The 218,277-nt window shown below is 51.7% G+C and overlaps 4 protein-coding genes and 1 long non-coding RNA gene across 7 annotated transcripts; 4 read left to right on the forward strand and 1 right to left on the reverse strand.

The window, feature by feature from the left end:
- The first annotated feature begins 60,979 nt into the window (after positions 1-60,979).
- Positions 60,980-119,229, forward strand: LOC311511823 (scavenger receptor cysteine-rich domain-containing protein DMBT1-like). The gene is made up of 16 exons (XM_084612703.1): positions 60,980-61,153; positions 75,594-75,620; positions 77,037-77,366; positions 78,158-78,487; positions 79,765-80,094; positions 80,886-81,215; positions 81,967-82,296; positions 85,189-85,518; positions 91,311-91,640; positions 92,457-92,786; positions 93,744-94,073; positions 94,697-95,026; positions 111,920-112,249; positions 113,263-113,592; positions 114,720-114,833; positions 115,813-119,229. The coding sequence occupies exons 1-16, from the start codon at positions 61,033-61,035 to the stop codon at positions 115,941-115,943; spliced, it is 4,353 nt and encodes a 1,450-aa protein (XP_084468829.1). The 5' UTR covers positions 60,980-61,032; the 3' UTR covers positions 115,944-119,229.
- Positions 119,230-128,162: 8,933 nt separating this feature from the next.
- LOC311511964 (uncharacterized protein) lies at positions 128,163-145,146 on the forward strand (the record flags this gene model as incomplete). The annotated part of the gene is made up of 2 exons (XM_084612938.1): positions 128,163-128,612; positions 139,055-145,146. The coding sequence occupies 2 exons, from the start codon at positions 128,163-128,165 to the stop codon at positions 140,921-140,923; spliced, it is 2,319 nt and encodes a 772-aa protein (XP_084469064.1). The 3' UTR covers positions 140,924-145,146.
- Positions 145,147-160,060: 14,914 nt separating this feature from the next.
- On the reverse strand, positions 160,061-181,912 carry LOC311511837. Its single transcript, XR_014709350.1, has 3 exons — positions 181,778-181,912; positions 166,697-166,823; positions 160,061-160,621 (listed from the first exon to the last, which is right to left on the reverse strand). It is a non-coding gene; the product is annotated as an uncharacterized lncRNA (long non-coding RNA).
- Positions 181,913-200,366: 18,454 nt separating this feature from the next.
- On the forward strand, positions 200,367-204,374 carry LOC311511836 (uncharacterized protein). Its single transcript, XM_084612728.1, has 2 exons — positions 200,367-200,586; positions 201,485-204,374. Exons 1-2 carry the CDS (start codon positions 200,486-200,488, stop codon positions 201,960-201,962), a joined length of 579 nt encoding a protein of 192 aa, XP_084468854.1. The 5' UTR covers positions 200,367-200,485; the 3' UTR covers positions 201,963-204,374.
- Positions 204,375-209,136: 4,762 nt separating this feature from the next.
- On the forward strand, positions 209,137-217,415 carry LOC311511831 (sulfotransferase 2B1-like). Of its 3 annotated transcripts, none has more exons than XM_084612717.1 (7): positions 209,137-209,225; positions 210,369-210,557; positions 210,978-211,246; positions 213,220-213,346; positions 214,460-214,554; positions 216,447-216,627; positions 216,965-217,415. In XM_084612717.1, exons 2-7 carry the CDS (start codon positions 210,422-210,424, stop codon positions 217,078-217,080), a joined length of 924 nt encoding a protein of 307 aa, XP_084468843.1. In that variant the 5' UTR covers positions 209,137-209,225; positions 210,369-210,421; the 3' UTR covers positions 217,081-217,415. The 3 variants fall into 3 exon arrangements, with proteins under 3 accessions (XP_084468843.1, XP_084468845.1, XP_084468844.1); XM_084612719.1 differs by having other exon boundaries at positions 210,978-211,186; XM_084612718.1 differs by having other exon boundaries at positions 209,140-209,225; positions 210,404-210,557.
- Positions 217,416-218,277: the final 862 nt, after the last annotated feature.

The raw sequence follows: 218,277 nt of genomic DNA on the forward strand, positions 1-218,277 counted from the left end.
CATCCTAGCCCTCATCCCCCTGGCATCCGAGCACTGCCCAACCTCGATTGCATTTATTCTATCTGCCCCCTTCAGGGCAGGGCCTGGCTGCTACCCCCACTGTACAGACAGGGAACCGCTGCAGAGAGAGAAAAAGGGACTTGCTCGAAGACAAACAGAGCATCTGTGGCAGAGCTGGGAAATGAACATGGGTCTCCTGGGTTCCAGGATGGCACCTTCTCTTTCAACCTCCTGCCCTCTTCGTCCCTGGTTCAGTGGGAGCCCTCTGGGGCACAGGAACTGGCTGGTGCCCAGGTGGAGCTGCGTTGCCTATTGCACAGATCTCGCTTTTCCCCAACATTGAAAATGCTGCTCCAACCATACCAGGGCCCGCCAGGATCCTTGCAGCTGGTCAGTGCTAAATTGTGAACTGTGCTCTGGCCTCCCAGAGCAGGGCAATGGGAGAGGGTGGGGCTGGCCCAAGGCCCTGCTGGATTGCGGCTCACACGTACAGGGTCCCAGTGCTACAGAGCTCTGTGCCGGGGCAGCGCTTTGTGGGGGTTTCACAGCTCCTCTCTCCAAGGCTGTGTGGGAGCAGCCGCTGCAGAGAATCCCAGGCCTGATTCCCCCCACGCTGGGTCTCCTGAATGGCCCCTGCCCTGGGGGGCTCCAGTCCTCACCCAATGTCTCCTGCTGACTCTCCAGCAGCTGCACGGCAGGTGTCCTAAGGCACCTCTAGTCCTCTCCAGAGCTCAGGGGGACTGTCCTGGCATCAGACTGTTGCCGGCACCCAGTGCCGAGAGGCTGAACAACAGCTTGAGTGGTTCGTTTCCCGGTGTGCTACACCCAGTAATCACAACGGGGTGGAGAAGCAGAAAAGTTTATTTGAAGCTTCAAAAAGGTACAGGGAGATTTGAATCTCAAATCCTGTACCCAGAGCAGGAAGTTACACAGGCTTTTATACATTCTTTTTCCCAGCATACTTATCCAATAGCAAGCTGCCCCAAGTATCCATATAGCCAGCCAATTCAGTTCCCAGCTAGTTCCCTGATTCTCTGTATCATTTGTTAAACTCTACATAAAGCTGCTTTATTCAGCATTGTTCTTCCATATCTGCCCTGTGTGGCCTTGCTTAGTTTCAGGCATCTGACTCTGCAGCATATTGTTGCAGATCCTCAGCATAACTGCTGTGTGTGCCTCCAGGCGGGGGGGCCAAGGACACTTGGGCCTAGTACGCAGAGCTGCTGCGAGTGCCTCCAGGTGGGAGGGGGGGCCAAGGACACCTGGGCCTAGTGCGAGGGGGCTTCATCGCCACTCGTGGTCTTCCATCCCCTCGAGTTACCTAGCGGCCATGCCCCAGTGTCCCCAACACAAGGACACCTGGGCCCAGTGCGAGGGGGCTTCATCGACACTCGTGGTCTTCCATCCCCTCGAGTTACCTAGTGGCCATGCCCCAGTGTCCCCAACGGGACTGTCCTGGGGAATGGAACAATGGCTCCGGGCAGCTGGAGAATGCCTGTTCCCCTGGCAACCTCAGTGCCATTCCCTCTGGAAGTGATGGTGTCAGCAAAGGTGCTGGAGGTGGTCAGGCCTCGTGGTTGGAGCTGGACTCAGGAGGCCGGGGCGTGGGTGGAGCGAGGCTGCTGCTGTGAGACTGAAATACTTGCTCTGGGAGTCACGGGCCTGTTCCTGGCTTGTGGATTGGCGGGAGCCCGGCACAGGAGGGACTTAGGGCCTGACACATGGCTCCAGGGGGCGCTTGGCTCCCGGCCCCGCTGGGCACTGACAGGCCAGGTGCAGGGGGCCAGGCGCAGCGCCAGGGAGGACATTGGGGAGGCAGGAGCGCTGAGGTGGGGCTGAGCGGGCAGGTGCTGAGGAGCTGCGGCCGGCTGGCCAGCAGGGAGGAGGAGCAGCACCCAGCTGTGGAGGGCCCAGCTGCAGCTCCACACGGGGCGCGGCCAGAGCCTGGCAGGCGGCTGGCTGAAGTGGCACTTTGTGATCTGGCGCAGGCGGGAGCTGGCTCCCCACATCCGAACGCTCTGCAGCGCCGGCGGATTCACATCTAAACCCAGATCTGGCTCCCAATTCACAGCTGGTCCCTCCCCCCGATCTGGAGTGGCTGAGACTCCAGCGCTCTGGGGAAGAGGCCAACAAATGCCAGCTCCTGGGGTGGGCTTCCCCCAGAGACAACCCCGTGCTGGGAAGGGAGGTTCCAAGAGCCGGCAGCTCCACCACTCACACTCCCAGCTTCCTGGGAATGAGCCAGGAGCAGAGTCCCAGTCCCCGTTCCTCTGGCATTAATCCAGGGACTCCGCACTGGGGATGTGCACCTGGCAGCATGCAGCCTCCTGAGAACACACAGGCCAGGGTGCAGGGCGAGGGCTCCCAGAGAGAAACGGCAGGAGGGCAATGCTGGGAACCCCCAGGCTGTCTTCAGCTCAAGCATGAGGGCACCCCAGCATCCTGGAGAGCATGAATCTAGCTTCAGCTCAGCCTTTATGTCCCCCTGTTCTCTGTGCTAGATGGGTTGGTCTCCCGGAGGGACGAAAGTGCCCATCAGTGCACTTAGGACGGAAGAACCCAATGCACAGCTACAGACTACGGACCGAATGGCTCGGCAGCAGTTCTGCGGAAAAGGACCTAGGGGTGACAGTGGACGAGAAGCTGGATATGAGTCAGCAGTGTGCCCTTGTTGCCAAGAAGGCCAATGGCATTTTGGAATGTATAAGTAGGGCATAGCAAGCAGATCGAGGGATGTGATCGTTCCCCTCTATTCGACATTGGTGAGGCCTCATCTGGAGTACTGTGTCCAGTTTTGGGCCCCACACTTCAAGAAGGATGTGGATAAATTGGAGAGAGTCCAGCGAAGGGCAACAAAAATGATTAGGGGACTGGAACACATGAGTTATGAGGAGAGGCTGAGGGAGCTGGGATTGTTTAGCCTGCAGAAGAGAAGAATGAGGGGGGATTTGATAGCTGCTTTCAACTACCTGAAAGGGGGTTCCAAAGAGGATGGCTCTAGACTGTTCTCAATGGTAGCAGATGACAGAACGAGGAGTAATGGTCTCAAGTTGCAGTGGGGGAGGTTTAGATTGGATATTAGGAAAAACTTTTTCACTAAGAGGGTGGTGAAACACTGGAATGCGTTACCTAGGGAGGTGGTAGAATCTCCTTCCTTAGAGGTTTTTAAGGTCAGGCTTGACAAAGCCCTGGCTGGGATGATTTAACTGGGAATTGGTCCTGCTTTGAGCAGGGGCTTGGACGAGATGACCTTCTGGGGTCCCTTCCAACCCTGATATTCTATGATTCTATGATTCTATGATCAGGATTTCCTGTCTTATGCAACGTCAGTTTCCCGCTCTTCCCTTACAGTGACTTCCCTTACACAGGAGCTGGTGTTCTTCAGGCTGGGCTGGGCCTGTACACGTTCCCCTGTAGGGGTGTGTGCACCCAGGGCCTGTGAGTCGCAGACGTTTGCCAACGAACATTTGCCAGCAGACGTTTGCCCCCTGCTCTCCCAGTGTGTTCAGGGACCGCCATCAAAAGGGCACGTCTGCCACCTCCCTCTCAAGTCCTTCGCACCTGCATACTGCCAGGGGAACATCCCCATTTCTACTGAGGCCTCAGGGACAGGGTTTATGATGAACGGGCTGGAGTTGATCTCCCCCCCCCCCCCGGCTCCCTCCGGCGTGTTGCACCCCAATGGCTAGCTGGGGATCCAAACTGACACTCCCCGGTTTGAGCCCCTGCCTAGCCAGGCCCTGTTCCCTCCCCCCAGGCAGTTGTTGGCCCTGAACTCCTGCAGGCAGCCATGACACACAGGTGCTTGGGGGCTTGAGAGAAGGGCTATCACCAGCTGAATGACCCCTGCCTGTACGGTGGGGACTGAGGCCACTTTGCCAGCAGGTGCCCCCCAAGTCCTGTGCTATGCTGAGTCTGGGGAGATGGGCAGGTTCAGCCTCATTAGAAGGGATCGGCCAGACAGAAAGGCAGAATCGGGTCCCCGCACAGAGCCCCTCTACTACCTGCCTGTGTCCGAACCACCAGGACAGTGGCCAATCCCACCTTCAGGTCAGGTTCCAGCATCGGGCCCTGTCCATACCCACAGCGTGTGGCACCCAGCGTGCGCCGATAGACTCCGGTACATGCAGTAAGTTCACAGACACTAGAAACTGCCTAACGCCAGGCTGGGGATGTGTAGGGTACAGAGCACAGCACCCCCTAAGGCCGGGCAGGAGCGCTGGGAAATGCATATGATACAGAGCACAGCGCCCTCTAACACCTGGCAGGGGGGCTGAGAGATGGGGGGTGTAGGGTACAGAGCACAGCGCCCCCTAACGCCGGCCAGGGGGCCTGGAAGCTGGGGGAATATGTAGGATCCGGAGCACAGCATCCCCTAACACCAGGCTGGGGGGCAGGGAGAGGCGGGATATGTGGGGTACAGAGCACAGCGCCCCCTAACACCAGGACACGAGGTCTCGTCCGTCTCAGGGCGGAAATGATCACACCCTTCGAATGGGGTATCTGCCACGGGCACTGGCAGGCGCGCCCTGCTTTACATTAAGGTTCTTTGGCTGATGGGCAAACCTCACCCCGCCCTGCGTTTCCAGTGTGAACAGCTGTCGATGGAAACCCAGACAGCAGAGATGGAGCAGGACTAACCGGGGTCACTGAGTCTCGCCCTCACCCCGTGTCTACACTGTACAAGAGTGGGAAATAGCAGGTGCCTTTTCTTGCCCTGATACGATTTTGGAGATGGCGACGCTTGCGACAGCTTTCTCCCTGTGTGGGTTGTGGGATCCAGGGGAGCCATCTGTGTGCTCTGTACAGGACAAGGCGTGTAGATCATTTATACCTCAATGGATCACAGTAAATACAGTTATTTAATATAACAAATAAAAGCAGAACAATACATCAAAAAGCATCAAAATGAAAGAGAGGATTGCTATGTACGGGGGGATTGCTATGTACAGGGGGGATTGCACGTGACTAGTTAACTGCTCGAGAGCTTTCATCACCGGGTACTTTCTGACAGGTTTCCACGCCCTGTGTAGGGTTTACGTCCCACCCTCCGTCCCCGTTTCCGGTCATGTACGTTTTTGGCGCCGTCGGCCCTTTTGAACATTTCTTTTGTATTGTTTTCTGTGTTTGGCCTGGGGAAGGTTGCGTTCTTGTGTTTTGACATATTTAGAGAAACAGTTGAACAAGTAGAAAGAAAGGCTGTAAGGGGTTCGCGGCTCCCTCCCCGTCCATCAGGGTGGGAGACCACGCCCCTCGCTACGATACTTCTGGGGTACCTTGGTTCAGGGGAAAATTAGCCCAGTGTTAATGGTTCAGGCCTGCAGTCAGGCCGAGCAATGGTAGAGAGTCTGTTTGCCTAGGGCCCTCATTCAGGGCAGGGCTGCAGTCTAGTAGGGGCTCTGGCCTACAATCAGGCAGGCAGAGCAGCAGAAGGTCCATTTGCCTGGCCCTTGATCAGGGCGGGGCAGCAATCAAGTAGGGGGGCTCTGGCCTACAGTCTGGCAGAGCCGTCGCCGTCTAGGGGAGGTTAGCTCTCTGGTGGGAGAGTCAGCACAACCGTCTGGCGTCCTGATTCAGGCGGGTGCCAGACCAATGAGGCCTCCTGACAACCAGGTGGGGAACCTGCCACTCCTGACGGTGGCGTGGCGGTGGTAGGGGAACCCAGGCCTTCCCGCTCCACTGAGGGCCCTAAACAGCAGCGGAGTGGTCCGCCACTGGGTCAGAGGGGAAAATCCGATCACAACACGCTGGCCGGCTTGTAGTCAATAACACAGCTGAACCCGATTCGGCTGCCCTGGGCTCCTTCCTACACACCCATTCCGTGTGTACATGGGTCCCAGGGTTGTTGTTCGCTTCGCTGGGGTAGACGGCTAGTGGCAGCCCCACCAGCTCCTTGGAGTCCCCGGCGTCTGGCAGCGCCGGCAGCCCCTCTGGCTCTCTGTCAGGATAGCGCTCTCCATTAGGGGAGCAGGGAAGAGACGTCCTGCTCCTCCAGCAGCTCTCTCCCAACTCAGCTGGAGGGGCGGCCTTTTATAGTTCCGCTTCCTGTCCCACCCCTCTGCTTCTGGCAGGGTGTCATGCGGTGGGAGACAAGCCTGCTTTCTGCAACCCTCCTGCCCCCAAAAACCCACTTCAGCGAGTCCCAAAATCAAATCCACTTACCAGGGGCCTCCTCTCCTCTTTGCGCTTCGCCAACATCCGGGGTAGAAAAGAGCTCCTGGCTGCATGCCTCTCTGACCTCCGAGTCATCTTCTGCCTCTGGGTCCCCCTCCACATCCTCGTCCAAGATTTCCTCCTCCTGGCTCGGTCCACTCTCAACTGACATGCGAGCCACCGAAGTATCCACAGTGGTGTTAGCAACGGAGGTGGGGTCGCCGCGGAGTATCATGTCCAGCTCTTTGGAGAACTGGCAGCTCATAGGCGCAGCACCGGAGTGGCGGTTTGCCTCCCGCGCCCTGTGCCCGGCGTTCTGCAGCTCCTTCACTTTCATCCTAAACTGCCGTGTGTCCCGGTCATCGCCCCTTTCTGTCATGCATCGTGAAATCTGTCCATAGGTGTAATGATGCTGGTTCTGGCGGGACCCAACTGAGAGTGCCAGTTCAGGACAAACTGCTTCAAGCAGGGCAGTTACAGCCGAAGGCTGGGGGTTTTCCACCTCTAAGGCAAACCAAACCAGCCAAACAGAGCAGACTTTGTAACAGTACCACTTGTTATGGGGACAAATGGTTATGAAAACCAATACCCCAGGAAAAGAAAAAAGGTTCTCTTGATCCCAAAGGACAAAGCCACAGACCCAGGTCAATATGCAAAGCAGACCTTGTCCCAAATCACGCTGTAGCCAGCCCTTTAGACTCTATAATCTAAAGGTTTGTTCATAAAAGGAAAAAGCTATAGATGAGAGCTAGAATTGGTGAAATGGAATCAATGACATACGGTCATGGCCAAGTTTTTGGTTCAGGCTTGTGGCAGCGACAGAATACACTGCAGGTTCACATCAAGTCTCTGGAGAACATCCACAGCTGGGATGCGTCTTTCAGTTCTTGGTTCAAAGCTTCAGTGTAGCGAAGTCCCTCCAGAGGGATGAAGCGGGACTGAAGAGAAGATGGAGGAGCTGCAGCAGCTTTTTATATTCTCTTGCTATGTGGTCTTTCTTTCTTTGTCCCAAAGACAAGCTGTCCATCACGTGGCCTGGTAAAACCTCCAAGTTCTTTCCATAGGCAGGTCCCTGCACACCTTGCTGAGTCCCAAGGCTTGTCTGCCTTCTCTCAATGGGTCAATTGTGTAGCTGATGGTCCTTAATCGGCCATCAAGCAGGCTAGGCATTGCATCCGATGAAGTGAGCTGTAGCTCGCGAAAGCTTATGCTCAAATAAATTTGTTAGTCTCTAAGGGCCACAAGTCCTCCTTTTGAACTTGTCTGGGGTGTCACCCAGAAGCATAGTACAAGTTTGAACCACAGACACTATAGATCCAATACTTATAACTTAAAATACAAAAATGACACAAGCATATAGAGAGCACAGTCATAACCAGCAAACCGTAACCTTGCCTTAGACACCTTATTGGACCCCCCTTTAAACAAGATTTGGTGCCACTACAGGACCTTGGTTGCAACAATGATCTATATGGTCCCAGTTCAAGTCAATAACGTCACAGTAGGTATCATAATTGCTACGTCCGGAGTGCAGCTGGGACTGTACAGCCTCCTCTCCCCAAATGCTGATGAGGTCCAGCAGCTCGGCATAGCTCCAAGCAGGTGGATCGCCTGGTGCGTGGAGCAGGTCTGGCCACCTGGAAAGATGCGCTGCACTCATCACTGAGCAAACAGGAAGGGGACTGTCAAAATGGCAAAGGAGTTTATGGAGTGGGGATGATGGATGGTCACCTGAGGGCCGGGCAGTAGAGTTCAAACCGATGACCAGAGAGGCGAGAGCAGGCATTGTGGGACACCTCCCGGAGGCCAATCGCAGCGCCGTAATCGACCTCGGTGTCTACACTGCCACCGCAGCCTGTAGCCCCGGTGCAGAAAGATTTTTAAACTGGGCAGTGCTTTTTTTAAAGCAACTTGCCAGCGTAGACAGGACCTAAGGAAACAGTGCCATGACTTTAAACCTCCTGTTCACCGGAAAAAAACAAGGATGTGTTTTGGAGTGGAATAAAAATGTACCTTTTAAAAATGAAAAGGAGGACTTGTGGCACCTTAGAGACTAACCAATTTATTAGAGCATAAGCTTTCGTGAGCTACAGCTCACTTCCTCAGATGCATATCGTGGAAACTGCAGCAGGCTTTATATATACACAGAGAATATGAAACAATACCTATTCCCACCCCACTGTCCTGCTGGTAATAGCTTATCTAAAGTGATTTCCAGCACAAATCCAGGTTTTCTCACCCTCCACCCCCCCCCCACAAATTCACTCTCCTGCTGGTGATAGCCCATCCAAAGTGACAACTCTTTACACAATGTGCATGACAATCAAGCTGGGCTATTTCCTGCATAAATCCAGGTTCTCACAGTTTTAACACACGATGAAAGTTATATTAAGCTTATTAAACATTTTAGATTTTTGTTGCATTATCAGACTGCTTTTGTTCTTAAATGTTTGCAGCCCACGGGCTGAGACATAAATACATGCTTCTGTGTTTGTTTTGGGTCTAGAAGCTGTATTAAAAGTAACGCTTTATAAAAACAAAAAGGTTTTTTCATTTGTACTTTGTGTTTCTAAGAAGACAAAAAGCATTTGAGTAATAAGTTTAACAGGGGCATTTTTGAATTAGCCAGTTTGTTTTCAAAAGATGTCTAGCTACTGTAACCCTTCTGCCCGTCAGAGTTGGCAGCAACAAGGGCCGGGTTCAATATCTAGGGGTTCCATTCCAATAACACAATGCAAACCGGCTCGAGCCCCCACCCAGTGACCTGGGACAAATATATACCACCCCCGCTGGGCGCCTCCAAGAGGCAATACTTCCCCTCTCGCAAGCACATAGTCTGAGTGTAGCAAAAGTCTTTTAATAACAGAGAGAAACAATGTGGCATTATGTTGGGGAAACACCACCAACAGGATTCATAACACAACCCATGAGCAAAAACAACCCCACCCCAGGCAAATTGGGGCATGCCCTTTTCCCTTTGGTTCTTGAGTCCAGCAACCCCAAATCACCCAAAGTCCCAAAAGTCCAATGCCCCAAAAGTCTCTGTCCCTGGTCAGGGCAGCCCCAGAGTTTGAAAGTTTATCGGCGGAGCTTTACCTCCCAACCTGGGTGGAAATGGGACGGGGGTAAGAGGCACCTTACGTGATCTGAAGCTGACCGCCCCATAGCGGCGCTCCGCTCCGCCAGCCGCCCCATAAAACTCCTTCGCGCAGCTGCACTCCACTCCACCAGCCGCCCCACGAACTCCTTCACTCAGCTCCGCGGCCCACAAGCAGCTCCTGCCATCCACACACTGCTCCGCGTCAAACTGCTTCACCAGCCGTCCCGCAAACTGCTCCACAATATATCTTCAGGCTCCCCCACTACTTAACACAACACTCAGTGATTTCAGCTCTTAGGTGAATTCAGCTTATAGTAGGGGAGCCCCAGTGCTGGTGCACTGTCAGCCCAAAGTGAGCTCAGCAGCCTATAACTAGACTTCTAATGAAATCAAAATTAGCTCTGATATTCCACAGTGGAGAGAGGAGGAAGTGCAATCAGCATGTAAGGCCCTCACCAAGGGGCCCATGCCACCAAGTATTAATACTTGTCCCCAGCCTCTCTCCATTCACACAGTTTTGGAACCCATGACCCTTGCCTAGCGAGTGCTACTTAGATGATGGTGAATCCCTCCATCATAACAAAAGGCCACATACAGTTCCAAGCACAGTTCCCATAATCAGGGTAATAACAATTTATTCTTCCTGCCCCAATAACAGAGACACTGGGGATCCCACAGCAGCCAAAGTGACCATTTGGGCAGCTATGGTCTCATTCTAGGCATGGTGGGTGTGCCTATGCAAATGAGATCGGCCCCTGAAGTTCTTTTCCACAACTTGCCACACCTCACCACCAGATGTCAGGGTGGAGCTCATCCTGACACTGCTTACACTACCATTAAGCAAAAGCCAGGGCCGTAAAGTTAATTAAAGGAAACAGGCATGTAGATTTCAAAGCCTCCTGGTTACAGAAATGTGAATGGCCACATCACCATTTACAAAATCTTTTTATTAACTGTTTAAATAAACTTACTATATAAAAGAATACAAAAAGAGACCCAAACCAAAACAGATTTACCTTTAAATTGTCAAGAAAGCTTTAAAAATCAGGGTACAGTTAAAACCCGCATGTTTTTAAGGTTTGGATTTAGACAAAAAAAGAAGAAAAAGCAGCTGATGTGAAAAAGTTCTGACAGAGATAAGGGGCTTGTTCTGTTCCCAACATACACACCACACATACGTTCTTCTTCTTTTCTCATGTTTTTTTGAAATGTAAACCAGGACACACAAGTTTGCTTTAGGCCTGTTATATAAAATCTGCATGGAGCAGGATTTAAAAATAGCTCCCTTCCCCTGTTTAGCTCGCCTGTCCTGTGACAAAAGTTGTTTCACTGTAAAGATGGCCAGAACATGTATGAATTTAAAACAAACAAGAACCCACAGCAGATTGCTTTTCAAAAGACACCCTTTGAACTTATTAAGAGTGTGAAATAAAGAAGCACCTCGGGGTTAAAACCACAGGCAGTTTACAAAAGTAATTGGTTAAAGTTAAATTAAGTTTTTATTGACTTCGGGATTTTTGTCTGAATTTTTTGCTGCATTTGTTTCTAAATGTTTGCAGTCCGTGTGCTGAGATCCAGGTACAAGCTCTTTTTTAACTGTTTAAATGGACTTAATATATCAAAGAATGCAAAAAGAGAAAGCTGTTTTTGTTTGGTTACCTTGAAATTGTAAAGAAAGCTTTAAAAATCAGGGTACAGTTAAAAACCTCATGTTTTGGAAGTATGGATTTCTACAAAACACAAGAAAAAGCAGCTTATGTGAACCAGTTAGCTTTTTTTTTTAAACCAGAGATAAGGTATTTGTCGCCCCCCTTCGCCGCCCCCGCACACACATTTTTCTTTTCTAATGATTTTTTAAATGGAAACCAAAGGCAAACAAACTTGGAAGGGTTTTAAAATGCTAAAAGGAAACATAAAAAGACATGATGAAAGGTTTTTTTTTTTTAAAGTGTTCATTTGCTTTTCAGAGTTTTGCCCAAGTCAATTGACCAGAGTACAAAAATATAGCATTAGTTTCTTTTTAAAGCATTTGCCTACGAGTACTTTTGTATGATTTCTTGAATATGTGACCAAGCAATGCAGTGGCTCCTGCCCCTTATGAAAATTCCTAATGAATTTAAGAAACCTTTCCAGAGGTTTTTTAAACTCCTGATAGAATTGAATGCTAATTTTTATCCTGGCTACCAAATTTTGTAGGCTGTATTTTTTAAAAACCTACAAAAAGGCTCACACTCTTTATTAAACCCCTTAAATCTTTAGCATGATGTCTATAGAACCCCAATGTCTTTAATCCCTTTTAAATTTGATGGGACTTTTCCCACTGGGGCTGACAGACGAACAACAAAAATGATTTTGGGGGTTTTTAGAGAGAGTTCTCTGTTTTAAAATTTCACAGTTTAATTAAAAGAAAAGGAGTACTTGTGGCACCTTCGAGACTAACCAATTTATCTGAGCATAAGCTTTCGTGAGCTACAGCTCACTTCATCGGATGTTGTAGCTCACGAAAGCTTATGCTCAAATAAATTGGTTAGTCTTGAAGGTGCCACAAGTACTCCTTTTCTTTTTGCGAATACAGACTAACACGGCTGTTACTCTGAAACAGTTTAATTAGATTCTGTAAACTCAGCTCCTTGAACTTTTTCATGGTCCAAGCCCACGAATTTCACAACTGTTAGGACAGAAGCATCCAGCATTCTGTGTGTACTTCTCCTCTGAATGCTGGTTTCTACTGGGAGAGGGCCCTACTACAGCACATTTTATAGCCTGTGGTCATAAGTTGTTATATCTACTGGTAGCAGATAGGCACAGGAAACAGCCCTCTGACTAGGTACACTTGTTTTCTAGCACACAGCGATGAGGCCGCTGGCCTGCCTGCCGGCGATTTTGGAAAACCCCCACCCTACCTCTTTCCTGACTTTTCCCCTGCCACTTAACACTTGCTAAACATACAGTGTTTAATCATATCAAATAAAGTTTTTAAGAGATTTGACCTATTTGAAGCAGGCCCTTCTGCTTTTAAAAATTTTTTGCAGCAAAGGCAGAGGACTAAAACTAAATGTAAACCTAAAGGGCTGCCAAGTTTTACTGAAAACTAATAAGATCAACACCTGTTTACAGGAACCTTAATGGTAAGGACATAGCAATATTACCATTCACGGTCTATTTAACACCTTTTTAACCGTTGAAATGAACTCCCTTGTTCTGCAGTGAAATAAAGAGGCCCCTTTGTAACACGAACTGGTTTAAACTCTTAAGAAGGTGTCTACACTGCCCACGTGAAATCGCTGCCGCGACAACGCTTTAAGGTGGCAGTGTCCTCGCGGCTCCAGCTGAGGAGGGTGTTTTTTCACACCCCTGAGCGGTGCACGTTTCAGCGCTGTAAGTGGCAGTGTAGACAAGCCCTAATTGAACTGTGACATTTTAAAACAGGGAACACTCTCTAAAAACCCCGAAAATTATTTTTGTTGTTTGTCAGCCCCAGTGGGAAAAGTCCCATAAAATTTAAAAGGCCTTAAAGCCAATGGGGTTATCTATCTATCTATCTAGTGGGAAAGGTGCTTGGGGCCTGTTTTTTTAGATAAGAATAAGGCAGTTAAAGGGGGTGGGTAGTGAGGGGAGCAGCGGGGAGGGGAGATAGGGGGCTCTTGTTTAAAAATCTTGGGTTGATAGGATTGGTTCAGGAAAATGCATTCTATGATGCAGCTGTAGAACAGTTTCTGATTGGCCCGCCCGAGAGGCAGAGATAACCATGCTGGGGGCTGTGAGCCTTGGGAGCTCCCTCTTTACCCGGGGGCAGCCTCAAGGGTAAGTTCTCTTCCCCCTCCCCGTCCGCCCCCCTGCAGCTTGCTCTACTTTCCTTGCATAATGACAGGTTTCAGAGGAGCAGCCCTGTTAGTCTGTATTGGCAAAAAGAATAGGAGGACTTGTGGCACCTTAGAGATTAACACATTTATTTGAGCATAAGCTTTCGTGAGCTACAGCTCACTTCATCGGATGCTCACGAAAGCTAATGCTCAGATAAATGTGTTAGTCTCTAAGGTGCCACAAGGACTCCTCTTCTTTATACTTTCCTTGTCTCACCAACCAAAAAGGATCTCTTCCTGTTTTCTATGCTCTCCTTCTCTAACTAACCAAAAAAAGGATCTTTCTCTCTTTTGCACAGCTCTGTGTTCTGCTTACTAAGAAAAAAGGATCTTTCTCTCTCTTTCTGTTTTCTGTACTTTACACAGCCCTGTGTCACTGACACAGGATCTCTAGCTCATTTTTCGGCCGTGTGATTTCTTTCACCCGACCTTCTCAACCTTCCTTTGGAGTTTCCTCTTTTCTTTAATGAGCCTTTGCTTTTTAAAATTTATTTCAATTTTTTGACTCTTATTATTTTTTAGACCCAACAAAAATAACCTTTTACCATGTTCTTACTAATCTATAAAAACACTCCTCTCTCGTGTTGCTTTCTATAGTTTCCCCTCTTCCTTCTATTTAAAATAACCTTTCTTTCCTTTTTTCTTCTAAGGCTAAGCAATTTTTCTTTTGTTAAAACTCCTTTCCTTTAAGGCCTCTGTCGCGAGGGGGCATGGTCTCCTGCCCTGACAGCCTGGGAGGGAGCCGCGAACGCCCCCTGGTGGGCAGAACTGGGACACCCATGGCAGCAGAGGGGCGGGGCAGGAAGCGGCACTATAAAAGGCTGGCCCTCCAGCCAGCTGAGCAGCATGTCTCTTCCCTGCTGCGGAAGGATAGAGCTAATGGAGAGCGCTATCCTGACAGAGACCCAGAGGGGCTGCCAGACGCCGGGGACGCCGAGGAGCTGGTGGGGCTGCCACTCACCGTCCTCCCCCAGAGCTCGCTGTTGCCAGCAGGGAAAGGGCTGGGGGGGAGTCCTCCTCTCTGAACCCTGTCCCGGAGCAGCCTGCCTGCACCCCAAACTCATCCCCAGCCCTGCCCCACCCCAGAGCCCACATCCCCAGCCAGAGCTTTCAGCTCCCCACCGCACCCTCGCCCTGAGCCCCTCCAACACCCCAAACACCTTATCCCCAGTCCTAGTCAGAGCCCTCATCCCCCCACACCCCAACCCTCTTCCCCAGCCCTGAGCCCCCCTCCAACACCACAAACCCCTCATCTCCAGCCCTAGACAGAGCCCTAATCCCCCTGAACTCCAACCGTCTGCCCCAGCCCTGAGCCCCCTCCAACACCACAAACCCCTCATCTCCAGCCCTAGACAGAGCCCTCATCCCCCTGAACTCCAACCCTCTGCCTCAGCCCTGAGCCTCTCTCACCCCCCAGCCCCAGACAGAGCCCTGACCCCTACACCCCTACTCTTGTCCTGAGCCCCTCCCAAACCCCTCAGCCCTGCACCCCCTCCCTCTGCACCCCCTCCCATCTCCAAACTCCCTCCCAGAGCCTGCACCCCAATACTCTGCCTAAGCCTAAGGCCTGCACCCCAGACGTCCTTCCCCACCCAAACTCCCTCCCGGAGCCTTGGGCAGGTGGGGGGCAAAGTTGGGGTGGGTTCTAGGCACCACCAAAATTTCTACAAACCTGCCACCCCTGAACCCATGTACACACGGAATGGGCTTGTAGCAAGCAGCCCAGGGCAGCAGAATTGGGTTCAGCTGTGTTATTGACTACAAGCCGTCCAGCGAGTTGCGGTCGGATTTTTCCCACTGACGCAGTGGCGGACCGCTCCACAGCTGTTAGGGCCCTGGGTGGGGACGCAGTGGAACGGGAGGGCCTGGGTTCCCTGACCACCAGCACCCCACCGTCAGGAGAAGCAGCCTCCCCACTTGGTTGTCAGGAGGCCTGATTGGTCTGGCACCCGCCTGAATCAGGACGCCAGACGGTTGTGCTGACTCTTCCACCAGAGAGCTAACCTCCCCTAGACGGCGACGGCTCTGCCGGACTGTAGGCCAGAGCCCCCCTACTTGATTGCTGCCCCGCCCTGATCAAGGGCCAGGCAAATGGACCTTCTGCTGCTCTGCCTGCCTGACTGTAGGCCAGAGCCCCTACTCGACAGCAGCCCTGTCCTGAATGAAGTCCCCGGGCAAACAGACTCTTGACCGTTGGTCGGCCTGACTGCAGGCCAGAACCATGAACACTGAGCTATTTCCCCTGAACCAAGGTACCCCGGAAGTATCATAGCGAGGGGCATGGTCTCCCGCCCAGACAGACGGGGAGGGAGCCGCGAACCCCCTACAGCCTCTCTTTCTACTCGTTCATACTTTTTCTCGAAATATGTCAAAACACAGCAGGCTGTTAGGGCCCTGGGCGGGGACACAGTGGAGCGGGAGGACCTGGGTTCCCCAATGCCCACCACCCTCCCTTCAGGAGTGGCAGCCTCCCGATGTGGTCGTCAGAAGGGCTTCTGCTGCTCTGCCTGCCTGACTGTAGCACAAGCACCCAACCTTCCCCCCGCCAGAGACAGAAAAATAATACAAAAGAAATGTTCAAAAGGGCCGATGGTGCCAAAAATGTACACGACCGGAAATGGGGATGGAGGGCGGGACGTAAACTCTACATGGGGCATGGAAACCTGTCAAAAAGTACATGGTGATAAAAGCTATTGAGCGGTTAACTACTCACGTGGCTGGGCAGGGCAGGCGGCCAATGGGGAGGAAGCCATGGTGCGGCATGATGTGTTCCACCCTGCTCCAGGCGGGCTGTGGTGCACCAAACCCCCAGAGTAGGGAGGCTGGCTTTTACTCGGGCAGCTGGGCAGCTTCAATGACTGGGCTCTCCCTTGTACACATCAGTCTCATCCTGTACAAGAGTGTTCGTAGGCTGGCGCGGACTGGACGGTGTTTCTTGAAGGCATTTAGGATGAGCATGGTCTGCAGAGCCAGGCATCTGACGGAGGACTTGCTGTCCTGCTGCAAGCCTTTCAGGACTAAGATTGAAAGGAAGGAAATGGAGGTCAGAGCCATGGCGCTCTGGAAAGCCCTGGCAGACCAAGCCAGCGCTGTACCTCTTGGCCTGCGACAAGGAGGCAGCAGGCTGGGAGGCGGGAGGCAGCGGACTAACAGGAACAACCACCAACCCCCACTAAACATCCCCGCTGCCCTCCACAGCTGGGGGAGCCTCCAGACACAGGCAAGAAGTCATTATGAACCCCATTAACTCACTATTTCTAGGACTGCCCCACCCCTGCAGTATCTGATGGCCTCATCCCTGCCTGTATTTAAGCTCCCCCTTCCCCCCGGTGCACAGATGGGCACTTAAGCCCAGAGAGGGAGAGATTCACAAAGGGGGCCTGGGCATTGTTAGGCTACACCTAGCTTCCGGTGCCCTGCTGCCCTCCAGGAAATAAAGAGGAGGGAGCTCAGCCATTCTCTAGCTCTGGTTGGGGCCCAGCTGTGAACCTGCTCTGGGAGTGAGGAGCCTGAGCTATGTCACCCCCCCTCCACCCTGGGCTAGTGAGTGCAAGGGGCGAAGGCAGGACCCCATCTTTGCTGTGTTGGGGTGGGGGGGGCAATCGTCTGCGAAGGCCAGCCAGCTCAGGCCCAGTTTGGGGATTTGCCAGGCCACAGCTCTGAGGTCAGGGTAAGTGCCTGGGCACATGCCAACCAGCAGACACCACAGGGTGAGGGGGAAGCTGATCAGGGGTTTGGGGACCTACAGTTTGCAACCCTTTGTGGCTCTTGCCCAAGATCACATTGCTGGCGTCGGAGATTGAACCCAGCCTGCGGCCCTGGGCCATTCGTCCCTCTAGCGCTCAGTGCTCAAAGCAGACACCACTCACCGTTGCAGATGGCCTCCAACTTCTCCTGGCTCTGCTGGTCCAGCTGCCGGGCAGTGAGCCCTGCACACACAAACAGCTCGTCACATCCCTGCGTCCCCAGCGAGGGTGTCAAAGTGTCTGTCACCCTCCAAGCAGTGGGGCTTTCCCCTGCCCCTCGCTGTCCAGGACACACTCCTGAGTCCCCAGGGGAAAGGGCGAGGCCCCAGGGATGGCTGTGGGGCTGGCTGCCAAAGGAGAGCACAGCGCCTTGAGGTTCCACTACCAAGAGCCCATGGCGGGGTGGGGGAGGGGGGAGGGGGACTGCATGGGGAGCAGTGGGGTTCGAGGGGCCCATCAGCCGATCAGGGCAGTTTGGGGTGAGCTTGCTCCTGCGGGTTTCTGACACCCCTGAGCCTTCATTCGGCAATCAGGAGCCCAGGGGTTACTTCTCGCTGCCGGCAGGGACTGAGGAGAGCCTGGGACTGGATCCAGCCCCTCTGCTTAAGGGACCCCTCTGCTCTGTGGTTACCTAGAAACCTGATGGCCGCTTCTCTAATGGGAGCCTGCGGGTTTTCCACAAAGGCCATGGCCTGGCAGAGGAAGGTTTCTGCCCTCCCCTTGTAGCACGCCACCTAGGAGCCAGAACAAGAGAGCACAAGGTTATTAAAGGCCTTTCCATCCTGCAGGCCAGGTTCCACATCTGTGGAGTGTCCTGCTTTCGGCCCTCCTTCCTGTGCCGGGGGGATCGCACAGAGGGACTACAGCCAGGGCCAGGTGTGGTCCCGGGGCTGGGGCTCGGTGTGGGCACGGAGCCGGGCAATGGAGGGCTCCCTCACCAGGCAGTCACAGCCTCGCCAAAGCTCCTTTTTCTGGAGGAGGGCACCGAGCTGGCTCCACCTTAGGAATTCCAGAGCACTCCTGAGGGTGTCCCAACACACCTGCAAAACAAGAGGGGCCGCGGCGAGCCGACAACGGTTATGGGAGCTGGAAGCCAGGGCCATCCCTCGGCATACGCGCCTGCGTAGGACACCATGAAATTTGGGGCACCAAATTGCCCCAAATTTCACGGTGTCACTAGGCGGCTGCATGCTGCACATGCAGCAGCCCCAGCCCCAGTGACCCGCCCTATACCTCAGTCAGCCCCGCCGCGGGCTGTGCCCACTGCAAAGGGCAGGGCCAACCCTGGAGGGGGCCCAGACAATTCCCTCCGCCCGGCCTCTTCCCCTTCCCCCCTGCTCCGTCCCCGGCCTGCCCCCATTCCACCTCTTCTCTGGAAGCCTCTTCCCCCAGCGACCCACACTCACCGGCACTGGCAGGAAGCGGAGCAACCGTTCCCAGCCCGCTCTACTCCAAAAGGATTGCCCCCCGCACTCACCGGCGGTGGGAAGCGGAGTGCCACGGCTGGGAGCTGGCAGAGTAGAGCGGGCTGGGGCCAGGCTGCTCCGCTTCCCGCTGCTGTCAGTGAGTGTGTATGTGGGAGGGATCCCTTTCCCCAAACCCCCTCCCTCGAGCCACACGGCTGGATGCGGGGCGAGGGAAGCAGAGCGGGCTACTCCCAGCTCTCCGCTAATCCCCCAGGCCACTCTGGGCCTGTGGGCCCCCCAAAAGTGGCCCCACACAGCTCCTGCCTCCCAGACCCTGGTGGAGGGGAGGAGGAGGCTTGGGACCCCACACAGCCCCACTGCGGGGGGGCTGGATAGGGCACCCGAATGGCTAGGGATGGCCTGGCTGAAAGCCACTAGCCTAGTTACCGGAGGCTGTGTGTGCGGAACGGTTCCCGGCCCGCGGCTGCTCGCGGAAGGGCGGTGGTATGGCTAAGGCAATGGCTGGAGACCTGACTCAATTCCCAGCTCTTTCTGCAGGAACTCAGGCAAGTTGCTTCGACCCAGGGCTACAAAGGGATTTAGGTGCCTAATGCCCATGGGCATTCAATACTTCTGAGGCGCTAGGCCTCACGCTGTGCCTTAGTTCCCCACCTCATGGGGGGTAGGAGGGTGAATTCATTACTGCTGGGGGCATTTGGCTCCCAAGTGATGGGGGCCATGAGAGCGAGCGTGTGCATAGGCACCTGGGGTGGGGCGGAGGGGGGGCTTGGGCATGTCATGGCTAGTAAGAGCTGTCCGGGCTGCTTGGCCAAGGGCACATTGGGTCTTGGGCACCATCCGGAGGCTGGGTAGCTCTGCTCCGGGTAGGGGCCATGGCCAGGGTTGTGCTCTTCCCACCAGCACAGCCAGGGGAATGTGCGGAGGCCAGTGGCTGTAGGAGTGGTGAGCTGACCCCTCCGCCCACCCATTCTCTCAGCCTGGCTGCAGGGGGGAGTGTTGGCCTCAGAGGAGGCAGGGAAGACTCAGCAGTTGGGTGGGTTGCCATGGTCATGGCGCTACTGGACTCAACGTTCAAGTGATTTTGAGCATCTGATTGTCACAGCACTGAGCACCTGCCCTCTGCCGGCCAGACCTTTTAAAGGGGGGTGTCTCATGTTGGCCCCCCCAACAAATTCCTGGTCACTCTGTAACGATCTCAGCTGCAGGCTCCAGCTCGTGGCCTCACCTGGGACACATTGGGACGCTCATCGTGCAGGAGGAGGAGCAGCGGGACCAGGCTGCGGAGGACGTGCTCCTTCATCTTCCTCCTGCTGGGCCCCCTTACAAGCTCCAGCAGGTGTTTAAAGAGGGTGATGGAGAGCACCCGGAGTTTGCTGGACTCCTGCAAGAGAGGATGTGGGGAGGAGACGCTGTGACGGTCGTGCCCACCCAGCTGGGTGAGTGCTCACTGTGACAGAGATGTCTGCCCTGCAGGGGGTATTGCTAACTCACCCCCAGTCATACAGGCACAGCTGGGGCCAGAGTCTCTTGGGCATAGCGCCACAGAAGGCAATAGAGATGCAGGTTTCCACCAGCTGAGGGGCTGGCCTGGTATCTTCTTGGCCAGAGAACCTGTTCTGTTCCCCCCGGGCCCCACAGGGTTTTGGTTTAAAGGCTCACGCCAGGGCGAGATCCTGCATCTTCGGTCTGGGCTGCCCTGTCCCTTCGGTCAGCTGGGGATCCAGGAGACCCTGGGAAGAGCTTTAGCTGGGCCTGTGCCACTACTAAATAAAGAGCGGCCGGGTCCCAGCAGAGTTCGGGAGGGCTGAGGGTAGGATTTAGCGTTGTGAGAGCTGGGGAGGTGGGTGGTCCCTCCAGGAGCTCCCACTGGGGCGTTACCCCTGGAAGGCAGTAATGGATGGGTCCCTTTCTCCCGCCCACTTTGCTGGATCTTGCCGTGCAGTGGGGGACTGAACATCAGTCTGGTGAACACGCTGGCGGGGGCTACTTTTTTTGTGGTTACAGAAGGCCTGGGGAGAACTAGCCCCTCCTTTGATGCTGCCCTGCCATGAGAACGAAGGGGAGAGGAAAGGGCGGTAGCTGCAGAACCTACAGATGGAGCCGTTTCCTTATGGAGCTGACAGGCCAGCTGTGGGATTCCTGGCCAGGGAGGGGAGGGGCAGGATTTTCACCAGGGTACCATCACTTGTTACCCTGGAAGCCAGCAGGAGCATTGCGGCACCCTGTGCTGCAGACGCCCCCTCGCTGCATGCAGGCTCAGGAATGCATGTCCTTCTTCAAGGGGAGCCTTGTCCCTGGCCTGCCCTGATCCTTGTCAGCAGGCCTGCAGGACACCAGGGTTCCCACCCTTAATGCCATATGCTCTGATGGAGAATGGGGTAGCAGAGGAAGGCGGGAATGGGGTCACATCATTTACGACAATCCTTTTTCTGGCTAGGGCCATAGCATAGGTCCCACTAGCCCACCCGCTAGCCCCCATTCACACGTCTGTGGGTTGAAGGGTCTCCCGCGAGCCCCCAGGCCTTACATCATGAAAGAACGGCAGGAGTTTCTCAGCCACTCGCACAGCCACGGGGCTGGCGCTCTGCCTGTCCATGCCGGCGAGGATGTTTTTCAGCACGGTGATGGTATTGGAGATGACGTCCCTGTCTGCCTCGTGTAGCTGCTCCACGAAGTCTGGCAGCAGATGCTGGAGTTTCCCCACCTGTGTGAAACGAGGAGCTGCTTTATGAAACACCCTCCGGTGACCCAACAAGCCATTTCCAAAACAACGTCTGCCTCCCCTGGAGACAGAGGCACGGGAAGTAGGAGTGCAGGGGGTGCCTGGCCTTTGTCTCTTGTTCTGCAGGGCAGGGCCTGGCTCCTGCGGGGTGCATCTCTGGGTGTGTGCAGCACCTGGCACACCTGGGCCTGATTGTGTCTGGGGTCTCTGGGATCCAAAGAACCCTAGCACTAGAGTAGCAGCAGAGCTGCGGACTCTAGACCCCCAGGGAATGCTGGCGACACCAGTGATCAGGGACGCCCGGACAGAGCCATTTTGCTTCAATTAGGAACCATTTTTTCCTACGAATCTCCTTTTTAAGCCTCGTATATTTTAACTGTTGATAATGGAGCGGCTGGTGTAAGATTCAATTCATAAAGAATTAAAGAGGATAATTTCATTAATGCAAATCAACATGGGTGTATGGAAAATATTTCCCGCCAAGATCATTGCTATCTGTTTTTCGATGAGATTACAAGTTTGGTAGTTAAAGGAAAGAGCATTGGCATTGTGTATACAGACTTCTGTAAGGCGCTTGAGTTGGCCCCGCACGGCAGTTTGATCGGAAACCTAGAACGATACAAAAGTAACGTGGCCCACAACAGTTGGATTATCAACTGGCTGATAGGTCTCAAAATGTAATTGTAAACTGGGAATCAGCATTACACTGGTGTGTTTCCAGTGTGGTCTCCGCAGGGATTGGGTCTTGGCCCTATGCCATTTAACATTTTGATCAATGACCTGGAAGAAAACATAAAATCATCACTGATAAAGTTTGCAGATGACACAAGAATTGGGTGAGTGGTAAATAATGAAGAGGACAAGTCACTGACACAGAGCGATCTGAATCGCTTGGTAAACTGGGGGGGCAAGCAAACAGTATGTGTTTTCATATGGCTCATTGTAAATGAATACATCTAGGAACAGGATGGGGGACTCTGTCCTGGGAAGCAGAGACTCTGAAAAGGACTTGGGAGTGCTGGTGGAGAATCAGCTGAACAGGAGCTCCCAGTGTGGCGCTGTGGCCAAAAGAGCTCATGTGATCCTGGGATAAATAACAGAAGAATCTGGAGTGGGAGTATTTGGCACTGGTGTGACCCACTGCTGGGATCCACGGTCCAGTTCCGGTGCCCACAATGCAAGACCAATGTTGATAAATTGCAGAGGGTTCAGAGAAGAGTCCTGAGAATGATTAAAGGATTAAAAACCATGTCTTATAGTGAGAGACTCAAGAAGCTCGATCTATTCAGCTTAACAAAGAGAAGATTGAGGAGTGCCTTGATTACTGCCTATAGGTATCTCCCTGAGGAACAAATATTTAGTATAGTCAAGAAAGTCACACTAGGCATTGATCATTCCTGTCACTGGTAGACCACATCGGTTGCACAGCTGCCCTACCTCCTTTTCACTTTATCCAAGAATAATGGGTCACTACAAAAAGTAATTTGCCCTCTGCTGATACTCACACCTTCTTGTCAACTGTTGGAAATAGGCCACCTTGATTGCATTGGCTTCATTAGCACGACAAAAGTAATTTTTTACTCCCTCGGTATTCACCCCTTCTTGTCAACTGTTGAGAATAGGCCACTTCCACCTTAATTGAATTGGCTTGTTACTACTGATCCCCCACTTGATAAGGCAACTCCCATCCTTTCATGTGCTATATATATATATATATATATATATATATATTCTGCTTACTGTATTTTTCACTCCATGCATCTGATGAAGTGGGTTTTAGCCCACAAAAGCTTATGCCCAAATAAATTTGTTAGTCTCTAAGGTGCAACAAGGACCCCTCATTGTTTTTGCTAATAAGGACTAACACAGCTACAACTCTGAAACCTATCTAGTATCCAGTTCTCTTTGTCAGCAATGGAGAACTGCTTCAGCCCAATTGGCATATTGCCTTGTCACGGAGTTCCCGGGCGATACTCTGGAACTGCTCCCTACGAACCCAGGCAGGACTCCAGGGAAGTCTCCTTTCTGCGAGCAGACTGTCTTCAGGACATACAGCTCACACAACTTCCACCTTCCTGGGTCTGACCTTGGAGCATTCAACATCCTCTGCCCCTCCGTGCGCTTCCCACAGCGAGTCCGCTCAGGCGGGCTCCTGGGGAAGCCAGAGGGTCCTGCCCCCCAATTCCACAGTCAGACTTGACTCTCAGCCAGCCAGTAAAACAGAGGTTTATTAGACGACAGGAACATGGTCTAACACAGAGCTTGTAGGTACAGAGAACAGGACCCCTCAGCCGGGTCCATTTTGGGGGGCAGTGAGCCAGACAGCCACGTCTGCACTTCACTCCATGTCCCCAGCCAGCCCCAAACTCTCTCCAGCCCCTCCCCCTCTGGGCTTTGTCCCTTTCCCGGGCCAGGAGGTCACCTGATTCCTTTGTTCTCCAACCCTTTAGCTCTCACTTTGCAGGGGGGAAGGGCCTAGGCCATCAGTTGCCAGGAAACAGGGTGTTGGCCATTCTCTGTGTCCAGACCCCTGCACACACCTGCCCTCTAGGGCTCTGCAACGATCATACACCCTTATCCCACCCCCTAGATACTTAAGAACTGCCAAGGGGAAACTGAGGCACCCCCACACTATTCAGAGGAAACATTAAGAACAGTCCCGCTTTATCACACGCCTCTCTCCCTTAGTAGCAACACCATCACCAGGGTTTCTATACTTTGACGAGGTGCTGCAGAATAATGGGGCATTCATATTATTGATCCAACTTGTCAGAAATTAGTTGTCATTCCTTTTCACAAGCTTCATGTTTTCAGCCAGTGTGCTGGTCCTGAGCTTCAGGTTTTTAGCTGCACAGTTGGCTTGGAATGACTTTGTGCCAGGTTTTTCTCTCATGGTTTCCAGCATGTGGATGGTACGGTGTGTCAGTTTATCTGCAGATGCCAACAAAGTATCTCAATGCTGAAGCAATTCAGAGAGATGACAGCTCAAACAACGTGTCATACGTTATGTCAAGATCCATCAAGAATTCAGGGGACTGACTTCTTTTCAGCAGCCCAACAAACATAGACCTCTCTTTGTTGTCTCTTTGTGTGTCATGAGATTCAGCCTGAAGGGGAAGGCCCAATGACTGCGGTTATGCCAGACAGCAAATACAGTGCAATATGAACTTGACATCCCCAATCTTTCTCAGCTGCTCAGCCACTTAGTTCTGTCTTGGTTTTAGGTGAGCGGCTGTAAAGCGTATACAGTTTGTCAAAGATGTCCAAGTGATTTACAGCTCTTACTTCACTTAACTTTTCAGCAGCTGCCAAATCCAACCTGTGGTTCAAACACGAGCTCGCTAGACCATTTGGGTACTTCTTCACAATACAGCTCGCTACACCAGAGTTCTTGCCAAGCATAACACCAGCACCATCACTCGCAAATGCTACAAGAGTCATTGTGATCGGAATTCTATTTCTTGAGGCATTTCAGCCCACAATCTACAGTGCCTGAAGCCGCCGAATGTGGAAGTGCAATCAGATCAAGAAACATGAAGTGAGGATCATCATCTTCAAAGTGTCACATTTTAAATAGATTCTAATTGTCGATTCATTGCTCAGAGTAGTTGATTCATCAATAGACATGGCAATCTTTCCGTCTCTCTCCGGCATCTGAGCACTCATTCGTCGTTTGCAATGCTTTCGGTGCATTGCAGACGAGAGAGGGTCTAGCATGTCTGTAGCACTGAATTATGAGCCCTTTTGGGGGAGGGATAGCTCAGTGGTTTGAGCATTGGCCTGCTAAACCCAGGGTTGTGAGTTCAATCCTTGAGGGGGGCATTTAGGGATCTGGGGCAAAAATTGGGGATTGGTCCTGCTTTGAGCAGGGGGTTGGACTAGATACCTCCTGAGGTCCCTTCCAACCCTGATATTCTATGATTCTATGACTGATACCAATATCTACACCATGTAGTATCTGGAATTCAGTTCAATCGGGGTGATCAGCGTAGGGTTTGCTACGTTTAGCAATGTAATATGCCATTTGCTTTACCTGCACCGTTGTGTCAGGTTCTGGTTTTGTCATGTTAACCACCACTTCAACTTCAAAAGTTGTGGTTTCTGCTTCTTTTGAAAGCTGTAAAGCTAATGCAGAGGCAGTTGAATCTTTCTCTTCCTTTATCTTCATGGGCAGAGATGTTAATTTGGACTTTCAGCTAGGTCCATAAGGAGAAACAGAAAACTACCACCACCCGACTGCTATGGAGAGACCTTGGTGAAACTTTGCTACAGATAAGGCATCCAAGCTTACCATCATGGCAGGACAGCCAAGGATAATCCCTCTTCTTCGGCATCCACTAACCAGACTTCATGCCAGCTGATCTTTGGCTGTTGAAGGGTAATCTTCACGGTTCGCTTTCACTGCAATAGCCACCTCAGTGAACTCCATTCCAGGAAGAGCTCTGTTTTTGTGTTTGTGTCTGCAGTCGATGCACGGCTGCTGCTGTCTTGGTCAGCGTCTTTAGCCTTCCCAAAGAAGTAGTTAGGAATAGAAGAATTCCTAATTCTCTTTTCACTGCATCAGAGGGCTGCTGGCTGTAACAGTCAGTTGTGCCGGAGATGTGAATCCTGTGATTTAGCTTAGCTACTGTGTACGTTCTGGATCGACTACAACATTTTGTCTGGTGTTGTTTAACATCTTTATTAATGACCTGGATGTAGATAGAGAGAGCAGAGTGGTCAAGTTTGCAGATGACACAAAGCGAGGAGGAGTTGCCAATACTTTGAAGGAAAGATCTCAAATTCAGAGGGATCATGGTAAATTGGAAGACTGGGCTACAGACAACAAAATGAAAATCACCAAAGACAAATGTAAGCTGCTACATTTAGAGAAGAAAAAATAAATGCACAGATACAGAATGGGGGATAACCGGCTTGGCAGCAGCACTGCTGAGAAGGATCTGGGAGCTGCGGTGGATCACAGCCTCCGCATGAGTCAGCAAAGCAATGCTGTTGCAAAAAAGCAAATGCAATTTTAGGTTGCATTAACAGAGGTATAGCTTGCAAGTCATGGGAGGTGATAGTACCACTCTACTCAGTGCTGGTTAGGCCTCAGCTGGAGTACGGTGTCCAGTTTTGGTCACCAATGTCTAGAAAGGATGTGGAGAAACTGTAATGGATCCAGAGGCAAGTGACAAAGATGATCAGAGGGATGGAACGCAAGCCATATGAGCAAAGGTTGAAGGAACTGGCTATGTTTAGTTTGGAAAAGAGGAGATTAAGGGGGGACGTGCTAATGGTCTTCAGATACTTGGAAGGCTGCCCAAAAAAAGATGGTGAAAAGTTGTTCTCTCTTGCCACAGAGGGCAGGACAAGAGGGGATGGGTTCAAACGACAGCACTGCAGATTTAGATTAAATCTCAGGAAAACCTTCCTAACTGTAAGAAGAGTAGGACAATGGGACAGACGACTAGGGAGCTTGTGGAAGCCCCTTTGCTGGAGGTTTATAGAAGGAGGCTGGAGCCATCTGTCTGGGCTGGGATAGACACAACAAATCCTGCATCTTGGCAGGGGGCTGGACAAGCTGACCTTGCGATCCCTTCTCACCCTGCGGTTCTATGAGAGGTGTTCCAGAGCACCAGGAGAGGGTTTCGGCGTGTTCCGCCTCGACTATAGCGCTGGCTAGAGTCACGCTCTCTCTCTTCGGCCCAATGGCGATACCCAGTGGGAGACAGAAAGACACCCTCAGGCCGTGGACGGGAAACACAGCGCTCCTTCCCTTGCTGCAGGGGCTGGAACTTACGGCCAAGGGGGCGACACCAGCCTCTTGCTGAGAGATGTCGTGATCCTGGCGCAGCGGCCGCTGCTGCAGCCTGTCGAGCAGCTCCCGTAGGACCTTTCCTGCGGTCTTGGGGTGGGATGTCAGCACCCTCCACATCTCCACAGCAACGCTGCAAAGGGAGAGAGCCGATTTCACCTGGCCAGAGCCCTGCCAGCCTCCAGCACCCACCGCCACCCGCACCCGGCTGAGTCTCCCGCCCATGGCCGGCCCTTTGTTGCCCTCCTGCTGCAGCAAGGGCCCCCACTGCCTGGCACAGGCTGCATGGGGGCCGGGTCTGAGTGTCAGCCCTGGGGGAGGCCGAGGGCTGCCATATGGGGTTTTGCAGGCTGGCCTGTCTCCACGGCATGTCAGCCTGCAAAACCCTCCAGAACAAGCAGAAGCTCTGCAGGGAGCAGGAGGTCTCTGGAAGGTTCTGCACGCCCCTGTCCCTGGCAGCGGGACCAGTCCGGGGGACCCGGAGCTCAAGCGGCAGCAGCCCCAGCCCCGTACCTGTCACATGACAACGAGCAGCCCAGCAGGGTTGTGACCACCTCCTCGCTGTACTGGTCGCCCAGCACGACAAGGGCCTTGAGCAGCTGCTGCTGGGCCAGCGGCTCGCTGATGGAGTCCAGGTTGTGGTAGATGCTCGTCACAGCCTCCGACACCTGGAAGGGAAGTGGGGAGATGGGAGCCTTGGCTTCCTCGCGCTGCTATTGATCTGGGGTGCCAGGGAGCTGCCGTACCTGAGAGCCATCTGCCCTCCCACATCCTCTTCTCCAGCTCCAGGCCTAGAACACAGGGCCAATTCCCGGCCTATCGATTCACAGACTGCAAAGCCACAAGCGGCCATGGAGATCACCTAGACTGACCCCCCGCATTGCACAGGACCTGCCCCCCAGTAATGCCGAGCGCCCAGAGACAGAGTCTCCCACGGATGGGCTCCCCCAGCAGGCTGTTCTCACTGTAGCTCTTACCCTCTCCAAGCTTGGGCTGGGGACCCACAGGATCACATGCAGCACGTGCCTGGCTGCCACCGAGTCATGGATGCTGGTGTCTCTCATGCCCTCGATAGCAGTGAGGAGGAAGTCCATGTGCTCGGATGGGTTGAAGTACTTCCCAAACATCTGAAACAAACCTGCCAGTGAAACCCCTTTTGCTGCCCAGTACGGTTCCAGTCGGACCGAGCAGCCAGGACTGGCCCAGCCAGGAGTGCAGGCAAAGCCCGCTCTGCCGGGACAGGGCTGGGTTACTGCACCTGGGACGCACAGTACCCAGCCAGCAATCAGGAGCTGTCGTGCATGGCACAGGCCAGCGTGGCAGTGCACGGGGGCACAATACTGCACAGCACGGATACACTCTCTAGTGCTCAGCAGGGCCTAGCACTGGTGCGTGGACGCAATGATGCCTTGGAGAGCATTAATCTCTGGGGAAGCTCCCACCACACCTGACAAGGAGCTGGGATCAGGTTTGGATGAGACCCAGTGCATCTTGGGATGTGGCATGGAGGGAGGCATATTGGCCCGCAATAGTAGAAGCCTTGCCAGCAGATGGAGGGAAGTGATTATTCCCCTCTATTCGGCACTGGTGAGGTCACATCTGGCCCCCCACAAAAGAAAGGATGTGGACAAATCGGAGAGAGTCCAACAGAGGGTAACGAAAATGATTAGCGGGCTGAAGCACATGAATTATGAGGAGAGACTGAGGGAAGTGGGCTTATTTAGTCTGCAGAAGAGAAGAGTGAGGGGGGATTTGATAGCAGCCTTCAACTACCTGCGGGGGGGTGCGTTCCAAAGAGGCTGGAGTTCGGCTGTTCTCAGTGGTGGCAGATGACAGAACAAGGAGCAATGGTCTCAAGTTGCAGTGGGGGAGGTCCAGGTTGGATATGAGGAAACACTATTTCACTAGGAGGGTGGTGAAGCACTGGAAAGGGTTACCTAGGGAGGTGGGGAATCTCCATCCTTCGAGAGTTTTAAGGTCAGGCTTGACAAAGCCCTGGCTAGGATGATTTAGTTGGGGTTGGTCCTGCTTTGAGAAGGGGGTTGGACTAGATACCTCCTGAGGTCTATGATTCTATGAGATGGAGTGGGCCACAGGCAGGCTCCGGCCCAGCTGGATGGGGTCAGTCACATGCCTGGGTCTGTCCTTTCTCCCTGACTCCTAGGGTCTTAATTTCTCTCTCCTGATAACTCTGGGCACAACAATCACAGGAAGCATTGACGGTAGTTACCATGGCAATATTGCTGGTGTTGGTGAACCAGGTGACCCAGAAGGTGTTCTCCGCTCGCCACTCCCTGAGGACCTGCAGATACTCTGCACTCTGGTTTGCCAGCATCGTGCCTGAACCAGGGAGGGGAAACAGACAGCAGGCAATATAAATCAGAGGTTAGCTTTGGACACGGGAGTTTTGCAAGGAAGTTTAGAGACAAGTACATCTAAGAAACATACCGTAAATTCAGGCCAATAACCTTACCCCCCCCCCCGAAGAAAACTAAACAAACTAACCCCCCTGGAAGAGTAAAAATAAACCAGGCGGAAGTGCAGCAGCAGTGTGAGGTTCTCCAGTTGATTGCACTGAACGCAGCATGTAGGATTCCCAGCCCTGTGGGCAGGTAGCACATCTGGGCATTTGGCCCAAGGAGCTACTGCCCTCGGAGACCAGGAGGCCAGAGGATCTGAACTGGTGGAGCCAAGGAAGACAGCGAGGTACAGAGAGGAGACTTTTAGGGATGCAGTAGAGTGGTCGCACCCCCAGTCTGACAGCCTCTGTGCTGCTGAGGAGGGTGAAAGTTTCTGGGAAGGAGAACATCGAGCTGGAGCAGAGGGAGACGATCCCATAGTTGGGACCCCCCTGCCAGATGAAGTCAGGATATCCTCTCACACTGAGGCTGCCCCTCCTGAGGCGGGAAGCCCAGTTACAAAGAAAAGCCAGGTAATAGTAATGGGGGATTCAATCAATAGACATGTAAGCAGTTGGGTTTGTGATGAGTGGGAGAACGGCATGGTAAATTGCCTGCCTGGTGCAAAGGTTGCAGCTCTCAGGAGACATACAAACAAACTTATGTGCAGTGCTGTGGTATGTAAACTAATGTTTAAATCGGCCTCTGTACGAGATAGCGAATGTGAGAGTGAATTTTATAAAAGTCTCCAGATGTGATCCCTGGTAAGCCTGACTTCAGTACCAGGCAAATTGTTGAAACGATAGGAAAGAACAGAATTATCAGACACATAGGTGAACACAGTTTGTTGGGGCAGAGTCAACATGGCTTTTGGAAAGGGAAATCATGCCTCACCAATCTACTAGAATTCTTTGAAGGGGGTTAACAAGAATGTGGAGAAGAGTGATGCAGTGGAAATAGTGTACTTGGACTTTCAGAAAGCCTTTGACAGGGTCCCTCACCAAAGGCTCTTAACCAAAGTAAGCTGTCATGGGATAAGAGGGAAGGTTCTCTCATGGGTCAGTGGTTAAAAGATCGGAAGCAAACAACAGGAATAAATGGTCAGTTTACACAGTGGAGAGAGGTAAAGAGCGGGGCACCCCAAGGATCTGTGTTGACACCAGTCTAGTTCAACATAGTCATCAATGATCCAGAAAAAGGGATAACCAGTGAGGTCGCAAAATTTGCAGATGATACAAAATGACTCAAGATAGTTACATCCAAAGCAGAGTGTGAAGAGCTACAAAGGGACCTCACAAAACTGGGGGGGGACTGGGCAACAAAATGGCAGATGACATTCAATTTTGATAAATGCAAACTGGACACCAAAATCCCAACAATACATACACAATTATGGTGTTTAAATTACCACTCAAGAAAGAGATTTTGGAGTCATCGTAAAGAGTTCTCTGAAAACATCCAATCACCGTGCAGTGGCAGTTAAAAAAGCCAGACAGAATGTTGGGAACCATGAGGAAAGGGATAGATAATAAACCAGAAAAATGTCAGAATGCCTCAATACAAATCCAATGTGCGCGCCCACACCTTGAATACCGCGTGTAGTTCTGGTCGCCCCATCTCAAAACAGATATACCAGAATTGTAAAAGGTGCAGAGAAGGGCGACAAAAATGATTAGGGGTATGGAAGAGCTTCCATATGAGGAAAGATTAAAAAGACTGGGGGCAAGTCTACACTTCAACCACTCTATCGCCATAGCTGCACCGGCGCTGTAGCGTTGAAGAGAAGATGGTCCTCTGCCAACAAGCTCTTAATCCACCTCCCGGAGAGGCGCTAGCTATGTCAGTGGGAGGGGTGCTTCTGCCAACAGGGGTGTGGATTTTTCACAGCAGTGAGCAATGGAGTGATAACAATATAGGTCTACAGGTCTTCTGATAACAATATAGGTTATCAGAAGACACAATACTGGGCTAGATGAACTGATCTGAGTCAGTATGTCCATTCTTATGTGAGTTATGAAGAGTAGAATATGGACAGGGGAAGCTAAAGACATCAGGGGAAAGTCCATGGCTTGAAGGACTATGGATACTAAGGAGGTTTTTTTTAAAAAGTGTATTAGGAACAAAAGAAATCCGAGCAATGGTGTAGGCTCATTACTAAATGGAGACTGTTTAAAAGGATGCAGAAAAGGCAGAAGTGTTCAATAAATATGTTTCCCATGTTTGGAAACCCCATGTCAATGTGTTTAGGAAGGACAAGGGTCTCCAGTGCTCTTACATTTTTGCCGCAGCATGAAGGCGTAGAGGTGGTGAAGTCCCTCCATAGCCGATCGGCAGATCTCCTGCTCCTGCTCAGCACAGTGCAGAGTGGGACAGCCCACCAGCTGGCCCAGGACTCTGAACTCCTCCACTCCCTGACGGAGAGAGGGAGCAAGGGGAGTCACTCGCCCCTGCAGGCCCAGCGCAGCATGTCCCCCTGGCATTGCACTAGCAACGGGCTAGAACCGGGGGAGGCAGAGCCCAGCGCAGAGAGACTGGGGACAATGAGAGCAGGAGGAGCCATGGGACCCATCACCAGGGACTGAGGGAAGCTCAGCAGGGACGGGAAGTCTGGGTAGCAAAGTCAGCAAACGTTGCCCTCGAGTGAGGACCTGGGTAAGGAATGAACTAACGTCCAGTCTCCATCTCAAGGGCAAGCTCCTAATCCCAGCCCCTTCTCCCATCCCCCTCCCTCCACTGACCTCAGGTCCAGGAGCGTGAGGTCACCTTGGACTCCTCTTCTCTGCATTCCGCCTCTCTCACTCCATCCTGGAGCTCCCCACAACCCCCACTTTCTGCGCCGCACCCAGCCTGCCGGCTCTCTCCTGCCGGCTCTCTCCTGCAGCCTGTCCTCTAGCCTCCCGCTCCTGCCAGACCTTCCCTTGCCCCTCCTGCAGCCCCTGCGCTCGCTCCCTGCTCTTCCCCACGTTGCACCAAGCCCCTGGCCCTCCTCTCCTGGGGTCTGCACGGCCTCCCCGACCCACTCCCCATTGCTCTGGCTCCTTTGGCCCCTCCCATCCCTTTCACTGTGTCCCCTCCCACCTCCCTCCTTCTCTTCTGCTGCCCCAGCCTCTGGGGGCATAACATCCAAGCGCCCCCCTCCAGCTGCCGGAGGGGAGGCCCTGCCACAGGGGGGATGGACCAGCTGCAGCAGCTCAATGGCCCTGAGCACCCAGAGCAGGGGGTCTTCATCTGGCAGCCTGGCAGGAGCTGATGCCAAAGCGTCCCGGGGGCAACTGACAAAGGGGGTGAAGAGACACCTGGGTTCAGAGGGTGCTCTCAGGGCGATCCTGTGTAAATCCGCTGACCCTGCGGAGCAGACTTTGGTCCTAGGGGAACAGCGGGGAGAGTCCTTGGAGATAGAATGATGGGGCTCCACCCAAGGCCCACTGGAGTCAGAGGAGAGACCCGCCACATCAGGCCTCATTAGATTGGACCCTACCGTGGATCTTGCTGAGTCACTATTCCAGGCCCGGGTTTTCCCTGCCAGGGAGCGCTGCACCGCGAGCCTGCTCAGTGCAGTTAGGAGACGGCCAGAGTCACAGGCTGCTCACCTTGAATTTGTGTTGACTGGAGATGAATTTGGTCAGCCAGGTGATTCTTCCCATTGCCCTCAGCCGCACATGCACCTCCTTGGATGCTGTCCAGGGGAGCAGGACCTGAGAGAAACAGATTGGGACAAATTGTGAAGGAGAAGGACCAAAAAATAGCACAAGCACATAGAGTGAAAATCAGAAAGGCTAAGGCAAAAATGAGTTCGAACTGGCAAGGGACATAAAAGGCAATCAGAAGCAGCTCTGTAAATGCATTAGGAGCAAGAGAAAGACACAAGAAAGTGTGGGGCCACTACTCAGCAGGGAAGCAGAGCAAATAATGGATGATACAGACAAAGCCAAGGTGTTTAATGCCTTTTTTGCTTCAGTTTTCACTAAAAAGGTTAATGGCGACTAGATGATGACCACAATATTAACAACAAGGGAGAAGGAATACAGGCCAGAGTAGGGAGAGAACAGATAAAAGACAATTTAGGTCAGTTAGATGTATTCAGGTTGGCAGAGCCTCATGATATTCACAGGAGATGGAGCTAGACAAAGCAATCTCTGAACCTTTAGGGGGGCTGAAGGTCCCAGAGGACTGGAGAAGAGCAGCCACAGAGCCTATCTTCAGAAAGGGGAACAAGGAGGCCCCAAGGAATTATCCACCTGTCAGCCTATCTTTGGTACCCAGAAAGATTATTGAACAAATTATTAAAGAGTTTGTAAGAACCTAGAGGAGATAATAGGGTGATAAGGAATAGCACCATGGATTTGTCCAGAACAAACCATGCCAAACAAATCTAACTTCCTTCTTTGACCGGGTTACTTGCTTAGTGGATGGAGGGAGGCAGTATATGTTGATGTATATGAAGTTTCGTAAGGCTTTTGACACAGTTCCACAAGACATTCTCATAAGCAAACTAAGCCAAATATGCTCCAGATGAGACTACTCTAAAGTGGGCGCACAACTGATGGCAAGGCAATCCTCAAAGAGGAGTTATCACTGACTCGCTGGCAAACTGGGAGTGTGTCTGAAGTGGGGTCCCCCAGGGGTGTGCCTGGGTCCAGTACTGCTCAATATTTTCATGAAGAACTTGGTTAACAGAGAGGAGAGTATGCTTGTCAAGTTGGCAGATGACACCAAGCTGGGGAGAGTTACAAGCACTTTGGAGGACAGATTAGAATTCAGAATGAGCTTGCCAAATTGGAGAGTTGGTCTGAAGTCAACAAGATGAAATTCAGTCAAAACAAATGTGACGTAACGCACTTAGGAAGGAAAAACCCAATTGCATAAAAAGAAAGTGGGGGATAACCAGCTAGGTGGCAGGACTGCAGAAAAGGATCTGGGGGTTATCCTGAATCTCACACTGAACAGGAATCAAGAGTGTGATGCTGTTGTGGAAGAGGGAAATGTCATTCTGAGGTGTATTGGCTTGGAGCACTGTGTCCAGTTCTTGGCACCCCGCTTGAAGAAAGATGTGAACAAACTGGGGCCCGTCCAGAGGACAGCGACAAAAATGATCAGCGGTTTAGAAAACCTGCCCTATGAAGAAAGGGTGAACGACTTGGGCATGTTTCGTCTTGAGAAGATGGAGGGGGCACCTCCTAACACTCTTCGAATACGTTAAGGGCTGTTTTACAGAGGATGGTGACTAATTGTTCTCCACGTACCCTGAAGGTAGGACAAGAAGTAGTGGGCTTAATCTGCAGCAAGGGAGATTGAGGTTAAATATTCGGAAAAAGTCTAAGGGTGGCTAAGCACTGGAACAGGTGACCTAGGGAAGTGGTGGACTCCCCATCATGGATGTTTTAAAAAAACAGGCTGAACAAACACTCCTCAGGGACGGTCGAGGAATGCTTGGCCCTGCTTCAGTGCAGGGGGTGGAGTAGATGACCTCTACCAGGTGGGTAGAAAGCTGGCTAGATTGTCGGGCTCAACGGGTAGTGATCAATGGCTCCATGTCTAGTTGGCAGCCGGTATCAAGTGGAGTGCCGCAAGGGTCGGTCCTGGGGCCGGTTTTATTCAATATCTTCATAAATGATCTGGAGGATGGTGTGGATTGCACTCTCAGCAAATTTGCGGATGATACTAAACTGGGAGGAGTGGTAGATACGCTGGAGGGGAGGGATAGGATACAGAAGGACGTAGACAAATTGGAAGATTGGGCCAAAAGGAATCTGATGAGGTTCAATAAGGATAAGTGCAGGGTCCTGCACTTAGGACGGAAGAACCCAATGCACAGCTACAGACTAGGGACCGAATGGCTAGGCAGCAGTTCTGCAGAAAAGGACCTAGGGGTGACAGTGGACGAGAAGCTGGATATGAGTCAGCAGTGTGCCCTTGTTGCCAAGAAGGCCAATGGCATTTTGGGATGTATAAGTAGGGGCATAGCGAGCAGATTGAGGGACGTGATCGTTCCCCTCTATTCGACATTGGTGAGGCCTCATTTGGAGTACTGTGTCCAGTTTTGGGCCCCACACTTCAAGAAGGATGTGGATAAATTGGAGAGAGTCCAGCGAAGGGCAACAAAAATGATTAGGGGACTGGAACACATGAGTTATGAGGAGAGGCTGAGGGAGCTGGGATTGTTTAGCCTGCAGAAGAGAAGAATGAGGGGGGATTTGATAGCTGCTTTCAACTACCTGAAAGGGGGTTCCAAAGAGGATGGCTCTAGACTGTTCTCAATGGTAGCAGATGACAGAACGAGGAGTAATGGTCTCAAGTTGCAGTGGGGGAGGTTTAGATTGGATATTAGGAAAACCTTTTTCACTAAGAGGGTGGTGAAACACTGGAATGAGTTACCTAGGGAGGTGGTAGAATCTCCTTCCTTAGAGGTTTTTAAGGTCAGGCTTGACAAAGCCCTGGCTGGGATGATTTAACTGGGAATTGGTCCTGCTTTGAGCAGGGGGTTGGACTAGATGACCTTCTGGGGTCCCTTCCAACCCTGATATTCTATGATTCTATGATTCTCTTGAGATCCCTTCCAGCCCTGCACTTCTGTGATTCCCTCTTCCCAAGCTCTGGGAACGACAAGACCAAATATCTGCTGAGGACATTTCCCTCTTTTTGGAGCACAAACCACCCACAGAATCGACTTCCTGTGGCCCCAGAACTAGAACGTTGGGGGAATCTAGCTCTGGGCTCTGGCCAGTATTGGTGGGGCCCATGGTGAACACAAATGAATCCCGGGCTCAGATGAGGCTCAGTGGAGAAGATGGCAGATCCCGCCCTCCTCCACCCCCACCCCATGCAGACGTTTTTCAGATATAGCGGGGGCACTTGGTCCTCCAGCCCAAGAACCTTTGTATAGAGCGTACTCTGAGGAGCAGAAGGCATGGGGGTGTCCCATGCTTGGGATTAAATGGAGCTTTGGTCCCAGAGCCCCACCCCAGTTACAGGCCTCGTCCCCTTCCTGCCCCATGCCTCCACACCTCCACGATGTTTTGCAGCACCACAAGGTTGGGCTTCTCATCCTCGCACACCAAGGGCTTCAGCAGCTCATCCATGGTGTTCAGAGTCTGCGTGCAGAGCAGAGGAGAAACCACAGCAAGTGGCGTTACCCAGCCAGGCGACAAACCAATGCCCTGGCGTGTGACACGCCCCAGGCCATGGCAGGCTCTGCTATTCCAGTTCACCCACTCACTTGTACCCGCAGGGGACCTACTGCAAACTCCTCCTGGCAACAGGACCCCACCCGCTTTTGCTGTCCCCAGGGAGGCCACAGCACACAGTCTCACGCATTAGAAGAGTCTGGAAGGTCTCCGCATTTGAGTGGGAGGGGAGATTTCCAGCCAAGCTTCACTTTCCCTGGCCTGTGTGCATCTCAAGCAGCCGACCGATCTCAGGCCTGTGCCCCCAGCCATGCACTGGGGATGAATGTGCTTGTGAAGGGAGTGTCTGTTCCCCACTAATTGCCAGTGCCTGTGAAGGATAAATGCCTACTACTGCTACCCTATGAGGGAGTTACTCCTTTTTCTGCGGCAGTGGGGCTTGTGCTTTGGTACTGCAGGTCCTGAGCTGAAGCGCTGCCAAGGAGCTGTGATCATTACACTCTTATGCCAGCGCCAGGTAACCCAGGGGGCAGGGACACGAGCGACTTGCAGGATTCCCCCTCGGTTTGGGGTGGCTCCTCATGGCTAGTTTGGGGCTTACGTTGTTGTATAGAGCAGCCTCCACGCCTTGGTTGGTCTCTGCTGGAGGCAGGGAGAAGACGCTGGAGAAGCAGACGGTGAGCAGGCTGGATAGCTCCATTCCCCACAGCAGTGGCTTCACTTTGCTAAGAGAAGAGACACGCGCGGATTGGAGGGCTGAGGCGAGACTGATGCACTGATGTTGGCCTCAGGCTCCCAGGACATGATGGGCAGGCTTCTGGGAAGCTGAGAGCAGGGCGCCAGCGGCACTGAGAGAGAGCCCCCCATGGCGTAGGCTGTGCCACGTGTCAGGGCTCAGCCTGCCCAGCCTCTGAGCCACAGGGAGTCGCTGAGCTGCCGGTGGGATGCAGCTGGCACAGCTGGCGGCGACTCCGGTGGCTCTGCTCCGGCAGTGCCCAACTGCCCCTCTCCCCCCGAAGCCATCACCTGCGGGTCCCAGAGGGGACCGGTCCAACCCCCTCGCTCCCTCCCCCACATCTTCACACGGCCACTTGGAGAGGTCGCCAGGCACCGAAGGATCCTCCACCACCAACCCACGGGTGCCACGTGCCCGGGGGAATCGGAAGACGGGGGAGGAGCAGAGGGGGCAATGCCCTGGAGAACTGGCCACGCCAAGAGGCTGGCGTGTCTGGCTGCACACAGCACTAGCTGGGGCTGGGCGGGCAGGCCGGGTACCTCAGCTCCATGATGGCGAGCATCACTTGCTGACGCACCCCGCTGGTCAGGGAGTCGACGGACTCAAGATCAATCAGCTCCTGGGGAGACAATGTGGGGAAGTGCCAGCCGGGCTCCAAGCTCCCGTAAGGCTCCTACTGGGGAGCAAAGCGCAGGGCCTGCAACACGTGGCCTCGGCAGACAGGTCGTCCTACTGTGGGCTTGACGGTGTGCAGGGCTCAGGCTGGGGAGCGCAGTGCAGGGCCTGTGGTCAGTGCCCCAGCGTCACGCACCAGTGCACTGCAAAGGCTCCATCAGCATTAGCACCCAGGGACTCCACCTGAGATCAAGCTCCTTGTGCCAGGTGCTGCACACACACAGTGAGAGCCAGTCCCTGCCCCAGAGAACTCACAAGCTAACTGGATGAGACAAGGCATGGGAGGGAAACTGAGGCACAGAGGGGGAAGTGATTTGCCCAAAGGTCTCACTGAGGAACTGAGCCCCAGCCCACTGGACCACCCACCAGCACATGCTGTCCCACGTTCAGGGAAGGGAGGTAAGCTCCGGAAAGCTCCGGAAAGCTTTCTGCAGAGCCGCAGAGCAAAGACTTTCCAAATCTACGGAGCAGATTTGTTGCTAGTTCCCTAGTGGGCACTGACTGCGGAGTGTTGGGGCTCTGTGCAGGGAGACTGGTGTATACAGAGTGACCTGGTGACTTGGGAAGCTGGGTGCAAGGGAACAACCTACGTTTCAATACAAAAAGAAAAGGAGTACTTGTGGCACCTTAGAGACTAACCAATTTATTTGAGCATGAGCTTTCGTGAGTTGTAGCTCACGAAAGCACATGCTCAAATAAATTGGTTAGTCTCTAAGGTGCCACAAGTACTCCTTTTCTTTTTGCGAATACAGACTAACACGGCTGTTACTCTGAAACCGTTTCAATACAGTGACATGTTCAGGAACAAAGAATGCAGGCCACACTCACAGCATGGGGGGCTCTAACCTGGGAAGCGGTGACTCTGGAAAAGACTTGGCAGTCATGGTAATCAGCTGCACAGGAGCGCCCAGTGCGAGGCTGGGGCCAAAAGGGCTTATGCCATCCTGGGCTGTGCAAACAGGGCAATCTCCAGTTGTTAGAGAGGTTATTTTCCCTCGGTATTTGGCAGTGGTGCAACTTCTGCTGGGATCCTCTGTCCAGGTCTGGTGCCCACAATTCAAGGAGAATGTTGATAAATTGGAGAGGGGTCAGAGAAGAGCCACAAGAGTGACTGAAGGACTGGGAAACATGCCTTATAGTGAGAGACTCCAGAAATCAATCAGTTCAGCTTCACAAAGAGAAGGTTACAGGGTGCCTTGATGACAGTCTGTAAGTATCTACACAGGGAGCAAATGCTTGATAATGGGCTCTTCAGTCTAACAGACAAACGTCCAACACGATCCAGCGATTGGCAGTTGAAGGTAGACAAATCTGCAGAGCTCTCCAGGCCAATCACTAAACCCGCCAAGTAGCATAGCCCAAGTGTGTGTTTTACTCACCTTTATCTTCTCCACAAGGAGGGCTTTGCAGAGAAAAGCTGCCAGGTTTTGTTCTGGGTGCCTCATGAGGGCGGCCCTGCTGATGGTGATGACATGATCCAAGAATTCAAGTTTCTTGGCCTCCTCCTATGCCCCGCAGAGATTAGACAAAAACAGGAAGGTTAGCGTGGAAAGGAGCTGCCAGTGGGAGAGATGTCAGAAAGCTTCCCCCCAGCGCTGCTCAGGCTTTGATATGCCGAAGGCCAGAAGGCCATTCATCTCCCAACAGGAGTGACTATGTGGGGAGGGCAGGGCAGCTCTGTGTGAAACCAGACCAGAGAGGGAGCAGATCTCATGGGGTAGGTGTCCAAAGAGGAACTGCAACATGGGGGCTAAGCATCCAGACAGTCTTACTGGGGGGCTTGATAGAGTGGGAGGAACATCTGGGTGTGACACCCTGACACCCCAATATTCGCCACTGTCATATAATTAGGATATGTTTGGTACCAAGTATGTTTTGTAAGGTATCAGTCTAAAAGTCTTTATCTGCTAGACATTAATGTCTCATTGGATTGCATGTGCTATCGTTGTATGTGATGTTCTGAATTTCAGCTGTGTATGTGTTCCTGAAAAACACTGTGAGGTTCAAAACAGCCTTTCAGGTAAGAGCAAAAAAGCCAAACACTGGCTCCTGGAGGAAATGCACAAGCATTAGGGCTACCCCAGGAACTGTGTGCAATAGAAACCTCCCCGAGATAACGCAACACAACAGGACCTGTTGGACCCAGGTCACAGCAAAAGAGTTTTCCAGCAGGTGGGAAGAGAAGATAAAAGGGGAACAAGGACATCGCGGTGGGGACGGGACGGGACCTCAGACTCCCTGCAATAAGATACCTGGAAACACCTGAGAGACAAAGATTGAACCATGAGAAGTGATGGTCCTAGGCTAGAGAGAGATTCCTAGCCTGTGCAAGAAAACCTGGGAAATCCAAGCTGCAAAACCAAGGCAGCTTCTGCCTTAAGAATCTGCCAACCTGTTTATCACTCGGGGAGAATTTGCTAATGGATATCCTATCTATCTGGTGTGTAAAGCTTCGTTTGTGTGTTTTCTTTATTTACTAGGGTAATCTGCTTTGTTCTGTTTGCTATCTCTTCTAACCCCTTAAAATCTACCTCTTGTAGTTAATCATCTTCTTTCTTGTTTATACCACAACCCAGTTTGTAGTATAAATTAGTAACTGGGAGGAGGGGCAAAGAGTTGTTCATACCTCTCTCGACATCGAGGGAGGGGGCGAATGTCATAAAACCTTTGGGTCCGTACTCCAAAGGAGGTGGGCACCAGAGAACTGGGACAAGGCCCTTCAGCTGAGTCTTCCCAGAGCTGATCTCAGTGTCTGTGTCTTTCTGCAGCTGGGTGTGGCCCTGCCTGTGTGTATGGCTGGAAGAGGCTTGTGAGCCGAGCCCAACAAGACAAGGTAACAGGGCCCAGGCTGGCAGAACAGGCGGGCTCAGTGATAAGGCAGGACATCAGGTGGCACCTCAAAGGGGGGCAACCCATCACGCTGGGGACTGGCCAAATCCAGTGGGCAAGGGGCATGGCGGGTGCCTTTTGTAACTCAAGAGAGGATGTTTTTAAGATGCTCTAGTTTAAACAGGAATTATTTGGGGGCAGGTCTCTGGCCTGTGTTATACAGGAGGTCACAGTGGTCCCGTCTGGCCTTAGAATCCATGCCTCATCCGGAGAAGGACGGATGGTGCATGTGGACAGGGCAGTAGCTGAGAGATCAGAGGAGGGCTCTTGCTACCTGTTCATTGCCCTTGAGAAAGGTGTTGATGGAGTCTAGGGTGTCTTTCTCCTGCGAGTCTGGCCCCATAAAGCAGGAGGCATTCCCAGGTGATGGTGAATCTGATCAAAGACAGAGCAGTGGTAATACCTGGGGCTGCCAAGCTGCAGGCTGGGTGACAGAGATCTTAGCAGAAACCCTTGACCCCGGCTCCCACCCCAGCAGGGTAGCAGCCCCGATGCACAACAGGGTCTGGCACAGCCATCCCTGGTTTCCCCAACTCTTTGCTGCTCAGCCCAGCAAAGATCCAGTCAGAGCCCTGGTTCCCAGAGGCCACCCCACTTCCCCGTGCACACCCAGCATGCAGGCTGAGCCTGGCGATTTGGGGAGCGCCACACCTGGAAGGAGACATGATGTCAGGCTCCGAGTGGTGTCCCCGCTCTGCGGGCCATTGCTGGAGGGGGCAGAGGGACTGGCAGTGAATTGCTCTGCTCCCCGCTGCGGGAGAGGGAGGAGCTACCCAGTCTGCGTGGGATACGTGGACCCAGGGCCTGCCCGTACTGCTTCCTCTGACTGCCTCTCCTGCCATCGACAGCCACCGGGTGTAACCTGGGCAGGCCCTGGGCTCCCATCATCAACCCCCCCACCCAAATGCCCTGTGCTGTGCCATGGGTCACCCCCCTGCAAAGGAGCCAGCAGATGGGGCTGCAACATCAGGGGGCATCTCATGCTTTGGCCGGCGCCCTGCAATCCTAGGCTTAACAACCCACCGTGCACAGAGCATCCCCTTCGACTGGTGGAAAACATCTTCCGACCCTGTGTGTGACGGATCGGGGTGGGCAATTCAATCAGTCTCCACCTGATGCTTCTGCTGCCGCCCCTAATGCCCCGATCAGATGTCGGGGCTGCAGCTGCTGCCAGCAGGAGGGGCCATTCCCCCCTGCCTGGGTTTTCTTGTCTCTCCATCTCATGGCAGCCCAGAGTTGTACAAAGGTGATGGAGTCTTCTCCCGCCACTGACACCCTGGTCTTGCAACCCCAATCCCCAGGGGCCAAGCCCCACCGCAATGCAGGGCCATGGCCCCGGCCATTTTTGCAGCCCCTCCGCCCACCCAGGAGGCACCCACTCACCAGCATGGAAGGGCTGAGGCACACGCAGCTCCTGCTGCTGCTGTGGGCTCTTCCGCGGACTCTTCCTTCGAGGAGGTCTCGTCTCCTCCCAGGCACGGATGGGCTTCAAGGGGACCTTGCGGACTTCCTCAGCCATCCTGCAAGAAGCCAGGACAAGGCATTGCTTGTGAGAGGTGAGAGGCAACTGCCCCGTTCAGCATCAGGGCCAGTCCACGTATGGCCGTTCCACCAGTGCCTACAGCTGCCAGCAGGGAAACAAGCCAATGGATGTGCTCAAAGTCACCCAGGCAGTCAGCAGTACAGGCAGGATTAGAACCCAGGTCTCCGGACTCCCAGGCCCATCCCGCAGGCCAAACGGCCTCCCCCGGGTCACTCCCGCCTCTCCTTCTGCTGGTTCACAAACTGCCCAGCAGACAGGCTGCATCCAACCACTCAGGATTCTTCCTGCCCAGGGAAATTACCCTGATCCCTTCCCCCAGGAACATTGGGGCCATGGCAGGTCCCAGGTGAGGGAGGCAAGCGGGGTGGGGGAGTGGGGGGCGGTCTGGTGAGCAACAGGAGTTCCTCTGACACCACCATGAAGGGGAAGGAGCAGAAGGCGGGAGAGCAGCAGGCAGGCAGGCTGTGCCGGGACAGAGCTTTGTGGCGATTTCGCAGCTCGTCTCTCCAAGGCCTGTGTGGCAGCAGCCGCTGCAGAGAATCCCAGGCCTGATTCCCCCCACGCTGGGTCTCCTGAATGGCCCCTGCCCTGGGGGGCTCCATTCCTCACCCAGTGTCTCCTGCTGACTCTCCAGCAGCTGCACGGCAGGCATCTTAAGGCACCTCTAGTCCTCTCCAGAGCTCAGGGGGACTGTCCTGGCATCGGACTGTCCTGGTGAATGGAACAATGGCTCCGGGCAGCCGGAGAATGCCTGTTCCCCCGGCAACCTCAGTGCCATTCCCTCTGGAAGTGATGGTGTCCGCAAAGGTGCTGGAGGTGGTCAGGTCTTGTGGTTGGAGCTGGACTCAGGAGGCCGGGGCGTGGGTGGAGCGAGGCTAGAGCGAGAGCAGGGCTGGAGTAGGACGAGGGGCAGGGCCACCAGCTACCTCCCGGTCTGGGCACTTACCTGGCCCCATCATGCCAGTGGCTGAGCACACGGGTGTTGTGGTATTTAGGCTCTCAACCCCCCCGCAGAGCAAGGACCTGCTCTCCCTCGTTAGCTGAGGCCGGGGGCGGCGGGGACTCACCAGATCTCATGCAGAAAACTTACAGAGGAGCGGGGAACTGAACACAGCTCTCCTGGGTCCCAGCCCAATGCCTCATCTAATAACCTGTGCCGCCTTCCCGTGCCGTGCCACCAGCCCTGCCAAACCCTCCTCCTTGTCTCCGTCCCCTCCGGGCTTGACTGGTGCGACCCCTTCTGTTGAGCCACCCCGGGCTCCCTCCTGTGCGCATGCCGGTGCCCACTTTCTCACTGGCACTCGGCTAGACCGCCGGCACCGGGGCGCTTGGCAGACATGCGCCACCCAGCCAGGAGCTCGGGGAAGGCTCGGTGTGGTTGGCGATGCAGTGGAAAAGCAGAGGTGGGCAATAGAAGATTCTCCTACCTGGAGTCAGGAGTGGGCAGAAACCTGCGCGTAAATGGGCCACCCACTTTCTGCTGCCGGTGGCGGAGCTGGATCTGCTGGCTCAGTGTTCCCCAGGGGCACCTGCCAGCTCTCGCTCTGCCAGAGCCAAGCCTGGCAGTGAGGGGATGAGGCTGTGCCAGCCAGCAGGGGCGTGTCACAATGGGCAGGCGAGTCACAGGCCAGCCAATGTGTGACTCCCCAGCCATGGGATGCCCCAGCCCAGACTTGCTCTGGCCTTGCCAAGGCTTTAGAGCTTGTCCTTCCCCACCGGGGCCATGGCAGGGACCTTCCGCTCCCCACAGTCACAGAACTTATGCCGGAAGGGACCGCTGGGCTCTTCTGGTCCCAGCTCCTGCAGACCCCAGGCCAGAGCCCCTCCCTGCGTCCATGCTATTGGAGCCAGGGGGTCTCTGGATCCCCGAGTGGGAGCATCAGTTCCATCCTGTTTCCTCCTTCTCGTAACAGTGCAGAACGGGGATCCATGAACTCTCCCCACCCCCAGCTCCCAGCCCACATGGGAGGCTCTTTCCACTTTCCCAAGCTGCTGGGTGCTTTGGCCATGGGGTGTAAAATGGTCCCATCTCTGCTTCCTCTCCCACCGCTGCAACGACACAGAAGCTGCTTTAATAGCAGCCCCTCCACCCCGCCCAACTGAGTCTCAGACCTTGCTAATGCTCAGTGCCATGACAGCCCCAGGAGATGATTGCTGTGGCATGTGACGAAGTGGGACTGTTCTTAATGTTTCCTCAAATAGTGTGGGGTGCCTCAGTTTCCCCTATGCAGGTCTTAAGTATCTAGGTGGTGGGGTAAGGGTGTATGATCATTGCAGAGCCCTAGAGGGCAGGTATGTGCAGGGGTCTGGACACAGAGAATGGCCGACACCCTGTTTCCTGGCAACTGATGGCCTGGCCCTTCCCCCCTGCAAGGTGAGAGCTGAAAGGGTTGGAGAACAAAGGAATCAGGTGACCTCCTGGCCCGGGAAAGGGACAAAGCCCAGAGGAGGAGGGGCTGGAGAGAGTTTCAGTTGAGGCTGGCTGGGGACATGGAGTGAAGTACAGACGTGGTTGTCTGGCTCACTACCTCCCAAAATGGACTCAGCTGAGGGGTCCTGTTCTCTGCACCTACATGCTCTGTGTTAGACCATGTTCCTGTCATCTAATAAACCTTCTGTTTTACTGGCTGGCTGAGAGTCACGTCTGACTGCGGAGCTGGGGGGCCGGACCCTCCGGCTTCCCCAGGAGCCTGACTGGGTGGACTCGCTGTGGGAAGCGCACGGAGGAGCAGAGGATGCTGAACGCTCAGAGGTCAGACCCAGGAAGGTGGAAGCTGTGTGAGCTGTTTGCCCTGCAGACAGGCTGTTCACAGAACAGAGACTTCCCCAGAGTCCTGACTGACTTCATAGAGAGCAGTTCCAGAGCATCGCCCGGGGACTCCGTGACACGGGGGTCTCGGCCCGGGGAGAGGCAGTGACTCCTAGAAGCAGGGAGAGCAGCAGCACCGTAGATCAGGGAGGTCTGGCAATGCCATTGGCTGGCTGGGGTCTGGCAGCCCTGGCACTCAGAGCAGATTGTCAAAGGCCAAACCCCTCTCACCACCGGCTCTGTAGCTCCTCTTTGCTTTCGGTCTGTCTTAGACACCATCCTGGCCCTCATCCCCCTGGCATCCGAGCACTGCCCAACCTCGATTGCATTTATTCTAACTGCCCCCTTCAGGGCAGGGTCTGGCAGCTACTCCCACTGTACAGACAGGAAACTACAGCACAGAGGGAAGAAGGGACTTGCTCGAAGCCAAACAGAGCATCTGTGGCAGAGCTGGGAAATGAACATGGGTCTCCTAGGTCCCAGGATGGCACCTTCTCTTTCAACCCCCTGCCCTCTTCGTCCCTGGTTCAGTGGGAGCTGTGGGAGCTCTTTGGGGCACAGGAGCTGGCTGGTGCCCAGATGGAGCTACGTTGCCTATTGCACAGATCTCGCTTTTCCCGAACATTGAAAATGCTGCTCCAACCATACCAGGGCCCGCCAGGATCCTTGCAGCTGGTCAGTGCTAAACTGTGAACTGTGCCCTGGCCTCCCAGAGCGGGGCAATGGGAGAGGGTGGGGCTGGCCCAAGGGCCTACTGGATTGTGGCTCACGTGAACAGGGTACCAGTGCTACAGAGCTCTGTGCCGGGACGGCGCTTTGTGGGGGTTTCGCAGCTACTCTCTCCAAGGCCTGTGTGGCAGCAGCCGCTGCAGAGAATCCCAGGCCTGATTCCCCCCAGGCTGGGTCTCCTGAATGGCCCCTGCCCTGGGGGGCTCCATTCCTCACCCAGTGTCTCCTGCTGACTCTCCAGCAGCTGCACATCAGGCGTCCTAAGGCACCTCTAGTCCTCTCCAGAGCTCAGGGGACTGTCCTGGCATCGGACTGTCCTGGTGAATGGAACAATGGCTCTGGGCAGTCGGAGAATGCCTGTTCTCCTGGCAACCTCAGTTTCATTCCCTCTGGAAGTGATGGTGTCCGCAAAGGTGCTGGAGGTGGTCAGGTCTCGTGGTTGGAGCTGGACTCAGGAGGCCGGGGCGTGGGTGGAGTGAGGCTGGAGCGAGAGCAGGGCTGGAGTAGGACGAGGAGCAGGGCCACCAGCTACCTCCTGGTCTGGGCACTTACCTGGCCCCATCATGCCAGTGGCTGAGCACACAAGTGTTGTGGTATTTAGGCTCTCAACCCCTGCTCCCCACCCGGCAGAGCAGGGATCTGCTCTCCCTCGTTAGCTGAGGCCCGGAGCGGCAGGGACTCACCTGATCTCATGCAGAAGACTTACAGAGGAGCGGGGAACTGAACACAGCTCTCCTGGGTCCCAGCCCAATGCCTCATCTAACAACCTGTGCCGCCTTCCCGTGCCTTACCACCAGCCCTGCCAAACCCTCCTCCTTGTCTCCGTCCCCTCCGAGCTCGACTGGTGCGACCCCTTCTGTCGAACCGCCCCAGACTCCCTCCTGTGCGCATGCCGCTGCCCACTTCCTCACTGGCACTCGGCTAGACCGGCGGCACCGGGGCACTTGGCAGACGTGCGCCACCCAGCCAGGAGCTCGGGGAAGGCTCGGTGTGGTTGGCGATGCAATGGAAAAGCAGAGGTGGGCAATAGAAGATTCTCCTACCTGGAGTCAGGAGTGGGCAGAAGCCTGCGCGTAAATGGGCCACCCACTTTCTGCTGCCGGTGGCGGAGCTGGATCTGCTGGCTCAGCGTTCCCCAGCGGCACCTGCCAGCTCTCGCTCTGCCAGAGCCAAGCCTGGCAGTGAGGGGATGAGGCTGTGCCAGCCAGCAGGGGCGTGTCACAATGGGCAGGCGAGTCACAGGCCAGCCAATGTGTGACTCCCCAGCCATGGGATGCCCCAGCCCAGACTTGCTCTGGCCTCGCCAAGGCTTTAGAGCCTGTCCTTCCCCACCGGGGCCATGGCAGGGACCTTCCGCTCCCCACAGTCACAGACGTTAGGCCGGAAGGGACCGCTGGGCTCCTCTAGTCCCAGCTCCTGCAGACCCCAGGCCAGAGCCCCTCCCTTTTACCTTTATTCTTAAGGTAAAAGCACAGTGGAGAAACCGTAAATAAAAACAATAAACAGATGTAAACAGATGCTAAGCATACCACTGGTCACCCATTGGTAGAGTCGTTCCTTGGGTACGGCGAATTGGGGCAACTGCCCTGGGCCCTGCACTTTGGGGGACCCTGCGGGCGGGGAGGTGAGGCAGAAGGCAGGTGGGCAAGCAGGGTGAGGAGGCAAAGAGGGAGGCGAGTGGCAGGTGGGTTGGGGGGTGAGGATGAGCCCCCTACCAGATCCTCCCACTCCCCCCAGTGTGTCCTGCCTGCAGGCAGGCCCCACCAATCACCACTTCCCCCTCCCAGCACCTACCACAGATCAGATGTGTCACAGGATCAGGAGGTACTGGGGGGGAGGGGGAAGGAGTGAGGGTGCAGCGTTTGTGGGCTGAACTGGGTGGGGAAGAGGCAGGGCAGGAAGAGGCAGGAAGGTATGGGGCTTTGGGGAAAGGGTTGGAATGGGGGCAGGGCCTGGGCAGAGCCTGGGGGAGCACCCCCCAGCAGATAGGCACTGTGTTTCTTATGTCCTGGGCCCTGCACACCCCTAGGGACAGCCCTGCCCATTAGCCTGATGGGGCCCTAGTTGGTCAAAGTCTTGCTAGCCCTTCCAAAAGGGTCTCCCCTGCACTCTTGGACAGAAGATCCGGTTTGTTTCCTGTGTCAGAAAGAAGGCCCCTTGTCAGTTCAAGCTAATCCTTTTTTACCCAAAGCCCTTTCTTTCATAGAATCATAGAATCTCAGGGTTGGAAGGGACCCCTGAAGGTCATCTAGTCCAACCCCCTGCTCGAAGCAGGACCAATTCCCAGTTAAATCATCCCAGCCAGGGCTTTGTCAAGCCTGACCTTAAAAACCTCTAAGGAAGGAGATTCTACCACCTCCCTAGGTAACGCATTCCAGTGTTTCACCACCCTCTTAGTGAAAAAGTTTTTCCTAATATCCAATCTAAACCTCCCCCACTGCAACTTGAGACCATTACTCCTCGTTCTGTCATCTGCTACCATTGAGAACAGTCTAGAGCCATCCTCTTTGGAACCCCCTTTCAGGTAGTTGAAAGCAGCTATCAAATCCCCCCTCATTCTTCTCTTCTGCAGGCTAAACAATCCCAGCTCCCTCAGCCTCTCCTCATAAGTCATGTGTTCTAGACCCCTAATCATTTTTGTTGCCCTTCGCTGGACTCTCTCCAATTTATCCACATCCTTCTTGTAGTGTGGGGCCCAAAACTGGTCACAGTACTCCAGACGAGGCCTCACCAATGTCGAATAGAGGGGAACGATCACGTCCCTCGATCTGCTCGCTATGCCCCTACTTATACATCCCAAAATGCCATTGGCCTTCTTGGCAACAAGGGCACACTGCTGACTCACATCCAGCTTCTCGTCCACTGTCACCCCTAGGTCCTTTTCCGCAGAACTGCTGCCTAGCCATTCGGTCCCTAGTCTGTAGCGGTGCATTGGATTCTTCCATCCTAAGTGCAGGACCCTGCACTTATCCTTATTGAACCTCATCAGATTTCTCTTGGCCCAATCCTCCAATTTTCCCTCCTAGTCTCCCTCAAACACAGTTTCAACCATCTTATGCAACCTACTCCAGGGGGTGGAATATCTGTTTCCAGTCTCAGGGGTGATCACTCCTATTCCTTTAGTTCCTGCAGGAATTGCCGTACCCCTCCCCCATAGAGTAGAACACAATCACATGTAAACTATTTCCCCCTTTCATTTTTCCTGATTTCTCCCCCCGCCCAAAACTGAGAGGGTTCTGCCCCGTGACATCTGGAGCATTCCCTGAAATGTTGGAATTGATTGGTGCAATACAATGTGCCCCTGTGTCCACACCCTAAATGCTCCAGCCAGTGGGGTGGCATAACTGACCATGCCTGGCACAGACCAAGAGGAAAGATGCTTACTGAGTGGCTGAGCCAGCCAGACCAACCTGGCTGATGTCACAGGGAGGGAAGAGAGAGTGGAGCAGCTGGGGGCTGTGTGCACAGCTGTCCTGGACTGTGATGTCCCATTATTACAACAGGTCTGGGGTTAGTAACTGCTGCAGAGAAGGGACAGAGATTGGCAAAATTTAAAAGTAACAAACTCAGAGGATCCTGACATTCTCCAGTCTCTGAAGATGTGATTCTTCCTCCTGCCCTGGCCCTCCCTGCTGCTAGAACAGGTTTATCAGCAGCCAGCTAAGGTTCTCTCTTGTCTTTTCCCCACTCCTCTCTTTTTTTGTCTCTTTTGACATTTTCTGTATTTTCACAGGGTTTGCTTTCTATTTTCTATTCACAAGCCTGTTTACTCTCCCCCACGTGGTTCCCCCACCCTACAGCCCTTCCCACACGCACCCCATCCAGTCTCACCTCTAAAATGTGTTCTTTCTATTTGCTCCCCATTAAGTCTGCTGCAGATGGTCTAATAGCACAACAATTTCACAGTTAATGATAGGAAGGATTGTACCTGCCTAGGGTGGGAGATTCAAAAGTGCCTCCGTGACTGTGAAGTTCATGACCCATGGAAAGTCACCTACCCCTGGTTATTACAGACTCTGAAACTTTCCTAAATTACCTCCTACCCACTGTGCAGCATGTACATGACACACAATACTAGGAGTTGAAGCTTTTGTCAGCATAAATTTACAAAGGAAAACATTAACTCCTCCTTTTTCTTTTTGGAATAATGTGGCCAAATCAAACTCAGGTGCATAAAAAAAAAAATCTTTGTAGGTTCATAAATTTTAAGGTGCCTAAAGACCAGCCTGATTAGCTAGTCTGACCTCCTGCTTAACAGATTTACGCTCAGGAATTCCTGCATCCAGCCAATAAGTTGTAACAGAGCTAGAACAGATCTTTTAGAGAGCCATCCAGTCGCCATATAGAGACACTTAGATATGTGCTGGATTCTCCATCATGTGAAAAGTTGTTCCAGGAATTAATTATCTCCACTGTTACAAGTCTACATTTAAGTTCCAGTCTACATTTGTCTAGCTTCAGCTTCCAGCCATTGCAGCTGGTTCTGCCTTAGTCTGCTAGTATTAATCCACGACACCATCATGGGTTCTTTCTCATTCCGCTCATGTCTGTGCATACATGCACATGTACAGTTAAGGGCATTAGTGTATAACACTGTGGGAACATCACTGTTTACTTGTGCTGAGTGGGGGTGTATTTTTGCACATGAAGAAGTAAAAATTATTCTTGCAAGTGGAAAGAGAGCAGGAGTGAGAAAGAGAAACAATTAACTCGAGTCCCAGAAAAGTTTGGCCAAAGGATTTGGCCCTGGGACTGTTTCCTTGAACCAAGTGGGGCTGCTTTCTAGGCATTACTGCCCATCAGAATGACTGCTGTGTGATCCAGGTGAATGGAGTGGGAGGTGGACTCTGCAATCACTCACCCTTGGGTGAGCAGATGTTCCACTGGCCGTCATTGTCATAGTTGGTGGTGGTCATGCACCAGAGCCACTTGTCTTGGCTTCCCTCTCTAGTGCATGAAGAGTATGATTTCCCCTTGTAAATAAAGGAGAAGGAGCAGGTCGGAGAGCCTGAGTCTGAAAGTGAAACACAGAGAAATCAAAGACAGACAAATTACAACCACAAGTGGCATAAAGCAGTGTTGCCTTATTGGAATCAATAGGCCAGATCCTCAGATAGTGTAAAACAGCCACAGATAAAGTGAAACCCATGGAGTTATGCCAATTTACACCAGCTCAGGAGGGGAAGAGTAGGTAAATCTACAGTCAGCAACACAGGCACTTACAGGAAGTTCTTCATTCTGATTTCAGAATTGGTCTAATCCCCAAATTCATCCTAGTCCTTTTTAGAAACTGGCTCTGATAGGGTGTTTTTTTGTTTGTTTGTTTTTTATATTGCAAATGATTTACACCAGAAATGCTGTGGGATTTAGCTGCATCTTGGAACAAGGAATCAGATCTCAACCTCAGTTACTCCAGAGTCCATTTGGAGTGACCACAACAATTGTGATAGGAGTCCACCCAAATTCTGATCCCAACTAAGATCCGGATCCTATTGTTTCAGGTATTGCACAGACCCCGAATGAGATCAAGGATATGTGCAAAATGCTGCACAAACACATTGCAAAAGACAGTTGATGCTTCAGAGAGCTCAAAAATCGATGAAGCAAAGGGTGGGAAGGGAAACTGAGGCACAGAGAGAGGCTGTGACTTACCTAGCATTACAAAGGAAGTCACTCACTGAGTCAGAAATAAACCCCAGGTGTCCTAACTTCAAGACCAGAGCCCTGGTCACTGAAGAGCAAAGAGACAAATACTTTCAGTCTCTTTATAGCTTTAAAGGGTTTAATTTTCATTTTTCCTTCTTGATTCTGTTTTCTCTCTCCTTTATGTTTCTCGCTAAACCTCTACCCCAGTGGTCACCAGCCCCGCTGTGCCGCAGGAGATCGCAATCAACTGGGAGATCCTCTAGGATCAACCAGTTGATCATGATCGATCGGTTGGTGACCACTAGTCTAGATAATATTTAGTCCTTCCTCGGTGCAGAGGACTGGATTAGTTGACCTATTAAGGTCCCTTCCAGTTCCACATTTCCATGATTTCTATGAATGGTGGTGTTAGGATCCAACAGGCTGTGGAATCCAGTAGAGCTAGGCCTTTGGGGGATTCTGTTCTGACTTTAACATGACAGTTAAAAGCATGAATTTGGTGCTATTCCAATGAATGTGTGTTTTAGGGTCCAAACTGTCTGTAAAATCTACTAGAACTTGGTCCTTTTGTGGTGAAATCTTTGTGTTTAACCTGCTCTATAGCACTTGCCAGGTAACAGCCATGAAAACAACACTGTTTGACCAAGTGGATGTCTCAGGGTCCAACAGATCTGGGCTTTTTTTGTTCCAATTTCTGTTCTCAATGTGCTCTGCAGTGATCTACTGGTGGGTGTGTCATATGAATATCTAGAATACTTCATTATGAAATACATAACACTGGCCCTAGCTCACTGCATGCTTAAGTTGGTGTCTGTAAGAGGGTCAGCACCCACCTCTCACAAGTGCCCCCTTCCCTGGCTGATAGTGCCTGCAATCACAGGTCTTCAGCAAATCACTCCAAGCCACATTCACTGACCCCTGCTTCTGGGGTCTACAGGCTCAGATTCATTTCCCAACCCTGGTAGGGGCTGTAGCACTAGGGCTTCTTCTCAGAGGCCCTGCCTTCTTAAACAACCCATCTCAGTACCCACAGCTGGTGTCCTTTCAGCAGTCCTCCCTGAGCTCAGTCTGCAACCAAATCAGCAGGGCCAGGTTCTGGGCTCAGAACCCCAGGCTCAGCCTGCCCCCACTGACCTGTCCACAGTCCTGCCCCACTTGGTCCTCCCTCTTCAAGCTTCACAGAATATCAGGGTTGGAAGGGACCTCAGGAGGTCATCTAGTCCAACTCCCTGCTTGGAGCAGGACCAATCCCCAATTTTTGCCCCAATCCCTAAATGGCTCCCTCAAGGATTGAACTCACAACCCTGGGTTTAGCAGGCCAAAGCTCAAACCACTGAGCTATCCCTCCCCCAGGCAGGAACCAGACTCTCTGCCCTGCTGCTTGCCTTTTATATGGCTTTTCTGGCACCTGATTGGTCACTCCAGCAGCCCCTCAGCTTGTTGCTCCTCTGCAGCCACTGTAGTTCTCTGCAACTCTATTCTGGAGTGCAGAGCTGCAAAGCCGTGAGGCCTCCAGCAGTGGGGCCCTGGACCTAGTCCACCCCATCACAGAGTCCAACATGCCATTAAGTACAATGGAAGCAGTCATAAGCCAAGTGCTGCCTTGAACCTGAGACATAACCCTTCATCTAACCCCAGACCTGTTGTAATAATGGAACACCGCAGTCCAGGACAACTGCACCTGTATTCCCCTCTATGGTGTCATGAAGGATCCTGGCTCCTCAGCCATCACCATAATTAGACTGAGACTCTTGTCTCTCTATGTTGATCCAGGGTGTTATCCAGACCAGTGAGAGGCTCTGTCATCACCTGACCTGTAACCTGGGGTTCCTGTAATGCTTTGCTGCTGTAGCTCGCAACCTGGATCACTCACAAACAGCCACCAACATGCAGGTGCCCCTGAGTATCTGTATGTAACTGCCGGATGCTAGCCACACACTGCTTACAATCTGGCTCTCACCAGCCTCAGTGACTACTGCAGGGTGAACCCAACGCACGCCCAGTCATGTATTTACCCCCACAACGTGGGTTTGCATTGTCCAGCCCTCTCCTAGACAGTCCAGATGTACCAAGTCCATAAGAACATAAGAACAGACATACTGGGTCAGACCAAAGGTCCATCTAGTCCAGTATCCTGTCTTCCAACAGTGACCAGTGCCCGGTATCCCAGAGGGAATGAACCCAGAGACTACGTGATGCTTGGGATGAGTTGTTGTCTGGTAGTTTGCTTGTTGTGTGCTTCCTGGATTGAAGTTCTAGTGTGGACTCTTTTGGGGGCAGCAAATGGCAGTTTTGCAAGGGCATGTGACAGTCAGACACATCTAACAAAGTTACTGTAAACACAGACCAATAGCCCCCCCAAAGCCCCCCTCCCCCCCAAAGAACTAACAAACAAAATATCCTGCAGGAATCAAAATAATGCAGGCAGAAATCCAGCAGTAGAGAGGGGACTATGCAGTTTTTTGCACTGAATGCAGCATGTACAATGACCTGCCTAGTGGGCAGATGGCATACGCGTGCACTCAGTGCAAGCAACTCATGGCCCTCAAAAAACCAAGTGTCAGCTCTTGAGGCAAGAGTGGCTGAACTGGGGGAGCTAAGGGAAAGAGAGAAAGAGGTACATGGAGGAGACTTTCTGGCACACAATAATGTGGTCCTCTCTCAGTCTGAAACCCTATTTGCTGTTGAGGAGGATGAAAGTCTCAGGGAAGGAGAATATCAAGCTGGAGCTGAGGGAAAGAATCCCTTAGTTGAGACCCTCCTTCCAGATCTCAGGATGTCCTCCCACAATAAAGATACCCCTCCGAGGAAAGGGACCCTAGTTATTAGGAAGAGACAGGCAAAAGTAATGGGGGATTTGATTATTAGAAATACAGATAGCTGGGTTTGTGACAACCTAGAGAATCGCATGGTGAATTATGGGCCAAATGTGAAGGTTTTGGATGTACAAGACATCCAGGTAGAATTATCTGCAGTGCTGAGGAGGAGCTGGTGATGGTACAGGTAACAACAATGACAAAATTAAATACATCATAAGCAGAAGTCTGCCAAATAAGCAGTGGGAACACTGAATGATTGAGGTGCTAAAGGAGCACTCAAGGAACACAAGGCCATTGTGGAGAAGCTAAATGAATTCTTTGCATCAGTCTTCACTGATAACTAATAACAATGAAAGTTGGTAGAAGGGATAGGAAAAGGAGACAAAGACTGGATTAGTCCAAACAGAAATAGCTATTGATGCCACCAAACGTCTGTGTTAGCGTTGTGACTGATAAATAAGGGAAGGGTAGGGACTGGAAATCAATGGACCAAAGTTCGTGTGTCAGAAATTAGGCCTAATTGGTGAATGAAACAATGACTGAATGGGCTTGTAACAAAGGACAATATCCTGGATAAACCTTACTGAAGTAAGTTAAAAGAAAAGGAGTACTTGTGGCACCTTAGAGACTAACCAATTTATTTGAGCATGAGCTTTCGTGAGCTACAGCTCACTTCATCGGATGCATACCGTGGAAACTACAGCAGACTTTATATACACACAGAGATCATGGATGAGCTATTACCAGCAGGAGAGCATCGGATGCATACCATGGAAACTGCAGCAGACTTTATATACACACAGAGATCATGGATGAGCTATTACCAGCAGGAGAGCATCGGATGCATACCATGGAAACTGCAGCAGACTTTATATACACACAGAGATCATGGATGAGCTATTACCAGCAGGAGAGCACTTACTCTCCTGCTGGTAATAGCTCATCCATGATCTCTGTGTGTATATAAAGTCTGCTGCAGTTTCCACGGTATGCATCCGATGAAGTGAGCTGTAGCTCACGAAAGCTCATGATCAGATAAATTGGTTAGTCTCTAAGGTGCCACAAGTACTCCTTTTCTTTTTGCAAATACAGACTAACACGGCTGTTACTCTGAAACCTGAAGTAAGTTAAACCTTATTGAATTAATTTTAATACCTTTGTGGTCCATTGTATTCCAAATGCAATTGTTTCATGTGTTGTAGAATTACATGTAACTTTTCTAGGAGATGTGACTAATGTAAACCTTGGGAAATGTTAAGCACTTCAAAGAACTGGCTGGGATAATACGTGTGAAGTGTGTTTCCTAGCAGGCACACGGGAGGCCTTTTGAAGCTATGCCCTGAGGAGAAAAGCCCACTATCTGCTGATTAGCTGCACCTGGAAACCCCATATCCAACTATCCAACTGAACTGTAGAAAGGGTGGTCTAAACTTTTCATGAGTGTGCTAGTTCTGAGCTGAGGCTGTTAGGAACTTGTGACCACAGAAGCAATTCCTTGGTGGTGTTTGAAGGACTAATCACCTGCCAGAGCCCACGCTGCAGTTGGGGCGATCTCAGGTAAGATTACTAGCATGCATGTAGGTTCTGTTACTGTTTTAACATGCTTTCTCTGTAATGCTTTTACCCTGTGAGTTAATGTGCTTGCTTAGAAAGAGCTGGGTGCTAACTTATCAGTGTGCAATGACACTGCTGTTAGTCACTGAAGAGAAGGCAAAAAGCAGCAAAGGCAGCCTGGAAACACCCCAGTCAGGAGGGAGGGAGACAAAGGTCTCTACCCAAGAGAGATGACAGCTGGGGAGCTGGGAACCTAGACTGGGTGCCCTTGCTGGACAACAGAGAGGGGAATACAGGTGCAGTTGCCCTGAATTTTGACAGGGCTATTTTGCCCGCTACCTCTGCCTGTTTGGAGCTTTAAAAAGGGAGATTTGGGGGACCAAATTGGCCGAGCAGACCCCTGGGATTCCCTGGGGAGAGGTTGACAGCTATTGCTTCACTCCAGAGACTCTGACTTCAGAGGTGGGACTCATTCACTGGGATGTCCAGGCCAGCACACCAGTGAGGAAAACCGTCCTCAAAGCTGGATCATAAAGACCCCAGCTGCATGCACATGAGATCCTCCCCGGTCTTCCCTTCCCTCCTGTGCTCCTTTGCAGCCCTCGCTATCTTCGTCCCATCCTACCCCCCTCTCTCTGTTCTTTTCCTGAGCCATTTTGCAAGAGTCACATTTCTAGATTTCAAGGCCAGCAGGGACTCTTGTGACCATCCAGTCTGACCTTCTACATAGCACAGGCCGGAGACCCTCCCCCGGCAAGCCCTGCATCTAACCCCTAGCTTGTGGCTGGACTGGAGCATGTCATAGAAAGACATCCAAAATTATCCAGTCCCCTGAAGGAAGCCCCCCTTCTTGTGTCTCTGCACGGCCCTTCCTCAGCCTCCTCCCGCCTGGGATCCTCCGTCACCTGTGTGACCCCAAACTGATACTGGCCATTCCAGGCCTGACAGACCCCAAACAGCCAATCCCATCCCCCCAGCTCCCAAACAGCCAATCACATTCTGGCCATCCCCACAGCTCGGAGAATGGAGGGATGCACGCCCCCAGTGGGGGGCAGTAAGCAGAGCTAGGCAATGTGGGGCCGAGCCCCTCCCCTGCATGCAGCACAGGAGCAGCTCGGCCAGTGGGTGGCACTGCAAAACCACGCAAGGGCTCCTGCTCCCCATGCTGGCTCCTCTCCATTCCCCGTCTCCACAGGCTCCAGCTCTGTCCTAGGCCACCCCACTCCAGTTACCATCTCCCTTGGTGGAGGGAGCCCACCCACCATCACTGCCAGGAGTGGGGGCTGCCCAGAATGGGGCTGGCTCCCAGGTCCCAACACTCAGCCAGTGGGGTGGCGTAACTGGAGCGGAGGGGCGGGGGGAAGCCGGAGCCTGTGTTGATGGGGTAGCGGAGCCTGGGGAGCCCTACGAGGCAGCAGCTTTGCAAGCAGCCTGCAGCCCTTGGTGGCCTGGCTCACACACACACTGTGAGCTCTAAGCAGTGTGGCACTGGCCAGGGTCACCAAGCCTGGCACAGACCAGGAGGAAAGTTGCTCACTGAGGGGCTGAGCCAGCCAGACCAGCCTGGCTGATGTCACAAGGAGGGAAGAGAGAGAGTGGAGCAGCTCCCCCAGGGTGGGGCTTGGGATAGCCAGATTCAGGTCTCGGTTGGGCTCCCTCTCCCACCCCAACTCCTGGGTTATATGAAGGAGCCAGCTGGTTTGCAGGGACCAAAGGTCAGTGGAAGCACCCCATCTCCCATCTCTGTCCCAGCCAACGCTGTGGGTCCCTCTGTCCCATCCCCCAGACTTTCCCCCTCCGTATAGTAACCAGCCCCAGATGTTCAGTCCCCCCACAGAGGAGCCCCCTCCCCCAGATGTAACCATCCTCACCCTCGGGCCCTGACCCTTCAGCTCTGCTGGAGACTTTTGCAGATGGATCTCGGCACTGGAGGGGAGAGGGGGTGCACTGTTCACTGTCTCCAGGGGGCACCCACGGCTCTATCCAAAGGCAGGGCACATTCTCGTGGGGCCCCAGTCCAGCCCTCATGCACCCAGCACTGTGCCAGTGACCCTGCTACGCACTGAGCCCTGACTTCCATGCAGCCGCCCATGGCCTGTCCCTGTGCTGTGACAGTTTGTGCAGACTCAGGGGATGAGGGTGAGGGGTTCACATGGCTCCCCCCAGCCCCAGGCACCTGACCATTTACCAGCCTCCTGACTCCCTGCCATTGTGCTGCCCATCCCCCAGCCTGCTCCCGTCCCTGGACTCCCTGCGTAGCTCTGTGTCCTCTGCACCAGTCTCCCCTTCCCCCACTCACCCTGCTCCCAGAGGGGGCATAAATGTGTGAAACACCCACCTCAGGACGAGCCCAAGCCATATCTCCCTGCTGCCAGGGGGAGAGTCACCGCTGGGGGCTCCTCTTTGGCCCTGTCCACACCAGGCCAGTAGCTGCAGTTGGAGGCTCGCAGGCTAAGACGTTAACTAGCCCGGCTGTAAACCCTCGTGCAGGCTGAGCAGAGCCCTTTAAATGCGTGTGAGCTGGGTGTGGCCAGGCCCAGGGGAAGCACACACGGTGCAGGCTGAGTTGTCAGGGCGCTGTCTGCACCAGGCTTTGGAACAGGCTTGGTGGGGGTCAGAGCGAACACCTCTGAACAGCCGCATGTCCTGGCAGCCGCACGCCTCGGCTACACATTCAGACACCGTCTCCATTCAGATTGGGGGTAAAGCTCATATTAGGCCTTGTCCCCATGGGAACCTTCTCAGTTCTTGTCAGCTGCTTCCTGTGCAGGGGCTAGACCATATCAGCAGTGAGGACCTTGGTAGCCAAACCCAGCACCCGCCTCCATCAGCTCTCGGTTCAGTTTCGGCTGCTCTCTTGGGACAGGAGACCAATGAATTACTAAACATGTTTACCAATGAAATATGCTAGGCAGACAGTGATCACGTAGGCATCAAATGCTTCCCTGTTCCGCTGAGATCACCAAGGAGGGGCATAGACCAAACATCCACCCTGAGCACCTTCAGGAGCTAGCCAGAGACTGAGCCACGTGACGCTCGATTTGCAAGGAGGCCGCGTCCTTTCGGGACTTGCCGAGATGACAACATGGGAACGTGGCTTGGGCATAAGCTCAGGTGTGAATGGACCCGCTCTATGGGTGAGGCCAGTGCAGTGATGCCCCTTCCCTGGGCAGACAAGGGCTGTGTCTACACCACAACCGCAGCAGGGCCACAGCCCAGCGCTGCGGCTTCGCCGCTGTGGTGTCGTGATGCAGACGCTGCAGCACTGGAAGGGGCTTTGCCATCACCGTAGTTAATCCACCCTCCAAGCTAGGTCGACCTAAGCTATAAGTGTCAACCAGACCAAGCCTGAGCCTCCTTCAACTGGAATAAGGGCACCCACACAGCCCTCAGCATCGCTTTAACTGCATGGAATGATCCTCGCACACTCAGTCCAACCCGTGCGCCCGTCCCGTGTCCACCAGGCCTCCATGGATCAGTTCTGCTGACTCCCGGTGAACCAGCTCCGGGGACAGTCCCTGCACCCCATGTGTCCCAGAACCAGCTGTTCCAAGAGGGGTTTGTTTGCTCAGCATGTTCCAGGAACACGTATTTCACAATCCAATGATATAAATAAAGCCACAGCGCAGGGCACAAGGGTCACTTCTCTGTGGGCTCAGTTGCACACACCCACTGGGTCACTGCAGGGGGGCGTGGAGGGAGGGGTCTCTGCAGTGACAGGCCTGTCACATCCCCTGTCCCCTTGGATCCCTGCCTCCTTGGGTGCCTGCCCCATCTCCCCAGCCTCCCAGCCTGTGACCGTCACAAGCAGGGGCGGTGAGTTATATCTCCACGTGGTGCCTTAGCACCAGCAATATTCAGAGCCCAGGGGCCCAGCTCCACCAATATTTGGGGCCGAGTGTCCCCCCCAAGTGTCCCCCAGCCCTCTCTTGCTGCCCCCGGCCCCCCGCGCACCCTGCCTGGGGCCCTGGAGCAGAGCATCCCTGCCCCTGCCTCTGCCTCTTCCAAGCAGCTCCATGGTCCTCGTGCCCCCCAACTCCACTGCCAGGGCAGACTGACTGAGCCTGCCCTTCCACCTCAGACCTTTCCGGCGGGACCCTCCACCAGCACAGCCCCCCCGCCCCCCGCAGTCACTGCTTCTTTCCCATGCTGGGCAAGGAGGCAGCCCCATCCCTCACCCCCAGTGAGGCTACAGTCAGGGGCAACAGCAGGGGAGGAGGCGCACGCAGCACCCACCGGCACCCACCGCGTTGGAGGCGAGGGAGATTCCTGGACCTGAGAGGAGCCCTAGAACACATGCAGTGACAGTGGTGGGGGTGAGTGTGCTGATGGGGGGGTGGGAAAGGGGGACTCCTCCCCCAGAGCTCGCTGTTGCTAGCAGGGAAAAGGCTGGGAGGAGTCCTCCTCTCTGGCCCCTGTCCCAGAGCAGCCTGCCTGCACCCCAAACTCATCCCCAGCCCTGCCCCACCCCAGACCCCACACCCCCAGCCAGAGCTTTCACCTCCCCACCGCACCCTCAACTCTCTACTGTAGCCCTGAGCCCCTCCAACACCCCAAACACCTTATTCCCAGTCCCAGCCAGAGCCCTCATCCCCCCAACCCTCTGCCCCAGTCCTGAGCCCCTCCAACACCACAAACCCCTCATCTCCAGCCCTAGACAGAGCCCTCATTCCCCTGCACTCCAACCCTCTGCCCCAGCCCTGAGCCTCTCTAACCCCCCAAACCCACCAGCCCCAGACAGAGCCCTCACCCCCCTCACTCCTACTCTCACCCTGAGCCCCTCCCACACCCCAAACCCCTCATTCCCAGCCCCAGCAGAGCCCTCACCCCCTATACCCCTACTCTTGCCCTGAGCCTCTCCCATACCCCAAACCCCTCATCTGCAGCCACACCCCACAGCCCTCACCCTGTACCCCCTCCCTCTGCACCCCCTCCCATCCCCAAACTCCCTCCCAGAACCTGCACCCCCTCCCTCCGCACCCCCACCCATCCCCAAAGTCCCTCCCAGAGCCTGCACCCCCTCCCTCCGCACCCCCACCCATCCCCAAACTCCCTCCCAGAGCCTGCACCCCAATCCCCTTCCCCAGCCTAGGGCCTGCACCCCAGACCTCCTCCCCCACCCAAACTCCCTCCCAGAGCCTTGGGCAGGTGGGGGGCGGAGTTTGGGCGGGGGCGGGTTCTGGGCACCACCAAAATTTCTACAAACCTGCCACCCCTGGCACACTGAGCTCAGCCTGCCGCTCTCACAAGGACAATTGCCTGTCCTAACGCCTGGCCACGCTGCCCCACAAGGACTGTGCTATGAACATGGGGTTTCGCGGGTGCCTCCTGCTCCCAGATGGGCACCCCTTTGGCAGGAGCTCAGCTGCCTGTGCTGGAGCTGGGAACATAAGGATCCCCATCCTTCTGGCCTGGTTTTGGGGTGAGTGACCTTTTCCCTTTGCTCTGGCTTTGAATAGCCCTGGGGGCAACCTGTGATTCTCCAGCCCCACCCATCAGACGTGGCTTAACTGTGTCCTGGGAGCCAGAACTCTTGGGGTCTATTCTGCCTTGGGAAGTGGAATGGGGTCTAGTGGATAGAGCAGAGGGGCTGGAAGCCAGGACTTCTGGGGTTTATTACTGCCTTGGGAAGGAGAGTGGGGTCTAGTGGATAGAGCAGAGGGGCTGGAAGCCAGGACTTCTGGGGTTTATTACTGCCTTGGGAAGGAGAGTGGGGTCTAGTGGATAGAGCAGAGGGGCTGGAAGCCAGGACTTCTGGGGTTTATTACTGCCTTGGGAAGTGGAATGGGGTCTAGTGGATAGAGCAGAGGGGCTGGAAGCCAGGACTTCTGGGGTTTATTACTGCCTTGGGAAGGAGAGTGGGGTCTAGTGGATAGAGCAGAGGGGCTGGAAGCCAGGACTTCTGGGGTTTATTACTGCCTTGGGAAGGAGAGTGGGGTCTAGTGGATAGAGCAGAGGGGCTGGAAGCCAGGACTTCTGGGGTTTATTACTGCCTTGGGAAGGAGAGTGGGGTCTAGTGGATAGAGCAGAGGGGCTGGAAGCCAGGACTTCTGGGGTTTATTACTGCCTTGGGAAGGAGAGTGGGGTCTAGTGGATAGAGCAGAGGGGCTGGAAGCCAGGACTTCTGGGGTTTATTCTGCCTTGGGAAGGAGAGTGGGGTCTAGTGGATAGAGCAGGAGGTGATACCAGGATCTATCTAGCTGCGTGTCCGATTTTACAATACAATTAGTTTAACTTTTGTTAAGTGTTAAAAGAGTAAAAAGAAATTGCCATGTCTCTGAGTCCTGGAGGTGTTTCCCAGATGCCCTGGGCTGGTCTCTTTAGGAACACGGGACACAGGATGCGTCATATAATCGTAGTCACATACTTATCAAGCGCTATCTTCACGTGAGTTAGCACATTGTCCCCTTACCCATTAGGAGGTTGTTTCTGAACCTTCTTCTCATTTCCAGCCTAACATGACTCCTGGCCCGTTTATCCCCACTTGTTCTTGTGCCACCAATTTCCTTTGGCTTTATTTAGAGTTAATCCTGCTTTGAGCAGGGGGTTGGACTAGATGACCTTCTGAGGTCTCTTCCAACCCTGATATTCTATGATTCTGTGAGTGTTTGATACTTCATTTCTTAATTATTATTTATTATGCAAACACAAGAATTCATGTTACAGCAGCACTGTATGCCAAACTCAAGGCCCTGTGGTGCTGGGCTCTGCACTGGCAGGACAACAGGCAGTCTGTGTGCTCGAGAGCTCAGTTTAAATGAGAGGGGGATAGGGACACAGAGAGGGAATGTGATAGCAGGGGTTGGGAATGGACCCTGGTCTCATCACTCCCAGCCCAGTGCCCCTCCCTGGTTGTGTCGCAACACACAACCAGAGACAGCCATTATCCTGCTGGCCTCACAGTCAGTCATGAAATGTGCTGTTCCTAGATACAGCCCTTCTCAGACTCAGGTAGGCACTTTCAGAGCCTGTGAGACAAGGACAAGTTAATATTACAAATCTCAGCTCCCTCTCAGCATCCACCAGCATTTCCAGAGGGCCAGCAACCAACTTTGTAAGCCCAAATAAAGAGACAATGGCTCTGTTGCTGGACACTGAAAGAAGAGCTCATCACTGAGAAAGGTTGCAGATGACACAATTGTGGGAGTGTAAATAATGAAGAGGACAGGTCATTGATTGAGTGATCTGAGCACTTTGTAAACTGGGTGCAAGCGAACAATATGCATTTTAACAGAGCTACATGCAAATGTATATATCTTGGGACCAACAACATTGGCCATACTTACATGTTGAACTCTCTCCTGGGAAGCAATGACTCTGAAAAGGTTTGGGGTCACGGTGGATGAACGTGAGCTCCCAGTGTGACACTATGGCCAAAAGATCTGCTGTGATCATAGGATGCATGACCAAGAGAATTTCTAGTACGAGTAGATAGTTTATTTTACCTCCGCATTGGGCACTGGTGTGACCGATGCTGGAATCCAGTGTCCAGTTCTGGTGTCCCTAATTCAAGAAAGAGGCTGAAGAATTGGAGAGGGCTGAGAGAAGAGCCATGGGAATGAGGAAAGGATTAGAAAACCTGCTTTATAATGATGGACTCAAAGAGCTAGATCTTAACAAAGAGAAGGTTAAGGAGTGACTTGATCACAGTCTGTAAGTATCTACTCATGGAACAAGTATTTCATAATGGGTTCTTCAATCTAGCAGAGAAAGGGAGAACAGGATCCAACACCTGGAAGTTGAAGCTAGACAAATTCACGCTGGAAATGACTCATTTATCAAGGGTCGTGGTGGATTCTCCATCACTGTCAGCTTTTAACTCAAGATTGGATGTTTTTCTAAACAGTCTGCTCTAGGAGTTATTTCAGGGCAGGTCTCTGGCCTGTGCTATACAGGACTCAGACTAGATGATCACAGTGGTCCCTTTTGACCTAGGAATCTATGAATCTGTAAAAATTACTGAGTCAGACTAAAACTTTCTACCATCCTATCAAACTGTGCTGGGTGTGCAGGACTGGAGGTTTTGTGAAGCCCCTGGAATCTCACAAAGCTGCTGAAACACTTTGCATTCAAAGTTTCTCCCTTGATTTGAGACGAGTGCCGTTGCGACCGCACTAGGATTCCAAGTCTGGTAAAGAATTCATTCACTAGACTGAACGTAGTACATTGGTTCATTACATACTTATTAGCCATGATGGATCATAGAATCATAGAAGATTAGGGTTGTAAGAGACTTTAGGCGGCCATCTAGTCCAATCCTCTGCTCAAAGCAGGACTAACACCAACCAAATCATCCCAGCCAGGGCTTTGTCAAGCCGGGCCTTAAAACCCTCTAAGGAAGGAGATTCCACCACCTCCCTAGGTAACCCATTCCGGTGCTTCACCACCCTCCTAGTGAAATATTTTTTCCTAATATCCAACCTAGACCTCCCCCACTGCAACTTGAGACCATTGCTCCTTGTTCTGTCATCTGCTACCTCTGAGAACAGCCACGCTCCATCCTCTTTGGAACCCTGCTTCAGGTACTTGAAGGCTGCTATCAAATCCCCCCTCACTCTTCTCTTCTGCAGACTAAATAAGCCCAGTTCCCTCAGCCTCGCCTCATAAGTCATGTGCCCCAGCCCCCTAATCATTTCCGTTGCCCTCAACTGGACTCTCTCCAATTTGTACACATCCTTTCTGTAGTAGGGGCCCCAAAAGTGGACGCAATACTCCAGATGTGACCTCACCAGTGACAGAGGGGAATAATCACTTCCCTCGATCTGCTGGCAATGCTTCTACTAATGCAGCCCAATATGCCATTGGCATTCTTGGCAACAAGGGCACACTGTTGACTCATATCCCAATTCTTGTCCACGGTAATCCCCAGGTCCTTTTTTTCAGAACTGCCACTTAGCCAGTCGGTCCCCAGCCTGTAGCAATGCATGGGATTCTTCCATCCTAAGTGCAGGACTCTGCACTTGTCCTTGTTGAACCTCATCAGATTTCTTTTGGCCCAATCCTCCAATTTGTCTAGGTCACTCTGGACCTTATGCCTACCCTCCAGCTTATCTACCTCTCCCAATGAAATCCAAACCAATTATTAACTCACCCACGATCTTGGCTTCTTGCTCGAACTCCAGTGCTCCAATTTTCAAACCCAATTTCCCCCATTTTTGGAAGGACGCACACTCCCCAGTCATGCGGCATATCTACATTGCACACAGAGCATACTGCGGGGGTGTGAATTGCAGAGCACACCAAAGAGCTGCGCTTGGACTGCCCTGTGTGGACGTTGCTGGCGTGAACTGAAGTTTCCTAATTCGAGTTAACATGCTGTTTGAAAGAAGACTATGGTAACTACATTAACAACGCCCACCTACACTAGGCGGGAAGGGGGGGCTCAAACACTGTAACTGCCCCCCACACACACACTAGGGAGAGTGCAAGGCCTGGCCAGACGTGGGGGGAACAGGGTGTGTCATGCTCCTCTTCCAGATGTGGTCTGACTACAGAACTTGTTCGCCCACCCCAGCTGAATTCATCGTTAGATCCTTTAATGACCTGCCAAGTATGGCTGAGGTTCGGCTCCATAAGGGATGTTACACACAGCGCCACCCAGTGGCTGAGCGAGCACTACAGGTTAACATCCCAGTCCATCTCCCCCATTAAGTTCCATGCTCCTGCCATTTATTCACACTGTCACACTGGCTGTGAAGTTCAGGACAGATCAGTCTGCCCAGTGTCTCTAAACCGTCCTGGGTTCCTAACTGTAAAATGCCAATGTGTAGCAGCTTGGCCATCTGGCTGGCCATTAGTTGCAATGACTGCTTGGAGTAGTTTTGGAATCCTTGAGTTGTTGGCTATTTGTTCTGCATCTGCCGTTTGTCAGGTTTGCTCTGTGGATTGTTCCTTCTGAGGAACTAACTGTAGCTGCAGATGGTTTCTGTTGGATTCTCCCCTGTCAGTCTCAGTCACACGTAATCTGAGCGCTGCATTCTTTCCCTTGACGACCGCTGGAGTCATCCATCCTTTTTCTTCTTCCAATTCGATGTGAACATGGTCACCGGGTCCCAGACCCGGCAGATCTCAAACAGAGTGATGGCTCTTGTAAACGTGTCTTATCATGTAGGGACCAGCTGCCCTCATTGGCACTGGGTGGGTTGTTTGGCTGCCCTCTCCCCATGCCAGGAGAGAGGGGAGGGGACAAGGTGGATTTGGGACCCTGGGATTGAGAGGACCTCTGGCCAATCAGAGAACTGTGGAGTAGGGCCAATGGGCAGTAGCCATCACCCCAAGTCAGTCTGATTGACCAGGCAACCAGGCCAATCAGGGAGCCCAGCTCAGATCTAGCCTTCATGCATGTTGGGGAAGGAGACAGCGAGAGCAGCCACTGGGGAGGAGCTGGGGTGGGGCCAGGGAGAGGCCGGGGACTGGGTGGGGCTGAGTAAAGACCTAGTAACACATGTGGGAGCTGGCAAGTGGGGCGGGGCTGGGCTGGGGTCAGTGCGTCCGGTGAGGGTCAGTGATGGGGACAGCATCAAGGTTGGTGAGGGGGTGGGGCCAGGGTTGGTCAGAGGGCAGGGTGAAGGTCAGTGAGGCAGGCAGGATGTGGGAGGGGACGGGGTCATGGTCACTGAGGGGAGTGGAGCCAGAGTCAGCTAGGGAGGTGGGGCCAGTGAATGGGGTCATGAACAGTGAGGGGACAGGACCAGGATTGCTGAGGGGCGGTGTCACAGGTCAGTGAGGGGCGGGGTCAGGGACATTCAGAGGGTGGGGCAGCAAGGGGGCAGGGTGAGGGTTGATCAGGGTCTGGAGGTGGGGCAGGGAGTGGGGCCAGTGAGCAGGGTGAGAGTTGGTTTGGGGGGCAGGGCGAGAGTTCACAGGGGAGCCGGGCCAGGGTCAGTGAGAAGGGTAGGGTGAGGGTTGGTGAGGGGGGTTGGAGCCAGGGTTGGTGAGTGGGGCATGTCCTGTGAGTGGGGCAAGAGTTGCCAAGTGGGGTGAGAGGCGGTGGGGTGGCAGGGCCAGGATCAGTCAGGTGGCAGGGTGAGGAGTGGGGTGAGGTTCAGCGAGGAGTGGGGTGAGGGTTTGTGAGGGGGGTGGGATGACAGTTTGTGAGGGGACGGGGCCCCACTGTGACATGGTGACAGGCCCAGCCTGGCAGGACCCTATGGAGGGGAGCGAACCAAGCAGCAGAGACGGGGCTGCAGGGGAGCCTGGGGCATCATGACCTTGCTGTGAAGGAGCAGGAGACAGGCAGAGACCTAGCGAGGGGGAGTGAGTGGGCAGCAGAGGGCTGAGCTGTGGTATCCTAGAAACTGCCAGTCCCCCTTACTGCCCTGAGACTTGCCATGCAGGGAGCCATGACTACCCTGGCCTGAGGGGTTTCTGGCAGCCCTTGAGCCAGGCTGATGACTGCAGTCAGCTCTGCAGAGACTTCTCTGATCTGGTCCTGAGGCAAGGCCCCTGCGTTAGCCATGCACGGCCTGGACTAAGGCAGCCCTACCTCACAGCAGGTCAGGGAGTCCATGGCTCAGAGGAGGACGGGTTTTTCTTTTCTTGATTTCTCTCCTTTTCAGTTGATCCTTGGCCTCAGGGGCTGAGTGGTCTGATCCCGCAGTGCGTACTTGGCTGGGGCATTCACCAGTGTGGGAGATGGGCCTTTGTCACTCACAAAAGCTACTGGGGAACAATATCTAGTGACCATCCGAACTAGGCTCTCTGTTGGGGGGAAGATGTGGGGCTAGCACAAAAAGAGAAAAAAAGGGGGAAAGTCTGGACACTGCTGTGATCATTTCTGTGGAACGTCGAAGGAAGCCCTAACCCAGGGAATGGGACTTCACCCTCATCACACCCCTTTCTGGCACTAGCAAACTGAACAGAGAAATTTCAGCACCCCAGAGAAGAGTGATTTAATTGTTACTGTTAAAAGTATGGTTTGTATGTGTACATACAGAGTAAATAGTTCGGTATGCTTCCCATCCAGGTGTAGGTCGTAGTGTGATGATGGTTTTAGTATATTTTAAGCCTTTCAGCTGCTTAGTATATTCTGAAACCTGCTAATAAGTTTTTTCCCAGTTTCAGGCTGTTCCTGAGAGAGATTAATCTATTGTATTTGAGTTGGCGTTTTGTGTGTGTTCCCCTTTTAACAGCTTAGGTGTGGATAAACCTACTACCCCAGTTAGGGGAATGTTATTTATTGGGAATCTATCTAGTAGCCAGGCAGGAGCACTCCAGCTCGCAGATAGACCCAACATGGATAAAAGGAGAAGCTGGGGAGGAGGTATTGTGGAATTTGGAACCCCCTGTGCAATAGTTTCCGTTGTTCAGATTCAGTCCTGAGGTCTCACAAGTAGCTGTGAGGTCCCACAAGAGGGAGAATGACTGGTAATTGGGTTGCAGCCTTAAACCCAATCCCAGGGTGTTCTGGGGTCCCAGTAGGCAAGGCCCTGCTGGTGTAGCCTTGCTAGGTAAATTGGGGGAAGGAAGTCCCCTGAAGTTACTAGTGTCCCTCCCCTTCCCAAGGACTGTGCATCATGCCCAGCCTGTTCCTCTGGGTAACACTAGGGTTGGTAAGAGATGGGTTGCTTCTCACCGAGATAACTTAGGGTGGAGTAGGGTCCTGTCATAAATATAAAGGGAAGGGTAACAACCTTTATGTATGCAGTAATATAAAATCCCTCTTGGCCAGAGGTACGGAATCACTTACCTGTAAGGGGTTAATCAGTTCAATTAACCTAGTTGGCACCTGACCAGAAGGACCAGTGGGGAAAGAAGATACTTTCAAATCTGGGGGGAGGGGGAAGGTTCTGTTTGTGCTCTCTTTGTGTTCCCTCTTGAGACAAAGAGAGAGACCAAGCAGGTAATCCAGCTCCTACTGAAATGATATATCTAACATTACAGAAATTGTAAGTAATAGCAAGGAAATGTTTTAGATTATCTTTTGTTTTAGCTTGTGAATTTTCCCTGTGCTAAGAGGGAGGTTTATTCCTGTTTTGTAACTTTGAAGTTGAGCCTAGAGGGGAATCCTCTGTGTTTTAAATCTGTTTATTACCCTGTAAAATTACCTTTCATCCTGATTTTAGAGAGGTGCTTCTTTTACTTTTTTTCTTTATAATAAAGTTCTGCTTTTAAGAACCTGATTAGTTTTTAGTATCCTAAAAACCCAAGGGTCTGGTCTGTGCTCACCTTGTTTACCTATTTGGTTGGTATGTTATTCTTAAGCCTCCCCAGGAAAGGGGGTGAAGGGTTTGGGGGGATATTTTGGGGGGGGGATAGGGCTCCAAGTGGCCCCTCCCTGAATGTTTGTTTAAATCACTTGGTGGTGGCAGCAATACCATCCAAGGACAAGGAATTTGTGCCTTGAGGAAGTTTTTAACCTAAACTGGTGGAGTATAAGCTTAGGGGGTCTTTCATGCGGGTCCCCACATCTGTACCCCAGAGTTCAGAGTGGGGAGGAAACCCTGACAGGTCCCATTTTACAATACCCCACCCCTAATGACATTACAATAATCTCAGTTTTGCCTTTTTATCCGATTTGGCAAATCTCTTCATGTCTGGCCCCTTTGGAGATTGGTCCAACTTTGGAAAAGAGCCTGTTCTGAGTTGTTTTCCCATCAGGAGTTGTGCAGGACTATATCCAGCAGCTGCTATCAGCGTTGATCTGTAACTCGGAAGAACAAAGAATGGGACTTCCTGCTGTAGGATTTTCTTGGCTGTCTGTACAGCTCTTTCAGCTTCTCTGTTCACTTGGGGTAATGTGGGAGGCTCACAATAAGATCAAAATCATATTTAGTTTGGAATGACAAATTCTGCTGCTCTGAATTGTGGTCTGTTGTCTCTCACTAGTTGCTCTGGATTACCAAAGTGAGCAAAAGTGCACTTCGGTTTCTCCATAACACTATGATATGTCTTTCAAGTACATTATCTCTATATACCTGGGGAAATAGTACATGATGACTGGGTAATGACAGCCTCCGAATTTCCATAAATCTGCAGCTAGTCTCTTCAAGAGTAGAAATGTTTGTACACTGTACAGTTCAGCACTGTCTCTTAAATTGATCTGTACTGGATCTCCTTTCAAAACCTCAGTATCATAAGAATATAAGAATGGCCATACTAGATCACAGCAGTGGTCCATCTAGCCCAGTATCTTGTCTTCCAACAGTGGCCAATGCCAGGTGCCCCAGAGGGAATGAACAGAACAGGTAATCATCAAGTGATCCATCCCCTGTCACCCATTCCCAGCTTCTGACAAAAAGAGGCTATGGATACCATGCCTGCCCCTCCTGGCTAATAGTCTTTGGTGGACCTATCCTCCATGAGCTTCACTAACTTTTGAACCATGTTATAGTTTGGGCCTTCACAACATCTGCCCACAAAGCGTTCCACAGGTTGATTTTGTGTTATATCATCAAATCCTCCAGTGAGTTCTTCCACCTTTCTCACTAGGCCCATGGTGGTTGATAGGCTGCTGCTGAGAAGGTTGATGTTCTGTGGTTCTTTGATCACATGCACTCTGAATGCAAAGCTTTTGTCTTAGTAAGCCATTTCTGTGGTGAACTGGCCCATGCATTTAAGAGTACCTCCAGGGCTAGTCACAGCCCTCAGGTGACTTCAGCTATGGGAGGATGTGACAGGGTGCACTTACCCCAAACTGGATGGGGAAGGGTTAATTCCTCACTGTGGGTAGAAGAGGCCACACCTCCATGTCCCTACCAGGCATGCACCAAGGGTAGTGCTTCTATAAAAGGGAGCAGCACAGCTCAGTGAGTGCAGACTGCTGGAGACGAAGGACTCACGCCCCAGGCTCCAGCCCGGGAGCTGTCGAAGCCCCAGACTGTGCAAGCCAGAGGTGCCAAGACTCAGGCACATGCCCAGGTACCTGAGGACACCACTCAGAGGTTGGAGCCACCGGGAGCAGCACAGCCTAGGGAGACTGGAGACCCAGAAGATGTCTAGACCAAGACTACAGGAGTCACAGTAGGAAGTAGCCCAGGGAAGGACTAGCCATTGTCCCTACAGCAGTCAGCATGTATCAAGCAGATCCCCACTGATGAACATCATCCGTGTTTGTGGGGAGGAAGCTGTCCAGTCCCAGCTTCACTCCAGCTGTAGGAATTATGATACCTTTGGGCAGATATCAAGGGACATGATGGAAAGGGGCCATGACCAGGACGCTCTGCAGTGTAGGGTTAAAGTGAAGGAGCTGCGGAATGCCTACCACAAAGCCCGCAAGGCAAACAGCCGCTCCGGTGCTGGTCCTGCAACCTGCCATGTCTACAAAGAGCTGCACATGATACTTGGGGGCGACCCCACCTCCACTCCGAGTACCACCATGGACACCTCAGAGCACAGTCCAACAAGGCAGGAGGAGGAGGAGCAAAGCAGGAGCGAGGGTGCACAGGAGGAGGAAGACACCCCGGCATCCCTAGATGCTTGCAGCCAGGAGCTGTTCTGAAGCCAGGAGGAAGGTAGCCAGGAGCGGCAGACGGTGCTTGGGGAAGGACAAACACCAGAGGAGGTTCCCGGTAAGCGGCTTTTATTTTGGGAAGGAAGTTATTCAGTGCGGGCTCTTGGGGCAAGGAGGGTTAGGACTGCATGCATGCCTAGATACGGAATACGGCATTGATGTGCTCTCTCACATCATGGTAATCGGCTTCAGTGATCTCTTCAAAGGTCTCATCCAGAACTTGGGCAATGCACTTAAGCAGGTTTCATGGGAGAGTCACTGTGGTCCTTGTCCCAGTCAGGCTAACATGTCTGCGTCACTGTGCCATGAGGGGCGGGAGGGCCATTGCTGCACACAGGCAAGCTGCTTATGGGCCAGGGCAGAAGCTGGATTGCAGTAGAAGACCCTCCCTTGCTTCCCAAGTCACCCTCAGCAACGAGATATCTTTTAGGACGAACTCCTGTGGAAAATGTGAGGACAGTGTTCAGCATAGGTGCCCCCTGCAGCTGTTGGCTCTCCCCAAGACACAGAAACCCAGAGGACAGAACAGCCATGAAAGAATCAGTCTCCCTTGAGTAGAAGCGAAGAGGACATGCTGCATGAAGTCATGCAGCACTCCCTTAATGAAAATCAAAAAGTGCAGGAGCAGCGGGAGAGTGAAAGGAGGGTTCTCCAGCAGAATGCGGCTCACCGGCACCAAAGCGCAGAGCAGCTGAGAAGCATCATGGAGCACCAAGAAGACTCAATCCAGGTGCTTGTAGCCATGCAGGTGGAGCACTTCTGCGCCCCCCCCACGGCAGCCCTTGTCCCAAAACTCTTTCCCCTGTGCCCCCATGTCACCTCCAACCCACTTTCCCCAACATCCGAGTTCATATTTGCAATCAGCTGCCTCCAACACCTGTAGCTTCACCACCCAGCCCTGAAAACTAGGACCCTGACCCACTGCACTCAACCCCCAGCACCATGCAGTCGAGCCATCCTGAAGTGCAGCACTCATTGCACAGCACTCCAGACAGGAAGGCTGAGTATGAGAACAGGACATACGCAAACCTGTGACTGAACCATTCACCACCCCACCCCTTTGCCCTTTGTGTTTCCCAAGCAGTTGTGTTTCTTTTCAATAAATACATTTTCTTTTCATTAAATGGATTTTTTTGCTTTGAAAACATTCTTTATTATTGCATAACATAAAAGATACCTTAGCCCAGGAAAGCAACAGGCACTGCAAGTCAGTGTATCATACGTAGCAAACACAGATTCCTACTAACACTGGAACCACTGCACTTCACTCCCGTGCAGGGCACCAGACATTACTGGTGGCATTCAGCCTCAAATTGCTTCCTCGAGGCATCCCTAATCCTTCCAGCCCCACGCTGGGCCCCTTTAATAGCCCTGCTCTCTGGCTGTTCAAATTCAGCCTCCAGGTGTTGAACCTCCGAGTTCCATGCCTGAGTGAATCTTTCACCCTTCCCTTCACAAATGTTATGGAGGGTACAGCACTGTTCCGTGGTGGTGAGCATGTCCATGAATACCACAAGCAATCTCGTGTTGTATGCATTACTCACATCAATATCATTGTCGGAGTCCTCACTGTCACTTGGATCTTAAGGAGTAACTTGACTGCCAAACGTGATGTGCTGGCGAGACTCGTCAGCATATTCCTCAGCAGTTCGGGCTCCATTCCCACAGACCAAAAGGGAAGGCAGAGCGTGCAGTACAAAAACCATTGAAAGATGGCGTCAATTGTGGATGGAAGCAGAGGGATTGCTGGGATGTGAACCAATGCATCACGGGGCATTGGGACAGGACACAGAATGCCCTGCACCCCCCGCCTCCTTCCCACAAGCCACAGCACCAGAATGGGAAGAGGTGCTCTGTGGGATAGCTGCCCACAATGCACTGCTCCCAATGCCACTGCAAGTGCCACAAAAGTGGACACGCCAGTGCGCTTGCAGCTGTCAGTGTGGACAGACTGCAGCACTTTCCCTACTGCACTCTACGAAGGCTGGTTTAACTCAAAGTGCTCTACATTTGCAAGTGTAGCCATGGCCTAAGGGCTTGGCTACACTTGCAAGTTGGAGTGCATTAAAGCAGCCCCAGGCGCCCTAACTCCCGACCCGTCCACACTGGCAAGGCACTTAGAGCGCCTGGACTCTGCAGCTGGAGCGCTCCTGGTAATCCACCTCCACGAGAAGTATAACGCTGGTTGTGCCTCCGCTGAAACACCCCAGCATCATTGTGAACGAGGTGTTGCTTTACTGCGCTGCGATCGGCCTCCCGAAACATCCCATAATCCCCTTAAGTCAAGTGGCCACTCTTGCCATTGTTTTGGAATTGGCTGTAGGAATGCGGATATGCCCTTTCAAAGCTCCGTTTCTGACAGCCGGCTGCTTATCTGTTCCGGGACAAAGCAACAGTTAGTGTGGAATGTTGCTTGCTGTGAATGTGTGAGAGAGAGGTGGTGGGGAGGGGCGTCTGAACTAACAAGACAGCACGCTGACACACTCTCAGCACCCCAAAAACCCACTCTCTCTCCCCCCACATACACACAGCACACTCTCTGTCACACTCCACTCCACCCCCCCGCATTTGAAAAGCATGTTGCAGCCACTTGAACGCTGGGATATCTACCGCAATGCACTGCTCTTTGTGGCGTTGCAAGAGATGTTAATGTGGCCACGCCAGTGCGCTTCCAGCTGAGAGTGTAAACACTCGGCAGCGTTTTCCCTGCTGCGGTTCCCGACGGCTGGTTTGACTCTCAGCCCTCTACATCTGCAAGTGTAGCCATGCCCTAAGCTGACAGAAGAGCTCTCCAGTTGGCTTCACTACTCCAGCTCCATGAGTGGCAGTAGCTATGTTGGTAGGACAGCTTCTTCTGCCCACATAGCGCTGTCCATATTGGTGCTTAGGTCGGTGTAACTTACATTGCTCAGGGGGTGGCTTTTTCACATTTCTGAGTGACATAAGTTATACCACAGCAAGTGCTAGTGTAGACATAGCCTAAGCTAAACCATAGCTAGTTTCAGGTTTCTCAATTTGCTCCTGCCTTTTGTTCTGTTGTTTGACTAATTCAGACTGGTTTGCTATTTGAATAGCTGTGGCTAGAGTTAAATCTCTCCTCAGTTGTAGCTGCTGTGAATTTTTTTTATCTGTTAGCACACAGAGGCTGATTATTGGGTTATTTTCAACCTTTGCATTCCCAAAATCACAGTTTTCTCCCAATATATGTGGAGCTCTTATAAAACATTCCAAACTTTCCCCTGGTTCTTGAGTTCTCTGGTGGAAAGAAGCTTTTTCATAAGCTACATTTCTCTGAGATATAATGTATGCATCAAACAGAGCCAGGTCCCTTTCATTGTCACCTTTGTGACTGTCTTCAGTAAAGTCAAAGGATTTAAAGATATGCTCTGCCTCCTTCCCATAGCCTACATTAAAGACGATACCTGCATATCTCCAGTTTCCTTGCAACTTGGCAGCAATGTGAAATCTTGTTTCCAGTCTATCCATGGTGAAGTTTGTGAAAGCTAAAGTTCTCTAGGGCACTAAAGAGTGGCATGGTGTTGAGATCCTGCAACCTGTGTAGCTTTGTTCCTTCTGTTTATGTTCTTATGTTACTCCACACACTATGTCATGTTCTTCTGTACCAGACATGGACTGATCACAGAGCTTGCTTTTACATACCATGATCCTTTAATGCTCTGCCAGGAATGGCTGAGATCAGCTTAAAATAAGGTATTTTACACACATCACCATCTAGTGGCTGAACAGTATAATACACTTTTGCATTCCATTACAAGGTGTGTGGAGTTTCACTCCAGGGTCAGGGGATACTAGCCCCAGTAAGGCCTAGGGGGAGCAGGGTGTGTGGGACCTTCAGTGATGCAGGCAGTTTGAAAGCAGGTGGCTCGGTTTGGAAGGGCGGGTGCAGTGTCATTGGTTCTGATTTCAGAGTAACAGCCTTGTTAGTCTGTATTCGCAAAAAGAAAAGGAGTACTTGTGGCACCTTAGAGACTAACCAATTTATTTGAGCATGAGCTTTCGCTGTAGCTCACGAAAGCTCATGCTCAAATAAATTGGTTAGTCTCTAAGGTGCCACAAGTACTCCTTTTCTTTTTGGTTCTGATGTCGCTCACCACATCTTGTATTTTGTCTGCTACTTAGGGCTCCTCTGCACTGGAAACATTACAGCGTAGATGCTACCAACGCTGACAGAAGAGGTTCTCCCATCAGTGTAGGCAATCCACCTCCCTGAGAGTCAGTAGCTAGGGTCACTGAAATATAACATGCAGCTGAGACCTTTTCTCTCAGTGCATCAACAGATGGCAGGGAAGAGCTTACTCGGGCCACTACTTATATCAGCCAGTGTTTGGAGATCCCTGAAATGTCCAATCATGGAGACAGAGACTTACCTCATCCCTTTGCTTTCTTTCAGCTTCCATGACAGGATTCCCCTTGGCAGGTAAATACGAACATAGGCAGAGGGTGCGGGGTGTATGTGGGGTGCATGCTGCAAGGTGCAGCTCTTTGTGCAGCTGGCTTATAAATCGGGGTGGGGAAGGGCAGAGTTAAGATGATTTAATCTAGTGGTTCAAATGTAGAACTGGAGACCTGGGTTCAAATCCTGCCTCTGCCAGACTCACCCTGTGGACTCAGCCTATCACTGCCTCGCTACGTGCCTCAGTTTCCCCACCAGTGAATTGTTAACAAGGTGGACTGTGTGGCAGAGTGAAGGGCATCCTGGCTATTGGGTCCCTGTGGAAATACTCAGGCCACCCAGCATCTCGAGAACTCAGCCTTGCCTAGCAAGTCCGAGTTACATTTGGGCTGTGGCAGCGCCTGGCTGAGCCGCTTAAGTCTGGGGTGGCCCAGATTTCCCCTGGAATAGGATCTGCCCCAAGAGATATTTTTGCCTTTAGTTATTGTTAGAGCCATTTTAGCTCAGCTCTGGCTGTAGCTGGTGCATGGCCCCAATCCCTGCACTGGGGGAGTGGAGGTGCCGTGAGTGACACCAGCTGGGGCCTGCAGGAGGCGGCGGTGGTGTGCCAGGAGCTGGGCTGCTGTGACACCCTCAGCACCAGGACAGTGCTCAGTTCAGCACGGGGCTGGCCCTGTCTATGTGGATACCGTGGAATATAGAGGAGCTGAGTCAACCCCAGTGGAGGCTTTCGGGGAGCAGAACTACAGCCCCGTGAGGCTGCTGCTGTTGGCTCTGGTAGACGGGGGCGTCGGGGCGCAGACGGGGAGGGGGCTCGGGCAGGTGCAAAGGGCAGTTCAGTCTCCTGACCAGTTACGCCCTTTGCCCCTCGGCTGGGAGTCGCTCGGACTGAGGGCTGGGCTGGGCTGCACACACCTGTCCTGTCATGGAGGGGAATTAACCCCAGCAGCTCATTTCACATTTTGGGCATCAGAGAGCTGCAATGGCTGCAACTTCCACTCACTACCAGCTTGGACCCAGGGCCCCAAGACGTGAAAGTGCAGTGCCTGTTCCCCCCAAGCCAGCCACAGCCCCTGCCTGAGCTGGGGCCAAACGGGAACCAGTGCCCTCCAGGGGAAAAGCTTCAGGTCTCCTTCCCCCAATGTACTGTGTCACCTCATCCTCCTCGCACAGACTGTACTGGAGCCAGAGTCCCCTGGGGGAAAGACCCTGTGTCCCATCCCCCATCCCACGAGTCAGCCATTCCACCGTGCCTGGGGCTGGATCAGAGCTGGTGACCTCCAGAGAGGAACCCCCCAGTGTCCCATTCTCAGCCCTCCGGAGCAAGCCAGTCTGCCACACTGAGACTGAATGGGAGCCAGAGCAAATGATAGGGAACAAGCCCCATATTCCTTTCCTTTAGCCCATCCCTGAGTGTTTATCCCCTTGGGGTGTTTGCAGACTCTGGCATTTCAGAAGTGGCTCAGCTCCGACTGGTGAATGGCCCGAGTCGCTGTGCTGGGAGAGTCGAGGTGCTTCACGACGAGCAGTGGGGAACCGTGTGTGATGACGGCTGGGATTTAACTGAGGCCAGAGTCGTGTGCAGGCAGCTGGGCTGTGGGATAGCATTATCAGCCCCATGCATGTCTCGGTTTGGACAGGGACCTGACCGTATCTGGCTGGATGAGGTTAACTGCACAGGGACAGAAGCTGCCCTCTCCGAATGCAAGGCTAGGCCTTGGGGAGAGCATAACTGTAACCACGTGGAAGATGCCAGTGTTGTGTGCTCAGGTAAGCCTCATCTCTTCTGTCACGGTGGGTGCTGCAGGGAGTGGATTAGGAAGCTTTCAGCCCAGCCCCTGGTTCCCCATCTGAGTTCCCGTGCCCCAGCGCAGCGCGATGGGCCTGTACTGAAGGGAGCAGACTGGGAACACAGGAGGGGGTGCTCTCCCCTAGCAGTCTGGGATGACCCCAGTCCTCCCGCTGGCTAACAAAAGGTCTGTGCTGCAGGGTATGGGGCTCTCGCCTCACAGTCAGCGACGCTCACGGTTCCCCAGAGCGGCGCTAGGTGCGTGAGCTGCAGAGGGTGGAGTGTGGGGCACAGTGAGAGGCCCTCTCCCTGCTCTGATTGCTCTGATCCCCCGCCCTCCCTGGCACAATGGGGCGCTGGGTAAGCATGGATCCCAGCTGTGGGACTTGGTGTCAAACAGAGCTTGCAGTCGCTCCTGGGGACTAGAAACCCAGGGTCACTTTGACAAGAGTTGGGCTCCTAACTCAGCCATGCTGGACAATTTGCACCACAAACAATTAGCCCTGAACCTGTAACGTCCCCCGCAGCTCTGATTGGACAAACATTTCCCCCAACTTCCTGTCTGCACAGTCACCATATTTCTGTGCCCTGACTCTCAGCTGCCCTGTCCCACCCCGAAGTGGCAGCATGTCAGCAGTGGGGACTGAGCCCCTGGCATGGAGTGGCTGTGTGAGGAGGCCAGTCACACCCATCCGTGGTAGGCGATACAGTCATCAGCATCACTTGTGATCAGATGCACAGGAATCTCCTTGAGTATTTATTGCATTTGCAGACTCGGTCATTCCAGACCCAGGTCCTCTCCAACTGGTGAATGGCCCCAATCGCTGCGCTGGGAGAGTCGAGGTGCTTCACAACCATCAGTGGGGAACCGTGTGTGATGACGGCTGGGACTTAACTGATGCTGGAGTCGTGTGCAGGCAGCTGGGCTGTGGGAAAGCGTTATCAGCCCCAGGGCGGGCTCACTTTGAGAGAGGATATGACCGTATCTGGCTGGGTGAGGTTAACTGCACAGGGACAGAAGCTGCCCTCACCGAATGCAGGGCTAGTTCTTGGGGAAAGAGTAACTGTCACCACGGAGAAGATGCCAGTGTTGTGTGCTCAGGTAACCCTCCTCTGTCACGTCACTGGGGGTGCTGCCTGGAACAGGCTGGGAAGCTTTCAGCACAGTCCCTGCTTTCCTGTCTGAGCCAGTGCTGACCCCAGTGTCTCAGAGAGGTGCTGGGGGGCTGTGCTGCAGGGAGGTGTGTATGTGTCCCTCTGAGAAACCTTCCCCCGTCTCTGCTTGCTCCAGTTCCATTCCAAGCTATGGCACAATCTGGCACTCCGTCGCCATTGTTCCTTCCAGTCAGATTCAGTGTCAGCTGGAGCCTATAGCTGTTCACTGGGACTGGGAACCCTACATCACTTTGCTGAGCATCATGCTCCTGACTCCATTGTCCCGGGAAATTGGCAACTTAACTAATGTTATCCTTGGGCAGACGGGATTGGACACTGTCAGGTCCAGTAACAAGGTGGTGTTGCCTAGTGGCCAGAGCCAGGATGGCATCAGGATCACGGCTGGATGTCACACAAAAGGTAAAAGCCAGAAACAGAGTCCGAAGCCTTGCCCAAGGTCAAGCTGCAGTCAGAATTGGTCCCTGGAGTTAGGGTGAGGAAGCAGGAAAAAGGGGCAGTAATGGGAGCAAGGAGCAGGCACAGGGCCAGGCAGCAGGAGCCAGGAACAAGGGGTGGTAACAGGAACAAGGAGGAGGAACTGGCCCGGGCCAGGCAGCAGGAGCCAGGAACTAGGAGTGGTAACGGGAACAAGGAGGAGGAACTGGCCTGGGCCAGGCAGCAGGAGCCAGGAACTAGGGGTGGTAACGGAAGCAAGGAGCAGAAATCGTGTGAGGTGGCAGGAATCTGGTCCCTGGGGTCTGGCCAGCAGCAGCCTTAGCAAGGAGTTGCTCAGACAAAGGGTAGGATGGGAACAGGGAGCTTTACAGCTGGAGGTGTCCAATCAGCAGTCTGCTTCTCTTCACCTGCTCGTGGTGGGTGGGCCTCTGCTGGTGACCCATTAGCTACAATTCCCTCATCTCCCGGTGATGTGACAGGTAAGGCTGTAGTTCAGCAAGCTCGTGGATCTGGGCTTGAGCCCTGTCGTGCATGGGAGGTGCCTAATTCTTTCCCATTTCCTGCATAAACAGCTCAGCCAACTTTGCCGAGCTTGTCTCTCAGCTGCCCTGATTCACCCCAGAAGTGGGAGCATGTCAGTGGTGGGGAGTGAGCCTGTGATGGGTATTCGCTGTGTGGACCCGTACGTGGGAAGCACTACATTCTCCAGTGTCACTAGTGATCCGATGCACAGGAAACTCCCTGTTTATCCTCTTGGGGTGTTTGCAGACTCTGGCATTCCAGAAGTGGCTCAGCTCCGACTGGTGAATGGCCCGAGTCGCTGTGCTGGGAGAGTCGAGGTGCTTCATGACGAGCAGTGGGGAACCGTGTGTGATGACGGCTGGGATTTAACTGAGGCCAGAGTCGTGTGCAGGCAGCTGGGCTGTGGGATAGCGTTATCAGCCCCACGCGGGTCTCGGTTTGGACAGGGAACTGACCGTATCTGGCTGGATGAGGTTAACTGCACAGGGACAGAAGCTGCCCTCTCCGAATGCAAGGCTAGGCCTTGGGGAGAGCATAACTGTAACCACGTGGAAGATGCCAGTGTTGTATGCTCAGGTAAGCCTCATCTCTTCTGTCACGGTGGGTGCTGCAGGGAGTGGATTAGGAAGCTTTCAGCCCAGCCCCTGGTTCCCCATCTGAGTTCCCGTGCCCCAGCGCAGCGCTATGGGCCTGTACTGAAGGGAGCAGACTGGGAACACAGGAGGGGGTGCTCTCCCCTAGCAGTCTGGGATGACCCCAGTCCTCCCGCTGGCTAACAAAAGGTCTGTGCTGCAGGGTATGGGGCTCTCACCTCACAGTCAGCGACGCTCACAGTTCCCCAGAGCGGCGCTAGGTGCGTGAGCTGCAGAGGGTGGAGTGTGGGGCACAGTGAGAGGCCCTCTCCCTGCTCTGATTGCTCTGATCCCCCGCCCTCCCTGGCACAATGGGGCACTGGGTAAGCATGGATCCCAGCTGTGGGACTTGGTGTCAAACAGAGCTTGCAGTCGCTCCTGGGGACTAGAAACCCAGGGTCACTTTGACAAGAGTTGGGCTCCTAACTCAGCCATGCTGGACAATTTGCACCACAAACAATTAGCCCTGAACCTGTAATGTCCCCCGCAGCTCTGACTGGACAAACATTTCCCCCAACTTCCTGTCTGCACAGTCACCATATTTCTGTGCCCTGACTCTCAGCTGCCCTGTCCCACCCCGAAGTGGCAGCATGTCAGCAGTGGGGACTGAGCCCCTGGCATGGAGTGGCTGTGTGAGGAGGCCAGTCACACCCATCCGTGGTAGGCGATACAGTCATCAGCATCACTTGTGATCAGATGCACAGGAATCTCCTTGAGTATTTATTGCATTTGCAGACTCGGTCATTCCAGACCTAGGTCCTCTCCAACTGGTGAATGGCCCCAATCGCTGTGCTGGGAGAGTCGAGGTGCTTCACAACCATCAGTGGGGAACCGTGTGTGATGACGGCTGGGACTTAACTGATGCTGGAGTCGTGTGCAGGCAGCTGGGCTGTGGGACGGCGTTATCAGCCCCAGGGCGGGCTCACTTTGAGAGAGGATATGACCGTATCTGGCTGGATGAGGTTAACTGCACAGGGACAGAAGCTGCCCTCACCGAATGCAGGGCTAGTTCTTGGGGAAAGAGTAACTGTCACCACGGAGAAGATGCCAGTGTTGTGTGCTCAGGTAACCCTCCTCTGTCACGTCACTGGGGGTGCTGCCTGGAACAGGCTGGGAAGCTTTCAGCACAGTCCCTGCTTTCCTGTCTGAGCCAGTGCTGACCCCAGTGTCTCAGAGAGGTGCTGGGGGGCTGTGCTGCAGGGTGTGCTGTTTCCCTGTGAGACATACACCGCTCCCTGGGCCAGGAAACAGGCGCCAGAAGCAAGGGACGGTAACAGGAGCAAGGAACAGGAACGGGGTGAGGAAGCATGAGTCAGGAACAAGGATAAGGAACTGGGGCAGGTCCCAGGGATCTGGTCAGCAGCCGCCTAGCAATGGGTTGTTCAGATAAGGGGAAAGATGGGAACAGGAATCTTTATACCTGGAGATGTCTAATCAACAGTCTGCAGCTAGTTACCTGACCATGGTAAGTCAGCAGTTGTGGCCTCTGCTGGAGGGCCATTGGCTGCAGTGATGCATTATGCTCTAGTTGGGCAATCTCATAGGCCTAATTTTCAAACCTGCAGTAACTAAGAAAGACATAATTCTTCCCCACTTCCTGCCTAAACTACTGGGCCAGCTTTCCGTAAACTCTCTCATCTGCCCTGTTCCACCCCAGAGGTGGTAGCATGTCTGTGGTGGGGAGTGAGCCCTTGATGGTCAGTCGCTGTGTGCTTATGCTGTTTAGACCCATCAGTGGGAGGCGCTGCGTTCCCTGGCATTGCTAATGTTAAGATGCACAGGAATCTTTCTGACTACACCCTTGGGATGTTTGCAGACTCAGCCCTTCCACACCTGGCTGACGTGCGACTGCTGGACAGCCCAAGTCGCTGTGCTGGGAGAGTCGAGGTGTTTCACAACCAGCAGTGGGGAACCGTGTGTGATGACAGCTGGAACATAACTGATGCCGGCGTCGTGTGCAGGCAGCTGGGCTGTGGGACGGCGTTATCAGCCCCAGGGAGGGCTCAATTTGGACAAGGATCTGGGCCAATTTGGCTGGCTGAGGTTAACTGCGCAGGATCAGAAGCTGCCCTCTCCGAATGCAGGACTAAGTCTTGGGGAGACCATAACTGTCACCACAGAGAAGATGCCAGTGTTGTGTGCTCAGGTAACCCTCCTTTGTCATGCCCCTGTAAGTGCTGCGAGAAGCAGTTCGGGGACTCACTGGGGCGCTCTCCCCTCACAGTGAGTTCTGACCCTGATGCAAAATGCTGGGCTGGGGCTCAGCGGAGGCTGCTCTCCCTGCAGGCTCCTGCGTTACCACAAAGCCCAGGTCGTGTCTAAGGGCCTTGCTGCAGGGGGCAGTTTGGGGATGACAGGAGGGGGCTGCTCTCTCTCTGAGTCAGTGCTGACCCCAATGCCCCAGCATGGTGCTAGGGCACCGTGCTGCAGGCTGAGGTGTATACATCGCTGTGAGTGTCCCTCTGCCATGTCTGCTCACTCTGATCCCCCCACCCAACTCCAGCCCTATGGGCGCCCTGTGACCAGTGAGTTCTCGTCAGACTCACTTGCTGTCTTATTCTGATGAGACGAGAGATTTGGTTGCCTAAAGGAAGAGCCCTGATGTGCTCTGCTTAGACATCTGCCATTTTTGTATGCAGTGTAGTTGCAGCCATGTTGGTCCCAGGATACAAGAGAGACAAGGTGGGTGAGGAAATGTCTTTTGCTGGCTCAACTTCTCTTGGTGAGAGAGACGAGCTTTCGAGCCACACAGAGCCCAGACCTGAAGAGTAAGCTCCAAAGCTTGTCTCTCTCACCAACAGAAGCTGGTCCAATAAAAGACATTACCTCACTCACCTCATCTCTCTAGATCGGGGTGGGCAAACTTTTTGGCCCAAGGGCCACAGCTGGGTGGGGAAATTGCATGCATGGCCATGAATGTAGGGCTGGGGTGCGGGAGGGAGTGCAGGGTGTGGGAGGGGTGCGGTGTGCAGGAAGGGGCTCAGGGCAAGGGGTTGGGGTGGATGAGGGGTGTAAGAGGGGGCTCAGGGCAGGGGGTTGGGGTGAGGGGAGCGGTGCAGAGTATGGGAGGGGGCTCAGGGCAGGGGGTGGGGGGTTGGGGTGCAGGAGCGGTGTGGGGTGCGGCAGCAGGCTCAGGGTAGGGGGTTGGGGTGTGGGATGCAGGAGGGTTTGGGGTGTGGGCTCTGGCCCAGTGCCGCTTACCTGGAGCAGCTCCAGGGTGGCAGTGGTGCGGCACCACTAAGGCAGGCTCCCTGCCTGCCCTAGCCCTGCACCACTCTCGGGAATGGGGAACTGCAGCCAATGGGAGCTTGGGGTTTGGAACCCACAGGTGAGGGCTGTGCACGGAGTCCTCTGCCACCTTTCCCCCGACCCAGGGGCTGCAGGGACGTGGTGCTGGCTGCTTCCGGGAGCAGCGCGGCGCCCACAGCGCCACAGGGGTGGCAATCCCGCAGGCTGGATCCAAAGCCCTGAGGGGCCAGATCCGGCCCACGGGCCGTAGTTTGCCCACCCCTGCTCTAGATTCCTGTAAGGCTTTTGTCTTGGCACTGCACGAGAACGATGCAAAATCGACATTGTACATGTTAAATCAATTAAAAACTGGCCAACTTCCTGGTCTCAAAATGTAATTGTGAATGGGGAATCATCATCGAGCAAATGTGTTTGACTGGGGTCCTGAGGGATCACTTCTTGGCTCTACACTATTTAACAATTTTATCAAGGGACTAGAGAAAAACATAAAAACATCACTAAGAAAGTTTGCAGATGACACAAAATTTGGGAGACTGGTAAATAGTGAAGAGGACAGGTCCCTGACACAGAGTGATCTAAATCACTAGGTAAGCTGGGTGCAAGCAAACAAGATGCCTTTTAGCATGACCGAATGTAAAATTATACATCTAGAAACACAGAATGCAGGCTGTACTTACAGGAGGGGGGACTCTCCCCTGGGAAGCCCTAACTCTGAGAAAGACTTGGGAGTGGGTGGTGGATAATCAGCTGAACAGGAGCTCCCAGTATGACTCTGTGACCAAAATGGCTAGTGCAATCCTGGGATGCACTTACAGGGGAATCTCGAGTAGCTGTATAGAGGTTATTTTACCTCTGTAGTTGGTGCTGGTGCAACCAATGCGGGAATCTTGTGTCCAGTTCTCTTGCCCACAATTCAAGAAGGATGCTGATAAATTTAAGAAGGTTCAGAGAAGAACCATGAGAATGATCAAAGGATTAGAAAACCTGTTTTGTGGTGACAGACGCAAGGAGCTCAATCTGTTTAGTTTAACAAAGAGAAGGTGAAGGGACCACTTGATCACAGTCTATAATTACCATCATGGGGAACAGAAATGTGATAATAAAGGACTCTTCAATCTTACAGGCAAGTGATTAATAAGATCCGATGGCTGGAAGTTGAAGAGAGAAATTTAGATTACAAATAAAGTATAAATTTGTAACGATGAGGATTATTAATTGTTGGAACATCTTACCAAGGGCTGTGGGGGATCCTCCCTCCCTGGTAATTTTTAAATCAAGATTGGCTGTTTCTCAAAGATCTGCCTGAGGAATTACTCCAGGGCAGGTCTCTGGCCTGTGCTACACAGGAGGTCAGACTAAGTGGTCACAGTGGGCACTTTGGGTCTTGGGATGTATGAATCCCGCTGATCAGATGGAGCCTGCAGCCATTCACAAGGAGTAGGGACCCTGGGATACTTTGTCAAGCATCAGGCTCTTAATCCCATTGCCCTGGCCAATTAGCATCTTAGCTGATGAGCCATGAACTTTTAACTTTTGGCACTATGGTGACTGGATGCAGAATTCTTCCCCATGTCCTCTCTAAATGACGGCCAGATTTCTCTCGCCTGTTTCTCAGCTGCACCCTGGTGGTGGCTGCATATCTGTGGTGAGGAGTGAGACCCTGATAGGTGGTAGCTGTGTGTGGAGGCTGTTCAGAACTGTCAGTGGGAGGCTCTACGTTCCCCAGCATCACTACTGATCAGATGCACAGGAACCTCCCTGAGTGTTTATTCCATTGGGGTGTCTGCAGACTCCGATATCTCAGAAGTGGCTCAGCTCCGACTGGTGAACGGCCCGAGTCGCTGCGCTGGGAGAGTCGAGGTGCTTCACAACCAGCAGTGGGGAACCGTGTGTGATGACAGCTGGGATTTAACTGAGGCCAGAGTCGTGTGCAGGCAGCTGGGCTGTGGGACGGCGTTATCAGCCCCAGGAAGGGCTCAATTTGGGCGAGGATCTGACCGTATATGGCTGGACGATGTTCAGTGCAAAGGGACAGAAATTGGCCTTTCCGAATGCAGAGCTCGGCCTTGGGGAGACAATAACTGTCACCACGGAGAAGATGCTGGTGTTGTTTGCACAGGTAATCCTCATTTCACAGTGCGTGTTGCAGGGAGCAGGGTGGGAAGCTCATTACAGGGCATTGTCCCCTCACAGCCATTACTAACCCCAGCATGGTGCTTGAGGCCTGTGCTTCAGGGAGTTGTATGGTGGTTCCAGTAGGGGACACTCTCCTCTCACATGCTGTGGTGACCCTAATTCCCCTCTACGGATCTATAGGCCTGTGCTGCAGGGAGCGACATGGGGCTCAGTAGGGGGTGCTCTCCCCGTGAAGTCAGTGCTGGCCCCTGTGCCCCAGTGCAGTGACAAGGGGCCTGTGCTGCAGGGAGGAGGCCTGGGTGTCAGTAGGGAGCGCTCTCCCCTTGCAGTTGTGCTTGCCCTAATGCCCCAGTGCAGTGCCATGGGCCCCTAGCATGAGGAAGCCTTGTCTGTGCCCGCTGGGGGGCAGCTCTCCAACTCACTCAGCCATAGGCCACACAAGCTGTGCCCTCTAGGCGTTGAGGCATGGCCTCTCTCCAGGTTGGCAATAGGCACACTCCAGCCCCCAGCCCTCCGAGTGTCCCCCTAAAGCTCCCAGCTCCTGTCCCACTGGGCATTCACAGCAGTCACAGATCCGCTGCTCCCAAAGGAACAGGGCCCCCAGCTGACCAGCTCCACCTCCACCTCCCATCTCTTCCCCAATCAATGCACAGCCCTAGTTCACTTCATAGTGACAAGGCCAAGTGATTTCACAGAGTGTAGAGATTCGAGGAGTAGCAAGGAGAAGGGTTGGAAAGAAATGGTTCCATGGCCAATAAAATCAAACCACCTTGACTAGTGCCTAGACTCACTGAACGAGATACTTTTCTGTCTGGTAGAGCAACGCTCACCCCACAGTCCTTCCGGGGTTTTACTCCAGGCTTGGCTGTGATCTCCTGTTCCTGAGACAAACACTGTCAGCTGCCCCCTGAGTGAAAGGGAGCTCTTGTCCCCTCTCCTCTTTCTTTGTAGGTACAGACCATTGTCTCTTCCCAGAGGAGGTCTCTCTTCGGAGACATATCCTGGGGCTCTTTGTCTTTGTAAATTCTCAGGCCCCCACTGGGTCCAGACAGTGAATATAGCCTGTCTCCATGGCTGTGCTTTGTTCTGTGTGCTGATTGGCTCAGCCGAAGGGATTGCCATGGTGCAGGTGACAAGCTTCACTTCAGCACTTCTGCAGCCTCATATTCCACATTTTACATCTCTCTTCAGCTATGTCCCATACAAACATCTTGCCCCCATTAGGGTGACGAGTGGGCTGCTGGCTCTTGGTAGAGACCTCACATGCCACCTTTGATGATCTATTGTACATATATCTCACCCAGGGGATCCCCGTATAACTCTAGGCATCCCTATGCCCTCTGCCAGTTGGCATCTAGTTATCCCTGGGCCAGACCCCCTTGCAGCACAATGGGGGGCTGGGTAACTATAGCTTCCACTGGTTGGATTTGGTGTCAATGGAGCCTGCAGCCGCTCACTCAAACTAAAAATCCAGGGCCAATTTCTCAAGAACCAATATCTATAATCACTGTGTTCCGAAGGATTTGCATCTCAGGAAATTAGCCCAGAACCTGTAACTTCCCCAACAGCTGGATATAGGACACTTCCTGTCCTACACAGCCTAAATATTTCCCTGTCCTGTTTCTCAGCTGCCTTGTCCTACCCCAGAACTGGCTGCATGTCAGTGGGGGGAGTCTTCTTCTATTGCATATTTCACAAGTCAATATCTATGTAACCCTTCTGCGAGGTGGAGTCAGCAGCGATCAGGGCTGAATTCAATATCTAGGGGTTCCTTTTCAGCAATACCACAGAACTGGCTTGAGTTCCCATCCAGTAACCTGGGACAATTACACACCACCCCCTGGGTGCTTCTATGAGGCAAAGCTTCCCCGCTCACAAGCACAGAGTCTCAGTGCAGAAAAGAAACTTTTTAATAAAAGGAGGGAAGTAACCCAGCGTTAACTTGACAAAACGCCGGAAATAGGTTTAATCATGACCAAACCACCTATCCCAGAGTACATTGGACAGTGTCTTGCCTCAGGTTCTTTAGTCCAGCAACCAAAAGTTCCTTTAACATGCCCTTCCCTTCTCTCTCCACCACACCCCACTCACAGTGGTTGTCCTTAGTTAGTGAAGATGCAGAGGTGCACCTGTGTGAGTTCAGCTCCCACCATGGGGGTGGGGAGGAGAGCGCCTGGCTCGCTCTGCTGTCTGGGTGCTTGTTCTGGTGACAGCTGCCCTGCCAGCCACTCACTACTGTGCTCGCCCTCACCTCCTGCTGCCCCCGGCCTCTCTACTGTGACCTCTGCAGGTCTAGCTCTTGAGTCTCTACCCAGCTCTCAGTGACTGTCAGCTCTTAGTGGAGAGACCTTGGTGCTGAAGCAGGCTGAGCAGAAACACTGTCTCGCAGCAGGTGATTTCAGCTCTAGTGATCATTTAAACCAAAAAGACTCCTAATAGAGCCTTAATTAGCTCTACCTTTGAAGGGGGTGGGGTAGCAGATTGAACCATGCCTAGACCTTTTAGACAGAGCCCTCAGAAGAAAAACCCATCTTCACTCCCTCTCACTCTTGATAGGGGTCTGGTGTCTGAGCCCCCTAGTTAGTGAGTTCAGTTCAGTTGTGGGTGACCCCCAGTCAGGGCAAGCCTCAGTCAGGGCAAGCTAAGCACAGTTGTGCTGCCCTTTACTCACACAATCAGGGTAACATTTCATTGCGCCTGTATTCAGTACTACAGTGATTTGTAACCCAACACCAGGCAACACAGCTCTTTCTGCTGGATACCTAGGCAGAGTGGGTGTGTCCATGTAAATACAGTCTGGTCCTGAAGCCTTTTCCTCTCCCCAGCTCATCACTAGCTGTCAGGGGATAGCTCATTCCAACCTTGCTTACCTCTAGCTAAGGGATCGGCAACCTTTGCTACGCGGCCCACCAGGGAAAGCCGCTGGCGGGCCGGGCTGGTTTGTTTACCTGCAGCGTCTGCAGGTTTGGCAGATCGCAGCTCCCACTGGCCGCGGTTTGCCGTTCCAGGCCAATGGGGGCTGCGGGAAGAGGCTGTCAGCACATCCCTCGGCCCGTGCCACTTCCTGCAGCCCCCATTGGCCTGGAACGGCGAACCGCGGCCAGTGGGAGCTGCGATCGGCCGAATCTGCAGATGCTGCAGGTAAACACACCATCCTGGCCCGCCAGCAGATTTCTCTGACGGGCCGCATGCCAAAGGTTGCCGATCCCTGCTCTAGCTTGTTCAGCCATCTGACTGTGCATCCTCAAGGTCCAGTCTTCTAACGGGGCTCTCCTCCATCACGTGTGACCATCTGTATTGCTGCCCCACCTCTTAGAATCATAGAATCATAGAATATCAGGGTTGGAAGGGACCCCAGAAGGTCATCTAGTCCAACCCCCTGCTCAAAGCAGGACCAATTCCCAGTTAAATCATCCCAGCCAGGGCTTTGTCAAGCCTGACCTTAAAAACCTCTAAGGAAGGAGATTCTACCACCTCCCTAGGTAACGCATTCCAGTGTTTCACCACCCTCTTAGTGAAAAAGTTTTTCCTAATATCCAATCTAAACCTCCCCCACTGCAACTTGAGTTTCTTTGTTTCTTTGTTCTTGTTTCATTAACCTTTGCTCTCTCTCGTCCTCCCACTCTGTTCCCTGGTCACTCCTTACCGTTCTTTTTACAGCTTCTGCCACTATTAAAAAAAGCTGCCTATCACTTACCAGAACAATTTACCTTTCCCCTGCTCTATGCAAACCTTAATTTTAAAACAACACCTTTATGAAATGGTGGGTAGCTATTATCCATGCTTAACAGAAGAAGGAACCCAAACACAGAGGATTGCCCCAGATCACTTTGTGAGCCCATGGAACAGCCTGGGCTAGAACCCAGGCACTTCTACTTGTTGTATTATTATTTCTAATTTGAATTCCAGTCGCTCTTTGAAGATGTAACGGCTGCTTGAGAAGATCAGGCTAAGCCAAAACTCTGCATTGCAGCAGTCCCTCTGGCCAGTCCTGTCAGGGGCCCGTGAAGCCTAGTCCAGGATATGTGTCCCAGGTTGCAAATAGGAAGATAGAAGTTAGGGCTTCTGAAATTCATCAGCAAGCCAGTCTCTGTATCCCAGAGTTGCCGCCCCTCTGTGAGGACACAGCTTCTCAGCCCAGCTCTGCCGTCATTCATCTGAGACTGGTCCTGGGCTGGCAGCACTAGACATGAGTGCAGCAATAGCTGCCACAAAACGATGTTGCCAAGTCAGTCGTGGCAAGTCAGGAGGAATCACGGGGCAGGTGTTTCCTTCAGGAGGGGGCCGATCTGCTTGGAGGAAGTGTGCATTGCCTCTGCACTGGGCGCAACCCTTGTCAGCCTGGAGCGCAGCAGGTTGCTGCCAGCCGTCACTGCGCTCCAGTCAGTTCTCACGGGGGATCATAGAATCATAGAATATCAGGGTTGGAAGGGACCTCAGGAGGTATCTAGTCCAACCCCCTGCTCAAAGCAGGACCAATCCTCAACCAAATCATCCCAGCCAGGGCTTTGTCAAGCCTGACCTTAAAAACTTCTAAGGAAGGAGATTCCACCACCTCCCTAGGTAACGCATTCCAGTGTTTCACCACCCTCCTAGTGAAAAAGTTTTTCCTAATATCTAACCTAGACCTCCCCCACTGCAACTTGAGACCATTCTTTCTCATTCTGTCATCTGCTACCACTGAGAACAGTCTAGATCCATCCTCTTTGGAACCCCAAATGGCTCTGCAATCACATCCGCAAACTCCTTTAGCATTCTTGGATGCAGCACATCTGGCCCCATGGACTTGTGCTTGTCCAGCTTTTCTAAATAGTCCTGAACCACTTCTTTCTCCACAGAGGGCTGGTCACCTCCTCCCCATGCTGTGCTGCCCAGTGCAGTAATCTGGGAGCTGACCTTGTTCGTGAAGACAGAGGGAAAAAAAGCATTGAGTACATTAGCTTTTTCCACATTCTCTGCCTCCCCCGTTCAGTAAGGGACCCACACTTTCCCAGATCTTCTTGTTGCTAACATACCTATGGAAACCCTTCTTGTTACTCTTAACATCTCTTACTAGCTGCAACTCCAATTGTGATTTGGCCTTCCTGATTTCACTCCTGCATGCCTGAGCAATATTTTTGTACTCCTCCCTGGTCATTTGTCCAATCTTCCCCTTCTTGTAAGCTTCTTTTTTGTGTTTAAGATCAGCAAGGATTTCACTGTTAAGCCAAGCAGGTCGCCTGCCATATTTAATGTTCTTTCTACACATTGGGATGGTTTGTTCCTGGACTCTGGGTGACGTTTTCAGGGAGCTATGGAGCCAACACATGTAAATTCGATGCTGATGTCAGGCTAAGGCAGCCACTAATGACACGGGTGACTGTGTTCATCTCCCAATCACCAAGGTGCTTATGACAGCATCTGCCCTGCAGCACTGCACAGTATCCCACTGGAGGGAATATCAGCACCAGGAGTGAGGGTGTAAATCTGCTCCCCAGGAGGTTCCTGCCAGTAGTGTGGGAGGTGATCTTTTTCATTAAGTGCTCTAGTGGGAGCAGTAGGTCAGACTGCAGTCCAGTCTGCCTAACTAGGTGACAGCTGGCTGGGAGGGGAGTGGACAAACTTCAACATTGCCCAAGTGATTAGCCTGGTCAGTGGTGGGGAGCCCTTGACAGGCAGTGGTTGTGTGCAGAGACCGGTCAGATCCATTGGCAGGAGGCACTACGTTCCCCAGCGACACGAGAGATCAGATGCCCAGGAACCTCCCTGAGTGTTTATTCCCTTGGGTGTTTGCAGACTCTGGCATCTCAGAAGTGGCTCAGCTGCGATTGGTGAATGGTTCGAGTCGCTGCGCTGGGAGAGTCGAGGTGTTTCATAACAAGAAGTGGGGAACCGTGTGTAATGACAGCTGGGACCTACAGGATGCTGGAGTTGTGTGCAGGCAGCTGGGCTGTGGGACGGCGTTATCAGCCCCCACCGGGGCTCACTTTGGGCAAGGATCTAATCATATCTGGCTGGGTAATGTCAGCTGCACAGGGACAGAAGCTGCCCTCTCCCAATGCAGGACTACGCCTTGGGGAGACAGTAACTGTACCCACGAAGAAGATGCCAGTGTTGTGTGCTCAGGTAACCCTCCTCCATCACTTCACTGTGGGTGGTGCAGGGATTGGGTTGGGAAGCTTTCAGCACAGACCCAGCTCTCCTGTCTGAGTCAGCGCTGACCCCAGTGCCCCAGCATGGTGCTAAGGGCCTGTATTGCAGGGAGCCTGTTGAGGGTCACAGTAAATGTCGTTCTTCCAATGTTGTCAGCACTGACCCCATTTTCCCCACACAGTTCTACATGCCTGCGCTCCAGGGAGCGGGATGGCGGCTCAGTAGGGGGCGCTCTGCCCTCGCAGTCAGTGCTGAGCCCAGTGTCCCAGCACAGCACTTAGGGCCTTCACTGCAGGGAGCAGTACGTGCGCCTCAGAGAGAGACCCTCCCCGTCGCTGATCGCTCTGATCCACCTGCCCCATTACAGCACAATGGGGCGCTCGGTAACTGTGGATCCCATTTGCAGGATTTGGTGTCCAATGGCGCCTGCAGCCACGCAGGGTCCCCTTTTTAAAGTGTAGGGTTCCTACCACCATCACTCCGGGTGATTTCCGTCTCAACTAATTTGCCTGAACCTGCAACGCCCCACACAGCTGTGACTGGAGACTGGGTTCTTCCTCACTTCCTCTCCTACACAGCCCAGGAGTTTCTGTGCTCTGTCTCTCAGCAGCCTTGTTGCACCCCAGCGGTGGCTGCATATCAGAGGTGGGGAGTGAGTCCTTGAAAGGCAGGTGCTCTGTTTAGAGGCTGTTCAGACCTGTCAGTGGGAGGCCCTAAGTTCCACAGCATTACTAGCAATAAGATGCACAGGAACCTACCTGAGTGTTTATTCCTTTGGGGCATTTGCAGACTCAGACATTTCAGAGCAGACTTCGCTCCGACTGGTGAACGGCCCAAATCGCTGCACTGGGAGAGTCGAGGTGCTTCACAACCAGCAGTGGGGAACTGTGTGTGATGATGACTGGAACCTACAGAATGCCAGAGTCGTGTGCAGGCAGCTGGGCTGTGGGACGGCGTTATCAGCCCCAGGCAGTGCTCACTATGGGCGAGGCTCTGACCCCATCTGGCTGGATGACGTTCACTGCACAGGGACAGAAGCTGCCCTCACCGAATGCAGGGCTCGGCCTTGGGGAGACAATAACTGTCACCACAGAGAAGATGCCGGTGTTGTGTGCTCAGGTAACGCTGCAGGGAGTGGGGTAGGAGCTCAATACGGGGCAGTCAGTTCAGATCCCAATGTAACAGCACTGTGCCAGGGGCCCGTGCTGTAGGGAAAGCGTGCGGGTTCCTGAGAGACTGCTTTGCCCTCGCAGTCAGTGTTGGCCCCCATGTGGGTGAAGGTACTGTGCTGTAGGGAGCTGTTTGGGGACCACACAAGGGGGCCTTTCCCTCTGGAGTTCGTGCTGACCCCAGTGTCCCAGGGTGCTGACGGCTGTTGTGCTGTAGGAGGCAGGGTGGCGGTTTCAAGAATAACGTCCTCCCATTGCAGGCAGTGCTGGCCCCAGTGCCCCAGCACAGCTCTTAGGGCCTGTACTGCAGGGAGCGGGGTGGGGGCTCAGTAGGGGGCGCTCTCCCCTCGCAGTCAGTGCTGAGCCCAGTGCCGCAGCACAGCACTTAGGGCTTGCGCTGCAGGGAGCAGTACGTGTGCCTCAGTGAGAGACCCTCCCCGTCACTGATCGCTCTGATCCCCCTGGCCCATGACAGCACAATGGGGCGCTGGGTAACCATAGATCCCATTTGTGGGATTTGGGGGTGAATGGAGCCTGCAGCTGCTCAGAGGCAGTAGAAACCTGGGATCCCTTTATGAAGAGTGGGGCTCCTTCCCCTGTCACTCCGGGTGGTTTCCATCTCAGCTAATTACCCTTGAACCTGTTATATCCCCCACTGCTGTGACTGGAGACAGGGTTCTTCCTCACTCCCTCTCCTACATAGCCCATGAGTTTCTGTGCCTGGTCTCTCAGCAGTCCTGTCCCACTCCAGAGGTGGCTGAATGTCAGTGGTGGGGAATGAAGCCCTGACAGGCAGTTGCAGAGGTGGTTCACAGCTGTCAGTGGGAGGTGCTACTTTCCCCAGGGTCACTAGTGATCAGATGCACAGCAACTTACTTGAGTGTTTATTCCCTTGGGGTGTTTGCAGACTCAGACATTTCAGAGCAGACTCAGCTCCGACTCGTGAATGGCCCGAGTCGCTGCGCTGGGAGAGTCGAGGTGTTTCACAACCAACAGTGGGGAACCGTGTGTGATGACAGCTGGGATTTAACTGAGGCCAGAGTCGTGTGCTGGCAGCTGGGCTGTGGAACGGCGTTATCAGCCCCAGGCAGGTCTCAATTTGGGCGAGGCTCTGATCCCATCTGGCTGGATAACGTTCACTGCACAGGGACAGAAGCTGCCCTCTCCGAATGCAGGGCTCGGCCTTGGGGAATCCATAACTGTCACCACGGAGAAGATGCCAGTGTTGTGTGCTCAGGTAACTCTCATCCATCACGGTGGGTGTTGTGGGGAGCGGGATGGGGGCTCAGTAGGGGGCGCTCTTCCCTCACAGTCAGTGCTGAGCCCCGTGTCCCAGCACAGCACTTAGGGCCTGCACTGCAGGGAGCAGTACGTGCGCCTCAGTGAGAGACCCTCCCCGTCGCTGATCACTCTGATCCCCTGCCCCATGACAGCACAATGGGGCGCTGGGTAACCATAGATCCCATTTGTGGGATTTGGGGTCGAATGGAGCCTCCAGGCACTCAGGGGCAGTAGAAACCCTGGGTCCCTTTATAAAGTGTGGGGCTCCTACCCCCATCATAGTGATTTCAATCTCAGCTAATTACCCCTCAATCTGTAACATCTCCCACTGGTGTGACTGGAGACAGGGTTCTTCCTCACTCCCTCTCCTATATAGCCCATGAGTTTTCATGGCCTGTCTCTCAGCTGCCTGTTCCTACCCCAGAGGTGGCTGTGTATTAGTAGGGCAGAATGAGCCCCTGCCAGGTAATTGGTATGTGTAGAGACTGATCAGATCCGAGGCGCTACGTTCCCCAATGTCACTAGTGATCAGAGGCAAAGGAATCTCCCTGAGTGTTTATTCCCTTGGCGCATTTGCAGATTCAGCCATTCCAGAGCAGGCTCCAATCCGACTGGTTGATGGTTCTAGTCGCTGTGCTGGGAGAGTCGAGGTGTTTCACAACCAGCAGTGGGGAACCGTGTGTGATGACAACTGGGACATAACAGATGCCGGAGTCGTGTGCAGGCAGCTGGGCTGTGGGACGGCGTTATCAGCCCCTGGAAGAGCTCAGTTTGGACGAGGATCTGACCGTATCTGGCTGGATGACGTTCACTGCACAGGAACAGAAGCTGCCCTCTCCGAATGCAGGGCTCGGCCTTGGGGAGACAATAACTGTCACCATGGAGAAGATGCTGGTGTCAAGTGCTCAGGTAACCCTCATCCATCACGTCACTGTCTGTGCTGCAGGGATCAGGCTGGGAAGCTTTCAGCACAGACCCAGCTCTCCTGTCTGAGTCAGCACTGACCCCAGTGCCCCAGCATGGTGCTAAGGGCCTGTACTGCAGGGACCCGGTTCGGGGTCACAGTAAGTGTCGCTTTTCCCATGGTGTCAGTGCTGACCCCATTTCCCCCGCACAAGTCTATGTGCCTGCACTGCAGGGAGCGGGGTGGGGGCTCAGTAGGGGGCGCTCTCCCCTCACAGTCAGTGCTGAGCCAGTGCCCCAGCACAGCATTTAGGGCCTGCGCTGCAGGGAGCGGTACGTATGCTTCAGTGAGAGACCCTGTCCCGGCACTGATCACTCTGATCCCCCTGCCCCATGACAGTACAATGGGGCGCTGGGTAACCGTAGATCCCATTTGTGTGATGTGGGGTTGAATGGAGCCTGCAGCCGCTCAGGGGCAGTAGAAACCTGGGATCCCTTTATGAAGTGTGGGGTTCCTCCCCTCATCACTCGGGGTGATTTCCATCTCAGCTAATTACTCCTGGACCTGTAACATCCCCTAAAGCTGTGACTGGAGACACGGTTCTTCCTCACTTCCTCTCCTACACAGCCCATGAGTTTCTGTGCCTGGTCTCTCAGCTGCCCTGTTTCATCCTAGCGGTGGCTGCATGTCAGATTTGGGGAGTGAGTCCTTGATAGGCAGGCGCTGTGTATAGAGGCTGTTCAGACCGGTCAGCGGAAGGCGCTAAGTTCCCGAGCATCACTAGAGATCAGATGCACAGGAATCTCTCTGAGTCATTATACCCTTGGGGTTTTTACAGGTTCAGTCAGTCTAGGCTTTGCTCCATTCCAACTGGTGAATGGCCCAAATCCCTGTGCTGGGAGAGTTGAGGTGCCTCACAATCAGCAGTGGGGACCGTGTGTGACGACAACTCGCAGTTATGTGAAGCTGCCATCATGTGGAGGCAGCTGGGCTGTGGGACGGCGCTATCAGCCCCAGGCAGGGCTTGATTTGGGCTAGGGTCTGATCCCATCTGGCTGGATGATTTTCACTGCACAGGATCAGAAGCTTCCCTCAGTGAATGCATGGCTAAGCCTTGGGGAAATCATAACTTTCACCACAGAAAAGATGCCAGTGTTATGTGCTCAGGTAACCCACGTCAATCACCATGATGCAGGGAGGGGGATGGGAACTCAGTAGGGGCACTCTGCCCTCACAGTCAGTGCTGACCCCAATACTCCAGTGTGGTGCTGAGCTCCTGTGCTGCAGAGAGCAGCTCAGGGACCACCATGCGAGCTGGATGTCAGTGGTGGTGATTCAGCCCGGGACAGGCAGTCACTGTGTGCGGAGGCCATTCAGACCCCTCAGCGCTACGTTCCCCAGCATCTCTAGCAATCAGAGGGACAGGAATCTCTCAGTGTTTATTCCCTTGGGTGTTTGAAGGCTCAGGCATCTCAGAAATGTCTGCTCCAGCTAGCGAATGGCCACAGTCGCTGGGCTGGGAGAGTCAAGATGTTTCATAACCAGCAGTGGGAAACTGGGTGTGATGGCAACTGGGACTTACATGATGCTTGAGTTGTGTGCTGGGCTGTGGGACAGCGTTATCAGTGCCACATGGGGCTCGGTTTGGACATGGATCTGACTGTCCCTGGCTGAATGATGTTAACTGCACGGGGTCAGAAGCTGCCATCTCCGAATGCAGGGCTAGGCCTTGGGGAGATCATAACTTCAATTATGCAGAAGATGCCAGTGTTGTGTGCTCAGGTAACTCTCACCTTCCTTTGCCCTGTTGATGCTGCAGAGAGCCTGTTGGGAAGCTCAATAGAGCATGCTTTCCTGTCTGAGTTAGTGCTGACCCCAGCACCCCACCACTGTGCGGTGAGCCTCTACCGCAGAGAGGGGTGTGTGTGCTGTGTGGAGAGGCCTTCATCCCCATTTGATTGTTCTAGTTAGTAGAAAATTGATAAGGGAAGCAAAGGGGCAGAATAAGACATCTGTGGCCAGCAGAGTTAATGGCAATAAGAAAATATATTAAGAACCAAAAGAATAAATATATTTTTAAATATATTTTTAAAATAAATATATATTTAAATATATTTTTAAAATATATTAAGAACCAAAAGAATCCTGACAATGATATCGGTCCATGCTTAGATGGAAATGGGAGAAATATCAATAACAATGCAGAAAGAGCAGAAGTGTTCAATAAATATTTTCATTCTGTATTTGGGAAAAAGAGATCGTATAGTCTCACCATATGGTGATGATAATACTCTGTCCATTCCACTGATCTGTCAGGAGGATGTTAAACAGAAGCCACAAAAGGTAGATAGTTTAAAATCAGCAGGTCCAGATCATTTGCATCCAAGGGTTTTAAAACAGCCAAGTAAGGAGCTGGACTGTTGTTATTGATTTTCAATAAGTCTTGGAGCACTAGGAAAGCTCCAGCAGCCAGGAAGAAAGCTAATGTTGTGCCAATTTTTAAAAAGAGTAAAAGGGATAACTCGGCTAATTAAAGGCCTGTCAGCCTAACGTCAATCCCAGGGAAGATAATGAAGTGGCTGATATGGGAGTCAAACAATAAAGAATTAAAGGAGGGTAATGTAATTGATGGAAATGAACATGGGTTTATGGAAAATAGATCTTGTCAGACTAACTTGATTTTTTTTTTTTTTTGGATGAGATTACCAGTTTGGTTGACAAAGGTAATAGTGTGGATGAAATAGACTTAGACTTCTGTAAGGTACCGCAAAATATTTTGATTAAAAAACTTAGAACAGTATAAAATTAACATGGCAGGGAGTGGTTCTTGGACCTATGATATTTAACATTTTTATCAATGACTGAGAAGAAAATATAAAATCATAGGCATTAAAATTTGCAGACGATACAAATTGGGGGAGTGGTAAATAATGAAGTGCATAGGTTACTGATTCAGCCTGATCTGGATTGCTTGGTAAACTAGGTGCAAGCAAACAATATACATTTAAATGTAAATTTCTATATCTACGAACAAAGAATGCAGATCATGTTTACACGATGGGGGATTATATCCTGGGAAACAGTGACTCAGAAAAAGATTTCCAGGTCGAGGTGGACAATCAGCTGGGCATGAGCTCCCACTGAGACTCTGTGGTCAAAAGGGCTAATGCAATCCTGGGATGTATTAAGAGAGGAATCATGAGCAGGAGTAGAGAGGATATTTTACCTGTATATTTGGCACTGCTGTGGCCATTGCAGGAATACTGTATTCAGTTCTGGTGCCCACAATCCAGGAAGGATGTTGATAATTGGAGAGAGTCATAGAAGAGCCACAAGAATGATTAAAGGATAAGAGCCTTACAGTGATAGGCACAAGGAGCTCAATCTATTAACAAAGAGAAGGGTAAGAGGTGACTTGATCACAGTCTACAAGAATCTACCTGGGGAATAAATATTTAATAAAGAAAAGGAGTACTTGTGGCACCTTAGAGACTAACCAATTTATTTGAGCATGAGCTTTCATGAGCTACAGCTCACTTCATCAGATGCATTCGATGAAGTGAGCTGTAGCTCATGAAAGCTTATGCTCAAATAAATTGGTTAGTCTCTAAGGTGCCACAAGTACTCCTTTTCTTTTTGCGAATACAGACTAACACGGCTGCTACTCTGAAACCTATTTAATAAAGGGCTCTTCCATCTAGCAGAGAAAGGTAGAACAGGATCCAATGGCTGGAAGTTGAAGCTAGACAAATTCAGAGTGGAAATGAGGTATACATTTAGAATGGTGAGGGTAATTAACCACTGGCACAAATTACCACAGGTTGTGGTGGATTCTTCATTGCTGACAATTGTTAAGGCAAGAATGGATGTTTCTGTAAAAGCTCTGCTCTAGGATCAGACTAGATGCTCAAAAAGGTACATTTGTAGCCTTGGAGTCGATGAATCTATGACCCCCTGCCCTGCTATGGCACAATGGGGCACTGTGTAATCACAGACCCCACTGGTTGGGTATGGTGTCAAATTGAGCCCGTAGCCAATTACATGGACTAGAAATGAGAGTCACTTTGTCAAGAGTAGGTCTTGGATCCCCATTCTTGTGGCCAATTTGCATCTTAGTTAATTAATCCTGAACCTGTAATGTTCTTCGGGAGCTATGATTGGACTCAGGCTGCTTCCCCACTTCCTGTTCTAAACAGCTGGGCCATATTTCCCTGTCCTGTTTCTCAGCTGCCTGGCCCTACCCAAGAGGTGGCTTCATTTCAGTGGCGAGGAGAGATCCTGTTCTCCCATTCTCATGCAGTCTCGGTGGGTGGAGCCTGTTCAGACTAACAGAGTTTAAGGCTGGAGGGGAGCGTTTTGAGCATTGAGTCAGGCCATCAGCAAAACAAGGCTAGAGAGAATCTCTCTTGAGCCAAGGCCACAACTTCTGTTTGAGTTGTAACAGATTTTTAAGAAAGACGCCCAGTCTTCTTCTTCCTGTATAGACTTAAAGTGCCAGAGGATCTCACATGTCCCTAGATACATGGTGTCAGGAATTAATTAACCTCACTGGTATCAATGCCCTGATATTTCTGAATATATCTAGCTTCAGTCACTGGATCTCATTCTGTTTTTGCCTGCTGGATTCAAGAGCCCTCTGTGTCCTTCAATAGGTACTGATAGAGTGTAATCAAGTCATCTGTTAACTTTCTCTTAATTAAACTAAATAGGATGAATGAACTGTAAGGTGGATAGAAAGATCGTCGGGCTCAACGAGTAGCGATCAACAGCTCAACGTCTAGTTGGCCGCTGGTATGAAGAGGACAACAAGGCGTCCAGTGGCAACTTAAAGACTAACAGATTTATTTAGGCATAAACTTTTGTGGGTAAAAAAACCCACTTCTTCAGATCCATGGAGTGAAAATTAGAGATGCAGGGATTATATACTGACACATGAAGAGAAGGGAGTTACCTCACAAGTGGAGAACCAGTGTTGACAGGGCCAATTCGATCAGGGTGGATGTAGTCCACTCCCAATAATTGATAAGGAGGTGTCAATTCCAGGAGAGGGAAAGCTGCTTTTGTAGTGAGCCAGCCACTCCCAGTTCCTATTCAAGCCCTAATTAATGGTGTTAAATTTGCAAATGAAGAAGAAGACATCAGGACATCAGGAATGGTAACATACAAAAGCCAGTAGGAGAACACTTCAGTCTTCCTGGACATTCTATAACAGATTTAAAAGTAGCCATACTTGAACAAAAAAACTTCAGAAACAGACTTCAAAAAGAAACTGCAGAACTAAAATTCATTTGCAAATTTAACACTATTTCACTAGAAGGGTGGTGAAACACTGGAATGCGTTACCTAGGCAGGTGGTGGAATCTCCATCCTTAGAGGTTTTTAAGGCCTGGCTTGACAAAGCCATGGCTGGGATTATTTAGTTGGGGTTGGTCCTTCTTTGAGCAGGGGATTGGACTAGATGACCTCCTGAGGTCTCTTCCAACCCTGATATTCTGTGATTCTATGACAGAGCTTCCTACGTTTTTTTCATTGTGATGCAGGTTTTCTAGAACTCAGACCCTACTTGGCGCTCTTTTCTAAACCCTTTCCAATTGGTCATCATCCCGTTTGAAGAGTGGACACCAGAGCTGGATACAATATCTAGTAATGGTCTCGCTAATGCCGTTTATGGAGGTGATACCACTTCCCTGATCCCACTCAACATCATTCTCCAATTTATACATCCTGGGATTGCAGTGGCCCTCCTAGCTACAGCACCGAGCAGAGAGCTCATGTTCAGTTGGTTTCTACTACAACCACTACATTCTTTGTGGAGTCATTCCTTTCCACATTACAGTCCCCTGTACTGTACACGTGACCTATGTTATTTGGCCTATATCCCAAAAGGGACTCAGGCAGCCACATCCCAGTGCAGTCAATGGGACTTAGGCACCTAAATACCCTTGAAGACGTGGGCCTTTGTTCCTAGGTGTGTGACCTCACACTTGTCTGTGTTTAAATACATGTTGTCCAAATGAGTCCATCTTACAAAGTGACCCAGTTCGCTGTGTAGAAAGGACCTGGCCTCATCATTATTTACTGCTCCACTAGTCTTTGTGTCTCCTGCAGACTTTACCAACAAGGAATTGATATACTCTTCTAGAGTAGATAAAGATATTGAATAGCACTGGATCAAGACCAGATCCCTGTGAGACCCCACCAGAAACAATCCCACCCACCCCCCACGCCCCACGTATTATGTTGGTTCTGTATAGTGTTAATGTTTCTTATCAGAATATCTAACTCCTTACAGAGTCTAAGTATGGGCAACCTTCTGGCAGGTGGAGCTGGCAGCAAGGGTCAGGGTCCATACAAAACAGAAGAAACACAATACAAAACAAAGCAAAACAGAACCGACTCAAGCCCCCACCCACTGATCTGGGAAAATTAAACACCACCTCGGGCGCCTTGCAAAGGCAATACTTGCCAACTTGCAAGCACTGACTCTGCGTATAGCAAAGATAATATCTAATGAAAAGGCAAAAGGAACCCGCATTAGTTTGGGAAAACACCACAACCACCATTCAAAAGCATATGACCATGAGCAAATACCCACCCCAGAGTATGTTGGGCAAGTGTCCTTTCCCTCATTCAGATCGTGCTTACATATAGTACATAAATACTGTTATATTTATCAACCGAACCTGTAATCCTGCTTCTTCCCAAAGGCAAAACAGAAATACTGATCTCCCATGTCTGCCTTTTCTGCATCCTTATTGACAGTTTTACCATCCCTGCCATGCATCGGATCTAGGCCATTCCTAGGATTTCTGTTTGTTCCTGATACATTGCAAACACTACTTTTTACTGTAGTTACTCCTTTTTGATCGGAGCAGTTAGCTAATTTTCAGGATCAAGTGGGTTGTTTCTGATAGAAGGGGAGATTGAAGATGCTGTAGCTAAGCGGGCAAACATGATCCTGCGATGTGTAAGTGGAGGAATATCAAGTAAGAGGAGGGAGACAGTTATTAACATTGCTGGATTTCTGCAACGCAGTCCTGGTTATGTACAAAGCATGTACAAAGTCCCGTCTCGCTGAACACAGCAGAAATCAAACTAAGGGGGAGAATTTCGTTGCTCACAGTTCAAAGTCTCTCTCAGCTCACCCTGACCCCAAGGCTCTTAGCAGGTTTCAGAAGGTCACATGATCAGCGATTCTCTGGCTGTGTCTGGGCTTCTTTGCTCCTTCTCTGCGTCATTCTCTGTAACTTAAGACTCAGATAAAGATCCAGCATCAGCCCCATCTGTTGGTATTGGTGCTGTCTGCACTGATCACTAGAGCTTTCCCCTCCCCACTGCCAGTTAAATGAGAATTTAAAACAATAACTCCTAGGAACCCAGGTACTCTGCCATCCACACAGGTTTCCTTGTCACCCTGCCTGCTCGAGTCCTGTATTCGCTCATGGAGATATCAGTCATAGCTGGACGTAGATTATCAGTGAGTTCAGGGCTCATGCCCTCTCGGTGAGTGAGGCCTATCTGTGGTGGACAGGCTGTCTGTAGAAGATGGCAGTGTGCTGAGGTAAGTTGCATCATTTCGGTATCAGCAAGGATAAATTGTTCAGCTTTTAATGACCATGTAAAATCCCCTCCAAAAAGGAGTACGTTTGGGATTGTTTTCCAGGAGGCTTTTTCCAGGCGTGTAGCCGCTGCTGCACCTTCTGTCCTTCCTGCACAGGCATTCCATTCTCCTCTCTCCTGGCATCTCGTGTCTGCCACGCTCCCTTCCGGCTCCTCTTTTCCTCCACCTACTGGAATGCTGTCCACAGGCCACTGAGACAAGGCCAGGGTTACACTACACAATTACTTCGGTATAACTACGTTGCTCAGGGCTGTGAAAAATCCGCACCCCTGAGTGACGTAGGTACACAGACCTCAGCTCCCCATGTTGAAAGTGCTATGTTGGCAGGAGAGCATCTCCCGTGGACATACCTACTGCCTCTCACGGAGATGGAGTTAGTAAGCCAACTGGAGAGCTCTCCCCTCGACTGAGAGCAGTGGCTTTCAATCTGTGGTGACAAAAGGTTGTCGTTACCATAGAACCGTGGTTTTCAGCCTGTGGTCCATGAACCCTTGGGGGACCACAGACTATTTCTGAGATTTCCAAAGGGGTCCCCTCCTCCATTCGAAATATTTCAAGGTTCGCAAATGAAAAAAGGTTGAAACCCCCTGGCTTAGAGCACCTTCATCAGAAGCGCTACAGCTGTGCAGCTACAATGAGTTGGTAGTGTCGACCTGCCCTAAGACTCCACCGTATCTCTGACCTGTGTAGGTGCAGGGGGCCTAGCCAGTTCTTGCTGCTGAACATCAAGTCCCTGAGAAGCCCGGGTTTTCAGGGTCCACAAATTATCTCAGAAGCAGAGTAAGGCATAGTTGATTGATGGCTGTGCTAAGATAACAAATGATATCTTCATTTCCCAATCTTGTTGGTCTTCATCAACTCAGGCTGTAAGAATGGAACCAGTGGTGTGGTTTACTCTCTCCACTGCCCCTTTACTCACAGGATAGGCAACACGGGTACTCACCTTGGTTATCTGGAGTTCTCAGCAAACCTCGTGCAGTAACCGTGATACAAATTCCTTCTCCTCATAACTGCAGACGCAGCCTGGTGGGATGAACTGCAACCCTATCTGTTTCATCAGTGCAGTCATAGCTGTTTCAGTCCTTTCACCCTTCAGTCACTGCAGCACCACATGCTTTGGGAAAGTGTCGTACATGGTCAGTGACTATTTCCAATTTCCAAGCAGTGTTTCTGGCAGTGGGCTTTTCAAGTCCATCTGTGTGACCATTAGTAGGTTGGGGCAGGGCATGACTCCCAAAGGACTTTTGCCTCTCCCTGCTGACAGATAAGACAGGAAAGTATCAGATCCTTAATATCTGCAGAGAGGAGCAGCAAGAACATGTGTTGGATACATAACTCAGGTTATTGGGTCTGACGAAAAAGGGAGACAAGCTTCTTGCAGCATACATGGGAACTGGGGAATACTGCAGTGTGTCAATTTGCCAAGGATGTTGAGCTCTGTGATAGGGTGAACCCAGGGGGATGGAAGGATGACTTAGCCAATTGGAGGGGAGATGAGAGGAGGACACCTTTGCCAAAGGGAGGGTGAGCGATCTCCTGCCTCGCCTTGCTTAGGGAGTGTGAGTAATCTCCTGCCTCACTGTGTCCGAGGCAGTGTGAGAGATCTCCTGCCTCACCCTGCCCGAGGGAGTTTGAGCGATCTATTGCCTTGCTGTGCCTGAGGTAGTGTGAATGATCTCCTGCCTTACTGTGCCAGAGGAGGAATCTCCTGCCTGGCCTGCTGAGGGAGCATGAGCGATTTCCCTCCTCTCCCTGCCTAGCAAGTGTGAGTGATCTCCTGCCTCACCCTGCTCCGGGTGTGTGACACTATGGGCAATAGATCTATTGTGATCCTGGGATGCATAAATAGGGGAATCTCAAATGGGAGCAGAGAGGTAATTTTATCTCTGTACTTGGCACTGGTGTGACTGCTTCTGGAATCCTGTGTCCAGTTCTGGTGTCCAGAATTAAAGAAGGATGTTGATCAATTGGAGAGGGTCCAGCGAAGAGCCACGAGAATGATTAAAGCATTAAAAAACATGCTTTGTAATGGTAGGCTCAAGGAGCTCAATCTGTTTAACAAAGAGAAGGTTAAAGGGTGATGTGGGGAGGTGCACTCACCCCATACTGGAAGGGGAAGTGTTAACTCCCTGCTGTGAGCTGAGGAAGTCATATCCCCACGTCCCTACTGGGCATGCTCCAGGTGCAGCCCTAGTATAAAAGGGAGCAGCTAGGCTCAGTTTGGGCTGACTACTGAGCAGGAAAGATGTTCCTTGCTGGCTCCTGCCCAGGAACAGCTGGAACCCCTGACTGTGGATGCCGGAGGCACCGAGACCAGAGATATGCCCAAGTGCATGCTGACACCCGAGAGGGATCAGAGTCACTGGGAACCGCATGCACGAGAAGCCTGGTGATCTCGACGGCAGCTCCAAGAGACATGGTAGGAAGTGGCCCGGGGGGGACTAGCTATAGTCCTGTGGGAAGTTGGTGTATTTTGGTTGGAGCTCCGCTGACTCAGTGGCGGAGCGCTTCGACACTGGTAGGGCCCTGGGCTGGGACCCAGTGGAGCAGGGTGGGCCTGGGTCCTCTTACCCTGGCTGCCACACACACCCCCCAGCTGGTGGCCCATTGGCACTGACTGCAAGACCTTATCGCCCTGCAGATTAGGGCGACTCTACTGATTCTGGCCACAAGGCCTTACTGCCCTGCGAGTGAGGGCAACTCTGCTGACTCTGGCCATTGGGCCACACAGCCCTGAGACACGGGCAGTCCTATTGGCTCTGGCCTTTGGGCCATCCAGCCCTGAGGGAGAGGGCATCTGTATCAACCTTTACCATTAGGTTTTCTACCCCTGAGGACAAGGGGAGAAGAATTGACTCTGACCACTCAGCCATACCATCCCAGAGGCAATTATATCGACCGTAGCCATTGGACTCATGGCGCTGAGGCAGAGGGCAGCTCAGAGTAGGGGGTGCACTCGCCCGCATTCATTGTGGTTCTCTCACCCCGTCACACATGGTGCAGAACGTGGGCACCGATCGAAGCCTCCTGATAGGCTTATGCTAGGAAACCTGACAGAGGGACGGGTTTTCCATGTGTGTGTTGTAGTGCATTAGCACTGGCAGAATATTAGGGTTAGAAGTGGAGTCTGATAAAGTCTTGCAGTGGTTACCTGAGAGCCAGCGACCACAAGCAACAGCAGCACCAGGCGCAGCTGTTGCAACCGATTGCTAACTAGCAACAGCTACTGATGGGTGAACAGCCTGTGCAGCCACAGGGCCAGCAGCAAAGGCTAGTTCAGCAGATGGCAATGTTACTCTGGCCTAGGGGGACTTTGACTGTCACCCCGACAGAGTCCAATCCAGGGTCCATGCTGCCTGGCCTCCCACTGCAACTTGCCAAGATGGGGCCTGGGGATGACCCCAAGGCTTTCCCAGTGACTTTTAAAGGGTGACCATGGCCGCTCAGTGACCTCCAGAACACTGGGCTACCCTTCTAGCCCCATACCTGGGGCCAGCCCAGCTGTCTTTCCAAAACTTGGATCACCAGGATGCCTTGGATTATGTCAGGGTGAAGGTGGCCATCCTTGACCAGACTGGTACCAGCAGTGATCCCATCGTGAGCGGTTCCCCACCGGGGCTAGACCGAGGTGCAGGAGCCCAATGCCTCAGAGATTATGCCTGGAGGTGGCTGGAGTCCAACAAGAGGACTGGAGCCCAGGAGGCAGAGGCTGTAAACCTTGAGCAGTTCACCCAAATGCTCCTGGCAGGAGGGAAGAAAAGGGTATAGTGACACCAGCCTGTGACACTTGTGGATGCCATTGTACTGCTGGAAGCTTACTTAGCAGCCGAAAGTGTAGAGCAATCTCACACGACTGGTGAGTCGGGGGGAAGAGGTAAGCCATTGGGGAAAGTACACACCAGACTAAACCTGGAGGGCCATGACATTCATCTGGGTGCCTGGGCATTACCTCAGACCTGATCCGGAGATTGATGGCCACCCGAGTCTCAACTCGGCAAGAAGAAGACCCCTGAGCAGAGACTGGCTTGGTAAAAGCATACCCATCAGCTGAGGAAGCCCGGGACTGTTCTTGTGTGTGTGGCCAACAGGGATATTTCCTCTGGGATTGTCACTATATGGATAGTAACTGTTTGGGTATCCCCAGCCCACGCACTTGAAAGAGGACCCCGAGGATGCTCGGAGTCCCTGTGCTTGTAAATGGGACACCCGTGGTGGCGCTGATTGTCTCTGGATGTAGCCAGACCCTTTTCCAGGGTGAACTGATCCCAGATCCTGAGCCGAACAAGACCCAAATACCATTACAATGCATCCACAGAGATGTGCGCTCTTATCCAACTACCTGGGCAACGCTAGACATCTCCCACCGTAGTGCAGCCCTTCAAGTTGGTGTGGCCCCTAAACTGCACTATCCAGTGATCTTGGGGTGGGACTAGCTGTGGTTTTGGAAACTCTTGCAAGGATGCACCCATTACTCGCTAATAGCGGATAATGATGGGACAACACTGAGGGAGCTCCTCAGTCACAGCCTAGAAGACCCTCTCAGCTTGTGAGGATCCCTGATCTTGTCTCTCACTCAGGCAGACACACCCATAGAAGATTCACATGCAGAACTTGAAAGTGATGGTGATTTCGTCCGCAAACAACAAGAGGACCTGACTCTTAGTCGAGCCTGGGAACAGGACACACTTAGGGACCAGGAGGAAGACGGTATGCCCCAGACCTCTTGGGGGCCCTACTTCAAGATGGGACTGCCTCTATAGGGTAGTGGAGGAACCCCAGACGTAAGAAATGCTCTGACAGCTGTTGGTTATTTGAAAATTGTACCGGGGCCTCTTACATGTGGCCCACTCAGAGAAAAAACCCTCCAGAGGGTATCACGGAGGTTCTTCTGGCCTGGCATCCATCGAGAGGGTGAAGGGAGTGGCTCATCATGTGTTGCAGTTGCAGGAACGATTCCTGATGCTGGGGACCTTTGCAAGAGAAAATTTAACACAGGCCCAGAGGACCCAGGCTCAGCAATATAACAGAGGGGCCCACTTACCGAGTTTCAAACCGGGTTCTACTCCTGTTACCTTCGATGGAATCCAAACTCCTGGCTAAGTGGCAAGGTCCCTTCAAGGTCACTCGGCGGGTCAGACCAGTAGATTATGAGATCTAGCTACCAGTGTGATGTCATGCAATGCGCATGTATCATGTTAATCTGCTGAAGGCATGGAAAGCTAGGGAGGCCCTCCTTATCAACCCCTATTCCTCCAAACCAGAGCTTGGTCCGCTAGTTGACGGCCCTCTTGAGGATGGACCGCACAGCTCTGAGGTGCAGGGGAAGTCCTATTGACTCTGGCCATTGGGCCACACAGCCCTGAGGGATAAAGGATATCAACCCTTACCATCAGGTTTTCTAACCCCTGAGGACAAGGGCAGCCGAATTGACTCTGATCACTAGGCTATACAGTACTGGAGGCAGAGGCAATTGTATTGACTCTAGCCATTTGGCCTCACCGACCTGAGGCAGCTCAGAGGATGGGGTGCACTCACCCCACACTGGACAGGGTTCCCCCACCCCGTCACAGGTGATTTGATCACAGTCTATAAGTCCCTACATAGGGAACAAACAGTCTAGCCGAGAAGGGTATAGTACAATCCAGTGGCTGGAAGATGAAGCTGGACAAATTCTGGAAATAAAGCATACATTTGTACCAGTGACAGTAATTAAGCATTGGAACAATTTTCCAAGGGTTGTGGTGGATTCTCCATTGCTGGTAATTTTTTAATCAAGATTGGACGTTTTTCTAAACCATCTGCTCTAGGAATTGTTTCTGGACAGTTCTCTGGCCTGTGTTATACCGGAGGTGAGAATAGATGATCACGGTGGTCCCTTCTGGCTTTAGAACCTACAAAACTGTGACACCAGTTCCAACAGATGATTCCCTAATGAAGTAGGATCAAGGGGTCCCAGCACATCCCAGTGCTGCTCCCTTTTCTCGAGAATCTTCCACCCCAATGTGATCACTGGGATTTGGTGTTCCCAAGGATTTGACTCTGTGGCCCCTGTCAAAGTCCCTCTTCTGCTAAGTTTTCTATTCATCTTCCTTCTCCTGAACTCTCTGGAACTCAGACCAGCAACGGTCTAGTTGGGTACATTTTGGGGTCATTCTGATAGTTGGCTGACCCTCAGCCCTACCATGAGCCTGTCTCTGATACATTCTTCACTCACCTCCCAATAGCCACAGTGTTCGACTAGGTGCTCCTGGGCTCTTATAACTCATTCACTGGCTCCCCCTTCTCTGGCTTACATAAGTGAAATTGTTCCTGCTCAGACACCACCGTGCAGCGTGGCATGAAATGCTCATCCAGTTCTTCTTTCACTGTCTTGAACGGTTTCATCTGAGCAGCTGTGAGGCTTCTGGGAGGGACAACGACTCTGCTGTAGGCCCATTGTACAGTGCACGGCACTCCCTTGTTTCTCCTCTGATTGCTGAGCTCAGAAAGACTTACACCTGAGGCAACTTCTGCAATCTGCCTACCCAGAGTGGCCAACCCGCAGGGTGCTGTCAATCACATTCTGCAGGGGTGGAGTTTGGAAACAGCTGGGTCAGATGGAGCTGTTTCTGCTGTTTTTACCAGACTGTAGACCCTTCCCCTTTTTCTGTGCTGCCTTTGTGTAGCCTAGGGTGATGTGGTCCAGTAAGGAAGCATTTGTTGACAGATGTTGCTCTGGGTCTCATCTAGGGTTGCCAACAGTCCCATATTACAAGGGATGTCGCTTATTTAAACAGAAAATTGCCTGTCCCGTACTGAGTCAGCATGGGACACCTTTTATCCTGTATTCCAACAGCAGGGGCCAGTACTCACAGGTGCATCTTTCTACTCCCCTCCCGACCCTGAGCGCAGCCATATCTGCTTTCTCTGGCTGCGCTCAGGGTCGGGAGGGGAGTAGAAAGATGCGCCTGTGAATACTGGACCCCTGCTGGACAGGGCCCCTGCTGACTCCAGCCCTTGAGCACGGCCCCGGTGCAGGCTCCGTCTAAGAGGGCGAGTGAACGGGGCTGGGTCCCTGGAGCTGTGCTGAAGGGCCATGGTCAGGAAGGGGCTCTGTCTGGCAGGGGGGGTCAGTACTCCAGGGTGTAGCCCCCTGCTCGCAGAGTCTTGCCAACGTCCCCCGTAGGGTTCACAGCCCTGCAGCAGGCAAAGACCAGCAACTGCAGCCTCCAACTCGGCACCTGGCGCCCACGCAGAACCTGAAGAGGAGTTGCAGCAGCTGCTGACCCAGCACCTGAGGCCCTGGGATCTCTCCAGCTCCAGATGCTGCAGAGAGACAAACCCTAGGAAGTCGGGGGTGGGGGGAAGGGACTTGCCACTAGGGGTTCAAGTCAAGACTGGGGACATCTGAGGTCTGGCCTGTATTTTTAAATACAATGTTGGCAACCCTCATCTTAGCTTCTGCATCCCTTACTCACCCACCCTCATTCCCTGCTGCAGCCTGGACTCACCACAGCCCGTCTCTTTGGGCCCTCTGTGCATTTAGGCCTCTTCTCCATCTGCTCGGTTGTTAGCTCTGCAACTTTTGGCTGTTCTGGCCTTGCTGGAGAGCCAACTGGTGTGTTTTCCTTTCCCCCTTTCCCCTTTCTGAGGGGGTGCACTGTGATCTCTTGGGCTTTTCTTCGATCCCACCCCTCATACCCTGTAGAGATGACAGATACCAGGGCTGCCTTCAGTTCCTGTTTACACACAGAGACTCTTACCTATTTGCTCTGTGCCCCTAGTGATCGCTCTGAATGATCCCAACTAACCCTGCAATCCCCACCAGCCCCAGTATAACTGTACTGAAGTGTACTGGCCATAGATTATATACACTGATACTTTAGGTTCCCTTATCAACTGTCTGCATCTCCTTACTGCTAATTTATAGCCTTTGCTTTCAGCTTCCCTCATTTTCTGTTTGTTAGATATTGTTTTTAATTACTAATCATCATTATTATTTGTTGCTGCATTACTTCCCTTCTTAACCAGGATATTTTTTTAACCAACTAATCCATCTTCTGTGATTGTGGAGTTGACAGCTGGGGGGGGGGGGGGGTTGCAGTGTTAGTTGGGATCATTCAGAGCAATCACTAGGGCATCCTAAACATTTTCCAATTATCATTCACAGTTTGGATTTAAACCTTTCTTTTCAATCAGTTTTGCTCATAATTGTTTTCAGCTTTGGGAAACTGGCCCACCAGCCCTCCCTGTCCCAGCTTCACCAGAACGGGCCTCTAGAAGGAGCCAGCCCTTTTCATCTGCCCTGCTGGGCCCTGATCTCTCTCTGCTCCCCATGCTTCCAGGTGCTGAGGGACCAACTCTCGCTGATTCTGCCTGCAGCTGATCGTGGGAGACCTCTCAAGGCTTCCCCTGGCGATCTGAACTCGCTGCTCTTCCCTTCCAGCAGGGCAGGGTGTGCCAAAGTGGTGGGGTGTCCAGCAGAGGGCAGCAAACATCTAGTACACCCCATCACCACTGTCAGGGCAGTTTTGTGTTTGCACATAGCCAGTGTAATCAGGTCTGGATCACTTGCACCTCTGCACCTTCCCATTTGTAATTCTGTGATAAATTCTCCTTTATCCATCAGTCTCCTGTAGGGCCAGCCCGAGTCAGGGGCCATACTTGTTGTGTTAGAAAATTATCACTGATCATTCTTAGAAACTCCAGGGATGTTTTTCTCGTGGCAGCACAAGATCCCTGCAGGCTCCCATACACTGATTCCCCAGAGCAACACAGAGTGTCTTTCAACACATTGCAGCAGGCGTTCAAAGTGCTGTTCACCCTAGTCTTTGATTTGTGGGGCGTTGCAGATCCCAGTGGTACCCCCTCTTGCCATGTCTCAATGGGAACAGTGTTCCCTATGCTTTCCATGTCCAGCACTGTTGAGTGCTCACTAACTGTAAAGCAAGTCAGGATGCCACCCCTCACTGCCATGTGCCCCCTCTGCTCTTCCTAAATGAGGAGTGTTGCCCATTTGTTGCATTATCCATAGTGGGGCCTTGACAGGTGTTTCTGGGCAGAGGAGAAATTGATTACACAAGTCAAGTGTTTCTTTTGTGCAGTCTGGTTTATTTACAAAGTCCTGTTTCCCTGAACACAGTAAAAACCAAAAAGCAGATGGCATTTTCCTTGCTCTCAATTTCCAGAGTCTGCCTCTCCAGCCAGTCCTGTGTCTCAAGACACTACGTTCCCTGTGTCACTACAGATCAGATACACAGGAACCTCCCTAAGTCTTTATTCCCTTGGGTGTTTGCAGGCTCAGGCATTTCAGAAGTGGCTTCGCTCAGACTGGTGAACGGCCCAAGTCGCTGCGCTGGGAGAGTGGAGGTGCTTCATAACCAGCAGTGGGGAACAGTGTGTGATGACACCTGGGGCTTGTCTGAGGCTGAAGTCGTGTGCAGGCAACTGGGCTGTGGGACAGCATTATCAGCACCACATGGGGCTCACTTTGGACAAGGATCTGACCATGTGTGGCTGGATGAGGTTCAGTGCACAGGGACAGAAGCTGCCCTCACCGAATGCAAGGCTAGGCCTTGGGGAGAGCATGGCTGTAACCCCGGAGAAGATGCCAGTGTTGTGTGCTCAGGTAACAAACAGGGTGGTAGGAGCCTGTGCTGCTGATAGTGGGGTGGGGGCTCTGAAGAGGGTGCTAACCCCTGAGAGTCAGCCTAGGTGTGGTGGTGTGTGTGTGTTTTGGGGTTTGTGTGTGATTGTCTCTGTACCTGTTTGTGGCAGCATGTGTGTGTGTGTGTGTGTATGAAAGGGTGTGCACAGGACAGTCTATGAATACTTGCATACATGTGTGGCAGTTAGGGTTGCCAACCCTCCCAGACTGCCCTGGAGTCTCCCGGAATTGGCCTTGATCTCTCAGAGGCTACTGAAACCAATCCAGGAGATTTTAGGAGCTAAAGTCCAGCAGCGCAACAGGGCTAAGGCAGGCTCCCTACCTGCCCTGGCTCCGCATGGCTCCCAGAAGCAAGCACCACGTCCCTCTGACTCCTAGGCACAGGGGTGGCCAGGCAGTCTCTAGGCGCTGCCTGATCCTGAGTGCTGACTCCGCAGCTCCCATTGGCTGCAGCCCCCATCCCCCTTCTGCACCCCAACTGCCTGCCCCAGCCCTAAGCCCCCTCCCGCACCCAAACTCCCTCCCAAAGCCTGCACCCCACACCACCTCCTGCACCCTAACTGCCTGCCCCAACCAGATGAAAGTGGGTGGGGGATAGCGAGCGACCGAGGAAGGGAGGATGGAGTGAGTGGGGGCAGAACCTCGGAGAAGGGGGCAGGGCAAGAGTGTTTGGGTTTGTGCGATTAGACAGTTGGCAACCCTAATGGCAGTCTGTGTGTGTTTGAGGCAATGTGTGGGGGTGCATAGGGACGTATGGGGGTTGTGCATGGGATTCTGTGTGTGTCTGCTTGTGTGGCATTGCATGTGGGGGTGTGCGTGTGTGTCTGTGAGTGCGTGTGCGCACACACAGGTGGGGTGATATAGAAATGCTCCTCTCTGCTCTGTGCAGACCCCCCCCCCCCACGTGTGGTGCCGGGTATTCGGGCGTCTGGCAGCAGGGAACAGCCTCTTGTGCCCTGTGCTTTGTGTTTCAGATCAGGGCCAGCTGAGGCTGCGGCTGACAAGTGGCCCAAGCTCCTGCTCCGGGCGAGTGGAGGTGCTGATTAACGACACCTGGGGTGCCGTGTGTGATGCCGGCTGGGGCCTGCCGGAGGCGGGGGTGGTGTGCAAGCAGCTGGGCTGCGGCACGGCGCTGTCAGCCCCAGGCGTTGCTCAGTTCGGTCACGGGGCCGGCGACGTCTGGCTGGAGGGCGTGAGCTGCTTGGGCCAGGAGTCTCTCATCACTGAGTGCCAGCTGAGCCGGCTGGGTCCCGGGCTGTGTGGCCGTGGCTCCGAGGCCAGCGTGGTGTGTGCTGGGCAGGCCGGTGAGTGACCAGCGCTGTGCGCCGTAGCCATGCCCATGTTCCTGCAGACATGGGGTGGGCGGGAGTGACACCCTGGCCATGCCAGGGGGTGGCCGGGCTCCAGGGGGGCAGCGCCAGGGCTCCTGCTCACCACACCGAGGATACTGGCTGTCCCAGCGGTTCTGACAGCCCTGCTCAGCCTGGGGCACCACTCCTGGGTCTCTGAGCAGCCTCCTCTGCCACGGGGCTCCCTCTCCTGCCAGCCCTGGCTCCGGTGCTGGAGGCTGCAACCCCTGCAGGCAAACCCAGAGCACAGATCTGCGGGGCAGAGAGCCTGTGGGGCCTGGGGAGGAGTCTGGGGGGCAGGGCCTGGGGAGGAGTCTGAGGGACAGGGCCTGTGAGAGCAGCTGGGAAGAGGCCTCTGGGAGCTAGTGCCCCCAACCCTCTCTCTAACGCATCCCCCTCCCCCAGACTCCTTGGGCTGGGAGTGTTCCCTGGGGGCAGCCCAACCCTGAGCTCCTTCCCGCACCCAAACTCCCTCCCAGAGCCCATACCCCCTCCCGCACCCAACCCCCTGCCTCAGCCTGGTGAAAGTGAGAGAGGGTGGGGGAGAGCGAGCAACGGAGGGAGGGGGGAACGGAGTGAGAAGGGGTGAGGCCTTGGGGAAGGGGCAGGGGCGGGGCAAGGGTGTTTAGGTTTGTGTGATTGACAGTTGACAACCCCTTAGCCATCCCCCGCGCAGGGCCCTGCACTGCCCCACACTTCGCCCTCCTCCTCAGGGCCTGTGGCAGAGGGCAGGGGCTTGGCAGCCAAGGTTCTGAGGGCAAGAAACTCAATCCCAGGTCGGGCTGCGGGGTGGGGCAGGGAGGTGGCCTCAGGATGGGGGCTGTGGAGGGCAGAACAGAATCAGCTCCATAGGGACTGTGGGGCAGGGGAGGGAGTCAGCCGTGGGGGGGGGGGTGGCTGTGGGGTAGGGACAGTCGGGCCATAGGGGGTTATAGGTGAGGGGATGGAGTCAGCCTTGGCAGGGGGCTGTGGGAGGGGAGAGAGTCAGTCTCAGGGGCTGTGGGGCAGAGGCAGGGATCAGCCCCATGGTTGTGGCAGGTCCGTGGAGGGGGGCACAGCTCACTGCCTGGCTCTCTCCCCAGGCTCTGGGCTGCTCTGGTCCGTGCTCCTCAGCCTGGGTGCTGTCGTGGTGCTGATCTGCGGGGCCCTGCTCTGCTGGAGGAGGCGTCGGGGCAGAGCTGCTAGGAACCCCCTGGGTAAGAGGCCTGGACCCCGAGCACAGCGCTGCAAGGAAGTGGGGCTAGGATGAGGGTTGCCATCCTAACCCAGGAGTACAGCACCAGCTGGAACCCAGTGCCCTGTCCATGCCTTGTGCTGCCTCCCTGCATGGGGACCTGCTGCTCTCACAGCTACTGGGGACCCTGCTCTGACTGCCACACACAGGCCCACGGTCCCGGCCTGCGGGTGCCCCATCCCTACAGCCCTGCCCTGGCAGTGGGGTTGGGTTGCCAGGCATCCAGTTTTCAACCAGAACGCCTGGTCAAAAAATGACCATGGCAGCTCCGGTCAGTGCCACAGCCCCAGGCCCCCGCTAAGCCAGTCTCCGCACGCTGCCCCTCCCCAAGTGCTTGCTCCACAGCGCCCATTGGACGGGAACTGCAACCATGGGAGCTGTGGGGGCAGTGCATGAAGACAGTGCATAGACCCTCCCTGGTCGCTCAAGCACCTAGGGGCCACAAGGACCTGGTGGCTGCTTCCTGGGAGCCGCGGTAAGCGGTGTCAGGACCTCGCACCTCTAACCCCCTCCTGGACCCCCACCCCCTGCTCCAGCCTGGAGTCCCCTCACTCAAACTCCCTCCTGGAGCGCGTACCACCCGCACCCCCCGCCCCATACATCCCAACCTCCTGCCCCAGCCCCCTCCTGCTCTCCAAACCCCTCATCCCCATCCCTGCCCCAGAGCCCACAGTCCCAGCTGGAGCCCACACCCCCTTCTGCACCCCAACCCCCTGCTCCAGCCAAGTGAAAGTGTGTGAGGGTGGGGGAGAGTGAGCAATGGAGGGAGGGGGCATAGCCTTGGAGAAGGGGAGGGGCAGGGGTGTTCAGCTTTGTGCGATTCAAAAGTTGGCAACCCTACGGTGAGGTTCTATTTAAAAGGCGCCCTGGCACCTGGGTGAGGTGGTGCCAGGGGCAAAGGTCATTGGCCCGGGTGCTTCATCCTGTCCTCTTGCTTGCAGGTCATGTGCATTTGGAGGAGCTGGGGGCTCCGGATACCCCACCCCAGACCCAGGAAGTGGCAAATCCAGAAACCCCCGAAGAGCCCGACAACGAGATGACCTGGCTGGTGAGGGAAGACATCGTGCTGTGAGAGCCGCATGCAAGCCAGGCTGAGCTGGGCTCCGCCTGCAGTGAGAGACGAGCCAGTGGGATCCTGCACAGAGCAGTCCCAGGGCTGCCAGCTGCCTGGGTTGTGGGGACGCTGATGGGGCTCCTCTGGGGGCTGGGGCTGGGAGTCTCCGCTCCCCCTGTGGAGCCCCTGGCTCCATTGTCCCCTGCAGCTCACCTGGAAGATCCCCTGCTCCACCCCACCCCCAGCTTTCCCTGGTGTAGCTCCCAGCAGCTCCCATGCCCATCCCTGAGTAGCCTGTGCCCAGTCATGCAGACAGCATGTGGTGCGCCATGCAGAACCATTGTCAGGTGCACAGGACAGCCGGTTCCGTCCCCACACAATGACCATCCCAACATTTAAATGAGCTATGGGGAGAGACTGACTATGGGTGTCTGCCTGTGCCCAATGCGCCAGACCCTGGTAAAGCCTAGTGTTCTTGTCTGTCTGTACCCAATGCCCCCTGAACTCGGGGCACCAGGCTTCATCTGTCTGTCTGTGCCAAATACACCCTGAGCTCAGGGCACCAGGCCATGTCTGTCTGTGCAGCAGCCAGCCTGGGCCCCCAGTAAATGATGATTACAGTTTCTAGTGTGTAGATAAGGTGCAGAACTGAGTGCAGCTGCAGGATGGTGCCTTGCTTAATGGAAAGGAATGGGTTAGGTTACAGATACAGAGAGCTTCCCTCTAACCTTCCCAAATTCACTCCCCGCTCTGTCCTGGCCCCTCAGTCCTTCCCCGTCCCCTCCTTGTGCTGTATAAACACCCTGCAGTAATACTACACAGTTGCATTCAGACACGAGCCCCATTGCACATTTCACAGGGGATGATGTTCGGGAACAACCACATTATTCCCCCTTCTCTTTGTGTGAGTAGCATGTTGACAGCTGAAACATTTCTGATTTCTTGTAATTCCCAAAAGCTTCCACAAGGTGTCAATGGCTCCCCACTCCTCAAAATGCCCCACTCTCACCCCTTCTGTAGTAGGATGACCATATGCCCTGTTTTGGCAGGGACAGTCCCCTTTTTCAGCTCTGTTCTGGCCATCCCTACTTTTTCACTAAAACTGGACATTTGCCCTGATTTGTGAAGGCAGCGCTGCCTTCACAAAGAGCTGCCCCCCTGGGCAGCAGTCCCTGCTCTCCTCTGGACACTACAGGCAGTTGTTATGGCTAGGTCAACCTAGGACAGCTCTTCACTGCTTGCATTACAGGATAGTGAGGAGTTTACTTAAAAGGATTGAACCTCAGCGATGTATAATCCCTTCCCAAGGAGCCTGGTGTTCTGGTAAAATGAGTGTGCTGCACACATTAAAATGGTGCACTCCTCCCTGAGCTCAGTGACTGCAGTCGTGACTGGTCTTTGGGTAGGACGCACGAAGAGTAGGGTGACAGAGTGGAGAGCAGAGAGCTGTGGCTGCTGCCAGGGGGATCAACTCTGAAGGCAGCGATGCCCACCAGCAGCAGCAGAGAAATTTGCTGCTGTCAGGCGGTGCTAATTTCAGACCAGGCCCCCAGGGAAGCATCCCCACTTGCTGGCTGCAGGGCAGAGCAGAGAAGTAAGGGTGACATGGTATTGCCACCCTTACTTCTGCGCTGCCTCAGAGTCTGAGCCTTCCTTACTGTGAGGCTCACTCCAGAATGTTTTGAGCAACTTAACCGGAGGCTGTATAGAAGCACTAAATTAATTTTCTTATCAGCTCAGTGCAAGGTCAGCCCCAAGAAAGTAGGAACTGATGGGCACGGATCATGGCTACATGGATTGTCAGCATCCGCAGGGTTGAAGGGTGCCGCATGCGGGTCATCCGATGGGGGTTAGTGGCAGTGCTCCAATTCGTAAACGCTGATTTTTACTGGTTGGCTGAGTTGCAGCCGCAGGCTGAAAGCAGCGAGATGGTCTCTTCCCAGCTCCAGTGTTTGCCTCGCTTGGGAGCCGGAGTGTTGAGACAGTGTGAAATAGGAAGGGCTTTTAATTGCACATTTCGTGGTAGCTAAGAGTCCCCCTGAGCCAAACAGGCTGCCTGCCATATAGGCAGAGTGCTGTGTTCAGCTGTTGGGCTGGGCCAGTGTTCTGAGAAAGCCCTGTGAAGGAACACTTGCAAATCAATTCTACCCTGGTGTTTCAGTAGCAGATTTACCAGGCCATGGAGATCTCTGGTGTAAACCCTTTGACTTGGAGATTAACTTGGCCCATAGCAAGAAATTGGTTCAGCAAAACAGGGGCTAGCAGGAGCTGGGTCCCAGCCAGAGGCAGACTGACATTAGGGGCAGCGAGTTATATACACTCGTGGTGCCTGAGCTCCAGAAATATATAGGGCCTGGCTCCACCAACGTTTGGGGCCAGGTCTCTCCCCAGCCCTGCCAACCGCCCTTCTGCACCTCCCCCAAATGTCCCCCAGCCCCCACTTGCTGCCCCCGCGCACCTGCCCCGGCCTCTGAGCCTGCAGCTCACATGGACTCTGCTCTGCGGGCTCCCCGCATCAACTGCTGCTGCCACCTTTCATTAATGGCAGGGCAGGCTGCCCTTACCCTGCCCTTCCGCCCTAGCCTTGAGCCTCTCCAATGTCCCAAACCCCTCAACGCCAGCCCCAGACAGAGCCCTCATCCCCCCCCACACCCTAATCCTCTGTCCCAGCCCTGAGCCCCTCCCACACCCCAAACCCCTCATCCCTCCGCACCCTAATCCTCTGCCCCAGCCCTGAGCCTCTCCCATTCCCCAAACCTCTCATCCTCGGCCCCACAGCCCTCACCCCTGAACCTGCTCCTATCCCCAAACTCCCTCCCAGAGCCTGCACCCCTCCCCCTTCCCACACACCTCCTCTGTCCCCCAAATGCCATCCCAGGGCCTGCAGCCCTCCTGCATGCTAATCCCCAGCCCAGGGCCTGCACCCCAGACCTCCTCCCCCCACCCAAACTCCCTCCCAGAGCCTTAGGCGGGAGGGGGGAATGCAGGTTCTGGGCACCAGCAAAATTTCTACAAACCTGCCACCCGTCTGACATCATGTATCCAAAACATCCCTACAAGGAGCACACACAGTTCATTCACACATATGATCTCCTTTGTCAAGGGCTGGTTGTGTTACAAGTAAGGGTGGCAATACCACCATGCTACTCTTATTTCTGTGCTGCTGCTGGGGGGGCACTGTCTTCGGAGCCAGGCATGCCAGCAAGCAGCCGATGCTCTCCATTGCCCAGCTGTGAAGGCAGTGCTGCCACCAGTCACATGATGTTGCAGTCACATGATGTTGCTAGGTGATGCTTTTATTCTTTTTGCGGGTGGGGTGGGGTGGGGGGGGAAGGACTTGTGCATACCTGTGTCCTTAGAAGAATCAATAGTTTGTGTGTGGTCATTTTTTGCTATAAAAATGTCTAGGAAACATCTGTGCAATTGTAATGAAGACCTCCAAAAACAGTTCAGGTTTTTAAAAAAAGACAGGTTTCAGAGACACTTCAACATTAGACAACAGCAAAGTTGTATGTGAAACATGAAGAGCACATCTCCATTGCTAACGGTGGTCAAAATGACATTACCCAGCACTTTCAAAGCAAGAAACACACTTATGCTGGTAAAAGTAAGTGTTTAACACAAAGTGTTTCAGAATTTTTTCTGAGGCAAGACACAGAAACTAAAAGTTTTGGCCAGTGAGGGAGTGTTTGCTTACCACTCTGCAGCACGGACACAGTTTCCTTTCTAGTGGCTGGTTTCAGAGTAGCAGCCGTGTCAGTCGGTATCCGCAAAAAGAAAAGGAGGACTTGTGGCACCTTAGAGACTAACCAATTTATTTGAGCATAAGCTTTCGTGAGCTACAGCTCACTTCATCGGATGCTTCATCATTCAAGCTTATGCTCAAATAAATTTGTCAGTCTCTCAGGTGCCACAAGTACTCCTTTTCTTTTTTCTAGTGACTGTACATCACAGTTAATTAGGAAACTATGCTAATCTAAGGGCATGATGACACTTGCAGATGTAGAGGGCTGGGAGTTAAACCAGCCTTCGGAGACCACAGCAGGGAAAACGCTGCCGAGTGTTTACACTCTCAGCTGGAAGCGCACTGGCATGGCCACATTAGCAGCTCTTGCAACGCCACAAAGAGCAGTGCATTGCGGTAGCTATCCCAGCGTTCAAGGGGTTGCAACATGCTTTTCAAAATGTGGAGGGTGGGGTGGAGTGTGTATGTGGGGGGAGAGAGTGGGTTTTTGGGGTGCTGAGAGTGTGTCAGCGTGCTGTCTTCTAAGTTCAGACCCCCCTCCCCCCGCCTCTCTCACACCCTCACAGCAAACAACATTCCACACTAACGGTTGCTTTGTCCCGGGGCAGATAAGCAGCCGGCTGTCAGAAACGGAGCTTTGAAAGGGGATAGCCGCATTCCTCCAGCCGACTCCAAAACACTGACTAAAGTAGTCACTTGACTTAAGGGGATTATGGGGTGTTTCCGGAGGCCGATCGCAGCGCAGTAATGCAACACCTCGTCCATGCGGACGCCGGGGCATTTCAGCCGAGGCACAACCAGCGTTCTGCTCCTTGGGGAGGTGGATTACCAGGAGCGCTCCAGCTGCAGAGTCCAGGCGCTCTAAGTGCCTTGCCAGTGTGGACGGGTCGGGAGTTAGGGCGCCTGGGGCTGCTTTAATGCACTCTAACTTGCAAGTGTAGCCAAGCCCTAAGTTTTCATCTGCTTGTACAAAATCTGAGGCAATCGTTTGCAACGTCTTAGCCCCTTTATCCATTGAAAACGCGCAGCTTGAGTTGGACAAGCGTTCCTTTGTTACTCTTGCCCACTCCTGTCCTACATGCTTCCCAAGATACACAAACAGGGGAACCCAGGCAGACCCACCGTAGCTGGCTATGGCGGACCCATCATAGCTGGCTATGGCACTCTTACTGAAGGAACATCGGGATTCATAGAAACCATCCTTAAAGTGCTCACCACACAAAATAAATGTAAGAGCAGTAGGACAATGGAACAGACGCCTAGGAAGGTTGTGGAAACTCCTTCACTGGAGGTTTTCAGAAGGACGCTGGAGCCATCTGGCTGCATGGGCGATGGGTAGAGCCCCCCCTTTGGGGAGGCTAGCCCCGGCTCTGCCACTTCCACCCCCCTCCCATGGCTGGAGCCCCGAGACCTCCTCCCCACCCCGCAGCAAGCATAGTGCGAGAAACTGCTACCTGTAGGAATTTGCTACATCTGATAGCATTTTTTTTACAATCCCTTACATATGAGTAACTGCTACAGGTAGCAAATTCCTAGAGCTAGTTTCTCGCACTACACCGGGACCCCCAGACCGCTCCCCCGGAGGAGCCCTGAGACACCCCTCTCGGCCGGAGGAGTCCCCCCAGCTCTGGAGGAGCCTGGGGCCAGCCAAAGCCCCGATCCCCTCTGTAACATTCTATACCTTGGGGGACCATCCTAGAACCCCCATATTCATATAATCGTAATCTTACATATAAAGCATGTCTTGTAAGGTATCAGGGGAAAGGTTATGACCTGCTGAGAGCCATTTCTTTATCCATATATGTATATCATTAATACATATGAAGTTAAGAGAATTGTGTTGTATGATTGTCACTAAAACATGCTGTAAGTTCAGGAATCCGCCAGATATTAGCTCCCCGGAGGCAACAAGGAAAGTAACCAACGCCTGGGCAGGTGTCAAACAACCATCAACAGCCACTGTCCAGCAAGGGAGCTGCAATTCAATGACTCACCAGCATAAGGCCACACCAGGGGAATTGCTCAACTTTACCTGGGGACTCAGCAATGCCCCAGACATTCCTGGACTTGTGTTTTCCAAGCACATGGACTGAGGGCATAAAACAGACACAGAAGCCATGTTCTGGGCCCTTCTCCTGCCCCCACCTATGCTGCAAGCACCTAAGACATTGAGAAGAAAACAAGACTCCAACAGAGGAGACTGGCCCAGATTTAAGGAACAAACCTGTATATTAAGGACTGCAGTATCCAGTGGGGTGAGAAAAACTGCTTAATCTAGATGTTGTCCAGTCTAATAGAGTTGAGAGTTTAGACTGTGTACTTATATTTTATTTCCTTTGGTAACTAACTCTGACTTTTTGCCTACCACTTAATATCACTTAAAATCCATCGTTTATAGTCAATAAATTCGTTTAATTGTTTATCTTTACCAGTGAGTTTGTATGAAGCGTGGGGTAAATCTGCTCAGGTTTAACAAAGGCTGGTGTATGTCCACTTTCCATTATTGAAGTGGTGAACCAATTAATAAATTTGCACTGCCCATCTTGAGCAGTGCAAAATGGTATATTCTTGAAGTACAGTGCCAGGAGCTGGGGGGATTTGACTGGTGCCTTTCTCTGTGTGATTCATGAGTGGCTCTGGGAGCATTCATGCAATCTAGCTGGGTGTGGGGTTCCACATGCGGTTGTGCTGAGTGATCACAGTGCCTGGAGGGGTTTGCTACTGGTCACTAGCAAGACACTGTGAGAGACAGCCCAGGCTGGAGAGAGTTAAGGGGGCACAGCAGTCCCACAGGCCCAGGCTGCACCCCAGGAGGGGATCCCATCACCTCCCAACCTGCTCAGAGGAGTCCAGGGTCAGCTGCAGCCACATCGTGCTGTGCCTTCCCTCCCCAGACCCCGAAGAAAAGCACCTCCCAGACTTTCCTCCAGAAGAAGCTTTTGATGAGCCTCATGCAGGTTCTGGGGTGGCTAAGGAGGTGGTATGTGCTGAAGCTGAATAGCACATACCGCCTCCTCAGCCACCCTGGAACCTGCATGGGGCATAATAAATCAAAAACTTCCCCCCCCAAAACCCAGCAACTGGGGGTTTGGCGGCTGCAGCAGCACCAGGGAATGTTATTATTATATTATACCCACCACCCATGGCTGGCCGTCTTTCTGATTCCCTTAGTAACATTACTACAGAATTCCTCAATATCTTCACTGATGCATTGCTCATTCACATATTCCTCACTTTTGCTTCTAAAGAATTTCCAAATTGCCTATTTAGTGGGGATATTATCCTTGCCTTCAGTATTTCCTTGATCTATAGTTAATGTCAGGAAGTGGTCGCTACCCAGTCCTTCCTCTCTGTACATTTCCCTGCTGCATTCACTTGCTATGGTGCTAGAAGTTCTTCCCAGTTCCAGACATGAGAAATTTCTGTCTGCCGTATTGAACCTGGTAGGTACTCCATCTTTTAATGTCACAAAGTTATTCTCTTCAAGGAATTTCTGTAAATATTTTCCACTGTTATCCTTTTCCTTACTTCCCCACAATCTGCTGTGACTACTCAGATCAGCACACACAGTGAAAGGGCATGTGATATCTGCAATCAATTCTTTCAGGTCCATAGCCTAGTTTCCTGCATAGGCTATTGTGTCACCCACAGGGTACAACCTGGACTGTGGGACCACGATGTCCCCTTTTACTTTCTGGATCAGGGTTCCTCTCATACTGCTCTGCTAGTGACAAGCAACCCCTTCAGGCTTCATTCTCACACAACCATTAGCCTGCGAAGGCATACCCACAGTTACATGCAGGCTCTCACAGCCCCTCATGAACTATACACAGGAAGACACCAACAAATCCCCCCAGCCACAGCCTTGCACCCTAGAAATGTACTCTCTTACATTGCTCAAGACCTTTCCATAAACAATGCACAGTAATTAGTTTGCCACTTCATCAAAGGCTAGTGGACATGCACCAGCCTTTGCAATATGAGCAGATTCCCCAAGCACTTTAGACAAACTCGCTGGTAAGGATAAAACATAAAAATAAGTTTATTAACTGCAGAAAGATAGATTTTAAGTGATTATAAGGGTTAGGCATAAAGGTCAGAGATAGTTACCTTAAGAACATAAAAAGTAAGCATGGTTTCTAAATCCTAAACTTTTAGCCTAAGCAAGAGTTGAATTGAACAGCTTTTCTCACCCTGACAGATGGTACAAGCAGTTCCTCAATACACAGACCGGATTCCCTTTCCAACCTAGGACCACTCTTCCCCAGTTCAAAGGCTTTATTTGACAGACATTCTTCCAGGTGTTGATTTGGGAGGGAGAAAAGCCAAGTGATGATGTCACTTCCACTTTGTGACACAGGACCAGAAAGGGTGACACAACTAGCAAACTAATTGACCCAAACTCAGCCTTTAGAGACATGTTAGAGAAGTATATAAATGGTAATTAGGGCTATTCCTTATAAATAGTTAACATAGCCATGTTAAATGAACTAAGGCTTTGAAGTGCAAATCTGTATTGTTAGAGAATTAGAGGTAATACTAATTGTATGTATTTACTTATGGCTTGTTAATGTTAACCATGTAAACAGTCAACTGACAACCAACTGTAACAGTGCCACCGGCCAGTCCCCAGCAATCACTAACCAACAACCAACCACTAACCGCCCCAGTGGCCAGTCCCCAACAATCAGCAACAGACAACTAACCGACAACAGTCCCCAGCAATCAGTAACCGACAACCAACCGTAACAGCCCCAACAGCCAGTACCCAACAATCAGGAACCCATCACCAACCACTAACAACCCCAACGGCCAATCCCCGGCAATCAGTAACCAATCACCAACCACTAACAACCCCTGTCAGTAACCAATCCTTTATAGGTTTCACAGTAGCAGCTGTGTTAGTCTGTATTCGCAAAAAGAAAAGGAGTACTTGAGGAACCTTAGAGACTAACCAATTTATTTGAGCATAAGCTTTCGTGAGCTACAGCTCACTTTATGCATCCGATGAAGTGAGCTGTAGCTCACAAAAGCTTATGCTCAAATAAATTGGTTAGTCTCTAAGGTTCTACAAGTACTCCTTTTCTTTTTGCAATCCTTTATAGGTCACCAATAATCTGCTCTACTTTACTGCAATCAGCCATCCGTAGTAATCAGTAATCAATTCGAGCCATCAGTAATCAACCCCCCTCGCAGCTATTGATAATAGCCATCAATAACCAATCAGTCATCAAGAATCAGCCACCATCAAAGCAACCAGCAATCGACAGCAATCAATAATTAACTAGAGTAATCAGTGATGTGCCCCATTACACCACTTAGCGACTGATAATAGTAACTATTATTAATTAGAGTCAGGAGTAATCAATCATCCATCAATAATCAGCAATAGTAATAATCAATTACAATAATCAGTATTACATCACAGCAATCAGCAAGCAATCATCTTAATAATCCATTATAATAATCACTAATCAGTGTCCAGCTTATTAGTGAATAAGCAATAATTGATCATTACTAGGTTATAATAGCAGTGATCAATATAAATAATCAGCAATCAGTAACAAAAAATCAGTAATCGTTTAATTACTTATCAAAATAATTGTTAGTAAACAATCAAAAAGCAATTAGCATAGGAATCTATAACTGAATAGCAATAATAGTTAGCTGTAAGATATCAGTATTAATAATAACTGATCAGAATTGGTAGTAAGTAAACAGTAATTCATAGTAACCAATAACTAGGAATGAAGAATATTCTTCAGTATTTGGCAGCAATAGCCAATCTTAGTAAAGGAGACTGATAATCAATGTGCGCTGGATTCACAAAGGGACGTAGGCACCTAATTGCCACTTCAGGCAGCTAAATCCCAGAATCAGATCACACTGAGAGTCACCAAACCTCTGCTCAGCTGCTCGTGAACCCTGAAGTTGCCTTAACTCACCTGGCGCCTGAATTTTTGCAGTAAAAATTCCTTAGGTACCTATGTTCCTGCTTCTGAGCCCGCGCACTGCAGCTCCACGCCAGGCATCTGGATGCCTAAGTCCCAGAGCCATGCATAAACTGGGAAAATAGGAGTTCTTCCACTTAACTAGCCTGGGGCTTGATCTGGTCAGCATACTCAGAGCTTGCCTACTGGATCAGGCCCCTATAGCCAAGCTAACACAAAACAACTACAGGGAGGGGGGCAGAGGCCCTTGCTCGTGACTTTTAGCCCAGTGGTTAGGGTACTCACCTAAGGCATGGGAGATCCCCAGTTCAACTCCCCTTTCCATCTGAGAGAGGGGAGGAGAATTAGGATCTGCCACCCTCCACATGGGTGTTGTAACCACTGGGCTTGAGGATACCCTTATCTGGGGAAAAGCCCCCAGTCACTCTTACTGAAGCTGTGCCACTGTGGAGAAATAATTTAAAAAGTCATCGGAGCAGAGTGTCTGGATCCCAGGTCTCCCACCTCTCTGATGAGTGTACCAAGCACTCGACTACTCAGTCATTCTTATGCTTGTTTTCCCTCTAGCCCCATGAGTTTTCCATTGTTTATCCACACTGGAACAGCTTCAATATGAGAGAGTGAAGGAATCCCCTTCCTGAGCAATGCCACACCGAAATTCGTTTGTGAATCTGTTAGGGGGCTTATTCCTTCACCCGCTTACTTCCCTGGTCCTTCTCACATGAACAGAGAGCAACAATACCCGAAGTCCAAAGGTGCAAATAATTCGATGTTTATTGGAGTGAACTTCCAGCAAGCAATGATTCCAATTTTGTCCCCCTTCCCAGCTCTGACACCACAGAACCTTACACTTGTGTCCCTGTTCCCATTTCCCCCTTTAGCAAAACATGATTCCAATTTCCCCCCCACACACTTCCTGATTGACTGCAGACTATATAGTAAAACTTGAGTTCTCCTTTGTTATACCTTAACCAATCATTTTCCTGAAATTTAACTAACCGATCCTAACATATTGTAACCAATTATATCCCACCACCTTAATTAGTTTACACCCAGCAAAATTAATTATACAGCAGACAGGAACAATCACAGAACCAGACAGAGATTATACAGATAAACAATACCAAAGTGGGAACTATAATGACAAAACAATACAGAAGTGAGGATTTCACATCCCAGCTATTGATAAGTGAGTTCTTGCCAGACAGGATACTATCAAACTAAGTTTCCTTTTACATTTTCTAGGCACTTCCCTTTCTCTGGAGGCGACAGGATTGTATTCCTAACAACCCAATAGCACCTTATTTCAATGTGACTAGTTTGGAATGTGAGGATGTGACCGTTCGCTTCCCAGCTTATGGCTGCCTCTGGTGCTTAGCCAAAGGCCTTAGCCTAAGAACAGGGCCTCAGACTGTCACAGTAAGAGAAGGCCCTTATACCAGCAGACAGTGATTTTGATCCTTTCTTTCTTTTATATCTCTATAACTAGCCAAGTGATAAGAATACACCTAAATTCTTCGAGTACAGGCCTTTATATCTATATCCTAACAGAATCTATCCCCAAATATAATTGATCAGCAGAAAATAAGTGTTTATCTTAGTATGAATGATAATTGGATTTGTGTGACAGTCTGTACCTCAAAGTAGCAGCCTTGAACCTCCATATTCACCATGGTGATATGATTACGATATGTTTTCTACAAAGTAAACCTTGTAAGGTATCATTTTAAAAGTCTTGATCTGTTGAACATTAATATCCCGTTGGACTGTATGAACTAGCATGGTTTGTGAAGTTATGAAGTATTTCTATATGTGTGTTACTGAAATAGGTTGTGAAGTTGGGAACACCCACAACCAGCCTTTCAGTTACAACAAAGGAGTAGCCATCAATAGCCAGACAGCGTTAATGGCTCATCAACACCCCTCAAAAAAAGAATCCGCTATCCCAGAGACCCCTTAGAGAAGGCACATATGCAACGGAGACTGCTTGACCAATGGGGACTGCCTGATCCCCACTTCACAGCGAAGATCTTTCCAGCAAGCTGAAGAAGTATAAAAGAGGGTGTGACTGGGGTCCGGGGGGGGGGGGTCACCCTGAGATTGCTTAATTGCAAATTGCAAAGAATGTGGCAGAGAATCCCCAGAACTGATGGTTATTGCCAGCAACAAAAACAGCTTCCCCAATGCTTTACTGGTTACCCAGCAGGCAAAAATACAGTTCCTTTAAAGCAACCCAGCCCTGGGCGTCCACCCACACAGCCAAGTCAGATATGATGAGGATTATTGAAAATCTGGTTCATCATATAAAAAGCTGTGCCAAGGCTAAAGGCTGGGACACCTTACCTCCCAGGTCAGTGACTATTTCAGCTCTTGCCCTAGCGCCCGCAGCCAACCCCCGTGAACTAAACGACGATGGATGACAAAGACTCGGGAGAGAGCACTGCTTAAAAGACCAGGGTCCAGGCAGGCTTGACTAGAGACCCGAGCTCAGCTCCCCAGCAGCGATGCTGCGCTTCAGGGCTGCCCTGCGTCCCTTTCAGGATGAGTCCCTCCGCTCATAAGGCCCCAGTGCCCCAATATTCCGCCTCGGGGCGGTCCCGAGGGGGCAGGAGGCCGCGACCCCCCGAAGCTTTTGATCTGGCGACTGGGAGCAGCGGCCGTTTGCCGGCACCAGACAGACACCGGCGATCGCTGAGCCGCGGCGCAGGCGCAGGGGGCTCGGGGCCCTCGGCCCTCGACGGGGCGGTCACTGCGCATGTGCACAGCCGGCCCCCAGCGAGTCTAGCTCCGAGCAAAAGCGGGGCCGAAGCTCCGGCCGCCTCCTTGGCGCCGGAAGTGGGGCTGCCCCTAGTCACGTGGGCTCGGGTGCTGCCGCTCGGAAGTGTTGCTGGGGGGAAGGGCTGGTTGAGCGGTCGGCGGAGCGGGGGAGTCGTTTTGCTGAAACACCGGCCGGATGTGAAGGGTAGAAGGGAGCGAGCTGGTGGTGGCCCGGTGAGTTCCCTGACCGCCCGCCCGGGGATAAACACCCCTCCCCGGGAGAGAATGTGATCGTCCGTGCCTCATACACAGAGCGGGGCGGACGAGACCATCTATGCGCCCGGGGAGGATCGGGGAGACCACGGGGAGGATGGACTTGCGGATGGGGGAGACCATTATGTGGGGAGGATTATGATGTGTTGAGGGTGATTGGGGCGGGGAGTGGATGGAGACGGGGGATACTATTGTGTGCACCCTGAGGGGGGAGGGGATGTGGTTGCACATGGGGGGGAGACCATTGTGCGAGGGGGGGGAGGCAGGAAGGGGATGGGGGAGACCATCTTGTGCACCTGGTGGGGATGGGGTAGCAGATGAGGGATACTAATGTGGGGGGGCAGGGAGGAGATGGGGGAGACCATTGTATGAACCCTGTGGAGTGGGTGTGGATGGGGCAGGAAGACCACTCTGTGCGTGCCCTGTGGGGAGTCCTAGATCCCGAGGTAGAAGGGACCCTTCCCGTAAGCTAGCACGGCCCAGAGAACTGCCCCACACTGATCCCCGGGGCAGAGCTCTTACGAAAACATCCTGTCCGGGTTCAGAAATGGCAAGTGATGGAGAATCCGCCACGACTCCAGGCACCTTCTTCCAATGATTCGTCACCTTCCCCATTGTACAGTTATGCCTTATTGCCAGACTGAATTTGTCTGGCTTCAGCTTCCAGCCATTGGGTCATGTTCGAGCTTTCTCCCCTAGACTGAAGAGCATGTTGTTAAATATTTGTTCCCCATGTCGGTTCCCATTTTAAAACAAAACAAAAGTCCTTGAGCCCACTCTTCTCTCAATTCCTTTCCTCCAGTTCCATCCGAGACCCTCTCCAATCTGGCTTCCACTCCCAACGCTACATTGGCGCAGCTGTCACCAAAATCTCCAGTGACCTGTCCCTAGCCAAATCTCAGAGCCACTGCTCCATCCTCATCCTTCTCCAGCCAGCCACCAACCTTTGATGCAGTTGACCATGCTATTTTTCTTGCAGTCTAGTCCTCCTTGGGCTTCTGTGACTCTGTCCTCTCCTGGTTCTCCTCCTACCTCTCTAATCACTCCTTCACCATGTCCTTCGGAGAATCCTCCTCATTCCCCCTCCAACTTCTGTAGGGTGTGACAAATGTGGGAATTTTGCTAATATCTGTATGATTTGTATGTGTGCCTCAGTTTCTCTCCGTGTTTTGCATTGCTGTGGATGGAATGTAAAGGGTTAAAAAGCTGCTTTAGGGACAGAGCAGGAGACATGACATAAGACATTGGGTCAGGTAACTATTCATAGAATCACAGAATGTCAGGGTTGGCAGGGACCTCAGGAGGTCATCTAGTCCAACCCCATGCTCAAAGCAGGACCAATCACCAACTAAATAATCCCAGCCAGGGCTTTGTCAAGCTTGACCTTAAAAACGTCAAAGGAAGGAGATTCCACCACCTTCCTAGGTAACGCATTCCAGTGCTTCACCAGCCTCCTAGTGAAAAAGTTTTTCCTAATATCCAACTTAAACCTCCCCCACTGCAACTTGAGACCATTACTCCCTGTTCTGTCATCTGCTACCACTGAGAACAGTCTAGTGCCATCCTCTTTGGAACCCCCTTTCAGGTAGTTGAAAGCAGCTATCAAATCCCCCCTCATTCTTCTCTTCTGCAGACTAAACAATCCCAGTTCCCTCAGCCTCTCCTCATAAGTCATGTGTTCCAGTCCCCTAATCATTTTTGTTGCCCTCCGCTGGACTCTCTCCAATTTATCCACATCCTTCTTGCAGTGTGGGGCCCAAAACTGGACACAGTACTCCAGATGAGGCCTCACCAATGCCGAATAGAGGGGAAAGATCACCTCCCGCGATCTGCTGGCAATGCCCCAACTTATACAGCCCAAAATGCCGTTAGCCTTCTTGGCAACAAGGGCACACTGTAGACTCATATCCAGCTTCTCATCCACTGTAACCCCTAGGTCTTTTTCTGCAGAACTGCTGCTGAGCCATTCGGTCCTTAGTCTGTAGCAGTACCTGGGATTCTTCCATCCTAAGTGCAGGACTCTGCACTTGTCCTTGTTGAATCTCATCAGATTTCTTTGGCCCAATCCTCTAATTTGTCTAGGTCCCTCTGTATCCTGACCCTACCCTCCAGTGTATGTACCACTCCTCCCAGTTTAGTGTCATCTGCAAACTTGCTGAGGGTGCAATCCACACCATCCTCCAGATCATTTATGAAGATATTGAACAAAACTGGCCCCAGAACTGACCCTTGGGGCACTCCACTTGATACCGGCTGCCAACTAGACATGGAGCCATTGATCACTACCTGTTGAGCCCGATGACTAGCCAGCTTTCTATCCACCTTATAGTCCATTCATCCAGCCCATACTTCTTTAACTTGCTGGCAAGAATACTGTGGGAGACTGTATCACAGGCTTTGCTAAAATCAAGGAATAACACATCCACTGCTTTTCCCCTCATCCACAGAGCCAGTTATCTCATCATAGAAGGCAATTAGATTAGTCAGGCATGACTTGCCCTTGGTGAATCCATGCTGACTGTTCCTGATCACTTTCTTCTCCTCTAAGTGCTTCAGAATTGATTTCTTGAGGAGCTGCTCCGTGATTTTTCCAGGGACTGAGGTGAGGCTGACTGGCCTGTAGTTCCCCAGATCCTCCTCCTTCCCTTTTTTAAAGAACGGCACTACATTAGCCTTTTTCCTGTCATCCGGGACCTCCCCCGATCGCCATGAGTTTTCAAAGATAATGGCCAATGGCTCTGCAATCACATTGGCCAACTCCTTTAGCACTCTCTGATGCAGCACGTCCGGCCCCATGGACTTGTGCTCGTCCAGCTTTTCTAAATAGTCCCGAACCACTTCTTTCTCCACAGAGGGCTGGTCACCTCCTCCCCATGCTGTGCTGCCCAGTGCAGCAGTCTGGGAGCTGACCTGGTTCGTGAAGCCGGAGGCAAAAAAAGCATTGAGTACTTTAGCATTTTCCACATCCTCTGTCACTAGGTTGCCTCCCTCATTCAGTAAGGGGCCCACACTTTCCTTGACTTTCTTCTTGTTGCTAACATACCTGAAGAAACCCTTCTTGTTATTCTTAACATTTCTTGCTAGCTGCAACTCCAAGTGTGATTTGGCCTTCCTGATTTCACTCCTGCATGCCCGAGCAATATTTTTATACTCCTCCCTGGTCATTTGTCCAATCTTCCCCTTCTTGTAAGCTTCTTTTTTGTGTTTAAGATCAGCAAGGATTTCACTGTTAAGCCAAGCTGTCGCCTCCCGTATTTACTATCCTTTCTACACATCAGGATGGTTTGTTCCTGTAACCTCAATAAAGATTCTTTAAAATACAGCCAGCTCTCGTGGACTCCTTTCCCCCTCATGTTATTCTCCCAGGGGATCCTGCTTATCAGTTTCCTGAGGGAGTCAAAGTCTGCTTTTCTGAAGTCCAGGGTCCGTATTCTTCTTTTTTTTCCGAGTCAGGATCCTGAACTCGACCATCTCATGGTCACTACCTCCCAGGTTCCCCTCCACTTTTGCTTCCCCTACTAATTGCCTGGGATGGTATCTATGGGTTGTTAAAGGACTAGCTGAAACCAACCCAGACCAATGGAGCATCCTGAAAAACAATGGAAACCCGAATGGCAGGGACTTTCATGCCTAGCAACCAACAGCCAAAAGGAAGGAAGCAGACCAAAGAAAGACCCTGAGCTGGAGAACAAAGGGGGAGGTATAAGGTGGCTATGTTAAGAGCTGGTCTTTGGAAAGAAACAGATGCTGTCACCTGAGACAGACGGACAAAGAGACAGCCAAAATGGATTCTAGCAGCTTGACTGGGTGGAGCCCTGGCCTTGGCCAGTCTGAACTCTGTCTTCGCCTTTGCTTCTCTGTGCTAACCTAAGGACTGCCCTGCTGTGTTCCAGTTGGCTAATAAACCCTGCTCTGTTTTGAAAGGTGTCAGTGGAAATCCTTGATGAGGTGCATTGATCCCTGAAGAGGGCAGAAAGTCTCTGAACAGGAGTCTGTCTCAGTGAGACTTGTTGGGCAGAGCTCACAGGGTGAAGCAGGAGGGCTGGAGCCCAGAGTCTGAGGCTTTGAGGCATTGAAGCTGTGTGGCCTACCCTTAAGGATGAGTGAGACCCCTTGGGGGTCTGGCACACTGATGGTGTTCCTGCAAGGGGCTGTTCAGAATCTGGGGTATAGCACAGATCCCACAGGCCTGGGACGCTTGGTGGGAGCCGTAGGATACTGAATGCACCAATAATTTTTTGCAGTAAGTGACTTGCAGCAATAAAAACAAGATTAGTCAAAAGAAAAGGCAAGACAGTGGTGTATATCTACCTCCCTAAGAAGAGCTGTGTAGGGAAAGAGAGTTAAATGTTGGGAGGTTAAACAAGGCCCAGCTCATTGCCTGTCTGGAGAAGAGTGATCGAGCCAGGGTCCAGGCCCAGGTGGAGTCCTGAGAGAGTCTGAGGGCAACAGAGGCAGTAGCAGGGTGTCTTTACGACCTGACTCCCCATCGCCAGAGTTGGAACAGTGCAAGTTGGAGCTGGAAGTGAGAAAGCTTCAGCTAAAGGAACAGACACTAAAGGACCATGAAAAGGAGTGAGCTGATTGATAGAAACAGTACAAACATGAGAAGGAACAGCTCCAACATGAACTGGCTAGGGAGAAGTGAAGGAGCACAAGGTCCCATACGAGGGTAGGTGGGGAGAGACCATGGGAAGCCAGTTCCGCAAGGAGTCTAGGTACCAAATTGCTCCAGTTTATTGGGAGGTGGGATATAGATACCATTGAAAAGGCTTGCAATTTGAACTTGGTTGACTCTGTGGACTGGCTTCACTGCCTCACCCTGTTACCTGGTCCCAAAGCTATAAGAGGCATATAGCCAGATGGGTGGAGTTGACACTGGGGGCTTTGTTGCTTACATTTGAATCGACACCTGGAGCTTCTAGGAAAAGGTTTCAGTGTGCACAAAAGACCCAGGGTGTGACGTATTTGGAAGCCACTACCCTGATGGGAGAATCTCTCTACAAATGGGGTAAAAAGGTGCAGGTATCAAAAAAGATATTAGAATTGGGAAAAGTGCAGAGAAGGGCATCAAAAATGATGAGGGGTTTGAAACAACTTCCATATGAGGAGAGATTAAAAAGACAAACTGTTCAGCTTAGAACACAGACAACTACTGGGGGTAATGACAGAGGTCTCTAAAATCACGACTGGTGTGAAGGAAGTGTTATTTCCCCCTTCACGTAACACAAGAAGCAGGGGTCTCCTGATGAAATTAATAGGCAGGAGGTTTAAAACAAACATAAGGAAGAACTTCTTCACACAGTGCACAGTAAGTCTGTGCAACTCGTCGCCAAGGGATGTTCTGAAGGCCAAAAATATAACTGGGTTTGAAAAAGAATTAGAGAAATTGATGGAGGATAGGTCTATCAATGGCTGTTAGCCAAGGTGGTCAGAGACACAACTCCATCCTCTGGGTGTCCCTAAACCTCTCACTTCCAGAAGCTGGGACTGGATGACAAAGGGCAAATTAATCAATAATTGTCCTGTTCTGTTCATTCCCTCTAAAGCCTCTGGCAGTGGGCATTGTCAGAAAACAGGATACTGGGCTAGACAGACCATTGATCTGACCCAGTTTGGTTGTTCTTACATCACTACGCTGGAGGATTTATATAACCTATAGGGTTGAAACAACTCTGTGGGATCTGTCCCCATGAGCTTAAAATGTGGTCAGTGAACATTGTAGCGCAGTCCAACTGGGTGATGAGTTTGTGGATGGTAGGGCCCAGTGGTGAGGAGAACACTAAGGCCCAGGTTGGGTACCTAGAAGGGGGGGTCATCACACAGTTGACCCAGAAGTGGGATTTGAGTTAACCCAAACCAAGGGAGACCGCCAATGTGGGTTGAGCATCTCCAAGAGATCCCAAAGACCTGTGGTATGATATCTATGGATATTGCCCAAGGCTTGATGAAATGAGGTTTAAACAGAACTCTTGAAAGGTTAACTTGGTGAAAGCCAACCTTCCCAAGCCTGTGTGTACACCCAATGGGGGAGACCTGTGTGTGTGTTTGCATGCTCTATGGCACGGGGATGGGGGAGACCATTGTGTATGAATGCACCCTATTGGGGAAACCTGTGTGTGTGTGCTCTATGGTGTGGGGATGGGGGAGACCATTGTGTGAATGCACCAGATGGGGGAGACCATTGTGTGTGTGTGCGCTCTATGGGATGGAGATGGGGGAGACCATTGTCTGTGAATATACCCTATGGGGGAGACCAGTGTGTGTGTGTCCTATGTGGGGGCATGGGATGGGGATAGGGGAGACCATAGTGTGCACCCTTTGAGAAGGAAGAAACCACTGTGTGCACCCTATAGGGGGTGGATCAGCCTTCTGTGCATTGGGGCAGAGTCCGTGTAGACCTGTGAATTGCTTCAGGCACCTCATGTCACTGTTCTTGATGTCACTGCTGCATGTCGGTTGCCTGCCCATCAGGGTGACCACCTGTGCCCCTCAGCTCAGTGAGGATAGCTAGCTGGCACATGGAGGTTCTTTTCTGGCTACAACCATGATCCTGGCTTTCAGGGGACTGGCCCAAACCAAACTGTGGGGGTGACTTGTGTCCAGTAGGGGCATCCATGGGGCCTTAGGCACCAGTTTAACTGAACCGGTTTGCAGTGGTAGTGCTGATGTGCAGAAGCATGCAGTTCAGACAGACACGTCCCTTACTTGAGGATTTATTAGAGGATACTCTCTATTCCAGTAGAGAGGTGAGGATAGAAGTTGATAAATACAGGTATGAACCAAAGAGAAACAGTCAAACAAAAGAGTCCTATTCAATTACTATATGTAATTTTATATATTACTATATATAAAAACTATATGTATACCCCAAATAATAGTTTAAAGAGAACAGTAAGAGGACCAAAAAATGCCACCATGGCTAAACAACAGAGTAAAAGAGAGAGTTAGAGGCAACAAAGATGTCTTTTTAAAAATTGGAAGTCAAATCCTACTGAGGAAAATATAAAGGAGTATAAATTCTGGCAAGTTGAGTGTAAAAGTATAATGAGGCAGGCCAAAAAATAATTTGAAGAGCAGCTAACAAAAGACAGCAACTAACAGCAAAAAGGAAATTGTAAGTACATCAGAAGCAGGAAGCCTGTCAAATAATCATTGGGGCTTCTGGATGATCAAGGTGCTAAAGGAGTATTCAAGGAAATAGAGGTTGTTGTGGAGAAGCTAAATTAATTCTTTGCATCAGTCTTCACTGCAGAGGATGTGAGGGAGATTCCCACACCTGAATCATTCTTTTTAGGTGAGAAATCTGAAGAACTGTCCCAGATTGAGGTGTCGATAGAGGAGGTTTTGGAACAAATTGATAAATTACCATCTCCTCCTGAGAATTTCTTATTGTTTATTCAACCAAGAGTTCTGAAAGAACTCAAATATGAAATTGCAGAAATACTAACCGTGGTATGTAACCTATCGCTTAAATCAGCCTACCAGCTGACTAGAGGATAGCCAATGTAATGCTAATTTTTAAAAAAGGCTCCAGAGGCGATCCTGGCAATTATAGGCTGGTAAGCCTGACTCCAGTACCAGATATATTGGTTGAAATTATAGTAAAAAACAGAATTATCAGATTCCTAGTTTGGGAACTGTCACCAAAGCTTTTTAGAATTCTTTGAGGGAGTTAACAAATGTGCACATGGGTGATCCAGTGGATATTGTGTACTTGGACTTTCAGAAAGCCTTTGACAAGGTCCCTCACCAAAGGCTCTTAAGCAAAGTAAGCAGTTTTGGGATAAGCGGGAAGGTCCTCTCATGGATCAGTAACTGGTTAAAAGATGGGAAACAAAGGGTAGGAATAAATGGTCAGTTTTCACAGTGGAGAGAGGAAAATAGCAGCGAGAGGAAAATAGCAGATCTGTATTGGGACCAGTGCTGTTCAACATATTCATAAATGATCTGGAAAAAGGGATAAACAGTGAGGTGGTAAAGATTCCAGATGATACAAAATTACTCAAGATAGTTAAGTCCAAAGCTGACTCTGAAGAGTTACAGAGGGATCTCACAAAATGAGGTGACCGGGCAACAAAATGGCAGATGAAATTCAGTGTTGATAAATGCAAAGTAATACACATTGTAAAACTTAATCCTGACAATACATACAAAATGATGGGGTCTAAATTAGCTGTTACCACTCAAGAAAGAGATCTCTGAAAACATCCACTCAGTGTATAGCAGCAGTCAAAAAAGCTGACAGTGTTATGAATCATTAGGCAAGGATAGGTAATAAGACAGAAAATACCATAATGCCTCTGTATAAATCCATGGTATGCCCACACCTTGAATACTGCATGCGGTTCTGATTGCCCCATCTCAAAAAAAGCTATTTTAGAATTGGAAGAGATACAGAGAAGGGTAACACAAAGATTGCACATATGTAACCGCTTCCTTTTAGGGGAGATTAAAAAAACTGGAAATGGTCAGCTTAGAAACGAGATAACGAAGGGGAGATGCAATAGACGTTTGTAAAATCATGACTGGTGTGGAGAAAGTGAATGGGCAAGTGTTATTTACCCCTTCACATAACACAAGAACTAGGGGTCACCCAATGTAATGAATGTTTAAAACAATCATAGGGAAGTACTTTTCATGCAATGCACAGTCAGCCTCTGGAACTCATTGCCAGGGGATGTTATGAATGCCAAAAGTATAACTGGGTTCAAAAATAAATTAGAGAAGCTTGATGGAGGATAGGTCCATCAATGGCTATTATCCAACATGGGCAGGGATGCAACCCCATGCTCAGAGTGTCCCTAAACCTCTGACTGCCATAAACTGGGAGTGGATTACCGGGGATGGATCACTCAAGAATTGCCCTGTTCTGTTCATTCCCTCTGGGGCACCTGGCACTGTCCACTGTCGGAAGGCAGGACACTGGGCTAGATGGACCTTTGGTCGGACCCAGCATGGCCGTTCTTATGGTTGAACAGGCACAACTCTGCGTAGAGACAGGCCCTTGTTGTCCTGGTGCTGCTGAGGAGACCGCGGAGGGGATGGTTGGGACATGGGTGACGCAGATCCATACTGTCATGCTTGGTGTCATGTGAACTGAGCCTGGCCCTGAAATGCTTTAACAGGATCCTTTCCTGCTGTTGTGGGACCTTTCCGGGGGTGCGGGTGACCCCAGATAGAGGGATGCAGGCCCCCAAGCTCCTGAGCCAGTGGGTGCGGGAGGAGTGGGGTCGGATCCTGCCCTGCACAGGGCTTCGGGTATCTTTTGCCTTTCCCTCAGCGTGGTGCCATGTGAACTTCCTGGCCTCTGCTGGTGAGAGCCAGCCCCTCTGCACTAGCTGGATGTAGTCATGGCAGGACCTTGCCCCCCCCCACCCCTTTTTCCGCTCCCCTCCCCCTCGAATGCAGAAGCTCACTCTTTCTCTGGCAGCCTTGGGTGTGGGCCCCGCAGGCTCCCGATGTGCTGCCTTGGGCCGCAGGCTCAGCCATATGGCAGGGGGTGATCGTGCTGGGCGAGCTCATTGGGTCCTGCCTGGTCCATGCAGCAGGAGCCAGTGCAGGACAACTCCCTGCTGCCTGCTCCCCTGGGCCTGCCCCCCACCCTCAAGAGAGTTGCTGAGGCTGATTGGTCCCACCAGAATGAGCTGGACCCAGACTGCCCCCATGGCCGAGGCCTTCAGTCATTCAGGGCAGAGTGCTAGACCCTGGTGCAGTGACCCTGTCCTGAGAGCCCTGTCCTGGATACTTCCTCTAGGGGACCACGGGGTGGGGACATCCACACACACAGAGGAGGAGTGGGGGCAAGGGAACCTGGAAACCCCTGGGGAGGGAGAGCATCCTGGAGGGAGCATTATATGGATGTGGGCCACACATCATCCTGACCATGCTCTGCATCCCCTCCTGTCCCGCTCCTTGTTCTCTACTCCCATCCCTGTCTGTGTGCTTTCCCAGCTCTCACCCACCTAGCTTTGGTTTTCACCCTCCCGCCCCTGGAACGGTTGTGCCCATGTCTGACCTACTCCATCGCACCCAAGGGGGTGGTAGAACATCATGTGTGGAAAAGGCATAGACCAGGGTAATGGCCGATTTGGGATTGGGGGGAAGGGCCATGCTCTGCACACTCTCCTCCCCAAATCATTCACCATGCACCTCCCTCCCCTCCACGTGTCCGGCTGGTGCAGGTGCTGCCCCGTTCCCTCTCTGCCTCTGGTGAGCTGATTAGCATGGTAACTGCTGCAGGTGAGCCATGGAAAACCCCTTTCTTACTGGGATAGGAGCCTGGAGATTGGGCAGAGTGGGAGGCAGGCCTGCAGGGGTACCGCTAGGGCAGGAGTAGTGGGCCTTGCCAGGGTGAAGGTGGCCGTGCCAGGCTCTTAACTCTCCATCCTGGTCTCTTGCAGAGGAACCTGCCTGGGACGGGGGCTGGCACAGTCATGGAGGATGATCCGGCTTCTTCTGCCAGCAAGGCCCCGTCCCCGCTGAGCTGTATCCGGATGGTCCAGGCGGGCTGGTTGGAGAAGGAGGATGCGGCCTGGGAGCAGAGCAGAAGCGTGCAGGATCCAACAATGATGGGGAGCTCCCCGGGGCAACCCAGGAGTTCTCCCTCTCCTTGCCCACCCAGCCAGTACCAAGGGAGGCATAGCACTGCAACCTGCCGGGACACTGATGGGACAGGCCAGAACCAGAATGGGGGAGAAGAGGAGGTGGTGTCCCCTCTGTGCCGGGAGCCACAGCCCCGCAGGCCGTTCCGGCGGAAGCACCGGCTGTACATGAAGCTGGCCCCTGGCCAGGTCACTGTGTCCCCAAGCCAGGACCGCAGGCAGCCAACGACTGCCGAGGAGCCAGGGCCCTCCCAGGGCAAAAGGCTGCGGCTGCTGCGAGGCCAAGCCAGCAACTTCCGGAGGAAGAAAAGACCCTTGGAGAATGGCCAGGAGGCAGGGCCTGGTGACGTGGGGCCCTCCCTCCCACTCCCCCAGTGCAGTGGGGAGGAGGGGCAGGACCCTGCACCGGAGGGGGAGGAGGAGGGACAGGGCTTGGCATTGAAGCGGGAGGAGGAGGAGGGGCAGGGCCTGGCATTGAAGCGGGAGGAGGAGCAAGAGCAGGGCCTGGCATTGGAGTGGGGGGAGGAGGAGAAGAAGTTCGGCTCCCCCAGGCTGGCTGGGCCTGGCACCGCCCGCCCCAAGCCGGACTTCGTGCAGCTGATCGACGAGCACGGGATCTATTCCACTGCCAAGCTGGTGCTGGGTGGCGCGGCGGGCGAGCTGGACGAGGGGGTGGTGCTGCCACCACACCTGAGGCGGGCAGGCCCCCAGCTGGAGATCCGGGAGGTGATCGTGGACGACAAGCCCTTTGCGTGCGGCGTGTGCGAGAAGACCTTCAAGCGGGCCTGGGAGCTGTTCAGCCACGAGGTGGTGCACAACGAGGAGCGGCCCTTCCACTGCGACCTCTGCGAGGCCTCCTTCAAGCGCCACTCGGACTTCAAGAGCCACCGCCTGGTGCACACCGAGGAGCGGCCTTTCCACTGCGAGATGTGCGGCAAGAAGTTCAAGCGCTCGTCCAACCTCCAGGAGCACCGGCGCATTCACACCGGCGAGCGCCCCTACCAGTGCGCCTGCTGCGACAAGAGCTTCAAGACGCCCTACGAGCTGCAGCGCCACATGCTTACCCACTGCACTGAGAAGCCCTTCAAATGCGGCGACTGCGGGAAGGACTTCCCCACCTCCAACTCGCTGCTGCTGCACCAGCGCCAGCACTGCGACGACAAGCCCCACGTCTGCGGCGTCTGCGGCAAGAAGTTCACCTACGGCCACAGCCTCAAGGTGCACGAGCGGGTACACACCGGTGACCGGCCCTTCGTCTGCCCCATCTGCGGCAAGGGCTTCAAGCAGTCCAACGCCCTCTCCTCGCACGAGCGGGTGCACACCGGCGAGCGCCCCTTCGTCTGCAAGACCTGCGGCAAGGCCTTCAAGCAGTCGTCCTACCTGGTGATCCACGAGCGCTCGCACACGGGCGAGCGGCCCTACAAGTGCGAGGTGTGCCAGAAGGCCTTCGCCCGGCCCTCCCTGCTGCTGCAGCACCACCGGGTGCACAGCGAGGAGCGCCCCTACAAGTGCAGCTTCTGTGACAAATTCTTCAAGGACCTGGCCTATCTGACGGTGCATGAGAAAGTGCACACGGGCGAGACCCCCTACAAGTGCAGCGTCTGCGACAAGGGCTTCGCCCACCCCTCCAACCTGCTGCAGCACCAGCGTGTGCACCGTGACGGCTGACCCGACTCTTGCTCCAACGTGCCCCGCCAGGGAGTGCAGCCCAGGCTACGTGCAGCTCCCAGTGGGTGCCGCCCTGGCTGGGCCCTCATGGGAGACAGCTGCCAGCGGGCACTGTGCCAGCCAGGGGGCCTATGGAGACTACATCTCCCAGTGTGCACTGCGGTCCCTCGTGTGTCAGGGTGAAGCAGTGCATGCTGGGAGGAGCATTTCAGCTAGCCACACCCCCTCACGATAAGGGGCGATGAAAGCTCCTATGTGTGCATCGGGTATGGGCTATAGGTCTGCGGAGGGCTGGGTTGCCCTGGCCTGAGTCACTGCTTTGCTCCAGGGCCTGGTGACCCTTCTCTGGGCATTCCCTGGAGCTCGGGGAAAGGGAAGAATGGTTGGCTCCTCAGCGTCATGTCCCCTGGGAGGGGTTTGCTTCATGCCTGTCATGGGGGCTGGGCTGGAGAGGGAGAAGTCAGGTCGGACAGCAGGGAAAAGCCCCCTGAGCTCTACCCGTCTGCTCAGCAGGGCAACGCTAGATCCAGCTGGGGGGAGCTCCCCCTCCCCACAGGGAGCTGCAGTTTGGTGAATACTGAGCAGGGGACCAGACTGTCTCCTCTGTGCTCCCTGGCTAGGAAGGGGTTTGTGAGCCCCACCTCTGTGCCATCGCCCCATGGCAGCCTCCCGAGAAGGTCAACAAACAGACTGGGCACAGCCAGGGCGGCCCCTCGCCAGGCCCCTTGGGGATGCTCCATCAGCATCCCTGTGGCCCAGGATTCCTCTCCTTGGATAGCATGGTCCCTGCCAGGGGGTTGCGAGCTGGCAACTCCCCGAATAGCTGGGAGGGGCTCTCTGGGCTCCTGGATGAGCCCTAGGGGAATGGGAAAACAGGCTCCTTCTCGGTCAGCAACAGAGCTCCCAGCTGCCTCCAGCTGAGCGGAGCTTATGCTCGCTGCACACCTCCGACTCATTCCCCCACTGCAATGGGGAGTCCCATCCACCCGGTTTAGGATGCTGGGTTGCTTTCTTGTGGGAACTGAACCCACAGGGCAAGGGGTGGGTCGCAGCCCCTCCTCTCGTCTGGCACCTGCAGCCCGTAGGCGCTGGGATGTGCATGTGACCAAGTCGCACCCATCGCTCCACAGACAGAAGGGGAGGTAACGGGATCAGCTCAAACCTTTTCCCCCCTCTTGGTGTCACAATAAGAAAACAAGTTACACTAGATCCAGAGCGGGCTCTCTCAGCCTGCACTAAGTGTGAACGCGCCAGAATGGCGTACAATGTGAATTGCAGCCCAGAGCCACTTGCTGCTAGCTGGTGCGAGGCCCACCCCGATGTGTTGTCTGCTCTGCTGGGCTGGAGGGCTCCCTTGGGGACTGGTGAGTTGGCGCGGGGGAGTTCTCAGCTCTGAGTGCCCCTTTGGAGACACAAGAAGGTACAAAGAGGGGTTGAATGAGGCCCCCCTTGCCGGGCTGGTTCCTGGCCCCTCTGTCCTGGGAAGGCAGGAGTTAAAGATGCCAGTTGTGCCAGATTGCAGAGCTGTGGAGCCGGCGGGAGTTTAGGGGGCCGTGCTAGCTGAGCTAGAGCCTGGCCTCTGGGTGACCCACATGAGCCGAGGGGCGGCTGGCATCGGGCCGTGCCTGCCCAGCACAGCAGCTTGTTCTCATGGGATCCTGCACTGCCTTTTGTTACGGAGCGGCCGGGCCGCCCGTGGACAGTACCTCACCCTGGGGAGGGGCTTTCCTGCGTTGGCACCAGTCCCAGGGAGTGTCACCCTGCTGGAGCTCTGGTCACAGGTGTTCCCATCTGTGCTGAGTTACACCGGGCATGGTGTCAGTCACCTCGGCCCTCCAGCCCCCTTCGTGGCAGGACCTGGCTAGTGAGGACGAGGTTCAGTTGCAGCTGTTGGGTGCTGTTGGCCCCTGAGGGTGGACCCAGAGCCAGCAGGCCTGGCTGTGTGGGGAGTAGGCAGCAGAATGTGTCCCCACCACCTCTGTGCTAGTCCTGAGGGAATGTAGACGGGGCTGTGGGGTCCTTGCCCTTGTGTCACACAGCCCTGTTCTCGGGGATTAGGAGATGTGGAGCCAGTTCCTCAAATGGCCAGTCCTCCTACAGGGACAGCACAGATGGGCCCCCTTTCCTGCACCCATTTAACTCATGCCAACAGGACGCTGGGAGAGGAGTCCCCTGGTTAATGCCTTAGCAGCCTTGTCCCATTTGGGGCTGAGAGAGCTCCTGATCCATCTGCCTCTCCAAGCCTTCTGAGGAGACCCTCAGGGAACCCAGCTCAGGCCCTTTCCTGCCCTTAGCTCTCCCCAGGGCACACAGTGTGTCCCTCACCCCCTGTGAAGTTCCCTTTTAGAACAGGATCAATGAGGCAGGTGCCCCCCCTGCAGTACCCCCTTCTCTGCTCAAATTGGGTGCGTTCCTGTAGCTAAGGCTGCTCAGAGGGACCCCCAAGCAGAGAAAGGGCAAGAATGTGTGAGATGGGACCAGCGGAGCCACGTGTGTAGTAGCAGAAGGATTTACAGCCTCCCACTCCAGGGGAGCAGGGTGTGGGGTGAGCCAGGTTCTCCTGGGGCTGCTGATTGCGCCCATCAGCCAGCAGTTCTCTCCAGGGCTGCGTTTTGGGGCTGAGTGGGGGGAGGGTTACTGCTAACGTGGGAAGAGCCTGGGGGGCAGTCCAGAACAGGCCACTCCCCAATTCAAAGGGCTGTAGCTGAGGTGAAGACTTGCTCAGACACACAGCTCCTGCAGGGCGGGTGGGAGTCGTGCCAGCCGGTGCTGTGCCTGCGAGGAGATGCCTGCTGGCTCTGGCCACCCAGCAGCAGGGCACCTTGCTGCCCATGGGTCGTGCCATGCAGCAGGGAGCTCGGCGGAGCAGAGGCAGGATCACGTTCGTTACAGTGGTGCCTAGGGCTCTGTCGTGCTGGGCGCTGTATGAACTAAGGGGCAGTCCGGATGTGTCCTGCCGGCCTGCTGCAAGATACCCTGCAAGAGCCCAGTTGCTGGGGTGAGGGGCAGGGAGCTGAGGCAGGTGCAGCTGGCTGGTGGGGTTGTTCCCCCACAAGGGGCACTGTCCCCATGGGGTTGGCGCTACTTAATGGGCGGCCCAGGGATGGATGGATGCTAGGGACAGGTCGGTGAGCTGGGCCCACCTAGAACCTGCTGCGGGGAGGAGTAACTTGCCCTGTTGCTGGCGATGGGATGTTCTCCTGTCGCGCACACACCCCTCCAGCCTCTGTGGGGTGCATACGGGATGTGACCTGGCAGGGGAAGTGGCAGCACTGGGCTCTGCCCCAGGGAGCAGCGGGTAGAGCAAGTCACCCACGCCGTGTCCAGGGAGTTCACCTGACAGCTGCAGCCTGTCGCTGTGTGCTGCATCCCCGTGCTGTGGTGGCCGTGCCCTGCTCCGTGTGGCCCGGTGGGTTGGCACTTGGCAGTGTGCGGCCCGTGGTCTGAGGGCACTGTGTTCACGCTGTAGTGGGCATGTTTGGTTCAGCATGTGCCACACCCAATGCGTATAGATTCCAAACACTAATCCCCACCCCTCCGCAGGTGCCGGGCCTGGCTGTTGGGTGCCCAGGCCTTGCCGGGGCTGCCCATCCACAGCTGGTTGGCATCTGCAGGGCCTGGCTGAGGACACTATCCCAGCATGCCCGGGGCCCATGCCTTCCTTCAGGAAGTTGGGGGCAGGGCAGCCACTGGGCACAGATAATTATTTAAGTGGTCATGGGACATTTCAAGTTCCTGGGCAGGTCCTGCATCGCCTGCAGCCAGGAAGGAGTGTGGGGTGGAGGGAATGGGCCCTGCCTGTGCCAGAAACTCATCCAGTCTCGGGGAGAGTCAGGTGCCTCGTCACTACACCGCTGGGCCTGCCTGCTTCACGGGGCAACTGCCGGGCAGCGTCTCTGGGCTCCGGCTGCTGCTAAGCTCCGCTCTGGTTCCTGTGGACTTACTGCTGTGCCTGCCCATCAGCAGGGGGAGGATGGGGAAGGACCTTTCCCGGAGAAGGTCACACTGGGGGCTAGCAATCCCCTGCACCCAGACTCACCCTGCATCTGTGCTGGCCTGGAGGTGCCTGGCTCCACACTAAACTCCCCAGCACCGAAGCCATGGGACTCTGTGCGTGGACTCTCATTGTCCTGGGTCCCCCTTTTGTATTACTACTGTAGGGAAGGGTGGGGGATCCCCACTCAGCTCCTCGACACTAATTACAGGACAGTTATTTAACTGTGTCTCTGTGTCATCTCTGCTCTGTGGGCCAGGCCTGATCACAGCTTGCCAGTCGCTCCTGCTATTCCAGGGGGATCTACTGCCACCTGCCCCAGAGCCACTGGTTTTAAATGTGGGCCCAGTTTGGTGCTTGTGGAAGAGGGGCTTGTGGAAGAGGGCAGGGACAGGGGGAGAACGGGCAGGTGTTACCTAATCCACCTCCCAGAGTAATGCTGGTGTCCCAACCCTCAACCCCTGCCTTCCCAGCCCTGAGGTGCCCCTCAATCCTATCCCAGCCCTGGGTCCGTCACTCCCCAGCTTTGCTGGTGCCCCTCAATCCTGACCTATAGCTCCCTGCTGTCCTAGCCCTCGGCTCCCCTCCCTCCCCCGCCTAGCTCTGCTGGTGCCCCTCAATCCTGACCCATAGCCATCCTCCTTTCCCTCCTGCAGTGCTAGGCCACTCCTGAAAAGCAGGGTGCTGTACAGTGGCTTTGTGGCATGCACAAGTGGGCTCCAGCATAAAATGACCCACTTTTATGGCCAAATGCAGAGAGTGGAGCCAGGTCTTGTTTCACAGAAGCGGTGCAAGCTGGAGTGCATCTTTTTGCTCTGTGGGTGGTTGATCTTCTTTGTGTCACAGGTTTCCATGGGGCTCGGCCGAAGGCAGGCCCCCTTATGGCCTGGCTACTGCTTGGAATGGCAACGGTTCTAACCCAAAAGATGCCAACTGTTCCCAACCTTGCCTCTCCGACATCAGTGGAACTGCAGCCTCCCCGCACGGGCATGGGGGGTGGGGTGAGTCTAGGAGCCAGGTTGGTGCTCAGCCTAGTACAACCCTAACGGATATATGTGGCCTAAATCCATCGGATTGGATTATGATCTCAGTTCCTCCAGGGTCAAGCCGGAGTCACCCATTCGCTGCAGGTCTATAGCAGTGCTGGGTTGTATAGGGCCCTCTGCACTAGCCAGTAGACCACATAGAAATGAGCCAGCTGCCTAGATTTTGAGCCTGTTTGCAAGCCATGGTCGGGTGTAAGTAAGTGAGAGCTTCCCCCATCCCAACACCAGGGGGCCATTGGAACTGATGGTCTCACACAGGGCAAAGAAACCCCCCAAGGCTGCACTGAGCATTGCCAGCCCCAGGACTTCAAAAGTCATGATTTGGGTCCCTGAAATAATGGGATTGGCTTAAAAATCATGCAGTTAAAAAACCTGGAATTCTTTTTATTTGCTGTGTCTTCTGAGCCTTTAGTGGTCACATTTTGAAGCTTTTCTTTGCAACCAGGAGGACTACAAACCATTTTTTAAAAATAAAAGCTGGAATTCTGGCTTATGGTCATGGTGCCAGGGGCTCAGGCTTTCAGAAATACACAGAATCCTGCCAGACTCACAATGAGATCCTGAGCGTTGCCAGCACTGACGTGAGTGTGCCCTGATACAGTGATGGTGCCTGAGTCTCAATGGAGTGTTGATTCTGAAGTGTAAGGATGGCAATGCAAGTTGTCAGCGCTGTTCATTGGGGTCCCAGCTATTCACGTTAGAGGCAGCATACAGCTATTCACTGCTCGAGACAGGTTGCTCTTGGGGGCGGGGGTGCTGAGAGGGGCTGTTGTGCTGCTGGTGGGAAGGGGGATCATGGTGCCCCAGAGGCTTGTACCTGGTGTTTTGTGCCTCAAGTCTGAGCCCGTTTCTGCAGCTGAATGCCCTTGGCGCAGCACGTTCACCAGGGGCCTGTGAGCTGCGGAATTGCTGCCATTATGTGGAGTAGGTCTCTGGCCAGTGCCAAACAGGAACTCAGGCTAGATGATCACAGTGGTCCCTTCTGGCCTTGGGCTATAGGAATTCACTGCCCCCCAAATAATGCTATGGGGGACCCTCAGATGGTGACTCTCCTTAGCTCCATTGAGGGCAAACAGCCCAATTCCTCTCAGCCTTTGGGGTGTGCTGGGAGCCCCTTCCCCATCCATGAAATGCCAGCAAACCAGCTTCCTGAGCTGACAGCAGGGGGCACTCTGGGTTCAAATAACCAACACGCTCTCACAGCTCAGTGTGGCTCAGGGCCCTAGAAGCTGCCTTTAGCCCCTGGCTCTCAGTGGAGACCCCAGGCTGGCTGGCGCTGAGCTGTTTGGGGTAACTCACTTGGAGGGGTTTAGCACTGACTGAAAAGCTCCTAGCTTGGGACCATTTCTAGACACATCCCCAGACCCTGTGCTGTGCTCCAGAGCTGCCCGTCCAGTTGGGGTGATGCTCATTTTGCTCCTTCTTTCTAAGACAGTATTTTTGCCACCAATTCAGATCATTATTGGGGTTTCACACCAGCCCCGCCGTGCCCCTCTCTTGGTTACCAATGTGCCATAGAAATAGCACAGGCTGCATCCTCCTCTGGCATGCTGTAGGCATGCTGGGACTTGCAGTTACCTCTCGCACCTGATCAGCCTTGCGTGCCTGTGGGACTATGTTTTGAATTTGGCCCTCTCCAGCGCTGGAGAAAGGCACAGACCCCTGTGCCCAGGGCTCATCTCCTGAAACCATGGGATGACAATTGGATGACATTTTTCAGGCCTTTTGAGTTGGGGAGAAAGGCTTGGAAATGTGACCTGCCTGAGTGTGCAGGGAGCCTGTGACAATAGCTCCCAGAGGTGTGCTCTGTGACACTCGCCGTTCTGGTTGGGCACCAGCAACACCTCCCCAGCAGAGGGCCCGTTGTTCACTGCTGCCTTCCTGTTGTGGCTCTGCTGGGATGGCTCGCAAAGCCCCACCACCCCTCCAGCCCCCAGAGCTCTCTGCTTAGGCATGCAGGGCCTGAACCACACAGGAGGTGTGGCAATTCCCTGACGAACCCAGTGGGGGGACCCTGGCAATTGCCAAGCAATGAGCGGCAGGGCCATGTCCTAGGGGCAGGCCTGTGGGGTGTGCCTAGGGCTCTGTCGCCCCTGCTGGTGTCCTGTGAGCTGGTGCGGATGTGTAGGTTTCATCCCCCCTGCCAATTCAGCCAAGAAGTCTGGAGGTTTAGAGTCAGGCTGGGGGCTCTTGTGCACCAACAACCCCTAGGGAAGCCAGTCCCAGGATATTAGAGGCGTCACTCCCCCCCGCCCCCGCCATCATGGTACCTCACACTGTGTGTGTCCCCAGCCAGAGCACCTGGCCTGCAGCTCCAAGCCTCCCGCACCCTCCCGTGCAGCAGCATAGCCAAGGACCCAGTGGGCAGCTGTGTGTGGCAGGATCTCATTCCCATGGGGGGGCTCTTTCCCATCTGGATTGTTTTACTGCTCAAAAAGAGCAGCTCCAGGTCTCTCCCACAGCGCCAGACGATAGCCCCTGGAGGCTGGAACATGCCCTGCTCCCTTCATTACACAGCACAAGTAGTCACAAACACAACCTGGCTAATACCCTTCGGCCCTGTCCCATGCCTAGCCCCACGCCGACCTCTCACTCAGTGCTAGAAATGTACTGAGGGACCGTTCTGTTTAACCCAGGGCGGTTTGAGTCTTCTCCATTTGAAAAAAAATAAAACCTGCCTCTGTTTGTCAAGAAAAGCACAAAAGCAAAGGGAAAAAAACTGCAAAACATTTTAATGAGCATCATCATCATCAAAGGAATGCAGATGTGCAATCTCTCTTGATTTAGGCTTTTCACTTCTGTTTCAATTTCTTTTATTGACGTGGGAAAAGCCCAGCCTAGGATCATAAGATTTTAATTTTTTACAACATACAGACAAAATAGCCATTACTAAATACACACACCCTAGCAAATCTCTCTTCGTTTCCATTAATTTTTTGATCAATACTGTGCCTTATAACCTAACAAGCCCCTGCTCTAGTTTTGAGGAGTCTGTCAAACCACTGCACTGCCACTAATTAAACCTTTTTTTATCAGAATCATTTTCCCACCAAAAAATGGGATTTAGTCAAAAATATTTTTGTAGGAAAATGTTCTTTTCAAACTATTATTTGGGATAAAGGTGACAGGATTTTGGACAGCTGAGGAGCGAGCATAACTGGCAGCAATTGGAAATTAAAAAAATAGATTAAAATGCAACATATGCAGACAAACAAACGGAGCGGGGGGGGAAATCTTCATTAAAAGTTGTAGGTGAAAAATGACCACACTCAAATAGAAAAGGAGTACTTGTGGCACCTTAGAGACCACCAATTTATTTGAGCATAAGCTTTTGTGAGTTACAGCTCACTTCCACAAGTACTCCTTTTCTTTTTGCGAATACAGACTAACACAGCTGTTACTCTCAAACTCAAACAGTTTGCAAATCTCAGAGTTTGTTCATGAGAAGTTCCCAACCAGACAAAAAGGAGGGAACTTCTTAGGGGAAAAGCAGCCTGAATTCTGCAGCATGTTCAAAGGGATTCAAAAGTTGGGGCACATTTCCTGCTCATCTGAAATGCACCATGGGCCAGTTCAATCATTTGCGGGGATTTATTGCTTAGGTTTCTGAAATAAGGATTTTGGCTCATTAGATGCTAGAGCGTAGGCGGGAGGGGAATCAATTTCTTCAATCAGTATCTTAAAAACAGCTTTGCTGTGGTTGGACATGGTGCCAGAAATTTTAAACTGCCCTAGCTTAACAACAAGAGCTGTTGAATTTCTGCCAAGTTTCTCACTTACGTATGTTCCTTTTGAACCCTGGAGCTGCGTATTTCTTCGTACTTTAACTTCAGCACATTTTCCCTGAAGTTCTTTTTGCCTTCAAAGATTTCCAGACCATACTCAAGTTTGTTCAGGTTGTTGTCGAAGGGGTTGCAAAACATGGCGATAAATGAGAACTTGTCTGACTCATAGGTGAAGATTCCTGCAATCCCCCAAGTGCTGAAGTTCCTTTTCACAAACACACAGGTCTCCTTGCTTTGGGGGCCGATAGGTGGTGGGACAGGACTGAAGGTGTGACCGCTGTAACAGAAAACGCTGTGGGGAGATAGGTTTCAGAGTAACAGCCGTGTTAGTCTGTATTCGCAAAAAGAAAAGGAGTACTTGTGGCACCTTAGAGACTAACCAATTTATTTGAGCATAAGCTTTCGTGAGCTACAGCTCACTTCATCGGATGCATACTGTGGAAAGTGTGGAAGATCTTTTATACACACAAAGCATGAAAAAATACCTCCCCCCACCCCACTCTCCTGCTGGCAATAGCTTACCTAAAGTGATCACTCTCCTTACAATGTGTATGATAATCAAGTTGGGCCATTTCCAGCACAAATCCAGGTTTTCTCACCCCCTCCCCACAAACACAAACCCTATTACCAGCAGGAGAGTGGGGTGGGGGGAAGTATTTTTTCATGCTTTGTGTGTATAAAAGATCTTCTACACTTTCCACAGTATGCATCCGATGAAGTGAGCTGTAGCTCACGAAAGCTTATGCTCAAATAAATTGGTTAGTCTCTAAGGTGCCACAAGTCCTCCTTTTCTTTTTGTGGGGAGATAGGAAATTGACTTGTTATGTTGCACCCTCAGCAGTGGATTACTATAATCACTAGCTGTTAGCAAAGCAGACATGACGTTTGATCGCAGAATGAACAGGCTGATTGTACTCCATGCATGGAGCAGGAAGTTCCATCTCCTTGGGTTAACCCACTTTGGGGCTGTAGCTATGCAGTTCCCCAGCTGTCTTTCCCTGAACAAGAAGTCAGCTTCTAGTGTCTGCGTTTAGCCAGGAATGTCTCACCAGGTCTGGCTGATATTTGTAGATTCAAAGATCTTTTCCCTTAAAAAGTCATTCCCTGTGGACTTTCACTTGAAGACCTTTGCCCTGACACTATCTGGCATTTGCTATGGTAGCACCTGCCCAATATCTTTATTTACACATACCAAAATAGTAAGTAGCAAATATCAAAGTGGCACAATGCATCCTTAACTCTGCTCCTGGTGGAGATGCACAATGCCCTTGACTCTTCTTTATCCTTCCTTTTTTATTGAATCATCTGTTTTCAGGCCCCTGCTGGACGAAGGCCTTCCCTATTTAAGCACCACTTTCTTCAATCTTGCACCCTTCCCATCCAAGCAGCTCCCCGTCCCACCTACTTTAGAGACACATGGTGGGAGAGGTGATAGAGACAAGCTTTTGAGCTACACAAAATAAAGAGGCTTTGTGAAAAGAAACTAGATGGGAGCTGACGTTTGGGGAAGCTACTGAGAGAAATATACACTGCTCTAGATGTACAGAGAGAGCATCTGGAAATAAGTATTCTGTCAGGTATGGAAATCATAAGTTCACCCCATTTGAGACCCCAGATATGTAAGTAAATCAGAAAATGTCTAGAAAGATGTGATTAGATTTATCTCTGTTTATTTCTTACTGGCTTGTGGACTCCTCTGTGCTAACCCCAAATACTTTTGCTTGTAACCTTTAAGCTGGACCTCAAGAAGGTTATTCTTGATGTTTAATTTTTGTAAGTGGGTTTTTAAAATCTAGCAAAAGCCTAAGTTCCAGATGTATTTTCTTTCTTTTTGTTTTTAATAAAATTTACCTTTTTTAAGAACAGGATTGGGTTTTTGTGTCCTCAGAGGTTTGTGCATATCTTGTTTGATTAGCTGCTGGCAACAGCTGATTTCCTTTGTTTTCTTTCTCAGCTCTTCCCCAGAGGGGTGTGTGAAAGGCTTGAGGGTACCCCACAGGGAGGAATTCCCAAGTCCTTCCTTGGTCCAAAGGGGTTTTTTGCACTTGGGTGGTGGCAGCATCTACCCATCCAAGGTCAGAGAGACGTTTACTACAAGCCTGGAGTGGCTAGTATTAATTCAAAGTGCCAGAGTGGGGAATCTGCCTTGGCAGCTCTCTCAGGTTCTGTCTTCACTGCACAGATAATCCATCTACACAGAGACCCTCTGACGGGGGGCTGGAACCAGGAGTGCTGGGGCTGTGGCAGCACCCCTCAGCTTGAAGTGGTTTCCATCATAGACAGGGTTTACAGTTTGGTTCAATGGCTCTCAGCACCCCCACTATACACATTGTTCCAGTGCCGCTGCCCTCTGACCAGGGTTCGCAGGGGCTTTAAGCCCATGCTAGCTGACCCAGGTCAGGAGGGGAGGGGGTTTAGAGCCTGTTTCCAGACTGAACAGTGCCCCGGGGCTGGGCTCCAGACCCAAAACAGCCAGGGGCCAGGTGGAACCGGTGACCTAGGGAGGCTGTGGGATCCCCATCAATGGAGGTTTTTAAGGACAGGTTGGACAAACCCCTGCCAGGGATGGTCTAGACTTATAGGGTCCTGCCTCAGCGTGGAGGATGGGCTAGATGACCTCTCGAGATCCCTTCCAACCCTACATTTCTCTGACGTCTGTGACTTGTCTTCACCACCGATTGTTCCGAATAGTTCAGCCAGAAATCTCTGTGGATGCCAAGGAAAGGTAAAGCCCCCTTTGGAATAGTAATAAGCAGCATCAGCATTTAGAAGTGAGCATCTGGGGCGAATGCCTGGGGGAGTCGGGGCGGGGGAAGAGGAAAAAGGGGAAAAACCAGACCCAAAACAGCCAGGGGCCAGGCCGAACAGCGCCCTGGGCCGGGCTCCAGACTGAACAGTGCCATTATTGCTGAAATTTGTACTTCCATTTTCCATATTGATATTAACGCCAACAAAAAATCCAGTTAGTGAAAGTTGTAGCAGGCACTCAACCAAACCGTACTGGCAGGACACAAGGCATGTGCCTTCCTTTCCACGTCCATACCGTCATGCTATATGCTGGATCCAACATACCGTCATGCTGGATCCAGACAACCACAGACCTTGTTGAGCAAGTGAGTGCCAAGCTCCCTCCTTCAGGCTCAGCAGAAGAAGTAATAAAGCCCCTTTAGGTACTAGAGACAACTGCAAACAGGGGGCTATGAGTAGGGATGGGGACGTTTCCCCAGTTGCAAATGCGAGGGCTGGGATATTGGGTGCAGGCTGTGGGGACTGGAGCCAGGAAGCCAGGAGGAGAACAGAGAAACCAAGTTACCGGGACATGGGTGGTTGTGCCTACTGGTTAGAACAGGAGTCAGTAGCCAGTGTAAGCGGGGGAATGGTCCTGTTACTGTGGGGAAATTTGGATAATGAAAGGATCTGAGTCCTCGCTCCCACTCTCTTCACCCAGAGGCCTGCCTGACCTCGAGGGCTCCCCTTATACTCTCTTGTGTGGCAGAGTCCTCATAACCCCGACAAGGCTGGGCCCAGGATTCCTGGGGGGCTTGACCCTGGTTCACCAAAAAGTGTTGTGTTAGGTATTAAAGGAAGGCTGATGTCACAATGGTTGTGAATATCATCGTAAAATATATGTGCAGCTACTATGTAAGGAGTTATGTCTATATACCGGAATTATCTTCTGAGCATTTGTATCAAGAAGGGATTGAGCCCCAGCAGAGATGAAAAGTTAGTTTCCTGCCAGACCAGAGACGTTTATCCGTCTGGTGCAATATAAATTGGGTGTTGTCTCGTTCACAGTCACCAGCAACAGTCTGCACCAAATGCAGATGAAGGATTGTGAGATTTAACAGGAAGGGAAGAACAGCAGGGGGGAAAGAGTTGTATCTGGGGGTGCACTGCAAAGGTTTCCTGGACTGTAACTGGGGGACACAGAAAGGGCCCTGTTATCCTGCCTGATAGCAGTAGATGGCAGCACATTCACGAAAACGGGATCACAACCAGATCTGCCCACCTGGCTGTCAGCCGCTCTGGGCAGTGCGAAGAGTGGGCGTGTTTATGCAAAACCAGTCTGTTCCCAAAGGATTCCCCCAGCGCATCACTAGATAGCAGGGGAGAGCTCACTCAGACCCTGCTGACACAGATTGCAATGAAGTGATAGATTTTCAAGGATGACAAAACATTTTCCCAGCAGCATAACTGGATTCTCGTAACTGTGGCAAACCTCTTTCACTTTCATTTTATTCTCTCTTGGACACAGAGGCTGCTTTGCTCAGATCAGGGATGCCCCTATAAATGGTTCCCATGGTATGCACATGTATGGTGTGAGCCAGGGAGATCCCAATCACCACCAACCCCTATGGAGCCACCCCTGCTTCAGCCACTGGGCCCCACACATCAGCCCGCTGAGTCCACAGTACTCTTAGCCCCCGCTGGGTAGCAGAGTAAGCTGGATGGGTCCATCCTGAGTGGCACTGAAACCTCCATGTGCCAGGTCACAATGCCACTTGGTTTGGGGGGGCTCCTCAGACAAGGATCTGAGGCAAACTGCACTGTGCTTAAAATGTGCACACAGCTGCAAGCAGTGTGGCTCACATGTGCAATGCACCGTGGAGACTGAAACCAGAGGCCTGAATACATCTGGGCATGCTGGGTGTTGCTGCGAGGAAACAGCTGTTGGACATTCTGCCTGTCAGAACACAGGGCTGGGGTCACCTACACTTCTGCACCATGGGGGCTGCACTGCACAGGGGTAACCCAGAGCTCAGCAGCTGCAGTACCCACCATGCCCTGGTCCAGTGTAGCAGGGAGGGGAAGATCCCCGAGAAGCCGGAAAGCTGACGTGGATGGTGCTGCAGGGTCTCGGGGTCAGGGGCACCAGAACAGGGGTGGCCAGGGGCCTTGCACTTTTTATTGGCCATAAGGGTCCGGGGTGGGGGAGGGGTTGGAGAGGAATGAGTGGAGGATGGTGTGACGGGTTGGGTCACAGAGACCCCGTTGGGACTGCCACCTGATGTCCTGAGACTATCTCTGAGCCCTTTTTTTTTTTGTCAGTTTGGGCCTCCAGAAGCCTGCCTTGTTGAGCCAGTCACGCTAGCCTGCTGCAAACACAGATCCAGGTCTGAACCACATCATAGAATCATAGAATATCAGGGTTGGAAGGGACCCCAGAAGGTCATCTAGTCCAACCCCCTGCTCGAAGCAGGACCAATTCCCAGTTAAATCATCCCAGCCAGGGCTTTGTCAAGCCTGACCTTAAAAACCTCAAAGGAAGGAGATTCTACCACCTCCCTAGGTAACGCATTCCAGTGTTTCACCACCCTCTTAGTGAAAAAGTTTTTCCTAATATCCAATCTAAACCTCCCCCACTGCAACTTGAGACCATTACTCCTCGTTCTGTCATCTGCTACCATTGAGAACAGTCTAGAGCCATCCTCTTTGGAACCCCCTTTCAGGTAGTTGAAAGCAGCTATCAAATCCCCCCTCATTCTTCTCTTCTGCAGGCTAAACAATCCCAGCTCCCTCAGCCTCTCCTCATAAGTCATGTGTTCTAGACCCCTAATCATTTTTGTTGCCCTTCGCTGGACTCTCTCCAATTTATCCACATCCTTCTTGAAGTGTGGGGCCCAAAACTGGACACAGTACTCCAGATGAGGCCTCACCAATGTCGAATAGCTGCAATAGCAGCTATGTCGAATAGCATCCCGCAAAAGCTGCAGACTTAACTGAAAACAGCTTAGCAAGTGCTCCTGTCTCTAGCACCCGGACACCCAGCTCCCAATGGGGTCCAAACCCCAAATAAATCCGTTTTACTCTGTATAAAGCTTATACAGGTAAACTCATAAAGTGTCCACCATCTATAATATTGATAGAGAGATATGCACAGCTGTTTGCTCCCCCAGGAATTAATTACTTGCTCCAGGTTAATTAATAAGTAAAAGTGATTTTATTAAATATAAAAAGTAGGATTTAAGTGGTTCCAAGTAATAACAAACAGAACAAAGTAAATTAGGAAGCAAAATAAAACAAAAACATGTAAGTCTAAGCCTAATACAGTAAGAAACTGATTACAGATAAATCTCACCCTCAGTGATGTTCCAATAAGCTTTCACAGACTCGACTCCTCTCTAATCTGGGCCCAATCCTTTCCCCTGGTACAGTCCTTGTTCCAGCTCAGGTGGTAGGTAGGGGATTTCTCATGACTGCAGCCCCCTTTGTTCTGTTCCACTGCCTTATATGCCTTTGGCACAAGGCAGGAATCTTTTGTCTCTTTGGGTCCCTACCCCTCCTTCTAAATGGAAAAGCATCAGGTTTAAGATGGATTCCAGTACCAGGTGACATGGTCACATGTTCTGTGAGACCCCAAGCCTTCATTCTTCCCGGCCTGACTCAGGAAGACTTAAAAGTAAACAGAGCCATCTACAGTCAATTGTCCTAGTTGATAGGAGTCATCAAGATTCTAAACCACAATTAATGGCCCACACTTTGCATAACTATAATAGGACCTCAGAGTTCTATTTTATATTCCTAGTTTCAGATACAAGAATGATACATTCATACAAATAGGATGAACACACGCAGTAGATTATAAACTTTGTAATGATATGTCACAAGAGAGCTTTTGCATGAAGCATATTCCAGTTACATTATATTCACACTCATTAGCATATTTTCATAAAATCATATGGAGTGCAATGTCACAGACGGGCCTCATGGTAAGGGGTAGTGCGAGGGTGGGGAATCAGGGGGAAGGGGCAGCATAAAGGCAGGGCCTCTGAGAGAAGGAGTAGCACAAGGGTGGGGCATCAGGTGAAGGGGTGGTGTGGGGAAGGGAGCTTAGGGAGAAGGGGCGGCACAGGGGTTTGGGGCGCTGCTTTTAGGGACCTTCTGCCGTTCCTGCTCAGGGTCACCACATATCCCACATCATTGCGGAGTCTCATCTTAGCCATGCTTTGGTCTGTCACTATCACAACTCTGTCCCCTCCCCAGGCAGTGTGGGAGCTCTCGGTTCAGATACACTCAGCTCCACCTCCTGCCCTTCCTTTGGCTCCGTGTTACACTTCCTCTCAACAGTGGCTCTCTGGAGCATGTCTATAGGGATCCAGCCACCTCCTGCTGCCTCTCCCACACCAGGCACACTGTGAGATGTCAGCCCAGGGCTCAGTTCAACCTGGCTGTGAGGTTACATACCAGGTCCTTTCCCCAAACAAAACTAAACACACTGACCCTGTAAACCTCGTAACACCATGGCAGTGTAACCCCAAAAACCCCTTTATGCCAACTGGCAAAGGGCACAGACTCTGCTTACACTAGACAAACACGAGAAGAACAGCAGCAGATGTGTACTAACCAATCCACAGGGTTGTGGGTTCGCCTTAAGGTGAAATAGGCATTAAAGTTGTCATCGTCCTACCATTCTGAGGTTGCCCCAGAAGCTGAGGTTTGTTTCCTTTTTATGCCCCTATTCCTTACACCCACCTATTTCTGAGACCATATTCAATTAAGTCTTGGCCTCTAAACCACATGCATCATTCCTACTGCCTATATGGGGTTACAGTTATTCTTGTATGCAGTTGCACAGACAGCTAGTTTTCTGTACAATGTGGTTGATGAAGGCTGACTAAATAAAGCCTCTGTGGTCTAGACCAGGGGTAGTCAATAGGATTACTGCGGGGCAAATCTGGACCACCAGACACTTTTGAATGGACCCCAAAATCTTTTTATTTTCTTATTATCATTATTATTATTTTTGTATTTTCCCTGGAGACTGGACCTTGACTATACCTTGACCAAGAAATGTGGACCTTGACAAAAAATAATTGATCACCCCTGGTCTAGACAGTCTATCACAAGTTATGTATTGTTAAATCATCTGCTAAACCAAGGTTACTTACTAAACTTGGCATAATATGGTCTTGTGCTAGCTATTACTACTGCTAGCTACATACTAGCCATCAGGCCCGCTGTAAAACCTTATTTTAAAACAATTGTTATGTTTCTTCGCTGACTCCTGCTAGCGTTTATTGCTTTAATTTCATTTACGCTCATTGAGCAAACATCTTAACACTTTCTAAGATATAAATGGCCACCTGAGCTCAGGTCAGGGGACAAAGGTTAACACAACACAATAGGTTGTCTTGGGCAAGTTGTGTTCACCACCAAATACAAAAGGGAGTTTGTCATTGGATACAGATACAGCCCACTCTGCCACAAGCGGCATTTGGAGATGTGTCAGCTTCCCGGTGGAACATCTTGCTGCTGGGGGTATAAGATTTCTGTGAGCTTATTACCTTAAGCCTCTGCCATAAAGAGGAGATGGTAGAAAAGTCAGTAGCCTTCCCAGTGTGCATTGCTCTTCGTGTGTTTGAGTAGAGCTGGGCTGAAGTGAGAGTTCAGCTGCAGGTGAGAAACTCAGACAGTCCATGGAGTCCGCGGCAATAGGCTTGGGCTGATCTCTGGGCCAGACCTCCAACTGACGTAAATTGGCCCATTGACTCCAATGGAGCAGGACCAGTTTACTGCAGCTGGGGATCTGGCCCTTTGACTACAATGGAGCTATGGCCAATTGATATCAGTGGTGACCTGGACCCTCTGTATTTATGAGAACAAAACAATTAATTCTGGTCTTTGTTTAGATGTGACTCTCCTCAGGACAGTTTTTAGTATTATGAAGTTTTATTAGATTTCACAGCACCCAGAATGTACGTGCCTTTGTCTGGGACAGACACAAGGGTACAGTCCATGCACCCAGGGACTTAGCGTCTTCCTGTAGACATGAGAGGTGATGTGGGGAGAAAGAGCAGGGGCCAACCAACATTACTACAGAAAGCAGAAATAGCAACCTTTGCCCTTCTTTAACCCCATCACTGCTGCTATTTCCAATGTGGTTCTGTCCGTCTAGCTGGTGTAGGTCTCAGGCTATCTGGATGATGCATTGCAGGGGTTTAGCTGGTGCCTATCTTAGGCTGTCCGTATGGTGCCTTGTGGGGCGTTAGCTGATGTAGGTCTCAGGCTGTGGGGATGGTGCATTGAGGGGGTTTAGCTGGTGCAGGTCTCAGGCTGTGGGGATGGTGCGTTGAGGGGGTTTAGCTGATGTAAGTCTCAGGCTGCGTGGATGGTGCCTTGCAGGTTTAAAACAAACAAAGGAAGTCTTTTTTCACACAACGCTGAAGTAATGGATCACATGACGATTCCCTGTTCTGTTCATTCCCTCTGGAGCACCTGGCATTGGCCACTGTCAGGAGAGAGGATACTGCTCTAGATGGACTTTTCGTCTTACCCAGTATAACCGTTCTTATGTTCCACATCAGCTCCAGAACAGGGCTGCGTAGTCCCAGATCCAGGGCTGTCAACTGGTGCTACAAAACCCTCCCACAGGCCTTCCTGACCCCTCCTATATTGACATATGCAAACGCATGGCTCCAGCTCCCGGGAATAGGACACTTGGAGCAGCTGTGGGGAATAGGAATTTTCCTGCATGTGTCTATGACCAGACTGCCGACAACGGGGCTCGGCTCTGGCCCCTTGACTCAACCTCAGCAGCACCTTGCTATGCAAGGGCCCCCATTGGGACTCACTTGCAGAGCGTGGCCAGAATGACCAGAGAAGCCCAGAACCCACAGTCAGGGCCAGTTTGTGAGAACAGCTGGGAGCATGTTGGATGCTGAGCGCATTTGGAAATCTAGCTCCATCTGTGGGTGCTGGGCCCCTGGAATTGTGATGCTGAGGATCTAGTCACTCAACAGGTGAAGCCCACTCCTCAGAGGCCAAAATACCACATAGGTTATATTTCATAGAATCATAGAATCTCAGGGTTGGAAGAGACCTCAGGAGGTCATCTAGTCCAACCCCTGCTCAAAGCAGGACCAACCCCAACTAAATCAAATTTTGAAAGCTTCGGTGGGGTTCATGGGACTAATATTGACTCTGTGCAAAGGGGAATTTCATTTAATGTGGCTAAGAGTGGTCAGATCAGGCCCAAATGCAAAATCAGGCCCTCTTGTCTTCCCACCAGTCATCTTTACTACTTGTCAGCTGGCTTTGGAATGGTTCTGCTGCTGAGCTTTGTTATTACTCAGGTTCTTGGCACATGGGACCGAGCAGTGATTATTTCCCATGGGTTCTCTGATGAGCTTCTTTCTGTGGTCCCGAGCCCATTATTTGCTTTGTTCAGGAACAGCTATACAGGTTGATTTTTTTCCCCTGGACAAAATAAAATAATAATCTGAAAAGAAAAGACGGGGGGGAGCGGGGGGGGGATCCACTGAAAATTTGCCCTCTGCAGGTCCTGGATTCTGCATGAAGAGCATTCCAAGGCAGGGTGGTGTCTCCCTCTCATTTGGGATTTCTGAGACAGGAACACCATTTTCAGGCATGTTACTTGGTCAGCTTCTGAGAGAAGCGGGGGAACAGAGAAGATGGCTGCTGGGAGCAAGGTGGCAGTGGAGTGTAGCCGGGAGGAGAACCTCTCTCTTCAATTAATAATCTAAGGGCAGCTTTGCTGTGATTGGACATAGTGGCAGAAATCTGAAAGCTATGTAAGGTAACAACAAGGGCAGCTGTGTTTCTCCCAAGTTGTTCCTTTTGATAGGTGCTGGACAGAGGTCTGTGGCCACGCATGCTGTGGTACAGACTCTCCAATTCCCTGCAGCTCATTCTGCCCTCACGGATTTCCAGTGCATACTGGAGGCGGTTCAGGTTGTTGTCAAAGGGGTTCAAGAACATGACGATAAATGAGAACCTGTCCCACTCATACGCGAGAACCCCTGCAACTCCCCAGGCACTGAAGTTCCTCTTCACAAACACACAGGTCTCCTTGCAGCCAGGGCTGATGGCTGGTGCAGGGGGGATGAAGGTGTGACCGCTGTAACAGAAAAAGCTGTAGGGAGACAAGAATTCTGTTTGTGACAGTCCTCAGCAGGGGGTTATTAGAATCAACCATGAGTTAACAAAGCAGAAACGGCGTTTAGTCACCTGACTGCAGCATTGACAGTGTTGCCAGCTCTCACAATTTTATCATCAGGTTTGTGAATCTGGGTGTTTCTCTTAAAGCTCAGCGGCAGGAATCTCAGCTTTCATTTGTTTACAAATGTGGCACTCACTGTGTTTGGTGTTTTAGAAGTCACCCAAAACTAGTCAGAGCAGTAGTTTGTGAGTAGCTGGGCCTGTAAAGCTGGTTAACAGAGTTGCAAAACAGAGTTATCAAGGACTCAGCTGCTCTGTGATTTCTTTGTATTTTTATTATTGGGCAAGGCACATAGACACAGCACTAGCCCCTAGGATGGAAACAAAAGCTGGGAAACATGACCAAAAAGCCAAAGAAAAAGCCCCCAACAGTCATTCTTTCAGTGTTTCCACGTCTGGCAATTCCCTAGCAGCAAGGTGGGTTTGGCCCCTGTGGGCACCCATCTGATGATGATGTGAAACGCTCATGCTATTCTATTCCATTCTGTTCTAAATAGGTTCTTATATATAGGTTCCCCGGAGTGTCTGGCTCAGGGGACATTGCCTCTGATTGGCTCCCTACCACACTGCTCTGCCTCCTGGAGAAGGGCAGCCAATCAGGATTGCTGCCAATGTCCGTCCACCCCTCAGGAGCTGAGAGGCGTTTTTGGGTGGGGGGATGGGCGGATGGACACATTGCTCATGGCAGGGGAGGAGGGAATGGAAAGAGCTCAGCAGATCAGGGCAACTCTGCTCCCCTTCCCCTGCTATAAGCAATGGGCCAGTCTGCCCAACCCCTCTCCTCTCCCTCCCGGCAGCATCGAGCCTGGGAAAGGGGACAGGAGGGTTAAGACTCACTGGAACTCCCAGAAGTCAAAACTGATGTGGGGGTTGGTGGAGGGAGGGCATGATGAACTGCTGGCTTGGGGGAAAGGGCTGCTGTGGGGCTGGGAGCACCGGGTTCGGGATCCACCCGAAAGGGCAGTTGGAAAAAGCTGTTGGAGAAGGAGAATAATTGAGATAGTGAGCTAGCCGATGAACCAGAACTGGAATAGGTGGGAAGGTGACAAAATAAAAGAAGAACAGGAGAATAGAAGGCAGGGACAGGGAAGTGAGGAGGAGGAAAGAAGGTAAATAGGAAAGGTCTTAGGTCAGGAAAAGCAAGGGGAAACGGTCTTAGGTCAGGAGAAGAAGGGGGAAACGGTCTTAGGTACGTGAGCAGGTTCTATTAGAGGAGGGAAGTAGAGGGAAATAAAATCTATAGACGTACCAGAGAGTGAGTATCAAGGGGAAAAACACTGAAAGGAAATTAATTCATGGAAAAGGGAATTGATGAAAAAGTTGTGTGAGATTAAACCAGATCCTAAAAACAGTAAATGAGAGGCCCACCCCACAAAGGCCATAAAGCAGTGGTTCTCAACCAAGGGTACGTGTATCCCTAGGGGTATGCAGAGGTCCTCCAGGGGGTACATCTAGCTAGTTACCTAGTTTTACAACAGGCTACATAAAAAACACTAGTGAAGTCAGTACAAACTAAAATTTCATACTGACAATGATTTGTTTATACTGCTGTATACACTATACACTGAAATGTAAGTACAATATTTATATTCCAAATTGATTTATTTTATAATTATATGGTAAAAAGGAGAAAATCAGCAATGTTTCAGTAATAGTGTGCTGGGACACTTTTGTATTTTCATGTCTGATTTTGCAAGCAAGTCGTTTTTAAGTAGGGTGACCATCCATCCCGTTTTTAACAGGACAGTCCCTTATTTAAGCCCTTTTGCAAATGTCCCGCCTTTTTTAAAAAAAAAAAACAGGCAAATTGTCCCGTCTTTTCTGCTCCCCCTACTGGTTAGTCAGCAGTCTGCACAGCCCAGCCACCTCCTGTTTGCGGTTGGCTGGCGGGTGAGTGTGGGCATGCAGTGAGCACGTGGTGTCTTCAGGCCGGGTGCAGAGGCGGGAAGACACAACGCCAGGCAGGAGGAGAGGCATCCCTGTGTGATAGAGGGGGAAGGATGTGTGTGTATGTGCGTGGGTAGGGGTGTGTATCACCCCTCCCTGTGTGAAACCTAAAGAAGGGTTTCTCAACGGGGGTCCGCCAGCCCTTTCAAGCCGTGAGGTAGAAGCCCCAACCCCTGGAGTCCCTTCCCCCTCGTGGGGCTGAAGCCCTGAACACTGGTGACCCCCACAGGACGGAAGCCATGGAGCTGAAGCCCTGATCCCCGGCGCCTGCTGCAGGGCTGAAGCCTTCGTGCCCCCCGGCTGAAGCCCCTTCCCGGGTGCCACCCCCTGCTGAAGCTCTGCCCTTGCCCCCCCAGGTGAAGCCCTGACACTCCCCCAGGACGAAGCCCTAATCCCGGCACCTGCTGCGGGACAGAAGCCGGGAGCCGCGGGACAGAAGCCGGGAGCCGCGGGACAGAAGCCCTGATCTCCAGCGCCTGCCACGGGGCTGAAGCCCCGGTGTCCACCACCTGAAGCCCCTTCCCTGGTGCCACCCCCTGCTGAAGCCCTGTCCTCCCCACCCCAGCTGAAACCCTTTCCCTAGTGCCCCCCACAACACACACACACCTGCTGAAACCCTGGCACCCCCTTCCCCAGGCTGAAGCCTCCATCCCTGGAGAGCCACAGGGCTGAAGGCAGGAGCAACGGGGCTGAAGACCTGCTGCCCCTTCTCTCCACCTGGGCTGAATCCCCATCCCCAATACTGCCCCCATCGCCCCCCGGCTGAAGCCCTGGCATCCCCTCCCCATCACTGAAGCGTGGATCCTGGAGCTGAAGTCAGGTGCCACGGGACTGAAAGCCCGATCCCTGGTGCCCCCCCAAGCCACGAGTGGTAGGACTGAAGCTGAGAGCCCGGGTGTTCCCCCTGTGGGAGATGCCTCCTGAGCCCAGGGGCAGAGTTGGGTGGGTACCGGGAGTGTTGTCCCCCCAAACTGCAGTGCAAGTGCAGAGCAGTCCAGGGGACAGTTCCACACCTGCCACAGCTCCTTCCCTCTCCCACCCAAAGTCGGAGGCAGGAAGCTGGATCCAGGCTGTGTGCAGGGCAGCTGCTCCTCTGGCTAGTGCCATGAAGCAGGCAGCCGTGGTGTTCTCTACTCTGCTGCTGGTGCAGGTGGTTGAAGCTGCTCCACAGCTCCCAGCCCACTTTGCTTACGCAGCTGGTAAGAGCTGCAGGGGTGGGGGACCCAGCTCCATGGCTGGCAGAGCCCTGAGGGAACATAGAATATCAAGGTTTGAAGGGACCTCAGGACGTATCTAGTCCAATCCCCTGCTCAAAGCGGGACCAATCCCCAACTAAATCATCCCAGCCAGGGCTTTGTCAAGCCTGACCTTAAAAACCTCTAAGGAAGGAGATTCCACCATCTTCCTAGGTTACGCATTCCAGTGCTTTACCACCCTCCTGGTGAAAAAGTTTTTCCTAATATCCAACCTAAACCTCCCCCACTGCAACTTGAGACCATTACGCCTTGTTCTGTCATCTGCTACCCCTGAGAACAGTCTAGATCCATCCTTTTTGGAACCCCCTTTCAGGTAGTTGAAAGCAGCTATCAAATCCCCCCTCCCCCTCGTTCTTCTCTTCTGCAGACTAAACAATCCCAGTTCCCTCAGCCTCTCCTCATAAGTCATATGTTCCAGCCCCCTAATCATTTTTGTTGCCCTCCGCTGGATGCTTTCCAATTTTTCCACATCCTAGTTGTAGTGTGGGGCCCAAAACTGGACATAGTACTCCAGATAAGGCCTCACCAATGTCGAATAGAGGGAAACGATCATGTCCCTCAATCTGCTGGCAATGCCCCTACTTATACAGCCCAAAATGCCGTTAACCTTCTTGGCAACAAGGGCACACTGTTGACTCATATCCAGCTTCTCATCCACTGTAACCCCTAGGTCCTTTTCTGCAGGACTGCTGCCTAGCCACTCAGTCCCTAGTCTGTAGCGGTGCATGGGATTCTTCTGTCCTAAGTGCAGGACTCTGGATTTGTCTTTGTTGAACCTCATCAGATTTCTCTTGGCCCAATCCTCCACTTTGTCTAGCTCCCTCTGTATCCTATCCCTACCCTCCAGCATATCTACCACTCCTCCCAGTTTTGTATCATCTGCGAACTTGCTGAGGGTGCAGTCCATACCATCCTCCAGATCATTAATGAAGATATTGAACAAAACCGGCCTTGGGGCACTCTGCTTGATACTGGCTGCCAACTCGACATGGAGACATTAATCACTACCCGTTGAGCCCGACGATCTAGCCAGCTTTCTATTGACCTTATAGTTCAGGGATGTCAGGGAAGCTCTCCTGGCACACAGCCCCTAGGTACCCCTCCCCCTGCACCCTGACTTACCCCCTTCCCATGCACAGCCCCAGCTACACTCTCCCTACCCCCTGCCCGTGCACAGCCCCTAGCTACCCCCTCCCTTCACCTTGAGCTGTTTTAAAACTTTTCAAGCGGACCCCTCCACCTTTGAGTTACAATTTTTGGTTGCGCCTCCCCCTTGCAACCAAGACGGGCTGGGTGGCCTGCTGAGGTGAATCCGGGGGGGGAGATGGCACTGCCTCCCCAGATCCTGACATGTGGAGCTGGCTTGAGCCCTGCAAGCCCCTACCCCCCAAAATAAAAATCAGAGTAGTAACCCCAGAGTAGTAACCCCTCTAGTAATTGTAAGTATATAGTTTTAATTTTGACCAATTATTAATGTTATAATAATGCAGTATTTCTTTTTTACAGACACTCACTCAACTTAATGTTATTTTGAACATTCGTACTGCATAATTCTGATTGATTGGTTGCCATTGAACTCACTTGAATACGAGCAATTTTACCAGGTGTCCCATATTCAGCATAGGGAAATATAGTCACTATTTTTAAGTGAGGTGAAACTTGGGGGTACACAAGACACAGCAGACTCCTGAAATGGGTACAGCAGCCTGGAAAGTCTGAGTGCCACTGCCCTAAAGTACATGAACAGAGAGAATGACTGTCTGAACATCTATTGACAGAATACAGGTCAAAGGGGCCTAATGGACAAGTGAGGGTCCACTAGGTGAGGGATCAACTAGCTTGTGGATAAACTTGGTGAGAAGAGGTACAGCCCAGGAACATCGAAAGTCAGGAGCACTTTGAGCTAAAGAGAAGCAAAGAACAGGACAGCAAGCGTGGAGCTGGATTTTTACAGCAAGGAGAGGACAAGCTGATTCTTCTCTGAAGTGACACAGTATATTATTCAGTAATCTCTTTTGTTCTTGTTAATAACAATGCATTTGGTACTAACTGCACAGTGTGTACAAGCTCACAAAGTGAAGTGAGCTGTAGCTCACAAAAGCTCATGCTCAAATAAATTGGTTAGTCTCTAAGGTGCCACAAGTCCTCCTTTTCTTTTTGCGAATACAGACTGACACGGCTGTTACTCTGAAACCTGTCACAAAGGTTAGTGAGTTGGTAACCTATTATAAATAGTAAGTCTTTGGACATGTTCTGTATTATTTATACTCCTGGTACAATTTTGGGGTTTTCCCTTATAAGGTTCTAAAAAGATAAAATGATCCCCTTGATCTAGATTTAGCTCTGCCTCCCCTCACAGTTAACAAAGCCTCGCCAGGCCGGGTCACCACACCTGTCCCCCAGCCTCCTCGTTGCCTGACTGCTTGGAAGAATCTAGAGACACTTGGACTGGAGAGCGCTTTTCTCCTCAGCATTCAGGGCATCCCAGCATTTGCTCTCATTTACTCTGCTCTGGGCGAGGGAAAGGCACGGAGGGTCCTGCTAACAGAGCTGTCCCACCAGTGCATGGGCCCAGAGAGATTCCCAGCTTGAAGCTCAGTATTCAGCATTGGGTAGAACGCACCCCATGAAAATGAGGTTGAAATGAAAGCAAAGGGGGGACTGCAGTCATGAGAGTGGGTGCCCAGTGCAGCGGGTACAGAAGGGGAACTCAATTCTCTCTTCATTTATATTGAAAGCATCTGAAAGAGCCCGTTAGAAACAGGTGTAATGGACAAACTCCAAACCTGGGGGAGCGGAGGTTCACTGCAGTTTTGTTGGTTATCTCAACACCCACACATCTGGAATGCGTCACACCTCTAAGAATCTCTTCGATGTCTTTGCCCCTTCCCATCTCGGAAGATTGCAGTGGCTCTGAGGGAAAAAAATTATCGAGCAGATCATCAGTGAGCACTGGCTGAGCCTCTCCCAAAGCACGTCTGAGCGGACCAGAGTCATGAATGCCCACATACCGGTGCTAATTAGAGGTACAGGACAGCCCTGTGCAATGACATCTCCATTCGGTATCCTGCTCCCGTCCATTCCTGCTGTGGAGAGCCCCATTTGGCCAGGAATCTAGCACACAGTCAGAGCTCCTCAGCTTTCACAAGGTGTGAAACGTGTTCCGGTGAAGCATATTAGCACAGGGGTTTAATAGGCTAGCTGAACTGTACAAGATAGGGTGAGCACTGCCCTGGCATTCACTGTGTATCCAGAACCCAACCGGAGCAGCAGCGTGTATGTGACAGGCGTGGCCTGTTGCATATAATTAGTAAACCCAGTTACTTGGGACCTACCATACTTGTGTCATTCCCTTGCACTAAAGAGCAAAAGACACGAGAATTGATGAGGATGGGATCCCAACCCAGGAACACAGGGCAAGTACATACGCCTCTGGGAGTGAAACTACAGCCTGCAGCCCCTGGACTCTGAGAGACCTGCTCAGCTAGGGGAAAACAAGGCTGTTTGGGGAAAATGAGCTCATCTCCGAGCTCAGCAGAGACCAGGCCCACCCAACTAGAGAGGCTAGAAGTGTGTAGAATGGCTCATGAGATCTGTCAGAGTTCTCTCCCCACTCTGAACTCTAGGGTACAGATGTGGGGACCCACATGAAAGACCCCTTAACTTATTTTTACCAGCTTAAGTTAAAAACTTTCCCAAGGCACAAATTTCACCTTGTCCTTGAACAGTATGCTGCCACCACCAAGTGATTTAACAAACAAACAATCAGGGAAAGGACTACTTGGAGTTCCTATTTCCCCAAAATATCCCCCCAAGCCCTTACACCCCCTTTCCTGGGGAGGCTTGAGAACAAACAAGATGAGCACAAACCAGCCTTGGATTTTTAAGACCCCCCAAACCCCAATCAGATTCTTAAAAAACAGAACTTTATTAGAAGAACAAAAAAAGATAAGAGAACAACTCTGTAAAATCAGAATGGAAGATAATCTTACAGGCAGTCAGATTCAAAACAGAATCCCTCCAGGCTAAACCTTAAGTTACAAAAAGACACAAAAACAGGAATACACATTTCCTCCAGCACAGCTAATTTCACAAGCCAAAACAAAGAAAACCTAATGCATTTTCTAGCTAGATTACTTACTAACCTTACAGAAGTTGGAGGGCTTGCATCCTTGATCTGTTCCCAGCAAAGGTATCACACAGACAGAAAAAACCTTCCCCTCCCCCTCCAGATTTGAAAGTATCTTGTCCCCTCATTGTTCATTTTGGGTCAGGTGCCAGCCAGGTTACCTGAGCTTCTTAACTCTTTACAGGTAAAAGGATTTTGCCTCTGGCCAGGAGGGATTTTATAGCACTGTATACAGAAAGGTGGTTACCCTTCCCTTGATATTTATGACAGGATCAGTGATGAGAACATGGTGGTTGTTATACTGAGCAAAACAGGGATTAAAAGCTCAAACCTGCTGCATAGACTGATAGCCCCCCATTGAACCAGCAGACAAAACATTCATTGAAATTCTGGAAATTCTCTCAAGTCACATCTGCCCAAAACCACTGGGAGTTGCAGAGAATTTCCGCTTTTATACATGGCATCAAAAAGAAAATGAAATCATTCCTGAATTTATAGCTGGGCCAAGGAAATTAACAGAGCATTGCAAGTGTGGAGAAGGTTTAAGTGATGCATTAAGAGACCGTAGGGTTGCCAATTTTGACTGGATGTATTTCTGGAGCTTTCATCACATGACATAATCTTTAATTAATGATTAATCTTTAACTCCTGTCAGACTCCAGGACAATCCTAAAGAAAATGAAGCAACCCAAGAATGATTATTGACTGAGGTGGATTTGACCCTAAAATGTGCTCTGGAAATTGATGTATCAATAGAGGCAGCGACTAAAGATGCCAGGAAGCAGCAACAGCATCATCATGTACAACAAATAAAGAAGGGGCTTAAGAAGAAAGCACAACATGGTGAACACTCAGAGACAGTGCCTCCCGTGTATCAAACAGTCTCACAATGCAAACGACTGTTGGTTCAAGGTCACAAGCTGTGGAAACTGCAACTAATTGGGGCAGACCCTAAAAACGTGGAGGATAGTGCACAATGCACAACCCCTGTCTCATGAGGGCACTCGGCAGAGGATTTTAGATTGATCAGTGTCGTCCACACAGAATGCTGTAGCATCTACAGCTGGCTGGGGAGTTTATGTCAAACCAGTGTTCTCTCAGAAAGTGCCAAAGTAAATTGCCTCTAAGCAAATTCCAACTATTTCTCAAGCAGCATTTTATTCATCTGCCTAGCAGTAAATGTTGATTATTATTGAGGGAAATATTGTTTCGTCGGTTTACGTGTGCACACACTGAAAACAACATTTGTTGACGTTCCCTGATTAAAATCTCACCCTTCCAAGCCTGCACAAAGACAGCAGCTGTGGACTCACTTGGAAAGCATTGCTGAGGGGCAATGGGAACCTACTTACCTGGAACTGTAGCTGATCAACAGCCTCCTTCTTGTGAGTTACTTGGGGGTTTCCAGATTCTCTCTGTGCCTCAGAGGTTGTGGCTCTTGCTTTTTTTATTGGGAGGCAGAGTGAGAGAAAGAGGAAGAACCCTCCCTCCCAAAAAAGAAATTAAAATGAAGTAAAACTTTATTTTCATTTTCCTCACCTCATGAGCACTGCTGTACATATAGAAAGAAGGAAAGAGTTTAGGCTTAGAAACAAAGTCAACATTTTGTTGCTTAGAAATTATAGTATAAGATTGACATTTGGATTTTTCAAGGTTAAAATAATTAGCTTTACTGAACTTGTTTACAATAAAGTTTTTTTAACTTTAGCATTTTGGTAATTCCTCTTGGGCTTTTTTTTTTTTTTGGTCAGTTTCTTCCTTGTTGAGATTAATTTGATTTGTAAGATTTTAAAAGTGAGTCTTGCAGCAGGGTTTTTTTTCTTCCTGCACCTGCTTTTTATATATTGTGTTTTTTACCACTGTGACTTGCTAGTACAGCAGACGATTTACACTTAAAGGATAAAAAGAAAAGGAGTACTTGTGGCATCTTAGAGACTAACCAATTTATTTGGGCATAAGCTTTCGTGAGCTACAGTTCACTTCATCGGATGCATACTGTGGAAACTGCAGAAGATGTTTGTTTTTATACACACAAATCATGAAAAAATGGGTGTTTATCACTACAAAAGGTTTTCTCTCCCCCCACCCCACTCTCCTGCTGGTAATAGCTTATGTAAAGTGACCACTCTCCTTACAGTGTATAGGATAAGCAAGGTGCGGGGGGGGGGGGCAGGAGAAAACCTGGATTTGTGCTAGAAATGGCCCACCTTGCTTATCATACACATTGTAAGGAGAGTGATCACTTTACATAAGCTATTACCAGCAGGAGAGTGGGGTGGGGGGAGAGAAAACCTTTTGTAGTGATAAACACCCATTTTTTCATGATTTGTGTGTATAAAAACAAACATCTTCTGTATTTTCCACAGTATGCATCCGATGAAGTGAGCTGTAGCTCACGAAAGCTTATGCTCAAATAAATTGGTTAGTCTCTAAGGTGCCACAAGTACTCCTTTTTGCGAATACAGACTAACATGGCTGTTACTCTGAAACTTAAAGGATAGTTTCCGTCACCGTCCTCCCTCTTTTGCACATTTGGTTTTGTAAAAGAATTGACTTTTTTTTAAGACCAAAGGAAGGGGTACAGAAAAAGGAACATTTAGATAGAGATTGTTATGAATAAAACACATTTACACATGAAATATAGATAGTGTGACAAAATTCCTCCTTTGCCTTGGTGGGTCCTGCGCTTTTTGGTGGATTTGCTCACCTCAGAGGTTCATGGCAGCCCTCAGTTTGGCTACTTCTGCTAGAGCTCAAACCTGCCATTCACTCAGCTAACCTCATCACTGGCCAGCATTGGGGATACGGAGAACAATCTCTGCAGTTTCTGTTATCCCACCTAGTGGGTTAGGGACAGGCCAGATCCCTTTCCAAATTAGACCTTCCCTTCTGGTGTTGCTCACAGAACCAGGTCAACCCCTCCTCCTCCTCAGGGGTTGGGGAGGATGGGGGGAACCCAGGCGCACCTCTACACCAGGTTCCAGCCCAGGGCCCTGTGGATAGCAGCTGTCTACCATGTCTCCTGTATCAGCTGCGTGACAGCTACAGCGACAACTCCCTGGGCTACTTCCCCATGCCTGCCCCCAGCACCTTCTTTGTCCTCACCGCAGGATCTTCCTCCTGAAGCCTGTTCACACTTGTACTCCTCAGTCCTCCAGCAGCATTTGTATCTCACTCCTTGCACACCCCCCACTAACTGATGGGAGGTCCTTTTTAAACCAGGTGTCCTGATTAGCTGCCTGCCATAATTGATTCTAGTAAATTCTTAATTGGCTCCAGGTGTCTTAATTAGCTTGCCTGCCTTAATTGGTTCTAGCAGGTTCCTGGTTGCTTGAGGGCAGCTCCTGCTCTGGTCAGTCAGGGAATAGAAAACTATTCATCCAGTGGCCAGTATATTTGCCTTTGACTAGACTCCCGTACCCCACTGGTCTGGGTCTGTCTCAATAACCAAAGTAACAGTTAGTTTAGTCTTTGAAGTGACAAATTATTTAACATGGTATAAAGTTACATAAAAAATCCCTTTTTCATATCAGGCGGTGATTTTCACCCAGAGAGACATTTCTACTACATGAACTGAGTGCGTAACACGCAGAGAGTAGATTTAGCATAATCGTTAGTTTTAAGTTGCATGTAAATTTAAACAACAGAACAAGGTTAACCATTACATAATACATTTGCACAGAGGTTTAACACCACACAGTACAATTCCACATTTTGAAAAATACACCAGTTCCTTTTAGAAAACAGCAGAATAGTTTTAGTAGCTGGTAATTGCTAAATTAGTCTTAATACACAAAAATCCAAAATTACAGTGGTCTCTAAGTAAAAATAAATCACTGAATTTAGACACAATGAGGTGTTAGATCGAAATCCTATTACTTAGTCCAATGATACATTTTAGGAAAAAAGTTTTTGCTTATGTCTGCTTTGCATATGCAGAATTAAAGAAAAGAAAACAAGCAAGTACCTATTAAGAAAATGTCAGAAAAGAAGGAATTCATAAAAATAGAAAGAGAAAAAGCAAAGCATTTTAATACACTAGATACAGCAGCACGATATTTCAGTTGTTTTCATAAGAGGTTACCTGTCCACGTTTTGCATAATTTGTGGAAGCTTCCTGCTTTACCACAGCTATTTGTTTCATAACTGTCTCGACCTCTCTTTGACCTTCTAACATTCTACTGGGTTTTCTGAGTATGCTGTAGCTGAAATTTTTACTGATCTTATCTCTTGCTTTTTATAAACTTTGCAAGAGAGGAAGCTTTTTCTGTTTCTAGAACCATCAGCCAGCTGCTTGAACGCTTTTCTTTTCTTTTCCTGTTTACTTTTGTCCTCTTCCTCTGAGTTATACAAAGAACAAGCATAACCCATAACCCAAGCAAGTTAAAGAAGTATGGGCTGGATGAATGGACTAGATGGATAGAAAGCTGGCTAGATTGTCGGGCTCAACGGATAGTTGACTGCTTCTAAGAGCAACTAATCCTGGATGCCACAAGGAGAGAGACAATTCTTGATTTAGTGCTAAGTAGAGCACAGGATCTGGCCCAACAGGTCACTATATCACTCAGTAATAGCAATCATAATATATTTAAATTTAACATCCGTGTGGGGTGGGAAATATGAAAGGATCCACAGCAGTAGCATTTAACTTCAGAAAGGGGAACGACACAAAAATGAGGAAACTAGTTAAATGGAAATTAAAAGGAACAGTCACAAGTGATAAATGCCTGCAAACTGCATGTAGACTATTTTAAAATGCTATAATAGAGGCTCAACAAAGTGTATACTCCAAATAAAAAAAATACAACAAGAGGACCAAAAAAATGCCACCAGGAATAAACAACAATGTACAAGAAATGGTTAGAGGCAAAAAGGCATCCTTTAGAAAGCTGAAGTCAAATCCTACTGAGAAAAATAGAAAGGAGCATCAACTCTGGCAAGTCAAGTGTAAAAGTATAATAAGGCAGTCCAAAAAAAGAATGTGTAGGGCAACCAGCTAAAGACACAAAAACTAAGAGCAAATGTTTTGTTAATTACATCAGAAGCGGGAAGCCTGCCAAACAATTAGTGGAGCCACTGGATGGTTGAGGTGCTAAATGAGCACTCAAGGAAGAAAAAGTCCATTGCGGTGAAGCTAAATGATTTTTTTTCTCATTGGTCTTCACTGCAGAGAATGTGAGGGAGATTCCAACCCTTCAGCCATTCTTTTTAGGTGACAGATCTCAGGAACTGTCCCAGAATGCTGAAGGAACTCAAATATGAAATTCCAGAATTACTAACTGTGGTATGTAACCTACCCCTTAAATCAGGCTCTGTCCAGATGACTAGAGGGTAGCTAATGTAACACCTATCTTTTAAAATGGTTCCAGAGGTGATCCTGGCAATAACAGGCCAGTAAGCCTAACTTGAGTACCAGGCAATGTGGTTGGAAACTATAGTAAAGAACAAAATTGTCACACGCAGAGATAAACACAATATGTTGAGGAAGAATCAACAAAACTTTTTAAAGGGCAATGGTACCTCACCAATCTATTAGAATTCTTTGAGGGGGTCAACAAACAGGTAGACAAGGGTGATCCAATGGATGTAATATACTTGGACTGTTAGAAAGCCTTTGACAAGATCCTTCAACAAAAGCTCTTAAACAAAGTAATGGAAATGTCCTCTCATGGGCTGGTAACTGGTTAACAGACAGGAAACAAAGGGTAAAAATCAATGGTCAGTTTTCACATAGAAGAGAGGTAAATATCAGGGTCCCACAAGGATCTGTACTTGGACCACTGCCATTCAACCATAAATTATCTAGACCAGTGGTTCTCAAACTGTGGGTCAGGACCAGACATGCCAAACCTGCAGAAAAAACCTCTGAAATTGGGCTTGTTTTTGGCTTAATTGGTTTGTGAGTTGCTTGTTGGCTAGTTTTTGGCTTGTTGCTTGTTTGGCTTGTAGCTTGTTGCTTCTTTTTTTTGATCAACTCCCGGCAAGCAGGGGAAAGGAGGGGCAAGCAGGGGCAAGAGGCAAGCAGGGGCTGGGTGGGAGAGAGTCAGGGGTGCACAGTGGGCCGACCACAGCTCCTGACTGCACGCTGCGGGGATCTAGTCACAAGAGTGGTGGGGTTCTTAGGGATTGGCTTGTTTTGACCTTGTTTTGAAATGGGATTAGCTTGATTTTTGGTTTATTATGAAAGTCAGTGTCTATTTATCATATGAAAGTTGGCAACTGTGGTCAGGACCCCAAAGTGGGTCACGTCCCTGTTTTATTGGGGTCGCCAGAGCTGGTTTTAGACTTGCTGGGGCCTGGGGCCGAAGCTGAAGCCCGAGCCCCACTGCCCAGGCCTGAAGCCCGAGAACTTCAGCCCTGCATGGCGGGGCTCAGGTTATAAACCCCCCTGCCTGGGGCTAAAGCCCTTTGGCTTCGGCCCCTCCATGTGGGGCAATGGGCTCAGTCTTGGCTTTGGGCCTGCCTCCAACCTGGGCAGCGGGGCTTGGGCTTTGGCCTCCCACCAGGAGTGGCAGGGCTCAGACGAGTTCAGGCTTTGGTCACCCTCCTGGGGTCATGTAGTAATTTTTGTTGTCAGAAGGGGGTACGGTGAAATGAAGTTTGAGAACCCCTGACCTAGAGAAAGGGGTAAAAGTGAGATGGCAAAGATTGCAGATGATACTAAATTACTCAAGAGAGAAAAGATTACTCTTTGAAAAGAGTTACAAAGGAATCTCACAAAACTGGGTGACTAGGCAACAAAATGGCAAACATAATTCAGTGTTGATAAGTGAAAAGTAATGCACATTGGAAAGCATAATCCCACATATACAAAAAAAAAAAAACAGATGGGGTGTAAATTAGCTGTTACCACTCAAAAAAGAGATCTTGGAGTCCTCCTGGATGGTTCTCTGAAAACATCTGCTCAGTGTGCAGCAGCCGTCAAAAAAGTGAACAGAATGTTGGGAATCATTAGGAAAGGGACAGATAATAAGACAGAAAATATCATGTTGCCTCTATATAAATCCATGCTAAGCCCATATCTTGAATACTGTGTGCGGATGTGGTCATCCCATCTCGGAAAACATATGTTGGAAATGGAAAAGGTTCAGAAAAGGGCAACAAAAATGATTAGGGATAAGGAACAGCTTCAGTGCAAGGAAAGATTAAAAAGAAAAGAGACAACTAAGGGGGGATTGTGACATACCCAGGCTACGCTCTGGACTGATGAACTGCTGTGTCCCCTCACCTCTCTAACCTGCGGTGCCTTTTACACTGCTATTGTGTGAGTGCTGCAGCCAGCCGCTCATGAATTACACTGCAGAGGGACACCAGGAAACTCCCAGTCCCAGACTTTCCTCAGATATGTGCGTCTTCTACTGCCCTGCACCCTCCTGGACAATACAAGCTCATAGGAAGTCCGGCATTTATTAAAAGAAAATGATATGCACAAATCCTGTTATCCCAAATGGAGTTTCCCCAAACCCTTCAATGCAAACATACTGGTTTAGAAAAAAAAACAATAAAACAAGTTTATTAACTACAAAAGGATAGGCTTTAAGTGAACACAAGTAATGGGACACAAGTCAGAATTGGTTAAAAGAAAAATAAGAGTAAAATACACCTAATGCCTAACTTAACAAACTCGAATGAATTCAAAGCAAGCTCTCTGTCACCACATGTTCCAGCAGTTCTACTGGCTGAACTTTCAGTCAAGATCCCTCCCCTGCTCCCATGCTGCTCCCTTTGTTCTCCAGGTGTCACGGATGTCATGGGCAGAGAGAAAGGGAAGAATGATTTGGGGCATCTGCCCTTCCTTCTTATTGTCCTTTCCCTACTTTGAGAAGCATCTCCAGCTGAGGTTCAGGAGATAAAGAGGCTGTGTGGATGGAAACGCCAAGATATTTCTTTTTAAGATGTAGATTTTTTTGGCTGACCCCAGACTTGGAATATTTCTTACTAACACCATGCAATGGAATCTTATAACTTTACATGCAATGTTGCTACACACATTTTATCAGGACAATCATGGGCGGCAGGTATCATAGGCAGGGGAAGGCTGTGCCTCCCCAAACAGGCTGGCGTGGCCTCGCCCATGCTTCACTCCCAAGCTGCCTCCTGCCTGCTGTTCCCTTCTGTGGCAGGCTGGGTGCCACGATGCACACAACACCCCCAGGCTGAGGCCTTGCCGCACCATGCCACCCGTCTTCCCGGCGCTGGGACCGGACTGCCCACCCAGCACTCCAGGGCTGGAGGTGCTCCGGTCACACTGCCTGCCCGCCCAGCACTGGGGCTGGGGATGCTCCAGCCAAGCCGCCTGCCTGGCGCACTGGGGCTGGGGTTGCATGGGAGGGTTGGGGGTGTGTGCTCCAGGCTCCAGCGGAGGAGGGGGCCAGAAGGGTGGGGCCTTGGGCAGAGTGGGAGGGGCTGGGGGCTAGCCTCCCCCAACAGCATGTTCACCCTTGAGGACAATATTGACCAGCGAGTTATGAGTTTTCAAATTTTGTACAAAGATTATTACAACAGTGTGAAAGTGGTGAATACAAGGTACAGACCACCACTGGGGTATGACAGAGGTCTATAAAATCATGAATGGTGCAGAGAAAGCAAATAGGGAAGTGTTATTTATCAACTAGGGAAAGGTTATCTTTTTACTAACACAAGAACTAGGGGGTCACCCAATGAAATTAATAGGCAGCAGGTTTAAAATAAAGAAAAGGAAATACTTCTTCACACAACATACACACAACCTGCGAAACTCGTTGGCAGGCGATGTTGTGAAGGACAAAATTATAATGGGGTTAAAGAAAGAAATACATAAGTTCATGGAGGATAAATGGCTAGTGTGGCATTACACCCCCTATTCTTAGTAGTAATATTGTTATGATATGATTATGGCATAACTATAATGTATTTTATGCAAGATAGGTCCTGTAAGATGTAATTGGAAAAGTTATAGTTCACTGAATATGATTATCCTATTTGTATGCATGTATCATTGTGGTATCTAACGTTAGGAATATTGTCTATACATCTATTACAAATATGTTTACAACTGGGAAATGCCCACTAGACAGAATGCAATCAATCTAGATGGCTGGCTGGAAAGGGCTATTAGCAAGAAGAGGTCTTAAAAGAAGCTAATCTCTCACTGGGAGCCTTCCTCAGGATGCTACAAACAGCCTCTGACTCATGGCTGCTTTGACACAACAAGGTCACCTGGTACTGGACTCCATCCATACCAGTGTTTTTCCACTGACTGGCATGTGAACAAAACTGGGAGACAAAGGGTTCCCACGATATGCAAAAGCTATTTAAGATGGAGGAATGACATTATCGTGGCTCTTCATTGACTCCCTGCCCAAAGGAGATGCTTGAAAACACCTGAGAAACAAGGACTGAACTGCAGGAGAACTGTTGGACACAGGCTAGAGACATTTCTGGCCTGTGAGAGAAATACCTGTGGTTTTAAGCTGCAAACAAGTGCAGCTTGCCCTCAAGAATCTCTACAAACTGCCTAAATCAACAGTTAGGGTGAGAATTTGCTACTCATATCCCATCTCCTTAGTATATTAAGCTTAGACTGTATTTTTGTGTATCTGCTAGGTAATCTGCTTTGATCTCTTTGCTATCCCTTATAATAACTTAAAATCTATCTTTTATAGTTAATATACTTGTTTTGTTTTGTCTAAAACCAGCGTGTGGAAATCATAACCAGGTGGCAGAAAGCTGTGTATATTCCTCTCCACATTGAAGGAGGGACGAATTTCATGAGCGTACGCTGTACAGGTCCCTGTGCAGCGCAAGCTGGTATAATGTTGGGGGGTCAATGGCCAATGGCATTTTGGGATGTATAAGTAGGGGCATAGCGAGCAGATCGAGGGACGTGATCGTTCCCCTCTATTCGACATTGGTGAGGCCTCATCTGGAGTACTGTGTCCAGTTTTGGGCCCCACACTACAAGAAGGATGTGGATAAATTGGAGAGAGTCCAGCGAAGGGCAACAAAAATGATTAGGGGTCTAGAACACATGACTTATGAGGAGAGGCTGAGGGAGCTGGGATTGTTTAGCCTGCAGAAGAGAAGAATGAGGGGGGATTTGATAGCTGCTTTCAACTACCTGAAAGGGGGTTCCAAAGAGGATGGCTCTAGACTGTTCTCAATGGTAGCAGATGACAGAACGAGGAGTAATGTTCTCAAGTTGCAGTGGGGGAGGTTTAGGTTGGATATTAGGAAAAACTTTTTCACTAAGAGGGTGGTGAAACACTGGAATGCATTACCTAGGGAGGTGGTAGAATCTCCTTCCTTTGAGGTTTTTAAGGTCAGGCTTGACAAAGCCCTGGCTGGGATGATTTAACTGGGAATTGGTCCTGCTTCGAGCAGGGGGTTGGACTAGATGACCTTCAGGGGTCCCTTCCAACCCTGATATTCTGTGATTCTGTGATTCTGTGGTGTTCACTTGAGTGCTGGGCAGTTCCTTAGCTGAAGCCTTCCCATTCAGGGCTGATCTCAGCGTTTGTATGTTGCTGCAGCAGAGTGTGTCCCTACCTGTATGTGTGCTGGACGGGGCCTGAGGGCCTGTCTCGGCAGGACAGTGTACGGGAGCCCAGGCTTGTGAGTCAGGCGGGTTCAGTGGTACCCCAGTTCCAGGTTGCACCCTGGGGGGAACACATCACAGCTACTAGTCAAGATGGTCAAGGACACAACCCCATGCTCCGGGTATCCCTAAACCTCTGACTGCCAGAAGCTGGGACTGGACAACAGGGGACGGATCACTCGAAATTGCCCTGTTCTGTTCATTCCCTCTGAAGCATCTTGCACTGGGCTAGATGGACCATTGGGCAGATCCAATATGGCCATTCTTATATTCTTATGTTATGATCTTATCTACTTATCCCTTTCTTTTGTTTTCCATTACAATTTATAACTTTTATTTTAAGTTGCTGAGCCAATTATATTTTACCTAGCAAGCACACATGCAATTAAAAACAACCTTATACAGCTATACCAAAAGGTCATGCTCTTAAACATATTTCCACTTACAAGAAGTTTAGCTCTTATTTGCTAATAATTCTATGTTATCTTTTTTAGCATTACTTTTTGCAAAGCTTTCTGGGAGTTTTATCACCAGGATAAATGCTGAAGCTTCAGGTCTTCATAGGCCAACACCTGTTATTTCTGAGGTTAAAAAATAAGCAAGAAACAAAAGTTTTTTTTATGAAAGGATGACAAAACCCTGGATGCCTGGATACCGCCCAGCCTGGGTAGACAGACATGCACGAGTGCACTAAAAATAGCAGTGTGGACACTGTGGCATGGGGGTCAGGGACCCAGGTGCGAGTGCACTTGGGTGTCGAGCTCCTCCCACCACGCACGCCGCTCTGGCCATTCATTGTGCACCAACTCGAGCAGAGGTAGCACATCGCTGCCTACTCAGGCTGGGAGAAAGAGAGTCACTGTTTCCCACCGGCAGCCTCCTGGTCAGTCACACTGGGGATTTCCTTGGGCCACCTGGGTTGGCTGACTAGGGTGGGCAGGGATCATTTTGCTCAATCTGCACTTTAATGATGGACTTATCCTGGCTGGACATGGTGGCCTTCACCTGCATCTCCTCATTGGTCACCTCCAGCTGGCCATCCTGGACCTCGAGCTTCACTTTCCTGTAGGACTTGCACTTATAGGGAGGGCCGTCGCTGAACATATAGTGGTAGAGGCGCTCCATGCTGTGGAATTGCTTCCTGCCAGCGAAGAGCTCAATGGCAAACTCAGAGCTGTAGAGGAAGCGGTCGAAGAGGTTGGAGAACACGATGGCCAGGGTGAAGGCAGCGGACTCATAGCTCAGCACCCCAACGCTCCCGCGGGCCATGTAGCTTGTTTTCACAAACACGCAGCTCCCCGAAGAGCTGGGGGGGATGCGGGACTCAGGCTCTATCATGGCATGGCTGCTGAAACAGTAAGTCGCAGAGGAAAACACCACGAGGTTCCTTCACTACACAACATCCCTAACAATAATTAATAACTGCGTCCCAGCAGCGGGGGAATCCTGACCCGAGGGGCTGGGGACGATCACAGCCCACCCACTCTTCTGCAGAGGGGACACACAGGTTGCTGGACAAGAGAGCACAGCCCCACCTTGGCCAGCCCCCAGGGCTGGAGGGTCTTTCCTGCATGATCAAGGCATAAGGTAATGGAGATAGATAAGTGGGGCCAGACTGGTGGGGCCACCCTCTGCCTCCCCCACTGCCGTGCTCCCTGCTCACACAGCTGCAGCCTGCCTGGTGGGAGTGCCTGCTGCAGAGCCTGGCCTGAGCTGCTGGAGCCCAGCAGCATCCTGCAGGCTCCGGGATTGGGCAAGGAGGAGCCCTCTGGCCTCGGGGATAGCAGCAGCCAGGCTGGATCTAAGGCAGGGGGAGGAGCCAGAGCTGCCCCCCTGGGGCTGCATATGACAGGGCTGGGCGAGGGGGGCGGTCTAGGTGGCAGGGTGTCTCTTGGGGGGCTCTGGGTTTTTACTGGGTGGCAGGAAGCTCTGGGCATCAGGTTGTTTACTTGGGGGGCAAAAAGGTGGAGTCTGGGTGACAGAGCTTATATTGCAGTTCTGGGTTTCCCTAGGATGTAGGGGACTTTGGGTGGAAGGATTTTAGTGGGGGTCACTGGCTGTCATGGTTTTTGTAGGAGGTCTCATCTGGGCTGGGTGTGTAGCGATCTGACTGTCAACAGGAATTTAATATGTTTGAGGTGGGGGCCAGCTGGCGGAGTGACCTTCCTGTCAACATTCCCCTTGGGGTTTTGATTTTGAATGTGATTGTTTTCTCACAGCTTTGTTGCTAATCTGGATGAACGCCAGCTGGGGCTTGTAGCTTTTTTTAAAAAAAATTAAATCTGTACTGGGTATCTAACGAAAGCTGTCCTTTGTTATTTGATGTACAGACCAATGGGTTAATAAATAAATAAATAAACACCTTTGTTTCAATAAATGTATTGGGCTACTTTGGGGCTAGTATTTAAATAACTTTGGGCTATTAATGCAGTAGAAATCTGGCAACCCTGAAAGCGTTACATGGTCCTGCACATTATGTTATTAACTAAAGCATTCAGGGCCACACACGGACAGACACACACATCATACGGCTGTATATGAGTGTTTGAGTACACGTGTATGTGTGGGTGTATACGTGTGAGTGTACATGACAGACACATACATACATGTATATGGAGGTGGTATTAATGTGAAATAAATACACTGAACACCTTTACAATACATCACAGGCTTATCACCATGTCATCTGCCCCCAATCCATCTCCCAGGGACTTACTCAGACTTTCCAACCTCCCAAGAGGCTTCCAGCAGCTGTTTTCTCTCAAATCCCTTTCCCCCTCACAAAAGTGTGATTTCCCTCCAAAGTCTCCCAACCCTAGTCCTGGACACATTACATAAAATGTCCTGGCTCGAAGGTCCATTACAATCTTGTGCCTCCGCAGGGCTAGAAACAGAAAATTCAGCCCAGAGGGCAGCGGGATTTGCAGTGACCCAAAATGACATATATCACTCACCCAATATGTAGGGGAGACAGAGAGGAGGTGTATGGGGATAGATAGATAGATAGATAGATAGATAGATAGATAGATAGATAGATAGATAGATAGATAGATGGGGTGTATGGGGACGGATAGACAGACAGACAGATATTCAGTGGCAGACATATACCGTATACCATGGACTTGGGAAGCCACGTGGACGGGGCTATGGGAACCTGCTTACCTGGGGTTCTCGAGGGTCACACCTCTGGTGTTGTTGGTTATCTGGATACCCACACACTGGCCTGCAGCCGTCTCCTGTACCAGCTTTTCAACATAAGCCATCTCGCAGCAATGAGGGATTGTTCAGCAGCAGCTCCCGCGGAGCACCACCAGCCCCGCTCTGGGCAGAGCCGACTCACTGCCTTCCCAGGCCTCAGCCAAGCATTCAGGACCAGCACCAGCTGCGTGTGCTTCCTGCTAGCTGAGGTGCAGCCCAGTCTTTGCCTGTGCGGCAGGGTCTATAAACGACAGTGGCAGGATGTGAAGATCTCTAGTCATCAGCGTTTTTGCAAAAGGAAGTCCTGTCTAACCTGTCTAAGGTGGGGAACTGTCAAGAAATAGACACTATTTTCTGGCAATCCACTTCTCCTGCTCCTACACTACCCGTACAGTGCAGGGTGGGAGCCCGGGCATCTCTGCAGGCAGCTCAATCGGCAGGCAAAAAGCAAACCTGGTCCTGGATGGACATGGGGAATGGGATGGTGAATATGTTCATGCTGTTATCGAAATCAATGGTGCAGCTACACCTGGGTCCTGTGTGCAGAAAAGGACAGGAATGATGCAGGAAATGGAAAAACTCACGTACAAAGAGAGCTTGGAAAGACAGGTGTAGTCCTTGCTGGAGCTGTAGGCATAAGTAGCAGTGTGAACCAGAGGCTGTGAACCACAGTAGGCCTGGCCTTGGCAGAATAGCAACACCCCAAGTATTAGCTAACCTAGTAAGCATGTTCCTGACTGAGAAGTATGGTACAGGAACACCCAGAGTTCTCAGGTAACGAGATACATGAACAACATCTCCTTCAGAGGAACGCACCCACCTCTCATAAGATAAGGATGAGATGACAGGACAATGGATGAAGCCTCTGTCTTCACTAACAAGGTCAGCTCCCAGACTGCTGCGCTGGGCATCACAAAATGCGGAAGAGATGGCCAGCCCTCTGTGGAGATAGAGGTGGTTAGGGACTATTTAGAAAAGCTGGACGTGCACAAGTCCATGGGGCCGGACGAGTTGCATCCGAGAGTGCTGAAGGAATTGGCGGCTGTGATTGCAGAGCCACTGGCCATTATCTTTGAAAACTCGTGGCGAACCGGGGAAGTCCCGGCAAAAAAAGCATTGAGTACATTAGCTTTTTCCACATCCTCTGTCACTAGGTTGCCTCCCTCATTCAGTAAGGGGCACACACATTCCTTGGCTTTCTTCTTGTTGCCAACATACCTGAAGAAACCCTTCTTGTTACTCTTGACATCTCTTGCTAGCTGCAGCTCCAGGTGTGATTTGGCCCTCCTGATAACATTCCTACATGCCCGAGCAATATTTTTATACTCTTCCCTGGTCATATGTCCAACCTTCCACTTCTTGTAAGCTTCTTTTTTATGTTTAAGATCCGCTAGGATTTCACCATTAAGCCAAGTTGGTCGCCTGCCATATTTACTATTCTTTCGACTCATCGGGATGGTTTGTCCCTGTAACCTCAACAGGGATTCCTTGAAATACAGCCAGCTCTCCTGGACTCCTTTCCCCTTCAAGTTAGTCCCCCAGGGGATCCTGGCCATCCGTTCCCTGAGGGAGTCGAAGTCTGCTTTCCTGAAGTCCAGGGTCCGTATCCTGCTGCTTACCTTTCTTCCCTGCGTCAGGATCCTGAACTCAACCAACTCATGGTCACTGCCTCCCAGATTCCCATCCACTTTTGCTTCCCCCACTAATTCTACCCGGTTTGTGAGCAGCAGGTCAAGAAAAGCACCCCCCCTAGTTGGCTCCTCTAGCACTTGCGCCAGGAAATTGTCCCCTACGCTTTCCAAAAACTTCCTGGATTGTCTATGCACCGCTGTATTGCTCTCCCAGCAGATATCAGGAAAATTAAAGTCACCCATGAGAATCAGGGCATGCGATCTAGTAGCTTCCGTGAGCTGCCGGAAGAAAGCCTCATCCACCTCATCCCCCTGGTCCGGTGGTCTATAGCAGACTCCCACCACTACATCACTCTTGTTGCACACACTTCTAAACTTAATCCAGAGACACTCAGGTTTTTCTGCAGTTTCGTACCGGAGCTCTGAGCAGTCATACTGCTCCCTTACATACAGTGCTACTCCCCCACCTTTTCTGCAACTTTGGGAGGGGCAACTTTGGCCAGCTGAGGGGCAGCATAGTGGGGCATGGGTCACCTGCAGGTTTAAACTAGTGTAAATGGTGGATTCTCTGTAACCTGAAGTCTTTAATTCATGATCTGAGGACTTCAGTAACTCAGCCAGAGGTTAGGGGTCTGGTATAGGAGTGGGTGAGGTTCTGTGGCCTGAGATGTGCAGGAGGTCAGACTAGATGATCATGATGGTCCCCTCTGGCCTTAAAGCCTATGAGTCTATGAGACCGAGCTGGTACCAGTGTTGGGGGCATACAGGTGTTAGGGTACCTGTAACCATGGAGCGAGGGCGCTAGGACCGTGCTTCATCGACAGTAAACCTTTGCCACCAAACTGAGCCTGTGGTCTCTCTTAACAAGTCCCATCGAGGTCTGCTGACTTAGCGGCTGCTCTCTGCTCGTGCAGCTGACACCAGAGCTCCAAGAACAGCAGCACGGAGCAGCTGTAAGAGCTTGGCAGCCTGGACTGTGTTGGGGCAGCAACAACAGTCCTCAGCACTTACCAGCAGGGGACCAGCGCCCGGGCTCCGCGGTTACCGGTGCACTGACACGCGTATGCCCCTGACCATGGTACCAGCTCAGTCAGGGCACCAGGACGCTGCCCCCTCGGCTGGGCAAAGACGCCCCTCCTATGACTCCTCTTTTTAAACATTGATACCAACAAGGTACGTGTTCCACGCCAGACATGGCTAGTTACCAACCCTACACCTTGTACCCGCAAGTTCAAACGAAACATCCCCATCCACAGGCACCAGCTTCCAGCTTTCCCTGGGGTGCACAACCCCTGCTCAGCCCCAGGTCCCACCCCCACTCGACCCCTTCCCCCAAACCCCCACCCCGCTTCTTCCTGCCCGCCCTCCTCCCCAGGCCCCTCCCCTACTCCACCCCTTCCCCCAAGGCCCCACCCCATCCCACCTCTTCCTGCCCAGTTCCACCCCCTCCCCCGAGCATGCCCCGTCAATGCACCTCCCCCTCCCTCCCAGCACCTCCTGTACACTGTGGAACAGCTGATCCAGGTGGGCGGGAGGTGCTGGGAGGGTGGGGAAGCAGCTGATCAGCGGGGCTGCCAGCAGGCAGGAGGTGCTGCGGGGGAGAGAGGGGAGCTTGGCTGCCGGTAGGTGTTAAGCACACGCTAATATAAATAACGGAGGGTCTGCAGAAAGAGGTGATCAGGAGCTTCTGTTCTCCCTGTCTCATCACACATGAAGGGGGCACTAAAAGACAGGAAATTCAGAGCTGAGAAAGGGAAATCCTGTATTGCATAATGTGCAATGTGCCTGGGGAAGGGGAACACACTAGCGCAGGAAGCCACTGAGGCCAAGCACTTAGCAAGCCTCGAAACACGGCGAGAGGAGGTGTCACCATGTGGGTAGAGTGCAGGATGGGAACTCAGGCAGAGGCAGCATGTAACTCTTGGGCGTGGGTTTAAACAACCAAAACAAAGTTTCCTTTTCCAGGCCCCTCTAAAGCACTGGATCTACTTGTACTGGGAACTGGGTTCTCACAGTGCAGTGTCCATTACCAGCATGAATTCATCTAAAGAAGATGCCACCAAGAAATTAATCACCATATAGTGATCTTATATCAGCTTAAGCAGCTGCCAGCTATATCTTTTAAAGGCACCTAAAGTGCTTATTTAGGCACACAGCTGTAGATCAGCAGTTCTCAACCTGCAGCATGTGGGCTACATGCAGCCCAATTAGCACACAGCTGCGGCCTAGTTCAGCTGTGTGTTAAAGTGGGCTCGCAGCCTGGGGTCCTGGCAGCCGCGCGGCAGGCTTGGGGTCTGAGGTCCCAGTGCCACCTGACCCCAGACAGCAGGGTCAGGATCCAGGCTGTGGGCTCTGGGCTGCCACCCAGCCCCACACAGGGGCAGGGTCTGGGCAGCTGACTGCCACCCGGCCCCACACAGTGGTAGGGTTGGGGTTGGGGTCCGGGGTCCCAGCTGCCGCCCGGACCCACACACCGGCAGGGTCAGGGTCCGGGGGTGGGGGTCCCTGCCACCCACCCTCCACCCAGCCCTCTGCCCCTGGTGCCACTCTGTGGAGGGGTCTCTGGGAGGAGGGCATTGGGCATAGGGGTTTGGGGGGGGATTAGGTGGGGGGGCAATGTGGTTCTCAACCAGCAGCCCAGGAAACACTTTGTGGGCCACATATGCAGCCCACAATGATAAACAGGTTGAGAACCACGGCTGTAAATTATTGAAAGACAAAGCATTGCTCGGGCTATTTCATTGTGCCTGACAGCTAAGATGAATGTGCAGGGTAACCATGGCATACCTTTCACACCCTCCCCACACCCACTCCAAGCTGGCACCACCTTGTCTCCACTTCCCTCACAGCTCCTCCCCCACTCACTTCTCCCATCGCCTCCCGCTGCGGACTTGACCCAGGCCTGCGCGCGCTCCGGCATCAGACACCTACTGGCGAGGGCACTGTGGCTGCTGTCAAGGAAGAGACGGGACTCAGCGGGCTTCCTGCACCCTGTCTGGTGGAGCTGTGCTGCCAGCCATAGAATCATAGAAGATCAGGGTTGGAAGGGACCTCAGGAGGTATCTAGTCCAACCCCCTGCTCCAAGCAGGACCGATCCCCAACTAAATCCCAGCCAGGGCTCTGTCAAGCCGGGCCTTAAAAACCTCAAAGGAAGGAAGCCCCGTCTCTTTTCCCTGCTCAGTGGGAGCGCAAGGTGCTGGTGCCTTTCCCAGGCATGTACCCCTCAGCCACGCTCAGCCTGACTCCCGCCCTGCCCAGCCTCTTTCGGCCAAGGCCACCCCACGGCTGGCCAGCGTCAGCCCCCTCCCGTGGCCCCGGCCGGGGCGGGAGGTGAGAGCTCGGTCAGGGCCACGGGGTGGGGGATGAGAGCTAGCTCTCAGCCTTCGCCGGGACCGCGGCAGAGCTCTTGGCCCTGGCAGGAGCCCCTCCCCCATTCCACCCCTATCACCTGCGGCCCCATCCATGGCCCCACCCCATTCTGCCCCTTCCCTCATGGCCCCTGTCATAAATATAAAGGGAAGGGTAAACCCCTTTAAAATCCCTCCTGGCCAGAGGAAAAATCCTCTTACCTGTAAAGGGTTAAGAAGCTAAAGGTAACCTCGCTGGCACCTGACCAAAATGACCAATGAGGAGACAAGATACTTTCGAAAGCTGGGAGGAGGGAGAGAAACAAAGGGTCTGTGTCTGTCTGTATGCTGCTTTTGCCGGGGACAGAATGGGAATGGAGTCTTAAAACTTTTAGTAAGTAATCTAGCTAGGTATGTGTTAGATTATGATTTCTTTAAATGGCTGAGAAAAGAGCTGTGCTGAATAGAATGAATATTCCTGTCTGTGTGTCTTTTTTGTAACTTAAGGTTTTGCCTAGAGGGATTCTCTATGTTTTGAATCTAATTACCCTGTAAGGTATCTACCATCCTGATTTTACAGAGGTGATTCCTTTACTTCTATTAAAAGTCTTCTTGTAAGAAAACTGAATGCTTTTTCATTGTTCTAAGATCCAAGGGTTTGGGTCTGTGGTCACCTATGCAAATTGGTGAGGATTTTTACCAAACCTTCCCCAGGAAGTGGGGTGCAAAGGTTGGGAGGATTTTGGGGGGAAAGACGTGTCCAAACTCCGTTTTTTTCAGGAACCCAGATAAAGTTTGGTGGTGGCAGTGGAAATCCAAGGGCAAAGGGTAAAATTAATTTGTACCTTGGGGAAGTTTTAACCTAAGCTGGTAAAAGTAAGCTTAGGAGGTTTTCATGCAGGTCCCCACATCTGTACCCTAGAGTTCAGAGTGGAAAAGGACCTTGACAGTCTCGCTCCTCACTCACTACATCCCCCCCTCCCGGGTTGCCAGCTTTCTAATTGCTGAAACCTGAACACCCTTGTCTCCCCTGCTCTGCCTCTTCCCCTGAGGCCCTGCCCCCCAGTCACTCCTCACCCCCGCCTCACTGATGCCCCCTCTCCCTGGACTCACCTGCTGCCTGCAGAGCCAGGCTGGGAGGAGCAATCGGGGCACAGCGAGGGTCAGTCCCCGGAACCAGGGGCATGGGTGGGGAGGGGTCGGTCCCGGTGGTGAGGGACCAGGGCCGGGGCAATCAGGGCACAGCGGGGCAGAAGGGGGGTGGACAGGATCCCCCCCCGGGTGGCGGCACCTACTTCTTGGAGCAAGGTGTGCAAGCCAGCCAGTGTTCGCCTGCCGCGAGCTGCTCCTCCATGTGGCTCCAGCCACAGCTGCTGCTCTTCCCACCCCCAGTGGCGGTGGCCGGTTACTGCGGCCAACCGGACTTTTAGCGTCAGGTCAGCTATGCTGACTGAATGCTGCCAGGCTCCCTTTTCAAAGGGACGTTCCAGTCAAAAACTGGACACCTGGCAACCCCCCTGCACCCCAAGCACCCCGAGACCAGAAAAGCTGGGGCTGCAGCAGGGATCAAGAACTCCACTAGCCCTGGGGCCATGGCAGGGTGAAGATTTTTCCGGGGGCCCCAAATCCGCCACTGTGCCCCCTCCCCCTGGCAGCGTGAGGTTTGGGGAGGCTTAGCCATCCATGGTTTGTAGCCACATTTACATGCTGATGCAAAGTGCAGCAGTCAGGGAAGCTGGATGCAATCAAGGAGGCTGAACAGCCGTTCCCTCTGCAATTCACGTGGGTGCGACACAGCTGTTGTGATTATTAGAGAGCCAGGGGTGGCAGGTGCTTGGGGAGCGTCCTGAGGAGAACAGGAGGAGAGGGCAGCAAAGGGGGAGACAGAGAGGGGAGGGAAGGGGGTATGTAGAGGCTGAGTGTCTGGAGACAGGGCTGGAGATCTCATACCCCTGGCTGTGTGGGTGGCATGCTGCCCGCACAAGCTGGTCAAGCTTTTCTGATGAATAACAGGGACTTTTACTGGTTTCGAGGAATCAGAAAATAAGTAACAACAAGAATGACTGGAGCCTGTGGGAGGGGGGTGTAGGCTGTGGGAGTTTACAATTGCTGGAGCTGGGTCTCACAGCCATGCTAACACATCTATACTGTACTATGCAGACCTACTGCCTTGGGTCTGTGGCTTGACCTGTATCCACACTGTGACACAACAGGGCTTGGACAGGACTCAGGCTCTGACCCATTCCCCAGCAGGGTCCTGGGACCCAGGTCCTGAATCTTTGCTGATGTGATTTGTGTGTGGACAGAAGGGGGGCTTGGGATCAAACCTGAGTCAGAATCAGGGCTCAGTGTGCAGTGAGAGGCTCCCAGCACACAAGGGCTCACCCAGGCTGTGGGCCAACCTGCTCCATGGTGGGCACTGAGGGGCACTCCTCCTCCCGCTCATGCCAGGCCTGACCCTGCCAAGTGACACAATGGGAGATCAGTGTTTGGGGAGGGCACATGGGCCCAGTGTTTTCCCCAGGAATGGAATCTAGGGGGGTATTTGAATTTACTGGGGGAGAGGGGGAGGGCCAATGAAGGGTGAGCCCATGAGGCCACCGGTGGGCTGTATAGCACCATAGTAAAAACTGAAAGGTGTTTCATGGCCATTTTATTGGATTTAACTCATGTTTTAAAATCATCACACAAATTAAAGTTGGCTGTTCAAGCCTTCTGTGAAGCACTATATCTACATCCTTCTTGGTTTCTTGTTATAATTTTGCACAATTCTGTGAATGAACTTCTCAAATTCAGTGCATTCATCTTTGGTGGCTTCTCATGTATCTGGTACTTCCACTCCTTCAATTCATATGCTCATTAGTTCATTCACATGATCAGGCAGAAGGCAACTTCTTTCAGAACACAGATTTCAGTGATAGAAAAGCCCACGCAGCTGTAGTTGTTGTGATTGGGAGTAACAAGAGAGGAATTCCTACGTCTTTCATCCCAGGAAACGTAGCACAAAGGTCACGTTGAGCCTCCAGGGATGAGAAAAAAGAAGTTGAAGTCAAATCTTCATTCATTCATCATATGATATTCCAGTCAAATGTTCAAATTCTTTATTCTGTCCTGATCGCATGGCAGGCCCATTGCTGGAGGGTGTCAGTGTTTTCAGAGAATTATAGAATCATAGAAGATTAAGGTTTGTCAAGCCGGGCCTTAAAAACCTCTAAGGATGGAGCTTCCACCGCCTCCCTGGGTAACCCATTCCAGTGCTTCATCACCCTCCTAGTGAAATAGTGTTTTCTAATATCCAACCTAGACCTCCCACACTGCAACATGAGCCCATTGCTCCTTGTTCTGTCATCTGCCACCACTGAGAACAGTCTAGATCCATCCTCTTTGGAACCCCCCTTCAGGTAGCTGAAAGCAGCTATCAAATCCCTTCTCACTCTTCTCTTCTGCAGACTAAACAAGCTCAGTTCCCTCAGCCTCTCCTTGTAAGTCATGTGTCCCAGCCCCCTGATAATTTTCGTTGCCTTCCACTGGACTCTCTCCAATTTGTTCACATCTTTTCTGTAGTGGGGAGACCAAAACTGGACGCAATACTCGAGATGTGGCCTCACCAGTGCCGAATACAGGGGAATAATCACTTCCCTCAAAATGCTGGCATTGCTCCTACTTATACAGCCCAATATGCTGTTAGCCTTCTTGGCAACAAGGGCACACTGTTGACTCATATCCAGCTTCTCATCCACTGTAATCCCCAGGTCCTTTTCTGCAGAACTGCTTCTTAGCCAGTCCGTCCCCAGCCTGTAGCAGTGCATGGGATTCTTCCTTCCTAAGTGCAGGACTCTGCACTTGTCCTTGTTGAACCTCATCAGATTTCTTTTGGCCCAATCCTCCAATTTGTCTAGGTCACTCTTAATTCTATCCCTACCCTCCAGTGTATCTACCTCTCCCCCACAGCTTAGTGTCATCCACAGACTTGCTGAGGGTGCAATCTATCCCATCATCCAGATCATTAATAAAGATGTTGAACAAAACCGGCCCCAGGACTGACCCCTGGGACACTCCACTTGATACTGGCTGCCAACTAGACATCAAGCCATTGATCACTACCTGTTGAGCCCAACAATCTAACCAGCTTTCTAAACACTTTATCCAAGCCATACTTCTTTAACTTGCTGGCAAGAATACTGTGGGAGACCGTATCAAAAGCTTTGCTAAAGTCAAGATATATAACGTCCACTGCTTTCCCCATATCCACAGAGCCAGTTATCTCATCATAGAAGGCAATCAGGTTCGTCGGGCATGACTTGCCCTTAGTGAATTCCTGTTGACTGTTCCTGATCACCTTCCTCTCCTCCAAGTGCTTTAAAACGGTTTCCTTGAGGACCTGCTCCATGATTTTTCCATGGACTGAGGTGAGGTTGACCAGTCTGTAGTTCCCCAGGTTCTCCTTCTTCTCTTTCTTAAAGATGGGCACTATATTTGCCTTTTTTCCACTCATCCAGGACCTTTCTTAATCACCATTAGTTTTCAAAGATAATGGCCAATGGCTCTGCAATCACATCAGCCAATTCCCTCTGCACCCTCGGATGCATTAGATCTGGACCCATGCACTTGTGCATATCCAGCTTTTCTAAATAGTCCTTAACCTGTTCTTTCACCACTGAGGGCTGCTCACCTCCTCCCCATACTATGTTGCCCAGGACAGCAGTCTGGGAGCTGACCTTGTCTGTGAAGACAGAGGCAAAAAAAGCATTGAGTACTTCAGCTTTTTCCACATCATCTGTCACTAGGTTGCCTCCCCCATTCATTAAGGGCCCCACACTTTCCCTGACCTTTTTCTCATTGCTAACATACCTGTAGAAACCCTTCTTGTTACCCTTCACAACCCTTGCTAGTTGCACCTCCAATTGTGCTTTGGCCTTCCTGATTACACCCCTGCATGCAGGGAAGAAATTTGTTCTTAAATATAACATAAAAGCAAATGTATTTTGTAAATTGGAAAAAAAACCTCCCTTAACTAAGGAATCCGGGGGGGGAGGATATAAAACATATTACAAGGGAAGGTAAATCTTCACCAGGAAGTAATGGAATTCCATATGGATTATGGAAAAACAAAACCAAATGTCAAAGCTCAGTAAAAAAAATGGAGCATTGGTCATATGTAATAATGAACTAATGAAAATAAAGGAGAATATGAAGCTTGTATCCAAATGAAGTTGTTGGGTAGTGTAAAAGTTATTAATAAACATATTAAAGTAAAAGTACAGGCAATAGTAATGAAAAAGGATTAGGATTCACAGAACCCTGCGAAATGTCCAGTTCTACAAGAAGGCCCTGTTAGTGGTCTCACAGCTTCGTCCATACCAGGGATATTAATCAGCTGAGTACAATTGATTCATATCCCTGTTGTATTACGTTTATCTAATTGGTAAATGAATGAATTTAGTATCGTAAGAATAGTAAGCGTGCATCTTTCTTTTCAGTACTTCTCACAGATAAGATTACTGCTCATCAACAATGAGTACAGACTATTACCAGTTTAGGTATTAAGATTCAAACCAACCTTTGTGTTTCTGGAAGAAAAGGAGGAATTAATCCTTTTTTGAAGTTTTAAACACTATCACAGGTTTATTTAGTACAAAAGTGCTAATTTGAAATAAGGTTCATGTTAAAAGAATCAAAAGGCATATCAGTTATGTGATTCAGGACAAAGCTAACTCAAGTCATGGACCCCACGTTAAAGGGAATTTATAGTGTAGCAACTGAGCAATGATACACAGTGTGTGATATGCATGAAATAACCAAATTGTTTAATGAAACTCAGAAGAAGATTAATCAATTGATAAAATATAATGATCAGGAAAAAAATCATTAACTTGGAAAAGAAATTATTTGTTCATTATATGATGACTATGTAATAGACACTATTGATCATACCTGACAATTCTTGGAACAAAGAGAAAAGTACCCAAATTAATCAAAGATCAACAAATTTTGAATTGGCATTTTCCACATTGTATTCAAAAACACGGAGGAGAGAATGTCAAATGCCAAACCAAATAAAAAAAATACTATTTGGTTCAATTAGAAACTTGGGATCCGTGACACCACCTCCAAATCATGATACATTATTTAATCAAAACCTGTGATATTTTACAATCCTTATGTATCTCGGTCACATTATCATTACTCGTCCACACAAATAAGGATGTGTTTAATCAATTAGCTGTCCATTCCATAGGCCACCCATCTATAAGGAATGTATGCAAATCCCTCTGCTGGTGCATCACCAAAATGCCCAACCATGGAAAGTCCCACAGATTCCTTGTTGCTCTCAAAAGGGGTATCAATGGATCTGTAGGTATAATGTGTTTGAGGTAAAGACCCCACTGTGTGGCCAGCTGGAAAGGTACCCACAGTTACTGGGCACATGACAATATCTCCAGTACCTTTTTGAAAATGAAACTGTTATTCTTAGCAACCCAGATTATCAGAATCTGATTAGACAAAGTACACCAGTGCTTCATGCATATCACCATTAACTTTACAGCTAAAACAATTGTAAAGATAAAAGATTCACATTTAATTAAAAATAGGAATGACATAAATAAGGCAAACCAAGCACTGTCTGAAATTTTGGACAGTAGCAGTTCACATAAAGTATTCACTGCACCAAGAGGGATGAAAATTGAATGAAAGGAGTGAATTATTGTACATAGTATCCTCACTATGTGTACAATTGTATTAATCATTGCTGTATACTGTCATGTAATATGTATATGACAGGAATCCTATTATCTAATTATCATTTTGATAGTGAGATAACACACCCTGTCAAGGGGGGGAAGATGTAGCCAATGATTGTAGTTTATTGTTCATTTATAGTGTGATGTTATAATTAACTAACATGTTATGTTATAAATAATCATTGTATGCTAAATAGAGTTAAGTTGTAGGAGTAGAGAAATACAAGACTGATCAGTATGTAGAGGGAATAATCATGTATTAGGTATCTAATTAAGTAGAGTTGAAATGCAAGGCCTGTAGGCTGAGGACTGCAAGATTTTAGCTTAGCTATTTTAGGCCTTGGAGCTAAGAAATGCTGACATAAGTAAGTGACCGAAGACTAACCCGATGCCCTAAGGTTATGGGAAAAGAGGTACCAAGTGGTAATATTGCAAAAAAAATATCCAGAAGTTTAATTTTAAATCATAACAATACCGTAAAGTCACAGCTGTTTCCAACATGTGTCTAAACCATATGATACAGGTTGTGCGTCAGTGTTGATGAGAATAAAGAGAGTCTACGAGAAATTGGGCTCCCTTAAATTTCTAGGGGACATCAGACTAATAAGGAAAAAGAGGGCTGACACTTTTTTGGACATGTGCCGAATGTAGGTATAGACAGAATCACATTATAAAAGAGGATGCCGAGAACAGAAAAATTGAGCCTCCTATGGGAAACTCCAGCAGGAACCATCACTCCACTGATGATCAATCCATGAGAGACCCACCAGACCCTAACACTGTTGTTAAGGGTGTGTGTGTAACTATATTTGTGACTTGTGCATAGGTCTGTATAGACGGTTGGGTAATCATAACTTTAATTGTAACTTTAATAAATCTTGTAAAACAGACAAGACCTTGTACGTGCGAATGTCTGTGCGGTCACTACCCTGGTCTTTATGTGTTCCTGGAGACTCTAAATCTGAAGCAAGTAGCAGTGGTGACTTTTACTCTGTTAAGCTTGAAACTGTAGACGTCAGAGCCAAACCCATGGGGGTGTAATACCACATTACAAAATTCACTTTAAATCAAATAAAAGGCTACCGGTTGGCAAAGGTAACAGTGTTGATGTAATATACTTAGACTTCTGTAAGATGTTTGACTTATTACAGGCCAACATTTTTATTAAAACATTAGAATGATATTAAATGATATAAAATTAACATCTCAAATGGTCCCTAGAATATGTGTAAAATATTTATGCTAAACAACCTGTTCCACCTTTTATTTAGCTGTGACTCTCTGAGTACATTTCCAAGACCTGAAGAAGAGGTCAGTGCAAACTCGAAAGCTTGTCTCTCTCACCAACAGAAGTTGGTCCGCTAACAGATATTACCTCACCCACCTTGTCTCTCTAATATCCCGGGACCAACATGGCTACAACAATACTGCATAAAATTAACATGAAACACATTAAATGGATTAAATACTGGCTAACTAATAGGTCTCAAAATGTAACTATAAACAGGGAACCACATGTTTCCAGTGGGCTCCTGCAAGCAAGTTTAACGTTTTTATCAATGACCTGGAAGAAAACTTAAAATCATCACTGATAAAGTTTGCAAATGACACAAAAATTGGGGGAATGGTAAATAGTGAAGAGGACAGAGTCATCTGGATTGACTGGTAAAGTGGGCACAAGCAAACAATATGTGTTTTAACATGGCAAAATGTAAATATACATCTAGGAACAAAGAATGCAGGCCAAATTTACAGGTTGGGAGACTCTGCTGGGAAGCAGTGACTCTGAAAAAGGTTTGGGGGTTGTGGGGGACAATCAGCTGGACATGTGCTGCCAGCGCAACACTGCGGTCAGAAGGGCGAACGTGACTCTGGGGTGTATAAACAAGGGAATCTCGCATAGGAGCGGAGAGGTTATTTTACGTCTGTATTGGGCATTAATGTGACTGCTGCTGGAATATCGTGTCCAGTTCTGGGGTCCACAATTCAAGAAGGATGTTGATACATTGGAGAGGGGTCAGAGAAGAGCCACAAGAATGATTAAAAGATTGGAAAACCTGCCTTATAATGATAGACCCAAGGAGCTCAATCTAGTTGGTTTACAAAAGAGAAGGTTAGGGGTGACTTGATCACAGTCTCTAAATATGTACGTGGGGAACACATATTTAATAATGGGCTCTTCAATTTAGCAAAGAAGGGTATAACATGATTCAATGGAAATTTTAGCAAGACAAATTCAGACTGGAAATAAGAAGGGATGTTGATTAATCGCAGTTAACTCATGCAATTAACTCAAAAAAATTAATCACAATTAAAAAAATTAACCACAGTTTTTATCGCACTGTTAAACAATCGAATACCAATTGAAATTTATTAAATATTTGTGAATGTTTTTCTACATTTTCAAATATATTGATTTTAATTACGAGACAGAATACAAAGTATACAGTGCTCACTTTATATTATCATTTTTATTACCAATATTTTCACTGTAAAATGATGAACAAAAGAAATAGTTTTCAGTTCACCTCATACAAGTACTGTAGTGCAATCTTTTTACCATGAAAATGCAATTTACAAATGTAGATTTTTTTGGGTACATAACTGCACTCAAAAACAAAACAGTGTAAAACTTTAGAGACTACACGTCCACTCAGTCCTACTTCTTGCTAAGACAAACAAGTTTGTTTACATGTATGGGAGATAATGCTGCTTGCTTCTTGTTTTCAGTGTAACCTGAAAGTGAGAACAGCCATTCACATGGCACTTCTGTAGCTGGCATTGCAAGGTATTTACATGTCAGATATGCTAAACATTCATATGCCCCTTCAGGCTTTGGCCACCATTCCCGAGGACATGCTTCTATGCTGATGATGCTTGTTAAAAAAATAATGCATTAATTAAATTTGTGACTGAACTCCTCGGGGGGGAATTCATGACTCCTGCTCTGTTTTACTGACATTCTGCCCTATATTTCATGTTATAGCAGTCTCAGATGATGACCCAGCACAATTTGTTTTAAGAACACTTTCACTGCAGATTTGACAAAACACAAAGAAAGTATCAATGTGAGATTTCTAAAGATAATGACAGCACTTGACCCTAGGTTTAAAAATCTGAAGTGCCTTCCAAAATCTGAGAGGGATGAGGTGTGGAGCATGCTTTCAGAACATTTGTAAGTTCAGCTTTCATGATTAAGAGATTATACTACAGTACTTGTGAATTGAAAAATACTATTTCTTTTAGTTTTTACAGTGCAAATATTTGTAATAAAAATAAATATAAAGTGAGTGCTGTACACTTTGTAATTGAAATCAATATATTTGAAAATGTAGAAAAACATCCAAAAAATTTAAATAAATTGTATTCTCTTATTGTTTAACATCGTGATTAATCGTGATTCATTTTTTTAATCACTTGACAGCCCTAGAAATAAGGTGTACATTTTTAACTGTGAGGGTATTTAACCACTAGAATAATTTACCAAGGGCCATGGTGGATTCTCCATTCTCTGACGATTTTTAAATCAAGAATGGATGTTTTTCTATGTAATCAGGGTCTGAATGAGCTAGTGAAGAGCTGGGAAAGAGGACTTCAGAAGCTGATCTTGTTTGCATGGGCACACCCACCCTGCCTAGGTGCTCGGCATGAGGGGACTGCTGTGCCCAAATGATCACTTTTGGCTGGTGTTGGATCACCACTCTCCTTGTTATTGGGTCCAGGGGTACTAAAGCGTGGTTATCCTTGTTGTGTGAATCCAGGGCAGTGGAACTGTGCTTGGCATACCCTGATTGAGGGACTCACCCTCAACTAAACTTCATTTGCTAGGCGGGGCCCATGGGTGCCAAAGCCCAGTGAGTTGAGAGTGGGGGTGACTGGGACAGTCACAGGACTCCCATACCTGGTGGTGTAGGCCTTGTTTAAGGGTCCTAGGCACCATCTGGCCCTTTCTCTTTCCAGTGTGTAATAACAGAGCTAATTTAGACCCAGTGGAAAGTCTTGTTATGCACTGCAGAGCCCAAATTGCTGATAGCCAAATCTAGGCATTAGACCTGCTTTGGGGTAGTGTCTCTGGTGTAAGTGACTGCCCAGTCTGCATTAGCGGTGAGGTTGCCCCACAAACAGCTGAAATCCCTGAGAGCTGTGTTAATTGGCGGGACCTGAAGACATCCCAATGAAGGGGAGGGTGGCTGGTGGATCAGTGAGTAAGCACCTGGATGGGGAATGAGCAAGGTACCTTCTTGCTGTGCACCCCAGCCACGGTGTGAGGTGAAGTCTGCAGGTGCACTTCTGAACTCTGGGTCTGCGCTGACCAAGGACAACAACTGTGAGTGGGGTGCGGAGAAGGGAGGGACGCGTTAAAGCAGGGGTCTCCAACCTGGTGCCTGTGGGTGCCATGGTGCCCGCCAGGGCATTTTTGTCCGCCCGCAGGACACCCCACCGCCGAAATGCCACCGAGAAGCAGCATTTCGGTGGTGGGGTGTCTGGCGCCCGCCACAGTCTTCTTCATATTGCTATTCCCACAAGAAAGGTTGGGGACCACTGCGTTAAAGGAACTTTCGGTTGCTGGAGTTAAGAGCCTGAGGCAAAAGGGCACTGCCCAACAAATGCTGGGGTGAGTCTTTTCCTCATGGTTTCCTGTTTATGAATCCTGCTTGTGGTGTTTTCCCAAGTTAATGCCGGGTGGCTTCCCTCCTTTTATTAAAAGATTATTTTCTGCACTCTGTGCTTGCAAGAGGGGAAGTTTTGCCTCTTAGAGACACCCAGGGGGTGTTATGTAATTGTCCCAGGTTACTGGGTGGGGGCTCGAGCTGGTTTTGTGTTGCATTGTTGAAAAGGAACCCCTAGATATTGAATCTGGCCCTTGCTGTTTCTGACTCAGACTGGAAGAAGGGTCACATCTAGGAGGTCTGCTCTAGGGATTATTTGGGGCACTTCTCTGGCTCACACCAGGCCTCTGATACATGGGCTTATGTTTCAGGTCCTCTTCCTACTACAGATATATTTTAAGTGGTTAAAGGGATAGCAAACAGAACAAAACAGATTACCTTAGTAAATAAACAAAAGCCGCAAACTGAGTTTAACACACTAGCTAGGTAGGATACAAATTAGCAAATTCTCATCCTGAGTGATAAACAGGCTGGCAGATTCTTAAGGCACAAGTTGCCTTGGGTTTCCCAAGGGTCAAACAGTTCCCATTGTGTCAAGCTATCTCTGAGAGGTTTCTATTGCACACAGTTCCTGGGGTAATCCTTATGCTTGTGTGCATTTCTTCAATAAACCACTAACATTGTTTGGCCTTATCCAACGCAGCACATTTGAAATACAGAAACATGGTCAATATTCCCAGCTTCAGATACAAAAATGATACATGCATACAAACTGGATAAACACATTCAGTAAATCATAGCCTTTCCAATGATACCTTACAAGACCCATCTTACATAAAGTATATCTTAGTTATATCATATTCATATCATAACCATATTTCTATAAAGAATATGGGGTGTATTGTTACATTTGTCACATTCAAACATTCTATTTTCCCTTTTGGCACAAACAGCACCCCGAGCCCAGTGCCCCTCAAGCCCAGCACCCCAGGGTCATCTGCCTGGGTCATCTGCCCCTAAATCTGGCCTCAGGGGGGAAAGGAGTGAGCCCCGGCTGCTTTGCAGGCAGCTCCTATTGCAGCCCTGGGACCTGTCTACGTTCTATAGCCACGTGATGATGCCCTCACCCCACCTGGATCCGTACAGCTGCTGCTGCTTCACAGGGCCATGGCCTGCTCCACCTCAGGGTCCCACAGTGAGTTACAGACTCACAGCACCCGGTGAGAGAGGGGCCAATTTACCCTCCCCACCGCCCACATGGAGAGCTGAGCTACTGTGCCATGTTAGAGTGATGGACTCTAGATGGATCAATATGGAGAAGGGTGGGCAGATGGGTAGAGAGGTGTATACAGGGATGGACAAAGGGATAGTTTCACCATTGCACAGTTGGGGAAACTGAGGAACATAGCAGCAAAGTGACTCTCCCAAGGTCACCCAGCAGACCAGTGGCAGAGCCAGGAGCACAGCCTAGGACTCCTGAGTTCCCATCCAATGTGCTAGCCATTGAGTGACACTTCCTCTAATCTCATTTTGAATTTTGCTAAATTCTTGGCCTCAATGACTTCCTGTGGCAGTGAGTTCCACTGGCAAATTGCATGTCATGTGATAAAAAATGTCCTTTTCTCGGTTTTGAATTTCCCATCTTTTAGAGGCATTGAGAGTCCCCTTCCTCTGTGATGAGACAGGGAGACCAGAAGCTCCCAATCATCTCTCTGCTGACCCTTCATTATTTATGGATCTTCTTTTCCTGTCCTCTCCCCTCCATCCCATCTAAGGTAACAATCCCCGGCTTTCCAAGCTGTCTCTGTACGAGAGCTCTTCCAGCTCCTGGATCATTCTTGTCCTTTTCTGCACACAGTATGCTGGTGCAGCCATCCCGTTCCCTATGCGCCTCCAGCACCGGTTTTCTTTGTGTGCCCACGACTGCCCATTGAGCTGCCAGCAGATGTGCCCTGGGCCCCCGCCCTGCACTGGTACAGGTCATGTCAATCCCTGTAAGGAGCAGGACAAACTGATTGTCGAGAACTGTCAAGTAATCCACACTGGTAGCAGTGAGCCTCCCCAACCATTGTGTTGGCTCTCCCCAATATTGATTAGCCAGGATTTCCTTTTGCAGATTAGCCCCTGCCCACACTTCCTGCCCCGTCACATCCTGCCTGTCCACAGCCCTGCCCCACAGGCAAAGCCTGGGCTCCACCTCAGCTAGCAGGAAGCACACGCAGCCAGCGCTGGACCTGGTGCTAGGCCAGGGGCTGGGAGGGCAGGGAGTCGGTTCTGCCCAGGGAGGGGCTGGTGGTGCTCCGCGGGAGCTATTGCTGAACAATCCCTCATTGCTGCGAGATGGCTTATGTTGAAAAGCTGGTACAGGAGACGGCTGCAGGCCGGTGTGTGGGCATCCAGATAATCAACAACACCAGAGACATGACCCTCGAGAACCCCAGGTAAGCAGGTTCCCATAGCCCCGTCCACGCGGCTTCCCAAGTCAGCCTGTGGTTGGTGTCTAGACAGATGTGCCACGGTGTGGGGTATGTGTCTGCTACTGAATATCTGTCTGTCTGTCTATCCATCCCCATACACCCCATCTATCTATCCATCCATTCCTGTATATTACGTCAGTGCTGTATGTCCCATTGGATCACCACAAATCCCCCTGCCCTCTGGGTTATATTTAAAGTTTCTATCCCTGCAGGGGCACAAGATTGTATTCGACCTTCGAGCCAGGATATTTTGTGTGTCCAGGACTGAGGGTATTTTAGGGGGGAAAACACATTTTTTCAGGGTGGGGAGAAACATTTCCCTGGGCAGTTGATTTGAGAGGAAACGGCTGTTGGAAGCCACCTGGGAGTTTGGAGAGTAAGTCCCAGGGAGATGGACTGGGGGCAGATGACATGGCAATAGGCCTGTGATTAATTGTAAAGGTGTTCAGTGTATTTAGTTCACCACCTCCACATACACACATGTACATTACCCACATGCTTACCTACACAGGTACATGTGTACTTACACACTCATATGCAGCTGTATGAGATGTCCGTCTGACTGTGTGTGGCCTCTACTCTGTAGTTAAGAACAATGTGCATGACCACGTAACATTTTATCAGCTAGGAACCAGTACCACCTTGTGCATTGGTCATGCAGAAAGACCCATCTGCCCTGGGGGCTGGCCCAGGTGGGGTTGCACTCCCTTGTCCGGTGACTTGCATGTCCCCTCTGCAGAAGAGCGGGCAGGCTGTGACCCACCCCAGGCCCTAGGTCAGAATTCCCCTGCTGGGGGATGCAGTTATTAATTATTGTTAGGGATGTTGTGTAATGAAGGAACCCCGTGGTGTTTTCCTCCAGGACTTACTGTTTCAGCGGCAGTGCCATGATAGACCCTGTGCCCCAGATCCCCCCCAGCTCCTCGGAGAGCTTTCTGTTTGTGAAAACAAGCTACACGGCCCGCGGGAGCGTCGGGGTGCTGAGCTACGAGTCCGCTGCCTTCACCCTGGCCATCATGTTCTCCAACCCCTTCGACCGCTTCCTCTACAGCATTGAGTTTGCCATTGAGCTCTTCGCTGGCAGGAAACACTTCCACAGCATGGAGCGCCTCTACCACTATATGTACAGCCACAACCCTCCTTATAAGTGCGAGTCCTTCCAGAAAACGAGGCTCACCGATGACCAGGACGGCCAGCTGGAGGTGACCAATGAGGAGATCCAGGTGAAGGCCACCATGTCCAACAAGAAGAAGTCCATCATTAAAGTGCAGATCGAGCAGGGAGACCGCTGCCCATCCGATGCGGCCCACTCAGCCGGCCTGGAGAGCACACGGAATTGACCTAGTGTGACAGACGAGGGGGGCGTGGCTGGGAACGCCAGGAAACAGTGACTTTCTTTCCCAGCCCACGTGCGCAGACACGGGCTCGCTCTGCTGGCGCTCGCCCCAGTGTGGCCACAGAGGCCTGTGCTGCAGGAGGAGCCAGCCACCCCGGGTGTGTGGCCTGAGCCGCTGCCCCGGACTCAGGGGCTGCACTGCTGCGTTTCACATGCTAGCGCGTGTCTGTCTACCCGGGCTGGGAGGCATCCTTCCCCTGCCTGGGGACGTACCCGCAGGATAGCTCAGGTGAGCGTGGCTTTGTGGCCGTGGCCCTGGCCCTGTCTGTAGGGTGAGGCGGCCCCAAACAGAGATCCCTAGTCACCCGTTCTGGCTGCCTTCGCCCAGCCAGATCACTAAATTGTGAGGCCCAAAGGCCTATTGTGACCATCCGGTCCGACCTGGGACCAGCACCGGGCGCTCCCTGCCCCGAGCCCAACAGCTGGGGACTGAAGATGAGAGGCAGCCCATCTCTGTAGAGCCGGTCACCCTTCTTTTGGTTGTGGCCCAGAATGCTCCTTTGCCGTGAGCCCTTGGGGCAAAACAAGGCTTCCAGAAGACCCAAAGAGAAATATCTGCTGCCTATTTAAAGTTGGGTTAAAAATAAAGGGAATATTTTCACTTCCTTCTGCAAGGGTCATTCCTCCAGGAGCCTATCAAGGTTTTGTTGCTATGGTTATAAAGGGGTGGGGGGATTCCTTCCTTATTTTTTAACCTTAGGAATAACAGGGGTCTCAAGACTTGTCTGTCCTGCTGTTGCTGGAGAGTGGGCTGGGAGAGTCCGAGGAGGGGACCGTGAGCTGACTCGGCCCATACTTGTGAGGCAGGGCGCTGAGTCTTTAATGAAGAGATCGTGTCTCCCAGCTGTTTGCAGGGTGGCAGAGTCAAATAGGCACCAGTAAGACCAACAAGTTCTAAAGAATCCAGTAACACCCATGCCCCTCTCCCTGGCCTGGTGGCACTTCCAAGCTGGCTGTGGTGGGGGGACCCTGCCAGCCCTGCAGCTTGTCAGGCATGTAGACAGGTAGAAAAGTCCTGCCCTCGTGTGAAAAACTAGCTGAAGGAAAGGGACTCCTTTAAACATCAACAAAACTGCCAGGCCTCTGTGCCCAGCACCCCAAAGGGGGCACAACCGCACTGTATCTCTCTCTGTGGGGCTCCTTTAATGGCTGTAGCTGCTTCTCTGCCTGGCTGGGTTATTTGTGGCAGGAGCTATCAGTGGCCTGCTGAGAGGAGCGGCTCTGACAAGGCATCTGCCCACCCAAGGGCACGGCAAGATGGCTGAGCACTGGGGAAAGTGGTTGGGAATGCCCTGCACCTCAGCAACCGGGCTGTCACAAAGGGGGAAGGGCCTGATCCATCAGCGACAGAATGCAGTGCAGCTTTGCTGGCAGACACGCACTTATGGGGTCCGGTGGAGGCAGGTCTCTTGAGTGAAGGGCAGCCTGGCTCCATGCCTTGACCCTCAGTGACTCTGCACTTGGGAAAGGCACAAAGGGATGGGGGCTCTAAGCCAGTGTCTCAGTCTTTCCAGACTACTGTACCCCTTTCAGGAGTCACATTTGTCTTGTGTACCTCCAAGTTTCATCTCACTGAAAAACTACTTGCTTACAAAATGAGACACAGAAATACAAAAATGTCCCAGCACACAATTACTGAAAAATGGCTCCCTTTCTCATTTTTACCATATAATTATAAAATCAATCTAGTGGAATATAAATATTGTACTTACATTTCAGTGTATAGTCTACAGAGCAGTATAAACCAGTCATTGTCTGTATGAAATTTTAATTTGCACTGACTTTGCTAGTGCTTTTTCTGTAGCCTGTTGTAAAACTAGGCAAACGTCTAGATAAGTTGATATATTCCCTGGAAGACCGAGTACCCCCAGGGGTACACGTATCCCTGGTTGAGAACCATTGCTCTAAGCCACCTTTGTGCTCCCTTGCCTGGTCCCTGGAGAGCAACCTTGGGGTGTGTCAAATATCAAGGGAAGGGTAACCACCTTTCTGTATACAGTGCTATAAAATCCCTCCTGGCCAGAGGCAAAGTCCTTTCACCTATAAAGGGTTAAGAAGCTCAGGTAACCTGGCTGGCACCTGACCCAAAACGACTAATGAGGGGACAAGATACTTTCAAATCTGGAGGGGGGGGAAAAAGGCTTTTGTCTGTCTGTGTGATACCTTTGCCGGGAACAGATCAAGGATGCAAGCCCTCCAACTCGTGTAAAGTTAGTAAGTAATCTAGCTAGAAAATGCATTAGGTTTCCTTTGTTTTGGCTTGTGAAATTTGCTGTGCTGGAGGAAATGTGTATTCCTGTTTCTGTGTCTTTTTGTAACTTAAGGTTTTGCCTAGAGGGATTCTCTATGTTTTGAATCTGACTGCCTGTAAGATTATCTTCCATTCTGATCTTACAGAGTTGTTCTCTTATCCTTTTTTGTTCTTCTAATAAAGTCCTGTTTTTTAGAATCTGATTGGGTTTTTTGGGTCTTAAAAATCCAAGGCTGGTTTGTGCTCATCTTGTTTATTCTCAAGCCTCACCAGGAAAGGGGGTGTAAGGGCTTGGGGGGATATTTTAGGGAAATAGGAATTCCAAGTGGTCCTTTTCCTGATTGTTTGTTAAATCACTTGGTGGTGGTGGCAGCATTTAATCCAAGGTCAACGACTTTGTGCCTTGGGGAAGTTTTAACTTCAGGTGGTAGAAATAAGCTTAGGGGGTCTTTTCATGCAGGTCCCCCCACCTGTACCCTAGAGTTCAGAGTGGGGAAGGAACCCTGACTGGGTGGCTCTAACTCACACTCTGCTCCCCCTGTGGCTGCTGGGGAGCAGAGAACAGCCACTACGCAATGTATTCTGGCTATACCCCTGTGCTGCCCCACAGCCAGGGGCTGGGCACACTCCTCATGCCAGGCTGGCTTCACCAAGGCTCCTGCACTGAGCTGTCTGAGGTGTGAAAGGCCAGCTCAGCCCCTGTTTACGAAAGGCAGCCAGGTGGAGGGTGGCAGACGGTCTGGTTTGTGTCCCTGAGAAGAGCTGAGATCAGTGTCCTGGCTGGCATGGCAACGTGCCCAGAGATTCTGGAAAAGGGATTCAAAAGTCACCAAAATGTGCCTGATCAGTTTGTGCCAACAGGATGGGGCAGCCGCCCACAGCCAGCCGGTGTGTACCTTTGGGGAGGTGGGAGAGGAGGGTACGCGTCACACTGGAGTGCAGGGACGGGGCAACAGACTGGAAGGAGCAAGCTTCACCATCATGGCTGCTGCCCCCACTGTCTTGTGGGATCCCTCATGACGCTGTTGGGCCTTTGAGATCCTGAAAGGGGACCTGACCGGACTCGGAGGGAGGGAGGGCAGAGCATAGCTTAGCCAAGGGGCACTGCACTAGGCCCCTCCCTGCAGCCTGGACACAGGCATTGAATGCAGTGAAATGGTCAGGGCTTAGCTCACACCCCTCCCATCAGCATCTCCCTGTAGCTGGTGTAGGCAGGGAGCCGCTCCAGGTGCTGGCTTTGGGGATCCCATTCCCAGCTGCCATCTCTCCCCACACATCACACAGGGAGCACAAGTGCCAAGCTAGCCTTTGGGAATTGCAGTGTGTGCTTGTGATTTTCTAGGCGCCTAAAAGGCAGGCATTGCAACCCTCACCGTCACAGTGCCTAAGTCCCTCCGTAGATCCTAGCATATGTGACTCACTATCCCCAGCAGCAGGGGCTCCATAGGCTGGAGGAGTGTATTCCTCCCTGCTTACAACCTGAGGGCTTGTCTACACTACACAGCCTTGGATGGTGTAGCTATGCCGGCAACTCACGCCAGCGGAGCTGCAGCGTGAGCTGACAGAGGGCAGTCCTCTGCCGACACAGCTACACCCCCGCCCCTTCCAGCATTAGCGACACTGCAGAGTTTTGCAGAGCTGAGTCTAGGGCGGGGAGTGCAGCGCAGAGCAGGCCTGAGCAATGCTGCTCTATTGCATGCTCTGTGGTTTGCTGCTCCGGGCTGAACAGACTCTCGGTGAAGTCCTTGCTTTTCGGGCACCTCCCCTGGCTTCCCGCACAGCTGCCAACAGCAGAATTAAACAACAACAAGGCTGTTTCAAGACCCCACCCGCTGCACTTCTTGGAGGGTTTCACACAGAAACTTGCTTCCTCTGCACAACACTGGGACGATCCGGGCTGGACACTGCACCTTTAGGTGCCTGGTGAAACAACTTTTCAGCCCCTCTCCCTTGCCAAGTTCGTCCCTGGCCGCGCTGGGGGCCGAGCCATGGCGCTGGTGCTCGTTTCCTCACTGTAAGAAGCGTGACTTTTGGCAGTGGCTTCTGACGATGGTCAGACTCCGGCTGCAGGGAGAGCAGAGGCTGCCCATCAGAGCTGCGGCGTCACCAGCCTTTCACTAAGTGTCTCCAGGGGCCGGTTCTCCCAAGGAGCCGGGCGGTGGGATGGGATGGAACCTGGGGAATGGCCATCCTCCAGCCACAGCCGCTAGCTTGTCCCTGGGGCTCCCGGACAGGTCCCTGGGCACGGCCAGCCAAGTTTGCTGGGGGGAGGGAGCAGAACTGGCGAGAGACCCGGATCTCCAGAACGGCTCAGCACTCACAGGTATGGCTTTAAACACAGGGCTCCTTCCGTGCTGAGCCCTTCTGGAGATCCTGGCCCTCGCAGCCAGAGGTGGATGATGTTCCCCTGGGGCCCTAGGCCAGAGCAAGTGGGGGCCCCTCCCGACCCCTTCTGCCTGCAGCCCAGCCCAAGTTCAGCCCCTTCCGCCTGCGGTCCTACCCATGCCCCACCCTTTTCTGCCCCTTCCTCAGGCCCGCCCCTGTTCCACCCTGGGTCCTCCCCAACGCCGCACAGGCGCTCAGGGCTGTGATGGGGAGAGATGCCTTCCCCCCCACCCCCAGACCTGCCACGGCGGGAAGATCTGCCCCTCACCCGGCCCCAACCCAGACCTGCCGTGGCAGGGAGAGGTGCCTCTCCCACCCCAGCCCAGGTGCTGCTGAGGCAAGAGAGAGCTGAGGGGAATCCTGTCTCCCCACTGCAGCCCTGGGGAATCCTATGCCCTAAACCCCTTATCCTTGGCCCCACTCTAGAGACCACACCTCCCAGCTGGAGCCCTCACCCCCCATACACACACACACCCCCCAACCCTTTGCCCCAGCCCTGAGCCCCCTCCCACACACCGGACCCCTCTGCCCCAGCCCTGCCACATGAATTTTGTTATGTGCACCGATATGGAGGTGGTGTGCACATAACAATATTCATTCCGCACGTGTGGGAAAAAGCAGAGGGACACACTGGTCCCCGTTCCGCCCCCCCCCCCGCCCCCAACTGCAGCCTTGCAACCCCGTTTTGCTCCTTTCTGCCCCACGCCCTCCACTGTGGCCCCAAGACCAGAGAAGCTCTGACCCTGCAACACGGCCCAGGGCCGCAGCAGGGAGTGAGAGCTCCTCCAGTCCCAGGGCCGCAGTGGGGGTCCGGGTGCTGGGGCTTCCGCCGCTGCCCCCTGCGCTTTCCGCAGGGGACCAGGGTCGGGGACTGGAACTTCTCCCACTTCGCCTGCTTGGCGTTTTTGCCGGAGAGCGTGTTGGGCAGGGGGCTTGCCCTGCCACCCTCCGGCTTCTGCTGGGGATGGGTGAGGGGACAAAACAGGGGGGGCTTCCTCTATCCCATGGCTTCTGCTGGGGATGGGGGCCGCTGGGGGCTTCCCCCACCCTGGTCTGCTACTGCAAATCATTTTTTCCAGGGAGTCCCCCAGTTGGCCAGGGCCCCTAGGGCCAGGCCCGGGCCCCAGCAGTCCATTGGCTAATCCATCACTGCTCACAGCCAGGGCTCCCCTTTTTCTCTGCCTCCTCCAGGCTTGGAGGATCCTTCATGCTCAGGCCGGAGATCCTGAACCCACCCTTTGAGCAAGGCTCATGTATTGTTTAATACTTATCTGCCAGTAGCCCTAGCAGCTGTGTGCCCATGGTGCCAGGTGCTGGACATGTACACACACCCCGACACGTGGCCCAGGCCCTACACAAACAAAGCAAAGCACCTTGGGCCTGATTTTTAGGCGCCTGAAGACACAGAGCAGTGCCCGGTTGTACCAAGGTGCTTTTGAAAATATCACAAGGCACCTATCTGCATCTCTGGCCATCAAAATACCCTTGAAAATCCAGCCCTTAGCCCCGCTCACCCTGCCCTATGGCTGCAGACAGCTGTCCCGACACCGGCAGCGAACCCCCACGAGGGAAGCTGAGGTGGAGGCATGGTGTAGACGAGAGTGGGGCAGAGGTGTCTGGGCCCAGCCTGGCCTCACTGCTCTCCGGCTTGGCATTGCCACCTGCCTGTGCCATAGCCAGCTCGTCCCTGCCTCTGCAGCCTCCCCTGCTTCTCCCAGAGCCACCCCAGCCGGGGAGCAAGTGACCGCTTCCTAATTTAGCGCCCGACACCCAGAGCGGCTTCTTGGTGACACTCAGTGCCTCTGGCAGCATAAAGGGGCCTGAGAGAGGGGGAGTCAGCCCCCGGAATGGGGCCAGCTGTGGCGATACAGGGGTGTCCCCAGGGCCAATGATACCGTGGTAACTAATCCTTGGTCGCTCACTCTTACAACAACCCCCCATTCAGTGTGGTCTGGGATGTCCTGCCCAGTCCCCTGAGAAGAATCACCATTGAAACCCCTTTCAACCTTTTATGGCGCACACAGACAACGCTCTGTGCCCATCTTCTCCCGGCCCTTCCTGCTGGCTCCAAAGGGGAACGGCAGCCGCAACAGCCCCAGCCCCTCCTGTCTAGGTTAGTCTGTCTCTTGCCCTCTCTCTCTGACTGCGTCCATACCCTCCATCTTCTCCCTCCCCCCCACCCCCATCCACCTTCTCCCATTCTCGCCCCCTGCCCGCACACCCACCCCCTCAGCTGGTTTCTGTGGGCAGGCTGTGGTGCACGGGCAGAGAACTCTGTCCCTACATGTGTCTCCACCTCTGTTCTCGGGAAGGGGCTGACCACCTGGACTTTGTCTCTCCTGGAAATCATTGGCCTCAGGGGCTGGGCAGGGCCTGGCTCCCTGATCCCTCCCCGTGGCAGACCTTTGTCCCCGCATCTCCAAGAGCTGTGCCAGGCCAGGGTTTGGGGTGCTGCAGAGAGACCTTCTGTTCTGGCCTCTCTTCCCTGGCAGGGATCAATCCCCTGAGCTCCCAGGGACCTCACACCCTGACTGCTGCCTCCCACACCCCCAGGCAGAGCCATCTGGGCAGGTGGGTACGTGGCTTGCGGGGGAGGGAGACTATAACCAGGGGCCTGGCAGGGCTGGAGCAAGCTCTCCCCAGTGCAGTGAGTCATTAATCCTGGCAAGGGGGAAAAGCTCTTTTCTGGGGAGGGGTTGGGCAGGGGATGCCTGGGGGAGGGGTGCCCAGCAGGGAGGGGGCTGGGTAGAGGGTAACCAGGGGGAGGGGTGCCCAGCAGGGAGACGTGCATGGGGCACCCATTGCAGTGGTGAGGCATGCTCAGGGTTGGGTAGGAGATGCCCATGGGGACTTGTAGCAAAGCACCGACTTACTGGTGCAGCACCTCCTCCTGGTGTCTGGGAATTAGCTCTTTCCCAGCTCTGGAGCACCTCCTGCTGGCCAGTGTCTCGCCTGCCTTAGGCCCCATGTCCCTCACAGACTCCAGTGCCCTTTACCTCAGGGTGCCCCAGGAGTACCCCCACACTCTGGGTCTCCCCTCCCAGGGGAACCCCCAATACTCTAAGCCCACCTCAGTGGGGCAGACTGCAGTCTGTAACGGCCACTCATCATTGGCAAGGAGGCTGGATCTGCTGCCTCTGTCTATCCCCAGAGTGCCCCTCTCAGCCCCAGTACCTGCATAGGCCTTCAACAAAACCTGCAGCCTGGGGTTTTATTAGGCTGGAGCTGCCCAGCTCCCTTGGCCCTGGCCCTTTCCCTTTCCTGCTCTGCTTCAGGCACCTTGCAACCAGGTCCTTCTCAATCCCGGCCTAGAGTCAAACTCCTCTAGCAGCTGGCTCACAGCCTCTTTATAGGGCCAGCTGTGGCCTGATTGGGCTGGCCACACCTGTGGTCAGCTACTCCCTCAGCTACTTTCACTTTTCCCAATTGCAGCCCTCTCCAGGGCTGCTTTTAACCCTTGCCTACGGGGGCTGCATATCAGCGCTGCCCAGGCAGTGAACAATGGGGGGGAGCGATGGATCTGCAGTCAGGTAGACACAGGCCCGATGCCCCCTCGGCAGGGTGCACAGTGCTGCGCAGGAGGGGAGATGGGTCTGCAGGAGGGTTGATGCAAGGCCCGATGCCCTGTGGCAGGGTGCACAGTGCTGGAGGGGGGAGGAGGGTGGGAGATGGGTCTGCAATCAGGTAGACACAGGCCCTTGTGCGTGGTGACAGGCTCCTGTGTCTCCCTGCGGGGCTGGTCATCTCAGGCATTGCGAGGCCAGGCAATGGCAGTAGAGTACGTCACATACCAGGGCATCAAGTTCCCCCCTGCCTATAACTCTGAGCAGAGCCTGCGCTTCGCCCACAAGGAGTTCCAGGTGCAGGATGATGATGTCTTCAATGTCACCTACCCCAAATCAGGTAGGGTGCTGCAGGCATGGAAGGGGGATCATCCTGAGTCAGGGTGGTGGGAGAGGGCCCTGGGAAGGAGGGGAGGGGCAACCTGTTATCCTGGAATCCAGTTATGTGGGGCATGGGGAGGGCTGGGTGTGGCCAGAGCAGCAATCAGGGAGGGGATGGGGAGGGCTGAGTGTGTCTGGGGTGTCTATTGGGGGTTGGGGGTGGCTCGGGGGCATTGAGATGGCTATAGGGGATGGGGTGAGGAGGCTTGGATGTCTATGGGGAGGATGGTGGGGAGGGCTATAGGAGAAGGCTGGGAGGGCTATGGGGCAGTGGTGGGGCTCAGCCCTGTTGGCTCCACTGGCCCAGGGAGGCATGCAGTGCTCAGAGACAGCTCCAGACCCCACAAGGCACCTGTGACAGAAGCCCCCTGTCCCCCAGGCACAGTGTGGATGATCGAGATCTTGAGTCTGATCCGCAGCGGCGGGGACCCAGCCTGGAACCGAGCCGTCCTCAACTCCACCCGTGTGCCCTGGTTCACTACCCGCCTGGGGCTGGAGTCTGCACTGAGCTATCCCCGACCCCGTCTGTTGACCTGCCACCTCCCCGTCCAACTCTTCCCCACATCCTTCTTTGGCTCCAGGGCCAAGGTGGACCAGGCAGACTGCGCATGGGGGTTACAGTACAGAGCCGGGGTGGCAGGGGCTAAGGTGCAGATCCATAGTGTGATGGTGCCACCTGGAACTGGAGTACAGCCAAGCCTTCTGTTTTACCAGTGTGGGTTCCCTCTCACACTGTGATGTTGTGGCAAGCTGCAAAGCCCTCCAAGCTTGCACTCACAGCAACATCCACAGGTGCCACCTGGAACTGGAGTACAGCCAAGCCTTCTGTTTTACCAGTGTGGGTTCCCTCTCACACTGTGATGTTGTGGCAAGCTGCAAAGCCCTCCAAGCTTGCACTCACAGCAACATCCACAGGCAGTGGCCACACCCGGCTGTGTTCATGAATGCTCTACCAGCCAACAATAGAGAGGCTTCGGCCAAAATACTCCCCAGACTAGGACCCCAGAGCTGTACTGTCTTGCCCTGGTCAAAAACATGAACGGTATATTAGTTATTACCCCGTCTTCCCCCTCCCTCGATGTGGAGAGGAATATGCACAAAGCCTTTAATAACTGAGCAGAACTTTCCCCACCCCAACCTTTCACTTAAACCACACTGTTTTATATAAAAAATATAAAATCGATTTATTAACCACAGAAATGTAGATTTTAGGTGATTATAAATGATAGCAAACAGATCAAAGATAGTTACCATAAGAAATAAAACAAAAATGCAATCTAAGCCTAATATACTAAATAGGATCTGAATCAAGCAGTGTATCACCCTGTTACATACATAGTACGAGCAATTTGCTAATGTTTCATACAAAGGCAGGGCTTTCTTCTCTCCTGCCTGGCACCAGCTCTTGCCCCCCAATTCTGTCTTTTCCTCTGGTATTCTTGGGTATTCTGTTGTAGGGAGAGTGAGGTCCAGTCATGATGTCACTTCCCCCTTTTATATCTTCTTCCAACTTGCTGGAAAGCTCTTTTGCTGAGTCAAACAGTTCCCATTGTCCGGTGCTATCTCTGAGAGGTTTCTATTCTACACAGTTCCTGGGGTAATCCTTGTGAGCGGCTGTATTTCCTCAGTAGGTCATCAACACTGTTTGGCCTATTTATCGTTGTATCTCAAAGGCTGCTTGTGGGTGTCCCCAACCTTACAACAGGTTTCAGTGGCACACACATCGCCAAACTTCATAACTTCACATACAATCATAGCACATAGAATTTAACAGGATATTAATGTTCAACAGATTAAGACTTTTAGAATGACACCTCACAAGGCATGCTTTGTACAAAACCTATCCGAATCATATCACCATGGTGAATATGGGTGCAGAGTGTCTCTTTGGGGCACAGAGTGTCACACATAGGGAGTAGGGTGTGGGGCATGTGCCTTAAGCTTGTGCCTGAATTCCAAGTGCTTTAACCCTGCCCCTGTGGAGCAACGGGTGTTTACCTGGCTCTGGGGCCAACGGCTGGATGCCCGGGGACAGTCAAGCCGGGAGGGTGATGCTGGCAGCTCTGCTCTGCAGAGTGCTTCAGGGGCTCCCTGACCCATAGGAGAGTTAATAGCCCATTTCCTGTGCCAGTCCCTGCCCTTTCCCCCCAGCCTATGTCTTGGTCTGACCCAGTGGCGGATTAATGATTTTGCCACCCCAGGCCCTGAAATAATTGTCCCCCCCAGCAGCTCCCCCCACCCCAGCTCACCTCCGCTCCGACTCCGTCTCCTCCCTGAGCGCGCCACCGGGTCCTGCTTCTCCCCCATCCCTGCCAGTGCTTGTGCACGAAACAGGTTCGCGAAGGAGGGGGGAAGAGGGGGGAATGGGGCACACTTGGGAGAGGAGGCGGGGCTGGGGTGGGGATTTGGGGAAGCGGACCAATAGGGGTAGGGCAGGGGCGGGGAAGGGGTGGAGTTGGGGCGGGGCCGGGGGCGGAGGGCGTGAACAGGTGCCAGGGGAAGCAGCCTCTGGCTGCTATTATAAATTTGCTACCCCTGCAAATTTGCTGCCCTAGGCCTAGGCCTTGTCGGCCTAGGCGTTAATACGCTGCTGGTCCGACCCTGCCTGCGCTCCCCTCCAGGTGGTCTACACACTCCGCAATCCCAAGGACGTCCTGGTCTCCTATTTCTATTTCTCCAAGATGTGCAGCTCGTACAAGGACCCCGAATCCTTTGAGCAGTTCCTGCGGGACTTTCTGAGCGGGGATGGTGAGTGTGGCTTCAGGGCCTGGGACGTCTTGGGACATGGGAGGTGCCATACCAGATTCAAGCCTGGCCAGCCCCAGATGCAGTCTGCCCCACATTGCTGCCAGGGCAGAGAGCGGATCCCAATGACTCCACAATCCCATCATTCTGCAGCCTTGAGCAGTGGTGTGTGTGTGTGTTGGGGGGGTATTCACCAGGGCTCTCCGGTCCCAGCTCCTGTCCCTAGCCATTCCCTGGGGGGAAAGGGGGTTCCCCATGTGTCCCAGGGCACGGGCCTAATGGTATTGGGGCTCTTTAGTCTCATCTCATTAGGGTGACGTGAGCAGCGAGTCCATCACATGTCAAACTAACTGCCCAGCTACACAGTGGGGAATAACTGGCTAGAGGGTGGAGGGTCTAATCTGAGGGTTAGAGTGGCTTACGAATTCAGCGTGAGTCAGCAATGGGACAGCCGCACAAAAGGCTGCTATCGTTCTGGGGGATGTTAACAGGAGTGTTCGTCTGCCAGGACATTGCCCCACACTAGGCACTGGTGAGGCGTCAGCTGGGGGACTGTGTCTTTAGGAAAGACGGGAAGAAACTGAGGTGAGTCCAGAGAAGAGCAACAAAGGTTCTAAGAGGTTTGGCAACCTCGGCCTATGAGGAAAGGTTGGAAGAATAGGGCGTGTTCAGTCCAGAGAGGAGGAAGCTGGGAAAGGTTGCTGTAAAGAGGATGGGGATCCTCTGTTCTCTGTGTTCACCCAGGGGAGGACAAGAAGGAATCTGCTCAGTGTGCAGCAAGGGAGATGTAGGTTAGATAGTAGGACAAACTTTCCATGGATACCTCAGCTCTGGAACAGGTGACCCTGTGGGATCCTGTCACTGGAGGTTTCCAAGAACAGGCTGAACAAACCCCTCCCAGGGCTGATCTAGGGTGACTCGTCCCTGCCTTGGTGCAGGGGGATGGACATGCTGACCTCTTGAGGGCCCTTCCAGCCCGACGTTTCTAGGAGTCTCCATCGGAGTGTCTCCTCGCAGCCTGGCAGGAGCATTCCCTGCCTACATGAGAGTCCCCGCTGTGCTGACTCTCTGGCTGACACTCACAGCCCCACCCCGCTCTGCTCTCTGCCCCTGCAGTGCCCCACGGGTCCTGGTTTGATCATGTCAGAGGCTGGATGGAAATGAAGGGCAAAAAGAATTTCTTCTTCATCACTTACGAAGAGCTGCAGCAGGTAAAGTGACCCGGCCACATCCTCCGCTGTTGTAGACTGGCCATAGCTCCACTGGAGTCAATCGGCCAGCTCCCCGGCTGGGGTAAATCAGGAGTAACTGAACTGGAGTCAATGGGGCTGATTCCCCTAATTCATCATGATGTTAATCAGGAGTCACCCCATTAAGGTCCAGTAGGCTGCGCCATGTAAACTAGTGGGAGTGGGGGGGTGAATCAGCTCCATGCCTGTCCAGCTGCTCCATTGACATCCATGTTTCACAGCATTCCAGTGCAGACACAATCCAGGGTTTGGAAATTGTCCTCATCCCCCGGCCCTGTCTGCCAGGCCCTGCCGGCCAGGCCCTGCCCTGGTTACTGTCACTATGCCCTAGGGTTGTCAATCCTCCAGCATTGGCTGGGAGACTCCCAGATTCAGCATTGGTCTCCCAGTGACTACTGAAAGCAATCCGGGAGACTTTAATAGGATATTTTGAGAAAATGAAAATGATATTACGTAACATTGGGGTGGGGGGAAATCTCCCAGAATAGCTTCAGTCAGGGGGGCTCTGCTGGGCCAAGCCCTCATGACTGTAACTGTCCCTGTCTGCCAGGGAGTGGCGGGGGGGGCTCTGTTGGGCCAGGCCCCGGTTACTGTAACCGTCCCTGTCTGCCCCCACCCTCGCTCACTTTCACCGGGTTGGGGCAGGGGGTTGGGGTGCGGGAGGGGGTGAGGGAGAGGTTCAGAGTGTGAGAGGGGGCTCCAGGCTGTGCCTGGGGGAGAGCATTGCGGTGCAGGAGGGGATGCAGGGTGCAAGCTCTGGGAGGGAATTTGGGCACTGGAGGGGGCTCAGGGCTGAGTGAGGTGGTTGGGGTGCAGGCTCTGGGAGGGGGCTCTGGACCGGGTCAAGGGATTAGGGTGTTTGAAGGGATGAGGGGTGTGTGGGCTCTGGGAGGGAGTTGGGTTCAGGAGGGGGCTACAGAGGGTTTGGGTGCAGGAAGAGGTGCGTGCTCCGGCCAGGTGGCACATACCTTGGGTGGCTCCCAGTTGGGGGGCAGCAGGGTGAGGCAGGCTCCCTGCCCCTGTGCTGCTCCCAGAAGCAGCCAGAACATCCCTGTGGCCCCTTGGGGGGGCAGGCAGGGGGCTCCGCATGCTACTCCCTGCAGGCAGGCACCATCCCCGGAGCTCCCATTGGTGCAATTCCCGGCCAATGGGAGCTATGGGAGTTGGCACATGGGGTGCAGGGAGCATGCAGAGACCCCCGGTCCTTCTCCCCCGCCCCTTTCCCACGGGGCGCGGGGACATGTTGCCAATTCTGGCAGCAGTGCAGGGCGAGGGCAGGCAGGGAGCCTGCCTTATCCCGCTGCACCACTGGATTTTAGCACCCTAAAATCTCGTAGCCTCCAGGAGATAGTCTGATTCTGGGAGACTCCTGGCAAACCCTAGTCACCACCTGCCCAGGGCAACATAGGGGGCTCTGCCTGGCTGTGCCATGGTTACTGTCACCGCCTGCCCAGGGCAGCATGGGGGGCTCTGCCAGGCTGTGCCATGGTTACTGTCACTGCCTGCCCAGGGCAGCATGGGGGGCTCTGCCTGGCTGTGCCATGGTTACTGTCACCGCCTGCCCAGGGCAGCATGGGGGGCTCTGCCAGGCTGTGCCATGGTTACTGTCACTGCCTGCCCAGGGCAGCATGGGGGGCTCTGCCTGGCTGTGCCATGGTTACTGTCACCGCCTGCCCAGGGCAGCATGGAGGGGCTCTGCCAGGCCAGGCCCCAGGTAATGTCACCGACCCTGTCTGCCAGAGGTTGGGGGAGCGGGGCTCTGCCACGCCACGCCGCAATTACTGTCACTGGGAGCAGCGTGGGGGGCTCCACCAACCTGTGCCATGGTTACTGAGGCTGTTGTTTTCCCCCAGGACCTGAGGGGCAGCGTGCGGCGACTCTGCCAGTTCCTGGAGCAGGAGCTGGATGAGGGAGCTATCACCTCGGTGGTGGAGAACGCCTCCTTCAGGGCCATGCAGGAAAACAAGATGTGCAACTCGACGCTGCTCCCCAAGGACATCATGGATCAGGAGAAGGGCACGTTCCTGAGGAAGGGTGAGGAGATGGCTGCCCTGGGGCACTCCCCCCAAGCTACTGGGGGTGGTGAGTCTGGGCCCCCCATAGTGACAGTGAGGGGAGCTGCTGTGAGCCAGCCCGATGGGGTTGACCCCCATCTCTGGGGAGTCAGGCTCTGGCAACTCCACTGCAGCCCTCCAGGGGGATAAGCCAGGGAGCAGAGCCAGGAGTCCTTGCTGGGAGCTGGGTGGGCTCAGCCCCTCCTTCTGGGAGCAAGCTCCCCTTGATGTGCAGGGTGCGGGGAGAGACGCTCTGACCCAACCCCCTCGATGGCCACGGTGCAAATCCCGAGTTGACGCCTCTCCTGATTTCACAGGCATCTGTGGGGACTGGAAGAACCATTTCACGGTGGCGCAGAGCGAGGCCTTCGACACGATATACCAGGACCAGATGGGGGGCCTGATGGAGGCATTCCCATGGGGTGCACATTAGGAATGAACAGCGGGAATAAAGCAAAGCATGGAACTGCAGGGAGCCGGGCTGAGTTACTGAGGACAGCTGTCTGCCATGGTTCACACAGGCCATGGGAGGGCATGGCTCCAGCCTAGCAGGATGGACCAGTGCCAGGAGCATTGCCCGGCTCAGCTGTCCTCTGCCAGCACTGCCTCCAACGCCCCTTCATCCCACCTGGCCAGTCAGCCTGGCCCCAGCCTCCTGGGGCCCACTGCATCTCCAATTGCCCCTGTGACTCTGTCCAGCTGCAGCCTCCACCCACTGCAGTGTGCTCTCTCAGTGTCTTCTGGATTAAAGATCCCTCGGCCCTGTGACATCCCCCTGAACTTTCTCAGCAACCGCTACATAGACTGAGGCCCTCGTGCTTGGTCACGTTCTGGGGGTGAGGGGTTATGTCACCTCCTGCCCTGTAACTCTGGGTGCCTTAAATGCTCTGCTGCTGAGGCTCACAATCTGGGCACCCATAGCCAGCAGATAAGCATGCAGGGCCCTGAGTGTCTATGTGCTGTTCAGCCCTGGGGCAGCACTTGGGCCCTCACAGCCTGCCTACCGCACAGCAGCCCCACCCTGCTCTCTGCCAGCTTGGTTACTATGTGCAGGGGGACCCCAGCATTCTCCTAGTCCTGAATTTCCCCCAACCATCTGCCCCACAGCGGCCAGCCCTCACCTGGCCAGTTCAGAGAAATACCACAGCTGACTGAGCCTTTAGAGAGACAAAAGCACAGCTTCTGACTTTCCCTGGAGGGAACAGTCACTTCACTTCAAACTCAGCTCTGGGCTGGTTTAGATTAAAAGCAAAACGAGTTGATTGAATTAAAAGGTTTTAAATGAGTTGAAGTACAAGGGATAAAGACAAAATGGTTTCAAGCAAAGGGCTCAACAGGTAATGATCAATGGCTCAATGTCTAGTTGGCAGCCTGGATCTAGTGGAGTGTCCCGAGGTCAGTCCTGGGGCCAGTTTTGTTCAACATCTTTATTAATGGATTGGGATGGATTGGACACTCAGCAAGTTTGTGGATGACACTAAACTGTGGGGAGAAGTAGATACACTGGAGGGTAGGGATAGGGTCCAGAGTGACCTAGACAAATTGGAGGATTGGGCCAAAAAATCTGATGAGGTTCAACAAGGACAAGTGCAGAGTCCTGCACTTAGGAAGGAAGAATCCTATGCATCGC

This window comes from Lepidochelys olivacea (genome assembly GCF_965140295.1).
Source record: "Lepidochelys olivacea isolate rLepOli2 genome assembly, chromosome: 23".
Classification (NCBI taxonomy): Eukaryota; Metazoa; Chordata; order Testudines; family Cheloniidae; genus Lepidochelys; species Lepidochelys olivacea.

Excerpts from the sequence above, each read along its gene's own strand:
- LOC311511831 (XM_084612717.1), top strand. The coding sequence starts at position 210,422 with ATGGCAGTAGAGTACGTCACATACCAGGGCATCAAGTTCCCCCCTGCC. Across the intron at positions 210,558-210,977 it reads TGTCACCTACCCCAAATCAG|GCACAGTGTGGATGATCGAG; the intron begins GTAGGGTGCTGC and ends CCTGTCCCCCAG. Across the intron at positions 216,628-216,964 it reads GGGCACGTTCCTGAGGAAGG|GCATCTGTGGGGACTGGAAG; the intron begins GTGAGGAGATGG and ends CTGATTTCACAG.
- LOC311511836 (XM_084612728.1), top strand. The coding sequence starts at position 200,486 with ATGGCTTATGTTGAAAAGCTGGTACAGGAGACGGCTGCAGGCCGGTGT. Across the intron at positions 200,587-201,484 it reads ATGACCCTCGAGAACCCCAG|GACTTACTGTTTCAGCGGCA; the intron begins GTAAGCAGGTTC and ends GTTTTCCTCCAG.
- LOC311511823 (XM_084612703.1), top strand. The coding sequence starts at position 61,033 with ATGAACATGGGGTTTCGCGGGTGCCTCCTGCTCCCAGATGGGCACCCC. Across the intron at positions 81,216-81,966 it reads TGCCAGTGTTGTGTGCTCAG|ACTCAGCCCTTCCACACCTG; the intron begins GTAACCCTCCTC and ends GGATGTTTGCAG. Across the intron at positions 82,297-85,188 it reads TGCCAGTGTTGTGTGCTCAG|ACTCCGATATCTCAGAAGTG; the intron begins GTAACCCTCCTT and ends GGGTGTCTGCAG.